Below are 288,358 nucleotides of genomic sequence, written 5' to 3' on the forward strand. Positions count from 1 at the left end.
GCGGACTTGGTTCTATGGTAGGTCTTAAAGGGTTAAAAATAATTTAAAGTAGTGTGGTCACAAAATGTTTTACAGTTACAGTTATTGTGTAAATTATCTTACACATAATTTTAACAAATGGTCCTGCATAATAGTGTGTATATGAACTATAACACAGAATAAAGTATGTCTGTGTGCATACTGAGCTGCGCTGTGTGGAGTTTTATCATTTGCAGCAGGCACCGTGCATTTGAAGCTGTTGATGAAACAAACTTAAAAAAAAAAAGAAACTAATTATGTTTACGTGGACTGTAACTGAAACACAGTTTTTCAGAAACATCTGAAAAGAGATTATATATCCACAAACAAACTAGCATGGACTGTGGTCTCCTCCTTGTTACTGTGAAGTCCTTAATTTCAGGTAATTGGATGAATTAGCTAAAATGTGAGAGAGGGTTGCATGTTACGCAACAGGTCGTTACTGATCCAAAATTACTTGTAGTTACTTTGGATTCTAGTAATGTGCTAGGTTTACCTTTTAGGTAATCTCTTTTAGGTAATTTCTAGGTTTACCTTGCATTTTCTATTCACAATGGATAACTTGGATTCCTGCAGATTTAGAAAACAGCAAGTGTTATACCATATATTTTTTTTGTTTTTACATCAAAATCAGTAATTGCATCTCACCTCTTCATAAGGCTCACGTCTTGATGTGTACTGCATCTGCAGAGGCATTGCTTCATTACACTGGTAACAAATCTTCATTGAAGGATCAAATCCTTCTTCCTGAAGGGTTTGAGGCCATGTTGTTAAGCAACAAAGATACCAGATTTCTGACTGCTGACTCAACTGCACCATTGCCATAAAACAGATTTAAATTATTTAGTTAAAACTGCAACAGTCATGAAAGGAGTCACATGATTAGAAACTCATGAACTTCCTCCATAAGAAAACTATGCTGGTAATTTACCATAGGTTAACTTAAACTCCACAACTGCATCTGTAACTACAATTTCACAACATATTTAATGAAAGGAACTGCAAGAACAAACATCTGAACTCATCTGATGCTGCAGTGTAGTATTTTGGAGCAATTCTTTCATTCTGTTATGTCTTCTTTAGCTGCAGAGGAAATCCAAATCACTCCTTGTGGAAGAAGCTAGGCTGAGGAGGAAACATCCCTTTAGGACTGATTCCTTCAACATCTGTTTCTCGACGATGCGATAGCACCATCATACCACACCAATGATGGTCTTAAAAAATCTATAACTTGAAATAAAAGCATTAAACATACTAACCAAACGTGTTTTTTTGATTTAGTTTACACCAAACACTCCACTGGATTTAGCAACATTGTGTTTCCACAATACTGATTGGAGACCAAAACAGCCAATCAGAATTTTTGCAATTGCAATTTTTGCAAGGGTTCACTGAAAGATATGTATTAACTCTTAAACTATTTTATTCGACAAGTTGAGAATTTCAATTAAAATAAGAATTTTGGTTCTCCAGTGTAGTTTTGAGGTGCTGAACATTTTCTGTGATAATTTCAGTAAATATGTAGTTAAATGCACAACTCAAAAACATGCCAGCAGAAACATCACAGGGTTTTCTGCTCAAGAGAAGAGGACTTGTTAGAGTCGGCTGAGTGAATGATAGCTGTAACTGTTTGAGGTGGTGTGGAGTCTTGGATTGATGCATATTTGGTTGCTTTTCTTTAACAGGCTGCAGGAAGCAGCCAGCTGATGACAAACAGCCGCACTAGCCAGAGCCCAAGAAAACTGGAGATCAAGCCAGCCACCCGAGAGGAAAGAGAGAGGTAAGGAGACACAGAGAGGAAGCAGAGGAAGGAAAGAAGGAGAACAAACCTGACCTGCCAGGACCATCACGAGTTTCTACCTGCTCTGAAAAGGTGGTGCAAAAATGTCCCAGCAGTGTTGTTTCAAACAGTCCAGCTTAAATTGCAAAACTTAAAACTAATCTTAGACTAAATCTAATCGTAGACTTATTAAACACAGTCAACTCTGTGTTATCAGTGAGGACACTGGACCTTAAAAGCAATTAAAAACTAGGACAAAATTCCTTAAGTACTGTTGGGGTTGAAAATTTGAGATTTTTGATTTCAATTATTAAATAAACATGTTGTAATTATTTTATTTACAATGCAATTGTGCTCATATGAGTTGGCACTCTGTCTTTGGAAGTTCGAGAGCTTTGTTCGGCGTGACTGTCCTTGAGGGTTATCCTTGGTCTGTTCACGTTCCAGCGCTGTAAATTGTAATTTCACCCGCTAAAGCGAATTAAATCTTTTTAAAAGACAGATATTTCTCCAGGAATTATTCTGAAAAATCTGAACATTACAGTACATTCAAACTTATATATGAGATCTGTCCTACATATGGATGATTTCAGAGATTTCTGCCTATGACAGCTTAGATAAGCTCCAAGTCCCCTGTGTCTTTACGTTTGAGGCCCAGAGTTAAGATTTATGTGAGTAATAGGTTCTTATCACAAATATAGAGACATGCTGAAGCTTTAGGTTACTTAAACATTTTAATCATGGCAGCAGTTTTTAAAGGTTCTTTGTTCAAATGACATTTAATTGATGTCAGTCTGCTAATGAGCCTTGTGTCAGCACTGAGGTGGAAGCTGTGGGCTGTAAAGAGTGGCTGTCCCACTGGGCAGTTTCATTTCACATGTCTGACTTCCTCTTAAAAACAAAAGTGAACTTTCTTTATGTGCTTACAGCTGAAGAAAAGTTGCTGAGTGTTTTTTTTTTTTCTTTGTTCAGTCAGCAGCAGATTTAAAGGACTTTGTGTTTGTTTCAGCTTTTTACAGGAGGATGAAGACGTTGCTGGTGATCCTGCTCCTCATAAATGGTAAGAAACTGAATGCAGATCAATCTGCACTCACACCACAGTTTAAGGCAGATAATCTCACTGTGTTGTGTTTATGTGATGATTTAAATTAATGCACTGTATAAAATAAATGGAGTATTTCTCTGCAATTACAAACTCTGTGTGAACAATGTTGGTCTCAAAATAAAGCTAACACAAAGATTTAATCGGAGGTGAAAATATTGCTCTAGATGTTACTGTTTCAAAGTTATTAGGACAAAGTACTCACAGAAAAAGTAGTAATTTATTTAATCATTATTTATTTTTTAGCAGATAAGCCTCAATTCACATTTTAATCCAGAAAATCGGTTGTCCAGTCTTGTCCCTCCTTCCTCCGCCTCCCACTCTTACCCCACTATTATTACTTCTAACACTTTTCCACTTCTGTTGTTTTCTGACAGTTTCTCTTCTCGCCGCGGTCTAACTTCCTGATGAGTCACTTAAACACTGATATTGAAAATATAGAAAACTCATTACTCATATTTCTTTGTTTAAAATTCTGATTTGTTTTTAAAGCATTTATCATTTCCTCTGTTCTTACTTGTCTGTAATCTTTATTTCTGTCCAAATTATTAGGGTTGAGAAGTCCACTTCCTGTTTTATATTCAATGTCATTTATAAAAACGTGTCTGTGAGAGCTGCAGGATGTGATGTGGTTCTGCTAATCTTAGAGAACAGGCTCACACAGTATGTTGTTTTACTACCTGGAGATTATTGCTTAGGTTTAAACTGTTATACATTTAACACATCATCAATCGCTGTCATCACCACGTTCAGTTTCAGACATTTGTCCACATACTGAGGCCACTGCTCCTCCACCTTTATTTCTCTGAATTATACACCTGAGTTCATAACCCTCCAGTTCAAAGTCTGCTCCTTTATCCATATTAATCAAAGTGTCAGATAAGGCAATGACATCGAGTGGATATGAAAACTGGTTTAGATATTCCTTGATATGATTAAAATCTATAGACCTCTACAGTTAAACCGGAAAACTGACCATTTATTCTCAATTTGAATCCCCTGTTTGTTCATCTGTATAATAGCAGCAGTCATTATTGATATTAGAGAAGAAGCTGTTTTCTTGGTGTATTTGATATTCCTGTGTGTGATCCGTATACAGGGAGTGCAGAATTATTAGGCAAGTTGTATTTTTGAGGAATAATTTTATTATTGAACAACAACCATGTTCTCAATGAACCCAAAAAACTCATTAATATCAAAGCTGAATGTTTTTGGAAGTAGTTTTTAGTTTGTTTTTAGTTTTAGCTATTTTAGGGGGATATCTGTGTGTGCAGGTGACTATTACTGTGCATAATTATTAGGCAACTTAACAAAAAACAAATATATACCCATTTCAATTATTTATTTTTACCAGTGAAACCAATATAACATCTCCACATTCACAAATATACATTTCTGACATTCAAAAACAAAACAAAAACAAATCAGCGACCAATATAGCCACCTTTCTTTGCAAGGACACTCAAAAGCCTGCCATCCATGGATTCTGTCAGTGTTTTGATCTGTTCACCATCAACATTGCGTGCAGCAGCAACCACAGCCTCCCAGACACTGTTCAGAGAGGTGTACTGTTTTCCCTCCTTGTAAATCTCACATTTGATGATGGACCACAGGTTCTCAATGGGGTTCAGATCAGGTGAACAAGGAGGCCATGTCATTAGTTTTTCTTCTTTTATACCCTTTCTTGCCAGCCACGCTGTGGAGTACTTGGATGCGTGTGATGGAGCATTGTCCTGCATGAAAATCATGTTTTTCTTGAAGGATGCAGACTTCTTCCTGTACCACTGCTTGAAGAAGGTGTCTTCCAGAAACTGGCAGTAGGACTGGGAGTTGAGCTTGACTCCATCCTCAACCCGAAAAGGCCCCACAAGCTCATCTTTGATGATACCAGCCCAAACCAGTACTCCACCTCCACCTTGCTGGTGTCTGAGTCGGACTGGAGCTCTCTGCCCTTTACCAATCCAGCCACGGGCCCATCCATCTGGCCCATCAAGACTCACTCTCATTTCATCAGTCCATAAAATCTTAGAAAAACCAGTCTTGAGATATTTCTTGGCCCAGTCTTGACGTTTCAGCTTGTGTGTCTTGTTCAGTGGTGGTCGTCTTTCAGCCTTTCTTACCTTGGCCATGTCTCTGAGTATTGCACACCTTGTGCTTTTGGGCACTCCAGTGATGTTGCAGCTCTGAAATATGGCCAAACTGGTGGCAAGTGGCATCTTGGCAGCTGCACGCTTGACTTTTCTCAGTTCATGGGCAGTTATTTTGCGCCTTGGTTTTTCCACACGCTTCTTGCGACCCTGTTGACTATTTTGAATGAAACGCTTGATTGTTCGATGATCACGCTTCAGAAGCTTTGCAATTTTGAGACTGCTGCATCCCTCTGCAAGATATCTCACTATTTTTGACTTTTCTGAGCCTGTCAAGTCCTTCTTTTCACCCATTTTGCCAAAGGAAAGGACGTTGCCTAATAATTATGCACACCTGATATAGGGTGTTGATGTCACTAGACCACACCCCTTCTCATTACAGAGATGCACATCACCTAATATGCTTAATTGGTAGTAGGCTTTCGAGCCTATACAGCTGGGAGTAAGACAACATGCATGAAGAGGATGATGTGGACAAAATACTAATTTGCCTAATAATTCTGCACTCCCTGTAGTTTAATGTTTTCAATTCTGTCTGATGGATGCAGCTGTTTCTTCCAGATGTAGCTGAATTGATCCTTTCAGTGTGTTTCATAAGTGATTTGTGTGGTTGTTTGTTAACTTGTGACTGATATTTTTGGGGATCCACCATGTTTTTGATGACCAGCACCTTAGCTTCCTCAGATGGTCTGTTTAGTTTAATGAATATTTTACAGTTTGTGATTTAGGTACTTTGAATTTTCCCAGTTTCTTATGGTACAGTACTTTTTTGTGGTTATTTCAGTGTTGTATTTAAGTATTTAAGTCTTTAGATATGAGATTTGTTTTAACTTTTAAGAACAAACTTAAAAATTCAAATTACAAACATTTATTAGAATTAAATATAAAGTTTCTCATTATTCAATTCAATAAAAAATTTTTAATTCAATTTTCTTTTTTATTTTTCTTTCTATTTTTTAACTTTTAGAAAAGAAAAAAAAAACTAAGAAACAAAGTTGTGTCTTTGAAAAATGACAAGTGTCATGGTGTGTGCTGTGCAGGCAGGAGAAGAGGACCCACACGGTGGACTCATTGAGGCAAAACATGAACTTGAAAGCAGCTTTATTGCTTACCAAGGAAAACCAAACAGAATACCTAAACTGGAGCTAGAACCGAAATACACAAGAAAACATCAGGAAAGACACAGCAGGAGGGAGAAATGATGCTAACAACAGGACAAGTACTGACTGACAGGGACTAAAATACACTGGCAGGTACAGGAACAGGTGGACAGACAGCTGGAAGTCATTAGGCTAGACAAGACAAGGAAGTAAAGCAGAATACACTAACATGAGACAAGACCTTCAAAGTAAAACAGGAAATCCACAGACTGAACTCAGAGAAAATACTAACACAGTACAGGGACCAGAGTGACATAAGGAGCAAAGGAATCCACAGGCTCGGAAATACAAAACAGACACCAAAAAACTAGCAACCTTGAACAATAGAAGAAAACAGCCTAAAAACAATAATACAAAATCTAAACACTGGGCCACGGGTCCAGGACCGTAACAACAAGTGAGTCAAACAGCTGCACATCCTCGCTGCTGGTGTGACGAAGGAAACCTCAAATGCAAAACGATGTAAATGTATAAAAATGTTTTGACAAACCTTAAAATCCTACTGTCAGTTTTGTAAAGCTTAAAGTTTAATTTCTAAATTTAAGTTTCAAATGACAGCAGAATATTAATCCCATAGAGCAGCAAACAGCAATCTAGCCATGTTGTTTCTCCTCTAAATTTAATTCTGTCATTCGCTGTAAAAAGAAAAAATAAATAAATAAATATTTTGAAGGCTCAACAGGAAATGATCAGGTTATCGTAAGAGGACCAAACCTTTAGTGCAGCAGCAGCTGCGTGTTGTTGTTATCAGGACTTTAACTGGAGATGAAGATGTTGCTGCCACTCCTGCTCCTCGTACTCGGTAAGCGCACTCTTTGAATGCAAACACAACAACGCAGCTGTTTGTGCTTTTAGACAACATAAAGTCTAACATGATTTCACTGGATGTAAACTGACTCTACTTGACTTTATTCCTCATAACCCCCTCTGGGACTTCATGCAGGGCGCTCACAGGGTTACAGCTGAGTTCATATCTGTTTAAGACGAACTATCTGTGTGTTCCAGACGTCTCTGTTTCTTACTGATAGAACCACAAACCTGCCAGAGAGTAGTGACGTTTGACAAGATTAACGACTGTGGCAAAAAAAAAAAAGAAAAAAACTTGTCCAATGATACAGATGAAAATTGGTTGTGTTGCCAGTTGTGTGTAACATTGTCAGTGGTGACACTTTTATGTGTTGTAACACTGGGATGTCTGTTTACTAATAAACTGTTTGTTTTCTGTGTGGTTGTGTTTCTGCCTCATTTGATGTTGATGCATGGTGAGGTTATTTGTTACAAATTGATGGACTGTGGTGTCGTTGTTAGCCCTGCTGTCTCATTACAGGAAGGCGTCTGAGCTCAGATCTGCTTGTATCTGTGTTCATTTTCAATAAGAAATGAACACCGATACAAGAAAATAAGAGATGGTTTCCTCCTTTCACCTCAGTGTTGTTCAGTCATCCATCAGTTTTCTTTAACATCTTTGATGTCCTTTCAGTGCTTGTTGGACAGGAAGAATCCGTGTTTGAATACTTTTTATAAAACATGGCTGAGAGTGATGTTACATATTCTGCAACTTTCTGAAACCACTTTATATCAACCCAAGGACAAAATCTACTGCATACACATAATAAGTGTTTTTTTTTTGTGTGTGCTTGTGTCTCCTTCCAGTTTCCCAGCATGCCCTGGCTCCGGTAGTGGAGGTGTATGAGGGGGAAAAATCTGTCCTGTTGCCTTGCAAGTACTCAGGTTTTATACCTGAGGAAAACCCCACAGTGCTGTGGACTCGCAATGATCTCAACCCCAAATCTGTCCACCTACGACGAGAGGAAACGGATGATTTTAAAGGGCAAAACCAGCGTTACAGAGGGCGCACATCAATGAGGCCTGATGCTCTGGACACTTCAGACTTCAGCCTCACTCTGAGAAACCCCGAAGCCACTGATAGCAGCATCTACACCTGCTCCATCGGAAATGAAAGAAAAGAACTGAAACTGACCGACATACAGCTGCATGTCAAAGGTACAAAACCCAACACCTGTGATTATGAAGGTCAGAGGTCAAACTAAAGAGTAACATAAAAGATTTTTCTAGTACTGAAATCTGATAAAATAGTGGTAAAGTTTTCTAGATGCAACCACACTGGAAAAATAAAAACATGAACACCAAAGAAGAAGAAAATGGAATCTTATTGGTACAATTTTTGGTGTATCTTCTAAATCAGGATGATTTGATCCAGAAATTCTTACATGTGCAGGAAAACCAGCAGCTTGCCTGCCTAATAGGGACAGACAATAACCCCACATGGTCTCTTACTTATGTGTGATAACTAACAGTAGTACTGTGAAGACCTGGCACAGTTTTGGCTCACAAGCTTTCCTGATATTTTTCATGCAGAATAGAGATTTTAATGATTTGATTATTGATATTTATTTTTACTGGCAGCAGAGTCAGAGGTCAGTAACACAGATGCTCAGATCTCAGATCAGGTCGATTCTATGATTAAAATCAATGTGACTGAATCTGCTTCTTTAGTTACAGAACATCCAGAAAATACTCTCAGCCCTTCCTTTTTTTTCCACATTTTGTTATGTAACAGTCTTATTCCAAAATGGATGGAATCAGTTTTTCACCTCCAAATTCTTCCTGCACAATACCCCCATAATGAATATGGAAAAAAATTGGCTTAAATTTTTTTTTAAATTTAAGCTAAAATTAACAGATGTACAAAAGTACTCACAGCCTTTTCTGGGACACTAAAATTTAATCTCAGTTGAACCTTGTTCCCTCTGATAATCTGCCAGATGTTTGTTGATTGGAGTCCACTTGTGATAGATGCAGTTGATTGGACATGATTTGGAAAGGCACACATGTCTGTATAAGGTCCAACAGTTGACAGTACGTGTCAGAACACAAATCAAGCTTTGAAGTCCAAGGAATTGTCTGCAGACCTCTGAGACAGTATGCATTGAATCGAGTTTGCCAAAAAGCCCCTGAAGTATCTCAGATCATGAAAAAGAAAATTCTCTGGTCTGATGAAACCACTATTAAACTCTTTGGCCTGAATGCCAAGTGTCATGTCTGGAAAAAACAGCATCATGTTGTGGGACATTTTACAGTGGAAGAACTAAAAGATTTCCTGAATGCACCAATGTGTAGAGAACTCCTTGATGACAACCTCCTCCAGAGTGCTCTGTACCTTGGACTGGCTGAAGGTTTATCTTCCAACAGGAAAACGATCCTAAACATAGAGACAAGATAACATAGGAGGGCTTCGGCACCACTTTGTTGTCTTTGTTCTTGAGTGGTCCAGCCAGAGCCCAGACAAGAACCCAATCAAACATCTCTGGAGAGATTAGACAATGCCTTTGCACTGACACTCCCCATCCAGCCTGATGGTGCTTGAGAGGGTCTGCAAAGAAGAATAAAGAAAATGCCTAAAAATAGGTGCCAAGCTTGCAGCATCATACTGAGAAAGACTGAAGGCTGTAATTGCTGCCAAAGTTGCTTCAACAAAGCACTGAGCAAAGTTTGTGATTACATGTTATTCTCATTTTTTTTATTTTTAATACATTTGCAATCATTTAAACAGTAGCCTGTCATTGCGGGGTATTGTTAAATTCAATTCAATTTTATTCATACAGCACCAAACCACAACAACAGTCGCCTCAAGGCGCTTTATATTGTACAGCAGATCGTACATACAAAGAAAAAGACCTAGAAATCATATGACCCCCTATGAGCAAGCACTTTGGTGACAGTGGGAAGGAAAAACTCCCTTTTAACAGAAGAAACCTCTGGCAGAACCAGGCTCAGGGAGGGGCGGGGCCATCTGCTGCGACCGGTTGGGGTGAGAGAAGGAAAACAGGATAAAGACATGCTGTGGAAGAGAGACAGAGGTTAATAACAGATATGATTCAATGCAGAGAGGTCTATTAACACATAGTGAGTGAGGAAGGTGACTGGAAAGGAAAAACTCAATGAATCATGGGAATCCCCAGGTATTGTGTGTGTAGAAATGTGAGGTGAAACTCAATCTAATCCATGTTGGAATAACAAAATGTGGAACAAATAAAACACTGGGAAAACTTTCCAGATGCAATTTTTATAATTTGGTTTACTGTCCTCTCAGACCAAGAACTGGAGGAGGAGGTCGTTGTAGGATCAGAGTCTGTCATCCTGCAATGCAAAACAACACCTGACCTGCCTGAGGACACCACAGTGGAATGGACAAGATTTGACAGAGAAATCATGATGGTCCATGGATATTCAAATGGAAGTGACCACCTTAAGAAGCAGGACGACCGTTACTGTGGTCGAACAAAGATGAACAAAGACCTGCTGAGAACTGGAGACCTCAGTCTGACCCTGGAATACCCCACAGAGAGAGACAGTGGAGAATACATCTGCATCATCTACAGGGACAAAGACATCCTGAGACAAAAAGTAGTGCTGCAGGTCAAAGGTCAGACATGGAGATAAAAACCATGATACAGTGCAGGACATTGAGATCAGAGTTCAAAGGACATGTTGTTTGTGTTTTTTTCCACAGAACAGTTTCCATCCTGGGCGAAAGCTGTTCTTGTGCTCCTGGTTCTCCTGGTTCTTCTTGTGGTTTTTGGAGGTCTTCTATATTATTTCCGTCAGTATTTCATGTCAGGTGAGTGTCTCCTACTACACTACCCATAATGCCGATGGTTAGCAGGTGTCCTCTGGTGGCTCCTTGACTGCGGCTCACACAAACTTGTTCCAGAAGCTGAAAGAGTTGATAGTTACAAACAGCTGATACAGAGAGCTGAAGAGAAACTTCCAGGTTTGTTCCAGAAGTCAGAAAACCTCCTTCAGACTCAGTCATTGATCAGTGAAACAGCTCCACAACATGACTTTACTAAACAGTGTGTGTGCTTCACTGCATGTGTACTTTATTTGCCCACGTAAATACCTCACTGAGATTAAAATCCGTTTTACAAGAGTGACCAGCAGAGTCATGTATAAGTTACAACAAATACAATGTGTGACAAATAAAGAAGCAAACACAATTTTCCACACAGACAAGTGAACACAAACATGAATCATGAATTCACAAATCCTATAAAACAACACAAACACAACACAAAAAAACAAAACCACAACACAACACAAAAATGAATCAAGAATCTTATAAAATAACAGGTCATTATAAAACCAACAATGACAAAATTCACACTGATCAAATTGAGCCATTGTCTCACTTCTTTAACTTTAAACTCCTTCTGTAGATTTTTCCAGAGGCAACTTATTCAAAAGCTTTTTCCCCCAATTCTGTTCCGACACTAAGGACACATATATATTACACATATATATTAGGGGTGCAACGATACACAAAACTCACGGTTCGGTTCGATACTTTGGTGTCACGGTTCGATATTTTTTCGATACAAAAAAAAATGTTCATGACTTTTTAATTTGTCATTTATTAAAATTATAAATATATATTTTAACTCAAAAGTACAGTTTTTAAATTTAATGTTGCTGAAACAACAAAGTAATAAAAAAAAAATCTATCTGATTGAGGAATCACTCATCTTTGGTAAAGAGAGTTTATTACAGAGAAATGTCTCTTTCCAAAATAAAAGCTATAGTATACGCTTATTCTGGGCTGTATTCTCATCAGCATATTAAACGTATCAGGTCCCCATAAGGAGAATCATGTGCTAACAGCTGTCTAAATGACAAGTGTGACCTCTGTGTAGTGTCTTCTCTGGTCTGCATTCACAACAAAAAGGCAACAAGTTAGAATGCTTTCATTTATTGTCGTGACCAGTCAGCCTCACAGGAATCCTCCAATACTCTGAGGATTACATTTACACTTGCAGTGTGATCTGATTTGTAAAATTATACAAATTATGTTGGGAAACCAACACGTCACACACAGCATGTGGAGCCTCAGTCGATTCTGCCTCAGAGGTTGGGACGCTCAATGCCGCACCAAGAGAACAACCAGTTTGACCAACGGCAGACTCCCTATCACTCGCTTGGTCCATCTGCATGGCCTTTTGTTGTGGGCAGTCTGAGGTACACCTGTGCACTACTCATGATGTCAGATCAGCATCCTGATGTGGCACACCTGTGAGGTGGGATGGATTATCTCAATATGGCAGATGTGCCCACTACCACACATTTGGACTGATTTGTGACCACTGTTTGGGAGGGATGGTTATATTGTGTATCTGGAATGAATTTTAGGTCTCTACGTCCATCCCATGGGGAATGGGAGCAGTAACAAAGGTGTTGCGTTTATATTTTTGTTGAGTGTATGTGAAAACCTGAACGCAGGACATGGCATGGGAACAACACAGACAATCCGACAAGGACTGAATGAAAAGGCACAGACTAAATACACACAGGAGGCTAATTAGAGATGTGGGAACACATGGGGAACAGCTGACACACATGAACATAACGACCTCACAGTGGAAGAGTAAAACTAAACACAATGAACACAGGAACACAAGATCTCTTAAAAAATAAAACAGGAAACATAAGACGCAGATATGACAACCTGAACTTGACAACGTAATGTGGTGTCGCGATAGAGGAATAACTGGGGACGGTAACTAAGATATTGACAACGCCACCTGGGGGAGGCCGTTACACCCCAGGAAAGATTTCTCTAGCCAATGTACGTATTGCACTGGCTACCAAAGCCCACAGACTCGTTATTAACGGCAGAGGTGAGACAAAGGAAGTTTACAAATCAAAATTTATTAAGAGGAACTACTAAAAACATAACTATAAAATCAGGAAGGCACCTAGGGTAGCAGGGTTGAGACGGCAAAATAGTTAATTAAAACACTTTATTAACAAACGATGATTAAAATGACCAGACTCCCTACCACGATGCTACCCTAAAACAATCACAGCATGATAAAAGAATAACCACACAAAATAGTGGAGACCGGCCACTTGAGGAGGCAACCTACAGGGAGGAGTGCCCAAGGGTGCCACCAATTACTCACCCGTGTAACTTCACTGCAGACCTCACTGTCACTTACACTAAACTCTAAATGGTGCAATCAACCTATGCCCGGTGTGTACACTCGCATGCATCAGGAAGGGGATTCCACCTCACGTGTCTAGCCCCTCAGCAAGCGGCCACACCTCCACTAAAGCAATAAAACAAAGCATAAAACATTACACACATTAATAAAAGATCTACATAAAACAAATACACCCCAAAGTACTGTTCGTTATAAAAGCATCATGTAACAAACAAAACAGCATATGACAAGACAGCAGTATAGTGCAAACCTGCAACAAAGGAGGGAAACAGTTGTCAAAGTCCACCCTACTATATGCCACGTTATGATGAACAAAGAGTCCCACTTACCACTCTCTAAAGGGCAATACTAAACCGAGTAGCTTTCCTTGAGAGATCTGCAGCGCTTAACTGCCTAATGCTCTCAGCCACCTTGGATGGACAAGACTGCCAAATGCCTCCTTCTGGTAGTGAAGCACAGCTGTTTCTTTAAAACCTGCTAATTATCAGCTGGGAAGGTGTGGATATCAGTGATGCATTTGTGGACATCATATAAAATCCTACCCCAGAATCTACTTCACTTCAATCTACCCCCGAGATTTGAATCATCGTCCCGACGATTGACACTCACTGCCAAGGTCTAAACAGGGTAACTGTATTAGGCACAGGTGCTTCGGAGTGCCCAGCCCTTATTGCTCTACTTCCTGCTACCTGGGCCAAATGATGCAGATTCGAGTGCGTCCCAGCATTACCACGGGTAGTCCTACGTAGAGGCGCTATATTGTTATGAACACCAGCCATAACTGGCAGCTGATCAGTGCAAGCCAACACCATGGGGGACGTTGAGGGTTCTAGCTCGTCTGGTCTACGAGGGCTAGGATTCTCTGGTCTTGGTTGGCAACTGTTTGGGGCTGGAGTAGGTTCAGAGACTAATAAAAACCACTCGCCACCTTGCATCGGTTCTTCTACAAGGGCAGTTTCTAATGTTTGGATCAGAGCACTGGGAGGGCAGGTAGTCACACCTTCCACCTTATTCTTTAGTAGTGAACGGTGGACATGTTTCACGTGACTCAGGTTATCTACCGGAGCAATAGTGTACACGGACCCTTTTTGGTCAGGGGCCTTATGCACTTTATACACCACCGAACTCCAAACATCCTGAATTTTATGACGGCCTCTAAACCCAACCTCCTTAAGGTAAACCAACTGACCTTCATGCAGGGGAGCATCCCTCACATGCTGGTCGTGACGTATCTTGCGCCAATTAGCTGCAGCCCCCAAGCGTTTATTAGCATGTTCAAATGTATGACATAGTCGAGTCTGGTGCTCTACAACCCAGTCATGGGTGCTACCAGCTACAGGCTCCTGAATCCTACCCAACAAAAAGTCAACGGGTAACTGGGGATCTTGGCCAAACATCAGAGCAAATGGTGACTCGCCTGTAGACTGATGTACTGTGGTGTTATATGCAAAGATCACTTGTGGCAAATAACAAGCCCAGTCCCTTTTCCGAGAGGTAGGGAGGGTGCACAGCAAATTGTGTAAAGTGCGATTAAACCGCTCACATTGACCATTACCGGCTGGATGGTAAGGGGTAGTGCGACTCTTCTCAATACCATATATTTGGCAAAGCTGCTCAACCAGGTTACTCTCAAAGTTTCTACCTTGATCGGAATGGATACGCCCTGGCACGCCAAATCTGCAGAACCACTCCTTCACCAACACTTCTGCCACTGTCGATGCCCGTTGATCATGGGTTGGGAAGGCCTGGGTATATATTTGAGAACACATCTGTCATAACAAGAACATTTTCAACCCCATTACGTGACGGCTCCAATACAGTAAAGTCAACTGCAAGGATCTGATTTGGTCGGGATGCAAGCAAATGGCCCATGTAAGCATTAGGATAGATTTGAACATCTTTAGCTAGTTGGCATCACTCACACTCCTGGCACCACTGTTGGATGTCATGGTACATCCCCGGCAAGTAACACCGCTGAGAAACCAGGTCTATGGTTCTCTTTACACCCTGGTGTCCGTGCTCCTGGTGCAACTGATGCAAAACCTGACCCTGCAGTGACTTGGGCAATAGCACCTGCAGCATCTCTTCTCCCCTAGGATGAGAGACCTTGCGATATAACACACCACCCTGCTCCACTAACCTACGCCATTGCCTGACCAATTCGAGGACTTCCCTCGAGGTTTGGCCACGTTCAGTTGCATCAGGCCCCCTTCTCCGTATCCAAAACTTCAGAAACTCCTGAATAATAGGGTCAGCCTCCTGCAAAACACAAAGGTCAGACGGCGCATGTCCTGGAAAGACTGAGATAGTGGCTTGAACAGCCTCAGTTAGTGGTTTCACACCAAAAACCTGTTGCAAAGGGGCAGGCAGAGGGGTACCAGAGACTATGCCTAGTTCATTAACTGAAGTAACTTCAGCGGGATTTTGCCGTGAGAGAGCATCTGCATTCTTATTACTTCGACCAGGTCGATGCTTGATGGTGAAATCAAAGGCAGCAAGCTGTGCAGCCCAGCGCTGTTCTGTAGCGCCCAGCTTGGCTGTGGACAAATGACTGAGGGGATTATTATCTGTATATACTTCTGCCCCAACAGATAATCTCTGAACTTTTCAGTCATGGCCCACTTCAAGGCCAGAAACTCCAAATTCATAGAGCTATAGCTTTCCATATTACGCTCTGTAGGACGAAGGCCACGGCTGGCATATGCTATAGGTCGGATCTTCCCTGCCTGTTCTTGGGAGAGCACTGCATCTAGGCCCTGATAGCTAGCATCCACCTCTAAGATAAACGGCAGAGAAAAATTAGCATAAGCCAAAACTGGAGCAGACACCAACCTCTGTTTAAGCCCTTCAAAGCTCTTCTCACATTCATCTGTCCATGCTGCAGATAAAACCTGTATGGCAGGTTTCCTGGACTTGGTACCAGTCAGCTCAGCAACTAGGCGATGTAGGGGGGCGGCCAATTTTGCGAATCCCTCAACAAAACGACGATAGTAGCTTGCAAAGCCTAAGAAGGAACACAACTCAGAGACATGGTTAGGCCGGGGCCACTTAGACACTGCTTCAATTTTATTATTGACTCAACGACCACCACCACCCTCTCCAATCCAGACTCAACGACCTCCGCCACACCTCTCACCCCCCTTTCCTCCTCCCTGAAACTCAGAATACACACTCAGGATGTGAGCCGACTATTCCAGAAACAGAAGCCCAGGAAAGCCCCCGGACCAGACGGCGTCTCACCCTCCTGCCTCAAAACCTGTGCTGAACAGCTGGCTCCCATCTTTACTCGCATCTTCAACAGATCCCTGGAGCTGTGTGAAGTTCCCTCCTGCTTCAAACGCTCCACCATCATCCCTGTTCCCAAGAAACCCACCATCACAGGACTGAATGACTACAGACCTGTCGCCTTGACGTCTGTGGTCATGAAATCCTTCGAACCACTGGTGTTAGCCTATCTGAAAGACATTACAGGCCACCAGCTGGACCCTCTGCAGTTTGCCTACCGGGCAAACAGGTCGGTGGATGATGCAGTGAACATGGGGCTGCATTACATCCTGCAACACCTTGACCGCCCGGGAACTTATGCCAGGGTCCTGTTTGTGGACTTTAGTTCGGCTTTTAACACCATCGTGCCTGAACTTCTTTCCTCCAAACTCTCCCAGCTCAGCGTGTCACCAGCTACCTGTCAGTGGATCACCAGCTTCCTGACAGACAGAAAGCAACAAGTGAGGCTGGGGGAGAGCACCTCTGAAACTCGGTCCCTCAGTATTGGTGCCCCTCAAGGATGTGTCCTCTCACCACTACTGTTCTCCCTCTACACTAACGACTGCACCTCCAAGAACTCGGCTGTCAAACTCCTAAAGTTTGCAGATGACACCACTGTCATTGGCCTCATTCAAGATGGTGATGAGTCTGCATACCAGCAGGAAGTTGAGTGGCTGGTACTCTGGTGCAGTCAGCACAATCTGGAGCTCAACACTCTTAAAACTGTAGAGATGACAGTGGACTTCAGGAGACATCCCTCAACTCTGCTCCCCCTCACCATATCAGACAGCCCTGTGTCGACTGTGAAGATCTTCAAGTTCCTGGGTACAACCATCTCCCAGGACCTGAAGTGGGAGACCAACATCAACTCCATCCTCAAAAAGACCCAGCAGAGGATGTACTTCCTGAGACAACTGGGGAAGTACAGTCTTCCACAGGAGCTGCTGATCCAGTTCTACACTGCGGTCATTGAGTCTGTCCTGTGCTCCTCCATCACAGTCTGGTATGGAGCAGCCACTAAACAGGACAGGAGCAGACTGCAGCGGACTGTACGGGCAGCAGAAAGGATCATCGGCACCCTCCTGCCCTCCATCCAGGATCTGTACCTTTCAAGAACCAGGAAACGGGCAGGGAAAATCATCACAGACCCCTCACACCCTGGACACAGACTTTTTGATCTGCTGCCCTCTGGCAGACGGTACAGAAGCCCGCAGACCAGGACCACCCGACACAGGAACAGTTTATTTCCCCTCGCCATCTCCCTTCTTAACAGTTGACCTGTCACAGTGCTCCCACTGCCAGACTGCAGCTGCACCTTATGTACATTTTGTGGTATTCATTCCACCTCATTCATTTCTGTATTTTATGTATATAAGTTTAGATTCGTTATTTATAGTTGATTTACACAGCTTTGTGTATGTATGTGTAATGTGGTTATATAGACGTGTGTGTGTGTGTGTGTGTGTGTGTGTGTGTGTGTGTGTGTGTGTGTGTGTGTGTGTGTGTGTGTGTGTGTGTGTGTGTGAGATTTACATTGCCGTGCTTGAGAGCCACGATCTACCGGAACCAAATTCCCTGAAGGTGTCTGCACATATACTTGGCCAATAAACATGATTCTGATTCTGATTCTGATTAGGGTCGGTAGACACACCATCCCTCGACACAACATGACCCAAGTAGCTCACCTCAGATTGGAAAAAGGAACACTTTTCCAAGTTAGCCTTGAGACCCTCTTGCTGCAACTGTCCCAGGACAACATCCAAGCGACTCACATGTTCCTCTACTGTAGAAGAAAACACAATAACATCATCTAAATAAAGCAACAATGACTGACAGTGTTGGTCTCCAAAGATCCTCTCCATTAATCTCTGAAATGTACTTGGGGCATTACACAACCCAAAGGGCATCCTATTCCACTCAAACAACCCAAAAGGAGTGCAGAATGCAGTCTTCATTTTGTCTTTTTCTGTAACAGGGACTTGGTTATAACCTGCGGCAAGGTCCAAAGTGGAAAACCAGCGGGCACCGCATAAAGCGTCGAGTGACTCGTCAATACGTGGCAGGGGGAAAGCATCCTTGCGGGTCTTACTGTTTAAAGCCCAGTAGTCCACACACAAGCGAAGGCTTCCATCTTTTTTTCTTACCAACACAATGGGTGAAGCAAAGGGGCTACTGCTTTGCCTAATTACCTGGGCCTCAAGAAGTTGTCGAATGTGAGCTTTTACGGCCTCATATTCTGAGGGGGGAATACGCCTGTACCTCTGCCGCACCGGGGTGTCTTCCACTAGGGGAATATCATGAGAAATCAAGTTAGTACAGCCTATATCCCCGTCGTGATCGGAAAAGACGCCACTATACTTGTATAGTAATGACCTCACATGACCTTGCTCCTGCGCAGTAAGAGTGGATAAGTCAATAGCAGCAATTTTATCTTGCACTGGACTAACTGCAGTCTGTGAGGCTACGGTAGCTGCCATACCCTCCTCTTGGAGACCCTGGGGGGAGCTAACCAGATGAGCATAGCTCAGGGTGCTGATCATAGTATGAGGAGACAGTACTACATCCTGCACATCAATGTTAACAATTGGGATATAAACTGTGCCTCTGTTAACACAAAGAAGACCAGGGGATGCCAACAAGCCGGCAGGTAAACCACAACTGAGCGGCTCAAACAGAGCCCCTGCTGCCAGATGTTGTGAACATGTAGCTGCCACAATTTTTATGGTACCGCCGGGGACGTGGCAAATTCTACCTCCCTTGACCTTTACCCGACTTGAGCGTTCTGGGGGGTGGGGCCTTAGCCTGGATCTGATGGCACTGCTGGAGAGCTTGTTGTATTAAAATAGGGGTGTGAGCCACTGGGGGGCAATTAAAAAGGGAAGAACCATGTTGTGCGAACAACTCGCGATAACATTCCCTAATAACATTCATTCCTAAAACCCCAGGTGCTGACATTGTTACCTGTGGGGGATCCCTTACAACCAGCACACCTCGCCGGGTAATCTCTTTACCACACAGATGCACATCTAATTCAAAATAGCCTATGTAAGGTGTGGGCAGGGCAATATTTCTCATATGCAATATTAGTTCTTGTCAATCCTTGTCACTACATTGCATGCCTGTCCATAAACATATATACAGAGTTGTACATACATTTATATAGCCACACCTTACATAATATGCATAAAGTCTAGTTACACACACACACACACACACACGTAGATATAGGTGTGTGTGTGTATTATATATATACACACCAATATTTTTGAATACATGTGTCCATTTTTATGTTTCCAGATTGTTTGTATAGTGCACTTTCTATACCGTGCTCTTTGTACAGTTTTTATTTAGCTGCTTTTGTCTTGCACTGTCCACTTTTTTGCAATGACAATGCAGATTTTCCACTTGTGGCACAAATAAATGCAGATTTGCTGTGTGTGTTTGTTTGTGCAACATTGGCATTTGTTTACTCAGATCCAAGGCAGGCCAAACCTCTGTGTTACAACCTACATACAAAAGATACACATTCACAATATATGGGTACACAAGTCTGTTTTATTTCAAAGTCTTTCAGACTTTACAGCGTTTGCAGACCCAGTGTCCATCATCCCTGCATTTGGCACAGGTGAATTTCTGACATGTTGCACAGGTAAACCTGCTACGATTCCGGTTGCAGCTCTCTTGCACCTGGCACTGCGTTGTCTTTACAGTCCCTGGCACAGCAGCTGCAGCAGCTTCAGCAGCCTGCCTCTGTGCTAATATTTCCTTGAGCTGCATGAATCGGCAACGAAGTTGCTGAGCTAGAAGACTCAGAAACAATCTTCTTTTGCCTGTCCACCCTGTACATGCCTTGTACAAAATCTAGGCATTCACCGCCGCCAGGTCCAGCATATTGTAGAAAACCGCTACTGGCCACCTGCGTGTTGCTGCTCTTACGGAATACATCTGCGCCATTTGGTCCAACACGTCTACACCACACTGTAAAAGCAGAGAGAGAGAGTCATGAGTATGTTTTTTTTTTCCCCCTATAGGCCTATATAACACACATCCACATACCTTCATGTGGTTATAGTTTGTTGGGTTTCCTCTTTCTGCCGTCACCAATCACCACATCATGGTGCATGGAACTTAGAACACACACAGTCTTGGTTTTTTTAGGTGCATAAATTGTCAAGGAGACTCCGCCACTTCTAATCACTGAAGTGGAGAATACCTCTCGCTTTGCAGTATCTTTTGCAAGTTGAGGAAGTTCACGCTGGACTTTATTCACCGTGCCCAGTAACGTTGTTTTGCGCTGCAGCAGTCTGTGCAACAGTAACAGTGAAGTAAAGAAATTGTCTGTTGTGACATTTCTCCCATCATCCAAAAAACGGCTCCATCAGTTTCATGACCACGTTCTCTGCCAGCCTCTCTCCCTTCTGACGACTGGGGTCCTTTACCAAGTAAGGAGATGCACTGCAGACATATTTGGTGTCCAAATCCGTGGCAATCCAGAACTTGATCCCAAATTTGTCTGGCTTGGTTGCAATATACTGTGTGAATGGACAGTGAAGTGAAGCACGAACGATTTGCTACTGCACTGGGCATTCCAATGTCCTCCTCTACCCACACAGTGCCGTCTTTTGCCGTGTGGCTCTGGCTGGGCTTCCCAGAACCACGGGGCCTCTTCCGTGGAGTAATGTTGGGTTCTTGTTCCGTCTCCTTTTCAGAATCTTCTGAAGAGGTACAAATGAAACCTCTCCTCCATCAGAATCTGCTTCGTCCATTTCCTGAAGCAAGGCCAAAGCCTGTTGCGCAGAGAGGTTCTTCCTGCGTGGCAGTGATACGGAGGCCATCCTGATGTGCGTTCTCAGAAATGCGAACAAGAAATGATTCTCCCGCCTGGGTTGGTCTGCTTTTATGCACAGCACTGTGCTGTAGTCAAACAATGCCACTTCCTCACATACACAATGACAATGGAACAATGGAAGATCTGTGCTGAGAGTCAAGGAAGGTGTGAATGTGCGTCTTTTATATTTGCAGGTCAGTCAATGTGTGGGATATTTTGTATAGGTACGGCAGGCATTTCTGAAAGTTGTAAAACAGAGGTTTGGCCTGACTTGGATCTGAGCAACTCTGAGTGAGCAAATGCAAATGTGCCAGGCCTCAAGGATAATGGGTGGTTTGCACAACAAAAGCAGGAGGCGAAACGAGCTGACGACCTGTGAAAATCTCAGCAGTGGTGCTTAACACCTCGGGACTTGCACCAGAAAATAAAAAAACCCAGTAATTCTAGGGGGTGTTGGGTTTAGGGAAGTTACGCAAATTTGCGCAGGTTTAGTAAATCTAGTGTTAAAATGACCAGACTCCCTACCACGATGCTACCCTAAAACAATCACAGCATGATAAAAGAATAACCAAACAAAATAGTGGAGACCGGCCACTTGAGGAGGCAACCTACAGGGAGGAGTGCCCAAGGGTGCCACCAATTACTCACCCGTGTAACTTCACTGCAGACCTCACTGTCACTTACACTAAACTCTAAATGGTGCAATCAACCTATGCCCGGTGTGTACACTCGCATGCATCAGGAAGGGGATTCCACCTCACGTGTCTAGCCCCTCAGCAAGCGGCCACACCTCCACTAAAGCAATAAAACAAAGCATAAAACATTACACACATTAATAAAAGATCTACACAAAACAAATACACCCCAAAGTACTGTTCATTATAAAAGCATCATGCAACAAACAAAACAGCATATGACAAGACAGCAGCAGTATAGTGCAAACCTGCAACAAAGGAAGGAAACAATTGTCAAAGTCCACCCTACTATATGCCACGTTATGATGAACAAAGAGTCCCACTTACCACTCTCTAAAGGGCAATACTAAACCGAGTAGCTTTCCTTGAGAGATCTGCAGCGCTTAACTGCCTAATGCTCGCAGCCACCTTGGATGGACAAGACTGCCACATGCCTCCTTCTGGTAGTGAAGCGCCGCTGTTTCTTATAAGCCTGCTAATTATTGGCTGGGAAGGTGTGGATGTCAGTGGTGCGTTTGTGGACATCATGTAAAATCCTACACCAGAATCTACTTCTCTACAGTAAGACACAGACATGAAACACATGAAGGGCAAGGGAGACTTAACAGGGGTGTTAGACACAAGGGGAATCTAATGACAAAAAACTATAACAACCTAGGCATGATAAAAATGAACTTAGAAAACCGGAAGGGCTTAAACATAAACCATAAACTAAAACTCAAAACGCTGGGTCAAAAGACCCAGGATCATGACACCATCATCTGTTTTTTCTTCGGTAACCTTTGGTCACACTCTCGGTTGATTTTTTTTCTAGTCGGCACACTCATTTCCTCCATTACCCGGGCGGCACGGCGGCTGGCTGCTTCCCAAACAAATACACATGTGCGGCTTGGCACTTGTGCTGTACGTAACAAGTCACGTGACATGACGCTGCAGTTGTGATTGGTTCGGCTCTGCGCTACTTAATTTGGATTGGCTGTTCCTTTTTTTAAGAGGACAAGAGAGATGAGGCCTATCGCAATAGTTTAACTTTTCTATCGAGAAAAAGTTATGTCGCAATACATCTCGTTATCGTTCTATCGCCCAGCTCTACGTGGCCCCTTTTAAATTTAGGCTTATGGCCTCTACCTCTTGTGCGTATCGCAGCCGGTTCAGCCACAGGATCAAACAGTGGCTTAGTTTTTGCAGAGCACCACTCAACAAAATGATGGTAGTAGAGAACCATTCCTAGGAAGGACCTGATTTTCCTCGCACACAGTGTCACCCCGTCAGACTCCATTAGGTCTGCTTTCTGCACATTGTCTATAGCCTGCATTTTACTTGGGTCTGTTTTCACACCCTCACCACATATGATGTGTCCCAGGAACTTCCCAGACCGCTGAAGAAAGTGGCATTTCTTAGGTGAGAGCTTCAGGTTGTTGGCAGAAAGGCGCGAGAAAACCATCTGCAGACGTTCAAGTGCCACCTGTTCAGATGTGGCATAGACCATAAGGTCATCCAGACAACACAACAAGCTTGCGCAGTTCTCATCACCAAAAATGGACATTCGCATAAAAGTAGCAGGACTATTTGTCAGGCCTTGAGGCACCATGTTATACTCATGAAGGCCAAATGGGGAGAATGTCGTGTATTTTTTGTCGTCCTCGTGGAGTCTGACATTGTAAAACCCTGATGTGAGATCCATTGAAGAGGAAAAGACATTTCCCACCAAGTGCTGCGAGGGCGTCTGACTGATGAGGCAATGGATGTGAATCTTTAACTGTTCTTGCATTTCATCATCTGAAGTCATTGCATATGCGCAGGTCACCATTTGGCTTAACAACCAAGACAAGGGGGATGAGAATTCACTCTGGGATTTATGGATTTTTCCTGACTCCTCCATCTCATCTAGAGTAGTGCGAAGCTTCTCGAAGCCATATATTGATACAGTAAGATCATATGTAGCAGAAGGTATAACAAGGTGACCCCCACAACCAACAATGACAATGTCTTCGGCTGAACGTCTCTCAATATCAGGTATAGATTGTGAAAGTTTCTCATCAACTGTCTCACTTATGGTGCACGCCATAGATCCACTGTCTACTAATGCTTTAAAAACTTGTCCACTACTAGTAGTCACTGCAGAGTAGAATAAGCTATCAGTATTTGGGAGCCTATGCAAGCCCTGTGCAATCAGTGTTTTATTTGGCGGTATGATGCCACTGTAAGTGGAATACAAAGTCTCATAATCTTTGTAGTCATGTCCAAAGTGGGAGGCTTACTTGCTGGATCTGCGCTGTCCTCCCCTCCACGCAGATCGTTCAGTTTCCCTGATGACCATTGAAAGGAGGACACTTGCCCTCTGGGCAGTTGCGTCTCGAATGATCAGGTACATGACACAGGAAGCACAATCTGTTTTCCCCACAGTGCGTGAGGGTGGAGTGGGAGCTATCTCTGCAGATGGAACATGGTGTGTCATCCAAACACGGTATTTTTGGCAGTCGGGTACTCTGTCACCTGACATTAGCTCGAGCATAGCCTGGGCCTTGAAGCAGCACCTTCTCTAGCATGCTGATCAACCTCTCAATAGCAGTGCTATCCTGACTCACAGCTGGTCTCTGCTCGTGGTCAGCCAAGCAAAGAGTAGCATTTGCGCTAACCTCTGCCTTTTTCACATAGACACAGTCACCTGTCTGTGGAGAAGACTGGAACCCTTTTCCCCAGGTGATACTTATCCAGTACCTCCTGAACTTCACGAGCTGACCATTTATCACATGTTTTGACTCACATCAGTTATTGGGGGGTCTGAGGCCAATGCCTTAGTGCACTGTACCAACTGCGACTCAGCCACAGGCCCACAAGGACTATCTGCTGCTCTATGCCCCACCCGACAGTCACCCAGTGAAAAAGGAACAGCTGTGAACCCTCTACCCCTACCCACATCAAGGTGAGTCACATTTGGGGTGTCATCTGAGTCACTGAGATCCATATCTAGCAGGATATTAAAAGAGCTAAAATTGGCTTAATCTAATATGGCAATATACAAAGTCCAAATGAAAGTATATCCAAAAGTCCTCAAAGTTTGATTCTGTTACCCAACAGTCTAAACAATAAGGAGGCCGATGCTCCACGATGCTGCTGCCACGAGAAGACACCAGCCCGATCCAGCAGCATCACGAACGAGTTACGGCACCAATGTGACCTCTGTGTAGTGTCTTCTCTGGTCTGCATTCACAACAAAAAAGCAACAAGTTAGAATGCTTTCATTTATTGTCGTGGGCAGTCGGCGTAAGACCTAAATGGAAAAGCAACAACAGCGTTAGCTAACTATGCTCCCGTGTTTTACCCCTCTCTTCCCAATAAAGAAATCTCACAAAAACGTGCATTCAATTCAACATAAGGACATGAGAAATGACCCGCAACAAATGATGTTTAAACAACAAAAATAATCCGGTCAGATTGTACTACTGTTACAACCAGCGATATGATTTTTCTTCCCCATGACATTTGCGCATTCCTTACCTCAATCCCTTGACTGGTTTGTTCTTAGGAAGTTTGCATAACAACTCTTTGCCAATTGAGAATAACTTGAACTTGAATTTAACTGAATTTAACACTAACTTAATTTGAGTCAAATGGGACTGAACATCATCAAAGGCAGACTGCACAAATTCAAGTGTACTTCATCTGAATAAAAATGTAATGCAGCATTTTTATCTATGTACACAGAAGAGCAGTGGTCTAAATATGGAGCCCTGGGGAACTCCTTTGGACACACTGTGTTCTAGCTGACTGATAATTTGATAACCAACTCACAGCATATAACACACAGCAATATTGTTTAGTCTGTTTACTAAAATGGCAGGACAACTGTATCAAAAGCCTCTTACAAGCCAAGACAAAGAGGAGCTCAGTATTTTTTCAGTCCATTGCATTAATGATGTCATTGATCCACTTTAACAGCAGCAGTTATTGTGATGTGTTGTTTACTGACTGGTGTTGGGAAAGCATTAAATATTTGCCCAAATTCTTTGAGTTGTTCACTAATAAGCTTTTTGTAAACTTAAACACAGTATTTATGTGGGCCTGTAGTTATTAACATCATCTCTTTTCATCAAAGAGAGAACATTGGTAGATTTCCATATTTCAGGGATCTCAGTGTTCAAAAGACTAAAACTAAAAATATAAGTTAGTGGTTCTGTTATATAATCTGCAGCCAGTTTAATAAAATAAAGATCTGGCCCTGCACATTTATTTGGATCCAACAGATTTAAGGTTCTGTGGACCTCCAGGGCATTCAGAGGAGAAAAACTGAAGGCTTGAAGCACAGAGTTTGAGTTGTTACAGAGAGCCTCCTGTGCAATAAGCTGTTTGAAATCTGATGTAAAGATTCAAATAAAGACCCCGAAGAAACAAAATGTATAAAGCACTTAAAATATCAAATTTTTCAGTAAAGTACTTCAGCCTTTTAAAACAAAATCTGGTATTTTGGTGGCTATATCCCCTTAATAAGATTTTATTATTTTCCAGAACTTTTTAGGATCATTAAGATGTTTAATGATTTTTCAAAGCTAAAAGTCTTATTTGGCCTTTTTTAATTTTAGAAGGTTTAATGATTTCTGCAGAACTCCAAGGACAAAACTAAGTGATAGGTTTGTAGCTTGAACCTATTCGCTGGAACGTTGAAGACAATATAATTACACAGCAAAGCAAGACACGAGTAGGCAAAGTTCTTCATGTTTCTCGTGCACGGGAGAGAACCGGACAGACGCCGTTCCTTCGCTTGACCCCAGTTGCTCTCGACCGCTCCCCCGTAACACTGCTCTTTTATTGAGGCTACATGAATATGCATGTAGACGTCATTAACATACGACGTCTACATACAAACAAAGAGTACCATGTGTGTGTGTGTGTGTGTGTGTGTGTGGGGGGGGGGGTCAGAGTGTGACCCCATAAATGACTTCCCTAAACCTGCTGGTCTGGAAGTCCAGCGGTTCATCTAAACAAAAGGCACTTAGCCTAAAACAAACACAGCCACGTTAATCCTACCATAAAACAATAAAACAAGGTACGACCTCTCTCGTGCTCCCAGAGTGCTCTCTAATGCACACAAAGTTTGCAGACTATCACTAATAATGGATTGGATTTATATAGCGCTTTTCAAGGCACCCAAAGCGCTTTACAATGCCACTATTCATTCACTCTCACATTCACACACTGGTGGAGGCAGCTACAGTTGTAGCCACAGCTGCCCTGGGGCAGACTGACAGAAGCGAGGCTGCCATATCGCGCCATCGGCCCCTCTGGCCAACACCAGTAGGCGGTAGGGTAAAGTGTCTTGCCCAGGGACACAACGACCAGAACAGAGAGTCCAGGGATCGAACCGGCGACCTTCCGGTTACAGATGCCCAAACTCAACCCAAATTCCCAAACTCCTGCGCCACAGTCGCCCATAATTGACTACACAATTGATTATACACCTCTAAGCATATATTGTTAAATATTTCTAAGCATAAATGACAATCAACAATACAAAACCTAACACTAAGCATTCTGTAAATATTCCACGCCAGCTCTACATCAGCAATGAGGTGGATTCTGTTCCAGTTGTCGTCCCAGAAATCATAAAATAAATTTTGCTCACAGAAATTCTTAAAATCTCTTAAAAACTATTTGAGGCTTTGATTTTGGGAGCTTCAATTGTCTGACTGTAGCAATCACACAATGGTCACTGACCTCATTTGAAAAACACTAATATGTGTGTGTTAGTTCTAGTTATGTACAGGTCCTGGATCAATGTGATGAATTTAGAAGCAGTAAATTAGAGTTGATCCAGGCCTTGTGTCTTTAAAACGTGCCTGTAAATGATTTGACAGGTATTAATCATGAAAATCGAATGTGTATCATTTGGAGAGCAATCATACACATCTATGAATAGTTTTTGTTTGTGAAGGAAACTCCTCATTTACATGAACAAACTGGAATCTATCAGATGTGATTCAAATCACTGTAGTAAATTTCCTTTAATAACTCTGGTGTATTCTAGTGTTTGTAGTAAAATGTTGTGGTCTACACTGAGGTCTAACAGGACAAGCACAGAAATAAGTCCTCTGTAACAGGTCATAAGAAGACCATTACTAACCTTCACTACAGCTCATGTTGTGCTTTGTTGTCCTCTCAGTTTATAAGGTGGAGGTGGATTCAGGGGTGGAGTCTGTCCAGCTGATCTGCAAAACCACAGTTTGTCTGCGTAAAGATGCTAAAGTGGAGTGGAAGGACACAAACAACAGGAAGGTCCACATGTATGAGAACGGCTCTGACCAGCCTGAAGAACAGGACGATAAATACAAGAACCGAACAAAGATGAAGAGAAACTTACTGGAACCTGGAGACCTCAGTCTGACCCTGAAACACCCCACAGATGGAGACAACTCCACCTACACCTGCACCGTCTACACCAGGGAGGGAAACATGCTGATGGAGAAACAAGTGGAGCTGAAAGTCAGAGGTTAGTGCTGTACATACAGGTCAAAGGTCAAAGGTCAGACTCATGATGGTGGTTCAGTCTCAGTGGCTCCATCCAATAATGTCACAGTGTTAGCATGTCTGATCTTTGTGGCTGTTTTGGTTTTTATTTGATTTCCAGCCAAATGTAAAAGCTTCAGCAGATGAACTGTAGGAGCAAAGTTCATGTGTGAGACTTCATCTGAAAGGTAACATCTTCTAGTTTCTGAACATGTGTTTGTTTAGCATGTGGCTGAAATACAGGCTAAGCTAAGTCAGCTCAAATCTCAGTAAAAACCTTCTTTGGTCCTCATCTATAATCAGTCATATCTGAATCACAATAACTAGAAGATGATTTCTAGCAGAAGTGTGAACATCTCCACATCCTTTCTCCATGTTATCATCCAAAGCTGTGTGAAGTTTCAGAGCTCTGCAGCTAACAGAGACTTTCAGTTTGCTGCTCTCTTCCTCTGACAGCTCCATTCTTAGGGAGCGTTAGTTCTCTGTTTCACTTTATTCCACTTATTCAGTCTGATGTTCTCTGATCTGTTTCTCTTGTTTAGTGTCTTAAAGGCTGCCAGTGCCTCTCTTTGCTTTAACCAACCTTTCTCTTTATTTCTGAGCTTTTTAAGGACTTTAACTGATGCATCAACCTTTGAAAATGGAAAGAAATCAGTCAGATTCATGGCTGCATCACAGTGTCACATGTAGTTCTCCACATCAGCTGGATTATATCTATAGCTGCAAACAGCAGCTGATGCACAAATCTTTGTCTGTGTTAATAAAGTTGGATCAGTTCAAACAGTTTGTTGCTCTGCTTGAAAGCAGCAGTTTTTCTAATGCACCAGCTTCATGTTTCCTTCATATTTGAATCCCCCTGTAGATGCTGACAGGTAACCATGTCACACAGAGCTCAAGCCTTTGAATCCAGCTGTGACTGTTGATTTTCTATTGAATGGACTTTTTCAAATCCAGCTGTAGGCCTGTGTTTGTGAGCTCATTAACAGCTGTTTGTTTAGAGAGACGTGGTCCTCACAGGACAGCCACTACAAACATATGATTTTATAGAATATGATGCATTACTGCAGATTCAACACAATAGAAAGGATTTGAAATGAGCTCAGCCTTAAACATGTGCAGCAGTAATATTGATCCACAGACACTGATGGGAACATTTTTCTGCACAATAAGTACTTTGACTTTTCATACTTTATGTACAATTTGCCAGTACTGCAGTTTTGTGTGTAGTGAGGTGTTTTCATGGTGTTTTCTTGGTGCTTTTACTAAAGGAAGGCTTCTATCAAATTCTTCCACATGTTGTCAAACTGAGCTGTGTGATGAAGTGAGTGTGACAGAAACACTCAGACTGTGTTTCTCTGCTTCATCAAGTCAAATCTGGTCCTCAGAGACTGAATAAAGTCCTGTCCCACTAACAGCAGCTCCAACAGTCTGTTCACTGCTTTCTTCCTGTCAGTCTTCATCTTTCTGCTGCGTCTCCTCTTCACACTGACCACTTTCTATCTAACAGTGAGCTCCCAGTGAAGCAGCAGCATTCAGCCTGTTAGAGTCAACACAAATGTCTCCATCCAAGCTCATGTTGTGCTTTGTTGTCCTCTCAGTCCCCCAGGTGGAGGTGGATTCAGGGGTGGAGTCTGTCCAGCTGCCCTTCAACACCACACTTCACCTGCCTGAAGACGCTAAAGTGGAGTGGATGGACAATTATACAAGTTACTACAACAGGAAGGTCCACGTGTATAAGAACGGCTCTGACCAGCCTGAAGAACAGCACCAGGTTTTCAGAGACCGAACGAAGATGAATGAAGACCTGCTGAAAACTGGAGACCTCAGTCTGACCCTGAAACAGCCCACAGATGGAGACAACAGGACCTACACCTGCACCGTCTACAGCAGAAAGGGAAACGTCCTGCTGAAGAAAGAAGTGCAGCTGAAAGTCAGAGGTCAGTGCTGTAGATACAGGTCAAAGGTCAGAGGTCAGACTCGTGATGGTGTTTCAGTCTCACTGGGCTCCATCCAATAATGTTACAGTGTTAGCATGTCTGATGTTGAGGTTAGCATGTGATGTCACACTGACCACTTTCTATCTAACAGTGAGCTCCCAGTGAAGCAGCAGCATTCAGCCTGTTAGAGTCAACACAAATGTCTCCATCCAAGCTCATGTTGTGCTTTGTTGTCCTCTCAGTCCCCCAGGTGGAGGTGGATTCAGGGGTGGAGTCTGTCAAGCTGCCCCTCAAAACCACACTTCACCTGCCTGAAGATGCTAAAGTGGAGTGGATGGATAACAATGCAAAGGTCCACGTGTATGAGAACGGCTCTGACCAGCCTGAAGAACAGCACCAGGTTTTCAGAGACCGAACAAAGATGAATGAAGACCTGCTGAAAACTGGAGACCTCAGTCTGACCCTGAAATACCCCACAGACTGGGACAACTGGACCTACACCTGCACCGTCTACAGCAGGGAGGGAAACATCCTGCTGAAGAAACAAGTGGAGCTGAAAGTCAGAGGTCAGTGCTGTAGATACAGGTCAAAGGTCAGAGGTCATGCAGGAGTTTATTCTCTAAAAGCTTTTAGTTTGAATCTATTTTCAGTTCATTCAAATAAAATAAATTCTTTGATGTTTTGATCTAAAAGCCAAAAATGTCAGGCGGAGCAACTGTGTGTTTAAATGAACTAAGAAGAGCATTAAAATGATCCTAACTTCAAAATAAAAGCCTCTGGCATGATGTGAGTTTGGATCCAATCAATAGTTTTGTTAGTTTAGTCCAAATCAATGTAAATGTATAAATATCAATAGTTTTAAAGTTGCTGAGATCATTCAAACACTTTGATCCAGTCATTTGGATGTTGTCACATGTCAACCAACCAACACCTGGGTGGAGTCCCAGCTGAAGCTGAGAGATACTCAGAGACAGAAGCAGCTGTATGTAAGCGTTCTACAGGACGGCTGACACAAACCTGATGTTACTGATGTCTCCTAGATAGATCTCATGGACCAAAGGCTCTCTGTGTCATCTCGGCTCCAGCTGAACTAAACTGAGAGTGAATTTGGGCTTTCAGGGAGGGGTGAAAGCAGAGCGCTGTAAAGGAAAGGGCTGTGATTGGTTCAGAACACGTCAATGAGAAGAAAGGAAAGCTTCAGAGCAACATGAATGAAACAAAGTGTTTTGATGATGACTGAAAGCCAAAACTGTCCCTGAAATCAGAATCCAGTTCATCTCCAGCCCTGTCAGCAGTTCCAGCTGCAGTGCTGTTACAATAATAGTCATCACTTCTAGTTTCACAGCAGGAAACTGGGAACATTCAGCGTCTCAAAGATTGACCTGTTAGCACCTGCAGACATTGTTGAGCTGGCTCTGCTGATCTTGTCTTCATTTCTCCACTATTTGGAGAAGCTTCAGCAGGATCCACAGTCAGAGTCAAAGTGGAGTTCTAGCATGGACGTGACGCTTCAAGAAGCTTCAGACAGACAGTGTTCTCCAAAAGTTCTGCTCTAAAAGGAAACTTTGAGCTGGCTCTGTGATTGTTGTAGTCAGAAGGATGGAGGCTGGATCTTTGAAGAGCGTCAGCGTACTGACACAGCTGCTTCTGCCTGATCACTTGGAACAGGGCTGCCCAATCCCAGTCCTCGAGAGCTACTATCCTGCAGCTTTTAGATGCATCCCTACTCCAACACAGCTGAATCAAATGAATGGCTTGTTATCAGGCCTTTGCCAAACACGATGGCATGCTGAAGAGGTAATCAAACCATTTGATTCAGCCGTGTTGGAGTAGGGATGCATCTAAAAGCTGCAGGACGGTAGCTCTCGAGGACCGGGATTGGGCACCCCTGACTTGGAAAAATGATCTCAAACAGAATCCATCAATGATCAGAGAGAAACACATCAGCTCAAAGCCTGGAGTTCATACTGAAGCCCACAGTTATATGTAGGCCAACAACACGCTGTTTGAAACCAATGAATTTACTGTACTGAGGAACTCAAATGAGTCAGTAAGATCATCAACATGGATCTTAAAATCAGCAGCTCAGATCATGTGATCACACATAAGAACCATGGAGCAGGAAACATCTGAGAGTTCAGCTCCAACTCTGATGGAGTCTTAGGAGGGCGGAGATACCTGCACAGATAGGAGCTGTTTCACACTTTAACAAGCAGCACCTCCAAACTACACCCTTCATCCACCTTAATAGGGGAGCATTTGAAGTGTCGAAAATGTCCCAGAGGGTCGGGCCGGGAAAAGACAGAGCGCACGCCTCCTTTATTGTGAAATTCCTCACCATGGTAACTGAACACATCAGCTGGTCTGCAGCAGGTCATGTTCAGAGTTTGAGGCTCAAAGTGTCCCATTTTCACTGATTGTTTCCCGACGACATGCTTCACGTGTGATATGGATCCTCTGCTGAAGGAATCTGCTTTCTATCCACAACCTGTTGAGCCGTGTCTGACTAACAGCAGCGCAGGAAGCCCTGCAGTTACAGAGAAACTGTCTGAGTCGCATTGTTGCTGCAGTTTACTTGCAACTACTGTGAAGAATATGTTACGGTTGGGAGGAGGACTCAAGCGCAGGACTCCGGTACTGATGCTTACAAGAAGAGTTTATTTACAAGTCACCAGGTGTATATACAAGAATGTGCGGGAGGGTGTTATATACAGCTGAGTGGGGGGAGAAGGGGTCTCCAGGAAAGTCCAAGGGAAGCATACGTTCTTCAGAATATCCACTCACACGATCACAGGCTCACACTCCGACACTGCCACACGGGAAACACACGGGGAAAAATCCAGGAAGCTCTGTAGACAGGGAGACAGGGTTAAGGACGACGCACAGAGGAAAACACTCTTCACTAAACTTGCTGTAGCTTGACTTCACTAACGCGTGGTAGACAACGATCCAGTGACGAACAGCAGTCACCTCCTGGCTTAAATGCTGCTCCCCTTAATGAGACCCAGGTGTCTCATCTCCCGAGGGCGTGGGCCGAGGGCGTGAACCCACAGTGAGTTCCGCCCCGGCGAGAGAGGAGAGGAAGAGAAAGAGACAGAGAGGGCTGATCAGCGTGCAGCTGATCCGCCTGGCCGTGACAGTAGCCTCCCCGACCGGAGCCCCTTGGCGACCCCCAGGCTTGTCAGGGTGAGCCGCATGGAACACCCGCACCATACCCCGATCCAAGAGGGCCGCCCGCGGGATCCAAGAACGCTCCTCCATCCCATAGCCCTCCCAATCCACGAGATACTGCAGACCGCGCCCCAGGCACCGGACATCCATGATCCTCGACACGGTGAAAGCCGAGTGGCCAGCAATGACCCGGGCGGGCGGAGGGGGTACGGAAGGAGGGCACAGAGGACTAGAGAGGCACGGCTTCACCTGCGACATGTGGAAGGTGTTATGGATCTTCATATTCCGGGGCAGTTTAAGACGGACAGAGACAGGGTTAATCACAGAGTCGACCTCAAAGGGGCCAATGAAAGTGGGAGACAGCTTCTTGGATTCAGACCTGAGCGGAACAAATCTGGTAGACAGCCTCTGTCCAGGTGTGTAGGTGGGAGCAGGGGTCCGGTGGCGATCCGCCAGGCGCTTATTGCGTTCCGCCGTGCGGAGAAGGGAGGCCCGAGTCGCTCTCCAGGCGCGCCGACACCTCCGAAGATGCTGCTGGACAGAGGGAACAAAGTGCTCACCCTCGACGGCCGGAAAGAGTGGCGGTTGATAGCCCAAGGACGCCTCGAAAGGGGACACACCAGTGGCAGAGGAGGTAAGGCTGTTATGAGCATACTCGATCCATGACAGTTGCTCGCTCCAAGTCGACTGGTTAGAGGAGACCAGGCACCGGAGAGCCGCTTCGAGCTCCTGGTTTGCACGCTCCATTTGGCCATTTGTCTGCGGGTGGAAACCAGAGGAGAGGCTGACCTGGGCTCCGAGGGCATTGCAGAACTCCTTCCAGACCCGCGACGTGAACTGCGGTCCCCTGTCCGACACAATGTCCGCGGGGATTCCATGGAGGCGAAACACGTGGTCAGTTAGTAGCCGGGCGGTTTCCAGAGCAGTGGGGAGCTTAGGAAGGGCGACAAAATGAGCAGCTTTGGAGAAGCGGTCCACAATGGCGAGAATAACAGAGTTACCTGATGAGGCGGGCAGACCTGTGATGAAGTCGACAGCGATGTGTGACCAAGGGAGACTCAGAGTCGGCAGAGGGCGAAGGAGGCCAGAGGGGGTTGATGGACGCTCTTGTTTTGAGCGCAGGTCGAGCATGCGGAAACATATTCGCGGACGTCCTTGGCAAGGGAAGGCCACCAGGCGAAACGTTGGAGGAAAGTAACAGTGCGGTGGACCCCCGGGTGGCAGGTGAATCTGGCAGTATGAGCCCAATGTAACACTCATGACCTTACTGAGGAGGGGACGAAGAGCAACCCTGGAGGTCCCGTTCCGGGGTCCGGTTCCGTCCGCTGAGCCTCTCGAATAGCCGACTCGATCTCCCAGGTCAGGACCCCGATTACACAAGTGGGCGGTAGAATGGAAGAGTCCTGGGTCGCGTCTTCGGAGGCGGCGAATTGGCGTGAGAGGGCGTCTGGCTTGACATTGCGGGAACTGGGTCTGTAAGTGATCGTGAACTGGAATCTAGTAAAAAACAAGGCCCACCTGGCTTGCCTGGCGTTGAGGCGTTTTGCCGATCGAATGTACTCCAGGTTCTTGTGATCGGTCCAGACCACAAATGGCTGGACAGCACCCTCCAGCCAATGGTGCCACTCCTCCAGGGCTAGCTTGATGGCCAGTAGCTCTCGATCTCCCACATCGTAGTTGCTCTCTGCGGAGGTGAGACGGCATGAAAAGTAGGCACAGGGATGCAGCTTACCTCCGTGCCGCTGGGAAAGCACCACTCCAGCGTCCGCGGCGTCCACCTCCACAACGAACTGCCGGTCGAGATCGGGTTGGACGAGGATGGGCACCGAGGCGAAGCGGTCCTTCAGACGGGTGAATGCTCGTTGAGCCGGCCCATCCCAGCAGAAGGGAACCTTGGGGGAAGTAAGACGGGTCAGAGGCAGGGCAAGTGTACTGTAGTCGCGAACAAAGCGCCGATAAAAGTTCGCGAACCCCAGAAAGCTTTGAAGCTGTCTACGCTTGGAAGGGGTCGGCCAGGCCACAACGGCTTGAACCTTCGCGGGATCAGTCTTGAGGTTACCCCGATCGATGACGTGGCCCAGGAAGGCAATAGTTGAGACATGAAACTCACACTTCTCCCCTTTAACAAAGAGACGGTTTTCAAGGAGACGCTGAAGGACTTGCCTGACATGGCGTTGGTGGTCGGCGACAGATTGGGAGAAGATGAGGATGTCATCCAAGTAAACGAAAACGAAATGGTCGATGAAATCCCGGAGCACGTCATTCACAAGAGCCTGAAACACAGCCGGAGCATTGGAGAGACCGAAAGGCATCACAAGATATTCGAAATGACCCAGGTGAGTGTTGAAAGCCGTCTTCCACTCGTCTCCCTAATCCTCACCAGACGGTAGGCGTTGCGCAGGTCCGACTTTGTGAAGATGGTGGCACCCTGGAGAAGCTCGAACGCGGAACTCAGCAGAGGGAGGGGATACTTGTTTTTAACTGTGATGGAGTTGAGGCCGCGATAGTCAATACAGGGCCGTAAACTTTTATCTTTCTTGGTGACAAAAAAGAAACCGGCGGCAACAGGCAAGGACGAGGGGCGAATGAGACCAGCGGCAAGTGACTCATTGATGTAATTTTCCATGCTTTCCCGCTCTGGTCGAGACAAGCTATACAACCTACTGGTCGGGAGCGGCGCGCCTGGGAGGAGGTCAATCCCACAATCGTACGGCCGGTGAGGGGAAGGGAGCGTGCCTTATCTTTACAAAACACTTGCGCCAGGTCATGATAAACAGATGGTATGGAGGACAAATCAGGCGGTTCTGAAGTAGTTCTACTGGGCGGTAGACTCATGGCGGGGGTGGCAGCTCTTAAACAGGACATGTGACACTCCTTCCCCCACCCCGAAATATGTCCCTTCCCCCAATCAATCACTGGGTTATGTCGACATAGCCAGGGAAAACCCAGGACTAGTGGTGTGAGTGGGGCTTTAAAGACGTACAACTGTACGGTTTCAACATGATTGCCAGAAAGAGACAGGGAAATCGGTTCCGTGACATGAGTAATGTCAGGAAGACGCTGGCCACTAAGGGCTGTGACCTGGAGTGAATGAGACAGAGGCTCCATGCCAAAACCTAATTTTAGCGCAAGCGAGGCATCAATAAAATTCTGTTCTGCCCCGGAATTGATCAGAGCGTCGAGAGAATGAGTCTTGAGACGAACCGTGAGCTTAGCCGCAATCATGAGACGAGGAGGAGACTGAGAACAGGTGACCTCGCCCACCCGTACACTCCTCACTACCGGCGGGCGCTGTCTTTTGGCCGTGCCTGGCAATCCATGGCAATATGGCCCTTGCGGCCACAATAATAGCACTCACCGGCTCTCCAGCGACGATACCGCTCCTCGGCGACAGACTGGAGCGGCCCAGTTGCATGGGCTGTTCACTCTCTTCCGTGCTGTCCAACGAGTGACTGCCGCTAAGCGCGCCCCCACCTGACGTCCCCATGCGCCCCGGGGGCCTCTGGGAAATGTAGTTTCCGGTTCCCCGATGCGCCCGTAGGTGCTCATCCAACTTCACACATAGTGTAATCACATCAGACAAGGTCTTAGGAACATCTCTCATCATCAGTTCTCTCTTTAACTCTTCACAAACATTATTCAAGAGAGTACTTATCAATGCCGACTGGCCCCAGCCAGTCTCTTCGGCCAAGGTCCGGAATTCGACCGAAAAATCCGCCATACTCCGCCTCCCCTGCTTCAGATTTAACAGTCTGTGGGCAGCCGCCTCCGCTCCGGTGCCCCTTTCGAAAACGCTTTTAAATTTGGTGAGGAAATCCTCATAAGAAATGTCCGGGGCCGTTCTTAAAACAGCTTGCGCCCAGTTTAAAGCCTGCCCACGTAACAGTTGAACCATAAAGGCGATTTTGGCCCCATCTGTCTCGTATATTCTTCGTAACTGACGGAATTGTAGTGTGATCTGAGTCAGAAATCCACCACATTTATCGAACTCACCCGAGAAAGGCTCCGGCACTGGCAACGATCGCTCGGGTGGTTCCGTGGGGGCCGGCGTGGGGGAAACAGGCGGAGCGGCTGCAGAGGGACCGGGAGCCGATAGCTGAGGAGAAACAGACGGAGGGGGTGAGGGAGGGCTTACCGACGGTAGACGTTGAGCGAGGGCTTGAGTGAGTGCGGCCAGTTGTTGATTTATGTGCCGAAGCATGTGTTCGTGGCGTTCCAGAATTGCCTCCGGGGTGAGGACGGGTTGCTGGGTGGGGTTTGAGTCCGCTGAGTCCATGAGGGCTGGATCGTTATTGTTACGGTTGGGAGGAGGACTCAAGCGCAGGACTCCGGTACAGATGCTTACAAGAAGAGTTTATTTACAAGTCACCAGGTGTATATACAAGAATGAGCGGGGGGGGGGGGGGGGGGGGTGTTATATACAGCTGAGTGGGGGGAGAAGGGGTCTCCAGGAAAGTCCAAGGGAAGCATACGTTCTTCAGAATATCCACTCACACGATCACAGGCTCACACTGCCACACGGGAAACACACGGGGAAAAATCCAAGAGGTTCTGTAGACAGGGAGACAGGGTTAAGGACGACGCACAGAGGAAAACACTCTTCACTAAACTTGCTGTAGCTTGACTTCACTAACGTGTGGTAGACAACGATCCAGCGACAAACAGCAGTCACCTCCTGGCTTAAATGCTGCTCCCCTTAATGAGACCCAGGTGTCTCATCTCCCGAGGGCGTGGGCCGAGGGCGTGAACCCACAATGAGTTCCTCCCCGGCGAGAGAGGAGAGGAAGAGAGAGAGACAGAGAGGGCTGATCAGCGTGCAGCTGATCCGCCTGGCCGTGACAGAAAAAGTCTCCATGTGTTTGTGTTTGGTCCTAATCTGCTGCCTGTCTGTTTGACATGCTGGATTTCCAGCTGATAGATGACAGATTAGAAACTGATCAGTCTATTGATCACACAATATTCCATCAATAGAATTGATTGGACTTTGATTTGTGTAACAAAGTGATTTCCACGTCTCCTTCATGATGTGACAGTGTCAGAGCTGAATGCACTTGTAGAGTATCATGTTTTTATGGCTCACATTTAAAGTGTTGCAGCTCTAATGTACAGCTGTCATATTAGAAATAGAAGCAGCTCTGATTTTAGTGCTCAAAGAAATCTATGAAGTGATGAATTCACACATGAACAGTTTTCTGCAGCGTTCCTCTCGGCCTTATTTGCAGCTCCACTCTTGTTTTTGCTCTAATAATTATTTCTCTCCATGAGCTGTTTCTCTGCCTGAAGGAGGCGCCACTCCATCGCTTCATTTAGTGCAGAACAAGAGTCACATGATGCTGCTCTGAACACCAATCACACTTTGTACAGCTCATGTTGTGTTTGTTGTCCTCTCAGTGTGTCAGGTGGAGGTGGAGGAGGGGGCGGAGTCTGTCCAGCTGCCCTTCAAAACCACACAAAACCTGCCTGAAGATGCTGAAGTGGTGTGGGAACGTAAAGAACCTGAATACAGGAGGGTTTACGTGTATGAGAACGGCTCTGACCAGCCTGAAGAACAGCACCAGGTTTACAGAGACCGAACGAAGATGAATGAAGACCTGCTGAAAACTGGAGACCTCAGTCTGACCCTGAAACAGCCCACAGAGAGAAACAGTGGGAGATATGAATGTGATGTCAGGAGGAACGGACGGGTTAGATTCAAAACTGTGCAGCTCAAAGTTAAAGGTTTGTGCTTGTGTGTGTGTGTGTGTGTGTGTGTGTGTGTGTGTGTGTGTGTGTGTGTGTGTGTGTGTGTGTGTGTGTGTGTGTGTGTGTTTCTGACTGTCTTGTGTCTCCTCTGCAGGGAGAGTTCAGGTCCAGGATCAAACAGGGGACATCAGGAACAGAAGCAGCTCCATTGATCCGACTCCTCTGATGGCTGATCAATCAGTTTGATCTGTGTGTTCTTTGATTATTGATCAGTGATGTCAGAGTGGAGTCAGTGTGATGTTGTTGTTGTGTGTTTGAGACTTTTAGTGTCCATGAAGGTCTCTGCTGCCGTAGATCCTCTGAACTGTGACAGAGGTCTCACTCTGGAGGAAACTCTCAGCACTTTCCAGCAGCTCCTCCATCATGGAGGACATTCCCTCACTGTAACAGGTGGAGGAGAGAGGAGAGGAAGCACAGGTGGATCCTCTGAGGAAGAGGAGCGTTCCTACAAACCACATGATCACATGACCAGAGGACAAGCATGTGCAGAAACACATTAAAGTCAGCCTGTAAACACGTTTGTGTAAATTCTAGTCGTGTTTTTCTGTTACATTCAAATAAAAGCAGAGAAAGCAGAACAAATGCTGAAGCTGTCTGTGTGAAATAAAGGAGTTACAGTACTCACACACACACACACACACACACACACACACACACACACACACACACACACACATCTGTCCAGCAGCTGTCTGAGCTGCAGTCTGTATTGTGTGTGTAATATCTTCATGTTTCTAACATTACAGTTGTATCTTCAGGTGTAAAATCAGCTGCTCTGCTGTCTTCTCTCCTGATCCTGTGTGATTGATTCGATCCTGCAAACGCCACAAATTTCCTTCCAGCTTTGATTTGAAAGCCAGCGAGTAAAAGGATCAGCGATAGTTTTCAGAGCGATGCCAAAGCTTGGGTTCCTCTCCTACAGCAGCTTTTCTTTTCTTTCTTTCTCTCCCTGTGAAATACAGCAGCTGGACCTTTGGCTGCAACACACTGTGAGACAAACTGCACACAAACAGTTTGTGTGTTTGCTGATGTTTGTTGAGCTGATAGAAACGCTGCATTTGAAATTAGCTGACACTTCAAAAACGTTCCTCCCTTTATGCTCGCTGCTCTTCAGCAGGGCTAGCTAGATGCTAAAGTAGTGCTAACACAACTTACAGTTGAGACCAGCCGTTCGAATAAAAACAAAAAATCTCCTCAACTTTGAAAGTCTCTGTGTGGCCAACAGCAGACAACATTATACCCCCATCATGACCCAAACCAATCATGAAGGTGCTGCTTAGAGTAGCTGAACGCACCGCTAAAGTGTTGCACCACCGACTCCGTGCTGCTGCTGTTTGCTCGATTTGTGTATCATGCGGGTGTCTCTGCACAGACGCACAGAAAGGGAAAATGACGTAGGGAATTCCCACAATAATCTAATTGCGCACAGTGACACCTGCACATTCCACCAGTGTTCTGCCAAAAAAATCATAGACCAGCCATTCGAATGAAAAAAAAGAAAGAAAAGTCTTTGCAACTCTGAAAGTCTCTGTGTGGTCAACAACAGACACACATTGTGCCCATATCGTGGTCTAAACTTAAGGGTTCAAATATTGAGGAGAGATAGAGGAGGGATTCAAAATCACAACACTGGTCCAGGAGAGTCGGTCAAACGATGATTTTAATGAACACACGTGTGGGAGATGAACACTGTACGCAGACAGCATCGATCTCACTCGAACACAATCAATTGTTTTTATACCATCTGGGTATTGTTTATGACGCCCCCTCATGCGCCAAGCAGATACAATACATGCATAAGTTGCAAAAAGTCTACCTAAGATGTGTGTGTATATGTCTCCCGACCTCAATTGCACTTTGTTTCACCTCTCACCTCACCTACTAAAGCTCACAACCAGACAGAGGCCACTCTCATATGTGTAACAATCTACTAAAATTATATATGTAATATATTGAATAAATACTTTAATTAAATGCCACTACTCAAAGCTTAATATTAATATTATCAATGAATAAAAGACAGTAATGAATATCCTGGTTATTCAAATAGCCTCATCCAGACAGCTCCTCAAAATAACCACCAAAAAATGCACACTTTACAGAGGAAACAAAGACATTTTAGAAGTACACTTCCTGACTTATTATTGTTACATTCAGAGATAGTCAGGGAGGGACCTCTGATGCCTGTGCCCAAGGTAAGATGTGCATTTATTTAGATGTTCAGTTCAAAGCCTTCCAGGTATTTTTAATTTTGACTTTCTTTTTATTTTATGTATCTTGAGATATTTTAAATTTAAGCTCAGTGAAGCACTTTAAGCACAATAACTTCAGTGCCGCATTTTTTCAGACTATAAGGTGTGCTTAAAATACTTTCATTTCCTCAAAAGAGTTCCAGGGATCTTTCCTAAAGCCTGATTGATATTCAGATAAAATGGAATTGGTGTCTAAAAACCCCTTTAACTGCTCAAACAAAGGAGCTTCATGTACTTTGGCCTGCACAGATAGTTTAGATTTTGGTCTGTAATTAGTTAACACTGCTGGGTCGCCCCCTTTAACAGAGGGACAACAAAAGATGATTTCCATACTGAGGGAATTTCATTCATATCGAGTGTGAGGTTGAAAAGTGTTGTGAGAGGCTCTGCCACAAAATCAGCTGCCAGTTTCAAGAAGTAAGGATCTAGCAAGTCTGGCCCTGGAGATTTTCTATGATCTAACACTTTAAGAGCTATTATTTTGATTGATTTGGATGGGGAACATGTCACTATTTCATTGGTCAGGAAAATTCATTCAAGTTTTCACCAATAAATTTCAAGTGAAAAAGTTTTTTTTGTTTTTTTTTATAATAATAAAATAACAATAAGAATAATAATCATCATTACTATTAATAATAATTGTTCTTGGCTTCGTTTTCCCTTCCAGTCTTAGAACGCTTCCATTCAATGATTTGGGGGAAACATGAGACATTTAAAGACCTTCATTTGTTTTTAATATCAGAGTTTTTAATGAGCCACAGCAGCCCTGAATAAACACTTGAATTACTGTCGGAGCTGCTGCAGTTTCCTGCTGCGTCCACTTTATACCACCAGAGATAGAGCAACAAGAAAAGCCATCACCATTTCACCTTTGAGGAGGCCGGCACACGTGTGAAGAGATCAGGGAAATTATTTTGCTGCTATTGTTAATAATCATCATCATTACCATTGCATTAATAATATAATCTACAGCATTGATATTGTAGTAAGATGTTTAAACATATTGGCACCCAATTTATTACAGGTGCAGTTATAACCACTTTAAACTGTTGAGTTGAATCTATAATCTTAAATGCTTTTGAATGCTTGTTATAATCTTAAGTGTGTATGTGCTGATTCTGTTGATTCTGAGTACACTCTGTGCAAAGTAGACAGGAACTGCAGGTTTGCAGAGTGTGCCTTTTGCAAAAGTGAAACTAAAAGCAGAGTGCAAGTGCAGCTTATTCTGAGGAGCTGTTGGGATGATGCTATTTGAATAACCAGGTTGTTCATTATTATCTTTTATACTTTTATATTCTTTTATTAAGCTTCTAGTAGAGGTTCTTGATTAAAACATTTATTCAATATATTACACATATAGTTTTCGTAAACTGCTGACACATTTGAGAGTGGCCTCTGTTTGACTGCGAGTGTTAGTAGGTGAGAGGTGACACAGAGTGCCAAGTGAGGTCGTGACACACACACACACACACACAAAGTAGATACACTCATTTATAGGTGAGAGGTTAATCATGTTTGCTTGCAACTGCGGGCGTGCAGAAGTGCTGTCTCACTGCAGAGCATGGTCTGTGGTTTCGGAGAAGCGGCAGTCAAAAGGTTGACAGGAAACATCTGCCATGAAGACAGAGACAATGTTCTTTTTAAACTGTGTTAAAAGTCATTGTGGTCTGGGAACCTATGTATGAAATGTATCTGTGACGTTGAAGGGTTGTCATTAAATTCAAACCCTGATGGTATATAATATCTGCTTATGCTTTGATTAGTCGGAGATCAGCGCTGTCTGCGTACGGCGCTGGTCCCCCCCACGCGTGTATTCATTAAAGTCAATTGTTTGACCAAGCTCTTCTGGACCCTGGTTGTTTGTACTCTCCTCCTCAATTTCTGAACCTTAACAGAAGCTACATGCTAACACAAACCGGCTTTACTGAGTCTCGTCCTCACAAACTCACCAAGTCACTCACCAACATAATGGACATGATGCAGATGAGATGTCTCCAGGACGGACAGGTGTCTAACAATAATCACAGAGAGATGAGATGAGATAGCCTTTATTTGTCAGTTGCAGGTCTTTTGCCCACAACCAAGATGACAGACCTTGCCGGCCGTACATACAATACAAACATCACATTGGGGAGACAGGTCAGGCCAGGTAGCGAGGAAAAAAAACATTGAAATGTGCAACACAAAAGGATAATACAGGAATGCACAGGTATCAACACACCATAACACAATAAACACAGACAGCAACACGGGAAAGAGTCCCAGTGTGTACATCTGATCTGGGACCGCTGCAATCTTCGACTGCGCCTCCAGCTGACCCGATGTCCACATCATGGGGGAGGTAAGCGTTGGAGGTGGCGTTGGATCCGGGGTAGGGAGGGTGATGCGTCAGTGAGTGCTTATCAGTATCAGTATATGTATGTGTGTGCGTGTCCATAGTTCAGCTGAGACAGTGTCCTTCACCCTGCCAGGCTAAGTAAACAGTCTTCCAGCCAACCCAGGTGGCCTTGTAGGGAATGGGAAGGAACAGACTCAACACAGTCGTTATCAGGGAGTTGTTGTTCGGCTCCAGCCTTGAGCTGGCGCCGAAGGGGTAGCTGGGTTATGATGGTAATTGAGAATTTCAAGCTGTTTTTTAACACTCCGACACTGGTCTCTCAGTCCCCCGTTAATAGCTGCGAGCTTCTCCGTGATGTTATTAGCCGTCGATTCTGTGGTCTTGTCACTCTTTTTGCTCACATAGCAGATTCTGAGACCTCACGACCGCAGCCAACTGATCCGAGATGTAATCCAGCTCCGCCCAGAGATGTTGTTCTGAGTTTATTCTTTCCTGATGTAATCCAACATACATGCGCTCAAAGGTGTTATTCTGAGCATTCACTGCAGTCGTAAGCGCCTCCAAGCTCTTAACCATGCTGCCTTCAGTGAGCCCTTTCTGAGAAGTCGCGCCTGTCGTTCCAATCCCAGCGGGCAGCCTTGTGGGGGTTTGAACAGCCTGTTCCGCTCTCTTATTTCTCTGATAAGCCAGGGCCAAGCCAGCTCCGATCAGCAAGAACCCTGTTATCATGGTTCCGAATAGGTAGATATCTTCAGCGTCCTCGATCGACAGTCCCGCCAGGCACACGATCCTCTGCCACCCGTCCATCGTGTATCCGGCAGGGAAAGTCCCTCCAGGGCACTCGGGCTCTCCCGAGCCCAGACTTCTTGTTAAACAGTGTCAATAGCATTCAGAGACCAGTTGATCAAATCCATAATTCTCTTTTAGGTTTTAGACACAGACTGTGAGAGACTGTTCCAGGGAAAGTAATACAAAAAAGACACGAGACTAGACAAAGACATAAGAACTAGCAGGAAAGATAAGGGAGAGGAGAAAAAGTGCGTCCGCCTCCTCTGAGAGCCAAAGCAGAGCTGGCTGGATCACAATACTCCCCACACAGCTGTGGAGTCAGAGAGGTGCTCCAGTGTTCGAGTGGACAGGTGTGTGTCCTGTAAAGCTGCAGGTGTGTGTGTCTACATACAGATAAGGTGCTGATGTGAACACATTGCTCACAGGTTTGGAGTATCTGTCAGTAAAATGCAGAGCGGTCTACACGCCATGGGGGTTTCTGCCTGTCTGCTCAAAGCTGTTTATATAGCACACAGGCTAATGCTAAGTTAGCACTGCAGGAGCTGTACTGCATGATGAACAGCTGAATGTCAAAGCAGAGTGGGTTGTGACAGTGGCTGGAGACTTTAATTATGTAGAATTGAAAGCAGTACCTCCACCACCACCTCCACCTCCTAAAGGCGATATTTCTGTTCCCTTGGCTCAGCATCACCTTTGTCACTGTCAGTGATTATGGAGGTCCATCAGGCAGACCTTCAGAAAACCAAGGAGCAAAACAAGCATCTGACTGAGCACCATCAGATGCCTACACCGGGCTACCAGCCTGTCATGATCTCTCTGTGCTCCTGTGCTGGCTCAACACTTTCTACCTGCCTCTGTCTCTTGATGCTCTTTCTCTCCTCCGTGTGAGTGAGTCAACCTCACCCTGTGTTTCAGGGGCGGGACTTAAAAGAGAGAGAGAGAGAGAGAGAGAGAGAGAGAGAGCTTACTTTCTGTGGGAGACTCACACAGCTATTATTGTTCAGTAAATGATGTTTGTTCAGCTTGAACTTCACTGACAAAACTTCCATGTGGCACCATGAACCGTACCCAGCTGTAACTTTTCTTACAGCAGATACAAAGCAGTGAGCAGAGTAATAAAGCTGGTGTAGTTAGAGCAGCTCCAAGGATAACACTTGTTACATCCCCTGGCTAATCTAGAGGGTTTGAAGGGACTAACATAAAGGTAAGTAGTGAAGGAGGAGCCCAGATGGTAATTTTAAAAGGTTTATTTCATGCTCGTGTTGAAATTCTGGTTCAGACTGAAGGTTAACTTCAGGAAGAGCCAAGGCCAACATAACAAACAAAACATCCCAGATATGAAAATAAAAGAAACTTCCCTAACTCTAGAGAAAACAAAATATACAACCTATAACCATAACCTACCTAACAACACATAAACAGGAGAAAACAGGGTGTCAAAACAAAAGGCAGCTCTCTCCTACAGGCAGTCTGAACATGAAAACACAAAAATGCGCATATAAGTCAAAAGGCATGCAAGCCTGCACAGATATGGCAATTAAAATGGCCAGAGGGCCCAGAAACACAGCTCCACAGGCCTTAAGTAACTCTGCTGATTGACAATTAGCTGGATTCTGTGAGCAGCATCCAATCAGGACAGAGGAGGTGGAGCCTAGACAAAACATAAGCAGTTAGTTGAAAGAAGAAAACCAACATCCTCCTGGGGGATGTAACACACTGGTTTCCTTTAACTATCCAGCTGCCAGATTAGATGCAGAGACAGACTGGAAATGATCACAAGCTGTAAGTTAAGTGTTCAAAGAAGCTGCTTTGTTAGGATTGTGACAGAGTTATTATACATCAATACTCCGTGTAGTTAGTGAAGCACATGTGTGCAGATGCCTGTTTTCCCATTAGTGGAGACGTTCATGTAGAGCAGTGTGGGGATCCATGGGGATAGTTTACCTGCAGCAGGTTATTAACACTCACTAATACTACAACAGGACAGTACTCCTGTGTGTGAACACCACAGCCACGGCTAATTTCCATCTGTTGTCCAAAAATATATTAAACATAGACATAATAGTACATTTAAAAAAAATCCTAATTCATACATAATAAGAGTAGCAGAAATGCCCCGGCGAGCACTCACATAGACGTTCACTGTGTTTGCCTTTACTTCCATCACAGTAAATAAACATGTATGACCTTGTTACTCTGTGTGTCTCACTTCATACGAGAGTTTTTCTAACACACTCTCACTCCACCACATCTCCTCAGGAGGTCTAACTCCAGGCAGCAGCCATGTTTGGGACAGAGTCACTCACACACAAACATGGGCACATGACTGAGGAATAAGTACGTTTATAAAGTGAAACATTAAAACGACAATATTGATCGAAACTATGAAGAACAAGCAGAAACAGGAGCTTCTGCAACAGGCTGCCACTGTCACGGCGCCTCAGTGACACAATAATAATGTTACTGGTGGCAGGAAACCAACTGATGTAGAATAATATGATGCTGTGGGCTGGATTTGGTTGTGTTATGTTGTGAGATACCAGCCACAGCTAACATGTAGATAAATATATTCTTATATTTAAAAAGCCTGCCCGGTAACACTTCCTGTGTATCTGGAGTAGACGACGTGTGGCTGACGGATCAAAACTAATTAAAATGTCAAATGTTTGTCGTCTGAACCTAATTTGAGTTTTTATTGCCATGAAACAGGAAACTGCTCAGTGAGAAGAGTCCAAACTGAGAACCTGCCTCCAAACTTTAACTGTAGTGAGTAGAAATGATCTGTGCCATGTTGACAAGATGAAACAAAACAGGCTCAGAAGGAAATTTAGCAAAGCAGCTTCAGAAGGAAGATCTATCTTTGTGGTCTTTGTCTTGGTTTCAGACTTCAGTGATCTCTGGATGCTGTGATCTGATCTGATTTGGATTTATGTGACACATGGAGCCATGAGAGCTTCTTATGGCGATGGCCAGAGGGGCCAGTGGCGCGATATGGCAGCCTCGCTTCTGTCAGTCTGCCCCAGGGCAGCTGTGGCTACAACTGTAGCTTGCCTCCACCAGTGTGTGAATGTGAGAGTGAATGAATAGTGGCATTGTAAAGCGCTTTGGGTGCCTAGAGAGCGCTATATAAATGAAATCCATTATTATTATTATTATTATTAAATCTAAAACTCAGAGACCTTTAGATATAAAACATCAGCTGCATACTGTCCTTAATCTAAAGTGAAATCTTCTGTTCTTAAACTTAGATTTGATATCTTGGACCAGAAAACCTGCACAGCTTCATTGTTCAAAATTTACTGCAGTTCAGCTTTAGACTCATACACAGCTGGTTCATGTTTCTGTCTCTGTGTCCTCACTTTCCCAGCATGCCTCGGCTCTGGAGGTGTATGAGGGGGTGGAGTCTGTCCTGCTGACCTGTCAGGACTCTTCTGTACCTGCATGTCCCACTTTGGTGTGGAGCTGCCACGACCTTAGTCCTCCAATCATCCACCAGCGTAACCTGGCAGGAGATGAACTGAGAAGAGCTGTGGAGAGTGGGCAGGCAGGTGAGTCACAGGTAGGCTTTTCTCTCTTCAGCAGAAGCTCAAACCAGCTCAAAGACTCAGGTGAGCAGGATTTGCAGGACTCACCATGAGTTCTTCCACATGAACGTATTTCCAGCTGTCAGAACACAAAAGAAAACAGGTGAGAAAATTCCTGAGGAACAAACAGGGAGGAAAACACTGGACGGCAATTACCACCACTGACAGGGCAACAGTCTGTTAGAGAGTGGAGGTGCCTGTTAGTCTTTAAATTCTACTGAGTGAATGAGCTGATGACAAACAGCCAGAGCCCAGGAAAACTGGAGATCAAGCCAGCCACCCGAGAGGAAAGAGAGAGGGAAGGAGACACAGAGAGGAAGCAGAGGAAGGAAAGAAGGAGAACAAACCTGACCTGCCAGGACCATCACGAGTTTCTACCTGCTCTGAAAAGGTGGTGCAAAAATACCCCAGCAGTGTTGTTTCAAACAGTCCAGCTTAAATTACAAAACTTAAAACTAATCTTAGACTAAACTCTGAAATAATTCTTACACATTATTTATTAAACACAGTCAACTCTGTGAGGGCATTGATGAGCCTACACTTACATAGATAATATATCACAAACATAGAGACAAGCTGGAGCTTTGGGTTATTAAACTTACGCTTTTTAAGCATGGCAACACTTTTTTATTGTTCTTTATTCAAATGACATTTAATACATGTCAGTCTGCTGATGAGCCTTGTGTCAGCACTGAGGTGGAAGCTGTGGGCTGTAAAGAGGATTTTTCACAGTGGACAGTTTCATGTCACATGACTGACTTCCTCTTAAAAACAAAAGTGAACTTTCCTTGTGTACTTTCAGCTGGAAAGAAACTGCTGAGTGTTTGTTTCTTTGTTCAGTCAGCAGCAGATTTAAAGGACTTTGTGTTTGTTTGAGCTTTTTACAGGAGGATGAAGACGTTGCTGGTGATCCTGCTCCTCATAAATGGTAGGAAACTGAATGCAGATCAATCTGCACTCACACCACAGTTTAAGGCAGATAATCTCACTGTGTGGTGTTTATGTGATGATTTTAATTCATTGCTACAAAATACAAATGCAATGATGTGTGCTCTGTGAGAGTCGAGAGAAGCTTCTGTTCAAGACAGAAGCAACAGAGAAGTAAGAGCGACTTTACATTTACAGAGTAAAGATTCATGTTTTATGCTTTGTTACATTTGACTAAGACTGTACTTGAGAAATTACATATTTTTGCATTTAAGAAAATGTTTTCTTTAAAACTCGTAAACATGCAAATACAATAATGGGTTTAGTTGGGTTTTAGTTCAACTATAAAATACTGAAAGTTCCAAAACAGAAAGCAGTTATTCTGAAACACCTGAGATTCTTCACTTTTGAAGATTTATTATTTATCATTAATCAGACAAAAGCATTTTACAATAATTGACAGATGACTAAGTTTCAAAAATTACAAATGGCTGCAGTTTTAGATGAGTGGTGTACTGAGTGTCCTCTCTGTTAGGCTGCATCAAAAACCACACAGGGTGACCCCTCGGAATAAAGAGCTTATGAATCCAGAAATATTTGCTTCATCTATCTCCCAAAAAATCTAAAACCCAAGTCCAACATAACAGGTATTATAAGTATTAAGGTGACTGGAACGTCACCTCACTTGTCCCCAGCTGGTGCAGCAGCCTGCTGTGACTGTGGGGCCTGGTTAGTAAGTGAGTGAGGGGGAGGGGCCAGTTGCACTAAGAGCTTTGATTGGACAATCCAGTGTCAGTAATGAAAATAAACAAATGGGCTGTTTTTCGTTCTTGTAGGGCCGGCTGTGTAGCAGCCACCAGTAAAATGCATGGTGTACCAGATTATCAGTCCATCCCTGATTCCAGTAAAAACGTTAGTTTGCATGGTGGTAACTTTGTGGTGGAAAACACCTCTGCGTGCACGATAAGCAAACTGGAGTGGGTCCATCAGGGGGTCAGTTGCTCTTACGATGTGCTGTTTTATGATCTTCTCCATGGCCTTCATCACCAGGGAGCTGAGGGCCACAGGACGAAGATCATTCAGAGACTTTGGGTAGTTTCTTTTGGGGATGGGGGTGACTGTGGAGTGTTTCCACAGCTGGGGACGGTGTGACTGTCAACTGAGTGTTGAAATGGAGTCTGGAACACACTTCCTAGTTGCCCTGCACAGTGCCTCAGAACTCGACTGCTGATGTTGACCCTCTCCCTGGTCGTCCTGAGGGCTCTCACCACGTCCTCAGTCCTGAAGGTGAGTGCAGAGCTGCCAGGTTCGAGTGAGGATCTGGACTCCTCAAGCTGGGCCATGTTGTCCGTCTCACACCAGGGGCCTGTTCTTCGTACCTCGCTAAGTAAGTTAGCTGGATTAGATTGTTGACGATTTTGCGTGATCCTGGATCGTTCGGTTCCCCGAAGCTCATCCGGGACTTGCTGTCATAGCAACAGAGCCGTAAGCGTAAACCTGCTCGGGAGCAGGTTTACTTTATGTAAACAGGATTAGATCGCGGCCACGCAGGTATGTCCGCTTCATTTATACGAAAGCAACAGCGATATTCCACCACTGTTTCACCATAAATAAATAACATCAATGTAACTAAAGATAATGCAGCACCTGATCCTTTTATTGATGTCACACAGATACATACAGGTCATTTCCTAAAAAAGGGAAATGAACTATTAACATTCTATTACATGTATGTGATTATTACAGATGTAATTCATAGTTCAGAGTAGTAATTGTAAATTACTTCGTGTAATCAAGATGAGAGACCACGGCTATAAAAGCGAAGGTGGATTTGGGAAGTCTGTCGCAGCCATGTCCTGTCCGTATACGCGACCAACCCATTGCGGAAGGTGCAAGATTGATAAGGAGAGTCCTCAGAATTCAGCGTATATTGCGGGACAGACAGGATCCTTTAGCTCAGCGCGACAGTGTGCTCATAGAGAGATATCGATATTCCCGTGAGGGTATTATTTACTTAACCAACTTGTTGACGAGGGGGTGCAGGACCACCACCTGTCTTTTTTTCCTCTGCCCTTTTCTTGGTTGCTGTTATGAACAAACTAACAGAGTATTACAGGCCAGTATTACCTTGCCAAGAGACGAAAAGCAATATAAGAGATAAATATTACCATTCTGTAGAATACTCCTGTATTCCACTTTTACTTGTTCCCATGTTCTTGTGGGTCCTGTTGTGGCTCTAATGTGAAAGGGGATATAATATAACATATTATAATATAATATAATGCCATATGATATTGGACAATATAGTGTCATATGATAGATCTACCCTACCGCCTACTGGTGTTGGCCAGAGGGGCCGATGGCGCGATATGGCAGCCTGGCTACAACCGTAGCTGCCTCCACCAGTGTGTGAATGTGGGAGTGAATGAATAGTGGTATCGTAAAGCGCTTTGGGTGCCTTGGAAAGCGCTATATAAATCCAATCCATTATTATTAGTATTATTATTAAATTACCTACGAGTTTGATTTGTCAGCAACTTTCTGCCAGCCCTCTCTCCTTGCTTCTGCAGCCTTTGCAGTGTTCTCTTGCGTTTTAATTAAACTCTGAAACTCCTGAAATCCCTCACTCATGAGTTCTTGCTCTGCTGCCGGAAAATACCGAGCGCGCTCCTTCGACATTTTCGCCGACCAATCAGCGGGTTGCCGATCAATGTTTCTACTATCGATGCGTAGCCCCTTTTACGACACCCAGTGATGTCACATTACTGCGTCCAGCTGTACTAATCGTCAACAGCAGGTGTGTTCGGGGAACCGGATTAGCGAGCTCACGGTTAGCGCGATGGTTTGGTCTTGGATGTGTCATTTGATCTTGGATGTAGTAAGCGACGTACGAAGAACAGGCCCCTGGTGTAGAAAGCATTGAGGTTGTCAGGGAGGGAGGAGGGGTTGCTGCTCTCTTCCTGGGGGTGGTGACTGCAGTATTCACAGAGGCCATGGTTTGAGGCCCTGCCAGGCTGAGCGGAGGTCCCCTGTGGTGAATTTTTTTCCAGCTGTGTTTTTGTACTCCAGTTTAGCAGTTTTTATGGCCCTGTTGACGTCCTTTTTATCCAGAGCAGAGCCGGTGAAGAAAATCCTCCTTGTAGTGTGAGGATACTTTCCGCTGTCCACTCTATGATGTCTTTGGTGGCCTTTTTAATCCTCTTGATGACTTGAGTGTAAGCAGGGGCCAGCAGGATGGTGTGGTGGTCTGCTGAGCTGAGAGGAGGGAGGGGTAGGGCTTTAAATGCATCTGGTACAGAGCCATAGCTTTTATCCAGAGTCTTCCCCTCACGTGTGCTGCATGTAACATACTGTTGGTATCCTATAAGATAAGATAAGATAAGATAAGATAAGATAAGATAAGATAAGATAAGATAAGATAAGATAAGATAAGATAAGATAAGATAAGATAAGATAACCTTTATTAGTCCCACATGTGGGAAATTTGTTTTGTCACAGCAGAAAGTGGACAGTGCAAAAGTTATATAGCAAAAATTAGAGAACACTGGAATACAATAAGAATAATATACTGTGCACAACTGTACAGAATAGAAAAGAATAAACTAAAATACTATATACAATAGAATAAAATAAAATATACAATGGGATAAAAATAGAATACAAATGCTTTATACAACTAAGTAAAAATACAACTTTGCACATGTGTGGGTTTGTGTGGTAAATGGTAAATGGCCTGTATTTGTATAGCGCTTTACTAGTCCCTAAGGACCCCAAAGCGCTTTACACATTCAGTCACACACACATTCACACACTGGTGAATGTGTGTTTGATCAGTTAAAGTCTTTGTTGTGGAGTCTGACATCAGTGGGGAGGAAAGACCTGTGAAATCTCTCCGTCCCACACTGTGGGTGCTGCAGCCACTGAAGGAGCTGCTCAGTGCTTTCAGAGTCTCCTGCATGAGGTGGGAGATGTTGTCCAACAGGGATGACTGCTTAGCCACCATTCTCCTGTCACTCATCACCTCCACTGGGTCCAGAGGGCATCCTAGAACTGAGCTGGCCCTGCGGATCAGCCTGTTCAGTCTCTTCCTGTCCCGGCAGAGATGCTGCCGCCCCAGCAGACCAGACTTTAAGTGACTTGTCAGGGGAACAGTGGTTTAAATCTCCCAGGATGAACTTGGGAGAGTCCGGTGATAATTGTTCCAGTTTGTACAGATTGTTGGTGAAGTACTCTGTGGCTTTAGCTGCATCAGCTCTGGGGTTGATGTAAACCAAGATGATGAAAAGCTGTGGGAATTCTCGGGTGAGGTAGTAGAGGCGCAGGGAAACAGCCAGAAGCTTGATGTCTGTGGTGTACAGTTTCTCCCTCACAGTGACTGTAGAGGACCAGCTGTTGTTTAAATACAGACACACGCCGCCGCCTGTCCAGACGAAGAAGTGGTGAAAAGCCATCAATGTTCAGGCTGCAGCCGCAGCTAGATGAGGGAGTCACTGGTGTAGGTGAGCCTTGGGGTCATGTCGAGTGTAGGAAACAAAATCACAAAAATTAGGAAAAAGAAAATAATACAAATATACTGAGTAGACGGTGAAAAACAACAACGAAAACAGCATTAAAGTTAGAAAAAGAACGCAAAACTGCTCAGTTGACTGGCCGGTCGACGGCAAGAGCAGCGACCCAAAACCGAGACAGTCTGACCTCCCTAACTAACTCAAAACAGGAGAAAACTGGTGATCAAAAGAAACAGCAGCTCACCTCTACCCACTCCAATCCTCATCTCTTTCCGTACTTTTTATTTAGACTTTTTGTTTAGACTATTTAGACTATTCGGGTCTCCCTTAAAGCCTTATTTAAGGCACATGCTGTGGCTAACTCCTCTGTGATTTCCATTCACCTCCCATGGTCGGCCATCCTTTAACTGCTCAGCCATTGCTGGATCTGCCCTATTGGACTTCATTTTTATCCGACCTTTCCTTTTTTTTTTTTTTTTTTTTTTTTTTTAAATTTTTTTAAATGACATCAGAAACAGCAGTATGCGACATTACGTGATGGCAGAGCTTCAGTTCATCCTTTGTCATTTTTTTTTTTTTTTTTTTTTTTTAATAAATAGGACAGGGGGAATGAATGAGAGAGAGAGGGGGAGAGAAAGAAAGAAAACCCAAGGGGAGAAGAGACGGTGAGAAGGGGGGGGAAGAGAGACAAAAAAAAAAAAAAAAAAAAACTCCTGGGTCACCTGTATGGAGAAAAAACAAACAAACAAACAAACAAACAAACAGAGGAGACAGCAAACAACAAAGAGCAACATAATAATAGAGAAAACAAAGCACCATCACAATAAACTAGCTAGTCATAGATATCAGTATTTACTAAGTAATAAACGATATTGTGCAGCACGCAAGATAGACAGCGCACAGTGTGCTTTGAGGCAGCAGCCAAGAAAGCTTTAGTCCGCGTCTGTGAATACCCATGTGTGCATACCTGTGTGGATCAGCATGCTTGCATTCCAAAGGTTTCTCCATGTAATGATCTGCTAGGGAGTGTGGGGGGGCCACAGCCCCGTCCTCCAGGGTGTGAAGCGGGTATGGAGGAGATCAAAACTCCAGACATCCAGAGGCCCCCAGAACACAAGAGACCATGGAAGACCAACAGAGGGGCAGCTGCGCCACTGTTCCAGTAAGAGCTGAGGAGAGTCCCAGATGAGGGCTCACTCAGCAGCCGCGGAGCAGAAGCCAGGGGGGGTTGCAGTGACGCGCCCGTGAGCTCCGCCGGCCCCCAGCTGCGCCTGAGTGACCGAGCCCTAGGCCGAGAGGCCGGGGGCACCCCACCTCCAAAGGGGCCCGAGCGAGCCCCAGGCCCCAGGCCCCGACAAGCGGCCGCCAAGGAGTGAGCCGGTGTGTACCCGGACGCCCACCCCCAGACACAAAGAACCACCAACACACCGACACCTGAGGGAGTCCGCCACCGGCAGGGGAAGTGGTGGTGGGTGGAGATAGGCCTCCAAACCTTTCCAGTTGTGTACTCGCCGCTTCGGACCTGGATTGGAACCTCTGAGACTCCTAAGCAAGCTGAGACGCGCCTCTGTCAGGGATGACGTGGCTAAGAGCCGGATGGCATTGTTTAACTCAAGATCGCTGGCGAATAAAACCTTCATCCTAAATGATCTTTTCCTCACCCAGCAGCTGGATGTTTTGCTCCTGACCAAACCTTGGATTCACCCCGGTGAGCTTCCTTCTCTGAACTCCTTCCCCCTGACTGTTTTTTTTCCCAGCTCACCGAGACTTCCAGGGAAGGTTGGAGGCCAAGCCACAGTTTTCAAAAATAAACTTAAACTTCAGCGACCGCCTACTCCTACTTTCTCTTGCGTCGAGGCTCAATTATTTGACCTGACTGGCCCCCCTGTGACTCTCTGTGCTGTGATTTATCAGCCACCCAAATACAATAAGTCTTTTATTTCCGGATTTGCAGATTTCCCAGCTTCTCTTTTTTAAAATTATAACCGTGTTCATATTTCTGGTGATTTTAATATACATATCTGCTGCAAGAGGGACTCCTTTATGGAGGACCACAAGAGTCGTGTGCATTGAAATAAAGTATTCTGTGCTTAAATAATGAATTGTAGAATAAATTCTGCATTTGTAAATTCATTTTTGAATTCCACTTTAATAAACTGATTTTCAAAATGCTTTTTAAAATGGTGATTCCACTCCTCATATCAAAATCCATTTCCCGTTCCTGTTTGCTCAGGGATTAACATTTGGATTAGCTACTTCATTTTAAAAATCCTGCTGCAATGCAAATTAGCCACACCGTGGGATGTAAGGAGCTCTCTGATTGGTTGGACGAATGACTGTAGAAAGTCACTGGGTTGGACAGACACAGGCTGCCAGCCTGGATTTTTCTTCTCATAGCTTCGCCCTGCTAAGAAGTGTGTGTGCTTGTGCAAAGGCCGTTCAGCCTCAGGATTTACACTCGGCTCGACACGGAAATGTGAAGAATGAAGGGACCCTGCAGCGAAACAGAGAGCTCAACCTTTGACTGTGTGCCTGTTTATGCAGTCTGACCACCTGTTGAAGGTAACATGGCTAACGCTAGCATCACCGCACGTAGCCCCGTTATTTTAAGGTCATCTTAGTTTATGAAAGTTTTACGTCGCAGCTGTACAAGCTAGCTATGTGTTTTGTAAGCTGCTGTGCTCTTCACAAATAAAGCTGGAAGCAGCTCAGACTGTTAGAACCAGCACTGAGGGCTGTTGCACTTATAGTGTTAGAGCAACGGCTGCAGCCCACAGCCTTTAAACTAGCGATTAAAATGCTGACAGTAAACTGGTCAGTCCAGATGTTACCACATTACTTTATGATACTTACAGTTAAAACAACTGAGACAGGCTGATTAAAATAACAGCTGTCAGTTCTCTCATTCTGTCACGGCTGGGGCGGCAGTCGTGTGGAGGAAAAAGGAGAAAGGAGGATCCAATAGCAGACAATGGCGGAGGTGCAAGTGGGTTTTATTTACAGTGCACAAAACCAAGGTGTGGGCAGAACCGAACATAAACCTAAACTGTGAAAACTAATGCAAAATGGAGGACATGAAGCGAGGAGCAGAGAGACACGAAGAAACATGGAACAGTGCAGACTACACGGGAGGTTCACAGAGAAACACAGACTACGCCACAAGAACTACACTCAACAAAAATATAAACGCAACACCTTTGTTACTGCTCCCATTCCCCATGGGATGGACGTAGAGACCTAAAATTCATTCCAGATACACAATATAACCATCCCTCCCAAACAGTGGTCACAAATCAGTCCAAATGTGTGGTAGTGGGCACATCTGCCATATTGAGATAATCCATCCCACCTCACAGGTGTGCCACATCAGGATGCTGATCTGACATCATGAGTAGTGCACAGGTGTACCTCAGACTGCCCACAACAAAAGGCCACCCTGGAATGTGCAGTTTTTTGCGCTATTGGGGGTCTGGGGACCCAGAACCGGTCAGTATCTGGTGTGACCACCATTTGCCTCATGCAGTGCAACACATCGTCGCATGGAGTCTATCAGATTGTCAATTGTGGCCTGTGGAATGTTGGTCCACTCCACTTCAATGGCTGTGCGAGGTTGTTGGATATTCGTGGGAACTGGTACACGCTGTCGTATACGCCGGTCAAGCACATCCCGAACATGCTCAATGGGTGACATGTCCGGTGAGTATGCTGGCCATGCAAGAACTGGGACATTCTCAGCTGCCATCTGCCCTGAACAATGTGAACCATGATTCATCCGTGAAGCGCACACCTCTCCAACGTGCCAGACGCCATCGAATGTGAGCATTTGCCCACACAAGTCTGTTACGGCGACGAGCTGGAGTCAGGTCAAGACCCCGATGAGGACGACGGGCATGCAGTTGAGCGTCCCTGAGACGGTTTCTGACAGTTTGTGCAGAAATTGTTTGGTTGTGCAAACCAATTGTTCCAGCAGCTGTCTGGGTGGCTGGTCTCAGACGATCTTGGAGGTGAACCTGCTGGATGTGGAGGTCCTGGGCTGGTGTGGTTACACGAGGTCTGCGGTTGTGAGGCCGGTTGGATGTGCTGCCATATTCTCTGAAACGCCTGTGGAGACGGCTTATGGTTGAGAAATGAACATTCAATGCACGGGCGACAGATCTGGTTGACATTCCTGCTGTCAGCATGCCAATTGCACGCTCCCTCATTGCTTGTGGCATCTGTGGCATTTTGCTGTGAGACAAAACTGCACATTCCAGGGTGGCCTTTTGTTGTGGGCAGTCTGAGGTACACCTGTGCACTACTCATGATGTCAGATCAGCATCCTGATGTGGCACACCTGTGAGGTGGGATGGATTATCTCAATATAGCAGATGTGCCCACTACCACACATTTGGACTGATTTGTGACCACTGTTTGGGAGGGATGGTTATATTGTGTATCTGGAATGAATTTTAGGTCTCTACGTCCATCCCATGGGGAATGGGAGCAGTAACAAAGGTGTTGCGTTTATATTTTTGTTGAGTGTATAAATACACACACCAGGTAATCAGACATGGCACACAGGAGGGGACACAGCTGGAACTAATGGGCATAACGAGAGGCAGACCTACAAAATAAAACCGGAAACACCCAGACTGTTTTGCAACAAAAACACAGGGACCTGAACGGAGCACAGAGGGGAGACACAGGTAGGGATAATAAACACGACAACCAACCCAAAGAATTAATACAGAATCAGAATAAACACCAAACACAAGATGAACCCAAAAAGAAACACAAAACGCTGGGTCAACGACCCAGGATCATGACACATTCCTTATAGGAAGATCACACTACTGTTTTCAGTTCATTTAATATGTGAGTGCACAGATTCATTCTCAACTGGACATAAATCATGATCAAAGGATTCATCATTTATGATGAATAAAGAATTCACCAAATCCCAGCCTCTAAAACAGTGTGCTGAATCTTAGCATTGAATGTCCAGTATATTCTAATCAGTGCAATTTAAAGCAGGGGTCCCCAATCCCAGTCCATGAGGGCCGGTGTCCCTGCAGGTGTTAGATGTGTCCTTGATCCATCACAGCTGATTTAAATGGATAAATTACCTTCTCAACGGCTGTATCCCAATTCAGGGTCTGCAGCCTTAAAGTACGCAGCCTCAAAGTACGCAGCCTCAACGATCCTCAAGGGCCGCGTACTTATAGACCGCTAAGGCCGGAAGTGCGAGGCTTGTGAAATGGGACGGTCTAGCCTCCGTTGCGCTGCCCAGGTTGCCTAGCAACCATGATACTAACAGCTGGAAACGTGTCATACAGCTTTGTGTGACAGAAATGAAGGAGAAAATCTTTTGTTCATTTGTTTTTGTTTCTACATGAGCTTTGATCATTCTCTGTAAGATTAAGCTCAGCTATTGAACGGCGTATATTTTAAAGCAAAGGCTTTAAAACCAAGTTAGTACAAACGTCACTAATGTCACATAACTTTGCCGACATGTGGCCAACAGTAATGTTTTAATGTTCTTCGTTATTAAACATTTGCACATAAATAAGTGACATAATATTCAGTACTTAAAGTTTACTCTTCGGGCGCCCCTCATCCGCATTTCAGGGCCGCATTTCGAGCAGCCTTTGAATTGGGACAGCCTTCGGCGCGCCGCTGTGACGTAATCGGCCTTGAAATGCGTACTTTAAGGCTGCAGACCCTGAATTGGGATACAGTCAACATCAGTCTTGTAGTTCTCCAGAGGCCTGGTAATGAACTAATCATGTGATTCAGCTGTGTTGACCCAGGGTGATATCTAAAACCTGCAGGGACACCGGCCCTCGTGGACTGGGATTGGGGACCCCTGATTTAAACATTCACTGCACCTACAGTATCTACACTTGTGAGGTGCTACAACGTGCTGGTCCTGCAGGGACCAAACGTCTCCTGAAAACCATCCATAGAAAAGAATCTTTGACTGTCTGAGCTCATTGTCATATTCTCCACACTGCTGTATGGAGCTGTATTCAGCTTTCAGGGCACGCTTATATCACATTCATGTTTTGGGGCGTGAGCGAGTGTGATGGAGCGAGCCGCTCAGACGTGAGAACACAGCGGCCATTTTGGGAAAAAGTGTCTTTTATTGAGCCAGAAATGCACAAATATCCAACAGTAAGTGACACGGGGCCTCAGAGAGGTCAGCTGATCAGAACTGAACTCAAACAACTTCACTCCAAACTAACTGCTCAACACAATCAAAGTGAGCCGACCCACAAGAAACAAAGAGGACTTAAATATGTTTGTTGGGCAGCTTAGATAATGTCACTTCAGAAAACAATATAGCCCACATGGTTTTCACTGCCCTATGCATAGCCAAGAAAACTGTCCTCATGAACTGGAAAAATAAAAACAATCTTAATTCTAACCAATATAGAAATTACCTATTAGATTACATTAGTTTTGATACAGCCTCGGCCACCACATCAGATCAATTGCTCTGGGCTCCTTTGATCGGCTCCATCACCTAGTGGGGGTGGGGGGTCATAGTTTTGTCCCGCCTTCAATGTTGTGATTGGTGTGGGGGCAGGGACAGGCTTAGGGCGTCGGGGGGTTCCCCGGAGGCATCTTCCTTGGGGGGCTCAACCCGGGGTAGCGGTCATGTCCGGTTGGGGGCTCTTTTCTAACTATTTCCTCGTGGCTGCGTGCAGCGGGGCTAGGGGAGGGTCTGTGATGATGGACGTGGGTTACTGACCTGGTAGCCTGTCTGCCCCTGGGTGGGTCCGGGATGGGCGTGAGGGTCTGGGGGCACTCCATCTCTGGGCCGGGGCCCTGGCTGGGCCTCGGGGCCTCGGGTCCTGGTTTATGTGTTGCCGGGGTTGTGGGCGGGTGGGTGCACGGGAGCCCATCCCTGGAGCAGGGTGCCGCCGGTGTGTCGAGTCGCCTGTGGGGCTCTTCAACCGGTGGGGGAGATTGTTACACCTTGCAGGAGCTTTCCTCCCCTCAGGAACTCTCTGCAGGAGGGGGAGATACAGGAGAGGTGGAGGAAGATCTCAGCCTGGGCGTCTATTGTCTCATGTAGTCTGGAAGACGAGTGGATGGTGGGGTGGGTGCAGTTTTCTCTGTGGTGGGGCTGGGTGGACTGTCCCAGGCTCCGTGGGGCCGGGGGGCGCTGCTGCGCTGGGCCCCGGTCTGGATGGGCCTGGGCCCCCTTTTCCCTGGCTGGTCGCGGAGTGTGGGAGTGCCTACTGGGGTCAGCGGGGGAGCTGGCCCCAGGGAGGGGTCACTGCCCCTCCCTTCCTTCCCTCCCCATCTCCAGCTGCCTCCCTCTTCCCGCTCCACCACAACCACCCACACATGCAGGGCCTTGGAGTAGGGGTATGTCACCAGGATGCAGAGGAGGCTACCCCCCCCCCCCCCCCCTCTGTCCCCTTCTGGCTGCCTCTGCCTCAATTTTATCCCACAACTTAGACATTCACATTACTCACACCCTCATTACACATACATATAGGATCTTGGGGGTGGGCACAATACACGGAGTCCAAGTTACCATCAGGGTGTACACCTCACCCCTGGCGTCGTTGCCCACCTCTCAATTTTAAATACATGTAGACATTGAGGGCCAACAGGAGGGACTATGCGCTTACCTGCTGCTCTCTGGCAGGTAGCTCCATGCCCTCCTGGGTTTTAAATGCACCTTAGAACACGCATGCATCAACACTACATATGAGCGGGTGGAGGGAGGTTTGGAGTCTTCTCTCACCCCCGTTCTCTGCGACCTGCTGGAGCGGGGGGGCTAGGAGGAGGAGTTGGCCATCCGGCTGCGGTCTGGGGTGTGGGGCCTCCCTGCTGCTGCGGAGTCGGGCCGGTCTGCCTCTCCCCACCGTAGGGAAAAGGGTAACACCACCTGGGTCTGGGTGCAGTTCCCCCCTCCAGGGGCAAGGGTACCTAGACCCGGTTGGTAGAGTACGCTTGGGGAGTGTGATCGCGTATACAGCGTCTCTTTATGTCTGTCTCCACGTCGGTTGAGTGTGAAGTGCACATGAGAGCATGAGGGTGGGAATGGATGTTTGTGTCTGTGTGTGCCTGTATGTTTGTGTCTATATGTCAGGTTGGGTATCAAACGCCACCTCTCTGGGGACATCTCGGGCCCTCCAAGGTTTGGAGGCCTATCTCCACCCACCACCACTTCCCCTGCCGGTGGCGGACTCCCTCAGGTGTCGGTGCGTTGGTGGTTCTTTGTATCTGGGGGTGGGCGTCCGGGTACACACCGGCTCACTCCTTGGCGGCCGCTTATTGGGGCTCGCTCGGGCCATTTCGGAGGTGGGGTGCCCCCGGCCTCTCGGCCTGGGGCTCGGTCACTCAGGCACGGCTGGCTGCCGGCGGAGCTCACGGGCGCATCACTGCTACTCCCCCTGGCTTCTGCTCCGCGGCTGCTGAATGACCCCTCATCTGGGACTCTCCTCAGCTCTTACTGGAACAGTGGCGCGGCTGCCCCTCTGTTGGTCTTCCTTGGTCTCTTGTGTTCTGGGGGCCTCTGGATGTCTGGAGTTTTGATCTCCTCCATACCCGCTTGATACCATAAAGGACAGGGCTGTGGCTCCCCACACTCCCTAGCAGATCATTACATGGAGAAACCTTTGGAATGCAAGCATGCACACAGGTGTACACATGGGTATTCACAGACGCGGACTAAAGCTTTCTTGGCTGCTGCCTCAAAGCACACTGTGCGCTGTCTATCTTGTGTGCTGAACAATATCGTCTATTATTTAGTAACTATTGATATCTATGACTAGCTAGTTTATTGTGATGGTGCTTTTTTTTCCCTATTATTATGTTGCTCTTTGTTGTTTGCTGTCTCCTCTGTTTGTTTGTTTTTTTTCTCCATACAGGTGACCCAGGAGTTTTTTTTGTTGTTTGTTTTATTTTTTATTTTTTCTTCTCTCTTCCCCCCCTTCTCACCGTCTCTTCTCCCCTTTGGTTTTCTTTCTTTCTCTCCCCCTCTTTCTTTCATTCTTTCCCCCTGTCCTATAAAAAAAAAAAAAGACAAAGGATGAACTGAAGCTCCGCCATTACGTGATGTCACATGCTGCTGTTTCTAAAAAAATACTGGCTGATCAGAGCAGTGTGAGACATGAGGGCAACACAAATACCAACAATCATCCAACAATAGCGGTGTAACAAAACTTGTTCTTTGTGACAAGATAAACACACCTTTACAATATTGTCCACAGAAATGTACAAGCAGGAACATTTTAACTGCTGGAGCCATCTATTAAACTTCTTTATACATAAGCCATTTCTGTGACACTTACACTTATAACAGCAGGACCTGGTTATCTCACCCGTGCCTGCACTGATATTATAACTGAGTACTCATGATGAACTCAGTGATTCAGGGTTTTCCCACACACGGAGCTCAGTTACAAACCTGAATGAGGTTGTTGACATGGCACAACAGGCCATCTTCAAGAAGCTTTAAAAAACAAAAACAATGAGTTTCAATATGTTTGATTGTTTTTTGGCTTTTTTCAACACGTAAATGCTAAAATCATCATCATCATCATCATCATCATCATCATCATCATCATCATCATCATCATTTATTTATTTATATAGCACTTTAAAAACACACCTGGTAGACCAAAGTGCTGTACAATACTAATATGCACACAGTGTTGGGAAGGTTATTTTTAAAATGTATTCCATTACAGAATACAGAATGCATGCCCCAAAATGTATTCTGGAACGTATTCTGTTACATTACTCAATGAGAGTAACGTATTCTGAATACTTTGGATTACTTAATATATTATCATGCTTTTACAACTACATGAATGTCCTATTGCTGTGATTTATTACTGTTACTGAAGGTCCGCGGCTCCGAACCATAGTAAAGGGACCTCTGGCTAATATGTCGGGTTCGTGTCGGGCTCAAACTAGCTTTACTTTGTTGTCTGGGTCAACTTTGCTTGCGAGAGACAGAGAGAGGTGTTGAAAGGCTGCTCCAATGGAACTTGTTGTTTTTGGAGGAAAACACGAACACAGCGTACAGTCGAGTCTTAATAGCTTACTTACAACTGGGCTCGTCAGGCTCTCTTCTTGGCTGCAGTAGTTATTATTATATTTACATGCTTCCAGCTCCCGTTTCTGCTCGATGACAGCTCTACTTTTCCTTTTTCTCCCTCCTCGCGCTCACAGACACATAACGGGTATGGCAGTCCATTCTCCCTGCAGCACGGACTACACTGCCCATGATGCTACATTCTTTAGAGCTATGCCTGTAACATTCTGCCTGTTAGCTTAGCACAACAACAACAGAAAGGCCTCTCTCACCCAGGAAACACGCAGAGAGAGAGCGTCACCCTGTAACCATGGCAACCATAACGCCGCCACCTGGAACAACAGAACGTAGCTGTCAAACAAAACCCAAACAGTCCTGACCCGCCACAATATGAAACAGGAAAGTACCGCAGTGTAATCCATTTATTTCAACAAAGTAACTGTATTCTAAATACCACCTTTTTAAACGGTAACTGTAACGGAATACAGTTACTCATATTTTGTATTTTAAATACGTAACGGCGGTACATGTATTCAGTTACTCCCCAACACTGTATGCACATAGTAATAAAATCAGACATAGCAATAAAAAAAAAAAAAAAAAAAGAAAGAAATGAATGAATGAATAATAAAAAAAATAATAATAATAATATCAGTTACCCACAGAATTAAAAGCGGGGGAATAAAAATAGCTTTTTAATAAAGACTTGCACTGATGTAGCCTGTCTAATATGGAGAGGAAGGTTATTCCAAAACATCCAAAGCGCAGAAACTGAGAAAATCAACACTTGAATATTTATTAAACCTTTACAATTAAAAAAAAGAACTTAAAAAAGAGAAGAATAGAAATATCCTTTACTGTCCCTCACTGGGTGAGTGTTCCAGCAGCACAGTGACAGGTGTAGGTGGTCTGGCCTGACACTGTGATTGCTGTGTTCTCTGTGTTTTGTTATCAAAGTCAAAGTCAAAGTCAAAGTCAACTTTATTTGTCGATTCTGCCACATGTACAGGACATACGGAGAATAGAAATTGCGTTACTCTTCAATCCCTAGATAAATAGCAAATGAACATTTAAATATATTTAAATATAAAAGTGATTAAAAAATGCAAGTAAAATAATTAAAAAGTAAAAATTTAAATAAATACAATTTTACATATAACAAGAAAGCTATATAATATACAATATAATGGGTAAGTGACATTGAGTGTAAACCAGGCAGAGTAGTGCAAATAGGCAATAGTGCAAATGGAGATTTAGTAATGTACAGTAAGAGAAAGTGTAACAACAAAGTCTTATGAGGTAATGGCAGTCCAATGCTCCACAAAGTGACTGGTAACTGGTGCAGGCCAGTGAGTGAGTCAGAGAGTGTGTGTGTTTGTGAGTGTGTGACAGAGTTCAGTGAGACCGTGGAGGAGAGAGGGGAGAGGGGGCAGAATCGGGAGGGAGTTAAGCTTCCTGACAGCCTGATGGATGAAGCTGTCCTTCAGCCTGCTGGTCCTGGCCTGGAGACTCCGCAGTCTCCTCCCCGACGGCAGCAGCTTGAAGAAGCTTTGCATTGGGTGTGTGGGATCAGCCGCTATGCAAAGGGCTTTTTTAGTGAGACGGGTGCTGTAAATGTCCTGGAGGGAGGGGAGAGAGACACCAATGATCCTCTCTGCAGCTCTCACTATGCGTTGGAGGGTTCTATGACAGGACGCATTGCAGGCTCCAAACCACACAGTGATGCAGCTCGACAGGATGCTCTCGATGGTGCCCCTGTAGAAAGTGTACATGATGGGGGCTGGAGCTCCTGCTCTTCTTAGTTTGCGGAGAAAGAAGAGACGCTGCTGTGATTTCTTGGCCAGTGCTGTGGTGTTGTACGTCCAGGAGAGATCCTCTGTGATGTGCACACCCAAGAACTTGGTGTTGCTCACTCTCTCCACAGACGCTCCGTCAATGGTCAGAGGAGCATGTTGGGTGTGCATTCTCCTGAAGTCCACAACAATCTCCTTCGTCTTCTCCACATTCAGAGAGAGATTGTTGTCAGCACACCACGTGGCCAGGCGTCTCACCTCACTTCTGTAGTCGGTCTCATCCCTGTTGCTAATGAGACCCACCACCGTTGTGTCGTCCGCAAACTTGATGAAGAGGTTGGAGCTGTATGATGGAGTGCAGTCATGGGTCAGCAGAGTGAAGAGGAGGGGGCTCAGCACACATCCCTGCGGGGCCCCCGTGTTTAAAATGATGGTGCTGGATGTATTACTGCCAACCCGTACTGCTTGAGGTCTTCCGGTGAGGAAATCCAACAGCCAGTTGCACAGTGAGGTGTTGAGCCCCAGCTGGACCAGTTTCTGAATGAGCTGTTGGGGGATTATGGTGTTGAATGCTGAACTGAAATCTATGAACAGCATTCGAACATATGAGTCATTTTTGTCCAGGTGTGTGAGTGCCGAGTGGAGTGCAGTGGAGATGGCATCATCGGTTGAGCGGTTGGGCCGATAGGCAAACTGGAAGGGATCCAGGGAGGGGGGCAGGACAGTCTTGATGTGTTGCATGACTAGTCGTTCGAAGCACTTCATCAGGATGGGAGTAAGTGCAACAGGACGGTAGTCATTAAAGCAGGAGGGAGATGACTTTTTTGGAACCGGAATGATTGTGGTGGCTTTAAAACATGTGGGGACGACAGCCTGGATGAGTGATATGTTGAAGATGTCTGTGAAGACATCAGTGAGTTCCACTGCACAGTCTCTCAGTACACGACCAGGAATGTTGTCAGGACCCGGAGCTTTACGTGCATTGATCCTGCTGAGGGATCTCCTCACGCTGTCCGGTGACAGAGTCATCACCTGGTCACCAGGAGGGGGTGGGGTCTTCTGTGCAGTGGTGCTGTTTTGGACTTCAAAGCGAGCAAAGAAAGTGTTCAGCTCGTTCAGCAGGGGGATAGTGCTATCACAGGTCTGTGGTGGGGGCTTGTAATCTGTGATGGTCTGAATGCCCCGCCACAGGCTCCGTGAGTCTCTGCTGTCTTTGAAGTGATGAGATATTTTCCTGGAGTACTGTCTCTTAGCCTCTCTGATGCCACGGGAAAGGTTGGCCCTATGCGAATGATGAGACGAGTTGACTCTCGCTTTGCCAGCTGAGGCAGGTTTATCCTCTCAAAACTGTTCAAATAAAAACAAATTCAGTGCAGCAACTTCATATGACTGGACGTCTGCATGCACACCTCTCCCCAGCAGGGCCTCTAGCCGACTGAGGTGTGACATCACAACAAACCTCATTATAAATCAAGCTGCTAAAATAATGAAATATACATATAAACATATATAACAAATTAAAATGCACTGCATCGTGACCATATAGTAACAGTGTGAGACAAAATGCACAAGTGGAACAAATAGGGATGGGTATCGTTTAGGTTTTATCCGAATCGGTACTTTTGAAACGGTGGCGGTGCTCAAACCGGTGCTTAAAGAATGGAGAACACAAAATTGGTCCAAAAACCTCTCATGTTCAGCAGTTTTTTTGTAAAAAGATAACAATGTTAGCCTTTTCTGCAGCTATGGGGCATATATGGTATCACTCTTGGCTGGAAGCAGTGCTTAAACAATGGAAAAAACACAAACTTTATCCAAAAACCTCTCATGTTTAACTGTTTTCCACTTTTACTTTGGTCATTTTAGCCTTTTTGGCCAGGGTGAAGGGAGTATCTGCCATCAAACAAGAAGACAGCCGCATGTAGCTATGATGATGTTTGCTAGTTCACCTTACTGCATTAATGTAATAACGTGGTTAGCCTACACAGCGTAAATTACACGCGAACAACATTAAGCTACTCACGCAGAGAAGAACGGCTGCTGCTGCCATCATCATCCTCATCATTTCTGCTACACTGGCAGGGCTAGGAGCCAGGACTCTCCTCTTCGGGTTTTTGGGGGATGTTGCTAACTCCGGGTCCGATAACAGGCAACCCACCCGCAGTAGATGTGCTCAGTGTGAGGTCTCGCAGCAAGCTATCAAATACGGCGCATTTCTCGGCTTTTAAAAAAAACGCTATGCGTCGCCAGGTGTTTCATCGGATTTGAGGTGTTACCTCCTTTGACAGTATCACAGTATCAGCTTAAAGCACTTGTTGCAGGCTGCTGAGTTTGCATATTTTGCTGTGAAGTACAGCCAGACTTTTGACCGCTTCGCCTTGGACATTTTTAATCTGCAGCTCTGCTCTAAAAGAACGTACGTACCTGGGCCCGCCTACTATCCTCGGAAACGTAAAATGATTGGCTAGAAGTGTATCACAGCTCAGGAAAAAAAAGCACGGAAATAAAGCACCGAAATGTGCGCTGCTTTTCGGTCTGGTTACTACCGTTTATGTCAGAACCGGTGCCATCATGGCACCGGACACCGGTACCCATCCCTAGGAACAAACAATATTTGAATGACTTCAATTACTTTAACTGTGTTTAATCGCTCTGTAACCGGAACAGGAAGTGACTCTGTGGGACGTCAAAGGTCACACAAAGAAAATAAAAGCTCCCAAAATATAAATACAGAAAATAAATATATATACATATGCATGTCCATAAACAAGACTGACAAATGAAAATAACACCACAGGATGGATCTTTGGTGAAATACAAATGGTCTTTTTAATACACCTGTTACACATGCATGGAGCATGCAGATTCACAAAAAAGTAAAGAATCTAAAAATAAAAAATAAGAAGTGAGAGACTGTACAGAAAGTAAAGGAAAGAAAAACACAAATATCTACCTGGTGTATCTTTACCTCAAAGTGACTCATGGAGTCTCTGTCTGTGTGTCCTCAGTTTCCCAGCATGCCTCAGCTGTGGAGCTGTATGAGGGGGACTCGTTCATCCTGCCCTGTCAGTATAACACTTTCGCTCTGACTGACCCCACAGTGGTGTGGAGTCGCTCCGACCTCAGTCCTCCAACCGTCCACCAGCGTCAGCTTCAAGGAGACGAACTGAAAGATCAAAACCAGCGTTACAGCGGCCGAACATCCATGAAGACTGACGCTCTGGAAACTGGAGAGCTCAGCCTGAACCTGACCAACCTCCAACTGTCTGACAGCGCCACCTACACCTGCTCCGTCACAGACCTTAGATATGGCTACATGAAACTGGGCGATGTACAGGTGCAGGTCAAAGGTCAGCAACAAACACTCGGATCACTCGGTTTTATCATTCAGATAAAACTTTATTATTTTACTGCTGAAAACACATGTTGACTACAAGTATCTTGGCTTGAGGTATATTCAGTAAAATATATCATTACATTCAGTCAGACGTCAAAGGTCATGTTGTTCTTTGTGTTTCTCCACAGAACGGTTCCCATCCTGGGCCAAAGCTCTCCTGGTTCTCCTGATTCTTCTTGTGGTTTCTGGAGGTCTTTTATTTCATTTCTGTCACTATTTCATGTCAGGTGAGTGTCTCCTCCTACACTACCCATAATGCCGATGGTTAGCAGGTGTCCTCTGGTGGCTCCTTGACTGTGGCTCACACAAACTTGTTCCAGAAGCTGAAAGAGTTGAGAGTTACAAACAGCTGATACAGAGAGCTGAAGAGAAACTTCCAGGTTTGTTCCAGAAGTCAGAAAACCTCCTTCAGACTCAGTCATTGATCAGTGAAACAGCTCCACAACATGACTTTACTAAACAGTGTGTGTGCTTCACTGCATTGATCTGACACAGAGGCTGCATGTGTACAAGCTGTTCTTCTTCTGTGGTGGTAAACAGCAGGCTGACATGGGCTGTATCCCAATTCAGGGTCTGCAGCCTTAAAGTATGCAGCCTCAACGATCCTCAAGGGCCGCGTACTCAAAGACCGCTAAGGCCAGAAGTGCGAGGCTTGTGAAATGGGACGGTCTAGCCTCCGTTGTGCTGCCCAGGTTGCCTAGCAACCATGATACTAACAGCTGGAAACGTTTCATACAGCTTTGTTTAACAGAAATGAAGGAGAAAATCTTTTGTTCATTTGTTTGTTTCTTTCTACATGAGCTTTGATCATTCTCTGTAAGATTAAGCTCAGCTATTGAACGGCGTATATTTTAAAGCAAAGGCTTTAAAACCAAGTTAGTACAAACGTCACTAATGTCACATAACTTTGCCGACATGTGGCCAACAGTAATGTTTTAATGTTCTTCGTTATTAAACATTTGCACATAAATAAGTGACATAATATTCAGTACTTAAAGTTTACTCTTCGGGCGCCCCTCATCCGCCGTTTTTTTTTTTTTCCCAGCAAAATTATCCACACCCATCGCCGCGCTATGCATTCTGGGATATGTTGGGCCACGAAGTCTACACCGCCACATCCTTGAAGTTCAGGGAAATGAAGGATAAATTTGAGGGCCGCATTTCGAGCAGCCTTTGAATTGGGACAGCCTTCGTCACGTCAATGTGACGTAATCGGCCTTAAAATGTGGCCTTTAAGGCTGCAGACCCTGAATTGGGATACAGCCATGGAAACATGTGCTGACAGTAAATGTTCCTCCTTTTGTATCAGTCATTGATCCCCCTGTTTCTCAGGTTTTAATGGTCGAGTAGAAGAATTATTATGTATCAATTATGTATGAATTTAAAAAAAAACTGGAGGTCATCAAGGTTGTTGACTTTAAGACATGCTGGTAGTTTAACTCTTATCTTTTCTCATAGATTAATAAAGCTGGGTTTCATCTGCAACCCAGCTGTTGATGAGGTCTGCCCCGAGTTCCTGAAGGCTGCGGGAGTATGGGGTGTCTGGCCCATTGTTACGAGCCATTCGATCCCTATACAACCGTTGTAAGAGCTTGGTTCGGTTCGCATTGCCGGCAATAAGTCGGATTCGTTCCCGGTGCGTGATGGGCTCCGCCAGGGCTGCCCTTTGTCTCCGGTTCTGTTCATAATTTTTATGGACAGGATTTCTAGGCGCAGCCAAGTGGCGGAGGGCTTTCGCTTTGGTGGCCTCAGAATCTCATCTCTGATTTTTGCGGATGATGTGGTTCTGTTGGCTTCATCAGGTGAGGGCCTCCAGCTCGCACTGGAACGGTTCGCAGCCGAGTATGAAGCAGCGGGAATGAGGATCAGCACCTCCAAATCTGAGGCCATGGTTCTCAGCCGGAAAAGGGTGGAGTGCCCACTCCGGGTCGGGGATGAGTTCCTGCCCCAAGTGGAGGAGTTCAAGTATCTCGGGGTCTTGTTCGCGAGTGATAGGAGAAGGGAGCCGGAGATCGACAGACGGATTGGGGCTGTAGCTGCAGTAATGCGGACGCTGCACCGGTCCGTCGTGGTGAAGAGGGACCTGAGTGAAGCGAAGCTCTCAATTTACCGGTCGATCTACGTCCCTACCCTCACCTATGGCCACAAGCTGTGGGTAGTGACCGAAAGAACGAGATCGCGGATACAAGCGGCGGAAATGAGCTTCCTCCGAAGGGTGGCTGGCCTCTCCCTTAGAGATAGGGTGAGAAGTTCGGCCATCCGGGAGGGGCTCAGAGTAGAGCCGCTGCTCCTCCACATCGAAAGGAGCCAGCTGAGGTGGTTCGGGCATCTGACAAGGATGCCCCCTGGGCGCCTCCTGGGTGAGGTGTTCCGGGCATGTCCCACCGGGAGGAGGCCCCGGGGCAGACCCAGGACACGCTGGAGAGATTATATCTCTCGGCTGGCCTGGGAACGCCTTGGTGTTCCCCCGGATAAGCTGGAGGAGGTGGCTGGGGAGAGGGGGGTCTGGGCCTCTTTGCTTAGGCTGCTGCCCGCGTGACCCGGCCTCGGATAAAGCGGATGAAGATGGATGGATGGGTTTCATCTGCATATCAGTGAAAATGTTTACATTGTTTTCTTATATTATAAGAGAAAGATTTATAATTTGAATAGAACTGGTCCCAGTACAGAACCTTTTGGAACTCCATGACTAACGTTTGTAACTGAGGAAGAATCCTCATGAATCTATGAGATGGATATGACAGAAACCACAGCAGCAGCATAATTACTTTACTGTCAATGCTTTCTGGTGTATCAAATGCAGCACTGAGGCGCAGTACAGAGGTAGGTTTACTGTAAGGAGGCCATCAGATGATTATTAAAAAATGTTACTACAGCTCATGTTGTGCTTTGTTGTCCTCTCAGTCCCCTGGGTGGAGGTGGATTCAGGGGTGGAGTCTGTCCAGCTGATCTGCGAAACCACAGTTTGTCTGCCTAAAGATGCTAAAGTGGAGTGGAAGGATGCAAACAACAGGAAGGTCCACGTGTATGAGAACGGCTCTGACCGACCTGAAGAACAGGACGATAAATACAACGGTCTAACGAAGATGAAGAGAAACTTACTGGAACCTGGAGACCTCAGTCTGACCCTGAAACAGCCCACAGATGGAGACAACTCCACCTACACCTGCACCGTCTACAGCAGGGAGGGAAACATCCTGATGAAGAAACAAGTGGAGCTGAAAGTCAGAGGTCAGTGCTGTAGATACAGGTCAAATGTCAGAGGTCGGTGTTGTGGATACAGCTGACATACTCATGATGGCGGTTCAGTCTCAGTGGCTCCATCCAATAATGTTACAGTGTTAGCATGTCTGATGTTTGTGGCTGTTTTGGTTTTTATTTGATTTCCAGCCAAAACATTTGGGTTTGGGAGGAAAAGTGTTCTAGCTCTAATGTACAGCTGTCATATTAGAAATAGAAGCAGCTCTGATTTTAGTGCTCAAAGAAATCTATGAAATTATGAATTCACACTTGAACAGTTTTCTGCAGCGTTCCTCTCGGCCTTATTTGCAGCTCCACTCTTGATTTTGCTCTAATAATTATTTCTCTCCATGAGCTGTTTCTCTGCCTGAAGGAGGCGCCACTCCATCGCTTCATTTAGTGCAGAACAAGAGTCACATGATGCTGCTCTGTGAACACCAATCACACTTTGTACAGCTCATGTTGTGTTTGTTGTCCTTTCAGTGTGTCAGGTAGAGGAAGGGGCAGAGTCTGTGCTTTGTCCTCGCCTGAATGGTCACGGTGCTGTTACGCGATACTACAGCTCCGACTCAAAGGATGACCTGCACGTTAGATACCTGGACGGAGAAGACAGCGGTATTGTGGTCGTTGGAATAAATCGACCAAAAGCTAAAAATGCCATAAACAAAAATCTTGTGAAAATGATGTTTGAAGCTGTGGAGGACATCAAGAAGAATAAAAAAGTGCGCAGTGTAATTTTATGTAGTTTGGTTCCTGGTATATTTTGTGCAGGTGCAGATCTGAAGGAGAGGGCCAAGATGCACCAGAGCGAAGTGGGACCATTTGTATCCAAAGCACGAGCCCTTATTACAGAGCTAGGAAACCTGCCAGTACCAACAATTGCTGCAATTGATGGTGCTGCCTTAGGAGGAGGCTTGGAAATGGCCCTTGCTTGTGACATCAGAATTTCCTCCAATACTGCCAAAATGGGACTAGTTGAGACTAAACTTGCAATTATTCCTGGAGCAGGTGGTACACAACGTCTCCCTAGGGTGATTGGCGTCTCTCTTGCCAAGGAGCTCATCTTTGCTGCACGAGTGGTTGATGGAACACAGGCGCAACAAATGGGTCTTGTCAGTCATTCTGTGGAGCAGAATAACAGTGGAGATTCTGCCTACTTGAGGGCTCTGGAGCTTGCACGGGAGATTAACCCCCAGGGCCCAATTGCAATAAGGATGGCAAAGTTGGCAATTAACCAGGGGATAGAGGTGGATTTATCTACAGGTCTGGCAATAGAAGAGGCTTGTTATTCCCAGGTGATACCAACCAAAGACCGTTTGGAAGGCTTGTCTGCTTTCAAGGAGAAGAGGCAGCCTCAGTACAAAGGGGAATGAAGTCATCGTTCCAGAATCGATCAGTTCTGCCTTCAGCTCTGCTGCTGTTCCACTGCTTCCAACATAAATTATGGGTCAGACTAAACTCGTCAACACATTAGCCCTTACATCATAGTTGACAGCTGGACCTTAGGGGTCGTTGTGGCTGGTGTTTCAGGCTAAAGCACTTTCTGACTTTGTTAATTCTATTCACGTTTATTTATATAGTGACAATTTATGACAGCAGTCACCACAAGGCGCTTTAAATTGTAAAGTAAAGAATTTACAACTAATCACATTAAGATTTGGAGAAACAAAGCAAACTAACCCAGCTAAGTTAAATGTGTCCTGCTTATGGGGCGCCGTTTGTAAAGTGAAACATGCTGAAATTAACGGCAACATTTTTCCACATTTAGCTCAAAACCTTACAAAAACATATTTTTTCGAGTAATTTTTTACAACATTTAGTAAAATATTTGTAACTTTTCATCAAATGTTAAATATTAAATCTAAATATTATATTTAAATCTAAATGTTAAATCTAAATATTATATTTAAATCTAAATCTAAATGTTAAATCTAAATGCTAAATGTTAAATCTAAATATTATATTTAAATCTAAATCTAAATGTCAAATCTAAATGCTAAATGTTAAATGTTAAACCTAAATGTTTAGGCTAATATGCTAATTTATTGTACGAATCAACGGAAATACCAAAATAAAAGCTTCGGAGTTCTTATAGGACAACCACAGAGATGAGTCCATTATCAGAGGCGATTAGATCATTCGTAACCTTCAGCAGTGGTCAGTATGCACTCCAGATCCTGACCTCATCTACCACAACTACTCTTCCAAAATAAGAGGAAAGTTGGAGATTGCTCTACAATGAGCTAAGGCAACTGAATCAACTAAAGGCATTTTAGTATTTTTATTGAGCTTCAGTATTTATATCTTCAGTGACGGTGATTCTGATGGTGGTGATGGCCGTACTCTTCAAACAGTTTGGTCTGTTTTGGTGTCACCATAGTCTTAGTCTTCAAAAATAATCTAAGAACAGAGAGTTTGGTACAAAAATTTATTTCCATTTGAAACCCTAAAATATTTCATAACATCTTTCCAAAAACATCCATGTTTGCAAGATTGAAAGATTAAAATGAGCTAAAATACAAGGATAAAAACGTGTGACATGACCATCTGGACCAACAACCACACACGGCTGAAAAACTGTGTGGCTGTGTGGCAGCTGAATAGCCATGCCTAATGAAGTGACTAGTGGGTTGATATACACTGAGCTGTAAAATATAAAGGTTAAATAATCTGCCCCCGCTAAAAAATAAAAAATAAAAGCAAATATGATACAAATAAAAGCAAATATATATTAAACCCAATGAGTTAATGCAATAGTTAAGTTAAACCCCTTACATAAAAGATGCACTTGGAATCACAAACTTGATTGTTTTTTAAAATCCATTGCAGTGGCGTAGAGAGGCCAGACTACAAACATTGTCAAATATTCACAAATATTCAAATATTTACAGAAATGACTGTGAAAAGCTGATGAACACGAGAGCTTTCTGTGTGTGTTATTGTACTGGTGGGCAATAAATAGTTGTATTTACAGCGATGCTTGAAGAATTGCAGTGTTTTTCTTAGAAAAAAGGTGAAAATAGCTATCTGGAACCCTCTGTCTCATCAGTAATTTCAGCCACTGATTAGATTGTTTTAACACATTTTTTGTTTTCTTTTTACCCAGAAAAAATCATCACTACAAGATGAGGGGTGGCATCAAACTGTTGATAAAAATTAGACCTTTCATATTATGTAACTTTTGATCACCCACCCATCCCACGTGACCCTTGATAGTTTACTGGAAATGCAACTTTTCTTCTGTAAATCATCACAAAAAAACCTGAACATCCAGGATACCAAACAAACCCTGAATTCATCAAGCTAATGTTACTAATATCTGTGTTTTACAGACCATCTCAGGACTGAAATTCTAGTATTTAGACGATTACTTAAAACAAATATATATGTGTCTCTGTATGTTTCACTGATACAGTTTATGAATAGAGCTTTCTGCTTTCATCTCGAGCCTTTCATCGATATAAGGCAACTTATGGCTTCAAGAAATACCACATGACACAGTGATGACCAAAACGCCACAATTCAGAGTTTAAAATGTGGAGTCCCAATCCAGTGGGAGATATTACTGTAACTATGTCTGTGTTTTATACTCTCTATGGGTCAAACAACAATATATCAGTCCTGCTTTTTGCCACTTCTCAGCACCACTTTTCCTGGTCAGTCAGCAACAGAACGGTTTGGAAACAACTCAGTTTTCCAGCAGCACTATACTTGATCCACTTATGTATTTGGGTTATATAAAAAACAAAACTAATGACTGGATATGTGTTTGCCTTGTATAGTATAAAATATGAATTACTATTACAATTTACATATAGACATTATACATGTTCTATATGGACATTAATAACAACATAAACAACACAAACTATACAATAATACTTTGACAGATGAATCAGCATCAACAAGCTGTCAGTAATAACACCTCATTGCATTACATCCATAACAGCCAATCTCAACATAATTAACATAACATGATGTTTAATTCCTTTCAACTTTGATCCTTAATCGTTGCTCATGTTTTACTATTTCTGTGTTTACATTAGATGTGAATTTTTATGGACGTCCCCCAAAATTTGGAAGATGCATTATTTTCTATGTTATATTTCTACTGTGAAGGAAGTTCAACACAGCCCAGCTTCCTTTGAGGTAGTTGGCTCGACAAAACCTAAAACCTCATATAGCGATAACCGAAATCAGGGCAGCTATCAGTTATTATCAGTGTTAAGCCTTGAGTTCTCCTTCAGGCTAATTAAAAACGGGTGTTTAATGATCTCTACGAGTGCTGGCTACTCAAGCCAGAGACATTACATTAAATTCTATAAAGAACATAAAATTTAATTTATTATTCATTTAATTCATTGTAACTACATAAGACCCAGCAGCAGCAAATAGGCACACCGAAGCCCGGTGATTTGCTGGGGGGGAAAGTAAAATAAAAAATCACGATCACTTTCCTGAATAAAAAGGATTCCATGACATTGCTCTGGAAAATAAACTTTGTGGATCTTGAACATGTGGCTTGTACATGTACATTAAACCCATACTTTTATTGAATATATTGTTTGCATTCATGCTGTACTCGTAAAATGACTCAGAGCAAAGGTGTCTAAATAATTTAAAAGCTTTCTTAGATGCATTTTTTCAGACTACCTTTAAGATTACCATAAAGACCATAAAACCACAAATACAGACGTGACTTTGGGGCCATTTGGTCACGACAGCATAGATGTACTGTTGACTTGGAGCTCATGTACAGACCAGTCAATGCAGAAATATCAGAATTCACAGAAACAGAAACGATACCAGTTCTTTCAATAGACCTACTTCATTTTATTACACACAAAGACAGAGGTTATACACAAATAAACAGTTGCAAAATCAAAATGGCAAAATATAACAGATCTAAAGACTGATCTGGATTACTCAGAAAGAAAAGAACAAAGAAAATCAAAGACACAACGATGATTTAACGCCCACATTTCATGTCCGCTTCACTTCTCTACTCTAAGCCCACATGGCATATAAACAAAAGCGATGCACTTACTTCCTAGAACTACTTTCTCTACTGACACCATTTTCTACATCTGGGTACGGTTTTAGATTTAATATGTAATAACTTGCTCTATAACATGTTAATTAAATGAACCTTTAATTAATATACCAAAAACAAAACAGAAAAAACACACATCAAAATTATTAATACAACATTTTATCTACGTCGCTTTAAAATTGACAACAAATGCCTGCAGAGCCTGTTACAAGTATTTTCTAACAGTGTGCATTGAATCGGAAAAACAAACAAAACTAAAGTCAATGAAGAATTAAACTCACAAAATTATTTAAGTACACTTTGCTGTGCTCATTATCAGCTCTGCATTTAAGTAAATTGACTTGGTGTGATGATTTATCACACAGTGACCCTTTATGCAGTACCTCTGTTCATCCTCTGCCTGAAAACACATTTAGGACAGGTGTCAAGTCTTTAAGTTCAAATAATGATCATTTGGGACTCTGCCGGGTTCAACATAGCCAATGGCTAGTAACAAAGTTTATCTGGAAGTTGACTGCGTGTGAGTGTGCGAATTACTTATTTGTTTCTGAAAATTCTGCATAATAAACACTTAAATCTTGTTTTTTCTCAATTTTTTTAATGTCACGTATTTGTCTATACAACTTCTTGGTCTTCATTGCCATCTGCTGGATAGTTTGTACAACTACAACTAGTGATGATGACAGTAATAAGCAAGAAGCACTCAGGGAGCCCAAACTTAAGCCAAGGCAGCTCACTCCCTGGGCAACATTTACTTTTAAGGGGATAGTATTGTATTTTGTGTATGTCCATTTCGTTGTCTTTCTTCTTTTTACACATACTTTAAAATTTAAAGTGTGGTAAAAATAACAGATTTTGGGGTCAACTTGAAAGAAAGACTGATGTGAAATGTAAAAGTGAGGTCAGAGGTCAAGTGTGAAATATTTAGAGACTTTATATAATCATTCCCAATATTTGCTATTTGTTATCAGTACAAACAACGGCAGTAAGAAACATAGTTTAAATAGCATTATTATCACTATGACCTTCAGATCAATCTACTGACATGTTGACCTCCTGAATTTTGAGCGTCACATACTTTCCCGTCTGTCTTTTCTCTAAAAAAGCAGCTTCATCTTCTTCCTGAGCTTTTCTTCTGCAGCAACATAGAGGAATGGGTTGATGCAGCTGTGCAGCAGAGCCAGGCAGTGAGTTGCAACCAAGGCTGTGTTTAACGACCTCCTCGTATCACAGTCATGCTGTACCAAATCAGCCCTCAGCAGTATGTCTATCACCATGGTTATCTGGTATGGTGTCCAGAGGAGCAGAAACGCAACCACGATGGTTACGATCACCCGCATGGCTCGGTGCTTCTGGAAACCGTGAGTGAGCAGCAGCCGTGAAACAGTGATACTGTAGCAGGAGATCATGACAATCGCAGGGACCAAAAAGCCAAAAACACGAATGAACCCCTGAATCGCGAGCCTCCATGCGGTAGAGATGTCAAAGCGAATGGAAAGAGTAGGCAGAGCAAGGGCACAACCGAGAACCCACACCACTGTGCAGAGGATCCTGCTGCACATCTTTTGGTGACTCTTCAGTGTCTCCCTGGCGCGCACAATCACAAGGTAACGATCGATGCTAATGCAGGTGAGGAAGATGATGCTGGTGTAGAAGTTCGCATCCATGACGATTTGGAGGAGTTGGCAAAGGAAGTCTCCTAAGAGCCATCCTCGAGTTAGTGCTGCAACACAGAACTGAAGCGTTAAAGCCAGCAGTCCATCTGCTATGGTCAGTTGGAACAGGTACACATCTGATGGAGCCAAAATTTCTTGGCTGGTTCTGATCACCCATCCTACCAGCAGGTTTCCGAATATGGCCAATACAGAGATGACTGTGAAGATGACGCACAGGATCACAACTGCTGTAGGTTCCAAAGGTTCATATCCACATTCTAAGGTATCTGGATCTGGAGAGAATGATTCTCTGGATTCGTTGTAATCATAGGAATAATTGTTCCAAAAGAAATCATCTTCAAAGACAAATGACATGGCTGTGGACAGAAAACAATGATATTTTAACCATAGCAATAAAAGCAACGGTTTAGCCAAAAGTAAATATACAAAAAACAAAAATCAAACAAACTGGAAGTGTATGCACAAAAATAAAGGGATGACAACACCAACTTCGGATCTTATCCTGAAAATGATCAAGACTTGACTGGAAGTCAGGCACAAGACATCGCAGCTCCTTTTTCATTTTGATGTTTTCATTTGCTTTGAAGTTTCTGATAGATGCTGATCAAACAATTTTAGGACCATGAACAGCACACACTGTTTTCAATGTGATCGCATGAGCTGTGCTCTAACACCCGTTTTACTGGTGAACCTACACAAATTCAGCTGCATGAGCTTTGACAATACGTGAGACATAGATTGAGCAGTTTAGTACATCTGGCCCCAAGTCTAATTGTTTGTCTAACCCTCAAAAAGACACAAAACCAAGATGCTGATTTTGATGGACCCCAAATTCTAACACACATCAACACTATCATGGCTTAGGTGGGCATTTGGTGATGCCAGGAGGAGTAAAAAGAAGACAGGTGACAAGGCCCTGCTTACCTACTCACCTGTGTGCAGCAGACTATCGAAAATCCAAAAAGGACACAAGAAAAACAGCAAAGAGAACAAAAGCACAATAAACCCTGATTTCTCTGTGACGTCCCTTTTTGTGTTACACCAAGTAGAATTCGTGCAGATAGCAACAGCTTTGCAAACACATTTCCTGTTTCTGCCATATGTGTGAATCAGGTAAGACTGAGGAACCAAACGGCAAAACTAAGTTACAAAAATATTGCTAAGTTACAACATACAAAATCTAAACTGTGAGGAACTCCAAACCAAACTAACTGGGAGGACACACAGCTGGAGAGAGAGATCATAACAACATCTTTGTCACAAATTTGTGGGGTTAAAGTGGATGAAGGTCATAGTAGACTACAGGAGGTCCAGTAGGATCTCACTTGATTCGTATTGCTGCTAACCCCACTCACTCGGGTTCATACTGCTGCCATCTAGGAAATGGTAAAGTATTTCTTTTATTTATGACATTTATTTATTATGTTTCTATAAGTAAATCAACATGAGGCCATTGCTCACACGACATAAACCCTGCATGTGAACAAATTCATAATATGACTCTGAGCAAAGGCGTGCTGTCCACACATCACACTGTGGATGAAGCTTTATTCATGGTGTGAACACCACACCCTAGCAATGTATGTGCTGCAGAAAAAGTCACAAAGGTGTGAACTGCAATTGTGAGAAGTCCCGTTTATTTACAAGTGAATGTTACACCTCAAAGAGACACCAGAGGCAAAACACATATGAGATATAAACTCAGTGCAAAGTACATCAGAATTATTTGTATTGAAATAAGATTTAAATGATTAAATAAGAATAATCCTTATATTTTTACCCAATGTATCTATCAAAAAAGATTTGTTAACTACATCTTTTGCCAACATCACCTGAAACAACAAAGAGAAATGAGCCACATGACAGATCAGCATGGCACGTGTAAGTGTAGCCCAGTGGCAAACAGATGGAATTAGAGACTGTTTATTGTAATTATTATTAAAGGTTTTTATTCTGTTCAGTTAAAAGCACTCATGATTGGAGAGAGACTCTAAAGAAAAAAATCCAAATTATTTTGTATGGAATTGCATTATTTGTGTTATTTATTTATTTTTGTTTCTCAAAGGTTATTTTTTTGACCTGGATGCAAATGCAGTCCAACCAATGGGATTGTTTGTCCCGCCTTATGTTTTCATGTTTGGTTGCGCTGCTAAGGCTGCTTAGACACACGCGCCATAGCTGTACCTGTGGGGAAAACGTGGTAGCTGTTGAAACAGCGAAGCTGTTGGTGTCTGCTTGATTAGCCGCCAGATTTGGATAGCCGAAGCTAGTTTTATGAATACGAAGTGCTTTGCACTGGTGAGTAACGAAACTGTTAAAGCCACTGATCGGTAGTGATGGGCAGATGAAGCCCCATGAAGCACTGAAGCTTTTCATCCAATTGCTTCACCCCAACGCGAAGCTTCATGAAGCTTCATTTGCTCTAGCAGGACACCTACTGGACGTAAAAATAATAGCTGGCATGAATTTGAAGAGTGTGGCATTTTGCACACAGCCTGTAAATGTCAACAACAAAAGGAGTGTGTAAAACATGTATATTGTAGTGATGGCAGTATACTGTGTATATTTATACTGGCAGTATGGGAAATGATTATTTGGAAATGCTTGAAATGGAAATGATCATTTACTGTGAGGTGAGGTGTGGTTGGGGTGTGGACAGTGGTTGTGCTTTTGTAACGTTGAGGTATGGACAGCTACACACTGAGGCTTTGAGCCTCAGTCCTGCCTGTTCACATTTTATTCTGTAAAAACTAAACTTTCACTGCTTTTATGACCTTTTTAGTGGGGAGAACATAGCTAGGATTTAATGATTTAACAAATCTTTTGAATCCTTTGTCCTCCACAATGCTAAATGGCTGGGAGTCCTCAATCACCATGCTGACCAGGTCTTCATCTATTTGAGATTGTTCTCCTGAGGAAAGACAATAAAGATAAAGCACAAATATAAATATCACACACGTAACTTATAACAGTTGTATAATATTGTTATATCATTTAGTAACATTACTGCATCCTATATTATCATTGCATTTGATGGCTCACCTGGTCTTGCTCCACGATCGGTGTCCCCCTTATTCTCATGCAAAGCTCTGTAGTGCCTAAGCATGGATGAGGTGTTGTTGTTATATCCCAGCTCCCTGGCACATAGCAAACACTTCACCTTGTACAAAAGTCAAGACAGCTCAACATAAATTGTATTGCACCATCAGTATCATGGAAATACATCTTCTGTAGAAATTTACATACCTTGTTGGGAGGAATAAGATCAAAATGTTCCCACACAGGGGAGGACATCCTCCTCTTCTTAGCTGGCTCCATTCTCTCCTGACTTTCTCTCCTCACTCTCATAAACCTCCAAACGGTCTCCAAACTCTCACTAACCGCAACTCTCCATCAAACACCCACATTTTTGAATGAAGTCTGAGGGGTTTATATCGCTGTCATATCTCGCGGCAAAGTTCGAACCACTTCATGAACCAGTCACGTGGTACAGCCGGGCAGCGAGGCTTCGGACGTCATCATTTTCAGCTCCTCCCATAAATGAAGCAAGCCTCGATACGCGCTTCGCGGAAACGCCCCCTCCATTACTCGACACACGCTCCGAAGCCTCGATACAGAACGTCCCATCACTACTGATCGGCATCCTGAAATGTTAATGTTGTTTGTTTAAAAAAAAACAAACGCTAATGGTGACGGTGCTATGCAAGTAGCTAGCGAGTGTGCTAAACGCTCACTCCCGTTGTTAAGCGTTAGTTGAGAACTTATTAGCTGTTGTTAGGTTAAGGAAAAAACAGTATGTCTATCTGATGTATTGAAATGTTTTATTGTGTTACTTTTATTCATCACTGTTGTTACTTGACATTGAGCAGAGTATATTAAGGTTGCTGCTTTTAATGAGCAGTGTGAATTGCTTTAATGATTGGTGATAGCTACATTGCCATGTAATGAAAACATTTAGAATTTGATTAGTTGTACAACATTAGAAATTGAAACGCATTTTGTTCATGATTTATACTTTATTTATGACCTCACTCTTAGGTCAGGTTTTTTTGAGTTGGAGAAAGGAGCCGAGACTCCTCGGAGAACATTGGATTACAGACTTTGTGGAAATCCGCAGAAGAGGAATAATTTTCCATTGCAATGGATGGCGAGCCACAGCCCATTTGGGATTGAATCTGGAAGTCTGGTTGCCTGAACTGTGGTAGGACAAAACAGTGCAAACCATACATCGATCGTGGACTGAACTCACACCAATAACTCACCAGATCACCAAACAGGCCTGGGGCCTGTTCTTCGTACGTCGCTTACTACATCCAAGATCAAATGACACATCCAAGACCAAACCATCGCGCTAACCGTGAGCTCGCTAATCCGGTTCCCCGAACACACCTGCTGTTGACGATTAGTACAGCTGGACGCAGTAATGTGACATCACTGGGTGTCGTAAAAGGGGCTACACATCGATAGTAGAAACATTGATCGGCAACCCGCTGATTGGTCGGCGAAAATGTCGAAGGGGCGTGCACGGTATTTTCCGGCAGCAGAGCAAGAACTCATGAGTGAGGGATTTCAGGAGTTTCAGAGTTTAATTAAAACGCAAGGGAACACTGCAAAGGCTGCAAAAGCAAGGAGAGAGGGCTGGCAGAAAGTTGCTGACAAATCAAACTCGTAGGTAATTTAATAATAATAATAATAATGGATTGGGTTTATATAGCGCTTTCAAGCACCCAAAGCGCTGTACGATACCACTATTCATTCACTCCCACATTCACACACTGGTGGAGGCAGCTACGGTTGTAGCCAGGCTGCCATATCGCGCCATCGGCCCCTCTGGCCAACACCAGTAGGCGGTAGGGTAGATCTATCATATGACACTATATTGTCCAATATCATATGGCATTATATTATATTATAATATGTTATATTATATCCCCTTTCACATTAGAGCCACAACAGGACCCACAAGAACATGGGAACAAGTAAAAGTGGAATACAGGAGTATTCTACAGAATGGTAATATTTATCTCTTAGATTGCTTTTCGTCTCTTGGCAAAGTAATACTGGCCTGTAATACTCTGTTAGTTTGTTCATAACAGCAACCAAGAAAAGGGCAGAGGAAAAAAAGACAGGTGGTGGTCCTGCACCCCCTCGTCAACAAGTTGGTTAAGTAAATAATACCCTCACGGGAAAATCGATATCTCTCTATGAGCACACTGTCGCGCTGAGCTAAAGGATCCTGTCTATCCCGCAATATATGCTGGATTCTGAGGACTCTCCTTATCAATCTTGCACCTTCCGCAATGGGTGGCTCGCGTATACGGACAGGACATGGCTGCGACAGGCTTCCCAAATCCACCTTCGCTTTTATAGCCGTGGTCTCTCATCTTGATTACACGAAGTAATTTACAATTACTACTCTGAAATATGAATTACATCTGTAATAATCACATACATGTAATAGAATGTTAATAGTACATTTCCCTTTTTTAGGAAATGACCTGTATGTATCTGTGTGACATCAATAAAAGGATCAAGTGCTGCATTATCTTTAGTTACACTGATGTTATTTATTTATGGTGAAACAGTGGTGGAATATCGCTGTTGCTTTCGTATAAATGAAGTGGACATACCTGCGTGGCCGCGATCTAATCCTGTTTACATAAAGTAAACCTGCTCCCGAGCAGGTTTACGCTTACGGCTCTGTTGCTATGACAGCAAGTCCCGGATGAGCTTCGGGGAACCGAACGATCCAGGATCACGCGAAATCGTCAACAATCTAATCCAGCTAACTTACTTAGCGAGGTACGAAGAACAGGCCCCTGATCTGGATCCTATTGACACTTTAAAAGACCCGGGTCTAACATTCTTTTCTTTTTATTTTGGGTATCTGTGCGCGCACACACAATTTTGGTTGTTATTGTAAATGCAATACAGTGCACAAATTTCAAATATAGTTGAACCATTGCTTCATCATTTGCAGTTGTGGTTTCATCCTCTGGGCTCCTGTCGTTCCTGAAATCTTCTGATTTGCCCATTGTTTATATATTTTGTTACATACTGGTTACATAAGTCTGTCTACAGAGACGAGATCTTGCGAGCTGTCTTTGCATTCAGACTTCACATGTTGTCCAGTTTCAGTTAGGGAGACTGAAAACCATTTTTTGAGGATAAATCATCATGGAAGAAGATATCATTCGGAGTTCTGTACTATATCCTCAGAGAAAGAGAAAGAAAGAAACAGAAAAGGTTGTTTGCAGCAGCAAAAACTTGGAAAACCTGGATAGTGAGTTTCCTCGAGCTGTACAGGTTCGCTGTTTTTATATTCCAGTTTACCATATTTCTTCACCTGACTGCTGAGTGGTCAGTTGCTTAACCTGCAGTGGTTCAGGCACAGTTGATCGTCTGAGTGAAATTTTCTGAAGTTGGTTAATAGTTAGGGGAACATTATTAGAAAGTATGTGATATGTATGCAAAATTTCCATACTCCCACAATAAATGTCACACGAGCTTCACCTCTGTGTGCAATTTAGTACAGCAGCAGAAAAAAGTGTGTGAAAATTTTAATTGGTCATAAAATTGGATCTGACCTTGATCTGTGACAATTATGAACCAAATTGACATCCTTATCCAAATAACACATAAAATAATGAAGATATCTTTGCCACTTTATTTGGCACATCATTAGATGCTCCCAGTTTGGTAAAAAAAAAAATTGAACAAACAAAAATAAAAACCCACCAAAAGACTGATGTCTAAACAAAGGCTAAACAAATAAAATGATATCAAACACTGAATCAAAAAGAACTTTTTATTCATCTCCATTGTTGGATGATTTCAGTGGATCTCAAAATCGAATGATCACATCAATACAGGTGTGAATTAGAGACTTGCACTATCCAGTTATGGTAGCTAAAACCATAATTGGATAACTCAAAGACTCGACTCACTGTCCACCTTAGAGGATCAATGGTTAGAGACAGCTGACACATACAGGTGACGAAGCCTCTGGCTGAATGGGATGAATACCTCACTACTTGCCTCTAAACACCAGATTTACCTTTTTGCCTCCTGTTGAACATTAGTATCTAGAGGAGGAGAGATGAAGGAAAGGAGCTTTGCTCTGCCAGCGGGTCAGAGGGACCTACTTAAGTTCCATTACAATCAAGCAAAAGCAAAGTGGTAAATGCAGCTGAGGATCAACCAAAAAGCGAACGACAAAAAGAGCCACAACAACAAAAGGATAAATGAATAAATTTCTATGTCGGCCCTATTATACCACACTCCTTACAGTACTGCCCTTATCATCAGTGACATCAGTACAAATACAGCAACAGCGTAGCAGCCACACTTCCTGTTCACTTCACAACTCTAATTTGAGCACAGATATGACATATACACAAAAACCACAAAAGCACTGCTACAGAGATGTGACTGTCAACAAAGAAAATATGTTGGCTTCCTAGAACAACTTTCTTTGCTCACACAAAAACATTTTCTATGTCTGTGTATAGTTTTATCATGCTTAGTTTAACACTTAATCACAACGTTGTAGCTAAGAGACAGCTCTTCACTGAGACGTTAATATATCTAAGACAGTCGTGCATTTTAATTTCGAGCTGAAGATTTTTGTGTTTCTTTTTACTTGATCTCACTCTCCAGTCATCTAACTCCCTGCCATCCTAGTTACTGACATTGTCAGGACTATTTCTCCACATGATTTGAGTGACTGTCTCAGTCAGAGCTTCATCATCCCTCAGCCTATAATGTTGTAGGCTAAACAAGAGGCACATAAAATGCATTGAATTTTAGATAATGATAAGTTTCCTTTTAGGAAGAAGAAGGTTATATCATTAATAAGAAGAACACGGGCCACATAAAGTTTTAGTCTGACCTCTCCACATAGACAAAAACATTTGTATGATTTTCTTTGCCTTTTAAGTCTGTTTCATGCAGCTGTGTTATAGTTATGTTTATCATTTATTTCATTCAGCTGAATTTTGTTGAACTCAACCCAGTTTTTGCCCTTTTAATTTCATATGTAGTACAAGCCCTTGTTACAAACACAATATCTTTAAATAACTGCTTCAAACAGCATCTCAGGTTTGCACAGTTTAGGGGTCACACATATGGAAACTGACTGCTTCCATCCTGCCTGTCTGTGAGAAGAGTTCCAGCTTCCATCTTCTAGGGTTTAGTTTTCAGCATCTCACCTGCTCCTCATCCCACGGCAATCAGCAGGAGGCTTTTTAAACCAGCACCGCATGCCAGTGTTCGCCAGCTTGTCCTGCTACCATCACTGGTAACTTGGCCTCCTCGTGTTCAGCTTCATGCTCGTCAGTTCTGTGTCTAATGTGGCCTCTCCGTCTGCAGCTCCATTAGATTCTCCTCCTGCCGTGCTTTCTCTCCAGCACTGGTTCTGGTCACTTCCAACACTACAGTCAGTGCACAAACCAAAGGTTCCATACTCACGCTGCTCACCTGCCTGCCCTCCTGCCCATCGTGACTCTCCTGGATTCCTCCTCTTGACTCCCAGGAACTTAACCCTGTCCTGTCACTGTGCTTGCCCCACAGCACACCCTCACGGCCCATTCCATGTCAATCCATGCTCACCTCTGGCCACTCTCTCGCTGTCCTGCTCAGTAACCTCTCTCTCCTGTTCTCATTGCTCTCAACGTGTTCATTCTCTGGCTACAGCCTTCTTCCGCTCTAGGTTCCCCATTAACATTTTAAGTCATATTCTAGTTTTTGAGTTCACATTTTGTAAATAAATCTTGTAAATAGTTCAGCATGTATTGAGTGTACTTTTGGGTCCAAATCTCACACATACCACTGGTTCTTGATAGATATAACCCATAGGGCTGCTCAATTAATCGAATTTTAATCACGATTACGATCTGGGCTTTCAACGATCATTAAAAATGACTGAGCCGATTATTAGCCCCTCCCTCGTTTATCCACGACACCTTAAAGGCCGGTCCGTGTAAATATTGTCGGGCATAAACCGTCCGTGGCGCAAAAAAGGTTGGAGACCGCTGATTAAGAGGACCCGAGGGAAGCTCGGAAAGCTAAGCAGAAGTTATTTGGAGAGGAGAGTGACTGCTGTTGGTTGAAAAGAGAGTTTAAAAAAAAACAACTTCAGTGGTGTTGCACACTATTTTATATTATTTTTTAAAGTCATTGTTAACCCTTTAAAGCCGGTCAGAGCAGCACGCTCCGTTTGGTGTAACTATTTTTAAATCCCTGTAGAATCTGGACCGTGTAAGCTAGCGCAATAATTTGTTTTGCATATGAAACCGGATGTAAGCCCCACTTACATCTTATGCCATCAGCTTGTCCTCGGTCACGGTTTCCTTCCACATAAAGCTTTGCAAAAATTGCATAAAAAGCGCTTGCAGGAACAAAAACATAATATTCCAGAAACAGGCTTCGCCGATCCGATCAGCTGTTCGTAACACTTCCCACAGTGAAACAGACGTCAGCGCGAACTATCACATGTCCGCCATTTCCTGGCCGAAACCGGAAGTGACATCATTTTCGCGGAAATGTAGTTTTTTACTTGTAGGCCTTAAAAGCCTATACTGGTCATGTTTGACTTTTCTGAATAGTTTCTGGGATGCTTAGAACTCAAATTGCACTGCTGGAAATAGTTTATTTTGATGCACATGCTGTTTTCTTTGCAAATTTGCATCATAGGATTGTTTTTTCGTTTTTCCTGCAGTATATAAAAATTGATGTATCTCCAAAATAAAACTATCAACACACTCAAAATAAATTTCCTGTTGTTGTAAACTATTTTTTGCAACTTTTTTGTATTTAAAGTTTTGAGGCATAAACCTCTTAAATTTCTCCAAGTAATATATGTAAAAAAACAAAACAAAAACGATTTTAAATTTTTTTTTTGTAGTTTATTGCACTTTTTTGCAATTAATGTAGTTACTATGGACTTAATGCATACATATTATTAAAATATGGGCTATAACAGTTGTATAGCAACTTGAAATGCTCCCATAAATGGCACTACAACATGTAAAAAAATAATATAAGCTCTGGCGGACTTGGTTCTATAGTAGGTCTTAAAGGGTTAAATAAATATCGTCAAATAATCGAGATCTCAATTTCAGTGAAAATAATCGTGATTATCATTTTTGCCATAATCGAGCAGCCCTAATAACCCATATGGAAAAGATATCTATAAATCTGATAAAGTTTGCGTCTGTCTTGTGTGAAACTTGTTTGAAAAGCATACAAGAGTGAAAACAGATATAAGATCCTTTGAAAAATTATATAATGAAACTTGTATGTTTTGGATACTTACTAAAACAATATATGAAAGTAATGAGAAAGTGGCCACTTTCATGAGTAAATCATATAAGCCTGATATGATTCACTATATGAAGTAGGCCGCATCTTATGCAAGTCTTTATATGTATTTTCTATTTCTTTTCCATATGGGAATCCACAAACTTTTAGATTTGCAAGCAGTCAAAGAGAGACATGGAGGAAAGAAATCAGAACGTCAAAGTAAATGAATGCACCTGAATGAGGGAGTGGCCTTGGAGCTAGTGTAGATGACTGAGAGGAGCAGAGCAAGCAGATATATTGTTGTACAGAGCTGAACTTGGAGGAAGATCGAGGGCAGCAAAATCAGAACAAAGAATGCAGAAAGAGTATATTGCCTGACTTACAGTATGAACTATTATGAAGTAATGTATTATTTTGCATTAATAATAAAGTAGTACTTGTATTAGAGACCATACCAAGTGCTGTAAGCTTTTTCACTTGTATCTACAAACTGCAGAGGGCACAACTGCTCATTGAGGAGTTACAGATAAGGCCACGGAAAATCACCGCTTTATCAGTGACAGCACTGTGATGGCGGACCAATTGCAGGCTGATGGGTGGCCATAAAGATATCTCCTGCCTGTGATGTGAATGATGGAACCATGAGTTGTAACGCCCCTTAGTGGTAGTAATGTGGTAATGCCTGGTGTATCCACCAGAGTGTGCAGTGATGCACTTGATGTACTCTAGGCCATCAGCCTAGGTCCCAAGGCTATCAGGAGGATGACAGAAATGTTTACTGTCTGAAAGGGTTTAAGAGAGAAAGGCCCCAGGCTGAGTATCACACCTGGATAGGAATGCTGGACGGATCAGTCAAAGGATCTTTTTAATATTAATTACAATGTATGCTCATAATAGAGTTGATACACTCCTCAGTTGAAGGATACAAGCACTGATCCCATGGTGTGTAGGGTTAACTGAGAAGGAAAAGATACGAGTGTTTCAGATAGTGTTAAGAGGCTGTGTGTTGAGGTATAAGATGGTGTTCCTGTACTGCTGATAGTGTAACAGAACATATAAACTTTGAGGTATCAGTTAGAGCTGAGAGTTTTCTCACACAGAACAGAAGACCCCTGATTAGAGGACAGAAACCATTGCCATGTGGAAGGCTCACAAGGAGAATAAATCAGAAACCACAAGCTCTCCCCGTCGATAACCAATCACAAATATTCGCTATTTTCATGTGTCTCATTTATACTTTGAATTATGAGTTGTGCCTCACTTCTCTGTGTGCAGACTGCCCCACATAGAGATCCATAGCTGTGCATTCCTGAGTTTAATTAAAAAGACCTTTAAAAAATGGCTTTCCTTTCATATGACTTCATATGAGTGTGTGCCTTTTATTGCCTATATTGCTAAAATCTTAATCATTAATGCTGCCATAGCTGCAGGTGTAGGTGTGTGGCAGGAGTAGTTATGGAGTTGTGGTTAAATAATTAATGGCTAAAAGATCATGATTCTCTGTACAGAAAGTTCTTGTGTGAATTTTAATAAATGCACAATAGAAAAATAAATGTTTTTAGACCAATGAATAGGCATTGTCACTGGTAATCAGCCTGAGAGATATGGTGAGAAGGAGCATACTCTAGATCCAGTCCAAAACTGGTTTTAGATCAGGCAGTGTTGTAGCAGGTTTGTGTTGTTTGTGGCTTGGCTCCAGAAGGGGGAATGGGATAATGGGCGTAGGGGGCAGTGCCAGGGGGATGGTCGAGAGTCGGCAGCTAGTAACCACTATTTAATCATGCCTCCCCTATTTAAGCATATATACATATATATACACTAGGGGTGCAACGATATTCGTATCGATATTGAACCGTTCGATACAGTGCTTTCGGTTCGGTACGCATATGTATCGAACAATACAACATTTGTAATTTATTTTATCAATTTTCCTTCTGACGATGCTGTCTGTGTTGAGCGCTCAGTGAATCTGTGTTCGACTACTCCGCCTAGGCTGCACTGTCGAGCGCAGATCCACTGAGCATTCAACACAGACAGCATAGTCAGAAGGAAGAGCGCAGAGCAAGCTAGCGAGACAGAAGTTAAGCTCTCCTTGCAACAGGCAAATTGAACCTCCCCCACCCTCATTCAGATCTGGCGTTTGGAATTATTTTGGTTTTCATGTGACGTATGACCCTGAAGGTAAGCGAGTCATGGACTAAAGTAAAACAGTATGTTGGATGTGCCATGCAATGCTCAATTACATTGGTGTGAACTAGTGTGTTAGCCGTCTAGCCCCATGCACGGAGCGATCGGCGGTAGCTCGTTAACGGAGATTTGCCGTGTTGTGGCGTTAAGGTCATTTCAACGAGATTAACCTGAAAGCACTAGTGGGAACACAACGAATATGACTGCACATTTACGCCGACATCATCCTAGTGCAAAGACAAAAACAACAAGCATGCTACTAACTTTAGCCGAGTCATTTAGACAGCTGTTAGCACATGATTCTCCTTATGCTGCTGAGAATATAGCCCAGAAGAAGCGGATAGTATAGCTTTTATTTTGGAAAGAGCCATTTCTCTGTAATAAACTCTCTTTTCCAAAGATGAGTGATTCCTCAATCAGATACAGGGCTCGCAATATCGCTAGCCCGACGTCCCGGGGCTAGAGATTTTTTCAGTCGGGCTACCAAAATCTATCTCTTCCCTGCCCGTCGGGCTATTGTAGGAAAAATATATGTCAATGCTTTTGCATTCTTTCAAGGCAAGGCAAGGCAAGGCAAGGCAAGTTTATTTGTATAGCACAATTCAACAACAAGGTGATTCAAAGTGCTTTACAGAGACATTAGAAACAAGAACAAATAAAAAGCATGATTTAAAATTGAATAAAACAAGCAAATAAACTAACTAATTAACTAACAAACAAACAAACAAACAAACAAACAACAGTATATAAAATCAAAACAGATAAAATCAGAACAGTAGATAAAATCAGTAGTTAAATGTAAGTTTTGAAATTTAAGCTTAAAGTGTGGATTTGGTGCTTTATTCAAATGCAGCTGAGAACAGGTGAGTCTTCAACCTGGATTTAAATAAACTGAGTGTTTCAGCTGATCTGAGGCTTTCTGGGAGTTTGTTCCAGATATAAGGAGCATAAAAGCTGAATGCAGCTTCTCCGTGTCTGGTTCTGACTCTGGGAACTGATAAAAGACCGGATCCAGATGACCTGAGGGATCTGGAAGGTTCATACTGGGTCAGGAGGTCATTGATGTATTTTGGTCCTAAACCATTCAGAGCTTTATAGGCCAGCATCAGAACTTTAAAGTCTATCCTCTGACGGACAGGCAGCCAGTGTAAAGACCTCAGAGCTGGACTGATGTGGTCCACTTTTTTGGTCTTAGTGAGGACTCGAGCAGCAGAGTTCTGAATGAGCTGTAGTTGTCTGACTGATTTTTTAGGTAGACCTGTAAAGATGCTGTTACAGTAATCAAGCCTACTAAAGATGAATGCATGGACTAGTTTTTCCAGGTCCTGTTGAGACATCAGATCTTTTATCCTTGATATATTCTTGAGGTGATAGTAAGCTGACTTTGTTATTGTCTTAATGTGTTTTTCTAAGTTTAGGTCTGCATCCATCACTACACCCAAATTTCTCGCCTGGTTTGTGGTTTTTAGATGTATAGATTGAAGTTCTCTGGTGACCTGTAATCGTTTTTCTTTGGCGCCAAAGACTATTACCTCAGTTTTGTTTTTGTTTAGCTGGAGAAAATTGTGGCACAACCAGTCATTGATTTCCTCAATGCATTTACCAAGAGCCTGTACAGGGCCTTGGTCTCCTGGTGACAGAAATGTAGCTGGGTAATTATGTCATTGGCATCGGTGAGCCACTGTCAATATGTGACATATTGAAGTCGCGTTTGAATTTGCGCTTGTTTTTTTGCTTTCACTTTGCAATCGTCCGAACTGTGTTTATAGAGAGCGACAGCACTGATCTGTGAGTGATGATAATTTGTGCACCAATTCCTCTGACATCGTCTTATTAATCGTTAGCTTACTATGCAAACATGACAAGTGAAATCTCCCGCAGCAAGCTTAAACATGTGAGAGGTTGATCGCGCAGAGAATCGCTGAGCTTATGTGAGTGCGTGTGTAAAAGCATTTCAGTTCTGCTGAGCCAAATAAGACAGGTCAGGGTGAAGAAGTGACAGCCAAAGAAAAGCTTACCACAAAACGGAGAAGTTATGACAAATCAGACTATAAGGCAAAAAGAAAGTGCAGCTTTATGGTTTCATGGACAAAAGAATTTCTGTGGCTGCAATATGATGAGCTAAATAACCAGGGCTGCACATAAGTGGTCCGCAGGTGCGCATTCGCTGTCAAAATAAAAAACACGCACAAGGGTTAGGGTTAAATTTAAAAACTGTACTTTTGAGTTAAAATATATATTTATAATTTTAATAAATGACAAATTAAAAATGCATGAACATTTTTTTGTATCGAAAAAATATCGAACCGTGACACCAAAGTATCGAACCGAACCGAACCGTGAATTTTGTGTATCGTTGCACCCCTAATATACACATAAAAAAAAACAAAACAAAAAACCCCACCAAGCACGCCCCTGTGGGCAGTTTATCCTTCAAGCTCGGGTCCTCTACCAGAGGCCTGTGAGCTTGAGGGTCCTGCGCAGTATCTTAGCTGTTCCCAGGACTGCGCTCTTCTGGACAGAGATCTCCGATGTTATTCCCGGGATCTGCTGGAGCCACTCGCCTAGCTTGGGAGTCACCGCACCTAGTGCTCTGATTACCACGGGGACCACCGTTACCTTCACCCTCCACATCCTCTCGAGCTCTTCTCTGAGCCCTTGGTATTTCTCCAGCTTCTCGTGTTCCTTCTTCCTGATATTGCTGTCATTCGGAACCGCTACATCGATCACTACGGCCGTCTTCTTCTGTTTGTCTACCACCACTATGTCCGGTTGGTTAGCCACCACCATTTTGTTCGTCTGTATCTGGAATTCCCACAGGATCTTAGCTCGGTCATTCTCCACCACCCTTGGGGGCGTCTCCCATTTTGACCTCGGGACTTCCAGGTTATACTCGGCACAGATGTTCCTGTACACTATGCCGGCCACTTGGTTATGGCGTTCCATGTATGCCTTGCCTGCTAGCATCTTGCACCCTGCTGTTATGTGCTGGATTGTCTCTGGGGCATCTTTACACAGCCTGCACCTGGGGTCTTGCCTGGTGTGATAGACCCCAGCCTCTATGGATCTTGTGCTCAGAGCTTGTTCTTGTGCTGCCATGATTAGTGCCTCTGTGCTGTCTTTCAGTCCAGCTTTGTCCAGCCACTGGTAGGATTTCTGGATATCAGCCACCTCCTCTATCTGCCGGTGGTACATACCGTGCAGGGGCCTGTCCTTCCATGATGGTTCCTCATCTCCCTCCTCTTTCTTGGGTCTTTCTTGATCCTATTTTTCAGGTCAGTTCCTCTCGCACTCCACGATCCTTCTCCTATCGCACTTGGGGCTATGTACCCAATCTCGGGTGGGGGTGATGATATCTCCCCCCTGACCTGGCGTCCTGACTCCTCCTTGCCGTAGCATTTGTGTTGTACCTCGTAAATCTCTAGCTGTGAGAGCAGTCCCTTCTTTCGAATGTTGGAACACTGAGCTACTAGTTGTTTCGCCGTCATTGTGGATGTTGGGTATCGAAGAATCCATAGGCACCAGACATATGCACGAGCAGTAGCAGAAGAGAGAGGGGAGCCGCCTGAGCAAGAGTTGCGCTGCCTGGAAGAACAGGTAATGGCCTTTTTCAATAGTAAAGGCATTGAAATGGATAGTAAGGACATTGAGGGATGCCATACTCTTCCAAGGAAAAACAAGAATCAAAAACCTGCCATTATTATAAGATTTGTTAATAGGAAGCAGAAAAAGGAGCTACTGAAGCAAGGAAGGAAGTTGAAAGGAACGAATGTGTATGTTAATGAACACCTAATCAAGAAAAACACAGATATTGCAAGACAAGCAAGATTATTAAGGAAACAGAAGAAAATACAGTCAAGCTGGACAACAGATTGTAAGGTGTTCATTAAGTTAAACGGAATACCGGAGCAGGCAAAGTTCTTAGTCATTAAAGAGCTGACAGAATTAGAAAAATACGGCTAAAATGTAAGGAAAAGCATTGGGATGGTCGATGGTACTTTCAATGAATTGTCAAATTGGTGGTTCTTGACTAAGACAAAGTACTGGCTAATGGCTGCTTGGTGGGGCCTGCCCCCCTGGCTCTGTCAGGCCCCTGCTTGGGGGTGAGGAGGTCTTTGGGTCTTGGATCTCTGGGCCTGTGGCGCGCTTGGTTTTGTTGTGTGTGTGTGTGTGTGTGTGTGTGTGTGTGTGTGTGTGTGTGTGTGTGTGTGTGTTTGATTGTTTTTGTTTTGTTTGTTTTTCTTAGGGCAGGTTTGGAGCAGATCCTCAGTGTTTTTCTCTCCCTCTCCTTCTGTAAACTTCCTCACCAATTTCTTTCTTTCTTTTTCTTTTCTGTTTTGATTCTAATATCTCAAAATACAAACTCCTAATAAACTTCTAATAAAATATGACCATTATAGCAAAAGCAGTAATGAAACTTTCTGCCACGGTTGCACTGGTGCAACTACCAACTTTTTTTCTTAGGCGCACACAAATTTTTAACACCTCAGTTTTATATGTGCACTTTTTTTTTAAATTGCTGTCCATACAATCTTTCCACACACACCACAGTAAATTCAGTGCATCATGTTGTCAGCTTTACTGTGTCTTAACCAGGGAAACTGGTCAAGCCACTCTCTTCCAAATGTAAACACTTTCCCCCCATTTACTCTCAGTGGGCTCTGAGTTGATTGTATGTGGCTCATTATCTGATGCCGTTTGATCCCCTATTCAATTTGATTCAATTTTTCCTCAGACAGTCAGAAATATTATAATTCTGATCATTTATCTGCACTGACACTTGTGAGACTTCATCAGAGGTGTGAACATCACAGCAGATGCCTTTGTGTCAAAGTAACTGAGGATAAAACACAGAAAAACATGAAGGAGATTTTCCTGGCCTGACAACCTTAAAAATATTCTGCAGTAGAACAAAAACTGAAGAAAACCATGAATCAACATATGAACATTACTCTGCTTTTCTTCAGCAGCATCAGGTAAAGAGGTTTTATTAGAGACAGCCAAGCATTTTGCAGTTTGGCATCATTTTAAAAATTTAAATTTCTCCTGTATTAAACAGCAGAAAAGAGGCTTCCTTGTCGGAGGTCATTTAAAAAAAAAACCAACAGCGGTCGACAGAGCTGTAAGCAACGGTAGACTGGTGCGTAAAAATCTAATAAATAATGCAGAAAGAATTTTGGCTTCTGAGAGTTGCAGCTGTGTATGATGTGATCATCAGGCACAAACTAAGATATACAAACAAAATCATTTGTGCCTCAATCCAGACACAAATAAAAAATAACATGAAGTATTTTACAAATGTTTGAATCCAAACTTGATTAAAGATCATTTAAAGACACATTTTTGCCTCCACAAATTTTCCTGTGTCTGAAAATATTTGTTAGTTTCAGTCCCTGACAGAAAATTAAATATACCTGACACACACCTGTGTACGTGTAGTTTTACTTCCAGTGAGTCACATTCAGTGTGAGCAGCCAAACATGATGGCAGACTGCCACAGATCACTTCTGAGGAAAGAGGAGGCGTTCAGCTTCCTCATAGTTTCACACCTGCATGAAGCAGCCTCACCCTGACAGCTTCAAATCACTGTGTCAGCTGATCACTTCCTGTCCTGTGATTGGCTGAGCTTCAGGCCTTCTCTCAGTAAACTGGAAACAGGGATTGAGACAGTGTGAGGTTTGTGGAGTGCCACAGTGCTGTAATGAATACTGTAGTGGAAGAAGTTCTTTCACACTCTTCATCCTGGAGCTGCTTTATGTCCATGATCTGCATGGAAACACATCTATGGAGAGGAAATCCAGCTGCTGAGGGTCACATCTGCATCATTGTAGCTACAGTGGATGTTTCAGCGTCAGGACTGGAGGCGGAGCTTTGTGCGTGTCAGCTCCAACCGGAGCGCTCGGGCGTGAAACTACGAGGAAAGCCGACGTCCTCCTCTTTCCTCAGAAGTGATCTGTGGCCGGTCGGACTTCATTCCACAGATGTGCTTTAACAAAGTGTGAAGCTGAACTCTGAGCTGTGACAGTGAAGCAGTGTGAGAGTGTCAGTAGATGATCAGCAGAGGAAAGTGAAGCTGCTGTGAGCTGATGTCCTGAAGGGCTTTTAAAGAGTCTCTGAGTTTGACAGGAACATGAAGATGTTTGTGGTGTTTGTGATCCTCCTGCACGGTAAGTACACCTTCCTCTCTCTGCTCTCATCATCAGCTTTTCTTTCATCTCTCTCTCTTTAATGTGTTTCCAGTTTAGGTTTTCTGTTTGGTTTTCCTTTGGTCAGCATTAAACCTGTTTTCAAGTTCACGTCCTGCCTCCGTGAGTTTGGGTCCAATCCCTGCCTGCCACACAGCGCACCATGACAGTTATATGTGTTGCACTAGTTTAAAAGTTTTATGTTATGGATAAATTGATTAAAACAAACAGCAATTGTCACTGAACTGAATTTTATTTACAAGTATTTTTAACATGTAGGAACATAACACTAACTTTTAACAATTTTGAATTGATATGTATTTAACAACAATAAAGTAAATAACAATAACAATAAAACAAGAATACTTATAATACAGCAACAAATATCAGGCCTTGGATCCTCCTGGTTAAACAAACGGTCCAGGACTGGGACACTCAGGTTAATCCTGCAGGGTTTGGTCTGGTTAACGTCTGCTGTTTTTGAGTGTGACCCCGCCCACACCTGCAGTTATACTGTATGATGATATAAGTTTCTACGCACTGAATGTGTTATGTCAGTAGAACAAAAAGAGAATCAATAAAAACACAAAAGCCTCTGAGCTTTGGATCACAAATACACAGCAACAATAATCAGATGTGTCATATTATTGTGAACAAGAGCAGCTTAATCAGAATCAGAATACTTTATTGATCCCTAGGGGAAATTATTTTTGATTACAGTGCTCCAGTATAAACAAACAGTAACAAAGACAGACAAAACACTAAGTAAGAATAGCACAATATATACAGGCATATACAGTGGGGCAAAAAAGTATTTAGTCAGCCGCCGATTGTGCAAGTTCCCCCACTTAAAATGATGACAGAGGTCAGTAATTTGCACCAGAGGTACACTTCAACTGTGAGAGACAGAATGTGGAAAAAAAAATCCATGAATTCACATGGTAGGATTTGTAAAGAATTTATTCGTAAATCAGCGTGGAAAATAAGTTTTTGGTCACCTCAAACAAGGAAAATCTCTGGCTCTCACAGACCTGTAACGTCTTCTGTAAGAAGCTTTTCTGTCCCCCACTCGTTACCTGTATGAATGGCACCTGTTTGAACTCATCATCTGTATAAAAGACACCTGTCCACAGCCTCAAACAGTCAGACTCCAAACTCCGCCATGGCCAAGACCAAAGAGCTTTCGAAGGACACCAGGAAAAGTATTGTAGACCTGCACCAGACTGGGAAGAGTGAATCTACAATAGGCAAGCAGCTTGGTGTGAAAAAATCAACTGTGGGAGCAATCATCAGAAAATGGAAGACATACAAGACCACTGATAATCTCCCACGATCTGGGGCTCCACGCAAGATCTCATCCCGTGGGGTCAAAATGATCATGAGAACGGTGAGCAAAGATCCCAGAACCACACGGGGGGACCTGGTGAATGACCTGCAGAGAGCTGGGACCAAAGTAACAAAGGTCACCATCAGTAACACACTACAACGGCAGGGAATCAAATCCCGCAGTGCCAGACGTGTTCCGCTGCTGAAGCCAGTGCATGTCCAGGCCCGTCTGAAGTTTGCCAGAGAGCACATGGATGATACAGCAGAGGATTGGGAGAATGTCATGTGGTCAGATGAAACCAAAGTAGAACTTTTTGGTATAAACTCAACTCGTCGTGTTTGGAGGAAGAAGAATACTGAGTTGCATCCCAAGAACACCATACCTACTGTGAAGCATGGGGGTGGAAACATCATGCTATGGGGCTGTTTTTCTGCCAAGGGGACAGGACGACTGATCCGTGTTAAGGACAGAATGAATGGGGCCATGTATCGTGAGATTTTGAGCCAAAACCTCCTTCCATCAGTGAGAACTTTGAAGATGAAACGAGGCTGGGTCTTCCAACATGACAATGATCCAAAACACACCGCCCGGGCAACAAAGGAGTGGCTCCGTAAGAAGCATTTGAAAGTCCTGGAGTGGCCTAGCCAGTCTCCAGACCTCAACCCCATAGAAAATCTGTGGCGGGAGTTGAAAGTCCGTGTTGCTCGGCGACAGCCCCAAAACATCACTGCTCTCGAGAAGATCTGCATGGAGGAATGGGCCAAAATACCAGCTACTGTGTGTGCAAACCTGGTAAAGACCTATAGTAAACGTTTGACCTCTGTTATTGCCAACAAAGGTTATGTTACAAAGTATTGAGTTGTATTTTTGTTATTGACCAAATACTTATTTTCCACCCTGATTTACGAATAAATTCTTTACAAATCCTACCATGTGGATTCATGGATTTTTTTTTCACATTCTGTCTCTCACAGTTGAAGTGTATCTCTGGTGCAAATTACTGACCTCTGTCATCATTTTAGGTGGGGGAACTTGCACAATCGGTGGCTGACTAAATACTTTTTTGCCCCAGTGTATATACACAAAATCCACTTATTAATAAATAGCTGAAAAAGGAAGAACATGTGCAAAAAGGGTGTAGCTGTTGCAGTAAACAGTGTGTTAAGTGGATGCGTTGTACAGGGAGCCACAGGCAGGAAAGATTTCCTGTGTCGTTCAGTGGTGCTTTTCGGTAATCTGTCTCTCACTGAACGTGCTCCTGTGACTGACCAGCATGTTATGGAGTGGGTGGGAGGTGTTATCCAACATTGTCTTTATCTTGGACAACATCCGCCTCTCCAACACCACCTTAAGAGACATGTTTTGGCTGTACTGCATGAAAAATGTTGAGTGGTCAGTGGGGGTGGAGTTAGTTTATGGGGCTGCAGAGTGAGTTGTTCAGGAAGACTCTTCCTGAGATTAACCCTCTCAAGGCAGGCGTTGCAGATTTGCAACAGTTAAAAACTAACAACCTGATTACCCCACATACATATTTTATGAGTTTTTTTTACTCAGAAGTACCACTGGAGGACTTGGTTGTGCAATAGCAACTAAAACTTAATTTGAGCCTGAGAGGGTTAACTATAACCTCAATAAACCGTAGGTAGAGCAAAGTGCCTGTTGCTTGAGAGTCTATGCCAGGGGTGGGGCACGTCCACCCCCCCGGATAGGAATACGGCCCATGAGACTATTTCAGTCGGACTGCAAATTTATGTTTATATACGCACTTATAGCATGTAGGGATGTAAGAAAATATCAATACATCGAAATATCGTGATATTTCATGTAATGATACTGAATGGATATTCAAAATCTGTGTTATTGATTTTTTTTTCATTTGAAAAATTACATGCATTTACTGTGTATTTCTTTTGTATGTTGCAATTCAAACTCTGGCCACTTGTTTGCAGTTTTTACCGCCTTTACGTTGACGGAAAAACAAGGTCTCTCGATAACTGTAGAAGCGTCTAGTTTGCCAAAACCAACGAAGTAAAACAGTGGATGTGTGGCCAGTTGTGCTAGCTAACTGATGACTGAAGAGGAGAGGATACAGCCGGCCCCAACAGCTTTTAAAGCTGATATGTGGACTTATTTTGGATTTAGGACAAAAGAAGGCAGTAAAGACTATGACAAGAGCAACGCACCCATAAAATCTGCACCACCAGAGTCAAATATTCAGGTAATACAACAAATTTACGAACACACGTGTCTAGACACCATAACGACAAAGTTATGGTGTTGAAGAAGTTAACTTTTTGAAACTACCAGCAACTTCAACTCGTACAACAAAAATAATGCAGTCAGTACTTGTTTTTATTTGCAAAGACATGTGCCCTCTGAGTGTTGTGGAGAATAAAAGATTTCGTAATATGATTAAACCGCTGGAGCCCCGTTACACCGTTCCTTCCTGACAACACATCACGGACATCGCTTTGCCAAAGTTGTACCAAGAAGTCAAAGTGACAGTGCTGGACAGCTTGTCGGAGACAGTTGCATTGACATGCGATGCTTAGAGTTCGAGAGCCACTGAATTGTACGTAACTGTTACAGCACGTCACATAACGGACCAATGGAAACTTCAGTCTCATGTACTACAGACACGGGCCATGCATGACAGTAACACAGGTGAAAACATTGCAGCGTTACTAACTGACGCTGTGATTGAATGGGGATTGAACGCAAAGGACCTTGTTGTTGGTACCGATAATGCACCAAACATGGCTGTCGCTGCTAGACTTGCAGGCATGATGCACATACAATGTTTTGCACACAGTCTGAATCTCGCCTCACAGAAAGCACTGAAAATACAATCCATGGTGCGGCTTCTCGGGAGGATCTGACGTGTAACAGCCTTTTTCAGGCGCAGCACCACAGCCAGCAATCAGTTGAAGCAGAAACAGTGCCTCCTTCAGCTACCAGATCACAGATTGATCATGGACATAATTACAAGATTGAACAGCTCCTATGATATGATAGAATGATTTTTAGAACAGCAACCAGCCATCTGTGCTGCTCTGCTTTCTGCAGAAGTCAGGAAGAGTGAAAAAGTAATTTTCACATTAAGTGAGTCTGACATCACATGTGCAGAAGAAGTTGTCAGGGCACTCAAGCCTATGAAGGACGCCACTCTGGTGATGTCAGAGGAGAGCATGCCAACCCTGTCCATCATTGCTCCTCTTCATGCCAAGCTTGTGATGGGTGCACAAGAAAGTGTTGATGATACACCGACAGTAAGGGAAATTAAGACTGCCATAGCAGAAGATCTGTGAAAGAGATATGTAACTGAGAGGGAGACACTATGCATAAGATAAGATAAGATAACCTTAATTAGTCCCACGTGTGGGAAATTTGGGTCTTCAGGTCTTCAGGAGTGGGCCCTTCACTCCAAAAGAGTCTCCACAGCAGGTGCAGTCTGCTCTGCCCTTTCCTGTAGAGGGCGTCTGAGTTATGAGTCCAGTCCAGTTTATTGTTTAGATGAACACCAAGGTACCTGTAGCTGTCCACAGCCTCAATGTCCATACCTTGGATGTTCGGTGGTTGCAGTGGAGGATGTTTGTGCCTGCGGAAGTCTACCACCAGCTCCTTGGATTTACTGGCATTGATCTGGAGGTGGTTCTGCTGGCACCAGTCCACAAAGCGTTGTGTCAGTTCTCTGTACTCCTTGTCATCCCCATCAGTGATGAGGCCGACTATTGCAGAGTCGTCAGAGAACTTCTGCAGGAAGCACCGGGTGGAGTTGTGGGAGAAGTCTGTAGTGTAGATGGTGAAGTGGAACGGTGCCAGAACCGTTCCCTGTGGGGCCCCCATACTGCAGACGACCCTGTCCGACACACAGCCCTGAGTTCTCACATACTGTGGTCGGTCGGTGAGGGTAGTCCAAAATCCAGGTAGTGAGGTGATGGTCCACTCCTGAGTTCTCCAGCTTGTCCTTCAGGGCAGTGGGAAGAATGGTGTTGAAGGCACTGGAGAAATCAAAGAACATGATTCTCACAGTGGTGAGCACTGGTACAACACAGGAGGTTTTCCAGAGCTGTGGGACTCTCCCCAGCCTCAGGCTCAGGTTGAAGAGGTGCTCCATCACCCTACACAGTTGGTCTGCGCAGGACCTGACGACCCTTGAGCTGATGCCATCTGGACCTGCAACTTTCCTGGCTTTAATCCTCCTCAGTTCCCTCCTACCCTGGGTGGTTGAGAGAGACAGGCTGGAGCCTTGTGTTGAGTGTGTATTGGATGCTGTTGTTGGGGGTGGGGAGGACTGAGCAGGGTGAGTAGAGGAGGTGTGAAGTGTCTGAGGTGTCAGACCCTACTGTGCAGCAGTAGGGGTGGGTGAGTTTGCAGCTGATGTTGAAGACTGCCTCATGGCTGAATCAAACCTATTAAAGAAATGATTCAGTTCATTTGCCCACCTCACATCCCTCCCAGGCAGAGAGTTCTTTGTGGCCCAAGATGGTTCTAAGGCCTCTCCAGACTTCGCAAACGTTGTTTTGTTGAAGCTGGTTCTCCATCTTTTGCCTGTAGCTATCCTTCCCATTCCTTATCAGTCCCCTCAACTCTCTCTGCACCCTTTTCAGCTCCTTCTTGTCTCTAGATTTGAAGGCCCTCCTCTTCTGCTTGAGGACAGCTTTAATTTCTGGGGTAATCCAAGGTTTGTTGTTGGAGAAACACCACACAGTCCTGGAGGGTGGGGTGTTATCCACACAAAAGTTAATATAGTGCGTATTGCATGTCACCAGGCTGTCGATGTCCTCTCCGTGGTCATCACAGATCACCTCCCACACAGTAGACTCAAAACAGTGGCATCAACTGTTGATCCTCGGTTTAAGGACCTGCCCTTCTTGTCTGAAGCAGAGACCAGTGAGGCCTGTTCCAGACTGCTGGAAACTGTGGTGGCTGTGATAAAGAAGAAAAAATGTAAGTAAATAAATGAATGAATGAATTTCATTCCCCTCTGCAGGAGACATAGTAAATGCACAGAGAAGTGTCCTGACTCTGTCAACCAGCTTGTATTCCTGCACAAAAATCTGGAAATTGAAAAATAAGCACTGAGAAAACACTATAACATGTAAAATCTCAGATTTGAGGATTATGGCTGACTTTTAAAAGAAGGAGGCGTTGCTGTCTTGCAAGCGATGCATGGCACTACTAAAGGTGAGGATTTGTTGTTGTGGCATTGAACAAGTTTAACCTGCCATTTAAAAACTGGCTGTTTTATTCCCAGCTTCACAGAATGTGCAGTCATTTGAGTTTTTAAGCTTTAATCTCAGCTATTACTTCCATATGGATACATTATTCTTATATGATTTGCTTAGCCTTTGGTGGAACAGGGAATTGTAAATAATCACATCTTTTTTTTTTTTTACAATCCTGACAGAAGAATCTTTGAACAGTATAACTTCTCTTTAAGGAGGAAGCAATATTCTTTGGAAATTAAGAATTTATTATTCCACTTGTTATCAGAGATGAGGTAATTATGACTAAAGAGTGGCTATAATCCAGGTATAGCTACTGAATAAAGGGGGCTCCTCCCCCTTTGTGAGTGTGGACGCTTCATCTCTTTGCTCTCTAAATGCTTTGCTTCTTTTATTGATTTTTACCGATTTTTATGCTGATTTTTTCCCTTTTTTCCATATGAGCTTACCTGCGATAGCTTCTGGACACTTATAGATCATTAGGACTAAAGTGTTCTTAACAGAAACAGCAACATTTTTATAGTTACCTTATCCTCAGCGCTCCGTGTGTCTGTGGCCTAGACACAGCTGAAGCCTGATTACAGCGTCTGGGCACCGAGCAGCCTCGATAGCCTAGAAAGGTGCTAACCGCTAGGCTAACTAGCAACAAGATGCCTTCCCTCTCCACAGATGACTACCACAGCCTCCTGCAGAAGATTGCAGCACTGGAGACAAAAATTCATTGCTTAGAAGTAAACGTGGAGGTAAATGGACTGTGTGGAAATGAAACAACCTTGCCTTTGACTCAAAACAATGGCTATGAGCAAGCTAGCACACAGCTAAGGAGCACAGATAACATGACCAAGAAAGTAGACTTTGTGCACTATTATAAATCCTCAAGCGATAATCCCCCCTTGGACTGTCTTGGTCCAAAACCAAGACATAAATCATGTCTCCTGGAAGGGGGAGGACGTACCACAGGCAGGGCACAGCGAGCTGAAATCTCTGAAACCGACTGGCCTTCACTTCCTACGAGACAGAGAAGCTCTTCTACCCCTGTACACGAGAGGAAACAGGACTGGACAACCGTGAATAGGAAGGTTAACAACAAACCTTCAAAACAACTGAATGTGAAACTGCAGAACAGATTTGCTCCACTATCAAAGGACCCTGGATCTATATCGGACAACCATCCATCTAAAAGTAGCGAAGTAAGGCCTGAAAATCCACGGGGAAAGCTAAAGGCTAGGCCTGAAACGCTGATTGTGGGTGACTCTGCCGTAAAGGATGTACAAAGCATGTGCGGTAAGAACACTAAAGTCCTCTGCTTTCCTAACGATATGGTCAACATCCTGAAGGAGAGAATTCTTCAAATTGCAGATGAATATCCAACTGTGACAAACATTGTCCTGCATACAGGGTCAAACGATGTGTCCAAACAACAATCGGAGGTTCTGAAACGGGACTTTATTGGATTATTAAACACTGTAAACTCTCTGAATGCAGCTGTATTCATCAGTGGGCCTGTACCGCCGGTCAGAGGAGGAGACGAGAGATTCAGCAGGCTGTTTACACTGAATAAATGGCTTATATCAGCATGTGCTGACCACTCAGTGCACTTTATCGACAACTTTAATATTTTTTGGGAACGCAGGCATCTGTTTAAAGCAAATGGATTTAATTTTAACAAGTCAGGGGTGAAACTGTTCACCTCCAACTTGTTTTATTCCATATGTCATCCATCTGTGCTTGGAGCCAAGGCTGAGATAAACAAGGAGTTATCTCATAAAGAGGAACAAACAGTACTCCAAGAACAGACAAAGCCCAGCAGAAACCTTGAGGAGGAGCTCCATTTGCCCCCACCCGGGAAGAGCCTCAGAAAGGAGAGACATCTGAGGCAAGAAGAGGCAAGAAGAGGGGTCCCTATTTGCCTCCAACTCTCTCAACAACACCAACGACCAGGACCAGGATCTTCCCCAGTCCCCCAAACCCCTGACAGGCCATCACCACCATCACCCTCCACTCACCTCCCTTTCTCCCGCCTCCCCACACCTGAAATTCATTGAAGAGATGATGGAGCGGGTCAATGCTGGGCTCAGATCTACCCCCCGGCCCAATCCCTCTTTGTCCCCCATAAACCCCCCACCAAAGCAGCCAAAGGTTCGCCACCGAGCCCCACCCTCAACAGAGCAATCGAAGTCACATTGCCCAGCCTCGCCCCCCTTAGTTCCTCCTTACCACCTTCATGCTTTGTCTCCGCAGTCTGATGTGTGATGTGTGGAGGGTCCGGGCTGCGAGGATTATGGCAGTGGTGACTTTTCCCAGGAGAAGCTGGGACCCTGTTTACTATAAGGTTTTAAAATTTCTGTACTTTTAGGTGACAGAAGGAGACATGTGGCCTGGTCAAAACACAGAGAGCTGCACTCTGAAAGATCTTTAAATATAGTAAACATACCTTGTGTGCCACAGACTGCTCCCAAACACGAGGGGACAAGTAATACCTCTAAAACACTTAAGTTGGCTTTATTAAACGTTAGATCTTTAGCTGGGAAAACATTTTTAATTAATGATTTAATCACTGAGCACAGCCTTGATTTTATGTTTTTAACTGAAACTTGGTTGGACCAAAGTAACAGTGGAGCTGTTCTCATCGAGACGACCCCTCCTAACTACAGTTTTATCAGTGAGGTCAGGGCGAGCAGGAGAGGAGGAGGGGTTGCTGTCTTATTTAATGAATCATTTCAATGTAAGCAGCTATCTCCTGGAAGTTTTCAGTCTTTTGAATATGTGGCTTTACAGCTGAAGGCCCCATCCAAAGTTGTGTTTCTTAATGTTTACAGGCCTCCCAAATACTGCACAGACTTTTTTAATGACCTCAGTGAACTGCTGTCTGTGATCTGTGTTGATTTCGACTGTGTAATTATTGTTGGGGATTTTAACATCCATGTGGACAACCCTCAGGACAAAGGGACTAAAGACCTGAGTAACACTCTGGGCAACTTTGGGCTGACTCAGCATGTAACAGAGGCCACACATAATAGAGGACACACTCTCGACCTACTGATCTCCAAGAGCCTGAGCATTTCAAACATTACTGTGTCTGATGTGGGCTTATCTGATCATTACTGTGTTTTCTTTGAAAGTAAAATCTCAGCCCACACAAATATATCAACAGCAGTGATCACAAAACGGTGTATAACTGAAAACAGTAGTGAGATCTTTAACCAGGTCTTCCCATTAACACCTGACCTGTCCAAAGGTTCAGTCAATGAGCTCGTCAATAGCTTTAATGCAAAAATGTTAAATGTAATGGATACTATTGCCCCCATTAAGGTGAAGGTTATCTCTGGAAGGAAAAAGTCTCCATGGAGAAACTCCACACTAGTGAAAAATGAAAAAAGAGAGTGCAGGAAAGCTGAGCGCAGATGGAGAAAAACAAACCTCCAGGTTCATTATGACATCTATAAAGAGAAACTTCACAATTATAATTTACAACTGAGGAGTGCAAGAAGGTCCTACTTCTCTGACATCATCACTAAAAACAGCCATAATGCTCGGGTCTTATTTTCTACAGTTGACAGGCTAACAAACCCTCCTGTGCCAGTGGCAGCTGAACTTCATTCCACCATGGCCTGCAATGACTTTGCCAAATTCTTCACAGACAAAATCCAAAAGATTAGACAAGCAGTTAGTACATCAACAGCAGATCCAGGATATGTACTGTGTCCACCGAAAAACTGTTTAAACACCATCAAACAGTTTCACCCGATTAACAGCAAAGACCTGGAGGACATCTTAGGTCAACTGAACTCCTCCTCTTGCTGTTTAGATGTCCTGCCAACAAGTTTTTTCAAAAAGGTCTCAAAGACTTTAGAGTCAGACCTGTTACAGATCGTCAACTTTTCCTTAATGTCAGGTGTGTTTCCAGAACCACTAAAAACTGCTGTAATCAAACCTATACTGAAAAAGGACAATCTTGACAAGAGACAAATGAAAAACTACAGGCCGATCTCAAATCTCCCATTTTTAAGTAAGATCATTGAAAAAGCAGTTTCTCAACAGCTCAATTACTTCTTAAAACAGAATAACTGCTACGATGCCTTCCAGTCAGGTTTTAGACAGAACCACAGCACTGAAACCGCTCTGACAAAAGTGTTTAATGACATATGTCTGAACACAGACAGTGGAAAAATGTCAGTCCTAGTTTTACTGGATCTCAGTGCAGCATTTGATACAGTTGACCACAACATATTACTCAAACGACTGGAGAACTGGGCAGGTCTTTCAGGAACTGTACTAAACTGGTTCAAAACATACTTAGAAAACAGGAAATACTTTGTATCAATAGGTAACTTCACATCCGAGCAGACAAGTATCACATGTGGAGTTCCCCAAGGTTCCATCTTGGGACCCCCTCTGTTTAACATTTACATGCTCCCACTGGCACAGATTATAAAGAACAACAAAATAAACTACCACAGCTATGCAGATGACACACAAATATATATCACAATGTCACCAGGAGACCGAGGCCCTGTACAGGCTCTTGGTAAATGCATTGAGGAAATTAATGACTGGTTGTGCCACAATTTTCTCCAACTAAACAAAAACAAAACTGAAGTAATAGTCTTTGGCGCCAAAGAAAAACGATTATAGGTCACCAGAGAACTTCAATCTATACATCTAAAAACCACAAACCAGGCGAGAAATTTGGGTGTAGTGATGGATGCAGACCTAAACTTAGAAAAACACATTAAGACAATAACAAAATCAGCTTACTATCACCTCAAGAATATTTCAAGGATAAAAGATCTGATGTCTCAACAGGACCTGGAAAAACTAGTCCATGCATTCATTTTTAGTAGGCTTGATTACTGTAACAGCATCTTTACAGGTCTACCTAAAAAATCAGTCAGACAACTACAGCTCATTCAGAACTCTGCTGCTCGAGTCCTCACTAAGACCAAAAAAGTGGACCACATCAGTCCAGCTCTGAGGTCTTTACACTGGCTGCCTGTCCGTCAGAGGATAGACTTTAAAGTTCTGATGCTGGCCTATAAAGCTCTGAATGGTTTAGGACCAAAATACATCAGTGACCTCCTGACCCAGTATGAACCTTCCAGATCCCTCAGGTCATCTGGATCCGGTCTTTTATCAGTTCCCAGAGTCAGAACCAGACACGGAGAAGCTGCATTCAGCTTTTATGCTCCTTATATCTGGAACAAACTCCCAGAAAGCCTCAGATCAGCTGAAACACTCAGTTTATTTAAATCCAGGTTGAAGATTCACCTATTCTCAGCTGCATTTGAATAAAGCACCAAATCCACACTTTTAAGCTTAAATTTCAAAACTTACACTAACTACTGATCTTATCTATTTCTGATTTTATCTGTTTTGATTTTATATACTGTTTTGTTTGTTTGTTAAGCTTATATTTCAAAACTTACATTAACTACTGATTTTATCTACTGTTCTGATTTTATCTGTTTTGATTTTATATACTGTTTTGTTTGTTTGTTTGTTTGTTTGTTAAGTGGGTTTAGAGCTCTGGGTAGCTCCCCAGCTGGGTCTAGACTGGGTCTAGAGAGTATTTTAAATTCAGGGAATTTAAAATAGAAAGTAGCTCGTCCACAGAAGGACTGGTAGCTCCCCTTACGATAAGGGTTCAGATCGCGGGAACAGGTGTGGGATTAGAGCTCTGGGTAGCTCCCCAACTGGGTCTAGACTGGGTCTAGAGAGTATTTTAAATTCAGGGAATTTAAAATAGAAAGTAGCTCGTCCACAGAAGGACTGGTAGCTCCCCTTTCGATAAGGGTTCAGATCGCGGGAACAGGTGTGGGATTAGAGCTCTGGGTAGCTCCCCAACTGGGTCTAGACTGGGTCTAGAGAGTATTTTAAATTCAGGGAATTTAAAATAGAAAGTAGCTCGTCCACAGAAGGCATGTGAACACCTCACATGCCTGGAACACCTCACGCAGGTGTTCCATGCCTGGAACACCTGCGTCTGCATTACTGCAGCTGCAGCCCCAATCCGTCTGTCGGTCTCCGGCTCCCTTCTCCCCGAGAACAAGACCCCGAGATACTTGAACTCCTCCACTTGGGGCAGGAACTCATCCCCGACCCGGAGTGGGCACTCCACCCTTTTCCGGCTGAGAACCATGGCCTCAGATTTGGAGGTGCTGATCCTCATTCCCGCTGAGTCACACTCGGCTGCGAACCGTTCCAGTGCGAGCTGGAGGCCTTCACCCGATGAAGCCAACAGAACCACATCATCCGCAAAAATCAGAGATGAGATTCTGAGGCCACCAAAGCGAAAGCCCTCCGCCACTTGGCTGCGCCTAGAAATCCTGTCCATAAAATTTATGAACAGAACCGGAGACAAAAGGCATCCCTGGCGGAGCCCATCACCCACCAGGAACAAGTCCGACTTATTGCCGGCAATGCGAACTGGTTGGGCAAACTCCCATGCACCGTCAAGTATCCTTGAGAGGATAAAGAGCTGGTCCAGTGTTCCACAACCAGGACGAAAACCGCATTGTTCCTCCTGTATCCGAGGTTTGACTAGCGGACGAACTCTCCTTTCCAGCACCCTGGCGTAGACTTTCCCAGGGAGGCTGAGGAGTGTGATCCCCCTGTAGTTGGAACACACCCTCCGGTCCCCCTTCTTAAAGATGGGGACCACCACCCCGGTCTGCCAGTCCACGGGTACTGCCCCTGATCTCCACACAACATTGCAGAGGCGTGTCAACCAGGACAGCCCTACAACGTCCAGAGCATTCAGGAACTCGGGGCGGACATCATCAACACCAGGGCCTCTGCCACCAAGGAGTTGTTTAACTGTCTCAGTGACCTCGCCCCCGGACTCTGCTTCCTCCTCGGAAGACGTGTCAGTGGAATTAAGGAGGTCCTCGAAGTATTTCTTCCACCGCCTGACAATTTTCTCAGTCGACATCAGCAGCGCTCCGCCAGCACTATACACAGTGCAGGTAGTGCACCGCTTTCCCCTCCTGAGAGGCCTGACGGTTTGCCAGAATCTCTTCGAGGCAGTCCGGAAGTCTTTCTCCATGGCCTCTCCACGCCACTAAGTCAGGATCCTTCCCCACATTCCATGTCCCTATTGCCAGTCTTGGCAGCCGGGGGTCAGTCCGCCAGGGCCTCCGCTCCTGGCTGCCACCCGGCACACAATGCACCCGACCCCTATGGTGCCTCCTGCGGGTGGTGGGCCTGCGGGAGGATGGGCTCATGTCTCCTCTTTGGGCTGTGCCCTTCTGGGCCCCGTGGACTAAGGCCCAGCCACCAGACGCTCGCCCTCGGGCACCCTCCCCGGACCTGGCTCCAGGGCGGGGCCCCGGTAACCCTATCCCGGGCAGGGTAAACTGTTCCCTCGATGTTCTTTTAATAAGGGTCCTCTGAATCGCTCTTTGTCTGGTCTCTGTCGCTGTTCGAATTTTTGAGGAAGAGACATACGACTGAAAATCCATAGTGGGTCAACACAAATGATTTTATTAAAGCACATATACTGTATGTGGTGAAGATGGGCTCTGCAAAACATCAGGCTCCATCTCCCGCCTGACAATAGGTGGGTGTGATATTTATACTTATGATGACCAGTAACTCCAGCGAGGACATATTCTAAAAAGGAACCGCTACTTCCTCTGTTCCTCCAGATGCTTCCTGTTATTCTACTCTCTGCACTTCAGAACAGAACATGAGCATACCGTTTACAAGCAAAACAAGTCTGTGTGCAGGCAGACTTATGTCTGTATTTTAACCTCAGTACATGACCTCCCTCAACAAACAAAGACATTTTAGAAGCATACCTCCTGACTCCGTTTGAGACATCTGTTACCAGGCAAACTCCAATGCAGGAGGCTGCTGAATGCACACAGGCAATATGTAGTAAATTATACTGTAAACATGTAGGCAACCTTTCAATAGCTGAACTTTGCTCCATTGATCGGCCAGACATCGCGCTGCCCGTAGCTTCAAACCATTAATTAACTTGACCGAGCTTCAACCCTTTAATTATGCAATATGTGTATAACATGATTACAGTTGCACCTGCAATGAAAGATTATCATGTGCTTAGGCTAAAACCTGAAATACAGACTTTAATATAACCTCACCACTTTCAATAAATGTGTCAATGAAATGACAATAATGATAAATCAAAAATGATGCAACAGTAATAATAAGGATTATGAATAGTAACATAGATTATGAATTTAAAATAATATTTCATCTCGGCCACCAGACGCTCGCCCTCGGGCACCTTCCCCGGGCCTTGCTCCAGGGCGGGGCCCCGGTAACCCTATCCCGGGCCCCTCCCTTCCTTCCCTCCCCATCTCCAGCTACCTCCCTTTTCCTGCTCCACCACAACCACCCACACATGCAGGGCCTTGGAGTAGGGGTATGTCACCAGGGTGCAGAGGAGGCTACCCCCCCCCCCCCCCCCTCTGTCCCCTTCTGGCTGCCTCTGCCTCAATTTTATCCCACAACTTAGACATTCACATTACTCACACTCTCATTACACATACATATAGGATCTTGGGGGGGGGGCACGATACACGGAGTCCAAATTACCATCAGGGTGTACACCTCACCCCTGGCGTCGTTGCCCACCTCTCAATTTTAAATACACGTAGACATTGAGGGCTAGCAGGAGGGACTATGCGCTTACCTGCTGCTCTCTGGCAGGTAGCTCCATGCCCTCCTTGGTTTTAATTGCACCTTAGAACACACATGCATCAACACTACAATGAGCGGGTGGAGGGAGGTTTGGAGTCTTCTCTCACCCCCATTCTCTGCGGCCTGCTGGAGCGGGGGGGCTAGGAGGAGGAGTTGGCCGTCCGACTGCGGTCTGGAGTGTGGGGCCTCCCTGCTGCTGAGGAGTCGGGGCGGTCTGCCTCTCCCCACCGCAGGGAAAAGGGTAACACCACCTGGGTCTGGGTGCAGTTCCCCCCTCCAGGGGCAAGGGTACCTAGACCCGGTTCGTAGAGTACGCTTGGGGAGTGTGATCGTGTGTACAGCGTCTCTTTATGTCTGTCTCCACGTTGGTTGAGTGTGGAGTAAGTGCATATGAGAGCATGAGGGTGGGAATGGATGTTTGTATCTGTGTGTGCCTGTATGTCTGTGTCTATATGTCAGGTTGGGTATCAGACGCCACCTCTCTGGGGACATCTCAGGCCCTCCAAGGTTTGGAGGCCTATCTCCACCCACCACCACTTCCCCTGCCAGTGGCGGACTCCCTCAGGTGTCGGTGCGTTGGTGGTTCTTTGTGTCTGGGGGTGGGCGTCCGGGTACACACTGGCTCACTCCTTGGCGGCCGCTTATCGGGGCCTGGGGCTCGCTCGGGCCACTTCGGAGGTGGGGTGCCCCCGGCCTCTCGGCCTGGGGCTCGGTCACTCAGGCACAGCTGGCTGCCGGCGGAGCTCACGGGTGCGTCACTGCAACTCCCCCTGGCTTCTGCTCTGCGGCTGCTGAGTGAGCCCTCATCTGGGACTCTCCTCAGCTCTTACTGGGACAGTGGCGCGGCTGCCCCTCTGTTGGTCTTCCTTGGTCTCTTGTGTTCTGGGGGCCTCTGGATGTCTGGAGTTTTGATCTCCTCCATACCTGCTTCATGCCCTGGAGGACGGGGCTGTGGCTCCCCACACTCCCTAGCAGATCGTTACATGGAGAAACCTTTGGAATGCAAGCATGCTGATCCACACAGCTATGCACACAGGTGTACACATGGGTATTCACAGGCGCGGACTAGAGCTTTCTTGGCTGCTGCCTCAAAGCACATTGTGCGCTGTCTATCTTGCGTGCTGCACAATATCGTTTATCATTTAGTATCTACTGATATCTACTGCTAGCTAGTTTATTGTGATGGTGCTTTTTTTTTATTATGTTGCTCTTTGTTGTTTGCTTTCTCTTGTGTTTTTTTTCTCCATACAGGTGACCCAGGTGTTTTTTTTTTTTTGTTTTTTTTTTTTTCTTTCTTCCCCCCCTTCTCACCGTCTCTTCTCCCCTTTGGTTTTCTTTCTCTCCCTCTCTTTCTTTCATTCTTTCCCCCTGTCCTGTCCCCCAGTCATGCCTGTCCCGTTTGTAGCAACTGAAAATAAAATAAATTCATAATTATAATAAAGGTCAATCAAATGGACCAATATGGCAAGGCCATGATGATCCACTTGGTAAAATAAATCCGCTTGGCATCTTTCTTGGCCTTAAGACAACAATTCTGATGGCTAAAGATCCAAACGGGACACAAAAAAAAAAAAAAAAAAATCCCTATCCCGGGCAGGGTAAACTGTTCCCTCGATGTTCTTTTCACAAGGGTCTTCTGAATCGCTCTTTGTCTGGTCCCTCACCCAGGACCAATTTGCCATGGGAGACCCTACCAGGGGGCAAAAGCCCCCAGACAACATAGCCCCTGGGATCCCTGGAACACACAAACCCCTCCACCACGATAAGGTAGCGATTCAAGGAGGAATTGCTACCTTGAATCGATTGAATCGACAATACAATTGATTCAAGGACAATACAATTTTTTTTATTTATTTTATCAACTTTTTTTCTGACGATGCTTTCTCTGTTGAGCACACAGTGGATCTGCGTTCGACTACTCTGCTTAGGCTGCACTGTTGAGTGCATGTCCACTGAGCGCAGCGGAAGCTAGCAAGACAGAAGCTAAACTCGTTGCAACATGGCAAATTGAACCTCCCCCACCCTCATTCAGATCTGGCGTTTGGAACTATCTTGGTGTTCATGTGAAGCAGTATGACCCTGATGGTAAGCGCGTCATGGACAAAAGTAAAACAGTATGTCGGATGTGCCACGCAATGCTCAATTACATTGGTGGGAACTAGTGCGTTCACGCAATTAGCTTGTTAATGTGTTGACGCCGTCCAGCCCCACACACGGGGGCTCGTCAACGGAGATTTGCCACGTTATGGCTTTAATGTCATTTTAACGAGAGTAATGCTGACAGCACTACAGGGAGTGCAGAATTATTAGGCAAATGAGTATTTTGTCCACATCATCCTCTTCATGCATGTTGTCTTACTCCAAGCTGTATAGGCTCGAAAGCCTAGTACCAATTAAGCATATTAGGTGATGTGCATCTCTGTAATGAGAAGGGGTGTGGTCTAATGACATCAACACCCTATATCAGGTGTGCATAATTATTAGGCAACATCCTTTCCTTTGGCAAAATTGGTCAAAAGAAGGACTTGACAGGCTCAGAAAAGTCAAAAATAGTGAGATATCTTGCAGAGGGATGCAGCAGTCTCAAAACTGCAAAGCTTCTGAAGCGTGATCATCGAACAATCAAGCGTTTCATTCAAAATAGTCAACAGGGTCGCAAGAAGCGTGTGGAAAAACCAAGGTGCAAAATAACTGCCCATGAACTGAGAAAAGTCAAGCGTGCAGCTGCCAAGATGCCACTTGCCACCAGTTTGGCCATATTTCAGAGCTGCAACATCACTGGAGTGCCCAAAAGCACAAGGTGTGCAATACTCAGAGACATGGCCAAGGTAAGAAAGGCTGAAAGACGACCACCACTGAACAAGACACACAAGCTGAAACGTCAAGACTGGGCCAAGAAATATCTCAAGACTGGTTTTTCTAAGGTTTTATGGACTGATGAAATGAGAGTGAGTCTTGATGGGCCAGATGGATGGGCCCGTGGCTGGATTGGTAAAGGGCAGAGAGCTCCAGTCCGACTCAGACGCCAGCAAGGTGGAGGTGGAGTACTGGTTTGGGCTGGTATCATCAAAGATGAGCTTGTGGGGCCTTTTCGGGTTGAGGATGGAGTCAAGCTCAACTCCCAGTCCTACTGCCAGTTTCTGGAAGACACCTTCTTCAAGCAGTGGTACAGGAAGAAGTCTGCATCCTTCAAGAAAAACATGATTTTCATGCAGGACAATGCTCCATCACACGCGTCCAAGTACTCCACAGCGTGGCTGGCAAGAAAGGGTATAAAAGAAGAAAAACTAATGACATGGCCACCTTGTTCACCTGATCTGAACCCCATTGAGAACCTGTGGTCCATCATCAAATGTGAGATTTACAAGGAGGGAAAACAGTACACCTCTCTGAACAGTGTCTGGGAGGCTGTGGTTGCTGCTGCACGCAATGTTGATGGTGAACAGATCAAAACACTGACAGAATCCATGGATGGCAGGCTTTTGAGTGTCCTTGCAAAGAAAGGTGGCTATATTGGTCGCTGATTTGTTTTTGTTTTGTTTTTGAATGTCAGAAATGTATATTTGTGAATGTGGAGATGTTATGTTGGTTTCACTGGTAAAAATAAATAATTGAAATGGGTATATATTTGTTTTTTGTTAAGTTGCCTAATAATTATGCACAGTAATAGTCACCTGCACACACAGATATCCCCCTAAAATAGCTAAAACTAAAAACTAAAAACTACTTCCAAAAACATTCAGCTTTGATATTAATGAGTTTTTTGGGTTCATTGAGAACATGGTTGTTGTTCAATAATAAAATTATTCCTCAAAAATACAACTTGCCTAATAATTCTGCACTCCCTGTAAAGAAACAAAAAAACTTCAGTGTCAAACTAGCTTTACTTTCATGGATCTGTAGCAATTTCACTTGATTTATCACTCAGTGTCAAAACACACAAATGACTCATTCATTTATTAACAGAAAAGCACAATCAAATTACCTACACCACAAATTAAGTTCAAATAAATAAAATGAAATTATTTTCATGGGTTCACTCCAGCTAAGCTAATGAAACAAACAAAGATGTCAATCTTGGCAAAATATAAATTTGTTGAAGTCAAATTATATTCAACACTACAAGGCACACTTAAAATCCTTTAATTTTCTCCAAAATTGATAGTGCGCCATATAATCTGGTGCACCTTATGTATGAATTCTGGTAGTGCTTACTGACCTCAAACCGATTTTTTGTGGCATATGGTGCTGAAAAATCTGTCAAAAAATGTTTTAGCACGATTTTGGTAAGGTACAAAGCTGGAAACCTGGAGGATGAACGCTAACTTTTTTCCACTTGATAAAAGTTAACGTAAGGATTCCTGATTGTTAGAGACAAATGCAATCGCATGGCAGGATGCTGTAAACAGACCAAACTTCAGTCAGGAGAACAACTGAGATAATCCTTCCACAATACGAGGTTAGTCATTCATATACTGCAACAACATGGGAATAGAGGTAATGGTGCAGAAGTGGAGGAAGCAAGAAGAATGAGTTGAGTAAAGTTTGACTTATCTGACTGTTTTGTTTTCCTTAATGCACCTTATAATCCAGTCCGCCTTATGTATGAAAACAGACCCCTTCATCGACAGTTCGCCTTATAATCCAAAAAATACAGTATTTTTTAACAGTAGTATTTGTACTTCTACTTAACTACAGAATGTGTGTACTTTTGCCACCTATAGTTTTACCAAAATATGCTCAAAATTAAACTGTTTTCCATCTTTGGAGATCAGGATCCTGGGTATTTAAGTGCATTTCTTGATCCCTTTTCTCCTGCCTGTCTCTTTGAACTATCTTAAGCCGTGAGTACTGATATTTCCATGTGCCTTTTATTTTATTGTGTGTTTACAAATGAAGTGGCCATTTGGTTTTAGGCCACAGCGCATGTGTCTGTCATGATCCAAGCAGGCAACCAGGGTTTTATTTTCAGATCATTAGAGACTGTTGTAATTAAGGTGTGCATGGGTGAGAGTGAGTGTGGGCCCACCATAGTGTTTAATTATCTAGTTTTATTTGGTATTAGAAATTGTAGTGAATGAACTGTAATGAATACCACTTCATCAGTGGTACATATTAAAATAACACTAAACCCAATTGAATTAACTTATTTCCTTTATTTTGTCCTGAAATAAAGTCAAACTGATGCATTTCAGATGAAATCCTTGTCTTGTGGTTTATGTACATAGTTCATATTTTGGGTTCTGAGCAGGTAATATCGTGAGTAACCTAAACTGTAGAGACCCAGGCCCCGCTCCCAATTACATGAGATGGCTGTGACACTTTTTATTTGGAGAACTGGAACCGCTTTAATTATGGTTGCAATACAGATATGACCGGGTCACGTCTCTCAGTGAAGAATTATCCTGAGCAAAACAGGATTTTTGGAGCACACAAAGAGACTGGACAGTGTGGAGTCACCTGACAGCACACACAGTACTCTGCTTTAAAGGGAACAGTACATACTGGGGAAGCATTAACAGAATCAAAACACTAAAATAAAATAACTGACAGACCTTTCTGCTCCTGGTGGGATAGTTTTGCAGTTGCAGCCTTTTAGCCTTCGCCTCTTAGTAAATCTGTCTCTGAATAAGAGAATATTTCAGAAGAACAGTGCTCATCCCTCCTCACAGAAACAATGCTGAGCAGCAGTGAAGCTGATCTGGAGGCTCACAGAATCCCAACACCTTACTGAGACGCTTCATTCTGGGTTTTAAGTTCATTTATCACCAGTCCGTGTTTGTGTTGTGTTAGCTGCAGTTTTTTGTATTTGTGATGAAAAACATGTTGGCTGTGTTCATGTGACTCATTCTGCCAGTTGGTGGTCTGTCTCAGAGAGATGGATCATGAGAGTACGTTCAGTTCAAAGGGAACATGAGGTTTCAGTACAGCTCATCGTGATGGCAGACTGTCACAGTGAACTCTTCAGAGGGAGCAGAAAACCTTCAGGTCCTCCAAAACATTTAACAAAGATGAAGATACAGCAGAGTTTAAAGGAAGTGCTTAGAAAATAAAGACCAGGAAGAGTCACATTTTCCAACATTTTCTGTAAACTCAGTAAAATGCACCAAACTGAGGCTGGTTCATGAGCACAGACACACTCAGTTTAATCTGTCAGGTGTTCACAGATTAAATGTTCAGATTTAATAAATAAATGCATTCAATTTGAGTGTCTGACTATAAAACTGGTCTCTGTGTCCTGCTGATAAATGTGGGCTCTGAGACAAACCCACTGCATGCAGTTAATTTGTGTTTATGTGTCCTCAGTTTCCCAGCATGCCCTGGCTGTGGTGGTGGAGGTGAATGAGGGGGAAAGATCTGTCCTGCTTCCCTGTCAGTACTCAGGTTTTATACCTGAAGATGATCCCACAGTGATGTGGACTCGCTCTGATCTTGATCCCAAATCTGTCCATCTACGACGAGAAGGAGACGATCTTACAGGGCAAAACCAGCGTTACAGCGGGCGCACATCAATGAGGTCTGATGCTCTGGACACTGGAGACTTCAGCCTCACTCTGAGAAAACCAACAAAGACTGACAGTGGCAACTACACCTGCTCCATCAGTGATGAGAGAGAAGAACTGCGACTGAGAGATATACAGCTGCAGGTCAAAGGTCAGTCAGAACTCTGGGTGGGTTAGAGACTCCACATGGAGCCTGTTATCTATGTGACATCTCAGAGTAAGAGGTCAAACTGAAGTTTTGTAAATTGTTGTGACTAACCTGAAAAACCAGCAGCAACATGTAGCTCAGAGCTAACCTCAGTGCAAACAGGATGTCTCTGCTACAACAGCTGCAGTCTTTACTGCATGTGCAGGGTTACACTCGCAACATTTACACACTGTACACAGTGGAGAGCATGAGCTCTCTAAGCCTCACTGCAGCTCACAGAGCAGCAGGAAGTGTCCTGATGTTGTACAGACTCAGACTGGAGGAGCTGCTATGAAACGCAGACAGAGCAGAGACGGGTCATCATGTTTCATCCAGCTGGTCCTGATGTCACTGAGACTCTCAGGTTAATAACTGCTGTTTTAGGATCCATCCATCCATCCATTCGCTCCCGCTTATCCTTTTCAGGTTCGCAGGGGGCGCTGGAGCCTATCCCAGCTGTCATAGGGCGAGAGGCAGGGTACACCCTGGACAAGTCGCCAGTCTGTCGCAGGGCCAACACACAGGGACAGACAACCATTCACACTCACATTCATACCTAGTGCAAACTCCACACAGAAAGACCCCAGCCTGATGTTGGAATTGAACTCAGGACCTTCTTGCTGTGCGGCAACAGTGCTAACCACCGTGCCACCGTGCTGTTTTAGGATATGTAGTGTGAAGGAAACGGCTTCCAGGGCCTAATCCGTGGATCGGCTTCCTCCGAGGCGTGGGCGTCTATCAGCAGAGATTGTCCCTTAATCTATAACACAGTCAAATATATTCTCAAGTAACATTCAAGCATGCCTTTCAGCGTGTTAGTACAAGCTCGGGAGCAGCTTGGGAGAACAAGAAAACAGAGACTGCTTCAGGTTGTCTTCCCAAATCGACTCAACTTTATTCTCAAGTACAACAGTTTATATAGAGGGAAAAATTCATGAGACAGCAGATTCTCAGTTTAAACCAGTACAGACCAAGATAAGGAAGTGTGTTCCTGCCCTTGGGTGAAGAAGTACCCTTTGTATAGTTTATCAGTTCAGCTACAATTATGATTATCTCAGCGACATATTTTCAAGGCACGAAATAAAGAGTTCTTTCATTAGTGAATTCTGAAACAAACCATCTGGCCTTCAACAGGCGTCTCCTAAGAGATTTAGAAACTAATGTAGCTGAGGGAGTGATCTCTGTGGTATTTCAACCTTGTACCAGCCTGTGATTCTCACACATCAATTCTTGGGTCAAAGAGAAAAATAACTAAAACAAAGGGGCCTTATTGAATGACAGAGTTTTCCTGTATAATGTCATTATAAAACAATATCCAGTAAATGCTCCCATGGTACTAAAATACCTAACATAGTGTAAATCATAGCGGGGTTCAGGTAACAGCGAGGGGACTGCAGAGTTAATGGCATAAAACTGTAGGACTGATGTTTATATTTTGATATTGTTCTGCTTAAGTTTTTATCTGTTACATTTATCAACCATCATCTCAGACAGCTGCTGCCTGACGGAAACACTTGAAATAGTTTCAATAGACTTTCCTGTAAGTTCATTATACACAAACAAAGCATTTACTCATTTGAGAGACATTTGTAAAAAACTAAATAGAAAGCATCTTTTTCAGTGGACTGGCTGTCCCAGAGAAAGATCCAGTGAATATTTTATGAAACCATTCAAGAGTAAAAGCAAAAGATCCCAGACACCCTCTCTACTTCTAAGGTTAGACTCCAAACTTTCCTTTTTTGATAGAGATTATAGTTTTTACGCTTATAGGGCTATAGATAGAAACAATATCAATCTGGCCAATGGTAGAGATTTTGACTATAGCTCAATGGCAACTAAAGAGTCAAGTATAAGTCAATTAAGTACCGTATCTACATTTCTTTCATGTATGCTGTCCAATAGAGGCTGAACCGTTTGAAGTCCGGCATCACTTGTGTCACTGCTCTGACTGCTGGTGGTTGAGACAGACAGTGTATCTGTTAGACTTGGAGAGGAGGACTCTTCCACATGTTGCTTCAGGACAGTCAAATCTGAGGGTGACAAATAAAAATATTACAATATAAGGTATCTACAATCAAAAACACAACACAACAAAGATGCCATTTATGCACACAGGGCCAGTAAACTGCACGCTTTGATTAAAGTATACTTTCTCCCAGGAGAACAGATGGTTATCTTGTATTTTATTATGGTAATATACAATTTACATACCACAAGGTATGAGTGTCACATAGTGTGTTAGGTGTGAGCAGTCGCGCAGCTTCTTGGATGATTGTGTTTCCAGGATGTCTGAAATGCATGTGATAAATCCAACTTACTGTTGAGCCATGAAAGCAGCATTTTGTGATTGTTACCACAGGATATTAGACAAATTAAAAATGTTTATTTAAGAGTAACTGTACAAATCAAATCCTTCAAAATCTATCAGAGCATATATTTACTTACCTTCAGCTGTATAGATGACAAACACACCTCTTTGCCTGCTGCAAGTGCAGGAAAGACATCCTCATCCACCTCTATACCCTGCTCATCCGTGACTTTCAGTGCTGCATTTTCTGGTATGAGAAACTTCTGCTGCACTGAAGTAAAATCATCACTCAGTTACTAACAACATTATCATTTCCTCTTTAATGACTTAGTACAAACCATAACTTACCTGCACTCATAAAATCTGTGAAGCTAACTTCTTCCAATTTTGCATATTTCTTTGTCTCTCTGTGTTTTACTTTTATCAACATCTTGGCCACCCACGAAAAAAAATATCTTTACTAATGTGAAACACAACACAAGAAGAAGAGGTTGTATATGGTAACTTTATGTAAACTGTGTATAACTTAATCAATAAACACTTTCTTACATTGAGCTAGCCTGTCCACACTAAATATTGCTTAAAATCTATTTAGCTAGGCTGGTTTAGCAGACTATGTGACCGCATGTTTGCTGTGTCCTTGTCTTTACAGTTCTGCAGACAGGGTTGTGTGCATATCTCAGTGTGCAGCAGGACTAACTAACTGATGTTAATGGTACCTCAACATCTCATCAGTGCAGGCTGCACCTCTCTTTGGTTAAATACGGCCATTACCATGAGTCTAAACAGAATATTACTGTAGTTAGCTAACGTTAAATTAAACGTTAGTGTTAAAATTAAGAAATAGAAATAAACGTTTTCATTGACAACATGAAATGTGTATCTTAAAATACAGTAAGATAAGTTAGTTAGCTAACTTTTGACTAGCTTTAGCCTAGCTGCTATCTCCAAATCAGCACAACATACAGAAAACACATGTAGTGCTAGTTGGTTAACTTTATATTTTACTTATGCATACATGCAACCAAATATATATAAATAACATCACTACACTCTCAGAAAATCCCAAAGTAAATAAAGTATTTTTACCTCCTACATGTCGGAGTCCAAGAAAGAAACACAGATAGACGCGGTAACAGTCGACAGACAAACAACACCAGCAATGTGTTGAATTAGACTCCTTAGCACCCAGTGAATGAACACCTAAATATTACACCGCTTTAGAGTACTCCCCAACACTGACTGTAGTATAAGGTGAAAAATAAACTCCAGGATATTTAACTCCAGAGATTTGCTGTGTAGATACTCAGCCGTGCTTCAGTTACCATCAGTGTGACTGCTGCTGCTTCTACACCTGATACTGTGGTTTATTGTCCTCTCAGACCACCAGGTGGAGGTGGAGGTGGAGGAAGGCTCAGAGTCTGTCATTCTGCCCTGCAAAACTACAGCTGACCTGCCTCAGGACACGAGAGTGGAGTGGACTCACTCTGACCCTGAACTGATGGTGGTTCATGTGTATCCAAACAAAAGTAACCACCTGGATGACCAGGACAGTTTTTACAGAGACCGAACAAAGATGAACGAAGACCTGCTGAGAACTGGAGACCTCAGTCTGACCCTGAAATACCCCACAGAGAGAGACAGTGGAGGATACATCTGCACCATCTACAGGGACAAAGACATCCTGAGACACAAAGTAGTGCTGCAGGTCAAAGGTCAGAGATGTAGAAAAACACCAGGTGTTAGTGGAGGAAATTGAGGTCAAAGTTCAGCAGTCATGTTGATATTGTTTTATGTTTCTCCACAGAACCATTTCCATCCTGGGCCACAGCTCTCCTGGTTCTCCTGGTTCTTCTTGTTATTTCTGGAGGTCTCATATATTATTTCCGGCACTATTTCATGTCAGGTGAGTGTCTCCTACTACACTACCCATAATGCCGATGGTCAGCAGGTGTCCTCTGGTGGCTCCTCGACTGCGGCTCACACAAACTTGTTCCAGAAGCTGAAAGAGTTGAGAGTTACAAACAGATGATACAGAGAGCTGAAGAGAAACTTCCAGGTTTGTTCCAGAAGTCAGAAAACCTCCTTCAGACTCAGTCATTGATCAGTGAAACAGCTCCACAACATGACTTTACTAAACAGTGTGTGTGCTTCACTGCATTGATCTGACACAGAGGCTGCATGTGGACTTTATTTATGCACGTAAAAGTCTCACTGGGATTAAAATCTCTTTTACAAGAGAGACCAGCGGAGGGCAGCAGAAGTTACAATGAAAACAACCAATACAACTGAACAGAAACGTGAATAATATATAATAACTTTACATTATGTTGTAGAAAACCAAGTATAATGTCAGCAGAAATGGTGACCTTTCTGTGGAAGTCCACGCCAAAGTTTTCTATGTGAAGAAAACTCCTCATTTACATAAACAAACTGGAATCTATCAGATGTGATTCAAACCACTGCAGTAAATTTCCTTTAATAACTCTGGTGTGTTTGCAGTAAACTGTTGTGGTCTACACTGAGGTCTAACAGGACAAGCACAGAAATAAGTCCTCTGTAACAGGTCATAAGGAGAACATTAGTAACTTCACTACAGCTCATGTTGTGCTTTGTTGTCCTCTCAGTCCCCTGGGTGGAGGTGGATTCAGGGGTGGAGTCTGTCCAGCTGACCTTAAAAACCACAGTTTGTCTGCCTAAAGATGCTAAAGTGGAGTGGAAGGATGATGAAGAGGAAACAGTCCACGTGTATGAGAACGGCTCTGACCAGCCTGAAGAACAGGACGATAAATACAAGAACCGAACAAAGATGAAGAGAAACTTACTGGAACCTGGAGACCTCAGTCTGACCCTGAAACACCCCACAGATGGAGACAACTCCACCTACACCTGCACCGCCTACAGCAAGGAGGGAAACATCCTGCTGAGGAAACAAGTGGAGCTGAAAGTCAGAGGTCAGTGCTGTAGATACAGGTCAAAGGTCAGAGGTCAGACTCATGATGGTGGTTCAGTCTCAGTGGCTCCATCCAATAATGTCACAGTGTTAGTATGTCTGATGTTTGTGGCTGTTTTGGTTTTCATTTGATTTCCTCCCAAATGTAAAAGCTTCAGCAGATGAACTGTAGGAGCAAAGTTCATGTGTGAGACTTCATCTGAAAGGTCACATCTTCTAGTTTCTGAACATGTGTTTGTTTAGCATGTGGCTAAAACACAGGCTAAGCTAAGTCAGCTCAAATCTCAGTAAAAACCTTCTTTGGTCCTCATCTATAATCAGTCATATCTGAGTCACAATAACTAGAAGATGATTTCTAGCAGAAGTGTGAACATCTCCACATCCTTTCTCCATGTTATCATCCAAAGCTGTGTGAAGTTTCAGAGCTCTGCAGCTAACAGAGACTTTCAGTTTGCTGCTCTCTTCCTCTGACAGCTCCATTCTTAGGGAGCGTTAGTTCTCTGTTTCACTTTATTCCACTTATTCAGTCTGATGTTCTCTGATCTGTTTCTCTTGTTTAGTGTCTTAAATGCTGCCAGTGCCTCTCTTTGCTGTAACCAACCTTTCTCTTTATTTCTGAGCTTTTTAAGGACTTTAACTGATGCATCAACCTTTGAAAATGGAAAGAAATCAGTCAGATTCATGGCTGCATCACAGTGTCACATGTAGTTCTCCACATCAGCTGGATTATATCTATAGCAGCAAACAGCAGCTGATGCACAAATCTTTGTCTGTGTTAATAAAGTTGGATCAGTTCAAACAGTTTGTTGCTCTGCTTGAAAGCAGCAGTTTTTCTAATGCACCACCTTCATGTTTCCTTCATATTTGAATCCCCCTGTAGATGCTGACAGGTAACCATGTCACACAGAGCTCAAGCCTTTGAATCCAGCTGTGACTGTTGATTTTCTATTGAATGGACTTTTTCAAATCCAGCTGTAGGCCTGTGTTTGTGAGCTCATTAACAGCTGTTTGTTTAGAGAGACGTGGTCCTCACAGGACAGCCACTACAAACATATGATTTTATAGAATATGATGCATTACTGCAGATTCAACACAATAGAAAGGATTTGAAATGAGCTCAGCCTTAAACATGTGCAGCAGTAATATTGATCCACAGACACTGATGGGAACATTTTTCTGCACAATAAGTACTTTGACTTTTCATACTTTATGTACAATTTGCTAGTACTGCAGTTTTGTGTGTAGTGAGGTGTTTTCATGGTGTTTTCTTGGTGCTTTTACTAAAGGAAGGCTTCTATCAAATTCTTCCACATGTTGTCAAACTGAGCTGTGTGATGAAGTGAGTGTGACAGAAACACTCAGACTGTGTTTCTCTGCTTCATCAAGTCAAATCTGGTCCTCAGAGACTGAATAAAGTCCTGTCCCACTAACAGCAGCTCCAACAGTCTGTTCACTGCTTTCTTCCTGTCAGTCTTCATCTTTCTGCTGCGTCTCCTCTTCACACTGACCACTTTCTATCTAACAGTGAGCTCCCAGTGAAGCAGCAGCATTCAGCCTGTTAGAGTCAACACAAATGTCTCCATCCAAGCTCATGTTGTGCTTTGTTGTCCTCTCAGTCCCCCAGGTGGAGGTGGATTCAGGGGTGGAGTCTGTCCAGCTGCCCTTAAACACCACACTTCACCTGCCTGAAGATGCTAAAGTGGAGTGGATGGACAAATATGACAGGAAGGTCCACGTGTATAAGAACGGCTCTGACCAGCCTGAAGAACAGGACCAGCGTTACAGAGACCGAACGAAGATGAATGAAGACCTGCTGAAAACTGGAGACCTCAGTCTGACCCTGAAACACCCCACAGATGGAGACAACAGGACCTACACCTGCACCGTCTACAGCAGGGAGGGAAACATCCTGCTGAAGAAACAAGTGGAGCTGAAAGTCAGAGGTCAGTGCTGTAGATACAGGTCAAAGGTCAGAGGTCATGCAGGAGTTTATTCTCTAAAAGCTTTTAGTTTGAATCTATTTTCAGTTCATTCAAATAAAATAAATTCTTTGATGTTTTGATCTAAAAGCCAAAAATGTGGAGGCGGAGCAACTGTGTGTTTAAATGAACTAAGAAGAGCATTAAAATGATCCTACCTTCAAAATAAAAGCCTCTGGCATGATGTGAGTTTGGATCAAATCAATAGTTTTGTTAGTTTAGTCCAAATCAATGTAAATGTATAAATATCAATAGTTTTAAAGCTGCTGAGATCATTCAAACACTTTGATCCAGTCATTTGGATGTTGTCACATGTCAGGGTGGAGCAGCCATAAATACGAGGCTTTTATTGTGAAAATGCTGAGTGTGATGATCCAGAGGAGCCCATGGGGTGTTTGTGGCTGGATGCAAAGGTTTGTAGCTCTCCTTGTAAAGAGAAACAGCTTGAAGCTACAGAGGAGCGTCTGCAGAAGAAGACAGGGGAAAGAGGAAGAAGCTGAGGCCGCTGGAGAAAAGACAGGAAAAGGAAATCAGCTTCATTTGTTGGAGGCCGTTTGTTCATCACACTGAAATATTCCCACTTTAGAGACAGGAAACAAAGTGAAGTGTGGATTGATGTTTGTCTCCATGATTTGGGCCCTGGAGTCATTTCTTCATCTCCCACTTTAAGACATATTAATGTCAGCCTCACACGTCCCACAGTGGACACATTTCTGTTTCTAGATGATATTTGGAGGATGGTCATGTGTTTCTCTGCTGTCACAGCTCTTTGTGATATTTGAGCGCAGCTGTAATGTTTGTGTGGTTAAAGCCACCAGACTCCACTGACAAAAACTCTCATTTTAGCCGGAGAACACGGGGCTGCTGTGGGACTTTGTGTTTGCAAAGGTTTCTATTGGAGGCATGTTTGCCTTTATTATATAGGTGCAGAGAGTAGACAGGAAAGTGGGGAGAGAGTGAGGGACACACAGGCACCTGTAGTAAGCCCCGCCTTCAGCCCACCTGCTCAGCCAGGTGAGCTATAGCGCTGCTTTAACATGTTGGTGTGATTGAGAGTGAATGAAAGTGAGTGATGGAGGCAGCAGGAAACTAACAGGCTGTTTGTTCTGAGAGGTCACATGACTGTTGTTCTCAGCAGAGTCTGATGATTTGATGAGACCATGAGAGCGGCTTCAGTTCCTCATCAGAAAGAGTCTGACAGAAGCTCCTCCCTCTGTACCCCAGTAGACTTCTATTAGACTGCTCCAGATTCCTGAGAGTTCACACAGAAAACTTTACAAACAGCCAAAGAAAAACTATTGAAAAGCTTCAAGATCACAAAGAGCTCTTTGTGACCCATGCAGACCCTCAGAAAGGAAGCATTTGTGTCCACTGACATGTTAGAGTGCTTTTAATTTGAAATTCACACAGGAAATGATGTGTTTCCATAAAGAGTGTAGTGCAGTAAGTTTAAGAGAGCAGGGCCAAAACAGACTGATGGATTATTGTGACATCACTGTTTGATTCTTCTATTCAACTGAAGAAGAAGAAAAGTTCTCTTCAGTTGGTGAGGTCAAAGGTTAAAGGTCAGACTCGGGTTCATCTTTGGTCAGTTTGCAACACAGGTGTTCAGACAGGTGGGAAAGCAGTGGGTGGAAGAAAAGAGAGGATGTGGAGGAGAAATGAGGAGCACAGGAAGGAGAGAGGAGAGGAGGTCATAGAGAGAGATCACTAAATGATCTCTGGAGAGCCAAAACACTCCTTCAAACAGTCCCAGACTTTACTCAGTTAAACTTCAGGATGACTGGAAGACTGTTCCTGTATGCTGTGTGGTGGGTGAGGTGCTGAGTGGGGATAAATCAGTCTGGTTCTTGAGGTGGTCCTGACCTTGAAATGCTCTGATTCCTCGGTGTGAACAGGCAGCTTCTGCAGGTGTGGTGCTAAAGCTCCATCTGGGTGGAGTCACAGGTGTTAGCTGGTGAACAGCTGAGTCTGTAGGCTCTATGGCTGTATCCAAATTCAGGGTCTGCAGCCTTAAAGGCCTCATTTTAAGGCCGATTACATCACAGCAACGCGACAAAGGCTGTCCCAATTCAAAGGCTGCTCGAAATGCGGCCCTCAAATGCGTCCTTCATTTTCCTGAATTTTAAGGATGTGGCGGTGTAGACTTCGTGGCCCAACATATCCCAGAATGCATAGCGCGGCGGTGGCGTGGATGATTTTGCCGGAAAAAAAAGGCAGACGAAGGGCACCCGAAGAGTAAACTTTTAAAAGTAAGTACTGAATATTATTTTTAATAATGAAGAACATTTAAACATTACTGTTCGCCACATGTCGGCAAAGTTATGTGACATTAGCGATGTTTGTACTAACTTGGTTTTAAAGCCTTTCAAATATACGCCGTTCAATAGTCGACCTTCATCAATGTGATGATTTTATGGATATTAAAAGTAAGCACTGAGACAAATTTAGTAATGCCAACATATTAAAAGAACAATATTTGTCTATTATACATAATACATATACAGTGTCAAAGGAACCTGTCTTTGAGTGAAGATTTAAGGTGACAGGAAATATAAATAAATGCAGCTTGAATCTTTACTGCAGCTCAGTGTTTGAAACAGACTTCATTCACTGCGTTAATAACTAATGATGATTGAAATAATAACTTTAATATTGGCCATATTATATTTACATTACCAAAGTGATATGACTTTAGTCTCATGAACAACATTAGCTAACTGTTATTTACTAGCTAATCTTAAAATGACTGTTCAGCACAGAAATGAAGCCCAACAATCATGTTTCACAGTCCCGTGGTCTCAGCCTCAGATACTCATCAAATCAAAGTTCATGTAGAAACAAACAAACAAATGAACAAAAGATTTTCTCCTTCATTTCTGTCAAATAACGCTGTATGAAACGTTTCCACCCTGGGCAGCGCGACGGAGGCTAGACCGTCCCATTTCACAAGCCCCTCACTTCCGGCCTTAGCGGTCTTTGAGTACGCGGCCCTTGTGGATCGTTAAGGCTGCGTACTTTAAGGCTGCAGACCCTGGATTGGGATACAGCCTATATCTGGTGCTGCACTCTCTGCTGGTTGTAGCTGCTGCTCTACACACTGCTGTGTCCTTCAGAGTCCTCCTCAAACACGGTTTTCTGTTCTGGTTAAACACCTCTGCTGCAGCTTCAAAACGACTCAGTCTTTTGCGTTTCTTCTATGTTCTTGTTTATTCTGTTATGTCTTTTGTTTAGGTTTGCTATGTATTGGGGTTTTGTTTTATGCCTGCCTGTGTTCCCTCTGTCTGTTCATGGTGTCACTGTGTCTGCTCGTGAGTCTGTCTGTTAAGTTCAGTGTCTTGTCTGGTCCTCTATGTCTGTTTCCTGTTTTTTTCTGAAGGTCCTTGTCTCATGTGAGTGTGTTCAGTTTACGTTTCCCATGTCTCGTCAGCTCTGATTTCTCCCAGGTGTGTTCCCCTCCTGTCTCCCATCCCTTGATTACTGCTCTTTGTATTTAAGCCCCGTGTTCTCCTGCCTGTTGCCGGTTCGTCTGCATTAATTCCCTGCGTGTTTCTATGTTTCCCTGGGTCTCCAGTTAGAGCTTCAGCTGCCTGCATCTTGGGTCCTCATTAAATTTCACATGGCTCATCCCTCGAGCCTTGACAATGAGAAGCTCTAAAGTGAAGATTTCTCTTCTTGAATCTCTCTGCTCCTCATGAAGGAGCTTTTTTACTGTTTTAAAAAAAGTGTGCGTCCCTTTGTCCACTTTGACAGACAGCTGACAGCTTCAATCATCATTAATACTCATAAAAAAATAATGTTTAAAAAGCATTAAAGCAGAAGAACAGGAAGTCCTGCAGACCAACACAGTTTAGTTTAGTGTCTTAAATGCTGCCAGTGCCTCTCTTTGCTGTAACCAACCTTTCTCTTTATTTCTGAGCTTTTTAAGGACTTTAACTGATGCATCAACCTTTGAAAATGGAAAGAAATCAGTCAGATTCATGGCTGCATCACAGTGTCACATGTAGTTCTCCACATCAGCTGGATTATATCTATAGCAGCCAACAGACTGAAAGCTGTGGACAGTTTCTGTGGCTGGATTATTTCATATGTGTTTGTAGGAGTTTCACTTTCAGAGCACAAAGTTTGGAGTAAAGTATTAAAATGAGTTCCTCAGGTCTGTGACACACACTTTACTGCAAACTGTACAAAATTTAAAACCTAAAAGTGTAAATAAAGATGGAGATGTTGTGATTGTTGCTTTGAGGAGAGTTCATGACTTTCATGAGTTTGGACATTGAGGGGAAGATGTTATCAGAACGAGCGTTTAATCGGCTCAAAGCTGAGTGTTTAGAGTCGAGCTCCACGTTTCTTCTCATCAGTTCATTTATTTGCAAACAAGTTTCCTGTACTTACGTGTAATTTGCAGCAACAAGTCAGGTTTCTGCAGGAAACAATGAAACAAGAACCCTGTACTTGCTGGGCTGTGGGCCGTATCGTGGAGTCTTAATCTGGTTGAACTTCAGGTATTTTATAGGAAAGATGCAAATTGTCTGTGAATCATTTTCAGTATCGTAGCAGCTGAAGTCATTACTGAGTAAGTTCTGCTTCAGTCATTTTCTGCACACTGGACGTTTCACTGTTTCACTGTTCAGCTGTCTTTACATGTTACCTATAAAATGAACACAGTGATAATCACACTGATACTTTGATCCGTACGATCAAACTGTGGAGAGCACAGGCATCATGTGAGCTTATAAACATGGAGACGAGCTGTTCATTCAACTTGAAACAGAAGAACATGAAACAATCCATCAGCATCCACAACAACACTCACACTCAGAACAAGTTTCTTTCCTGTTCACTTTGTAAAATGTCTTTTACTTTGTGAGCAAGAGTCCAAAAACTTGCTCAGACTGTCAGCAGATTTTCACAGAGTCGTCCCAACTAGTAGAAAAGCACCAAAGCTTTCAGCTTCTCCAGTGATCTCCACCTGTGCAGACACACATGGAGGTTTCCAGCACTCATTAATACATGTGGCCTCTTACTGTTAGGACCAATAATTCATTTAGGTTTGATGAACGTCGGCCTGAATCCACCTCCCACCACCAGGAGCTGAATAAGCAGTTATAGATGTAAATAAATCTGCTTCTTTATCATCTGAGACCCAAAAAGTGGAACGTACAGAGCTAAAATCATGTGTTTGATTTTTGGCTTTTACAAACAAGCCATTACTACCACACTTCCTGGCCACTTCATTAGGTCCACCTTGTTAGTAATGGGCTGGAGCCCTTTTTCCTTCAGAGCTGCTTCATTCTTTGTAGTACAGTTTTAACAAGGACACATTTTCACCATGTTAACATGATAGTGTTACACAGTTACTGCACACGTGTCATCTCCACATCATGATGCAAATATCCACTTCCACCACAGCCACAGCTGCTCTATTGGATCCAGACTTGGTGGATTTGAATCCAGTGAAGTGATTTTCATGTTTGAAGAACTGCTTTGAGATGATGTCAGATTTGCTTCTCCTGCTAGAAACATCCACACCAACCAGGTATTTTCACACAGAGCTGCTGCTCACTGGACAGCTTCTCTTCTTTGGACCATTGTCAGTGAACCCTGGAGGAGGCTGTGGTCAAACCCCAGCACATCAGAACAAGCGTGCCCTGTTCACAGTCATTTCAATGAGCTTTCTTACAAGGATCCATGTGCAAGTGACATGAAGCTGCAACAGTTTTACAAGCTGTGTTACAAAATGAATGTCACAGAGCAAACTTGGATATAACACTATAAGTCTTTGCTCTTTGTTTCCTTAGTGCAGCTGTAATGATCTCTGGTTACTGTGGGCCCATTAAAAAGTGTGGACGTGTCATTTCCACAGAACATTTCACAGACAGTAAGATAGAAGCATAACTTCATAAATATAGTGTTTTAAATGCACATGCTGGAGCTCACAGTGATGCTGCTGTGTGACAGGGTTGTGTTGTTCACACTGTCATACTTGGTTGTCTTGGCGACAGGCTTTCTGGTGTCTCTTCATAATAACTTGTACCTGTGGGTCACATGATCAGGGCTGGTCACTCAAAGAAGAAAGAAACATTCAATTCAATCTGTTTACTCAGTTTGATTCTTTTAGTGCTTTAGTTTATTTCACTAACCTGATGCTGCGACTACAGACACAATCATTTTGTCCTCTTTAATGGTTTCGTAGATTCCCAGTAGCTCGACAGAAAGGCTGCTTTCAGTGCTCCACATAATATGAGCCAGTAAGCAGCTGTGTGGATAGTATATGGTTCAGACTGGGACTGTGGTCAGATAGGACGAAGAGCGCTTTCATTAAAATGACATCATCTGAGTGGAAAATACTCACGTGACTCAGATGTGTAACAGGAAGTGTGGACTGTGATGTCATCAGACAGACAGAAACAGTCATTCAGTAATAAAGTGATTTAATATTCAACAACAGGAAAATAACTAGGGGTGCAACGATACACAAAATTCACGGTTCGGTTCGGTTCGATACTTTGGTGTCACGGTTCGATATTTTTTCGATACAAAAAAATGTTCATGCCTTTTTAATTTGTCATTTATTAAAATTATAAATATATATTTTAACACAAAAGTACAGTTTTTAAATTTAACCCTAACCCTTGTGCGTGTTTTTTATTTTGACAGCGAATGCGCACCTGTGGACCACTTATGTGCAGCCCTGGTTATTTAGCTCATCATATTGCAGCCACAGAAATTCTTTTGTCCATGAAACCATAAAGCTGCACTTTCTTTTTGCCTTATAGTCTGATTTGTCATAACTTCTCCGTTTTGTGGTAAGCTTTTCTTTGGCTGTCACTTCTTCACCCCGACCTGTCTTATTTGGCTCAGCAGAACTAAAATATATATCGTGCTACTTTTACACACGACTCACATAAGCTCAGCGATTCTCTGCGTGATCAACCTCTCACATGTTTAAGCTGCGGGAGATTTCACTTGTCATGTTTGCATAGTAAGCTAACAATTAATAAGACGATGTCAGAGGAATTGGTGCACAAATTATCATCACTCACAGATCAGTGCTGTCGCTCTCTATACACAGTTCGCGCGATTGCAAAGTGAAAGCAAAAAAACAAGCGCAAATTCAAACACGATTTCAATATGTCACATATTGACAGTGGCTCACCCAATGACATAATTACCCAGCTACATTTCTGAAAGAATGCAAAAGCATTGACATATATTTTTCCTTCCTACAATAGCCCGACAGGCAGGGAAGAGATAGCCCCCGGACGTCGGGCTAGCGATATTGCGAGCCCTGTATCTGATTGAGGAATCACTCATCTTTGGAAAAGAGAGTTTATTATAGAGAAATGTCTCTTTCCAAAATAAAAGCTATACTATCCGCTTCTTCTGGGCTATATTCTCAGCAGCATATTAAACATATCAGGTCTCCATAAGGAGAATCCTGTGCTAACAGCTGTCTAAATGACTCGGCTAAAGTTTGTAGCATGCATGCTTGTTGTTTTTGTCTTTGCACTAGGATGATGTCGGCGTAAATGTGCAGTCATATTCGTTGTGTTCCCACTAGTGCTTTCAGGTTAATCTCGTTGAAATAACCTTAACGCCACAACACGGCAAATCTCCATTAACGAGCTACCCCTGATAGCCCCGTGCATGGGGCTATCAGGGGTAGGTACCAACACAAACCCTGCTGATTGTTGGTTTGTGTGTTATTTGTGTTGTGTTCAGGTGACTATAGAAAGACTAATGACACAAATATTATGGATGGACACGTTTCCTGGGCTGCTTCAGGTTTTCCATACAAACACTTGATGTTTGGTAGTTCCAGGTCCAACATGGTGCATGGATATATCCAGCGTCCCTCTTCTGCACGTTTGCTGTTCATCAGTCTCAGCCTTCCTCTCTGTCTTTGTCCTGTAGACTCCTCAGCCTGAGCTGTCCCTGTCACCCACTCATTTCCATCCTTTCTATTCTGCTCACTTGTTCAAATCTTCTACTCTGCCACCTCCAGGTCGCCTCCTGTCGTTGTGTCATGTCTCCATCATCACAGCCTCACTAGGCTGTAAAGCTTCATGTTGGCTGTAGCTGCTGTCCTCCTGTCACAGATCACAGCTGATACATGTGTGCACCCACTCCATCCTGCTATACTGTCACTTCACCTCTTTGGGACTTTGCTGCTTTGTATGGAGGACTTCATGTCTTTAAACTGATCCACCATCACCACCTCCACTCCTTCATCTTCACTGTCGTGTCTCCAGCTTCTTCACACACACTCTTCTCTTCAGAGCATACCTCCACCTGTCCAGGCTCTCTTCCACCCACCTGCTTCCTGCTCTCACTACAGATCACAATGTCCTCAGCAAACAGAGCTGCTGAGACTCCTGCCTGAGCTCATCTGCCAGCCTGTCCATCAGCACTGCTAACAAGAAGGGCTCAGAGTGGATTTCTGATGTAATCCCAGCCCCAGCAGGAACCCATCTTTCCCTGCTGCTGCAAACCTTCCCACTGTCTCTCTGTCCTCATACATGTACTGCACCAACCATTGTTTGCATGCACACAGAAACAGTGCAGCTCCTCCTGACCTTCTCTGCACATCTGAAGAGCTTGTTCTTGTCATGAAGCTGCTGCTCACACGTCACTCTTCCAGCTTCTCAACACACTCTTTCCATGTCAGCACATTTCCACCTCTATCTGTCATCACACTAACCTGCTGTAATCCTTTCAGCTGGAGCTTCTTTGTAGACACGTCCCTACATTGCAGCCTGATTACAATGCAGACAGTCGGCTACAGTGTGGCTGGATTTCCTTTCTTAGCGTGCTTTGCTATAAAATAGCCAACAAGGCCTCACGTGACATCAGTCAGTGAGAGTTTCACTGCTGCAGCAGCTCTGTTCACTCACACTTATTAATATTAATGCTCATTACAAATGTTACAGCAGCTGATGCACAAATCTTTGTCTGTGTGAATAAAGTTGGATCAGTTCAAACAGTTTGTTGCTCTGCTTGAAAGCAGCAGTTTTTCTAATGCACCACCTTCATGTTTCCTTCATATTTGAATCCCCCTGTAGATGCTGACAGGTAACCATGTCACACAGAGCTCAAGCCTTTGAATCCAGCTGTGACTGTTGATTTTCTATTGAATGGACTTTTTCAAATCCAGCTGTAGGCCTGTGTTTGTGAGCTCATTAACAGCTGTTTGTTTAGAGAGACGTGGTCCTCACAGGACAGCCACTACAAACATATGATTTTATAGAATATGATGCATTACTGCAGATTCAACACAATAGAAAGGATTTGAAATGAGCTCAGCCTTAAACATGTGCAGCAGTAATATTGATCCACAGACACTGATGGGAACATTTTTCTGCACAATAAGTACTTTGACTTTTCATACTTTATGTACAATTTGCCAGTACTGCAGTTTTGTGTGTAGTGAGGTGTTTTCATGGTGTTTTCTTGGTGCTTTTACTAAAGGAAGGCTTCTATCAAATTCTTCCACATGTTGTCAAACTGAGCTGTGTGATGAAGTGAGTGTGACAGAAACACTCAGACTGTGTTTCTCTGCTTCATCAAGTCAAATCTGGTCCTCAGAGACTGAATAAAGTCCTGTCCCACTAACAGCAGCTCCAACAGTCTGTTCACTGCTTTCTTCCTGTCAGTCTTCATCTTTCTGCTGCGTCTCCTCTTCACACTGACCACTTTCTATCTAACAGTGAGCTCCCAGTGAAGCAGCAGCATTCAGCCTGTTAGAGTCAACACAAATGTCTCCATCCAAGCTCATGTTGTGCTTTGTTGTCCTCTCAGTCCCCCAGGTGGAGGTGGATTCAGGGGTGGAGTCTGTGCAGCTGCCCTTCAACACCACACTTCACCTGCCTGAAGACGCTAAAGTGGAGTGGATGGAGAACAGATACAGCACGAACGTCCACGTGTATGAGAACGGCTCTGACCAGCCTGAAGAACAGCACCAGGATTACAGAGACCGAATGAAGATGAATGAAGACCTGCTGAAAACTGGAGACCTCAGTCTGACCCTGAAACACCCCACAGATGGAGACAACAGGACCTACACCTGCACCGTCTACAGCAGGGAGGGAAACATCCTGCTGAAGAAACAAGTGCAGCTGAAAGTCAGAGGTCAGTGCTGTAGATACATGTCAAAGGTCAGAGGTCATGCAGGAGTTTATTCTCTAAAAGCTTTTAGTTTGAATCTATTTTCAGTTCATTCAAATAAAATAAATTCTTTGATGTTTTGATCTAAAAGCCAAAAATGTCAGGCGGAGCAACTGTGTGTTTAAATGAACTAAGAAGAGCATTAAAATGATCCTACCTTCAAAATAAAAGCCTCTGGCATGATGTGAGTTTGGATCAAATCAATAGTTTTGTTAGTTTAGTCCAAATCAATGTAAATGTATAAATATCAATAGTTTTAAAGCTGCTGAGATCATTCAAACACTTTGATCCAGTCATTTGGATGTTGTCAAGGCTTTTATTGTGAAAATGCTGAGTGTGATGATCCAGAGGAGCCCATGGGGTGTTTGTGGCTGGATGCAAAGGTTTGTAGCTCTCCTTGTAAAGAGAAACAGCTTGAAGCTACAGAGTAGCGTCTGCAGAAGAAGACAGGGGAAAGAGGAAGAAGCTGAGGCCGCTGGAGAAAAGACAGGAAAAGGAAATCAGCTTCATTTGTTGGAGGCCGTTTGTTCATCACACTGAAATATTCCCACTTTAGAGACAGGAAACAAAGTGAAGTGTGGATTGATGTTTGTCTCCATGATTTGGGCCCTGGAGTCATTTCTTCATCTCCCACTTTAAGACATATTAATGTCAGCCTCACACGTCCCACAGTGGACACATTTCTATTTCTAGATGATATTTGGAGGATGGTCATGTGTTTCTCTGCTGTCACAGCTCTTTGTGATATTTGAGCGCAGCTGTAATGTTTGTGTGGTTAAAGCCACCAGACTCCACTGACAAAAACTCTCATTTTAGCCGGAGAACACGGGGCTGCTGTGGGACTTTGTGTTTGCAAAGGTTTCTATTGGAGGCATGTTTGCCTTTATTATATAGGTGCAGAGAGTAGACAGGAAAGTGGGGAGAGAGTGAGGGACACACAGGCACCTGTAGTAAGCCCCGCCTTCAGCCCACCTGCTCAGCCAGGTGAGCTATAGCGCTGCTTTAACATGTTGGTGTGATTGAGAGTGAATGAAAGTGAGTGATGGAGGCAGCAGGAAACTAACAGGCTGTTTGTTCTGAGAGGTCACATGACTGTTGTTCTCAGCAGAGTCTGATGATTTGATGAGACCATGAGAGCGGCTTCAGTTCCTCATCAGAAAGAGTCTGACAGAAGCTCCTCCCTCTGTACCCCAGTAGACTTCTATTAGACTGCTCCAGATTCCTGAGAGTTCACACAGAAAACTTTACAAACAGCCAAAGAAAAACTATTGAAAAGCTTCAAGATCACAAAGAGCTCTTTCACAGCACATATGAGCCATTAAGAAGTGCACATTTGTGTTTCCCACAGTCCATCATCCAATAATATCAAAGGACAAACTGTGAGGTAAAAAGCCTTCAGCTCTTTTTGAAGGAAGCAAAAAGACTTTGGTCCTGAGAGATGGTTCAAAACACAACTCAGACCTACCAAAGTATTATTTGTGCCAAACACATGAAGCCTTCAACTTTGTATGTGTCCAGTCAGTGTGGCAATAGAAGTCACTGTGAGGATTTTCAATGTGCTGTCAAAGAGCATCCAAACAATCAGGTGAGGATGAAGAGAATTAGTGTGGATGGACAGAAAATCCATATCCAGTGTGATTTAGGAGCAGCTCATATATAATGAGTGAAATGAAAGAAGAGCACAGACAGGAAGAACATGAGTGAGCAGACATTTTGGAGCTGCTGATCCACACAGGGCTGGATGGAAGGAGTGGGAGTCCATGATGGCTCAAAGTCTCTGATCTAACTCTTCCTGAGCCTCTCCCCCTGCCTCCTCTTTGGATCTTCTCCTCCTCTTCTTCCTTATCTGCCTCCTCCACCACTGCTCTCTCCTCCCTCATCTCCTCCTCAGCTGAACTGAAGTCAGGGCTGTAACATGAGGAAACGTGCAGAAATGACTGAGTCAGCATGTTGTTGAAGTGAGTTGAGTGATGGTGAGCAGATTAGATGTGCGAGCCTCCCTGTAGAGAAAAGCAGATCTTCTCCAGAGTTTCCCACCTCATGTTTTCCTGTGTCACAGCTGATTGTCACATCCTGGCTGTCACTAAATGAGTGGTCCAAAGGTGGAAGGAGGAGCACAGTTAGATTGTTCACCTCCTAACCTGTGAAATCAATCAGCTGAATGAAAAACACTGTGATCCTATGAGCTGCTATCAGGGCTGCTCCATTCTCAGGATTCTCATCTGGATGACTGAAGCAGATTATTGATGAAGTCAGCAAACAGCTTTCAAAATGGCTCTTTTTCCAGGGGAACTCCCTGAAATGTAAATCTCATTGGAATGAAGAAGAAGTCCAAAGGCGTGGTTAGGCCCAGACTTGTGGCTGTTTTCAATGTAAAGCCCATGTTGCAGGCAGCTGCTGCTCCTTACTGGCCCACAGCCTCCACTGATGGATGTGTCAGCTCACTTGTACTGTAGCCACGGGGAGAGCGATGGTGAAGCTGACAACCAGAGGTGTAGCGCTATTTGTTGAAGTAGCCCAGCTGTGCCATGGAAGCACAAGTTTCCAGAGATGATTGGACTGTGAGCAGAAATGATCCATGTTGGACTGAATTGAAGAACAGATCATAAAGTCCTCTGTGTGCCCAGCCCGTCTGTCTGAGCATCTTCATCAGTGTGCAGCTGATCTACAGCTAATGTGCTGATTGATGAGCAGCCTGTTCATGGTGATGATGAGAAACAGATTGGATTCAAAGCACAAATGAGTGAAAAAGGAGCAGCAGCCATGATAGAGCGAGTCCTCTGCTGACAGAAATAGTGGAGTGAAGGATTTGTGCAGCGTTTCTCTGTGAAAACAGCTGATTCAGATCAATGAGAGGAGGATGAAGGAGAAGCAGCATGTTTCTGATAGAAGCATCACTGCTGTGCTACAAACTGCTGGGACTGTGTGTGTGTGACGGCTCAGCTGGAGGCAGGATTGGTCCAGAGGAGAGCTGCTTTATTCCAGACTAACTCTTCTAGAAAGCTGACATCTGTGTGGAACAGCTGACCTGCACCATGTGGAAAAGAACAGCAACATGATTCAGCGTCAGATCCCGACACATCCACGGATTCATCCCGTTACAGGAACTGTGCCACACATGGCCTCTGTTTGTTCTGCATCGATGCTGCAGGGATTTCTTCAAGTCACTATAATATAGTGTCAGATGGACACATGAAGCTAACACGGCACATCTTTGTGAGTCTGCAGCATGTTGACACACATGTCAGTGTTGTACAGATCTGAGAGCAGCACAAACAAACTCCATCAAAGTGATTTGTGCTGTTGCAGAGCTGTGTGACTGCATTTGTCTTCATTATGGACACATTTCTACAAATGGGACTAAACATGTGACCCTCTGCACATCCATGGCTCAACAGTGCACCCATTGGCTGGATGCAGCTTGTATTGTGGCTCCTCCCCCTTAGCTTCAGGTCAGTTTAGCTGTGTTTCCTCCAAATCCCAGAATTCCTGAGGAGCAGGAATATGTGGGGCTGGGCTCTAAATACTCAGGGTGAGGACTGAGTGAAGAGCTACAGGACAAAGTTTCAGCGCTGCGCTCACAGCTTTGAGACGTCCAATCAGCAACTGGTCCTGATAACATCTCCCCTCTCATTCCACATACATGAAGACTGCTAGAAGCAGCTATCAGCCACATCAGGCTCACATCATGCTTGCTATTAAACATGCTGCAGTCTGCAGTAAACTCCCTGCCACAAAGCTTTGAGTCTCCTCCAAATGCACCTGTAACAAGGTGACCTGCAGAAATAACTGTGTCCACGGGCAGAGTCACCAACACTCTGCACCAGAGCTAAACCTGCTTTGGAGCTAAAAAGCTGCTGTCAGGGTTTCCTGCAGAGCTTCAAATGTGGAGACTGAAAGCTGTGGACAGTTTCTGTGGCTGGATTATTTCATATGTGTTTGTTTCACTTTCAAAGGAAAGTGTTGGAATAAATCAGGTGTGTGACGCACACTTTACTGCAGATTGTTCTCAATGTAACACAAAAAGCAATCAAAATGTGATTGATCCTGATGTGCTTGTTGCTTCTAGCAGTGTTGATGTATTTGCACAGAGAGGGGGAGATGTTATCAGAGTGTGTAAGTGATCAGATCTGATGCTGAATCATGTTCATGTACAGTCAGCTGATCCTCACAGTTCAGTTTGTAATCATGCAGCTCTCCTCTGATAAATCCTGAGCTCCACCTGAGTCTCAGTCCTCAGGACCTCACACAGTCCCAGCAGCTTCTATCAGCAGAGTTCTCCCTGATATCACAAACATATTGATCCTCCTTCAGCCTCCTCTCATTCATCTGTTTCCACAGAGAAACTCATCAGTGAAACCTGAGCTTACTGTGGATTATTCTGGTGGCTCCATCACTCTCTGCCTCACACGCCCTCATCTGCTGCTTTCCTCTGATTGGCTGCTCTGACAGAGTCATGATTGGCTGCATGTTTGTATAGAAAGCAGCACGTTGCTGGTAGATCAGCCATCAGCTCATGTTTGTGACTGCAGCATGGCACCAGTTTGCTCCTCGTGTTTCAGTCCCAGACTGACCTGCAGCTCTTTAGTAAATTCAGACAGCAGCTTTGTAACTGTTAGTAAATCTGACCATGAATATCATTATGACACCTCTGACCACTCATTCTGTCTTTATTGGCTTTCATACATGAAACACGCTTAAAGTCATCATTGAATCTAAACTGGATGAAAGCAGCTGTGAGTCACTGCAGCAGCTCTGTGCCAACAACCAACCAACACCTGGGTGGAGTCCCAGCTGAAGCTGAGAGATACTCAGAGACAGAAGCAGCTGTATGGAAGCGTTCTACAGGACGGCTGACACAAAGCTGATGTTACTGATGTCTCCTAGATAGATCTCATGGACCAAAGGCTCTCTGTGTCATCTCGGCTCCAGCTGAACTAAACTGAGAGTGAATTTGGGCTTTCAGGGAGGGGTGAAGGCAGAGCGCTGTAAAGGAAAGGGCTGTGATTGGTTCAGAACACGTCAATGAGAAGAAAGGAAAGCTTCAGAGCAACATGAATGAAACAAAGTGTTTTGATGACGACTGAAAGCCAAAACTGTCCCTGAAATCAGAATCCAGTTCATCTCCAGCCCCGTCAGCAGTTCCAGCTGCAGTGCTGTTACAATAATAGTCATCACTTCTAGTTTCACAGCAGCAAACTGGGAACATTCAGCGTCTCAAAGATTGACCTGTTAGCACCTGCAGACATTGTTGAGCTGGCTCTGCTGATCTTGTCTTCATTTCTCCACTATTTGGAGAAGCTTCAGCAGGATCCACAGTCAGAGTCAAAGTGGAGTTCTAGCATGGACGTGACGCTTCAAGAAGCTTCAGACAGACAGTGTTCTCCAAAAGTTCTGCTCTAAAAGGAAACTTTGAGCTGGCTCTGTGATTGTTGTAGTCAGAAGGATGGAGGCTGGATCTTTGATGAGTGCTTGCACACAGGCTGTCTTTAAGTATTCTGGGACACAGCCAGAGGACAGACGAGTGTTCATTATTGGAAGCAGCCGAGGGGCAGGGACATCCCAAACTTCACTCAGGAACTTTGGAGGAATCATATCTACACAGCTTGATGAGCGTTTCAGTTGTGCCACAGTCCTTCAAAGCTCCTCCACAGAGACTGGCACAAAAGAAGGTCAGATATGGTGGCTGGGGTCGGGGACATCAAGAAAAGAATCAGGAGCTGCTGTTTTGGATTTCCTCTCATTCATTTGATGCTTCAGAAAGTTTAGAAAGTGAAGACGTTCCTCACTCGATGCCGTAATCTGATGAAAACTTGCAGGATTTCAAAGACGCTCCACTGAGCTCCAAAGAGCTCCAAAGAGCTCTGGGCTGTGCTTATTAGAATGAATTAAAGGAGAGAAATAGCCGGCCCTCGCCTCCTTCACCTGTTCATTGAAAGCAGTCGTTCATGCTTTCATTTCTTGATGACGCAGCTGAAGATTCACCTTCTTCCGTCTCCTTTCTGCCCTCCGGCATTGTCTTTTCAGACTGTGAATGTCTTTGTGGATCCAGGGCAGCGAGCGAGCACCACGTTTAGTCCTGATCCTGATCCAGTTTAATCTAAAGTGGATGTACAAAGGAGGTTCAGATCATTCAGAGTGTTTGTGTGTGTGAGGGAGGAGGAACACCAGTGGTGGTAGAAACACTGATGAACATGTTTCTCCTGCTTCCTCATGAAAAGAGCGTCAGCGTACTGACACGGCTGCTTTTGCCTGATCACTTGGAAAAATGATCTCAAACAGAATCCATCAATGATCAGAGAGAAACACATCAGCTCAAAGCCTGGAGTTCATACTGAAGCCCACAGTTATATGTAGGCCAACAACACGCTGTTTGAAACCAATGAATTTACTGTACTGAGGAACTCAAATGAGTCAGTAAGATCATCAACATGGATCTTAAAATCAGCAGCTCAGATCATGTGATCACACATAAGAACCATGGAGCAGGAAACATCTGAGAGTTCAGCTCCAACTCTGATGGAGTCTTAGGAGGGCGGAGATACCTGCACAGATAGGAGCTGTTTCACACTTTAACAAGCAGCACCTCCAAACTACACCCTTCATCCACCTTAATAGGGGAACATTTGAAGTGTCTAAAACGTCCCAGAGCGTCGGGCCGGGAAAAGACAGAGCGCACGCCTCCTTTATTGTGAAATTCCTCACCATGGTAACTGAACACATCAGCTGGTCTGCAGCAGGTCATGTTCAGAGTTTGAGGCTCAAAGTGTCCCATTTTCACTGATTGTTTCCCGACGACATGCTTCACGTGTGATATGGATCCTCTGCTGAAGGAATCTGCTTTCTATCCACAACCTGTTGATCCGTGTCTGACTAACAGCAGCGCAGGAAGCCCTGCAGTTACAGAGAAACTGTCTGAGTCGCATTGTTGCTGCAGTTTACCTGCAACTGCTGTGAAGAAAAAGTCTCACTGTGTTTGTGTTTGGTCCTAATCTGCTGCCTGTCTGTTTGACATGCTGGATTTCCAGCTGATAGATGACAGATTAGAAACTGATCAGTCTATTGATCACACAATATTCCATCAATAGAACTGATTTGACTTTGATTTGTGTAACAAAGTGATTTCCACGTCTCCTTCATGATGTGACAGTGTCAGAGCTGAATGCACTTGTAGAGTATCATGTTTTTATGGCTCACATTTAAAGTGTTGCAGCTCTAATGTACAGCTGTCATATTAGAAATAGAAGCAGCTCTGATTTTAGTGCTCAAAGAAATCTATGAAGTGATGAATTCACACATGAACAGTTTTCTGCAGCGTTCCTCTCGGCCTTATTTGCAGCTCCACTCTTGTTTTTGCTCTAATAATTATTTCTCTCCATGAGCTGTTTCTCTGCCTGAAGGAGGCGCCACTCCATCGCTTCATTTTAGTGCAGAACAAGAGTCACATGATGCTGCTCTGAACACCAATCACACTTTGTACAGCTCATGTTGTGTTTGTTGTCCTCTCAGTGTGTCAGGTGGAGGTGGAGGAGGGGGCGGAGTCTGTCCAGCTGCCCTTCAGAACCACACAAAACCTGCCTGGAGATCCTAAAGTGGAGTGGGAACGTAAAGAACCTGAATACAACATGGCCCACCTGTATAAGAACGGCTCTGACCAGCCTCACAAACAGCACCAGGTTTACAGAGACCGAACGAAGATGAATGAAGACCTGCTGAAAACTGGAGACCTCAGTCTGACCCTGAAACAGCCCACAGAGAGAGACAGTGGGAGATATGTGTGTTACTTCTGGAGTCGTGGAGAAATCATCAGATGGAAAACAGTGCACCTCAAAGTCAAAGGTTTGTTTGTGTGTGTGTGTGTGTGTGTGTGTGTGTGTGTGTGTGTGTGTGTGTGTGTGTGTGTGTGTGTGTCTCTGACTGTCTTGTGTCTCCTCTGCAGGGAGAGTTCAGGTCCAGGATCAAACAGGGGACATCAGGAACAGAAGCAGCTCCATTGATCCGACTCCTCTGATGGCTGATCAATCAGTTTGATCTGTGTGTTCTTTGATTATTGATCAGTGATGTCAGAGTGGAGTCAGTGTGATGTTGTTGTTGTGTGTTTGAGACTTTTAGTGTCCATGAAGGTCTCTGCTGCCGTAGATCCTCTGAACTATGTCAGAGGTCTCACTCTGGAGGAAACTCTCAGCACTTTCCAGCAGCTCCTCCATCATGGAGGACGTTCCCTCACTGTAACAGGTGGAGGAGAGAGGAGAGGAAGCACAGGTGGATCCTCTGAGGAAGAGGAGCGTCCTACAAACCACATGATCACATGACCAGAGGACAAGCATGTGCAGAAACACATTAAAGTCAGCCTGTAAACACGTTTGTGTAAATTCTAGTCGTGTTTTTCTGTCACATTCAAATAAAAGCAGAGAAAGCAGAACAAATGCTGAAGCTGTCTGTGTGGAATAAAGGAGTTACAGTACACACACACACACACACACACACACACGCGCGCGCGCGCGCACACACACACACACACACACACACACACACACGCACACACACACACACACATCTGTCCAGCAGCTGTCTGAGCTGCAGTCTGTATTGTGTGTGTAATATCTTCATGTTTCTAACATTACAGTTTTATCTTCAGGTGTAAAATCAGCTGCTCTGCTGTCTTCTCTCCTGATCCTGTGTGATTGATTCGATCCTGCAAACGCCACAAATTTCATTCCAGCTTTGATTTGAAAGCCAGCGAGTAAAAGGATCAGCGATAGTTTTCAGAGCGATGCCAAAGCTTGGGTTCCTCTCCTACAGCAGCTTTTCTTTTCTTTCTTTCTCTCCCTGTGAAATACAGCAGCTGGACCTTTGGCTGCAACACACTGTGAGACAAACTGCACACAAACAGTTTGTGTGTTTGCTGATGTTTGTTGAGCTGATAGAAACGCTGCATTTGAAATTAGCTGACACTTCAAATACGTTCCTCCCTTTATGCTCGCTGCTCTTCAGCAGGGCTAGCTAGATGCTAAAGTAGCGCTAACACAACTTACCTGCAGTCGTTCAGCTGTCGTCCCAAAAACATCTCAAATAAAAAGAAGAAACAAAAGAAGCTTTTCTGTCAGGGAGGCGTGTCCTTCTCACCTTCAGACATGAGATTAGAAAGAGAGAGAGTTCAGATCACAGTGCAGATATGAATGAATGAATCCGTGCTCGTCCTCACGGCTCCTGCATGCTTTTAAAAAAGTGTGTGTTCAGCTCTGATCTCCAATCTGTTCTTTTCTCTCTTTGTTTCCTGGGTTCATGATCATCATCACACCGTCTGAGGCTCCTAAATATCCACGTTTGCTTGTTTCACTTTCACACTCTGGGAGTCAAAGATGTTTCAGCTCCAAACTCACTGAGAGCTCCTCGTGCCCACCACGTGACCACAAACATCTTTGTGCTCACGTGCTGCTCGTGTCTGAGACGCTTTAGTTTGAAGGAGACAAACTGCAGACGCAGCATTTCCTGTTCCTGAGTGTAAACCTGAGCATTTGAAATGAGCTCCACAGGGAAGCTGTAGGTGACAGAGATGCTCACAGACTCACTGACGTTACAGTCTGTCAGCATCACGCAGTATCACAGACACACGGGAAGATTTAGTGCAAGTGCTGAGAGACACACAGCAGACATGTTGACTGGAAACATGTCAGACTGAAATAAAGCAGAAGCACATGTTAGCACATGCTAATATGATGTGGATGTGTTTAGTGTGGGAGCAGGACTCACCTGAGACACACCTGTGTGGATGCTGCTGCTTCCTGCTCTGCTCTTTCTGCTGATTCAGCGTCTTCATCACGTCTGAGGCTCTGTCACAGTTTGTTTGTTAACATCATCATGGACACAACACAAGCACATCTATGTGACATTTCCTATGGTTGTGATTGATGTGGATGTAGAACATGTCACTATCTCATTGTTTAATAAAGTAAATGTTCCATTAGAAACACAGACAGTAGAATTATAAACAGAGTTTGAAACACGAGACATTTGATGGAAGTTTGACCTCATTTGACCTTGAAGAGCTCAGAGCTCCAAAATGGCTCTAAAGAGCATTATTATCACTTTGACCTTCAGATCCATCTGTTGACCTTGAAGTGAGGTCAGAGGTCAGATGTGAGCTGATATCTTCATGTGCTCCTTTCTACATGTTGATGATCCACAGCACACTTGTTCCAATCCTGCTTTCTAAGTTTGAGGCTTTTCTCAGTTTCCATCAATAAATCATGAAGTCGACCTTGAAGACTTGGGTGGATGTGAGCCAGATGTGAACAGATGTTTAACATGAGCCCGCTCTACACCCCTACAAAGTTTGATCAGAGTTCATTCACAACTATTCGAGCTGTCGTGTTCACACACAGAACGACACGCACACACACGCTACCACAAACATAACCTGTGTTTTCAAGGTGAGCTAAAGCTCCAGGTGTCACATCAAACACTCACAGGGAAAACACCAATCACAGCACGCACACATATACTGAACATGACAGAGAGAGTTATTAGAGACCAGCTTTTATCACATTTATTCTTCCTCAAAGTTCCAACAGAGCCGAACAACCCAGAGGGAAATGTCCGGGTCCTCCCAGCAGCCAGTGAGCTTCTGTAGAGAGGACACGTGAATAAAGCCGCAGTGATCCACAAACACAAACAGCTCTTTGCTGCCTTTGACTCCTTACTTGATGCAACAGCTGATGCTGTCAAACAAAAACAAACTTCATGTTGACCATCAAACTGATCTTTATTGTCTTTCTTGCAGAAAGTTTCATTATTTCATGGGCAGCTGAAAGAAGTAAGAAGTGCAGAATATGACAGGAAATAAGTGGAAGAACAAAATCTTCATTTCCTCCAAGTCTTCTGGGCCTGGATGTGATGGAAACACTCACTGAGTCCACTGCTGTGCTCATCACTGAAGCTCATAATGCAGCAGGTAGTATTGCACATTTGCAGGACTGAAACATGTTGGAAACCTTGGAGGATTTCCTGCTTCTTCTCCAGGTCATTGAAGCAAACTGCTGGGCCTGAGCGGGCAGTTTCCCATCGAGTGTCCAAAAACTCTTTAACATGGTGGAGATTTCATAGCCACGCTGTAACCACGCTGTAAGAACACGAGGATGATCCACCGTCACCGTTCTCATAGGGGGGTGGTCTGATTGGTGGAGTTTCTCTGTTGTTGTCGAGTCTTTACTTTACAGTAGAAACTCCTGCAGGTGACTGTTGTTGTCATTTGCTGCTGTAGAAATAAAACTGAAGGAGTTTTGCAGGTAGAAGATATTTGATTTACAGCTTCTCACACACGAGACCAGGCCTGCAGCTATCCATTATTTTAGTGTGTAAACAGACTCCGCCTCCACGTTAAACTGTGACATCATCATCACTGCTGCTGTTATCAGTGTTTGTGTTTAACACTGGAGGCTGTGTGGGCTTAATGTGCTCAGACTTTGATTCACACGCTGCTCATGAACACGTTTCTATTGGAGGTCTGTGAAACATGGAAGCAAAGAATTTTATAATCGAATTATTGGAATCACTCGATGAATCGTTGCAGCTCTACACGAGACACTTTCTTTAAAAACCATCAGACTGCTTTCATACATGTTAACGCTTAAATACAGAAAACTTCAGCCTGATATTCCCGACGTATGAAACTCTGTTCAAATCCAGATGAACTTTTTTACAAAGAGCCTGTTTCTGTTAATATCACATCAAAAGTCTGTGATGGTGTTCGGTCTCGTTTCCCAGCTTTCCTGTTAAACACAACACTTTTCATTTCAGTGAAGTCCAGTGGATGGTGCTGCCTCTGCTGGTCCCTTATACTGCAGTGTTGCTGGAATACTGCTCTGCTCTCACCCACCTCCTCCTCGGCCTCCTGAAGGTCTCCACCTCCACTGCTGCCTACGGCCTCAGCAGCCTGTCCATTCCCCTGAAGTGCTCCTCTTCTTGGCTCCACCTTGTGGATGACCTCCTGAACTGTTTCTGCTCCCCTCTGAGTTTTTATTTCTTTAAGTTCCTGTCTGTTGGTCGTCTGCTTCCACTCCTGGACTCTGAAGCTTCTTCTGTTTTCTCTGATTTTGATTTTCACTTTGTTCCCCTGGAGATGTTTGTGCTCTTTGGACGTCTGCATGAAACCTAATAAACTGTTGGTGTGTTTGTTTAGACTGTGTCAGGTTTGAATTTGGTTCCACTCACTCCTGGATCATAACACAGTTTGATTTAGAAGAGGTCAGAGTAACATGTTAAACATGTTTATATATCTTATTTTTAAATTATACTTCTCTTAAAGCTGTTCCCACTGGTTTGAATCCAACACAACACATTTATAATAAAGACAAATAAACCAGTTTTTAAAAAGCCAAAACGTTTGTACCATTTGTACCAATTACAGCCCAAATGAAGACTTCAGATGCAAAAAGCTCTGAGTCAGTTTTACCCTCTTTGTTGTGAATGAGGCTCCTATCTGAACGATCTGGGTCCTTACCTGAACTCTCTCCTCTGAAGACTGGAGGCTCACATCTGACTGCAGGACTAACTCTGCTGGGTCAGGCTGGGGTCAGTGGGCTCACTGGGTGGCAGGTTCACTGCTCTGAGCTTGTGTGTCCCTGTCATCCCTTTCTTTCTTCCCCCTTTAACTGATCCATAATGGTCTGTCCCACCTGCTGAGCCGTTTGTGTTATCAGCTCATTTAAAAGTAGAGAACAGAAAGCTGCACTATGACCTGGTGTAACAGGCGACCCTTCAGCTGACCTCCCCACAGCAAAGCTGAAACAGTGCCTTGCTTCACTTTGTCAGACAGGTTGTGTCTAAGTGATCTCGTGATTCAGCAGGTCTGCAGTGATCAGGTCTGGGTGTGGCTGCTGACACTGAACTCAGCTTTCTAAAAATGTGTTTCATTACAGTTAATTCATGTAGGTTTGGATTATTTCTCCCTGAAGAATAAACACCTTCATTTAGAAACTGCATTTTGTGTTTGTTTGTGTTTGTCTGATATTTACATTTGTTTGATGATCTGAAACATTGAAGTGTGGCAAACATGCATAAAAGAGGAAATCAGAAAGGGCTTCATGAAGAAAACCAACTGGACCGACGTGACGGAGTTCTTTACTTTCACTAATCTTCCTTCAGACCACTGGAGAAACTGATGGATTCAACAATGGGATGATCAGTGCGTGATGGGTCGTCCTCACTGAGCTCTCAGAGGAGCTCACCACGACACAAACGAGACGTCGACTGGAAGGTTTCCCAACTGCAAACCCCGATCACTGAAGCGTGGCAAGGTGTGGGCCGACCAAAGCCACAACTGGACCACAAGAACAAAGCAGACAGAGCCAAACAAAGACAACAAGATTTCACATCCAAGTAACAAAGATGGTAAAGTCAGCAGTCGGTGTGAGAAATGTGGTGAAGCTGTGAACAGCTGGAAACGTTTGTCTGTGTGTGGAGGACACAGAACAATCCACACCAAACATTAAACTCACTGTTTTCATCCGTTCAAAGACCAAACACTGTGGTTCATAACATTTAACTGCTCACAGTGACACCGAGTGGGAAATCCACGGTGTTAAAAAGCTTCCCACATGTTTGCTCCATGTTTCTATCTAATGGAAGGCCCAACACGTCCGTCCATCTACCAGGTTTCATTTGTATTATCGTTCTTCTGGGTTCAGAGCAGCACAAGAAGGGCCCTGGACTCACTGGAGCTTTTTCATTTATGATCCTTTTTGAATCTTTCTGACAAACAGTGAAAATGTGTTTCTTTAATCTCCGTCTATATTTTCATCATAAAAACTCCACAGGACTCTGAGCCCTTATGATCCCTGCACAAACTCATCTCTAACCCTCTGCTGATCTTTGCTCCATGGATTTAACTCTTCACTGAACTGGACGTCCACAGTGTTCAAATCCCTGCAAGCAGGATGAAGTCCAGCCAGCCAATCACAGGACAGGAAGTGATCAGCTGACACAGTGATTTGAAGCTGTCAGGGTGAGGCTGCTTCATGCAGGTGTGAAACTATGAGGAAGCTGAACGCCTCCTCTTTCCTCAGCAGTGATCTGTGGCAGTCTGCCATCATGTTTGGCTGCTCACACTGAATGTGACTCACTGAAAGCTGAACCATGTTTTTGATGATCACACTTTAATTTAACAGCTGAACAATGAACTTTTAGAAAGAGTCACATCTGACAAACAAGCTTTTACCTTCATGTTGTTGAAGTTTCACATGTTCAAATATTTCTGTCATTTCAATGAGCAACATAAATGTTGATGTGATGTCCAAGTAAAACACAGAGTTTAGATCGATTTAAAAACGTCTGTAATCCAGATGATTCCAAACAAAGTGTAAAATAAGAGCAACATTTCATTGAAGCTGTGGCTTCATTTATCACAGTGTCACAAAGAGCTTCCTGTTTCCAGCCTGTCAGCTCTCACAGTGTTATATTGCACATGTGCTGTGAGTAATAATCTCAATAATAATAATAGAAATGAATAAATAAAGAGATAAACAGCACCAACAGGAGCCTGCAGAGAGTTTCTGCTCTTGCAAAGACAAACATGTTTGTTCCAACAGAACATTCAGATCATAATTCAGATGTGAAAAGCTGTCAGACAGGACAGCTTATATAAACACAGTGTTTAGTTTGTGAGAGCAGGTAAAGGCAAAGAACCAGGAATGAACTGTGGGGACCTGATTGGACGCTTTGGATTTCCTGATCTCACAACCACGAGTGCTGCTGCTGCGCCCTGCTGGGGCCAGTTTCCCCCCAACTGTCCCCTTGAACCACCTGGAGGTGTGAGCGCTTAATGTTAGGCGTTAGTTATTAATGTTACTGATGTTCTTTTGTGTTTTGGGAACTAATTACTAAAGTGGGCTTAACTTTATCATTGACCTGCTGGCGTTCGGTTTATTTCCACATAGTCTAGTTTGATGCACGTTCATGTCACAAGCTTCAAAACGTTTGTCACACTGGGAGTGACCTATGACCCTAAAGCTAAATGCACCTTTCACTGAACATGAGCTCACTGCACAACAATGACTGCAGATCTACACACAGACACACACACAGGCGGTGTGTTGAGGTGAATAACAGACTTTTAATTTGCTTCTTAGGAATAAAAATGCTTCCCAAATATTTCATATGAATAAAAATGTAGAAACATCTGGAGCACAGATGTGTAAAGATGCTGTGATATTCAATCAGAGTCAAAATGAGGAAAGAGGAACAGACGGTTTCCAGATCAGCACACATGACCCTGCAGCAGAGTTCACTATAGTGCACGGTGGTTGTAGATGGACTGGAGTAAGAGCACATCTGAGATGGAAACAAGGAGCACAGGCTGTATGTAGGAGATGGATGAAGCCTCCAGTCACTCACACAGTCCCATCTTAAAGCCTCCAGCCTGGTGTTTAGAAACTGGCGAGAGGGAAGCGAGGGGACGCTGACGCAGCAATAACGTGTGGCTACAGCATGAACATTGTTGTGTTGGAGACCAGAAACCCATCCATCTCTCACCAGAGTGGGCTTGTTTATTTAGAGGTGCAGTTACTGCAACGCTAAGGAAACACTGCCTCCGTCTTTCACACAAAGCCTGGAGTTCCCTGCGTGAGAGCAGGCATGGATAGACCTGACTGTTGGGAACATATCCACCGACTTCTGAGCGTTGAAGTGTTGACCGGTCTGCAGGCTCAGGCAGCAGCTGACTGTTAGCCTGATGCTGCAGAGGAAGCTGTCAGCAGCTCCCACAGAGCCTGACTGACTGTGAGAGGACAGAGGGACTTCAAATCCAGCATGGCTTCAGCCTGTGAGGAACTATTCGCCGTGGTTATTTGTAGTACGATGAATCGTGTCTGCAGATCAAAGCGTGACTGTGAGATAATCACAGGCAGTGGCTGAGATACAGTATGGTGGCATTAAGTGCAGATTCCTTCAGAGCGCCATGCTTAAGCTGGACAATGTCAAATTCAATTTTTCCAGAAGGAATTCAGGAGAAATTTCTGTCCTTTAAAAAGATTTAATTTGCTGCAGCAGTTGAAATGACAAGTTCACAGCACTGGAGCGCAGTGTGACACAACAGTCTGCCTCACACCAAGGATGACCCTCATTGGGCCGTACAGCTCATGTGACAGTAACAAAGATTATTATGGCCGTCTTCTCCCAGAACCACACAGTCTGCTGTGACTCCTCCCCGTTCAGTCTGACCTCGCCTGGTTTCTGCTCCTTCTCCTGTGAGAGACAGGAAAGAAAAGCATCTCCCTCCATGGCCTCCATTAGATCCACAGTGTAGTTCAGGATATGTTGTTGGGACGTCCTGACCCAGAGACTATTCTCACCATTATTATGTGTCTGTGTGAGCATTGCTGCAAACCCTCTGCACTCGACGTCATCCTGCAACATTTCAAATCCAGGCAGTAACGCTGGACGAAGCTTTAAAGCCTCAAACACGGAGCACCAACTCGTCTATGAGCACATTTGCATTGTGTAGAAATACAGTAATGAAATAGCTTCATTTAAATCTTTGATAAACAATTGAATCATTTTTCAATCCTAACAACAAAACTGCTCCATCGCTTTTATTCACACTGAGATCAAATGAAAAGAAGACCGGCCTGACTGCTTTGGGAATATTTCTAAATGCCTCCATCTGCTCCTCTGTGCTGTGTTCAAAAACAAGCAGCCAGCTGGGAAATCCCGCTCACGCCCCAGCCCTCGCTCAGAAATACAAGCTGCAGCTGCAGAAGTGTGAGCAGCACATGGACAGCTTCACAGAAAGAAGATTCAAAGTGAAAATATTTGACTTTTCTTTTTTTCATTGGTTGAGCAGTTGACAGCTGCTGCTTTAAGAGCTCAAGCCTACGAGGCTAAAACAGGTCACTTTGGCTGCAGTGATGCTATTTTTATGTGTCTTTACAACGCGAGTGATGGCTGTGGCGTGGTGGGAGGGAGCGTCTTTTAAATGCAGTCATTAAATATTCCTCTGCTCTGAATGAATCCCAGGAGCTCTGGCTGCTCCGTACCCAGCAGGGCGGGGCCTGTGTCGTACCCAGCAGGGCGGGGCCTGTGTCAGAGGGAATGGCAGGAACGTCACTATCACGTCTGCACTCTGTGTCTTTGTGCTGCTGCTCGTCTCCCACCACCCTGCAGTTCAAAGGGTTTCTGCATGGTGCCACCTCCTTTCTGTTTACATGAGGTCGTCCATCAGCCCTTCCCCACCAGCGCTGAGCTGTATGTGTGCAGCTTCTTTTCTAAGGCGAGCAGTGCAACAACATTTCTGAATCAGCAGAGTACCATGTCCACAAATACGGGCCTGCAGGTCTGTCTGCACTCACAGCTAAATACACATGAAAGCATTTTACTGGTGGACATCACTGAAGGTTTCCTTCATAAATATAAAGAAATACTTAAAAAATAACAAACATTGAATAGAAGTGATTTGATTTCATGAGGTTTTATTTAATAATCTGTTTTCTTTTGGAAACGAGGACCAAACAGATTTGTGGAGCAGTAAGTCCAATAACGTCGGTGCTGGTCACAAGTTTTCCAGCTCACTGCATCTTCGCTTACTTCCTTGTCTCTGACCTTTGACCTCAGCTTTGTCCCTGATTTCTTTCTCTCTTTTGAAACAGTTTTTAGGAGGCAGTGAATTCTTTGGAAGCTGATGTTTGGTGCGCCCTCACCAGCCCAGAGAGATAAGAGGAGCCGAGACTCTGTGATAAGATTCAGCGATTAAACCAAAACTTCTTTTCTTTGTTTGTTCACTGATGTTTAGTCTGAGAAGTGCCGACTCCCTGAATACTTCTGTGGTCACATGACCATCGAGGTCTAAGATGTTTCAGAAGGACACAGTGGGGGGGGTTAGCATTTATAAGGTCCTGTTTCTGGTTTCCTGATGTCCAGCACAGCCAACATCCACAGAATGTGGTTCATTCATGGAATAACGCTTATGCTGCACAACAGGCTGCTCACTTTTTGATCAATCTCCATCAAAGGTGTGCACATGATTTTCTTTTATGTTTGTGTGTTTTCACAGTGACCTCATCCTCATGTGTCCGTTTTTATCTGGATAGCTGCAGCTGATTTTCTGAAAACCATAAACATCTTAATGTCTCCTGTTTGAGAAAACACACAAACAGAATGTTTGTTTAAAAAACAAAAAAGATGTGCAGTGGTAAGACTACACATCCTTGGAGCGGGAGTCGCAAGTTCGATTCCCATGCAGTATCCAGTAAGGGTCCTGGCTAGACCCTTCATGCTACAAACCAAAAGGCCCTGGAATGGCTCGGCTACGTCTGCAGCCTGTCCACAACACGGACACAAGAACATCTCACTGCATGTCGTACTCTGTGTGATACTGTATGTGACAGATAATAAAGCTGGATTGTTGTTGTGTTAAAAACACTCTGTGGATATGATGCTTTGTCGTCCTAAACAAGGCATGAGTGTGTGCGATATATATCAGATTTATGATTTTTTTAAATGTCTCCTCTCTGTAAGAAAAGATTTTTGTATAAGTGATGAAACAAATGAAAAATAACAGTTGTCAAAATATTTTCCCCATTTCTTTCTGTCACTCCTGTTTTGTTTTGTTTGTACTATGAGACTTCTTTTTCAGCTCAAAAAAGAGAACAGCCAATCAGAGTCTGCATGTGTCCCAACCATCCAATCACAGTGTGTGGGCCTGCATGCCTGTGATGGCTGAGGTGAAGTACACCTGAGGGTTCGGGGACTGTCTCTGTCATCGTTCTTCAGTTTTACAGCTGACCTGTTGTACTGGTGTAGCTGCTCCACTGATGCTCACATTAAGAACAGCTACAGTTTCAGATAACAAGGTCAGTAACCCCCGTGAGCCCAAACCGAGTGCAGCAGTCTGTGTTCAGGATGACCCTGAATCATACAGTTTTACATGTGCAGTTTTATACCCCAACAATAACACATTTTTAGGACGATCATCTTCTGGAACCGATGTGGCCGTCCTGTTGTCTCCCTTCGAGCCTCCTTCTTACACTCACGTCCCTCGTTACCTGCTCCTTTCCTGGAACGACAGAGACAAAAACAACTCTCTGCCTAGCCCTGATTATTTAATATGATCCTGGTTCTATTTATCTAGTTCGGGAGATTCTGTTTGGACTCCCTTTGGCCCAGAAATATCCTTCTAACCGTTATCTGGTGTGATGTAAGCATGTAGCAAAGAGACCCTCTGTGCTCCTGCATCAATTCTCTATCAGTCATAGCCCTGAACGACGTTTCTGACCCTCAAAGCATGGAGCGCCAACTGATTTATGAGCACATTGCATTCTCTATATAAAAATAATGAAACAGCTTTATTTAATCATTTTCAACCCTAGCAGTCCCTCCTTTCACACGTATTTTAATGTGAATCAAAAGAACGTGTTTCGTTCAGCCTGCTGTCCCACAGCTTCCCCTGCAGTGTGATGCTCAGTCTTTCAGCTTCTCCCTCTTAGCTGGAGTCCTGTGCTCAAGTCAGTGCTAAATCAGCTGTCGCCCTCCTTTGGTCAGTTACTGGGTGTTATAGACCGTCAGCCTGCCCTCTTAGGAGAACCACCAAACGAACACAGACATTTTACCTTTTAAACATCATCCAGTGTTTCTTTAATCATTAAAAGCCTGAGTATGCAAATAAGAAATATACATTTAGCCCTTCCTGCCTCTCAACACCTGGGGGCTCCAACTTACAGTGGGGCAAAAAGGTATTTAGTCAGCCACCAACTGTGCACGTTAAAAAGATGAGACTCTTCATCATAGGTGTACCTCAACTATGAGAGACAAGATGAGTTTAAAACAAACCCAGAAAATCACATTGTCTGATTTTTAAAGAATTTAGTTGCAAATTATGGTGGAAAATAAGTATTTGGTCAATTTGGTCAATAACAAAAAGTTCAAAATACTTTGTTATATACCCTTTGTTGGCAATGACAGAGGTCAAACATTTTATGTAAGGTTTTCACACACTGTTGCTGGTATTTTGGCCCATTCCTCCATGCAGATCTCCTGTAGACCAGTGACGTTTTGGCGCTGTCGCTGGGCAACACAGACTTTCAACTCCCTCCAAAGATTTTCTATGAGGCTGAGATCTGGAGACTGGACAGGCCACTCTAGGACCTTGAAATGCTTGGTTGTGTGTTTGGGATCATTGTCATGCTGAAAGATCCAGCCACGTTTCACTTCAGTGCCCTTACTGATTCCATTTTGGTTTCATCTGACCATATAACATTCTCTCAATCCTCTTCTGGATCATCCAAATGGTCTCTAGCAAACTTCAGACAGGTGAGTCTTCAGACAGGTGAGATCTTGCATGGAGCCCCAGATCGAGGGAGCTTATCAGTGGTCTTGTATGTCTTTGGAGAGTTGATTTCTTCACGCAAAGATGCTTAACTATTGCAGAGTCAGTCGTCCCAGCCTAGTGCAGGTCTACAATTTTGGTTCAGGTGTCCTTTGACAGCTCTTTGGTCTTGTCTATAGTGGAGTTTGGAGTATAAATGTTTGAGGTTGTGGACAGGTGTCTTTTATACCAATAACGAGTTTAAACAGGTGCCATTAATACAGGTAAAGCGTGGAGGACAGAGGAGCCTCTTACATCTAGAATTTCCATCCATCCATTCTCTTTCAGGATTACTTTCCAGGATTTGTAGACTCATATTTTTTCAGACTGGTGAACCTCTGCCCTTCTTCTGAGAAACAGTATTTCTCTAACATGCTCTTTTATGCTCACTTATGTTTCTGATATGCTGCCGATTAATTAATAGCCAAATGTTTGGTATCATGTGTTCCTTCCCTCAAATTAAAAATGAGCCAATGTTTTTCTTAAATGGTCAATTGTCTCAAGTTATACTATTGTAAATAAATTATTTATTTATGAGGTTTGGAAGTCAGTTTTGTTTTTGTTGTTACTGTGTGAAACACTATCCTGGGCTTTTGGGAATTGATTTTCTTTACATCATATTTATGCTTCTCCTTAGTAAAGTTCATTCTTCCCTTGTTAAATTAAAGTGTAATCACCAAATACTTTGTTCAGCTTTACAGGGAGTCAGAGTTTCTCTGTCAGGTTTCAATGAGCTCACATGTATGCTGTTATGACATGGTCTGATTTTCTCACCCAATAAAGGAATATTTCATATATCAGTCTACTCTTCATTCTATCAGACACAGTTATCACAGCTCGTACACATATATGTACGCATTGAGCCAAATTTAGTAATGCCAACATACTGAAGGAACAACATTTGTCTCTTATATATAATACATCTATATATACACGGTCAAAGATACTTGTCTTTGAGTGAAGATTTAAGGTGATAGGACATATAAATGACTGCAACTTGAACTTTACTGAAGCTCAGTGTTTGACACAGAGTTCACTCACATGAATTTCACTCACATGTGCTGTACCAGTGTACCTGCACATGTGATGTGACAGTAAAAGTGATTTGATTTGAGAGTTCAAACTCACTGCTGTAATAACTAATAATGATTGACATTAATGACATCTCATATTTACACTGACTTTAGTCTCATGAACAACATTAACTATTTGTTATTTACTAGCTAATCTTATATGACTGTTCAGTACATATACAGGGAGTGCAGAATCATTAGGCAAGTTGTATTTTTGAGGAATAATTTTATTATTGAACAACAACCTTGTTCTCAATGAACCCAAAAAACTCATTAATATCAAAGCTGAATGTTTTTGGAAGTAGCTTTTAGTTTGTTTTTAGTTTTAGCTATTTTAGGGGGATATCTGTGTGTGCAGGTGACTATTACTGTGCATAATTATTAGGCAACTTAACAAAAAACAAATATATACCCATTTCAATTATTTATTTTTACCAGTGAAACCAATATAACATCTCCACATTCACAAATATACATTTCTGACATTCAAAAACAAAACAAAAACAAATCAGCGACCAATATAGCCACCTTTCTTTGCAAGGACACTCAAAAGCCTGCCATCCATGGATTCTGTCAGTGTTTTGATCTGTTCACCATCAACATTGCGTGCAGCAGCAACCACAGCCTCCCAGACACTGTTCAGAGAGGTGTACTGTTTTCCCTCCTTGTAAATCTCACATTTGATGATGGACCACAGGTTCTCAATGGGGTTCAGATCAGGTGAACAAGGAGGCCATGTCATTAGTTTTTCTTCTTTTATACCCTTTCTTGCCAGCCACGCTGTGGAGTACTTGGACGCGTGTGATGGAGCATTGTCCTGCATGAAAATCATGTTTTTCTTGAAGGATGCAGACTTCTTCCTGTACCACTGCTTGAAGAAGGTGTCTTCCAGAAACTGGCAGTAGGACTGGGAGTTGAGCTTGACTCCATCCTCAACCCGAAAAGGCCCCATAAGCTCATCTTTGATGATACCAGCCCAAACCAGTACTCCACCTCCACCTTGCTGGCGTCTGAGTCGGACTGGAGCTCTCTGCCCTTTACCAATCCAGCCACGGGCCCATCCATCTGGCCCATCAAGACTCACTCTCATTTCATCAGTCCATAAAACCTTAGAAAAACCAGTCTTGAGATATTTCTTGGCCCAGTCTTGACGTTTCAGCTTGTGTGTCTTGTTCAGTGGTGGTCGTCTTTCAGCCTTTCTTACCTTGGCCATGTCTCTGAGTATTGCACACCTTGTGCTTTTGGGCACTCCAGTGATGTTGCAGCTCTGAAATATGGCCAAACTGGTGGCAAGTGGCATCTTGGCAGCTGCACGCTTGACTTTTCTCAGTTCATGGGCAGTTATTTTGCACCTTGGTTTTTCCACACGCTTCTTGCGACCCTGTTGACTATTTTGAATGAAACACTTGATTGTTCGATGATCACGCTTCAGAAGCTTTGCAATTTTGAGACTGCTGCATCCCTCTGCAAGATATCTCACTATTTTTGACTTTTCTGAGCCTGTCAAGTCCTTCTTTTGACCCATTTTTCCAAAGGAAAGGACGTTGCCTAATAATTATGCACACCTGATATAGGGTGTTGATGTCATTAGACCACACCCCTTCTCATTACAGAGATGCACATCACCTAATATGCTTAATTGGTAGTAGGCTTTCGAGCCTATACAGCTGGGAGTAAGACAACATGCATGAAGAGGATGATGTGGACAAAATACTCATTTGCCTAATAATTCTGCACTCCCTGTATGAAGCCCAACAATCATGTTTTACAGTCCTGTGGTTTCAGCCTCAGATACTTATTAAATCACACAATGCTTGTGTAGAAACAAACAAAATATGTTCTCCTTCATTTCTGTCAACCACATGTTTCCAGCTATCATGGTTGCTAGGCAACCTGGGCAGCGCGATGGAGGCTAGACCGTCCCATTTCACGAGCCTCACACTTCCGGCCTTAGCGGTCTTTGGGTACGCGTCCCTTGAGGACCGTTGAGGCTGCATACTTTAAGGCTGCAGACCCTGAATTGGGATACAGCCTTTGTGTCAGTGTCACATCGTTAACGTCAGTTCTCCCTCGTGCTGTGTCTCTCCTGATGTTTTCTTGAGTATTTTGGTTCTAGCTGTCCAGTTTAGGTTTTCTGTTTGGTTTTCCTTTGGTCAGCATTAAACCTGTTTTCAAGTTCACGTTCTGCCTCCGTGAGTCCTGCATTTGGGTCCAATCCCTGCCTGCTACACAGCGCACCATGACAGTTATATGTGTTGCACTAGTTTAAAAGTTTTATGTTATGGATAAATTGATTAAAACAAAGAGCAATTGTCACTGAACTCATTTTATTTACAAGTATTTTTAACGTGTAGGAACATAACACTAACTTTGAACAATTTTGAATTGATATGTATTTAACAACAGTAAAGTAAATAACAATAACAATAAAACAAGAATACTTATAATACAGCAACAGAAATCAGGCCTTGGATCCTCCTGGTTAAACAAACGGTCCAGGACTGGGACACTCAGGTTAATCCTGCAGGGTTTGGTCTGGTTAACTTCTGCTGTTTTTGTGTGTGACCCCGCCCACACCTGCAGTTATACTGTATGATGATATAAGTTTCTACGCACTGAATGTGTCATTTCAGTAGAACAAGAAGAGAATCAATAAAAACACAAAAGCCTCTGAGCTTTGGATCACAAATACACAGCAACAATAATCAGATGTGCAAATGTCATATTATTGTGAACAAGAGCAGCTTAATCAGAATCAGAATACTTTATTGATCCCTAGGGGAAATTATTTTTGATTACAGTGCTCCAGTATTAACAAACAGTAACAAAGACAGACAAAACACTAAGTAAGAATAGCACAATATATACAGGCATATTTATACACAAAATCCACTTATTAATAAATAGCTGAAAAAGGAAGAACATGTGCAAAAAGGGTGTAGCTGTTGCAGTAACCAGTGTGTTGAGTGGATGCGTTGTACAGGGAGATGGCCACAGGCAGGAAAGATTTCCTGTGTCGTTCAGTGGTGCTTTTTGGTAATCTCAGTCTCTCACTGAACGTGCTCCTGTGACTGACCAGCATGTCATGGAGTGGGTGGGAGGTGTTATCCAACATTGTCTTTTTCGTGGACAACATCCGCCTCTCCAACACCACCTTAAGGGAGTTGTTAAGGTTCAAATATTGAGGGGGAGAGTACAAACAACCATTGGTCCAGAAGATCTTGGTCAAACCATTGATTTTAATGAATACACGCGTGGGAAGACCAGTCTGTACGCAGACAGGGATTAATCTTCGACTTAATCAAAGCATACACAGATTTTTATAGCATCAGGGTTTGAATTAATGACGCCCCTTCATACGTCACAGACAGAATATATACACACATCAAATCAAAACCACAATGACTTTTAACACAGTTTAAAAGAACGTTGTCTTCTATCTCGTCTGGAACACGAGCCCCACATCCTGCCAGACGCTGTTCCTCTTTCCAGAGACAAACATGACCAACCTCTCACCTATAAATGAGTCTAACTAATGTGTGTGTGTGTGTGTGTGTATGTGTTGACCTTACATGCTCTCTCATCTCACCCGTTGCACTTCTGACCTTTTACCAGAACAGAGGCTCATCCTTATGTGTAATAATAACTGAAACTATATGTACTATGTTGAATAAATGTTTTAATCAAGAACCTCTACTAAAAGCTTAATAAAAGAATATAAAAGTATAACAGACAATTTGAATAACCTAGTAATTCACATAGCCTCGTCTAACCTGCTCCTCAGAATAACTTAGACTCTGCTTTCACTTCTGCAAACTCTCTGCAACTTAGTCTTTCTGAAAGACACACACACTGTTTAAACCTCTGAATGCAATATCAATGCTGCAGATTATATTATTAATGCAATCGTAATGATGATGATTATTTACCAATAGCAGTAAAATAATTTCCCTGATCCACAGAGTCCAGCTCCATCCCCACAACATTACTGGCCTTAAGGATCAGTTGATCGAGTCTGTTGGCATCTGCGACCCTCAGCCTGCTCCCCCAGCATGCAACAGCATAGAGGATCGCACTGGCCACAACAGACTCATAAAAAACACCTGAGCATTTTCTGGCAGATGTTGAAGGACCTCAGTCTCCTCAAAAAATAGAGACGACTCTGGCCCTTCCTGTAAAGTGCTGTGGTGTTTTTAGCCCAGTCCAATTAATTGTCAAGAAAAACCAAAGAAAACTGATAGGTTTGTAGCTTGAACCTATTCGCTGGAACACTGAAGACAATGTAATTACACAGCAAGCAAGACACGAAGTAGGCAAAGTTCTTCATGTTTCTCGTGCACGGGAGAGAACCGGACAAACGCCGTTCCTTCGCTTGACCCCAGTTGCTCTCGTCCGCTCCCCCGTAACACTGCTCTTTTATTGAGGTTACATGAATATGCATAGGTTCATTAATGTATGACGTCCACATACACACAAAGAGTACCTTGCCTGTGCATTGTGTAAGTGTGTGTGTGTGTAAGTGTGTGTGTGTGTGTGTGTGTGTGTGTGGGGGGGGGTCAGAGTGTGACCCCATAAATGACTTCCCTAAACCTGCTGGTCTGGAAGTCCAACAGTTCATCTAAACAAAAGGTACTTAGCCTAAAACAGATATAGCCACGTTTATCCTGCCATAAAACAATAAGAGAAGGTACGACCTCTCTCGTGCTCCCAGAGTGCTGTCTAATACACACAAAGTTTGCAGACTATCAAGGATCAAACCTCTACCAATCTACAACTAATTATAAAACTCTAAGCATATATAAGTAGATATTTCTAAGCATAAATGACAATCAACAATACAAAACCTAACAAAAACCCTGAGACACATTTCAAAGAAACACATTCAAACTTGCTGAACATCACAGTGAACACGATGGCTCTCAGGACCCGCTGTCTATTTTTAGCTGCCCGTTCCCGCCAGCAGCTCCTGCAAGATTGCGTTGGGTCCCAGTCCCAATGCAGGGCTCTACTCTGAACATCCAAAGTGTTTGTAGTGACCAACAGAGCCATCATAGTCTCTGCTGTTACGCAGCATCTGTATGTGGAGTTATCAGAAAGCAGCACAAAGCAGAGCTTCAGTCAGACGTCTCCGTGCTTCAGTCTGTGGCTGGTGTCCTCACCGAGTGTTGTTCCTGCTGTTTGAGGTGGATGAAGCTCCTGAGACGGAGCTGTGGAGGAGCACAAACACCTTCAGACTCTTTCTCACATAAATGGAGCCAGAGTGCAGATGTGTTCCTGATGTTCACTCATTTGATGTTTGGAGGATCAGTGAGTTCAAGTCCACACTGAACCTCTTTAAACAAAGTCCCAAAGCAGCATCCAAAGCTCACTTATTCTACTTTGTATTTTCTACTGACTTTTATTTGGATTTCATTTGGACTTTTTCTTTGGCTTCACTTCAGTTTCAGTGAGTTTCCTCAGAGGATTTTCTTCTTTCACTTTAGTTTGGATTCTTTCAAATGTTTCCTTTTGATTGGTTTCAGTCTCACTTTGAGTCTTTGTCCTTGTTTTTGTGTGGAGGGCAGATTGATGAAAATCCGTGCAGCGATTAAAATAAACAGAGAACTTTCTGAAAGCAGTGACTCAGTCTTGTAGACGTCCAGAGTCTCAGTAAACATGAGCATCAAAGCCTCATCAGCCGAGCTGGAATCACATTTTGACCAAACTAACAAACACTCAGACTCAGGAGATTTCCACTGAAGGTGGACACTGATCATGTGACCCAGTCATGTGGTACTGACTGATGTTCTCCAGTGTACTCCATCACTGACAGCAGATCCTAATGAAAAGGTCCTGATGTGTTCATTAAAGAGCTTCAAAGTGATTGATGGAAACAGTCCAACGTAAAGCAGGAGAGTGTGAAGCATCATAGTGGAGCATCACAACAACAATCACACAAAGTTCAAAGTGTAGAAAAACACAAAGTCAAATATTTGAAGCGAGAATCCAGTCAAACAGCTTCTGACTCAATATCATCCTCATTCATCACAAATTCATTTTGTCCATGAAAGAAAAAACATGTGAAGAGTTGAACTAAGAAAGGAGGTGCTCTTCAAACAGCACAAACACACATGAAGACAAAGCTTTGTGTTTGTCACACTGAACACATGTGACACTTTCTCACAGCTGATTTTGTTTCAGTAAAGTGTGAGCAGCACAAACACAATCAGAGTTTGTCTCTGTCAGCTTTCAGTGAGTCACATTCAGTGTGAGCAGCCAAACATGATGGCAGACTGCCACAGATCACTTCTGAGGAAAGAGGAGGCGTTCAGCTTCCTCATAGTTTCACACCTGCATGAAGCAGCCTCACCCTGACAGCTTCAAATCACTGTGTCAGCTGATCACTTCCTGTCCTGTGATTGGCTGAGCTTCAGGCCTTCTCTCAGTCAAACTGGAAACAGGGATTGAGACAGTGTGAGGGTTTGTGGAGTGCCACAGTGCTGTAATGAATACTGTAGTGGAAGAAGTTCTTTCACACTCTTCATCCTGGAGCTGCTTTATGTCCATGATCTGCATGGAAACACATCTATGGAGAGGAAATCCAGCTGCTGAGGGTCACATCTGCATCATTGTAGCTACAGTGGATGTTTCAGCGTCAGGACTGAAGGCGGAGCTTTGTGCGTGTCAGGGTGAGGCCACAGCAGCCGCCTCCAACCTGAGCGCTCGGGCGTGAAACTACGAGGAAAGCCGACGTCCTCCTCTTTCCTCAGAAGTGATCTGTGGCCGGTCGGACTTCATTCCACAGATGTGCTTTAACAAAGTGTGAAGCTGAACTCTGAGCTGTGACAGTGAAGCAGTGTGAGAGTGTCAGTAGATGATCAGCAGAGGAAAGTGAAGCTGCTGTGAGCTGATGTCCTGAAGGGCTTTTAAAGAGTCTCTGAGTTTGACAGGAACATGAAGATGTTTGTGGTGTTTGTGATCCTCCTGCACGGTAAGTACACCTTCCTCTCTCTGCTCTCATCATCAGCTTTTCTTTCATCTCTCTCTTTAATGTGTTGAAGTGCAGCAGGAGGAGATCGTGCAGGTTTGTGCTTCCCGTCCTCTTTGAACTGAGCAGACAAGTTCCCATGAATGCATCACAACATTCATTAAGATTTCCATTATAACTATGAGCATGTGCAACTACACTAACAGCAGAATACATCAACATTAAACATGTTCAGATTAAGCTGTGATTTCTTTATGCTTACCTGCAGATATTTTGTTTGTTTGTGTGTCCTCAGTTTCCCAGCATGCCTTGGTGGTGGTGGAGGTGAATGAGGGGGAAAGATCTGTCCTGCTGCCCTGTCAGTACTCAGGTTTAATACCTGTGAACCCCACAGTAACATGGACTCGCAACGATCTCAATCCCAAATCTGTCCACGTAAGACAGGAAGAAACAGATGACGTTACAGGACAAAACCAGCGTTATAGCAGGCGCACATCAATGAGGCCTGATGCTCTGGACACTTTAGACTTCAGCCTCACTCTGAGAAAACCAACAAAGACTGACAGCAGCAACTACACCTGCTCCATCAGTGATGGGAGAGCAGAACGCAGGCTGAGAGATATACAGCTGCAGGTCAAAGGTCAGCAACAAATCACAACACCTGCTGTAATTACGGATCAAAGACAGTACTGGAGACAAAGGTCAGATGTCAAAGTAAAGGAAACATTTCCTAAATAGTCTTTAATGCATGTGGAGGGTTAGATTCAAACCATTTAAAATGCTGCATCCTCAGTGAAACAAAGCTTACACCACTGACCTAATTGGACTGCACAATACAACAATAGGAAGTGTGTTGATGCTGTACAGACTCAAGGAGCTGAAACCAAACTAATCATTATAAACAGATTTATTAAAAGCTTCTAGTTTCTAGGACTAAAAGCTAAAAAAAAGCTCTCTCATTTCATCCAGTTAGTGTGAATGAAATTTTATTCACAAGATACTCAGCTGTGCTCCACTTACCATCTGTAAGTGTGCTGCTGCTTTTACAGCTGATATTGTGGTTTATTGTCCTCTCAGACCAACAGGTGGAGGTGAAGGTGGAGGAAGAGTCAAACTCTGTCATCCTGCCCTGCAAAACAAAACCTGACCTGCCTGAGGACACAACAGTGGAGTGGACTCGCTCTGACCGAGAACTCAAGATAGTCCATGTCCATGCAAACAGAAGTGACCACCTGAAAAAACAAGACAACCTTTACTGTGGCCGTGCAAAGATGAACGAAGACCTGCTGAGAACTGGAGACCTCAGTCTGACCCTGAAATACCCCACAGAGAAAGACACAGGAGGATACATCTGCACCATCTACAGGGACAAAGACATCCTGAGACAGAAAGTAGTGCTGCATGTCAGAGGTAAGAGATGTAGATTCTAATAGACCTTTGGTACAGGGGAGGGTTTCCAACTCCTAAATTGCTACTGCCAGCATTACCAGCCGTCAGGTAGCTGCAGGGGAGGCAGATGCATCCGCAATCACGCCTCGCCAGCTTAAAGTGTGGGCTAACTCCTGTCATTGTTGTTTGTATGTCAGGCTGTGAGCTCTGAAGCTGCAGTCGTAGGTTCTTGTACACCAACTGGAATACGTGTGTGTTAGAAAGTGGCAACATAAATAAAAAGTTGAAGAGTGTTGAAACGTGGTCGGGTCCTTTGTCCTCCCTGACACAGTGGACCGCGAAGAAGAGAAACCAGCATGGAACGGCACTGGTGCCATAACACATGCAAAGCATGAGGCACCATAGACAGCATGGTGATATGGTGATCACATGAGCCGAGGTGTGAAAATGAACATTGGCATCCTCAAAAGAGTGACCTTTGACCTTTAGATGCAGATGGACTGCTGAGTCTTGTCCTGTGGAGGTGGCTCTTCGATGTTGTGCCATGCGCTTGTGAAGTGGCTGTTTGGTCTCTCCAATGTAGAGGTCTGGGCATTCCTCGCTGCACTGTACAGCATACACCACATTGTTAAGTCTGTGTTTTGGCGTTTTGTCTTTCGGGTGAACCAGTTTCTGTCTGAGTGTGTTGATGGTCTTTGTTGCACTTAACAACGTGGTGTATGCTTAGACTACGATGACCTGGATGACTGAGAACTTTTACAGACAGGGGTTAGGACATTTATGGTCTGAATGCTTTATTGTGCCAAACACATTCGCTTTCCCAAGAGGAGCACTGTAGACTCTCTGAAGGCTCCTCTTAACAATCTTATTATTTTATTTACTTTATTTCATTATTCATATTATTATCTGTGTGGATATTATGCTGGAGCAGATGGGGTGAAGACCAGGGTGGTGAAACACAGAAGAAGAAAGTGGAGGAATAAAAAGAGAAACAGGACAGAAGGAAAGGGAGAAAAGAAGGGGATGGAGGAAAAGTCAACACCAGAATGCTTCCTTGAAAAATACATACCTTCATCTCATTAAGTTTGGATTAATATCAATCTCTTTTCTCAGGTGACACAAAAAAGTCAACCTCCTGCCTCCAGTTCATTCAAAACAACTTGATTAATTTTAACAGATTTTTAAAGAGACAAAACCACATCAGTCCCATTGTGGCTGAACTAGGCTAATTGTTACATATACAGTGGGGCAAAAAAGTATTTAGTCAGCGACCGATTGTGCAAGTTCCCCCACTTAAAATGATGACAGAGGTCAGTAATTTGCACCAGAGGTACACTTCAACTGTGAGAGACAGAATGTGAAAAAAAAAAATCCATGAATTCACATGGTAGGATTTGTAAAGAGGCAGCACGGTGGTTAGCACTGTTGCTGCACAGCAAGAAGGTCCTGAGTTCAATTCCACCATCAGGCCGGGGTCTTTCTGTGTGGAGTTTGCATGTTCTCCCCGTGTTTGCGTGGGTTCTCTCCGGGTACTCTGGCTTCCTCCCACCGTCCAAAGACATGCAGCTTGTGGGGATAGGTTAATTGGAAAATTCAAATTGCCACTATGTGTGAATGTGCGAGTGAATGTGAGTGTGAATGGTTGTCTGTCCCTGTGTGTTAGCCCTGCGAGAGGCTGGCGACCTGTCCAGGTTGTACCCTGCCTTTCGCCCTATGACAGCTGGGATAGGCTCCAGCGCCCCCCGCGACCCTGAAAAGGATAAGTGGAAGCGAATGGATGGATGGATGGATGGATTTGTAAAGAATTTATCCATAAATCAGGGTGGAAAATAAGTATTTGGTCACCTCAAACATGGAAGATCTCTGGCTCTCACAGAGCTGTAGCGAGGATATGCCCGAACACTTCTTCTCGACATCGGCAGAAACAAACTTTTTAAGTTAAACTCTGTGGACATCAAGAAGCTGAAAGATCTGGGTCTGCTCCGAAGGCCTACTCAATCACCGACCTCCACTCCTGCACTTCGCCCACAATGGATGCGCCTCAAGCGGTGTGAGAGGAAGCAGAAGAGGGGTAAGCACGGTGGCATCCGAGCTAGGCTAGCGGCTAGCCCACACAAACCCGCCATCCCCTCTATCGTTCTGGCCAACGTACGCTCGCTAGAAAATAAACTGGACGACATCCGACTGCTACGTTCATCTCAAAGGAATGTAAAGGACTGCTGTGCTTTTGTGTTCACGGAAACATGGCTCAGCGACAGTGTCCCGGACCGCGCCATTCAGCTCGACCAGCTAACATGCTACCGTGCTGACAGAGTCATCGTCGCGGGAGGTAAGACCCGCGGGGGAGGACTTTGTGTTTACATCAATGATGCCTGGTGCCGCGATGCTGTTGCGGTCTGCAAACACTGCTCACCAGTGCTGGAGTTAATGGTTATTAAGTGCCGGCCATTCTATCTACCGAGGGAATATACAGCCATACTACTGTGCGCTGTGTACATCCCTCCCTCCTCCAATGTCAACAACAGGAGTGAGTCACTGAATGAACCGTACCAGCACATCAGTGAGCAGCAGACAGCCCATCCTGATGCTTTTCTCATCCTGGCTGGGGATTTCAATCATGCAGACTTAAAGTGCGTGTTTCCAAAAATACAACAACACATAGACTTTCCGACAAGGGGAAATAACACACTGGACTTTGTTTACACCACCCAGAGAGGAGCTTACAAAGCTTTTCCCCTCCCCCACCTCGGCGCCTCAGACCATATCACTGTCATGCTAATGCCTGCTTACAGACCGCTCGTTAAAGCCACCAAACCGGTTCGTAAGCAGATACAAGTGTGGCCAGAAGGGTCTTCAGAGGCTTTACAGGACTGCTTCAACACCACAGACTGGAACATGTTTAAGCAGGCTGCCACCTATAACAACACCACTGACCTCCAGGAGTACGCAGAGACTGTTACTGCCTACATCAACAAGTGTATTGAGGATGTAACAGTCACGAAAACCATAACTGTCCGGGCCAATCAAAAACCATGGATGACAGGAGAGGTCTACAGGCTGCTGAAAGCTCGGAATGTTGCCTTCAGAGATGGAGACGAGGCGAGCCTGAGGACAGCTAGGGCCAACCTTTCCCGTGGCATCAGAGAGGCTAAGAGACAGTACTCCAGGAAAATATCTCATCACTTCAAAGACAGCAGAGACTCACGGAGCCTGTGGCGAGGCATTCAGACCATCACAGATTACAAGCCCCCACCACAGACCTGTGATAGCACTATCCCCCTGCTGAACGAGCTGAACACTTTCTTTGCTCGCTTTGAAGCCCAAAACAGCACCACTGCACAGAAGACCCCACCCCCTCCTGGTGATCAGGTGATGACTCTGTCCCCGGACAGCGTGAGGAGATCCCTCAGCAGGGTCAATGCACGTAAAGCTCCGGGTCCTGACAACATTCCTGGTCGTGTACTGAGAGACTGTGCAGTGGAACTCACTGATGTCTTCACAGACATCTTCAACATATCACTCATCCAGGCTGTCGTCCCCACATGTTTTAAAGCCACCACAATCATTCCGGTTCCAAAAAAGTCATCTCCCTCCTGCTTTAATGACTACCGTCCTGTTGCACTTACTCCCATCCTGATGAAGTGCTTCGAACGACTAGTCATGCAACACATCAAGACTGTCCTGCCCCCCTCCCTGGATCCCTTCCAGTTTGCGTATCGGCCCAACCGCTCAACCAATGATGCTATTTCCACTGCACTCCACTCAGCACTCACACACCTGGACAAAAAAGACTCATATGTTCGAATGCTGTTCATAGATTTCAGTTCAGCATTCAACACTATAATCCCCCAACAGCTCACTCAAAAACTGGTCCAGCTGGGGCTCAACACCTCACTGTGCAACTGGCTGTTGGATTTCCTCACCGGAAGACCTCAAGCAGTACGGGTCGGCAGTAACACATCCAGCACCATCATTTTAAACACGGGGGCCCCGCAGGGATGTGTGCTGAGCCCCCTCCTCTTCACTCTGCTGACCCATGACTGCACTCCATCATACAGCTCCAACCTCTTCATCAAGTTTGCGGACGACACAACGGTGGTGGGTCTCATTAGCAACAGGGATGAGACCGACTACAGAAGTGAGGTGAGACGCCTGGCCACGTGGTGTGCTGACAACAATCTCTCTCTGAATGTGGAGAAGACGAAGGAGATTGTTGTGGACTTCAGGAGAATGCACACCCAACATGCTCCTCTGACCATTGACGGAGCGTCTGTGGAGAGAGTGAGCAGCACCAAGTTCTTGGGTGTGCACATCACAGAGGATCTCTCCTGGACGTACAACACCACAGCACTGGCCAAGAAATCACAGCAGCGTCTCTTCTTTCTCCGCAAACTAAGAAGAGCAGGAGCACCAGCCCCCATCATGCACACTTTCTACAGAGGCACCATCGAGAGCATCCTGTCGAGCTGCATCACTGTGTGGTTTGGAGCCTGCAATGCGTCCTGTCATAGAACCCTCCAACGCATAGTGAGGGCTGCAGAGAGGATCATTGGTGTCTCTCTCCCCTCCCTCCAGGACATTTACAGGACCCGTCTCACTAAAAAAGCCCTTTGCATAGCGGCTGATCCCACGCACCCAATGCAAAGCTTCTTCAAGCTGCTGCCGTCAGGGAGGAGACTGCGGAGTCTCCAGGCCAGGACCAGCAGGCTGAAGGACAGCTTCATCCATCAGGCTGTCAGGAAGCTTAACTCCCTCCCGATTCTGCCCCCCTCTCCCCTCTTCTCCTCCACGGTCTCACTGAACTCTGTCACACACACACACACACACACACACACACACACACACACTCTCTGACTCACTCACTGGCCTGCACCAGTTACCAGTCACCTTGTGGAGCATTGGACTGCCATTACCTCATAAGACTTTGTTGTTACACTATCTCTTACCGTACATTACTAAATCTCCATTTGCACTATTTGCCTATTTGCACTACTCTGCCTGGTTTACACTCAATGTCATTTACCCTTACTTGAATATTGTATATTGTATATTGTATAGCTTTCTTGGTATAATCGTATTGTATTTATTTAAATTTTTACTTTTTAATTATTTTACTTGCATTTCTTAATCACTCTCTTATATTTAAATGTTCTTTTGCTATTTCATCTAGGGTTTGAGAGTAACGAAATTTCTATTCTCTGTATGTCCTGTACATGTGGTAGAATTGACAAATAAAGTTGACTTTGACTTTGAACTGTCACGGTCTGGCTGGGGCAGACTGTATGTGTTGCAGAGGAGGACTCAAACGCAGACCAAAACGTGGTGTGGATTAACAAAACAAGCCGTTTATTGAGGCTAGCAACGAGGGTACAAAATAATAGGGCATCGGTGAAAACTAAACAATAACCTAAACTGGGTGAACTAAAACAAAACATGAAAAACCTGACATGGGTACCTGGAGCGGAGACATGAACAGCAGGGTGAACAACAGCAGAATGATCCACAGCAGGGTGCACAGGGAAGGAGCCACAGGGAAGGAGCAACAGCGAAGTGAACAGAGAGAACAGACGAGAACAGACGACCTGACCAAGAATGACTGCCCCATGAAACCCCACGGACTAAATAGACACAGGAGGATAATGAGGGAAGTGGCAACACATGGGGAACCAGCTGACACATGAACATAATGACGTCACAGTGGGAGAGTAAAACTGAACAGGATGAACAGAGAAACACCAGACCTCTTCACAATAAAACAGGAAACATAATGAGACGTAGACATGACAACCCGAACTTGACAACGTAAGACACAGACATGAAACACATGAAGAGCAGGGGAGATTTAACATAGTTGGAAACACGAGGGGGAAATAATAAGAACTAGAAACACCTAGGCATGATAACAAATGAACTTAGGAAACCTGAAGGGCTTACATAAACTAAAACTCAAAACGCTGGGTCAACAGACCCAGGATCATGACAGTAACGTCTTCTGTAAGACGCTTTTCTGTCCCCCACTCGTTACCTGTATGAATGGCACCTGTTTGAACTCATCATCTGTATAAAAGACACCTGTCCACAGCCTCAAACAGTCAGACTCCAAACTCCGCCATGGCCAAGACCAAAGAGCTCTCGAAGGACACCAGGAAAAGTATTGTAGACCAGCACCAGACTGGGAAGAGTGAATCTACAATAGGCAAGCAGCTTGGTGTGAAAAAATCAACTGTGGGAGCAATCATCAGAAAATGGAAGACATACAAGACCACTGATAATCTCCCTCGATCTGGGGCTCCACGCAAGATCTCATCCCGTGGGGTCAAAATGATCATGAGAACGGTGAGCAAAGATCCCAGAACCACACGGGGGGACCTGGTGAATGACCTGCAGAGAGCTGGGACCAAAGTAACAAAGGTCACCATCAGTAACACACTACAACGGCAGGGAATCAAATCCCGCAGTGCCAGACGTGTTCTGCTGCTGAAGCCAGTGCATGTCCAGGCCCGTCTGAAGTTTGCCAGAGAGCACATGGATGATACAGCAGAGGATTGGGAGAATGTCATGTGGTCAGATGAAACCAAAGTAGAACTTTTTGGTATAAACTCAACTCGTCGTGTTTGGAGGAAGAAGAATACTGAGTTGCATCCCAAGAACACCATACCTACTGTGAAGCATGGGGGTGGAAACATCATGCTATGGGGCTGTTTTTCTGCCAAGGGGACAGGACGACTGATCCGTGTTAAGGACAGAATGAATGGGGCCATGTATCGTGAGATTTTGAGCCAAAACCTCCTTCCATCAGTGAGAACTTTGAAGATGAAACGAGGCTGGGTCTTCCAACATGACAATGATCCAAAACACACCGCCCGGGCAACAAAGGAGTGGCTCCGTAAGAAGCATTTGAAAGTCCTGGAGTGGCCTAGCCAGTCTCCAGACCTCAACCCCATAGAAAATCTGTGGCGGGAGTTGAAAGTCCGTGTTGCTCGGCGACAGCCCCAAAACATCACTGCTCTCGAGAAGATCTGCATGGAGGAATGGGCCAAAATACCAGCTACTGTGTGTGCAAACCTGGTAAAGACCTATAGTAAACGTTTGACCTCTGTTATTGCCAACAAAGGTCATGTTACAAAGTATTGAGTTGTATTTTTGTTATTGACCAAATACTTATTTTCCACCCTAATTTACGAATAAATTCTTTACAAATCCTACCATGTGGATTCATGGATTTTTTTTTTCACATTCTGTCTCTCACAGTTGAAGTGTACCTCTGGTGCAAATTACTGACCTCTGTCATCATTTTAGGTGGGGGAACTTGCACAATCGGTGGCTGACTAAATACTTTTTTGCCCCACTGTAGATCTGACTTTTTTCATTACTTTTAAAGCCTCAGATCAGCTCACTCTCTGCATTAAAGATTTAGAGATTCAGAATCAGAAACTTTATTGTCATTGTCACGAGAACAACGAAATTAAGAATGGTCCCAGATCATTGCATCATCCCTAGCAATATCAAAATATAAATAAAACAATCAAATTCAATAAATAAAATAGATAGAATACTAATAAGATATAACAGTAAAACGTTCACATACATTCCCACACACATGCTTCAGACCGTGCATAGATTAACACAAGAGTGGCGTGATGGACATTTTTTTGTAGTATTCAGATGTGTTATTGCAGTTGGATAACAACTGTGTTTGAGTCTATTAGTCCTTGCGCTGATTGCCCTGTACAGTCTGCCTGAGGGCAACAGTTCGAACGGTGAGTGGCCAGGATGTGAGGTGTCTTTTATGATGTTTTGGGCCTTTTTAAAACAGTGGGCGTTGTGTAGAACTTCCAGTGTGGGGAGAGGGCAGCCAGTGATCTTTTGGGCGGTGTTAATGATCCCTTGGAGTGAGCCCCTGTGCAGCTAGTGTACTAAATACATATGCAGTAAGTTAGAACACTCTCAATGGTGGCTCTGTAGAAGGACACCAGCAGTCTCTGTGTGATGTTATTCCTCCTGAGAATTCTCAGGAAGTACAGTCTCTGTTGGGCCTTTTTCAGCAGCTCGGAGGTGTTCACACTCCAGGAAAGGTTCTCCTCTATATTGACTCCCAGGAAGCGGAAGCTTGCCACCCTTTCTACACAGTCCCCATTTATGAATAGTGGTTGGATCTCTGCCTTTTTCCTTCTGAAGTCTATTATGAGTTCTTTGGTTTTGGAAGTGTTGAGGAGGAGGTTATTGGCCTTACACCATGACGTCAGCTGCTCCACCTCGTCTCTGTACGTAGACTCGTCTCCCTTGGAAATGAGCCCCACCACTGTGGTGTCATCTGCAAATTTCACAAAGATGTTGCTGTGGTGGCGAGGATTGCAGTCGTGTGTGTAGAGAGAGTAGAGCAGTGGACTGAGCACACAGCCCTGGGGTGAGCCAGTGCTGAGACTCAGGGCTGAGGATGTGTGATGGCCAACTCTGACTCTCTGTCTACGGCCCGAGAGGAAGCTATTGATCCACATGCAGGTGCTGTCTGGAAGCCCCAGGTCTTGTAGCTTGGCCACCAGTTTGTGTGGAAGGATGGTGTTAAAAGCTGAGCAGTAATCCACGAAGAGCATCCGCACATAGCTACCATGCTCTTCCAGGTGTGTTAATGCAGCATGGAGTGCTGTGGCTACAGCGTCTTCCGTGGATCGGTTTGCTCTATAGGCAAACTGGTGTGGATCCAGGCTGCGGGGCAGGGTGTGATGTGTCTGCGGACCAGCTTCTCAAAGCATTTCATTACCACTGGGGTGAGTGCCACCGGTCTGTAGTCATTCAGGCCGGTGATGTGGGGCTTCTTAGGCAAGGGGACTATGGTGGAGGACTTCAGGCAGAGTGGGACAGTCGCCTGTGCGAGGGATTTGTTGAAGATCCTGGTAAAGATCCCAGCCAGCTGTTCTGCACAATCCCTCAATATTCGACCTGGCACACCATCAGGACCCGCCGCCTTCCTCGGGTTAACAGCCTGCAGCATGCGCCTCACCTCGTGCTCTTCCAGGGTGAGGGTGGTGCTGCTATGGGTGGCGTGTTGCTGCTGTGGCTCCAATACCTCCGGTACCCTGGTCTCAAAGCGGGCAAAGAAGATATTCAGCTCCTCTGCCAGCTCCAGGTCACCGTCCGCAGCTCCGAGATTGATCTTATAGTTGGTTAGGTGCTGGATGCCTTGCCACACCTGCCGGCTGGTATTACTCTTCAGATGGTCCTCAATCCTCCTCCTATAGTCCCCCTTCGCCTCTCTGATGCCTCTCTTCAGGTTGGATCAGGCTGTGGTGTAGTGATCCCTGTTACCAGACCTGAACGCAATGTTCCTCTCCTTCAGCAGCTGCCTGACCTCCCGGGTCATCCAGGGCTTTTGGTTGGGATCAGCCCGGATCCATTTGACTGCTGTAACAGTGTCTATGCAGTGTTTTATATAGCAGAGGACACCGTCTGTGAACATTTCCAAGTCCTGATGTTCAAAGATATCCCAGTTAGTCCTCTCAAAACAGTCTTGCAGCTGCTGAGAGGCACCCTCTGGCCATATGGTAATATTCTTTGTGATGGTAGGAGCAGTTTTCTTGAGGGGGGCATATGCAGGGATTAGAAACAGTGACAAGTGGTCAGACTGACCCAGATGTGGCAAAGGTCTGGCCCTGTAGCCCATTTTGATGTTGGAATAAACTTTGTCCAGAATCTTGTCACCCCTAGTGGTACACTTGACGTGCTGGTGGAATTTGGGGATTGCTCTTTTTAAGTCTGTGTGATTGAAGTCCCCTGCTACGATACTGTATGTACAGCGTCTGGGTAAATGCTCTGTTTATTATTGATGTTTGTATGCAGGAGTGCGATCGCCGAGTTAGCATTAGCATTTGGTGGTATGTAAACAGCTGTTATTATGACAACGGTGAACTCCCTAGGTAAGTAGATGGGCCTGCATTTAACAGTCAGATATTCAATGTCCGGTGAACAGTGACGGCCTGTTGTCACTGTGTTGGAACACCAGCTGTTGTTCACATACATACAGAGCCCCCTTCCTTTGCGCTTACCGGAGTCCACTGTTCGGTCATGTCGCTGTGTGGTGTAGCCTGCTGCTCAATAGCTGCTGCAACTACGTGCGCCGCCATCTTGCCATCAATTACATCGATTAAGCATCATGAGGTGGAGGGTGGTTCCCAATTTCTTCACTCAGACTTTCTAAAGCTCAGAGCCTCCTAACTGTTCCCACAGTGGCTCCTTACTAAAGAATATCAGTGCTTTTGTTAGCAGAGGAGCTGAGCTCAGAGTCCAGCTGAAGATCTACTTTTTAACATGGCTCCAAACATGTTATATTTAGAGACCTCACTCTTACCTCAGACCTTTGTTTGTTTTCCCTCACAGGTTCCAAATATTCCTCAGTTATCCAGTTGTACAAAGGAGACCCACTCGTTTTGCTCCCCTGTAAATTTCACACTTTTGACTTGGCTAACCCCTCAGTGGTGTGGAGTCGCTCCGACCTCAGTCCTCCAACCGTCCACCAGCGTCAGCTTCAAGGAGATGAACTGAAAGATCAAAACCAGCGTTACAGCGGCCGAACATCCATGAAGACTGACGCTCTGGAAACTGGAGACCTCAGCCTGAACCTGACCAACCTCCAACTGTCTGACAGCGCCACCTACACCTGCTCCATCATAGTATTTGGACTAGGACACCACAGAGTGAGAGAGGTGCAGCTGCAGGTCAAAGGTCAGAAAGAAGAATCTGCCATAGATACATCTGACATCACTCAGTTAAAACTTTATTATTTTACGCTGTCAGAATAACCACGATGGCTCTTTGATTGAATTATGGACCCATTCATTCATTTAACTGAATTCAGTCAAAGGTCATGTTGTTCTTTGTGTTTCTCTACAGAACCATTTCCATCCTGGGCCAAAGCTCTCCTGGTTCTCCTGGTTCTTCTTGTGGTTTCTGGAGGTCTTTTATTTCATTTCCAGCACTATTTCATGTCAGGTGAGTGTCTCCTACTACACTACCCATAATGCCGATGGTCAGCAGGTGTCCTCTGGTGGCTCCTTGACTGTGGCTCACACAGACTTGTCCCAAAATCTTTGTGTGAGCACTCTTGATTTTTAAACCCAGTGTAGCAGAATCCTTTTAAAATCTACAGTGTGTGCTAATCTCTGCAGTCAAATGTTGTGGTCTATGCTGAGGTCTAACAGGACAAGCATAGAAATAAGTCCACTGTAAGAGATCACAAGGAGACCATAGCTTTGTCCCAAAACCTAGAACACATCCTTCGGAAGCTGCATTTGTAGACCGATTACATCACAGCCAGGCGATGAAGGCTGTCCCAAATCATAAGGAGACCATTAGTAACCTTCACTACAGCTCATGTTGTGCTTTGTTGTCCTCTCAGTCCCCTGGGTGGGGGTGGATTCAGGGGTGGAGTCTGTCCAGCTGATCTGCAAAACCACAGTTTGCCTGCCTAAAGATGCTAAAGTGGAGTGGAAGGATGCAAACAACAGGAAGGTTCACGTGTATGAGAACGGCTCTGATCGACCTGAAGAACAGGACGATAAATACAAGAACCGAACAAAGATGAAGAGAAACTTACTGGAACCTGGAGACCTCAGTCTGACCCTGAAATACCCCACAGATGGAGACAACTCCAGCTACACCTGCACCGTCTACAGCAGGGAGGGAAACATCCTGCTGAGGAAACAAGTGGAGCTGAAAGTCAGAGGTCAGTGCTGTAGATACAGGTCAAAGGTCAGAGGTCAGACTGATGATGGTGTTTCAGTCTCAGTGGGCTCCATCCAATAATGTCACAGTGTTAGCATGTCTGATGTTTGTGGCTGTTTTGGTTTTTATTTGATTTCCTCCCAAATGTAAAAGCTTCAGCAGATGAACTGTAGGAGCAAAGTTCATGTGTGAGACTTCATCTGAAAGGTCACATCTTCTAGTTTCTGAACATGTGTTTGTTTAGCATGTGGCTGAAACACAGGCTAAGCTAAGTCAGCTCAAATCTCAGTAAAAACCTTCTTTGGTCCTCATCTATAATCAGTCATATCTGAGTCACAATAACTAGAAGATGATTTCTAGCAGAAGTGTGAACATCTCCACATCCTTTCTCCATGTTATCATCCAAAGCTGTGTGAAGTTTCAGAGCTCTGCAGCTAACAGAGACTTTCAGTTTGCTGCTCTCTTCCTCTGACAGCTCCATTCTTAGGGAGCGTTAGTTCTCTGTTTCACTTTATTCCACTTATTCAGTCTGATGTTCTCTGATCTGTTTCTCTTGTTTAGTGTCTTAAATGCTGCCAGTGCCTCTCTTTGCTGTAACCAACCTTTCTCTTTATTTCTGAGCTTTTTAAGGACTTTAACTGATGCATCAACCTTTGAAAATGGAAAGAAATCAGTCAGATTCATGGCTGCATCACAGTGTCACATGTAGTTCTCCACATCAGCTGGATTATATCTATAGCAGCAAACAGCAGCTGATGCACAAATCTTTGTCTGTGTGAATAAAGTTGGATCAGTTCAAACAGTTTGTTGCTCTGCTTGAAAGCAGCAGTTTTTCTAATGCACCACCTTCATGTTTCCTTCATATTTGAATCCCCCTGTAGATGCTGACAGGTAACCATGTCACACAGAGCTCAAGCCTTTGAATCCAGCTGTGACTGTTGATTTTCTATTGAATGGACTTTTTCAAATCCAGCTGTAGGCCTGTGTTTGTGAGCTCATTAACAGCTGTTTGTTTAGAGAGACGTGGTCCTCACAGGACAGCCACTACAAACATATGATTTTATAGAATATGATGCATTACTGCAGATTCAACACAATAGAAAGGATTGGAAATGAGCTCAGCCTTAAACATGTGCAGCAGTAATATTGATCCACAGACACTGATGGGAACATTTTTCTGCACAATAAGTACTTTGACTTTTCATACTTTATGTACAATTTGCCAGTACTGCAGTTTTGTGTGTAGTGAGGTGTTTTCATGGTGTTTTCTTGGTGCTTTTACTAAAGGAAGGCTTCTATCAAATTCTTCCACATGTTGTCAAACTGAGCTGTGTGATGAAGTGAGTGTGACAGAAACACTCAGACTGTGTTTCTCTGCTTCATCAAGTCAAATCTGGTCCTCAGAGACTGAATAAAGTCCTGTCCCACTAACAGCAGCTCCAACAGTCTGTTCACTGCTTTCTTCCTGTCAGTCTTCATCTTTCTGCTGCGTCTCCTCTTCACACTGACCACTTTCTATCTAACAGTGAGCTCCCAGTGAAGCAGCAGCATTCAGCCTGTTAGAGTCAACACAAATGTCTCCATCCAAGCTCATGTTGTGCTTTGTTGTCCTCTCAGTCCCCCAGGTGGAGGTGGATTCAGGGGTGGAGTCTGTCCAGCTGCCCTTCAACACCACACTTCACCTGCCTGAAGACGCTAAAGTGGAGTGGATGGACAAATATGACAGGAAGGTCCACGTGTATGAGAACGGCTCTGACCAGCCTGAAGAACAGGACGAGCGTTACAGAGACCGAACGAAGATGAATGAAGACCTGCTGAAAACTGGAGACCTCAGTCTGACCCTGAAATACCCCACAGATGGAGACACCAGGACCTACACCTGCACCGTCTACAGCAGGGAGGGAAACATCCTGCTGAAGAAACAAGTGGAGCTGAAAGTCAGAGGTCAGTGCTGTAGCTACAGGTCAAAGGTCAGAGGTCATGCAGGAGTTTATTCTCTAAAAGCTTTTAGTTTGAATCTATTTTCAGTTCATTCAAATAAAATAAATTCTTTGATGTTTTGATCTAAAAGCCAAAAATGTCAGGCGGAGCAACTGTGTGTTTAAATGAACTAAGAAGAGCATTAAAATGATCCTAACTTCAAAATAAAAGCCTCTGGCATGATGTGAGTTTGGATCAAATCAATAGTTTTGTTAGTTTAGTCCAAATCAGTGTAAATGTATAAATATCAATAGTTTTAAAGCTGCTGAGATCATTCAAACACTTTGATCCAGTCATTTGGATGTTGTCACATGTCAGGGTGGAGCAGCCATAAATACGAGGCTTTTATTGTGAAAATGCTGAGTGTGATGATCCAGAGGAGCCCATGGGGTGTTTGTGGCTGGATGCAAAGGTTTGTAGCTCTCCTTGTAAAGAGAAACAGCTTGAAGCTACAGAGGAGCGTCTGCAGAAGAAGACAGGGGAAAGAGGAAGAAGCTGAGGCCGCTGGAGAAAAGACAGGAAAAGGAAATCAGCTTCATTTGTTGGAGGCCGTTTGTTCATCACACTGAAATATTCCCACTTTAGAGACAGGAAACAAAGTGAAGTGTGGATTGATGTTTGTCTCCATGATTTGGGCCCTGGAGTCATTTCTTCATCTCCCACTTTAAGACATATTAATGTCAGCCTCACACGTCCCACAGTGGACACATTTCTATTTCTAGATGATATTTGGAGGATGGTCATGTGTTTCTCTGCTGTCACAGCTCTTTGTGATATTTGAGCGCAGCTGTAATGTTTGTGTGGTTAAAGCCACCAGACTCCACTGACAAAAACTCTCATTTTAGCCGGAGAACACGGGGCTGCTGTGGGACTTTGTGTTTGCAAAGGTTTCTATTGGAGGCATGTTTGCCTTTATTATATAGGTGCAGAGAGTAGACAGGAAAGTGGGGAGAGAGTGAGGGACACACAGGCACCTGTAGTAAGCCCCGCCTTCAGCCCACCTGCTCAGCCAGGTGAGCTATAGCGCTGCTTTAACATGTTGGTGTGATTGAGAGTGAATGAAAGTGAGTGATGGAGGCAGCAGGAAACTAACAGGCTGTTTGTTCTGAGAGGTCACATGACTGTTGTTCTCAGCAGAGTCTGATGATTTGATGAGACCATGAGAGCGGCTTCAGTTCCTCATCAGAAAGAGTCTGACAGAAGCTCCTCCCTCTGTACCCCAGTAGACTTCTATTAGACTGCTCCAGATTCCTGAGAGTTCACACAGAAAACTTTACAAACAGCCAAAGAAAAACTATTGAAAAGCTTCAAGATCACAAAGAGCTCTTTCACAGCACATATGAGCCATTAAGAAGTGCACATTTGTGTTTCCCACAGTCCATCATCCAATAATATCAAAGGACAAACTGTGAGGTAAAAAGCCTTCAGCTCTTTTTGAAGGAAGCAAAAAGACTTTGGTCCTGAGAGATGGTTCAAAACACAACTCAGACCTACCAAAGTATTATTTGTGCCAAACACATGAAGCCTTCAACTTTGTATGTGTCCAGTCAGTGTGGCAATAGAAGTCACTGTGAGGATTTTCAATGTGCTGTCAAAGAGCATCCAAACAATCAGGTGAGGATGAAGAGAATTAGTGTGGATGGACAGAAAATCCATATCCAGTGTGATTTAGGAGCAGCTCATATATAATGAGTGAAATGAAAGAAGAGCACAGACAGGAAGAACATGAGTGAGCAGACATTTTGGAGCTGCTGATCCACACAGGGCTGGATGGAAGGAGTGGGAGTCCATGATGGCTCAAAGTCTCTGATCTAACTGTTCCTGAGCCTCTCCCCCTGCCTCCTCTTTGGATCTTCTCCTCCTCTTCTTCCTTATCTGCCTCCTCCACCACTGCTCTCTCCTCCCTCATCTCCTCCTCAGCTGAACTGAAGTCAGGGCTGTAACATGAGGAAACGTGCAGAAATGACTGAGTCAGCATGTTGTTGAAGTGAGTTGAGTGATGGTGAGCAGATTAGATGTGCGAGCCTCCCTGTAGAGAAAAGCAGATCTTCTCCAGAGTTTCCCACCTCATGTTTTCCTGTGTCACAGCTGATTGTCACATCCTGGCTGTCACTAAATGAGTGGTCCAAAGGTGGAAGGAGGAGCACAGTTAGATTGTTCACCTCCTAACCTGTGAAATCAATCAGCTGAATGAAAAACACTGTGATCCTATGAGCTGCTATCAGGGCTGCTCCATTCTCAGGATTCTCATCTGGATGACTGAAGCAGATTATTGATGAAGTCAGCAAACAGCTTTCAAAATGGCTCTTTTTCCAGGGGAACTCCCTGAAATGTAAATCTCATTGGAATGAAGAAGAAGTCCAAAGGCGTGGTTAGGCCCAGACTTGTGGCTGTTTTCAATGTAAAGCCCATGTTGCAGGCAGCTGCTGCTCCTTACTGGCCCACAGCCTCCACTGATGGATGTGTCAGCTCACTTGTACTGTAGCCACGGGGAGAGCGATGGTGAAGCTGACAACCAGAGGTGTAGCGCTATTTGTTGAAGTAGCCCAGCTGTGCCATGGAAGCACAAGTTTCCAGAGATGATTGGACTGTGAGCAGAAATGATCCATGTTGGACTGAATTGAAGAACAGATCATAAAGTCCTCTGTGTGCCCAGCCCGTCTGTCTGAGCATCTTCATCAGTGTGCAGCTGATCTACAGCTAATGTGCTGATTGATGAGCAGCCTGTTCATGGTGATGATGAGAAACAGATTGGATTCAAAGCACAAATGAGTGAAAAAGGAGCAGCAGCCATGATAGAGCGAGTCCTCTGCTGACAGAAATAGTGGAGTGAAGGATTTGTGCAGCGTTTCTCTGTGAAAACAGCTGATTCAGATCAATGAGAGGAGGATGAAGGAGAAGCAGCATGTTTCTGATAGAAGCATCACTGCTGTGCTACAAACTGCTGGGACTGTGTGTGTGTGACGGCTCAGCTGGAGGCAGGATTGGTCCAGAGGAGAGCTGCTTTATTCCAGACTAACTCTTCTAGAAAGCTGACATCTGTGTGGAACAGCTGACCTGCACCATGTGGAAAAGAACAGCAACATGATTCAGCGTCAGATCCCGACACATCCACGGATTCATCCCGTTACAGGAACTGTGCCACACGTGGCCTCTGTTTGTTCTGCATTGATGCTGCAGGGATTTCTTCAAGTCACTATAATATAGTGTCAGATGGACACATGAAGCTAACACGGCACATCTTTGTGAGTCTGCAGCATGTTGACACACATGTCAGTGTTGTACAGATCTGAGAGCAGCACAAACAAACTCCATCAAAGTGATTTGTGCTGTTGCAGAGCTGTGTGACTGCATTTGTCTTCATTATGGACACATTTCTACAAATGGGACTAAACATGTGACCCTCTGCACATCCATGGCTCAACAGTGCACCCATTGGCTGGATGCAGCTTGTATTGTGGCTCCTCCCCCTTAGCTTCAGGTCAGTTTAGCTGTGTTTCCTCCAAATCCCAGAATTCCTGAGGAGCAGGAATATGTGGGGCTGGGCTCTAAACACTCAGGGTGAGGACTGAGTGAAGAGCTACAGGACAAAGTTTCAGCGCTGCGCTCACAGCTTTGAGACGTCCAATCAGCAACTGGTCCTGATAACATCTCCCCTCTCATTCCACATACATGAAGACTGCTAGAAGCAGCTATCAGCCACATCAGGCTCACATCATGCTTGCTATTAAACATGCTGCAGTCTGCAGTAAACTCCCTGCCACAAAGCTTTGAGTCTCCTCCAAATGCACCTGTAACAAGGTCACCTGCAGAAATAACTGTGTCCACGGGCAGAGTCACCAACACTCTGCACCAGAGCTAAACCTGCTTTGGAGCTAAAAAGCTGCTGTCAGGGTTTCCTGCAGAGCTTCAAATGTGGAGACTGAAAGCTGTGGACAGTTTCTGTGGCTGGATTATTTCATATGTGTTTGTTTCACTTTCAAAGGAAAGTGTTGAGATAAATCAGGTGTGTGACGCACACTTTACTGCAGATTGTTCTCAATGTAACACAAAAAGCAATCAAAATGTGATTGATCCTGATGTGCTTGTTGCTTCTAGCAGTGTTGATGTATTTGCACAGAGAGGGGGAGATGTTATCAGAGTGTGTAAGTGATCAGATCTGATGCTGAATCATGTTCATGTACAGTCAGCTGATCCTCACAGTTCAGTTTGTAATCATGCAGCTCTCCTCTGATAAATCCTGAGCTCCACCTGAGTCTCAGTCCTCAGGACCTCACACAGTCCCAGCAGCTTCTATCAGCAGAGTTCTCCCTGATATCACAAACATATTGATCCTCCTTCAGCCTCCTCTCATTCATCTGTTTCCACAGAGAAACTCATCAGTGAAACCTGAGCTTACTGTGGATTATTCTGGTGGCTCCATCACTCTCTGCCTCACACGCCCTCATCTGCTGCTTTCCTCTGATTGGCTGCTCTGACAGAGTCATGATTGGCTGCATGTTTGTATATAAAGCAGCACGTTGCTGGTAGATCAGCCATCAGCTCATGTTTGTGACTGCAGCATGGCACCAGTTTGCTCCTCGTGTTTCAGTCCCAGACTGACCTGCAGCTCTTTAGTAAATTCAGACAGCAGCTTTGTAACTGTTAGTAAATCTGACCATGAATATCATTATGACACCTCTGACCACTCATTCTGTCTTTATTGGCTTTCATACATGAAACACGCTTAAAGTCACCATTGAATCTAAACTGGATGAAAGCAGCTGTGAGTCACTGCAGCAGCTCTGTGCCAACAACCAACCAACACCTGGGTGGAGTCCCAGCTGAAGCTGAGAGATACTCAGAGATAGGGATGGGTATTGATAAGATTTTAACGATTCCGATTCCATTTTCGATTCTGTTTAACGATTCGATTCCTTATCGATTCTTTATCGATTCTTTTTTTTTTAAAAAGGAGAACACTAAAGTCGATTAGCTCAGAACTTTGTTTTATATTTTCTCTTTGAACAAGATAGAAATTTAGGAGTAACATGGCCTTACAAACCCAGCAGTGAGATCTTAAGAGATCCAGCCTACGGCTCTTCAATGGGGTGTCACAGGGTCCCCAGGAAAAAAAATGTATATGTAAAATAATAAAATAAATATTCTTCTGTAGCAATAACAAAGTTTAACATAAATTATTCTGTAGCAATTACACAAGAATATCCAGTAATGTCCTGCCTACAATTAAACACATTCACTTACCAAAGTGAAATTGGGGGCATCTGCTGTGGCAAATGGGTGCAAGCCTTTGACCACAAACTTAGTCTCTGCTCGGTGACATTCGTCTATCCTGGCCTGAAAGGAGACGCTACCGGTAGACTGCAGCGAGAACTGCCAGCATCTGAGCCAGACTCTGTCTGTCTCATCATGGTCACTAAATGCAACGCACAGTAATAGCAGGTTTTGTAATAAGGTAAATCGCGCTAACATAATATGCAATGCTAATTGATTAGTTACCTGCAGTATTAACGGGAGAGGACGTGGAAACGCTACCGCTGCTGCTGGGTTGAGCTTCGCTAGTCCGGAGCGGATCAAAAACACGACATTCGTTGAAAGCAATCGCGTGTTTTTTGAGCAAATGCTTTTGCATGTTCGTAGTGTTTCCTCCCTCTGATGAAATCTCTACTTTGCAAGTATTGCACGTTGCCCTGTTGTCATCCTTTCTCATAAAGTGTAACCAAACTTTTGAGCGTTTGTGCCGCTCAGGCGCCGTGTTTCCTACTGGGTAAAAGACGCTATTCAACGTGATGACGTCATTCGGGGCGACTGGAATCGATAAGGGAATCGTTTTTAAAAGTGGCAAACGATTCCAAGGAATTGAAACAGTGGGAACCGGTTCTCAACAAGAACCGGTTTTCGATACCCATCCCTACTCAGAGATCAGAGACAGAAGCAGCTGTATGGAAGCGTTCTACAGGACGGCTGACACAAACCTGATGTTACTGATGTCTCCTAGATAGATCTCATGGACCAAAGGCTCTCTGTGTCATCTCGGCTCCAGCTGAACTAAACTGAGAGTGAATTTGGGCTTTCAGGGAGGGGTGAAAGTAGAGATGGACCGATCCGATATTACTTATCGGTATCGGTCCGATACTGGCCTAAATTACTGGATCGGATATCGGAGAAAAATAAAAAATGTAATCCGATCCATTAAATATCACGAAAGCACCTCACAAAACTTGCAACACGCCGTAACTCACCTCAGAACGTTAGCACGTTGGAGCAGTATGCATCACGTGATAGAGCGGCTGTGGCATGCGGGACCTGTCGGTGGTCTGGATAGCATTTGGAGCTTCGCTAGCAACCTGGCATTTCATCTCCGACAAAGTTATCCCCGAGAGAAGTAAAGCAAGTGTGTAAGTCCATCTCTGAATGTTTGTAAAGCATTCCTGCGTTAAGCTTAACAAGCGACTGCCTCTCGCTCTCCGGCTGCTACTTCAGTCGTGAAACTGCTTAAATGATCAGCTGATCGGCTTTTCTGTCGCGAGTCCGTCTCTCTTGTTTGTTTTTGGCCCACTTTGCACCAGAAAGAGGGAACCAGCGGCTGAACAACAGCAGCACGTTTAAGCTTGATAAGCTGTTGTTAGAATTTATTTAATATTACTTTCTACACCAGGATCTTTTTCTACGTAGCTGACGGCTGTAACTGTGCAGGGGCGGATCTAGCAAAGTTTAGCCAGGGGGGCCGATAGGGCATTAACTGGGAAAAGGGGGCACAAAGACATACTTTTCTTTCTTATTCTCATTTAAAATGTCGAGCTTTTAATAAATAATTATCTGACACCCAAAGTTTTAATTTGATGTAAAATGAATAGAAGTCAATTACTGTATATAGTGACTATTAAGTCTAATATATATACCCTAGTAAGCTATAGTACTTTTTACTTTGGGAAGGTACCATCTGTGCAGTCTGCACTTTTGTTGAAGAAAGATGTTGAATCTATTTAATATTTCTTGAAAAATAATTTATTTCTGTGCATTTTTTTTCACACTGCATCAAATTAAAGTTGATTACGTCGATTAAGCATCATGAGGTGGCGCGTGAGGGGTGGTTCCCTATTTTTTATTTATTTATTTTTGTTGTTGCTGGGAGTTGGAACCCTATTAGTTAGGTTGCTTAATATTTACGCTAAGTACTCTTTAAAATACCAGAATAGGGAGGATGGTGTAGGTTTAAGTTTATTAGATTGATCAGTATTGCTGAACTATGAAATATTTTTTTTGTATACAGGTATAACAGAATAGCTTTAGTGTAGTTGTTGTTTTAAATTTGAGTATGAACTTATACAAAATGCAGCAAGATATTTTAAAAAACAGTTTTGTTGATTAAAAAACACTATATCGGATTCATATCGGTATCGGCAGATATCCAAATTTATGATATCGGTATCGGTATCGGACATAAAAAAGTGGTATCGTGCCATCTCTAGGTGAAAGCAGATTCAGATTTCAACATGTTTCTGTTCAAAACATCAAATCAAGCTGATGGGAAGTTGTAGAATCCTTCAGAATAAAAGCCTGACTATTCAGAGCTCCAACATTAAGAAGAGCAAAGTGAACCAAGGTGGGTGGAGGCAGCAGAGAAACTGTAGGGTGGAGCTGAATGCTTCATCAGTGGGATGATGCAGCAGATTTCCTCCACCTTGCACAAACTGTCCTGTTAGTTATTATGACTGGAACATCCAAAATGTCTCCAGAGGCTCCGAGTCCAGCTGAACATGTATTAGTGTTTAGAGTGGAACTGAGGTGATAGGGACTAGGACCTGGGGGACGTCAGTCAGTGACGGAGCGGTCAGCAGGTGTGGGCAGGTGTGGACAGGTACTTGATGGACTGTTTCCTGCTGGACTCCATATGATATGTTAGCAGAGAGGATCTGGCTCCTGATTGGTTGAAGTGGAGCCCATCTGCTGCAGAAAGATGCCTCCTGTCCCAGAAAACATTGAAGTTGTCTCTAAAGCCCAGGCTGTGGGAGTCACACACAGAGGAGAGCCAGGTGTGGAGGCCGAGCAGCCGCCCAAACGCCCCACGGCCACAGGTGGGAGTGGGGCCGCAGATACAAACACTACGGTGGGCTTGTTTCACAGCCTCACAAAGACACACAAAGTCCAGTTTGAGGAAGTGGGAGCGCTGTTTGGAGTCCGGTTGGTGCCCATGTGGATAAGGATGGTGTCGGCCTCCGGACGGGATCGTATTCTGCCAGGAAACTTGTCTAAAACGTCCCAGAGCGTCGGGCCGGGAAAAGACAGAGCGCACGCCTCCTTTATTGTGAAATTCCTCACCATGGTAACTGAACACATCAGCTGGTCTGCAGCAGGTTCAGAGTTTGAGGCTCAAAGTGTCCCATTTTCACTGATTGTTTCCCGACGACATGCTTCACGTGTGATATGGATCCTCTGCTGAAGGAATCTGCTTTCTATCCACAACCTGTTGATCCGTGTCTGACTAACAGCAGCGCAGGAAGCCCTGCAGTTACAGAGAAACTGTCTGAGTCGCATTGTTGCTGCAGTTTACCTGCAACTGCTGTGAAGAAAAAGTCTCCATGTGTTTGTGTTTGGTCCTAATCTGCTGCCTGTCTGTTTGACATGCTGGATTTCCAGCTGATAGATGACAGATTAGAAACTGATCAGTCTATTGATCACACAATATTCCATCAATAGAATTGATTTGACTTTGATTTGTGTAACAAAGTGATTTCCACCTCTCCTTCATGATGTGACAGTGTCAGAGCTGAATGCACTTGTAGAGTATCATGTTTTTATGGCTCACATTTAAAGTGTTGCAGCTCTAATGTACAGCTGTCATATTAGAAATAGAAGCAGCTCTGATTTTAGTGCTCAAAGAAATCTATGAAGTGATGAATTCACACATGAACAGTTTTCTGCAGCGTTCCTCTCGGCCTTATTTGCAGCTCCACTCTTGTTTTTGCTCTAATAATTATTTCTCTCCATGAGCTGTTTCTCTGCCTGAAGGAGGCGCCACTCCATCGCTTCATTTAGTGCAGAACAAGAGTCACATGATGCTGCTCTGAACACCAATCACACTTTGTACAGCTCATGTTGTGTTTGTTGTCCTCTCAGTGTGTCAGGTGGAGGTGGAGGAGGGGGCGGAGTCTGTCCAGCTGCCCTTCAAAACATCACAGAACCTGCCTGAAGATGCTGAAGTGGGGTGGGGACGCATTGAACCTGAACCATCAATTATGGCCCACCTGTATGAGAACGGCTCTGACCAGCCTCACAAACAGCACCAGGTTTACAGAGACCGAACGAAGATGAATGAAGACCTGCTGAAAACTGGAGACCTCAGTCTGACCCTGAAACAGCCCACAGAGAGAGACAGTGGAGAATACAGCTGTGGAGTTGAAAGCAGGGACATCTGGATCAGAGGAGGTGGCCTTTTGTTGTGGGCAGTCTGAGGTACACCTGTGCACTACTCATGATGTCAGATCAGCATCCTGATGTGGCACACCTGTGAGGTGGGATGGATTATCTCAATATAGCAGATGTGCCCACTACCACACATTTGGACTGATTTGTGACCACTGTTTGGGAGGGATGGTTATATTGTGTATCTGGACTGAATTTTAGGTCTCTACGTCCATCCCATGGGGAATGGGAGCAGTAACAAAGGTGTTGCGTTTATATTTTTGTTGAGTGTAGATAGAAGCTAGCGAGCTAACTTCCTGCTAACTTCTAACTCTGTTAAATGTCATAAATTCCGTTTTCATGGATGCCTGGATGTTAAACTTAATTGTTAAACCTGGTAAAGCAGCAAAGCTGATCATTTTATTAAAGATGAAAGAATTTAGACAGTTTTTAACTCTCAGTGATGCCACAGTGGTCATTTGACTTTGAGACCTGAAGCGGACCCAGATGGACCCAGATTACTCCGCGAGGCTCCTGACTACGGTAGCCGTAATGATCTGACAATCCATCAAGTGGTGCGGCATTGTAGCTTACCAAAGTCGTACTAAAACATTTTTTGACAGATTTTTGAGTGCCGTGTACCACATAAAATTGGTTCGAGGTCAGTAAGCACAACCAGAATTCATACATAAGGCACAAAGGATTATAAGGCGCTCTGTCGATTTATGAGAAAATTAAAGGATTGTAAGTGCTTATAGTGTGGAAAATACAGTAATAGGAGTTTCAGCTATCTTTTACGGTGTGGTCTGCTGGGGCGGCAGCCTCTCTGATGGGGACCGGAATAGACTGAACAGGCTGATCCGCCGGGCCAGCTCTGTTCTAGGATGCCCTCTGGACCCAGTGGAGGTGGTGAGTGACAGGAGAATGGTGGTAAATGGTAAATGGCCTGCATTTGTATAGCGCTTTTCTAGTCCTTAAGGACCCCAAAGCGCTTTACACTACATTCAGTCATCCACCCATTCACACACACATTCACACACTGGCGATAGCAAGCTACATTGTAGCCACAGCTGCCCTGGGGCGCACTGACAGAGGCGAGGCTGCTGGACACAGGCCACCACCAGTAGGCAAACATGGGGTTAGTATCTTGCCCAAGGATATTTGGCATGCAGCCAGGAGGCAGCCTGGGATTGAACCACCGACCTTCTGATTAGTGGCTGACCTGCTCTGCCACCTGAGCTACAGCCACCCCACTAAGCTGTCATCCCTGTTGGACAACATCTCCCACCCCATGCAGGAGACTCTGAAAGCAATGAGCAGCTCCTTCAGTGGCTGTGGGACCCACGGTGTGGGACGGAGAGATTTCGCAGGTCTTTCCTCCCCACTGCTGTCAGACTCCACAACAAAGACTTCAACTGATCAAAACACACACATCCACACATGTGCAATAACACTAAGTGCCATACTCTCTGGCATCATTGTATTATACTCATATTGTATATAGCATTTGTATTCTATTCTATTGTATTTTATTATATTGCATATAGTATTTTATTTTATTCTATTATTGTTATTTTATTCCATTCTATGGTGTACAGTATCTTATTCTTACTCTTATCCTATTCCAGTGTTTTTCTAATTTTGCTTTTGTTAAATATCAACACTTCACCGAGTTCTTTTGATTTCTCATAGGCATCCGATGGAAGACAAAACACTGCTCAGTAGACCATTTCACACTTTTATTCTCGTACACAATACTTCTAGAAGGGAGATGCGTCCTGCATGACACATTGCCGCGAATCTCAAAATGGTGACGTGCGCTTAAAAGTTTTATTACCAGCTATCCCATTCTAGTCTAAACAACAGTGTTACACCTTCAGCAGTCACGTTGCATAGCGTACTAATAGGTTATTGTCTGTTAGCTGCAACACATCTTTTCTCAGCTCCGGCGAGGCTGTGACCTTGCCCTACTTCTCCTCTGGCCATTTCCCGTTATCTCTACTTTTTGCAGCCAAGCGTGGGCGAGAGTCTCCTGCAAACTTACTTCTAAGAGAGTGACATGCTGTAAGAGCCTTTATTTTTCAGGGCCGTGTCCACTTAATACTACACGATATAATTATATGACACTTATTAATATAAAGCATAGCATTGAGGCACTTCAAATAATTTAATCTCAACAATCCCCCTTTTGATCTGCCCCCATGGCAGATCAACACTACTGAAAGTCATCAAGCATCATCATGTTGTCTGCCTTGGTATCAGATCCCCAACAGCCCTGTTAACCAACCTTACCAATAACCCTCGGATAGAAGGCACACAACAACAACCACAAGTTACCAATATAGCTATAAAATGGATAAGAAAACCCTGAAGGACATAATCCTTCCATTGCCCAAAGACAGAGGTCACCCACTCCTCCAACGGATTATCAATTCCAAAATATTCATACATTTTTAAATGATGTTCTGAGTCCCTCCAGGGCTCTAGTTACAGAAAACATCTGGGGCCGTATTGCTGGGAATGAAAGTGCAGCACATCTCTCCAAACATTGCACACACACACCCTTTTTACCCACTAGATGTCAGTTCTCTTAGTTGTCATGCTTTTTTTCCCTCTCTGGACAGTCTGTCCCCCTTTAACGGGTGGATCACATGTGGGATGACTGCTGTGTTTGCGCAATTGTCATAACATAAAATCAAAGACTATTACTGAAACTAATACTCTCAGACCTCCCATTACTTTCAAGCCTCCCTCGATCCCCATTCTGGTTGTTTCCAGCTTCCACTTTTGTGCTCAGACTAGAACCTCTGTCTGAGGGGCTTTTGACCTTTTTTTTTTTTTTCTTTTTTTTTTCTGTCCCGTTTGGCTCTTTTGCCATCAGAATTATTGTCTAAAGGCGAAGAAAGATGCCCAACGGATTTACTTTATCAAATTGACCATCCCAGCCTTGCCATAATGGTCTATTTGATTCATCTTTTATTGTTTATTTTATTTTATTATTTTTATTTTCACTTGCTAGATACGGGACAGACTTGAATGAGGAAAAGAAAAGGGAGAAAGGAAGAGGGGGAAAAAACAGCGGAGAAGAGGGACGGGGATAAAGGGCAAAAAAACAAAAAACAACTAAATAAGCAGACAAAAAAAATGCATATATCGATCACCTGGATCACCTGTTGAGAAAGAAAAAAGAAAACAAGCAGAAGAAAAAGAGAGTAATAGAATAAACAACATCATGATGATCTATGAGAATATAACAGTAAATACTAAATATTAAACATTATTGTGCAGCACGTAAGATCAACAGAACACAGTGTGCTTTGAGGTAGGAGCCAAAAGGGTGTAGTTTGTGGGTGTGATCATCCGTGTGTACACCTGTGAGCATGGACGCGCTTGTTTTTAAAAGGTTCTTTCATGTAATGATCTGCTAGAGGGTGTGGGGGGGCCACAGCCCCGTCCTCCAGGGCATGAAGCAGGTATGGAGGAGATCAAAACTCCAGACATCCAGAGGCCCCCAGAACACAAGAGACCAAGGAAGACCAACAGAGGGGCAGCCGCGCCACTGTCCCAGAAAGAGCTGAGGAGAGTCCCAGATGAGGGCTCACTCAGCAGCCGCGGAGCAGAAGCCGGGAGGGTTGTTGCAGTGACGTGCCTGTGAGCTCCGCCGGCAGCCAGCTGTGCCAGAGTGACCGAGCCCCAGGCCGAGAGGCCGGGGGCACCCCACCTCCGAAGTGGCCCGAGCGAGCCCCAGGTTCCAGGGTGGCCTTTTGTTGTGGGCAGTCTGAGGTACACCTGTGCACTACTCATGATGTCAGATCAGCATCCTGATGTGGCACACCTGTGAGGTGGGATGGATTATCTCAATATGGCAGATGTGCCCACTACCACACATTTGGACTGATTTGTGACCACTGTTTGGGAGGGATGGTTATATTGTGTATCTGGAATGAATTTTAGGTCTCTACGTCCATCCCATGGGGAATGGGAGCAGTAACAAAGGTGTTGCGTTTATATTTTTGTTGAGTGTATATCAAAAACAATATCTTGCCTAGAGTCTGAAGACATATTACCTGTACTCACTAGCACGCTGCTAGAGTCCCAGCAAACCAAATACCTCCCTATTGGTGCGTCCTCCACCCAGTTCAAAGCCAGTAAAATCACTACCAGCTCCCCAGTATAAACTGCCACATCATCTGTAATTCTTTTACTCATCACCAAACTTATTTCTGGGATAACCAATGCAACAGCCGTTTTTTTATCTGACAGTGTTGATGCATCAGTAAATATCCTCACATGACCTGAGAACTTTCCCTCTATATGAACCTGCTTTTAGTCGCCCCTCCTCCCTCACCCCAAGCTTCCTTTAGAACATAACTTCACTGTGGGTTTTACCAGCTGCTGCTAAACTGAGAGGTGTTGGTGCTTTATGTGTGAAGATGTGCATGTTTGCATCACTTTAACAGTGCAGACGGCTTCTTTCCTCATGTGCACCCATTTCATATGTTTTTATTGTGATGTTTAGTAATATCTGCTTTCTTCCTTCAAGGAGACGATAAAGTGAGCTCAACCTTAAACATGTGGAGAGAACGTTTGACCAACAGTCCTGGGACGACTACAGAACAATGGTTTGTTTTTAAATGATAAAACCTTCATCAAAGTTTTATAATGGAAATAAATGCTGAGCCTGTTTTATGATGTTTGCCCTGCAGCATCAGGCAGGATTAATACTGTAACAAACAGCATGTGTCACAGTTAAACCATGTGGCACCAGTTAAACGTCCATCTGCCCGGCGTACAGCCAATGAACAATCAGTACGGTCCCCATTGTCCCCACCAGTGTTGATCAAGTTACTTGAAAAAAGTAATCAGTAACTAATTACTGATTACTTCCCCAAAAAAGTAATCCCGTTACTTTACTGATTACTTATTTTCAAAAGTAATTAGTTACTTAGTTACTTTTTAAAAACATGATTTACAACCTGAATAGGTAATAAAGCAAAAGATCTTTCAGCCCAATTCTACTTTTTCTGCATAATCCATCATACAAAATGTAATCAAATGGAAAAGTCTCTTTTTAAAACTTGTTTTATTAGTTTTAATCTTTTAACTTTATGCATCAAGCAAAAGTTTAATTATATGCAACATTCTCTGACTGGAATAAATTAGTTTAACATTTAAACCTATTTTCTGCACATTCCAGCACATAAAATAAAATATTTTTTGTGTTTACACTCACTCTTTCAAATAGATGCAAGTAAAACACAGCAGAAAATAAATAACATCAAAGACTCAGCGGTCCTGTTGCTCTATTTTCACCTGTGAAGCAGGACTACGGTAGGCGGAGGTTTACCCTGGTGCAGGTGTGCCACAGCGGTCAGTTGAAGAATCCGCGAGTTTCTCCGTGAGTTTCCCATTACGTCGTAGCTACTCGGTGCTTGCTGGAAGTTTAGGGGTTTTATTGCTGTAAAAAGAAGTTTTCTTCCCATGCACAACGGACACTAATGTTTTTGTCACTTTTTATGGAATCAAACTCAAAGTCAGGTCAGTACTTCCACGCTTTAAACGCTGCACGCTCATACTCTCTCTGCACTCGATATATGATCCATTGTTGATCTGCACACAGCTGTTGTCACGAACGTCACGGTCAGCTGCCATGGTCAGAGATGAACTGATACTAAAATGTAAGGCAGCTCATGTGTGTGGCATTAGCAGCACAAATGCATCATGGCTGCAACGCTCCAGTGTGTTTAAACATTTGAACATTTCTGTGGCTTCAAACCAGCAGCTCCTCTGTACTCAGTCATGTTTGTGTGTCTGTCAGTTAAAGTGATTGTTGTTTTTAAAAAGCCTTTTGTTTTTGAGTTTTGTGAGCAGTGCCGAGCTTCTCTTTAGTCTAAGGTGAGTCTATATATTTGATTCCATGTTTGGTGTGATTTTCAAAGTCAGTAGCAGCAAACGCTGAACAAGTTTGGGAACATCAGAGACAGCAGTGGATCTACTGACCTGTAGGTGTTGGAGGTGTTTGTGTGCAGCTGTGGGTGAGTCAGCTTTATTTCACTTATCGATGACAAAGCGCTGTTAGCTTTGAGTTAGGATCCACTGAGCTGTTTCATCTACTCTACTATTCATCTACTGCCAGCAAGCAGAGCCCAGGTTTGGCTTTATAAGCTGGATGTGGCCTTGCTCAAGGGCACTTTAGCAGCATGTTCCCAGCAGTAACAGAGGGATTCAAACTGGTGACCCTGGAGTAGGAATCACCCAGAAAAGTCACCTTATGTCAGAGGTTTTAGTGAGACGGGGAACAACTTTACAGCTCTGATGTCATTGATCTGTGCAGTGAGGACATATTGAACTATGAGGACACAGCTTGTAGGTTCAACACTGACCCTTGGGTCAGCATGTGCAGGCTGCCATGGAGTTGGTGTCACCACTACAGACAGCTCAGGTTCAACTAGTTCTTCTTTGATTTGCTTCTATAGCACAAAGTTTGACACCAGTCTGGTCCAGTTAGCATCTGAATCGAAAAACGTGTGAGCTCGTCCCACCAGAGGACGTCAGCATCATGGGGATAATGTCTACAGCAGGAAAACCACAGGGACAGTTGGGTTTGCTGCACATCTGAAACACACAAGTACAATTAGCTCAGATATGTTCATGTCTCTAACACCAATACAATGACTGAGTGCTCTATAGGAGCCAATGCTAACAACTGTAACACTGCTGTTTGTCATGGTTTTTAGACCAATGATAACAAAACGTTGGGAAAAGTGAAATATTGGAACATGAAATCATAAATTATTACATTTAAACAAAAATAATACAGCTAAATTTCCCCTGTTGGCTCATAAGCTGCTCACCTGGATGCTACATCAGTGCAGTCCTCTCTGAACATTAGATAACATATATCAACACACACACACACTCATTTTTGAGAGGCTGGCTTCACTAAACTCACAGAAACTGTTAAGAAGCTCCTCAAATGATGACTTTGGAGTTTTGTTTTACTGTCAGTGTACAAAAGCTAGAAAAGGAAGAAAACCAGGAGAAATGATCAAACTGCTGCTGTGTGCAGGAAAAACTACAACATGTTAGTGAGAAACACAAACAGGGTGTGTTGTGAAACACACTCCTAGAGGAAACGCTGTGTGCAGGCTGGATCTGTCTGCCACTTCCTGTATCTCTGCCACATGCTGCTCTCTGCCCTCTGTCACAGACTGGGACAGACACCAGTGAAACCACTCACTGTGTTCATCAGCATGTGCTTGTAGCCAGCAGCCTGTAATGTGAGGCTGCTTGAGTCAGTCAGTCGTCTGCTTCCACCATGTAAACCTTGGTGTCTCCTACATGTACAGATGTTTCCTACAGACTGTGCTGCTCCAGCTGTCACAGAGATGTTGAATCAGCAACATCTGCTGTCACGTCCTCCCTGGTGCCACAGATAACAGGCTGCATACAAGAGGCTCACCTCTGCTACCTGCTGCTCCACTCCCCATCGCTGTTTTGGCCACGCCTCCCATTGTTCAGCAGGTAAAGGTGAAGCCTGGGACATGGAAGCCTTTACAGCAGAGCTTCATGCGCCTGACAGCGTCCAGCAGCAGACTGAGGAGAGAAAGGTGACAGAGTTCAAACACGCTGTTACACAGTTTCTCAGCTCACTTTGATCTAAAAGAGGTTCTTTCCTGTTAAACCAGCTGAGAGTGAGCACATGTTCTCCCCCTGAGGTTCTCATAACAGAGGAAGAACTCAAAGCTGAGGAAGACGAGGATCTCCATCTACTCACAGTCCCTGCAAACAAAATGACCATTTGAACTGAAACTTTAACATTTGTTGTCAGTTCTTGTGTCACTCAGCACATCTCAGCTGTTTCTCTGAGTTTCTGTTGCTTCTGAATGTCTTCCTGTGATTGGCTGTTCACAGAGACATGTCTGACTACTTGAATCAGCTCCACATGTTCTCAGCAGCAACATGGAGGCAGCTGTGACAGGTTAAAGACAACATGTTTCTAAGTGCAATTAAAACAAGAAGCAATTAAAGACACATCTATGATGGAAAGCAACAGAAGAGCAACGTGAGCCAAAGTAAGTGATGGAGGATGAACTGGTCCTGTCTCTGTTGGTGGGCTCGTATACTGGCAGGAAGGAAGCTTCTCTGGGATTTCTCCCTCACGGCACCAGTGAACCCTCTGTTTCTGTCACTATTGTCTCTTTGAACTTTGATTATTTTGTGCCTGCTTTTACAGCATTTTCCTATTCATGGTGTTTTATAAGTAGCAGTGTGTGTGAGCTCTCAGGGCCACCGTCCATCCTGTAGAGTATCTTGTTATGTGTACTTTCACCAGTGCAGTGATGACCACAGGGTGGCGCTGTGCTTTAAAGTCATCATAGGAAGCCTGAGCTGGGCCTGTTCCATATAACGATATATATTGGATGATGATATGAAAAATCGTTTGTTTCATGGTGTTGTAAAAATATGTTACATGGTTGTGATGCTCACTGTAGTGTCTATATTAAAGTTGTCTCTTTCTCTTATATTTAATATAACCACACTACGGACGGTCGTTAGCAACAACGACGGTAAAACCATCGCGTGGCTCCGCCGTCTGCTTGTTTATTTTCCACTTAAACCTTTCACAATAAAGCTCAAGATCCTATTGAGACTTTTCAAAATAAAATGAATCACATGAAAGAGCATGCAGAGAGTTTACGGACGAAAAGCCAAAAAGAGCCGTCAGGGGCTAAAAAATGAATGTTGCAACAGGCTTTCCCCCGCAGCACGCCGTGTAATAAATACTCACAGATACTCACAAATGTATCATTTCTTGCATTGGTCAAAACACTCGACGCCCAGATGGAAACACTTCAGGGAAGTTCAGGTTCATTCAAGTTCATTTGCCCGAGATTCAGAAAATTCACAGAAAATGTAAAATTGTTGTGATATATATATATGTTTATCTATCTATGTTTAATTATATAGATGTTTATCAGGATGACAGGATATGAGATTATGGTCATAGCGCACAGCCCCAGTGATGTTAAACATAGAGGGTTCAAACCTGTTGCTGCTTCATCAGTGTGGACGTTTAAAGATGGATGTAACCATTTAATCTGCTGTAGAGTTTTATGGAAGTACGAGTGTTTGACTGCTTTTCTAAACATCATATAAAGTAAAACATTTACACACACATGAAACATGAACACTGTGACATCAGCAGCTGCAGCAGTGCATGAATAAACAGATTGTACAACAACAATCACAGTGATGTGGTGTCTCCTCATTCAAATGTAATCCCAGCAGGAAAACTGAGCTGAACATATTCCCACTACATGTGAGGAACACCAGCTCCAAATGCTCTCCTGACCTCCTGGAGTTTGTGTGGATGACCTGGAGCAGGGTCCAGAGTCCAGGTGCAGGAGCTGGGTCAGCCACTGTGACAAAGGACCCCTCCTCCACTGTGGGAGTCATCCAGGGGTTCCAAGAAAGATCCACAGTGGGACCAGGGCTGAAACTGTAGTCACAGCAGGGACCTGCAGAGCATTCAGACCCACAATCAGCTTATTTCAGGACACGTCACTTCAAATATCTGCTCACTTCTACATCTGTGTGTTGGGTTAGAATACAACACATACAAATAAAGTTATGACTGTGTGACATAGACGTGTGCAACAGTAACAGGTAGTGCACTACATTTCCCTGCAGGCTTTGCATGCACAGAGCAGCGATCCAGCAGTAGTTGGTGCTCACAGTGTTTATGTGAGCTGAACAGTGTCTGTGCTGTCAGTATGAACAAACTGCATCTATCAGTGTGTCTAACATCAGCATGGAAATAACATTTCTAATCACATAGAGGCAAAGACAGCAAGTTCCATCCAAATCTTCCCCTCACACAACGTTTCATGCTGTTCATGTAACAGGAGGTGAACATGCTGGGATTAAAGCTTCATCTCATTAATAACAAACCAAACAGGAGTTTCCACAGAGAAACACTGACAGCACATCATCACTGCTTACAGTTACAACACCATCACATAAAGTCTGTGACTCTGCCCTGCTCAGCTTCATCACCTCCTCTTCACTGTTTGAGGCAGCATTTAACTAGTATGGAGGAATCATTTTTGATCTTTTTAGCCTGTTAGCTGATTACTATGAAAACAGATGTATGTATGAATGAGATGTTACAACATGCAGCAGCCTGAACATTCAGCTGAATAAAGTGTGCAGGAGGAAGAGTCACAGGGTTATTCAGAGCTCTTAAACTTACATAAAAATGTTAGGAAGTAACAAAGTAACCAAGCTGCATTTGTTTAAATACAACCCATCATGTTCAAACTCTGTGAGCTCGACCCCTCTCTGCTCTAGCTCCACAGTTTCATTGATGGTAAAGCATGGTAAAGCTCTAAAGATCCAAACAGGAGAGGTAAAAAAACCCCCAAAAACAAACCCTGAGCTTTAAAATGAATAGTGATGATTAAAACGAGAGAAGCTGACAGTGATCACTAGGGGTGGGTTTGATTATCGATTAAAATTGATTCTAGCTTGGATAACATGATATTGATTCATTAAAATCCTGAATGGATTTTTAATATAAATTTATTTTGCCCAAAACGCCAGAATCTCAGGTTAAACCTCACAAAATTTCAACAACCACCAAACAGTTAAAACAGTAAATGAGAGCAGGAACACGGACTCTGCACAAAGACGTAAACACAAAGCGTTTACGGATCACGTATCAGAATCAGCAAGATGTCGCTTTCTCTCCCGACAGCATGGACATGGTCGGGGCTGAAAGCTGACAGCTCACTGATTCTGATGTTTCGGCACGTCCGTGCTTCGTGTTTACGCCCTGTTTGTGCTGATTCTGAAGCTGCAGGTTTTATCTCTCCAAACATTATTGACTGAACTGCAGTGTAATCTATATTGATGTACATGCATGCACCACTAGGTGGCAGTACTTACCCACAAACAGGAAATGTGTTGGCATGTGAACAGCCATGAGAAAAACTGTATTAAAGATTGTTATTGCTCCACGTTATCACTTGAGCAGGAGTTTTATTCAAGAGCCCAAAACAGCAGAAGAAGATCCAAACTACGCTTCACATAAACATCATGGATTCACTCTGACTTTGCAGCGTACCCTTTCACAATAAGAGTCTGAACACATATTTTACCCATTTTACCTGAATTAACATGAAAACACAGTGTTTTAAAAATGGTGAAAGTCCCTCTTTTTACTCCTCCCCTCACCTGTGGATGGACGGTGCTGTTACTGTGGTAACAGCTGTGAGCTTGGATGTGTTTCAGTCCTGCCTGGTTATCACTGAACGAATCTTTACTTTCACATTTATTACAGGTAATACCTCTGATTTTTCTGACTCGTGTATTATTAACTAAATGTATTCTGATATACACAGAGATGGATGAGCACAGGTCACACAATGAAAGAAAAAAACATGGAGTCTTTGATTTATTTAGATATTTATTGATGAATGCAAACAAACCCTGACACTGAACCATCGCCGAGCTTTCACAGAACAAACCTGATCACATGACCTGCTGACCCAAACAGTAAAAAGCTCCATGGCAACAACAACAAACAGCCTCACATATGTTAACAGAGGCTGTTAGAAGCACAGAGTCTTTACAGTCTTTCTCCTGTTTGGACACAGATCTCTGCACATCTTCATCACAGTTACTCACAGACGTGCAGAGTGTGTGGATATCAAAGCTAAGTTTCCACCATGTTTGTAGTCTGTACTGGGATGCATGGAGCATCTGTCTATGAGCACTCAGTGCTTTAAACAGTGAGTCCCAGTTTAACCAGCAGCCTTCACACCACACGTCACACAGAAATGGAAACTTCAAACCCTCAGACTGAAGACACCATAATAAATAAATAGATTGTGATGAAGATGAATAACTGGAACAGTTTGCTGTAGTTTCTTCTGTTCCTGTCATAAATAAGAGTCTGGCAGCACTTTGCTCTCCTTCCACATGTTTAAGGAGGAAGTGAAGACGAGTGAGTGAGTCGTCTTCCTCTGTGGGCCCAAGATCAGGCAGCAGCCACGTATTTTTAAAAACCCAGCACATTGGTTAGAACTACATTCAAAACTATTGAGCCAATATTTTCAGCTTCTATGGCTGAAACATTTTCACATGATGAGCTTCCAACAATGAGTGAAACAGTAAGAGCATGTGGAGAGTTTGGAAACATCCGAGTAAGAAAGAGAAATCAAACATTTGGATTCATTTTAATGAGCTCAGACTTGTTGAAAATGCAGAGGAGCCGGTTGTGAACTGAGCTTCAGAGAAACACAACATACTACACAAGAAACACAACATATTGAGATTCACTGTGACGTTTTGAGTGGAAAAAGACAGAAAACAACACGTGGATCCTGGAATAATGGGAGCTTCCATCTTTAAAGGACTGAAGAGGAAGAAGTTTACAAGGAATCATTTAGAACCGTTTCAAACATCAACTGATTGAATCCATGAATCTGAAAATATGTTTCTGAGTGAAAGAGACTAACATGTACAGACTGAAGTATCTGTTCAACAGTCAGAGTGTTTCTCTAACAGGAGGACACTCTTTACACTAAACTCAGCACAAGGACACTGAGGAACCAGTATAGAACCAAAACCCAGGATAAAGAGTTTCAGTGAATGTGGTGTTGAAGGTGTGGAGGTGGATCAGAGTGTCAGAGGAGACTCTGTAGAAGGACAGAGTGCCAGCAGGACAGTCCACATACACTGCTACTCTGTTAGAGACAGAGGAGGAGGAGGAGGAGGAGAGGGTTGTTTGTCTGTTATTGTGAAGGACAGAACGAGGAGCACCACTATAGCACCACAGACTCCAGGACTGATCATTCCATCCAAACAAACAGTCATCACTGTCTCCTTTCCTTCTGATTCTTCTGTAACTCACTGATATATAAACTCTTCCTCTCCACTCGACCTCCCAGTAACAGCGACCAGTCAGACCATTTCTACACAGCAGCTGATGATAATAATCAAATCTGTCTGGATGATCAGGATATGACTGAACCTCCTCCACACATGTCACCTTCCTGTTGTTGCCAGACAGTTGGAGCTTTGTGTTCACTGTGTTTGTGTCGATTGTGAGTTGACAGGAATCTGATGGAGAGAACAAACACAATCCAGCTGCAGTTATTGATCCATCATCTGTTCATTGATTGACACTTTGATGATGACTCCTGACTTCAGAATGATGAAGATGGTTGAATGTGTGCTGCTTTGTTTTCATGAATCCCATTAAAAACACACTTACACTTCCTCAGACCTGGTCTCAACCATCGGACTCCAGCAGGCTCCACCCTGAAAGGAGGAGGGGGGTCAGACCAGCACAGTCAGCATGCACACATGGGCATTACATGGCTCTCATAAACATGAACATTCACAGTGTTCATTAAAGTGAAAGCCCGGGGGAATGAATTGTCTGTGGTGTCTGTTTTTTTGTTAACAACACTCTGTATCGTCCGCCTGAAAGAAGAAATGTGAACAGTTTATCTCCATGATGTGAAAGGTCTGTAGAGATGTGTTTGTCCCTCATTCTGGACCTTTACAGGTCCTGGATGGAGGAAAGACAGCACAGATGAGCCTCTCTAAAGACCTTATTGTCTGGCCCCATCATGCTTAATGACTGAGGCCAAACAGACAGTGATTGATGGATACAGGACAAACTGGATGATGGCCATTTCTCCAGACTGCACAGGATTATATCTTTGGATTAGTTCTGACACATTCGTCAAGACCATATCTCCAGTCATTGGACAAAATATCAGAGGAGAAAAAAGTCACATTTTTACTGGAAAAAGGTTTCCGTTATTAACTAATGCTAATTTGATGTGAATTAGCATTATCTGATAATGCTAACTATTTTCCCTTGCATTATAACGATGTAAGGAGTTAATGCCCAGTAGTTAGGCTGCCGTTACTAGCCAATGCTAATTTGACTTGGATACGCAAAATCTGTTATCGCTAACTCTTTTCCCTTGCATTATAATGATGTGAAGAGTTAATGCTAAGTAGGACGCCATTAGTGGGTAATTCTAATTTTAGGTGAATAAGCATTAGCAGCTAATGCTCATATCATTTTCCTTTGCTTTGTACGAATGACAGCAGCTAATGATACGAAGTCTACCGTTATTAACTAATTCTAATTTGATGTGAATTAGCATTATCCAATAATGCTAACTCTTTTGCCCTGCATTATAACGATGTGAGGAGTTAATGCTAAGTAGGCTGCCATTAGTGGCTAATTCTAATTAGGGGTGAATAATACCAGCTAATGCTAATACCGTTTTCTCTTTCCTTATAACAATGTGAGCAGCTAATGCTAATTTGATGTAAATTAACATTATGCGCTAATGTTTACACTGTTTTCCCTTACCTTGTAACAACGTGAGCGGCTAATGCTAAGTAGGCTGATGTTAATAGCTAATTGTAATTTAATGTGAGTTGGGCATTATTGGATAATGCTGGATCATGCGATAATGCTAACACAACAACATTTTCCCTTGCATTATAAAAATGTGAGCAGCTAATGCTAAGTAGGCCGCCATAAACAGCTATGTCTAATTTTAGGTGAATAAGCATTAGTAACTAATGCTCATGTCGTTTTTCTTTCCTTTATAACGATGTGAACAACTAATACTAAGTAGGCTGTCATTATTAACTAATGCTAATTTGACGTGAATTAGCATTATATGTAATGTAAACACTGTAACAATGTGAGCAGCTAATGCTAAGTAGGCTGTTGTTAATACCTAATGCTAATTTGATGTGAGTTAGCATTATTGGATAATGCTAGCACTGTTTTCTCTGACTTTTTAACAATGATAGCAGCTAATCATAATACTCTCTTCCCTTGGGTTACAACGATGTGAGGAGTTAATGCTAAGTAGGCTGCCATTAGCGGCTTATTCTAATTAGGGGTGAATAATTACTAGCAGCTAATGCTAATACCATTTTCTCTTTCCTTATAACAATGTGAGCAGCTAAAGGTAATTTGAGGTAACTAAGCATTAGTAGCTAACGCTAATACCCTTTTCTCTTGTGTTATAATGATGTGAGAAGTTAATGGTAAATGGTAAATGGCCTGTATTTGTATAGCGCTTTACTAGTCGCTAAGGACCTCAAAGCGTTTTACACATTCAGTCAGCCACCCATTCACACACACATTCACACACTGGTGATGGCAAGCTACATTGTAGCCACAGCCGCCCTGGGGCGCACTGACAGAGGCGAGGCTACCTGACACTGGCGCCGCCGGACACTGGCGCCACCGGGCACTCTGACCACCACCAGTAGGCAACGGGTGAAGTGTCGTGCCCAAGGACACAACGACCGAGACTGTTGGAGCCGGGGCTCGAACCGGCAACCTTCCGATTACAAGACGAACTGCCAACTCTTGAGCCACGATCGCCCGCGATCGCCCAAGTTAATGCTAAATAATGCTGCCATGAGTGACTCTTTTCCCTTGCGTTATAACGATGTAAAGAGTTTATGCTAAGTAGGCTGTAATTAGCAGATAATGCTAATACTGTTTTCCCTCCCTTTCTACAACTTGAGCAGCTAATGCTAAGTAGGCCACTTTGCTCTGCTAAGGATTTGTGTGACCATGATGGAAACTTTGATAAGCTAATGCTGCTAAGCTAATGCTGTTTATGGGCCCTGTTAAAATCAATATTTCATTCTCATTCTGTTGTTTTAGAACAATAACAGAAAAATGTGCACTTGAGAACAAATTTATTGTGAATTCAGCTGTGAATATAGAGTTTGTCAGTATTTAAGCTTCCATTTCCAAATGTTAGCTGCTCCTGTCTGCCTCTTTTTCACACACACAGACTGAAATGATTCACAGCCTTGCTTCATCCTTCTGTCAGTGTCACTGACTGGGTCTGTGTTTATAATAATGGATTGGATTTATATAGCGCTTTTCAAGGCACCCAAAGCGCTTTACAATGCCACTATTCATTCACTCTCGCATTCACACACTGGTGGAGGCAAGCTACAGTTGTAGCCACAGTTGCCCTGGGGCAGACTGACAGAAGCGAGGTTGCCATATCGCGCCATCGGCCCCTCTGGCCAACACCAGTAGGCGGTAGGGTAAAGTGCCTTGCCCAAAGACACAACGAACAGGACAGAGAGACCGGGGATCGAACCGGCGACCTTCCGGTTACAAATACGCTTCCCAACCCCCTGAGCCACGGTCGCCCCATGTTTACACAAGCCCCGCTAGTTTAGAGACTTATTCATCATGAAGAAAACAAGACAGTCAGCAATCGATCGATTTACTTGCAAGGGAGGCCTCGGCCGGTGTCTCAGAAAGCACTCTGAATCCTATCGCAGACTGACCCCAAATCCAGCCTCCGCTCGCTGCCTTTTATTGGGAAAAACAGTTCACACAATACACATCACAGCAAAAGCACCTCCCACCGTAAAATCCAATGGTTCTAAGACAAGGCACTCTATGTGTGTATGTGTAAACATCTGTATGCATGTGCAAAAATGTGTGTGTGTGTATGCATGTGAGAATGTGTACGTATGTGTGTGTGTGTGTGTGTGTGTGTGTGTGTGTGTGTGTGACAATGTGTGACAATGTGTGTTTCTCTGTGTGCGTGACTTCCAACTGTTTCTAACAGCATCCTTAGTCATAAAATGGTAATCTCCCCCACACTCAATATATGGTCCAATTCCTGTATTGGTTCACCATGCACAACACAGTGAAGCCACAAAAGGGCAGGAAGCTTACCACACAAGAATCAGTTCTTTCAGATAGGATGTATCTGCAATAAAACCTCCCCCAGCACAGAGTGGCTGGAGAGGTGGTCAGAGACAAAGGAATGTCTTGATCGTCAAAGGAGCTTGCAAAAAAAAAGCGTCTGGACTTCTTTAAGTTACTTGAAGACGTTTCACCTCTCATCCAAGAAGCTTCTTCAGTTCTAAGGTCAAATGGTGGAGAGTCCCAGATATAAACCTAGTGGGAGTATCCCCCCACAGAGGGACAAAAGGACCCCCTGATGATCCTCTAATCGCCTGAGCCAAGGTGTGAAACTGGGTGTGGGTCCCAATCAGCCAGAGTTTCGGGTGAGTTCATTGTGAAACCTGGCCCCACCTTATCATGCGAATTCCTGAGATCAGATGGCCCAGGATGTGAGTGGGCGTTAAGGCGTCTGGGAAGGGATCTCAAAACTGGATTATAGATGGCAGACAGTTGGTGTCGTAAACCACCGCCTCTGTTCAAAGATGGTCGCTCACAGTGGACATAGATGGCTTCTTTCACTCCTCTTTCAAACCATCTGTCCTCTCTGTCCAAAATGTGAACATTGGCATCCTCGAAAGAGTGTCCTTTATCCTTAAGATGCAGATGGACTGCTGAGTCTTGTCATGTGGAGGTGGCTCTTCTGTGTTGTGCCATGCGCTTGTGAAGTGGCTGTTTGGTCTCTCCAATGTAGAGGTCTGGGCATTCCTCGCTGCACTGTACAGCATACACCACATTGGGACCCACACCCAGTTTCACACCTTGGCTCAGGCGATTAGAGGATCATCAGGGGGTCCTTTTGTCCCTCTGTGGGGGGATACTCCCACTAGGTTTATATCTGGGACTCTCCACCATTTGACCTTAGAACTGAAGAAGCTTCTCGGATGAGAGGTGAAACGTCTTCAAGTAACTTAAAGAAGTCCAGACGCTTTTTTTTTTTGCAAGCTCCTTTGACTACGATGACCTGGATGACTGAGAACCTTCACAGACGAATGTCTTGATCCTACAGATTGAACTCAGATCTTACAAATTTAAGAAACACAATGACACATTCAACAATTAGACTTAACACTGACTGTCACTGTGGACATACAGCATGGGAAACATACACATGGCTGACACTTTATTAGATACACAGTGGCCACTATCTCAGGTACACCTGTGACCTAGTCTATCTAGGTCACAGATACAGAGTGTATCTAAAGTTACAAAATGTTGTTTCTGTCCAAATATTTATGGACCTAACTGTAGGTCTATTTTTTTATTGAAACTCTCAACATGACTTATCAGTTATCATTAATGTTCCTGCAAACAGACTGCTTGGAGACCCCCTACATAAATATCCATGTACTATCCCAGTTAGACTAGTGTGTCCATCCCTGAAAATATCCCTGCATGTGTGATTGTTCATGTGTTATCTGCAGGAAACAAACAGGAAGTGAGTGAAGGACACAGGAAATGTTTCCAGCTCTTCCTCCTCTATCAGACATTCTCTCCATACCTGAGAGTGTCCAGTGTCCAGCCTGGATCCTTCAGTCCAGCCGACAGCAGCTTCATTCCTGAGCTTCCTGGATGATTGTAGCTCAGGTCCAGCTCTCTCAGATGGGAGGGGTTGGAGCTCAGAGCTGAGGCCAGAGAAGTACAGCTTCCTCTGTGATCAGACAGCCTGACAGACTGCAGACACACAAAACAACAATCCATCTGTCAACAATCATTTTCTCTTTGTCACAATAACATCTATCCATTTACATCCATTCATCCATCCATCCATCCATTTTCATCCGCTTTATCCGAGGCCGGGTCGCGGGGGCAGCAGCCTAAGCAAAGAGGCCCAGACCTCCCTCTCCCCAGCCACCTCCTCCAGCTTATCCGGGGGAATACCAAGGCGTTCCCAGGCCAGCCGAGAGATATAATCTCTCCAGCGTGTCCTGGGTCTGCCCCGGGGCCTCCTCCCGGTGGGACATGCCTCGAACACCTCACCCAGGAGGCGCCCAGGGGGCATCCTTATCAGATGCCCGAACCACCTCAGCTGACTCCTTTCGATGTGGAGCAGCAGCGGCTCTACTCTGAGCCCCTCCCGGATGGCCGAACTTCTCACCCTATCTCTAAGGGAGAGGCCAGCCACCCTTCGGAGGAAGCTCATTTCTGCCGCTTGTATCTGCGATCTCGTTCTTTCGGTCACTACCCACAGCTCGTGGCCATAGGTGAGGGTAGGGACGTAGATCGACCGGTAAATTGAGAGCTTCGCTTTTACACTCAGCTCCCTCTTCACCACGACGGACCGGTGCAGCGTCCGCATTACTGCAGCTGCAGCCCCAATCCGTCTGTCGATCTCCGGCTCCCTTCTCCCATCACTCGCGAACAAGACCCCGAGATACTTGAACTCCTCCACTTGGGGCAGGAACTCATCCCCGACCCGGAGTGGGCACTCCACCCTTTTCCGGCTGAAAACCATGGCCTCAGATTTGGAGGTGCTGATCCTCATTCCCGCTGCTTCACACTCGGCTGCGAACCGCTCCAGTGCGAGCTGGAGGCCCTCACCCGATGAAGCCAACAGAACCACATCATCCGCAAAAATCAGAGATGAGATTCTGAGGCCACCAAAGCGAAAGCCCTCCGCCCCTTGGCTGCGCCTAGAAATCCTGTCCATAAAAATTATGAACAGAACCGGAGACAAAGGGCAGCCCTGGCGGAGCCCATCACCCACCGGGAACGAGTCCGACTTATTGCCGGCAATGCGAACCAAGCTCTTGCAACGGTTGTATAGGGATCGAATGGCCCGTAGCAATGGGCCAGACACCCCATACTCCCGCAGCACCTCCCACAGGACACCCCGAGGGACACGGTCGAATGCCTTCTCCAAGTCCACAAAACACATGTAGACTGGTTGGGCAAACTCCCATGCACCCTCAAGTATCCTCGAGAGGATAAAGAGCTGGTCCAGTGTTCCGCGACCAGGACGAAAACCGTATTGTTCCTCCTGTATCCGAGGTTCGACTAGCGGACGAACTCTCCTTTCCAGCACCCTGGCATAGACTTTCCCAGGGAGGCTGAGGAGTGTGATCCCCCTATAGTTGGAACACACCCTCCGGTCCCCCTTCTTAAAGATGGGGACCACCACCCCGGTCTGCCAGTCCAAAAAAGACTACATCCATTCAATGTAACTTTATTTATAAGAGACAATTCCCAACAGACAACAACAGTCATCTCAAGCTGTTTAACAGTGTAATGTAACAGCCTCCAATATTAGAGAGAAAGCCCCAACCATCAGACAATCCACTGTGAGCAGCACTTGGTAAGTCAGAGATGATGAGTATCATCACAGTGATGATCATTTCTCTGTTAATCCAGGCTTTCTGCTTCAGGATCTGTGCACGCTCACAGAACAAGGAGACCTTTAAACATCCTTTCACTAAATGGATGGACTGAGCAGAGCCTACAGATGAACTGGTGCTAGAGATCATAAAGAACATCAAACAGTCAAATTCAACACTTTAGATGGAAATATGAGATTCATGCTGCAGACAATCATGAACCTACTGAATTCATGAACATCAAGAATGCAGCGAGTGGTAAAATAAAGATTTGACCTCAGTGTGCTCAGTGTTACTGTCTATTCCTAACATGATAGCTTCACTTTAGAGCTCTAAAGCAGCAATTTCCTAATGTTGTAAACCTGCTCAACATTTGGCAATAAAACCCTTTCTGATTCTGATTCTGATTCTGATTCTAAAACTGGAACTGACACATATTTAAACACTAAATGTTACTCAGTACATTCAGTTCTGACACTCGCCCACAGTCCAACAAAGGAAACATGGAGATCACATCAGTTTGTCACCAAAGACAAATTATTAGGGCAAGTTAACCTGCTATTATCATATTAACTCATTAATTGATTAACACCAACAATTATCAATTCAATTCAATTTTATTTATATAGCACCAAATCACAACAGCAGTCGCCTCAAGGCACTTTATATTGTACAGTAGATCGTACAGTAATAGATACAGAGAAAAACCCAACAATCATATGACCCCCTATGAGCAAGCACTTTGTCGACAGTGGGAAGGAAAAACTCCCTTTTAACAGGAAGAAACCTCCAGCAGAACCAGGCTCAGGGAGGGGCGGCCATCTGCTGCGACCGGTTGGGGTGAGAGAAGGAAAACAGGATGAAAGACATGCTGTGGAAGAGAGACAGCGATTAATAACAGATATGATTCAATGCAGAGAGGTCTATTAACACATAGTGAGTGAGAAAGGTGACTGGAAAGGAAAAACTCAAACTGGAAGCTGGTTCCACAGAAGAGGGGCCTGAAACCTGAAGGCTCTCCCTCTCATTCTACTTTTAAATACTCTAGGAACAACAAGTAGGCCTGCAGAGCGAGAGCGAAGTGCTCTAATAGGGTGATATGGTACTACAAGGTCATTAAGATAAGATGGTGTCTGATTATTTAAGACCTTGTATGTGAGGAGCAGGATTTTGAATTCAATTCTGGATTTAACAGGGAGCCAATGAAGGGAAGCCAAAACAGGAGAAATATGCTCTCTCTTTCTAGTCCCTGTCAGGACTCTTGCTGCAGCATTTTGGATTAGCTGAAGGCTTTTCAGCGAGTTTTTAGGACATCCTGATAATAATGAATTACAGTAGTCCAGCCTGGAAGTAATAAATGCATGAACTAGTTTTTCAGCGTCACTCTGAGACAGGATGTTTCTAACTTTAGAGATGTTGCACAAATGGAAGAAAGCAGTCTTACATATTTGTTTAATATGTGCGTTAAAGGACATATCCTGGTCAAAAATAACTCCAAGGTTCCTCACAGCGTTACTGGAGGCCAAGGTAATGCCATCCAGAGTAAGAATCTGGTTAGATACCATATTTCTAGGCTTTTCAGGGCCGAGTACAATAACCTCAGTTTTATCTGAATTAAGAAGCAGAAAGTTAGCGGCCATCCAGGTCTTTATGTTTTTAAGACATTCCTGCAGTTTAACTAATTGGTGTGTGTTATCTGGCTTCATGGACAGATAGGGTTGGGTGTCATCAGCATAGCAGTGAAAATGTATACTATGTCTTCTAATGATACTGCTTAAGGGAAGCATGTATAATGTAAACAGAATTGGTCCTAGCACTGAACCCTGTGGAACTCCATAATTAACCTCAGTGTGTGAAGAGGACTCTCCATTTACATGCACAAACTGGAGTCTATTAGATAGATATGATACAAACCACTGCAGCGCAGTACCTGTAATACCTACAGCATGTTCTAATTGCTCTAATAGGATATTATGGTTGACAGTATCGAACGCTGCCCTGAGGTCTAGCAGGACAAGCACAGAGATGAGTCCACTGTCACAGGCCATAAGAAGATCATTTGTAACCTTCACTAAAGCTGTTTCTGTGCTGTGATGAGCTCTGAAACCTGACTGAAAATCTTCAATAAACCATTCCTCTGCAGATGATCTGTTAGCTGTTTGACAACTACTCTTTCAAGGATTTTTGATATGAAAGGAAGGTTGGAGATTGGCCTATAATTAGCTAAGACTGCTGGGTCTAGAAATGGCTTTTTAAGTAAAGGTTTAACTACAGCTAGCTTGAAGGCCTGTGGTACATAGCCGATTATTAGAGATAGGTTGATCATATTTAAGATCGAAGCATTAATTAATGGCAGGACTTCTTTGAGCAGTTTTGTAGGAATGGGGTCTAAAAGACACGTTGATGGTTTGGAGGAAGTAATTATTGAAGTTAACTTAGAAAGATCAATTGGAGAAAAAGAGTCTAACTTAACATCAATGGTACTAAGAGTAGCTGTAGATAATATTACATCTGTGGGATGATTGTTGGTAATTTTTTCTCTAATGATAAAAATTTTATTTGTGAAGAAGTTCATGAAGTCATTACTAGTTAACGTTAAAGGGGATGGTTGGCTCAGTAGAGTTCTGACTTTTTGTCAGCCTGGCTACAGTGCTGAAGAGAAACCTGGGGTTGTTCTTATTTTCTTCAATCAGTGATGAATAGTAAGATGTTCTGGCTTTGCGGAGGGCTTTCTTATAAAGCAGCAAACTATTTCTCCAGGCTAAATGATGATCCTCTAGATTTGTGACACGCCATTTCCTCTCCAGCTTACGAGTTACCTGCTTTAGGCTACGTGTTTGAGAATTATACCACGGAGTCAGGTACTTCTGATTTGAGGCCTTAGTTTTCACCGGAGCTACAGTATCCAGAGTCGTATGTAGTGAGGAGGTGACATTATTAACAAGATAATCGACCTTGGACAGCGAGACCTTGGAGTAGCATTCAGGTAGCTGCTCTGCTCTGCTCTGTGTTGGTACAGGGCATTGAGGATGATAACAGTGGGTGGATTATATTCTTAAACTTAGTTACAGCACTTTCAGAAAGACATCTACTGTGATAAAGTCTACTCTCCACTGCTGTGTAATCAATTATTGTAAATGTAAATGTTATCAGGAAATGATCAGACAGGAGAGGGTTTTCAGGAAACACTGTTAAATGTTCAGTTTCTATGCCATATGTTAAAACAAGATCTAGAGTGTGATTAAAGTGGTGGGTGGGTTCTTTTACATTTTGAGAGAAGCCAATTGAGTCTAATAACAGATTAAATGCCATGTTGAGGCTGTCAGTTTTAGCATCTACATGGATGTTAAAATCACCCACAATAATTATTTTATCTGAGCTCAGAACTAAATCAGGTAAAAAGTCTGAGAAATCAGGGAGAAACTCAGTGTAAGGCCCAGGTGGACGATAGATGATAACAAGTAAGACTGAGTTTTACAGCTGGGGTGGACAAGGTTAGGCATCAGGCTTTCAAATTAATTAAAAGTCTGTCTTGGTCTTTGGTTTATTAATAGGCTGGTGTGAAAAATTGCTGCCACACCGCCCCCTCGGCCTGTGCTTCGAGATTTCTGGTAGTTAGAATGACTCGAGGGTGTTGATTCATTTAAACTAACATGATCATCCTGCTGCAACCAGGTTTCTGTAAGGCAGAGTAAATCAATTTGTTGATCAATTATTAAGTCATGTACTAACAGAGACTTGGAGGAGAGAGACCTAATATTTAATAATCCACATTTCACTGGTTCAGATGTGGATACCATGTTGTTCACTCTTTGTGATTTTTTATGTTTACGTTGTTTATTGCTGGTTTTTAGTTTGTTTCTTGTCTGTTTGGGAGCTGACACAGTCTCTATGGAGAAGAGTTTCTTCTTTTTTGGGGGGGTAGCAGGAGGAGAGAAGCTGCAGAGAGGTGTGTAAAACTGCAACTCTGCTTCCTGGTCCCAACTCTGGATAGTCATATTTTGGGGGGTTTAATAAGTTTGTCCATATTTCTAAAAATGAGAGCTGCTCCATCAAAAGTGGGATGGATGCCGTCTCTCCTAACAAGACCAGGTTTCCTCCAGAAGGTTTGCCAATTATCTATGAAGCCCACATCGTTTCTGGGACACCATTCAGACAGCCAGCAATTTAAGGAGAACATGCGGCTAAACATGTCACTCCTGGTCTGATTGGGGAGAGGACCAAAGAAAACTACAGAGTCTGAAATTGTTTTGGCAAAATTACACACCGATTGTTATGTGACAGCTGTGTGCAGGCAAGAAAAGGACCCAAGGTGCAGACTCCAGAGACAAACGTAAACTGAAACAGCTTTAATGCTGAACTCAAACAGAACAAAAGTAAGAATCCAAATAACTTACACAGGCAGACAAACCACACAGCAAAATAAATGGTAGATCGCGACACAGACACAGAGAAACACAGGGCTTAAATACACAGAGGGAGCAATCACTGAATGGGTAACAGGAGGGAAACACAGCTGGGGCAAAATCTATGGAACGCCAGGACTGCCATAATGAATTAATTAAATACACCATTAAATAATTAATTAAATATGGCAATAATTAATTAAAATTGGAATTAATTAATTAAATAAATAGTTATGACACATGTAATTAATTAATTATTGACACATTTAATTAATTATTTATGTATTTCACATTTTAATTAATTATTGACACATTTAATTAATTATTGACACATTTAATTAATTATTTAATGATATATTTATTTATTTCATTTTGGCAGTCCTGGCGCCTGGCTCTCATCTTGAAATAATTTTATCTGTCAGCCTCACCCATCAAACTCAGGGGGCGGGGTTAACGCTGATCGAGTCAAAACCATTGCTTTGGCCTGGTGGCCATTGTTTCTAGCACACAACAACCGGCATGTGGAAGCTAACAGAACTGAACTTTGAAAAACCCTGTTTGTGTGTCACCAAATACCGTTTTAATATCTTTTTAGCCGAGAATGTAGTGGTTTAATCTTCATGTGTCTGGTCGGTTTGTCAAGATACAGCCTCTTTGCAAAAGTGCTTCGATGATTTCGGAGATGTCTGCCCAGTCTCACGGCAAAGCGTGGGATAGACCCACTCGCCTCGCAAGCAATCCCACCGACAAAGCGCAGGCCCCGGTACACAGCTGTAGTAACCCCCGCTGACTTCTTTTACTGAGGTTATATTTATCGGTGTTTTATTTCCTGATGTTCTTATGTGTCCTACGTGTTTCAGTCGCCAATTCTGAATTATAACTAACATTAAAAACATGTTTAAGGAGGAGAGAGAGCAAATAAATCTGTTTAACATCTGATCTTTGGGTTTTTGTTCAGTAATCAGCGTGACCTGTGTATAAACGCATAAAAGAGATAACGTTGGTGTTTCTGTCATGTAGTAACTGCTGGCTTTAACTGTACAAAGGTTGTTCGACACTATGAAACACATACAGACTTCATGATGTTCGGCTAATATTTTTATTAGCTGTAGCTCAGGTGGCAGAGCAGGTCAGCCACTAATCAGAAGGTCGGTGTTTCGATCCCAGGCTGCCTCCTGGCTGCATGCCAAATATCCTTGGGCAAGATACTAACCCCATGTTTGCCTACTGGTGGTGGTCAGAGGGCCCGGTGGCGCCAGTGTCCGGCAGCCTCGCCTCTGTCAGTGCGCCCCAGGGCAGCTGTGGCTACAATGTAGCTTGCCATCGCCAGTGTGTGAATGTGTGTGTGAATGGGTGAATGACTGAATGTAGTGTGAAGCGCTTTGGGGTCCTTAGGGACTAGAAAAGCGCTATACAAATGCAGGCCATTTACCATTTATAGTGAATATTAATCATGAGGGTAAACGGCCCTGTACACCACGGAGCGAGGTCAGCATATCCACGATATCCTCAGCTCCATGAGTTAACACAGAGTTTCCCAGCTGACTATTTAACTGCCAACTATTCCAGAGACATGAAAATATACAGCATAAAGAAAAGTGTAAGAGACTCAGCAGCAGATTAGAATAACAGTTATACATTTAATAAATCACCAAATGAATCCAAGAAACGAGCAAACCTGTTCCGACAATTTGAGTTTGTGTTCCCTCAGCTGCAGACTCGCTGCTGTTTAAATGTTTGAAAAGGAAGATTAGATATAAACAAACGTCAAACATAGACTCAGTCTGCCTTCACATTTGATATGAGGCCAGCACGTATAGTGGCTGTGTCCTGTTTTAAGATCATACATGTAAAATTGTTGTCTGACCTCCGTCGATCCAGCCGCTCAGAGTCCGTGGTTACCATGGTTACTGCATATACAGCTATAATGTTAACAGCTGGCACTGAGGAAACCTACCGGCAGCATGGGTGTTTATGTTTTTCATTGGAAAAGAACCGTCTGAATGGTTAACTGAAGTTAACTTGGATAAATTATAGTTAAGGAGTATCACAGATAACGCCTACGTGAGCTGTGTGACTGTTCACCACTACACTGAAATCAGCAGGCTATTACTGAAATACACGTGCTATATCATAAACTATGATATAAATAGGGAGGTCCAATTAACATGTTTAGTTTTAAAGGACACCTTCCTGCCTTTAGTCTCCTTCATGAGCAGTATTAGTTTTCTTCTAACATCCAGAAGTCTGCACGATGTGTTTCATAGTTTGTAACAAACCTTTGACAGTTAAACATAACATGACCGAAAAAGCAAAAAAATGGTTCATTTATGTTTGATGTGTGTTTATTCCTCCCTAAATATCGTCGGTGAAGTTTGCCATGCACGTCAGATTTTCCTGCGCATTTTTATACCTCTGCCAACAGAGAGAGAAAAAAAATCACATTCTAACAGACAGCTGGTGCTTAGAATACAGTTGAATAACTATTAAAAAACAGATGATATAATATTTCTGTCCAGGTTGCAGACTTCATGATGAACATGCTGTTGCAAACCCTGCTCCTCTCGGTGGAAATGCGCCTTCTCTTTCCTCTTTGTATAAAAACATTTTAAAAGTCAGTTTAATCTCAAAATTCACTGTTAAATCCAAAACACACCAGATAAAGAAAAGCGAATAGTTCAGTCTAACACATGTGCCAGTGAACCATTAAACGTCTGTGAAACTATGCAGTTATGAAACGTAACTTTAACCTCAGCCAAACCGATTTGCTCAGTTGTAAATAAAACAGCGAAGTAAACGTGACCCGACAGACAGAACCTGAGTGAATGAAGTCCAGCGTTTAACCACTGAGAGCTAAAACTCAGCTGAGGTTTCAAAGCTGTGTGCCGGTGATTGGACATCAGCCGCTGATGAAGCTGGTTCGCCTATAAAGTGCTCTGTAAGGAAACAAGCTCCAGCAGCTCTGCGCTCGGGGAAAACACTATATTTACTTATCTTGTGCAGAAAAATGCGCTGACATTGCTTTATATCGAGCACCGGCTGCCCAGTTAAACTGTGGCTATCACCAGGTAACGTAGGCGTGCTTCTTGAATTAGCAGCAGGTGTTAAACAGCTGACAGATGAGGAGGAGGATGCATGCAGGTAAACTGAGGGTCTGTTGAGCTGATCGCTGGTTTCGTGAGAAAAATGTCAGCTCGTTCTTTATGTTACAGAAGCACAGAGACACAAGACCAGGCGGAAAGAGACGATCGTTCGGTGAAAATGAGAATCTGCGAATGCAACATGTGGAACACGGAGAGTGGAATATGTAAACAAACCGGTTAACGTAACCCTCTGCATGCTAATTGTTAGCAGAGCTAGTGAAATCTCTGAAAACATCTGAGCAGTTTTGCAAACATGTTCTATGTTGACAACCTGACCAGACATGTGAAGATTATGGCGCGACATTCGCGGCTAAAACACTGTTAAAAGTGTAGTTGGTGACAGAAAAACGGGGTATTTTAAAACTACACCACCACCATTGCTGCCTGTGATTTGATCTTGTGGATCAGGGAAATTATTTTACTGCTATTGTTAAATAATCATCATCATTACCATTGCATTAATAATATAATTTACAGTATTGATATTGTATTCAGAGGTTTAAACAGTGTGTGTCTTTCAGAAAGACTAAATTGCAGGCAGGAGTTGACAGGAAGTTGCAGAGAGTTTGCAGAAGTGAAAGCAGAGTCTAAGCTATTCTGAGGAGCAGGTTAGACGAGGCTATGTGAATTACTAGGTTATTCAAATTGTCTGTTATACTTTTATATTCTTTTATTAAGCTTTTAGTAGAGGTTCTTGATTAAAACATTTATTCAACATAGTACATATAGTTTCAGTTAGGTTATTGTACCTAAGGATGAGCCTCTGTTCTGGTAAAAGGTCAGAAGTGCAACGGGTGAGATGAGAGAGCATGTAAGGTCAACACATACACACACACACATTAGTTAGACTCATTTATAGGTGAGAAGTTGGTCATGTTTGTCTCTGCAAGAAAGAGGAACGGCGTCTGGCAGGATGTGGGGCTCGTGTTCCAGACGAGATAGAAGACATTGTTCTTTTAAACTGTGTTAAAAGTCATTGTGGTTTTGATTTGACGTATGTATATATTCTGTCTGTGACGTATGAAGGGGCGTCATTAATTCAAACCCTGATGCTATAAAAATCTGTGTATGCTTTGATTAAGTCGAAGATCAATCCCTGTCTGCGTACAGACTGGTCTTCCCACGCGTGTATTCATTAAAATCAATTGTTTGACCAATATCTTCTGGACCATGGTTGTTTGTACTCTCCTTCCTCAATATTTGAACCTTAACAATCTGCATTCTGGGATACCTGGCTGCCCCAAGTCTACACAAGCAATCGATTATCTAGGATCGACCTGTTTTGACTTACTTTGCCTGGCAACCAATCAAATGTTAGAGAAGCTGCATGGGCAGCGTTAACCCCGCCCCCTGAGTTTGATGGGTGAGGCTGACAGATAAAATTATTTCAAGATGAGAGCCAGGCGCCAGGACTGCCAAAATGAAATAAATAAATCATTAAATAATTAATTAAATGTGTCAATAATTAATTAAATGTGTCAATAATTAATTAAATGTGTCAATAATTAATTAATTACATGTGTCATAACTATTTATTTAATTAATTATTGCCACATTTAATTAATTATTTAATGGTGCATTTAATTAATTCATTATGGCAGTCCTGGCGTTCCATACAAATCAGGCCTAACGAGACAAGGGGAAGCGAAACCAGATACATTAACCTCAGACAAGGACCTTCAAAATAAAACAGGAAACATGACACAGACTGAACTAAAGACACAGACTCGCACGCACGCACGACAACAGAGGGAACAGAGACGTGGGACCAGGGCAGACACAGACACTGACTGGACACGGGGATATAGTGGACAGGGGAGACAGCAACTAAGGATTACACAGAGACAAACCATTAGACATGACTCTAACAAAAACCCAAAGACTAGAAATTATAAATAAGATAATAAACTCAAAAACCCTGGGTCAACGACCCAGGCATCCTAACAGTATCCCCCCCTAAAGGGCTGGCTCCCGAAACAAACCAAACACAAGGAGCCAGAAACAAAAAAAAAAAAAAGTGCAAACACTGGAGCCGGGAAAGCAACAGAACAAAAACAGGCTCACGACAGGCGCAGGCGGCCAGGAAAAACAGGTCACAAAAAGTTCAGGGGGCCGGCCCGGAGGCTGACGGCCCAAGAGCCCAGAAAACAGTGCAGGGGGCCGGCCGGCCGGGAGGCACCGGCGGCGACGGAGCAGATCAGGAGGCCGGCCGGGCGGGAGGCACCGGCGTAGTTCAGGGGGCCGTCCATGATGGCAACAACGTCCAGTCATCGGCCTGGAAAGCGGCCGAACAGGACGCGCAGAACGAGCAGGCCGGACAGGACGTGCAGGACGAGTAGGACCAGACAGCATGGGGACCTCAGGCGCAAACGAAGCTAGACGGAGCGAGGCAGGACCAGGCGACGCCGAAGGCGAAGACACGGAGGCCGGACCAGGCGACGCCGAAGGCGAAGACGCTGAGGCCGGACCAGGCGACGCAGAGGCTGAGGCCGGACCAGGCGACGCAGAGGCTGAGGCCGGACCAGGCGACGCAGAGGCTGAGGCCGGACCAGGCGACGCAGAGGCTGAGGCCGGACCAGGCGACGCAGAGGCTGAGGCTGGACCAGGCGGAGCTGAAGACTCGGAGGCTGGGCCAGGCGAGGGTGAAGACTCGGAGGCTGGGCCAGGCGAGGGTGGAGCTGCAGGCGACGGCGTGGGTTGCTGGACGGGCCCCTCGGACCCTCCAGCGGAGGCAGGTTGCTGTTGCTGGACGGGCCCCTCGGACCCTCCAGCAGGAACAGAAGGCTGGATGGGCCCCTCGGACCCTCCAGCGGAGGCAGACGAAGGCTGGACGGGCCCCTCGGACCCTCCAGCGGAGGCAGATGAAGGCTGGACGGGCCCCTCGGACCCTCCAGCAGGAACAGACGGCTGAAGCGGTCCCTCGGACCCTTCAGCGGGGACAAAAGGCTGAGCAGAACAGACTCAGACCCTCCAGTGGAGACTGAAGACGGCTGGAGCGGTTCTCCAGAACCCCCAGCGGGACCAACAGATGAAGGCCGGACGGGCCCCTCGGACCCTCCAGCAGGACCAGGTTGCAGAACAGATGACTGGAAAACTAAACAATCCAAAGAAGCAACTTGGCTAACAGTCTCTGTATTAGCTGGCTCAGGTGAAACAGATTCCTCAGAGTGAAACACAATGTTACTCACAGTGGGTGTGATGTCAGAATGTCCAGAGTCAGAATGCGCAAATGGAGCATGCAATAAACAGTCACTGTCTCCCCCGAGAGGAGTTTGCTCAACAGTTCTGGAGTGGCGGCAGCCTGAACGCTGTTTCCTTCGGGATGAGGAAACAGGAACCGGTGGAGAAAAAGAGACCTCCTCCTCATCCTCCGACCACATAGCCGCCAGGAAATAGGCAGGCGAACGAGAACCCAGCTGGTGTGGGGAGGGAGAGGAAGTCCATGGCAATGTTGAGACAGGAGGAGAGTGTGTGTTGTCCTGGGGCAGCGGTGGGGAAGATGTAGTGAGTGAGAGAGCAAGCTCACCAGCCCTGACTTGCTCTCTCCAGGCAGTTATGGTGTTCCCAAACTTAGTGTCCTTAGCAAACTGGCTAAGCCGGGGGTTATATCAAATGATGGCCTCCAACGCACTCAGCCCAACTGCCATGGTCCTTAAATCCGGGGACTGGGCGATGCGGGGTCCATGTTCTGGTCGCGATCTTCTGTTATGTGACGGCTGTGTGCAGGCAAGAAAAGGACCCCAGGTGCAGACTCCAGAGACAAACGTAAACTGAAACAGCTTTAATGCTGAACTCAAACAGAACAAAAATAAGAATCCAAATAACTTACACGGGCAGACAAAACACACAGCAAAATAAACGGTAGATCGCGACACGGACACAGAGAAACACAGGGCTTAAATACACAGAGGGAACAATCAGGGAATGGGTAACAGGAGGGAAACACAGCTGTGGCAAGTCAGGCCTAAGGAGACAAGGGGAAGCGAAACCAGATACATTAACCTCAGACAAGGACCTTCAAAATAAAACAGGAAACATGACACAGACTGAACTAAAGACACAGACTCGCACGCACGCACCACAACAGAGGGAACAGAGACGTGGGACCAGGGCAGACACAGACACTGACTGGACACGGGGATATAGCGGACAGAGGAGACAGCAACTAAGGATTACACAGAGACAAACCATAAGACATGACTCTGACAAAAACCCAAAGACTAGAAATTATAAATAAGATAATAAACTCAAAAACCCTGGGTCAACGACCCAGGCATCCTAACACCGATTCAATATTGATTTTAGTGACCTCCGATTGGCGTAACCGGGTGTCATTACTGCCGACGTGAATTATGATCTTACTGTATTTACGTTTACCCTTAGCCAGCAGTTTTAAATTTCCTTCAATGTTGCCTGCTCTGGCCCCTGGAAGACAATTGACTATGGTTGCCGGTGTCTCTAGCTTCACATGTCTGAGAACAGAATCACCAATTACCAGAGTTTGACCCCCGGCGGGTGTGTCGCCAAGTGGGGAAAGACAGTTAAACACATGAACAGGTTGGTGGTGTACCTGGGGCTTCTGTTTAAGACTATGCTTCCTCCTCACCGTCACCCAGCCGCCCTCTTTCCCCAGCTGCTTGGGGTCTGCCGGGGAACAGCTAGCGGGGCCTACGCTGTCTTCGGCTGCACCAGCTACAGGGGCCTGGCTAGCTACGGGTAAATGAAGCCGAGTCTCCAATTCAGTAATCCTGGCCTCCAGAGCTGCACATATGCTACATTTGTTACAAGTATCATTACTGCTAAAGGTGGCCGAAAAGTAACTAAACATCTGACACAATGAGCAGAAAAGTGCAGGAGGGACAGGTGAAGTAGCCATGATGCTAGCGAGTCGGCTACAAGCTAAGCTAAGCTAGCGAAACAGTATAGACACAGTGAGTGAATACTTTGGTTATAAATTACTTAGTGAGTACACAAAAAGTGTGCTTCGCATGAAGCACGTGCAGATTATACTATGAAAAAAGAATGTATCTAACAGTTTTTAGTTAAATTGCTAAGCAGATAAGCTACTCAAAATCACCACTGTGTTTGAGCAGGAAGTGATACTCTACTAGTGATGGGCGAATCATGAACGAATCGTTCAATACTCGAGAATCACTTTGCTGACTCATGAATCATGATTCACAAGCCGAACTGACTCACTGACTCATCCCTGTTGCTGTTAGCTCAATGTATCTAGCTTATAATTAAAATTGTGGAGAAAAACACAACATCCAGTATCTTAACAAGCCATAGTTGTCATGAATCGCTGTGCGGCAGGCAGGAGTTGGACCCAAAATGCAGGACTCACAGACTCGGGGGGGTGAACTCAAAACACAGCTTTATTTGCTGGCAGGGAAAGAAAAGAAAAAAAAAAACACACAAACTAAACTAAACTAAACTAAACTAAACTAGGAACAACAAACTAAAACTCACAAGGAGACACAGGGAGATCCACACAGCATGAGGGACAACACGACAGTGACTCAGAGAAACACAGGGTTTAAATACACTGGGGAGTAACGAGGGGAATGAGACACAGAAGGAGGGCACAGCTGGGAGAAATCAGGACTGACGAGACAAGCAAAGCAGGACACATTCACATAAGACACGGACCTTCAAAGTAAAACAGGAAGGATCACACAGAGACGCGAACTTGACACAGTGGAGACAGCAACTAAGAAACACAGAGACATAAACCATAAGGTAGAGGTCTAAGAACCGAAAGACACAGAGGGGAACTCAAACATGCAGACACAGACTTACACAGAACAGAGGGGACACAGAGAAACATGAAGGGCCAGGGATCGAAACTAGAAACCATAGAATAACTCACACAAGTAAAATAATACAAACATCACAAAGAACTAAAAACGCTGGGTCAGGAGACCCAGGACTGTGACAATAGTAGAGCCAGTGTTGCCAACTCCTCAGCAAGGAAAATCACTATTGGTTGTCCTAAAAGTCGCTAGAAGTCGCTAAATGACGCCATCACCTAATTTGTATAATTGGTCATGCTAATGTAATTGTAACCTAGGTTGTTGGAGAGAGAAATAACATTGTGGAAGAGACATAAAGTGAGTAAAATACATCCTAAATGTTTTTAGAATTTATTTAGAACTACAAATTAAATTTGTTTTAGCAATTATTGTTTTTTAATGTCACAATTGCAACCCTTTATCCAGGCTTGGACCGGCAAAAGTGACACGAAATAGGCACTCTGGTGGAGTTACTTTGTGTGTGTGTGTTTATAAGTAGTTTTAAACCTTGTGATCCGCAAAACAGCATAACAGTAAAAGAAGAACTGACTGCGTTACAGTCAGTGCGGGAACAGCGGCTTCGCTCATGCGTGATTTTTTTGCAGTTTGGACGCACAGGTGTGAGCATCTGCAGCGGGGGGAGGACTATCCTCCGCCTGTGAGCACTTTGGCATGGGTGAGGTGCCCACGGCAGCATCTGCTGCTTGTTGAGAGTAAGAGTGATACGCCCTTTCACGTCAAAAAGTCGTCATAAATAAGTCTCCAATAACACCAGAAAAAGTCGCCAGATTTGTCGCTAGTCGCTTTTTAGAAAAAAAGTCGCTAAGGGGTCTGAAAACTCGCTAAATATAGCGACAAAGTCGCTAAGTTGGCAACACTGCATAGAGCAAACGAATCACTCACTCACTCACTAACCCCCTCCCTCCTGTGCTGAATCGTAAGCATAAGTGAATCACTCAGGACTCACTAACCCCCTCCCTCCTGTGCTGAATCATAGAGCGAACGATTCACTCACTCACTCACCCTCTCCCTCCTGGCTCATAGCTTCTTATTCTTCCTCGTTGGCAACCAATGTTAAGGCGCATTACCGGCCCCTGGCTCACATTTCAGTGGACATTTAGATGAGAAAATGTATATTTAACACATTTAAGGAAAATACTAATAAAATAAAAATAAACAAAATAAATGTTTATTAAGCAATTTTGATAGGAAATTGCTTAATTTTAGAAATGTTTTTGCTCTTTTTTGCTCTATAAAATAGTTGTTTTCTTTTAGAATCATTCATCTTAGCAGTAGGATTTACATGAAAAGAGAAACAAATTAAGTTTGAGTGAAAATGTAAATTTTTTTGCACTCTCTGGTCTCAGAGTCATTTGACTCAGTGAATCAAATGACTCAAAAAACCCGATTCACTTTGGTGAGTGACTCATTAAAACTCGATTCAATAAAAAGAATCAAATTTACCATCACTATACTCTACTGCAGGGAGAGCGAACACCAAGTGACAGCGCCACCAAGAGTTCGCACATTAACACAGTTTTTAAAATCATGATTATTGTGAAAGTGCTCACTGGCTCTGAATATAAAAGCCATGGGTCACAGGAGGGATGTTGATCAGTGCTGGCTTGAAATGGGCGTCATTATGCGTCTCAACCAATGAGAGCATTGATGGTGGGCCTAATACTACTGCAACACTCACATGACCCGGGACAGACAGAAAGGGGTGGGGACAGAAACATAAAGACAGGTAGAGATCTTTGACATGGACATGTTCATTTTAAACTGTTCCAAGGGGCAGTGTTGATACAGCTAAAGTTATTTGGAAGCAAAGTTGAGTTTTTATCATCAGAGTGCTACAAGTCTGAAGTATCACTTAAATGCATTACACGCTGTTGATGACAGCAAACCAACCACCCAAACAAACAGTGGTGGGAGGCTTGGGCAGACTACGTTGGATCAGCTTGTGGGAGGAGTCTAGATAAACCAAAGAAAGACAAGCTAACAAATGCCACAGTGAAGTGGATAGCTACAAACTGCAGGCCGATTAGTGTTGTTGAAGAAGTCGCTCTGAGGAACGTTCTTAGGATCAACAAATGACGGCATGTATGAGCCTCCATCAAGACGCACCATCACAAGAAGAATACATGAGCTGTAGAAAAAGGAGAGACTACGAAAGCCACAGCGTTACAAAGTGCACCAGCTGTTGGTCTCTCTGGAGACTACTGGTCGTGGCTGGGTAACCATGGTTACCTGGGAGTTACAGTACACGATATTAATGAAGAGTGGGAGCTGTGTTCTATAGCAAGCAATTTGTTATGAGGTAATGAGCTGATCTTAGTTTAACCGGAAGCCCATCACAATAATTGCAAAGCCTTTATTTTGTCCAACTACCATCAGTTCGTCTGTACTGATGGTAACTTCAAGTCACACTAATGCTGTTTAGTTTGTATAGTGTAAGTAGTAGAAGTATACTACAGTACTCTAATCACTGATAGGATAGATTTATGTAGATATACACCTTTGTGTTTAACATTACTGCATTATAGCACTGTGACCTTTGTCCTTATATATGGTTATGTTAGCTATACCGACGTATGCATATAACTGGATATGTAACTTATCTATTCTTCTTATTTGTCATGTATTTGTATTGTGTACTTCCTTTTTGTAAGAAACCACACATGTGATCACAGTCAGTGAAAGAATAAAGTGCCTCAAACCAAACCTTAAGCTCCTTATTCCACACGCTGGGATAATTTGGTCTTCAGTGGTGTTCTGGCTGACACACCGGAGTGACCGGAATGCTAAAGAGTGAATCGGACACACCAGTGTCATCCCTGATATCTCCACTACATTTAATCGTCCTTCAGCTTGTGGCTGCAGTTAGCTGGTTTGCTAGGTAGCTGGTTTGCTAGTTAGCCAGTTTGCTAGTTAGCTGGTCTGCTCATTAGCCAGTGTGCTAGTTAGCCGGGTTGCTAGTTAACTGGAGTGCTAGTTAGCCGCTGTGCAAGATAGCCAGTGTGCTAGTTAGCCGGTGTGCTAATTAGCCAGTGTGCTAGTTAGCAAGTTCACTAGTCAGCTGGTGTGCTAGTTAGCCAGTTTGCTAGTCAGCTGGTGTGCTAATGTTACAATCCCTGGCTAGTCTAGGGGGTTTGAAGGGACGAACATAAAGGTAAATAGTGAAGGAGGAGCCAAGATGGTAATTTTAAAAGGTTTATTTCATGCCAGAGTTGAAATTCTGGTTCAGACTGAGGGTTAACTTCAGGGAGAGCCAAGGCCAACATAATAAACAAAAGATCCCTGATATGAAAATAAAAGAAACTTACCTAACTCCAAAGAAAACAAAATATACAACATATAGCCATAACCTACCTAACAGCACATAAACAGGAGAAAACAGGGTGTCAAAACATAAGGCAGCTCTCCCCTACAGGTAGTCTGAATATGAAAACACAAAAATGCACATACAAGTCAAAGGCATGCAAGCCTGCACCGGTATGGCAATCAAAATGGCCAGAGGGCCCAGAAACATAGCTCCACAGGCCTTAAGTAGTGCTCTGCTGATTAACAATTAGCTGGAACCTGAGCAGTATCCAATCAGAACAGAGGAGGTGGAGCCTAGACAAAACAAAGAGTTAGTAGGAAGAAGAAACATCCACCTGGGGGATGTAACAGCTAGTTAACTGGTGTGCTAGTTAGCTGGGCTGCTAGTTAGTGGTATGCTAGTTAGCTGGTGTGCTAGTTAGCCCGTTTGCTAGTTGGCCGGTGTGCTAGTTAGCTGGGAGCTAACTCACTAAAATATTTGATGGCAGCTTTCAATTGAAATTTGAGTATTTTCATTTATCCAGGGATAGAAATTTGAAGAATGGACAACACTTTGCTTCAGAGGTGCCGCTGTATCTAAATAAAATGGAGAAAATGTTGTCTCCAGGAGTTTAGCTGATTTAGAGTGGCCAGGTACGGTGGGTGTGTTCCAGTTAAAGAACACGGAGGCAGACTTCCAAGTTCAGGTGATTTATTCGGTCTGTTGTGATGATACTTGTGTAATCATGGATCTATGTTTGGGTGCATTGAAGGTTTGACGCATGCTATACTGATGGTTCACTTTATGAAAACTGTACTCAACACTCACAGGTACCAACACCTCAACAATCACTGCACACAAGGTTACAACTAGCATCAATTAGCTTAGTAGCGCATTAGCGTAAGATAGCATTAGCATCCTCACAAGTGAACAAACATACTCAATAACATTTGACCTACACAACATCATATAATCAGAACGCACCTTCTGGCATTCACACACGGCAATAAACAAAGGAAACACAGGTTGGCGGTGAGAGGAGAAAAAATACTGAGAACACAGACTAGCAGCCACCACATGGCCTCGAGTACCTATGTGGTGCATTCAAGAAGCATCAGCATAGACATGGTGGATTCAATAATGTAGGACACAACAATTTCTACGGCGAAAATACTATCAATGAATGAGCCATAACATTTTAGCCATGTAAACAACATGTTATCAGTGGGCTTTCTAACAATTTACATTGACCATTAAAAGACAAAATACGTAAGTCGAGGTCACTACAAGCCATGTGAGGGTCAAACATGGCAGAAAACCTTCCAGCAGCATCTTAGTTTATAATCCGCCTTTTGATCATCAGTTTAGCAGATGAAGGATCCAAGTAAAATAACAAATTAAAAAATATGCAGCTATGGTCACTCACATGGACATCCTCCACACATACATTGTGTATATTTAAACCCAGGGAGAAAACGAGATCCAATGTGTGACCCTTTGTATGTGTGGGGCCAGAAACATGCTGCCTAAAGTTAAAAGACTCAGTGATAGTGATGAGGTCAGCAGTAGTGTTACAGGATGCTTCATCAATATGAAGGCTTAAATCTCCCAACCTTCTCCAATGTAATGATGGATGTCAGAAGGTCGTTAAATTCAGTTAGAAAGACCCCATCAGGTAGAATAAAATACAATAAATGGTTTTTAGAGAACTGACCATCATCTGTGACTCAAATGAAGAAAAGACTGGTCATCAGACTGCATGTGAATCTGTCCTGGTAAACAACAGCGAGTCCTCCACCACATCCTAAAAGACGCGGAGTTCAGATGATAGAGCAGCCAGTCGGACAGACTTCATTCAAGTGGACATAATCAATGTTCCCTCTAAGCTGCGTGCATGCACAATCGCGCACCGCCGACACGGTCTCTGCGCACAGAAAATCTGCATTGCGCACAAAAGAATAAATCTAACCTGAATTGAAATTAAAATAAATACGTTAACAATTCTGTTTTGCAGTGTTAGTCAGTAAGTTACTGGCTGCTCCAGTTTGGAATTAGAACGATGCCACCTTATCCCATAGTCCAGCCAATGATGCGATTCAGATTTGTATATACGCAGCTAATCAACGTCGCTGACAGGCTATGACAGCGTCCTCATGTGCCGACACCGGTGTTTTAGCAAGCAAAGCGGCGTGGCTGATGTGGAGTGAAAAAAATTATTGCACTAGCTTATGTGGTTGCAGATCTACAGGCATTTAAAAATAGTTACGCAAAACGGAGCGTTCAGCTCTGAACGGCCGTAAAAGGGTTAACAGTATCTCCCAATCATAATTTAAAGCAGCAGAAATTAAGTCAGAACACAAAAGAGCAAAAATGACATAACAAAAAATGATTGACAACAGTGAAATACTACATTGTTGCTTCCAGCGAGCTGCAGCAGCGGCAAAGCCAAACACAGGCACCATTTTCCTTGACAGAAGAACTTAGCACACAGCAGCTACAAGCATAGAGTGCACCACTATTGTTCAAATGGAAGAAATAGGAAACACTCAATAAAAACTTCGACAGCTGAAACTAATGTAGACAATGTCAGGGGAGGAAGTCATACTAAACTTATGACACCAGGCACAATAACTACCAAAATAAAGTGGGAAAAGTAAACTAAGAATCCCTAAAGCAACTAAACAGAGGAGCTAACAATGAACAAGAAGTTGAAAATACAAAAACACAGAAGCTAACATGGCTAACACTAGCATCACTGTATGTAGCCCGACTCTTCCCACAGCAACATACAACTGTCATGGCTAGACATCTCATTGACTGGCTCATGTTAGCTTGTGAAAATATAAAGTCCCAGCATTACTAGCTGTTTTATATACTGTTTAAAATAAGCTAAATGTGCTTATAATGTGTAAATAAAGGCTTAAGCACCTAGCACGGTTAGCATCAGCACCAAGCCCTATTATATTTATACACTGTTAGAGCAATGGCTCCAATCTACAGCCTTTAAAATAATGATTGAAATGCTGTGATTGCAGCCATTCCCCAACTCTCTGTGAATGGTTCTCATGGCCATTGATCAGTGGGCTTTGATCAGTGGGTTTTGATGAGTGGTTGTAGATCAATGGTCATGAGAATTTGTATAATTTTGATTAAAGAACTGACCTCCCAGCCCATTGTTCCTTCGGTGGGCTGGTTTCTGTCATTATGCAAATGTACTGTTCATAGCGTTGGAAACCTGCAGTCAGCTGAGATTGAAGAAGTCACTTGGATGAGTGATGAAACGTTTCTCCCACTGAAAACGCTACGTCCAGATGAACAGAATCAACTTTTGGAGATTTACTTACCTGGATGACTGAGCATCAATCATCCAGTAAATAAAGGGTGGCTGTAGCTCAGGAGGTAGATGTTTCTTTGCAAGGAAAACTCAAACACTGAAACAATACCACCAGTAAACTCCTAAATATGGAAATGTGGGGTCATTAAAGACATAATAATTTCATTAATACCCAATATCCAGCAAAATATGTAATTTGGACATTTTATGCCAAACGAAATCAAATGTATATATTGTGGAAGATTAGCCAAATTTATGTAAATTGGCCAGTACATGATTTTTAAAAAAATAAACAAACATATGACATATTTTACACAGTAATTCAGAGTCTAATAATCCACTCAAATGTAAATATAAGTTCAGCTAAAAGCTCTATTGATAAGTCAATCAATAATATAATTCACATTTTAAATGATCATATGTGTTAATGTTTGAATCCTGACCTGAGAGTTTCCACTGCACACTGTGATCTCTTTAGTCCAGCAGACAGAAGCGTCACTCCTGAATCCTGCAGGTCACAGTTACTCAGGTCCAGCACTCTCAGACTAGAGGACTGGGAGCTAAGGACTGAGGACAGAGCTTCACAACTTCTCTCTGAGAGGTTACAGCCACTCAGTCTGAAAAATAAAAGATAAATCTATAATACTTATGTAAAGTTTGTTATTCTATTATTATATTACATGCCATCTTTTTATTTTTGAAGGAAACCTTAACATACTAAGATACAACATCATATGGATGAACTTGAATAAAATGTTTCATTGATTCATTTAAAAAAAAATGTCAATTGATCTGACCTCAGAGTATTTAGTTTACAATTTAAACTTTGTAGTCCAGCAGACAGAAGCTTCACTCCTGAATCCTGCACATTTTTGATACTCAGGTCCAGCTCTGTCAGAGTAGAGGACTGAGAGCTGAGCATTGAGGACACAGCTTCACAGTTTTCCTCTAAAAGTTCACAGACGTTGAGTCTGAAAATGAAAACATGAACAAAGACTGTCGTTAAAGTGTAATCAGGGTGCAATAACTAATCTTATATTTTAAATTAAGATTATTAAGATCATTAAGATGGCGGCGCGCACGGGTGCAGCGGCTCTTAGCTCTCCAGTTTGGTGCTCGTTTTTACTTTTAATGTGGATATTTTTGAATGTTTGCAACGCCGCCATCTCTTACAGTCGCCAGAACCTAATTGACCTAGGTTTTAAATATAGTTTGTTTGTTTATGGCGACTATCAGTGAACACAGAACATCCTGGTGGAGATAGCGAGACCGCCAGGGTCACCATGGATGGTCTGCCCGCCCAGCAAGCGTAGAAGGCGACGGAGGGAAAGAAAGCAGAAGAGGGGATGCCGGTCGGGCTCAGACGCTAGGCTACGCAAACATCCACACCGGCCAGCACTTCCGAGCCTTTTCCTATCGAACGCCAGATCCATCACCCACAAACTAGACAAATTGGAGCTACAGATAGCCAACACAAGCTTTGTACGTAACTGCAGCATTATTCTTATTACGGAGACGTGGCTTCACCCGCTGATTCCCGACGCTGCAGTCGAGTTAGCAGGCCGCAAGCTACACTGGCATGACAGAAACAGCAACTCAGGTAAAAGCAGAGGAGGAGGGCTATGTGTTTACGTGCATAACGAGTGGTGTTGTAACAGCAGGATCATTCACACACACTGTTCTCCTGATTTGGAGGTTCTGGCAGTCTCGTGCAGACCTTTTTACATCCCGAGGGAGTTTACAGTAGTTATTGTGATAGCTGTTTATATACCGCCGGATGCTAACGTTAGCACGGCTCTCAGCCTCTTGCTCAACACCATAAACAAACAACAGCTTGCCCACCCCGATGGGGTTTTTATTGTCGCCGGCGACTTTAACAAAGCGTGCCTAAAGACTGTGCTTCCTAAATTTGTCCAGTTTGTGGACTTTGCTACGAGAGGAGAACACACTTTGGACCATGTCTATTCAAACATCAGGCATGCTTTCAGAGCGACACCCTGGCTGGATCTGACCACCTCTGCATGTCCCTCACCCCCACCTACACCCCCCTGCTAAGAAAAACAAAGCCCCAGACAAAGACAATAAAAACCTGGCCTGAAGGAGCCCTTTCTCAACTGCAGGACTGCTTCTCAACAACTGTATGGGATTTATTCTCCAGCCACAACCTCCAGGAGTACACGGACACTGTACTCTCGTACATCAGGAACTGTGTTGACAATGTCACCGTCAACAAAAGGGTCAGGGTGTTTCCAAATCAAAAACCCTGGATGAATAGCGAAGTGCAATCCCTCCTAAAAAGCCGCAACACTGCCTTCAAGTCAGGGGACAGGGCTGCGTATAGGGCGGCCAGGGCAGACCTGAGTAGAGGCATCAGGAAAGCTAAGGCTGCCTATAGGAGGAGGATTGAAGATCACTTTGCTGACAACGACCCCAGAAAAATGTGGCAGGGGATCAATCACATTACCAACTACAGAAGCAATAATCAAGCAACATCTAGGACTGATGCCTCACTGGCTGAGGATCTAAACCATTTCTTCGCCCGCTTTGAGACGACCAGGCCCTCAGCTGCCACACCACTTCCACCCGCCCCCAGCACTGGCACACTAACACTGAGGGAGCATCAAGTGAGGTGTGTTCTAAGGTCAGTGAATCCCAGGAAGGCGGCAGGTCCTGATGGAATACATGGAAAGGTTCTCAGAGCATGTGCTGACGAACTGACCGGAGTCTTCACTAAAATCTTCAACCTTTCCTTGTCATCAAACACCGTCCCGCCCTGCCTCAAAACCTCCACCATCATCCCCATCGCCAAGAAGACAGCTGTGGTCAGCCCAAATGACTACAGGCCTGTTGCATTTACGCCTGTAGTGATGAAGTGCTTTGAGAGACTGGTCTGTCAGCACATCAGGGCCGGTCTGCCTCCCACTCTGGACCCCCACCAATTTGCCTACAGGACAAATCGTTCCACCAAGGACGCTATCACCATAGCGCTCCACACTGCGCTGAGTCACCTGGAGCACCAAGGAAGCTATGTGAGAATGCTCTTTCTGGACTTCAGCTCAGCATTCAATCATATCATCCCGGAGATCCTGGTCCAGAAACTGTCTCACCTGGGACTCTCCACCCCCATCTGCCTCTGGATCAAGGACTTCCTGACAAATAGACCACAGTCTGTCAGACTCGGCCCCCACCGGTCCAGCACCATCACACTCAGCACCGGGTCTCCACAAGGATGTGTTTTGAGTCCCCTCCTGTTTACGCTCTACACATCCGACTGCTCCCCTACCCATCTCTCAAACACCATCATAAAGTTCGCGGTTGACACCACAGTGGTTGGACTCATCTCAAGGGGGGATGAGTCAGACTACAGAGATGAGGTCAACAGACTGACTGAGTGGTGTTCAGTTAACAACCTCCAAATGAACACCACAAAAACTAAAGAACTTATCTTCGACTTCAGGAAGGGCAGAGCAGACCCGGCCCCACTTTACATTCACGGGAACTGTGTGGAGAGGGTACACTCCATGAGGTTTCTGGGCGTGCACATCTCTGATGACCTCTCCTGGACTGCAAATACTACGGCGGTGGTTAAAAAGGCCCAGCAGCGTCTCCACTTTCAGAGAGTGCTCAGGAGGAACAACCTGGAGGAGAGGCTGCTGGTGACATTTTACAGAGCCACCATAGAGAGCATCCTAACGTACGGCATAACAACATGGTATGCAGGGTGCTCAGCTGCGGACAGGAAAGTACTGCAGAGGGTCATCAACACAGCCCAGAAGATCACTGGCTGCTCTCTGCCCAGCCTGGAGGTCACTGCAAACTCTCGGTACCTCAGCAGAGCTGGCAATATCATCAAGGACCACTCTCACCCCAGCAATCAACTGTTTGAACTATTACCGTCAGGCCGACGGTACAGGTCACATAAAACCAGGACAAACAGATTCAGGGATAGCTTCTTTCCCAGAGCTATCACCGTAGTAAATAAGCACAAAAACAATTGAACCTATTCCATACCGTCACAGCCATTATATTATGCTGCTATTCATACTGTCATTATATTAATGCTGCTATCCTGTATATATTGTACATACTATTGTTTGAGTACTTACGATTGTTTTTTTGTACTTTTTATATTTTACATTTATATTTATTATTGAAACTTGCACCAAGGGAGTGGCACTCCAATTTCATTGTACTCTGTACAATGACAATAAAGGCTATTCTATTCTTATCTATTCTATTCTAAATATAATGTGGTGTCATGTGTGATCAATGTGGTCCTCAAAAAGACCCAGCAGAGGATGTACTTCCTGAGGCAACTGGGGAATTACAGTCTTCCACAGGAGCTACTAATCCAGTTCTACACTGCGGTCATTGAGTCTGTCCTGTGCTCCTCCATCACAGTCTGGTATGGTGCAGCCACTAAACAGGACAGGAGCAGACTGCAGCGGACTGTACGGGCAGCAGAAAGGATCATCGGCACCCCCCTGCCCTCCATCCAGGATCTGTACCTCTCAAGAACCAGGAAATGGGCAGGGAAACTCATCACAGACCCCTCACACCTTGGACACAGACTTTTTGATCTGCTGCCCTCTCGCAGACGGTACAGAAGCCTGCAGACCAGGACCACCCGACATAGGAACAGTTTCTTTCCCCTCGCCATCTCCCTTCTAAACAGTTGACTTGTCACACTGATCCCACTGCCAGAATGCAACTGCACCTTATGTACATTCTGTAGTATTTATTCCACCTCATTTCATTTCTGTATTTTATGTATATAAGTTTAGATTGGTTATTTATAGTTGGTTTACACAGCTTTGTGTATGTATGTGTATGCATGTCTGATGTATATATAGACACGTGTGTGTGTGTGTGTGTGTGTGTGTGTGTGTGTGTGTGTGTGTGTGTGTGTGTGTGTGGGGGACACCGGCCTTGCACATCTCCCCTTCTAGAAGATGCATGCCGGTGCCGTCTCTGGATGCCCGAGGAATAAAAAGAACCGGGGTGAAACTGATTTCGCAACAATAGCTAGCAAAATAATAATTGGAATGAAAAAAATAGCAGGTGTAATGTACATGTACTGGAAAATTATTTACTAGCAAACTCTGCCACTGTCGTTTTCCATCAAACACTCATTAAAACAGCAACCTACATGTATGTTAGCGCATTCATCCCGACTGCCCGGGGGAAGAGTGGGGTCACACATTAAAACAGACAGCAGTGCAAGGCAGCCCAGGCTGAGAAATTTTTCTTTTACATTTTGCGACTCATTTTATTTCTCTATCTGAAAAGAAAACTATTCAGTCAGATAGTTATTTGTGGTGAATGAAATACAGCTACACTTTCAAGGACTTTTAAGCACCACATCTGAAATTAAAGCACTTTTCAAACCTTGAAAACACAATATTAAAATTCAAGCATTTTCAAGGATTTCAAGTACTCGTACCAACCCTGTCTACCGTAACCAAATTCCTTGTATGTGTCTGCACATATACTGGGCCAATAAACATGATTCTGATTCAGAATCCTTGTTGTTTTATGCTGAGAAGATTAGTAAAACTTCACTTTAACTTAAAAATTACTAAAAATGGTACGAAACACAGTAAATTGATAAAGTTTACCTTTACTGGTTAAATTGCTTGATTTATTTTCACAGTTAAAAAATAAAACAAAACAAACAAACAAAAGAAAAAAGAATACAAATTGATCTGACCTCAGAATATTCAGTTTGGCGCGTGGACTCTGCACTACAGCAGACAGAAGCTTTACTGCTGAATCATTCAGGCTGTTGGTACTCAGGTCCAGCTCTCTCAGACTACAGGACTGGGAGCTGATGACTGACAACAAATCTTTACAGCCTTCCTCTGACATGTTACAGCTGCTCAGCCTGAAAAAAACAACAAGAACAACAAAACAATAATATTTATTATCAAATAAAATCTCTTTATATGTTGAGCCTAAGTAATCAAATGCGTACAAAGTACAAGTACGCTACAATGCACAATTAAATAAAAAATGTTAAAGAATGTAAGTGTAACAGAAGAAAAATATTTCAAATTAAACACAATTATTCCAATGTATGTAAATGGAAACCAGTGAAGTACAGGTTAATTTAATGACACTAGTTTAGTGTCTGCTGACACAGGCCTGTGAGTTATACAGTATTACAGTTACTACAGTACTGCTGGTCACTTTATTAATTCTAATATGTGTGAATGTAGTTGTAAATAATGTATCACATCCTAGACTTGGTGCAGACTCTCATTTCATTTTCTGTCTAAAAGCTGCTTTGACTCATTCCCCTTTAAAGCCCCGCTCTCCCTAAAGGCCAACTTAATTTTGATTGGATGATTTCATAAAGCATGCTGAAGGGCAGCAGCCAGTCATCATGAGCTCCATCTCCTCCACCTTCTGGTTTAGAAATTATAAGAAACTGTAAATCTCATAAATACTTGTCTTGATGCATGCTCAGTCATCCAGGTTAGTAAATCCCAAAAGTTGATTCTGTTCATCTGGATGTAGCGTTTTGTGGGAGAAACGTTTCGTCACTCATCCAAGTGACTTCTTCAGTCTCAGCTGACAACAGGTTTCCAACCCTATAAACAGTACATTTGCGTAATGACTGAAACCAGCCCACTGAAGGAACAATGGGCTGGGAGGTCAGTTCCTTGACCATTAATAATAATAATAATAATGGATTGGATTTATATAGTGCTTTTCAAGGCGCTTTACAATTCCACTATTCATTCACTCTCACATTCACACACTGGTGGAGGCAAGCTACAGTTGTAGCCACAGCTGCCCTGGGGCAGACTGACAGTAGCGAGGCTGCCATATCGCGCCATCGGCCCCTCTGGCCAACACCATTAGGCGGTAGGGTAAAGTGTTTAGGTTTCAGTCATTATGCAAATTTACTTTTTATAAGATTGGGGAAAGCTGCAGTCAGCTGAGCCTAAAGAAGTCACTTGGATGAGTGACGAAACATTTCTCCCACTGAAAACGCTACGTCCAGATGAACAGAATCAAACTGTGGGGGCTCATAAAAACATGATTAGAAATAAATCTTCTCAGATGTATTTTTACATTTTAGATCCACAGCAACAAAGTTCACAGCACGACGTCTCTGTTCAGTAATTATTATTCCCGTAAACACTAGCTGTCTGAAACTTGTCTAGAAACCTTGGACACTGGCGGGTTTCTCTTGCTTACCTATCTGCTCATCCTTTTTCTTTCGGCTCGCATGATGATTTCCTGGTTGAGTTTATAAAGACTTTTGCTCATCCCATTTCTGAGGGTAGTTTGGGGAGAAAGTTACTGACTCTCCGGCAGGGCCGTTACAGTGTGGTCAATTATGATTTCCCAACAGCCACTGCCGAGGCAGGCTGGCCGGATCAAGCTCTGCAGGGTCTATTTTCCATCCATCCGCCTACACTTTTCCTTTTTAGGGTTGTGGGGGGCGCTGGAGCCTATCCCAGCTGTCATAGGGCGAGAGGCGGGATACACCCTGGACAGGTCGCCAGTCTGTCACAGGGCTAACACATAGAGACACAGACAACCATTCGCTCTCACATTCATTCATACATTTACACCTACAGTGGGGCAAAAAAGTATTTAGTCAGCCACCAATTGTGCAAGTTCCCCCGCTTAAAATGATGACAGAGGTCAGTAATTTGCACCAGAGGTACACTTCAACTGTGAGAGACAGAATGTGAAAAAAAAAATCCATGAATTCACATGGTAGGATTTGTAAAGAATTTATTTGTAAATTAGGGTGGAAAATAAGTATTTGGTCACCTCAAACATGGAAAATCTCTGGCTCTCACAGACCTGTAACGTCTTCTGTAAGACGCTTTTCTGTCCCCCACTCGTTACCTGTATGAATGGCACCTGTTTGAACTCATCATCTGTATAAAAGACACCTGTCCACAGCCTCAAACAGTCAGACTCCAAACTCCGCCATGGCCAAGACCAAAGAGCTCTCGAAGGACACCAGGAAAAGTATTGTAGACCTGCACCAGACTGGGAAGAGTGAATCTACAATAGGCAAGCAGCTTGGTGTGAAAAAATCAACTGTGGGAGCAATCATCAGAAAATGGAAGACATACAAGACCACTGATAATCTCCCACCATCTGGGGCTCCACGTAAGATCTCATCCCGTGGGGTCAAAATGATCATGAGAACGGTGAGCAAAGATCCCAGAACCACACGGGGGGACCTGGTGAATGACCTGCAGAGAGCTGGGACCAAAGTAACAAAGGTCACCATCAGTAACACACTACAACGGCAGGGAATCAAATCCCGCAGTGCCAGACGTGTTCCGCTGCTGAAGCCAGTGCATGTCCAGGCCCGTCTGAAGTTTGCCAGAGAGCACATGGATGATACAGCAGAGGATTGGGAGAATGTCATGTGGTCAGATGAAACCAAAGTAGAACTTTTTGGTATAAACTCAACTCGTCGTGTTTGGAGGACGAAGAATACTGAGTTGCATCCCAAGAACACCATACCTACTGTGAAGCATGGGGGTGGAAACATCATGCTATGGGGCTGTTTTTCTGCCAAGGGGACAGGACGACTGATCCGTGTTAAGGACAGAATGAATGGGGCCATGTATCGTGAGATTTTGAGCCAAAACCTCCTTCCATCAGTGAGAACTTTGAAGATGAAACGAGGCTGGGTCTTCCAACATGACAATGATCCAAAACACACCGCCCGGGCAACAAAGGAGTGGCTCCGTAAGAAGCATTTGAAAGTCCTGGAGTGGCCTAGCCAGTCTCCAGACCTCAACCCCATAGAAAATCTGTGGCGGGAGTTGAAAGTCCGTGTTGCTCGGCGACAGCCCCAAAACATCACTGCTCTCGAGAAGATCTGCATGGAGGAATGGGCCAAAATACCAGCTACTGTGTGTGCAAACCTGGTAAAGACCTATAGTAAACGTTTGACCTCTGTTATTGCCAACAAAGGTTATGTTACAAAGTATTGAGTTGTATTTTTGTTATTGACCAAATACTTATTTTCCACCCTGATTTACGAATAAATTCTTTACAAATCCTACCATGTGAATTCATGGATTTTTTTTTCACATTCTGTCTCTCACAGTTGAAGTGTACCTCTGGTGCAAATTACTGACCTCTGTCATCATTTTAGGTGGGGGAACTTGAACAATTGGTGGCTAACTAAATACTTTTTTGCCCCACTGTATGTAGCCCCAAAATCCCTTTTGAGGGGTCAGGGAAATGCCAGCATGCATTTGAGGCTGCAAAATCTCTCCTTTGCAGTGCCCCGGTTCTGGCAGCCCCCAACTTCTCTCAGCCTTTCAAACTGGAAGTTGACGCCAGTGCCACCGGAGCTGGTGCGGTTCTGTTACAGGATGACACAGAGGGTGTGTGTCACCCAGTCTGCTACTATTCTGTAAAGTTCAAGCGCCATCAGCTAAACTATTCCACCATAGAAAAAGAAGCTCTGGCACTGCTGATGGCCTTGCAGCACTTCACTGTGTATGTGGGCTCTAGCTCCTTTCCAGCTTCCATCTGTGTATACAGATCACAATCCCCTTACATTCCTCCAACGTATGCAACAACCACAACCAGCGACTCATGCGCTGGGCATTGCTGGTGCAGGATTATGATCTGGTTATCCAACACAAGAAAGGGACTGAAAATCTGGTGGCTGATGCACTCTCGCGCAGCGCATAGTGATGCGTTTGTTCTGTGTTTCGTATAGTGTGAATGTAAGGGGGGGGTGTTACATCCTGTGAGGCTGTGGGAGTGTGTGGGCGTGGTGTTGTCCTCTCCTCCTCCTTCTTTATTGCCCCACCCCTTGTTTCTCTCTGCCCCTGCCTTCTCCTTTAGGACACACCTGCTGCTCATTTGCCCTCGTTGACCACCAATTACCCTCAGAGGTGATATAAGCTTGAGGAGAGCAGTGTGGAGGTGGGAGAGGCTTCTGGTGGATTTCCCCTGTCTTGGGCAGTGTGTGAGTCTGGTCTAGGTGTGGAAAAGGCCTGCTGCATGGATGTGACCAGCCCCACCGTGCGTGGCTTGTTGTGAGTAGCTCAACTGCGCAGTGGTTTTGGTTAAGTGATGGCGGCCTCCATTATTTGGTTTGGCCAGCCTGGTTATTTCTAATAGCAGCGTTGCTGTCTTTTTCTGTTGAAGCCTTATAGTTGTTTTCTTTGTTGAAGTGGTCACCATCTCGTTGGGTTGACCTGCCTGATTTATCATTAAAGCAGCGTTGCTGTCTCTTTCTGTTGTTACCGTTTATATGATTATTGGATTAATTGATTATAATAAAGATTTATTACGTGTTAAACACCTCTGCCTGGCATCCTTTTCATTTCAACCCGGATCTGACTGTTACTGTCCCCCACCCTCTTCGCCTAGCTTTCATGTGGGGACGTAAGACCTGTTGAATGGAATAAAGTCTGTTCCTTCAAATATATGTTCCAAGTATTCCTTTACAACTCCAATCTGAGAAGTTTTTCCAGCTGTGTGTATGTTTGCATGCAATTACTGGCAGTCATTTTTAGAAACTCCCAGCATGCTGTCAGAGATTTATTATTGCACAGTGCCTGTTATATCCAGCCAGGGCTCATAGAAGATGTTTTAACCATCGGGAGATACTTGTAGACTTTTAATTCATTTGAAAACCTGATTCTTAACATTGTCCACCCCAGCTGTAAAACTGAGAAACCAGTCTTACTTGTTATCATCTATCGTCCACCTGGGCCTTACAGAGTTTCTGTCTGATTTCTCAGACTTTTTATCTGATTTAGTGCTCAGCTCAGATAACATAATTATTGTGGGTGATTTTAACATCCATGTAGATGCTAAAAAATGATAGCCTCAACATGGCATTTAATCTGTTATTAGACTAAATTGGTTTCTCTCAAACTGTAAAAGAACCCACCCACCACTTTAATCACACTCTAGATCTTGTTTTAACATATGGCATAGAAACTGAACATGTAACAGTGTTTCCTGAAATCCCTCTCCTGTCTGATCATTTCCTGATAACATTTAAAATAATTGATTAGACAGCTGTGGAGAGTAGACTTTATCACAGTAGATGTCTTTCTGAAACCGCTGTAACTATCTTTAAGAATGTAATCCACCCACTGTTATCATCTTCAATGCCCTGTACCAACATAGAGCAGAGCAGATATCTGAACGCTACCCCAACAGAGGTCAATTATCTTGTTAATTTTACCTCCTCACTACGTATGACTCTGGATACTGTAGCTCCAGTGAAAATAAAACCTCAAATCAGAAGTACCTGACTCCATGGTATAATTCTCAAACATGTAACCTAAAGCAGATTAAGCTGGAGAGGAAATAGCGTCTCACAAATTTAGAGGATCATCATTTTATGATGACTGTGGCAGCAGTCGTGTGGTTTTAGTGAAGAAGGACCCAAAGTCTGGCAAAAGCTGTGATTTGAGTGAGCTTTATTATGAGAGGTGAAAACAACAAAAGCGAGGGTGTCGAGTACAGAACTAAAACATAACCTAAACTGGGAAAACTAGAGAACAAACCTGAAACCATAATATCCCAGGACGAACATGGGATGGAGAATAGAGAAGGCAGAGACACACAGAGTTACACAGACAACGCGACAAGGAACATAGGCAGGCACACGCTATAAATACACATGAGATAACGAGGGAATGACACACCAGAGGGAAACACAGCTGAACCTAATTAGGCAAGACAAGGAAGTAAAACAGAATACTCTAACATGAGACGGGACCTTCAAAGGAAAACAGGAAATTCACAAACACAAACTCAGGGACACGAAGAGAGCACAAGGGGAGGACACAGGAAACCAAAACCAGAATAAAGTAGGACATGAGATAATAATATTAAACACAAAACGCTGGGTCAAACGACCCAGGACCATGACACATTTAGCCTGGAGAAATAGTTTGTTGTTTTATAAGAAAGCCCTCCGCAAAGCCAGAACATCTTACTATTCGTCATTGATTGAAGAAAATAAGAACAATCCTAGATTTCTCTTCAGCACTGTAGCCAGGCTGACAAACAGTCAGAGCTCTTTTGTGAGAAATCCCACAGATGTAATATTATCTACAGCTACCTTTAGTACCATTGATATTTATTTAGACTCTTTTTCTCCAATTGATCTTTCTGAGTTAACTTCAATAATTACTTCCTCCAAATCATCAACGTGTCTTTTAGACCAAATTCCCACAAAACTGCTCAAAGAAGTCCTGCCATTAATTAATTCTTCGATCTTAAATATGATCAACCTATCTCTAATAATTGGCTATGTACCACAGGCCTTTAAGCTGGCTGTAGTTAAACCTTTACTCAAAAAGCATCTCTAGACCCAGCAGTCTTAGCTAATTATAGGCCAATCTCCAACCTTCCTCTCATATCAAACATCCTTGAAAGACTAGTTGTCAAACAGCTAACAGATCATCTGCAGAGGAATGGCTTATTTGAAGAGTTTCACTCAGGTTTCAGAGCTCATCACAGCACAGAAACAGCCTGCTAGACCTTAGTGCTGCATTTGATACTGTTGACCATAATATCCTATTAGAGTGATTAAAACATTCTGTAGGTATTACAGGTACTACACTGCAGTGGTCAATTATGGAGTTCCACAGTGTTCGGTGCTAGGACCAATTCTGTTTACATTATACATGCTTCCCTTAGGCAGCATCATTAGAAGACAAAAGCATACATTTTCACAGCTATGCAGATGACACCCAGCTCTATCTGTCCATGAAGCCAGATAACACACACTAATTAGTTAAACTGCAGGAATGTCTTAAAGACATAAAGACCTGGATGGCCGCTAACTTTCTGCTTCTTAATTCAGATAAAACTGAGGTCATTTTACTCGGCCCTGAAAATCTTAGAAATATGGTATCTAACCAGATTCTTACTCTGGATGGTATTACCTTGGCCTCCGGTAACACTGTGAGGAACCTTGGAGTCATTTTTGACCAGGACATGTCCTTCAATGCACATATTAAACAAATACGTAAGACTGCTTTCTTCCATTAGCGCAACATCTCTAAAATTAGAAATATCCTGTCTCAGAGTGACGCTGAAAAACTAGTTCATGCATTTATTACTTCCAGGCTGGACGACTGTAATTCATTATTATCAGGAAGTCCTAAAAATTCCCTGAAAAGAATAGAATAGAATAGAAAAATCCTTTAATTGTCTCACAGGGGGAAATTTGGGTGTAACAGCAGCAAGAAAAACACATATACAAACAAACAGTACACAAGACACAGAACAGAAACATACACAATTTTTTACATATTTACATGAAGGAAAGTCTTCAGTTAATCCAAAATGCTGCAGCAAGAGTACTGACAGGCCCTCGTTGGCTTCCTGTTAAATCCAGAATTGAATTCAAAATCCTGCTCATCACATACAAGGTCTTAAATAATCAGGCCCCATCTTATCTTAATGACCATATCACCCCATTAGAGCACAGGATGATCCACGGCTTCCACCTCAGCTCTTTTTCCAAAAAGAAGAGTGCTGTCTGCTGCCGCTCATACAAGTCGACGTCAACTAGGTCCAGTTCGTGTCTTTGCAGCAGGTGTTGTTCTTCTGTCAGTGTACTGTGTGGAAAATGGAGAAAGAGGAACCAAATGCAGGACTTGCAGGCTGGTTAAGAATGAGCATGGTGGGGGGGCACTAGTGAGCAGCGGTAGGATGTAGACGTGCTTTTCGGAGCTCTCCACCAAAACTCAGATTTTTACTGAACACCACCATAAATTCTTACACAGGCGGATATTTTCTGCGGGTGAACGTTTCCAGGCTGATCTACGCTGTCCATTTTTGCGCAATGAGACCGAAAACGAACCCTCCGAGCAAGAATAAAACCATTGAGGGCTATGTTAGCAACACTGCTAGCGGGGCTAATGCTAGCACCAGTAGCCCTACCGAACCAGAGGCTGGCCCCCACGAGGACAGAACCTACACCCTATGCAAGGAGATGTGTCGGGAAATGGCCACTTCTATAATGGGGAAGATTGATGAGCGGTTTGATACTTTTGAGGCTAGATTTCAGTCGCTCCTTTCGGAGCAGAAAGAGATGAAAAACCACATGGAAAGTCAAGAACAAGCGACGTGTGCCTTGGACGAACGCGTAGAAGCGCTAGAAGCCAAATGTTCGGCCCTAACTCAGCACGCCAACCAACTCAAAACCAAACTCCAGGACTTAGAGGCCCGCTCTCGCAGACACAATATCAAAATTGTCGGCATACCCGAGGACGAGGAAAAAGGTATGCCCACTGACTTTGTTTCTAGGCTTATCCCGGAGTTGCTGGGAAATGAGCACTTTCCACATCCGATAAAAGTTGATCGTGCACACCGCGCACTACAAGCGAAACCACCTGCTGGTGCTAAACCACGCACTATCCTGGCCCGCATTCATCATTTTCAGGAGAAGGAGCTGATCCTTCGTCGCTGCAGGATGCAAAAAGGCTGCGAGTATAAAGGAAACAGGGTGATGATATTTCCGGACTACGCCAACGAAGTGATGAACCAGCGTCGCGCTTTTAATGGTGTGATGCAAACCCTGCGCAATGATGGAATCAAGCACACACTACGTTACCCGGCAAGGCTCTATGTATACTGGCGTGATGGGCAAGCACCATCAATCTTCAACGACGCAGATGAGGCGGCACGCTGCATTGAAGGACACGGGTCAACTATGAGAAATTATGGTCTCAATGTAAGGTAACCGTAGTGGTTCTGACTGCAGGAATGCCTGAGCAATATTAAGACTTCTAACTTTAAAAGACACCATGCTGAGAACTGGCTTTGGACTTTCAAGTACAACATTGTACCAACAACTTTAGATGAGACATCCTTACTGGTGTAACATTTTCTCAGTGAATGATGTTTGCTTTTTCTATTACATGGTGGTGGTAATTCACAGCACTTTTATGTTTTTATTCTGAGTGGTGGGTGTGAAGATATATTGCCATTTGCCCGGCAGCTCCCTTCGAGGTGAAGAGGGGATGTTATGCGTCAGGTTCCGGGGGACGCGTTTTTTGGGGAGAGGGTGGGTTATGTTTTGATTTGTTCTTGTTCTACAGCTCAGGTGCACTAGTTTCATTACTGCCAGTTTACGACTTTCTGTCATTTTATATGAACAATGTCACTCCTTATCATTTTTCTTTTTTTCATTTTTCCCCACTATAATGGCTAGATCACAGGCTAGTGTACAAATGGGAAGCAGGGATTTGCAGCTTGTATCATGGAATGTTAGAGGGCTTGGTTCAGTTGTCAAAAGGGGCAAAGTATTTAAACATTTGAAATCTCTTTGTGCTTTCACCTGGAGACTGGCGGTCCATCACAGAGGTATTCCAGGAGCGCTGGAACTTCCCTCTGTGCTGTGGAGCTAGAAAGACAGGAATAAAAAGGACCCAGCTGCTCTCCAGAGCAGGAACAAGGCTGAGGAGGAAATGCACCATTGGAGACTGGCGTGGCCTCTTCAGGGACACCAGGATGGCCAGCTCCACCGCCGATGGACCGTCCTTGGACCGTCCTTGGACCAGTCCCTCATCTGCCTCGGAGCTGTCCTCCTCTGTGGGCCTGTGGGTGCAGCAGCAGGAGCGGAGGGACTGGGGAGCCAGGAGAAGCAACAGGGGATGCTCTGCTGCAGAATCAGTTGGTTCAGGTTGCCCGATCTCTTCACATATCTTCCTCCAAGCTCGGTCCTTTATATTCCTGTCTCGGTACAGAAAGCAGCTGGTGTCGTACAGCTCCGGGTTGTTTGCTACAGCGTTAGCCTTTCCTCCATATTGAATGAAGAATGAGGGCTTTGGCTGGTACTGATCCTTTGACCTAGGTCAGAGCCACGTCACCAGGCTCCTGATTAGTTGTCGCGGCGCGAATTGACGCTGGAGTTCAGATTTATCCAACTCGAGCGCAGTGTTGCCAACTTAGCGACTTTGTCGCTATATTTAGCGAGTTTTCAGACCCCTTAGCGACTTTTTTTCAGAATGCAATGCTGTACTGCAATAAAAAAATCAGCGAAAAAGCGAAGCTTTCTATTTATTTATTTTTTTTTTCTTTTGCCTGTCCCATTTGGTTCTTTAGCCATCAGAATTGTTGTCTGAAGACCAACAAGGATACCCAATGGATTTACTTTGCCAAATGGATCATCGTGGCATTGCCGTATTGGTCCATTTGGTCGATCTTTGTTTTTATTATTTATTATATTTTATTTTCAGATGTTACAGACGGGACAGACATGAGTGAGGGATAGGAAAGGGAGAAAGAAAGAGGAAGGAAAGGAAAAACAGAAGGGGAGAGGGACAGTGAGAAAGGGGGGGAGAAAAAAAATAAAAATCTCCTGGATCACCTGTTGAGAGAAGAATAGAAAACAAGCAAAAAAACAAAAAAAACAAAGCAACATACTAAACATAACACCATCGCATTAATCTAGCTAAGTGTAAACAGCAGTAAATACTAAATATTCAATGTTGTTGTGCAGCACGCAGGACAGATGTGCTTCGAAGTAGTAGCCAAGAAAGGTGTAATTTAAAGCTACGAGCAGTGAACACCCGTGTGCATACCTGTGTGGATCAGCGTGCTTGTATTCCAAAGGTTTCTCCATGTAATGATCTGCTAGGGAGTGTGGGGGGGCCACAGCCCCGTCCTCCAGGGTATGAAGCAGGTATGGAGGAGATCAAAACTCCAGACATCCAGAGGCCCCCAGAACACAAGAGACCATGGAAGACCAACAGAGGGGCAGCCACGCCACTGTCCCAGTAAGAGCTGAGGAGAGTCCCAGATGAGGGTTCACTCAGCAGCCGCGGAGCAGAAGCCAGGGGGAGTTGCAGTGACGCGCCCGTGAGCTCCGCCGGCAGTCAGCTGTGCCTGAGTGACCGAGCCCCAGGCCGAGAGGCCGGGGGCACCCCACCTCCGAAGTAGACCGAGCGAGCCCCAGGTTCCAGGCCCCGATAAGCGGCCGCCAAGGAGTGAGCCGGCGTGTACCTGGACGCCCACCCCCAGACACAAAGAACCACCAACGCACCGACACCTGAGGGAGTCCGCCACTGGCAGGGGAAGTGGTGGTGGGTGGAGATAGGCCTCCAAACCTTGGAGGGCCTGAGGTGACCCCAGAGAGGTGGTGTCTGATACCCAACCTGACATATAGACACAGACATACAGGCACACACAGACACAAACATCCATTCCCCCCCTCATGCTCTCATATGCACTCACTCCACACTCAACCAACATGGAGACAGACATAAAGAGACGCTGTACACACGATCACACTCCCCAAGCGTACTCTACAAACCGGGTCTAGGTAAAATTGAGAGGTGGGCAACGACGCCAGGGGTGAGGTCTACACCCTGATGGTAATATGGACTCCGTGATTGTGCCCACCCCCAAGATCCTATATGTATGTGTAATGAGAGTGTGAATAATGTGAATGTCTAAGTTGTGAGATAAAATTGAGGCAGAGGCAGCCGGAAGGGGACAGAGGGGGGGGGGGAGGGGGGGGGGGGGGTAGCCTCCTCTGCACCCTGTTGACATACCCCTACTCCAAGGCCCTGCATGTGTGGGTGGTTGTGGTGGAGCGGGAAGAGGGAGGCAGCTGGAGATGGGGAGGGAAGGAAGGGAGGGGCAACTGACCCCTCCCTGGGGCCAGCTCCCCCGCTGACCCCAGTAGGCACTCCCACACTCCGCGACCCGCCAGGGAAAGGGGGCCCAGGCCCATCCAGACCGGGGCCCAGTGCAGCAGCGCCTCCCGGCCCCACAGAGCCCGGGGCAGTTCACCCAACCCCACCACAGAGAAAACTGCACCCACCCCACCATCCACTCATCTTCCAGACTACATGAGACAATAAACGCCCAGGCTGAGATCTTCCTCCACCTCTCCTGTATCTCCCCCTCCTGCAGAGAGAGTCCCTGAAGAGAGGAAAGCTCCTGCAGATGTGACCATCTCCCCCACCAGTTGAAGAGCCCCCCAGGTGGCTCGACGCACCGGCGGCACCCTGCTCCAGGGCTGGGCCCCCATGCACCCACCCGCCCACAACCCCGGCAACACACCAACCAGGACCCAAGCCCCCGAGGCCCGGCCCGGGCCCCAGTCCAGAGACGGAGCGCCCCCAGAACCTCACGCCCATCCCGGACCCACCCAGGGGCAGCCAGGCTACCAGGTCAGTAACCCACGTCCGTCAGCACAGACCCTCCCCTAGCCCCGCTGCACGCAGCCGCGAGGAAACAGTCACCTGAGAGCCAACAGAGCCCCCAACCGGACATGACCGCTACCCCGGGTTGAGCCCCCCAAGGAAGATGCCTCCGGGGAACCCCCCGACGCCCTAAGCCTGTCCCTACCCCCACACCAATCACAACAGTGAAGGCGGGACCAAACTATGACCCCCCCACCCCCACTAGGTGATGGAGCTGATAAAAGGAGCCCAGAGCAATTGATCTGATGTGGTGGCAGAGGCTGTATCAAGACTAATGTAATCTAATAGATAATTTCTATATTGGTTAGAATTAAGATTATTTTTATTTTTCCAGTTCATCAGGACTGTTTTCTTGGCTATGCATAGGGCAGTGAAAACCATATGGGCTATATTCTTTTCTGAAGTGACATTATCTAAGCTGCCCAACAAACACACTAAGGGGGAAGTTGGAATGTTACATTTCAGACACTTTGATAAGTCTTCACATATCTCGCGCCAAAACTTTTGCACTGGTGGACAGAACCAAAGAGCGTGGATGTAATTGTCTGGTGTATTGCCTTGACAGTGTGAGCAGTTGTTGGAAGATGTAAAGCCCATCTTGAACATCCGATGACCTGTATAGTGCACTCTATGTAGTATTTTGTATTGTATTAATTGCAGACTGGGATTTTTAATTAATTTAAAGGTTTTTAAGCAAATCTGAGACCAGAAGTTTTGGTCTAAGCTGACTGATAAATCTGCTTCCCACTTTGCAATAGGAAGGGATATTGATTCATCTAATTTAGAAAGTGTTCTGTATATTTTAGATAATAATTTGGGGGATTTAAGAGTAAGAAAATGTGCCGCACTTAGTGGTGTTTGTAATTCAACTTGACTGAGGTTAAATTTCTTTTTTACTATGGATTTAATTTGTTGATATTCTAAAAATCTTGTCTTGTTGATCCCATATTGTGCAACTAGTCTGTCAAATGGAATAAATTCTGTTCCCTCTAATATATGTTCTAAGTATTTAATTCCTTTACAACTCCATTCTGGGAAATTAATCATATTATTGTTTTGTAATATGTCAGGGTTATTCCAGATAGGTGTACATTTGCATGGGATTAATGAAGACTCCGTTATTTTTAGAAACTCCCACCATGCTGTCAGAGAAAAGCTGATGTTGATACTTTTAAAGCATTCATGTCTTTTGATGTTTGAGCTAATAAATGGTAGGTCTGAAATCTCTAGATCCTTGCATAGTGCCTGTTCAACATCTAGCCAGGGCTCAACTAAGAAGGTATGTTTTAACCATTCTGAGATGAACTGAAGCCTGTTGGCTAAGAAGTATTGGTGAAAATTAGGCAGATCTAATCCTCCTCTATCCTTGGTTCTTTGTAGCGTTTTTAAGCTGATACGCGGGGGTTTATCTTTCCAAAGGAATTTGGAAATATATGAATCCAGAGATCTGAACCAATCTTGTGATGGTTTGTTAGGGATCATCAAAAATAAGTAATTTATTTTTGGCAAGATCATCATTTTTATAGTGGCGACCCTTCCCATGAGTGATATGGGTAAAGATTTCCATCTAGTCAGATCGCCTTCTACTTTCTTTAGAAGTGGGATGTGGTTTAATTTAGTTAAGTCTGAAAGCTTAGGAGAGACATTAATACCTAAATATTTAATATTTCCGGATTGCAGTGGGGCAGAGGAAGAATTATGGAAGGAGCAGTTAATGGGGAGAACTGTAGATTTTGGAGAGTTAATTGAATAATCTGAAACTCTTGAAAACCAGTTTATTAAAGTAATTACCTCAGAGAGGTTGGTTTGTGTGTTTTGCAGAAAAAGCAACACATCATCCGCATAGAGACTGATTTTATGTTCTATGTTCTTACATTTTATGCCCTTAATTGTTGTAGCCTGTCTAAATGCTGCTGCTAGAGGTTCGATAAAAATTGCAAAAAGTGAAGGGGAGAGTGGGCATCCCTGTCTGGTGCCCCTCAGGAGACAGAAGCTGGAGGATGTCTGGTCATTTGTTCTGATACGAGCTGTTGGGGAATTGTATAATATTCTTATCCAGTTTATGAAAGAGTTTCCAAAACCAAATTTGTGTAAAGTTGCGAATAAAAATTTCCAGTTAACTCTGTCAAATGCTTTTTCTGCATCTAGAGATAATATTATGGTTTCGATGTTTTTATCGTATGAGTAGTCTATTAAATTAAGTAATCTACGAGTGTTTGTTGAGGAGTGCCGACCTTTTATGAAACCAGTTTGGTCAGGATGAATTAAGAGGGGGGTCATTTTCTCTAATCTCTTTGAGAGAGCTTTGCAGATTATTTTAAGGTCTACATTTAAAAGAGAAATTGGACGATAGCTTGAGGGAAATAAAGGGTCTTTGCCTGGTTTTAGCAGGAGACTAATGTTGGCAGAATTCATATTTGGTGGTAGTCTGCCATTTTCCTCGATTTCCTGCAACATGCCGTGGAATACTGGTGCCAAAATTGTCCAGAATTCTTTGTAGAATTCTGCAGGGAAGCCGTCTGGACCTGGAGCCTTATTATTGGGCATACTTATCAGGGCTTCCTGGAGTTCACTTGGCGTCAGTGGCGAATCCAGTTCCATTGCTTGACTGTCTAGTAATTTTGGAAGAGTTACGTTGTCAAGAAACAGATCAATTTCATTTTTAGATGGGTTTATTTGTGGTGAGTATAAAGTTTCATAGAAATCCCTAAAAATGTTGTTTATTCTTCCAGGATCATATATTGTGTTCCCCGATAAATCTTTAGCAGCACATATAGTTGTTTTTTCTTTATTTATTTTTAGCTGGTTAGCTAGAAATCGACCTGATTTGTTACTGTGTTCAAAATTCTGCAAGCGTAGTCTTTGTATAAGGAATTGTGTTTTTTTATTAATAATTTCATTTAATTCTAGTTTTGTTTTGCATATTTTGTTCAATGTTTCCTGATCTTGGTTGCACGCGTAGGCTTCTTCTAGTGATTTGATGGTTTTTTCTAATTCCTGAATATTTTTGTTTTCTTCTTTCTTTTTGTGTGATGAGAAAGAAATTATTTTACCTCTCATCACAGCTTTCCCTGCTTCCCATAGAACAGAAGCAGATATTCCGGGAGTGTCATTAAAGTCTAAATATGAAGTCCATTCCTTTTTAAAATATTTAATAAAGTCTTCATCTTTAAGTAGTGATATATTAAATCTCCAGTTTTTTCTTGGCGTAGTGTTATTCTTGTGTATTAGTGTTAAAGATACAGGAGCATGATCGCTGACAGCTATAGGATGAATCTCAGTGTCTGAAATGTCACACAGCAGTGAGCTGCTGACCAAAAAATAATCCAGACGAGAGTAAGAGTGATGAACATGCGAGAAAAAAGTATATTCCTTACTGGTGGGGTGAAGAGAGCGCCATGCATCGCAAAGACCAAAGTCGCTCATATACTGATTGATTATATTTGTGGACTGCCAATTGCGCTGAGTTCCTGTTGTGTTGAGCCTATCCATGTCTTCATTTAGTCCAAGGTTGAGGTCACCGCCAAGAATGAGTGTGCAATCAAGGTGTTCAGAGAGTGCACTAAAAAATCCGTGGAAGAATGAGGGTTCATCAACATTTGGACCATATATACTTACAATACATAGTTTTTTGTTCAATATTGATAGTTTAATAATTAGAAATCTACCCTCTGGATCTATAACTGTATCGAGTACTGTAAAATTAACATTTTTATGTATTAAAATTGCTACTCTCCGTTGTCTAGAATTATAACAGGCTGCAACCACGTTAGGAAACTCAGGTGTTTTAAGTTCATTTAAACCTGTGACAGGTCTGTGAGTTTCTTGTAATAAAACAACATCTGCCTGTAGTTTTTTAAGCTGGTTAAATATCTTTAACCTCTTTCCTCTGGAGCCAGCTCCATTTACATTCCATGTGACAAACCTCAGCATGCCCATAATTGTGTGTGTATGTCTAATGATGTACGCTGGGTGTTTCGTTTAGACAGGTGGAGAGGATGTGGAAACAGCCATGAAGTCGTCCACTAGACAGTCCCAGATGGACGTCGCTACCTGGGGGGTGATCTGGCTCACCGTGGACACACCGACTCTGAAACTGAACGCAATGGTCCTGAAGGAGTCCCTGGTGGCAAGGAACCTGGACAAAATTGTTCAAAATTAGTATTATGTGTACTGCAGTTACAAAATACATTATTCAAATTCCAAAAAAAAAAAAAAAAAAAAATGAAATCTCTTTGTGCAGATGTAATTTTTCTGCAAGAAACCCATGTAAATGCGGCATGTTTTAAAATGTAACTGGATATCTCAAATATATCAGTCACCCTTTACATCACATGCCAGGGGGGTAGCTATACTATTTAAGAAAAATGTCCCATTTCAACTAAAATCTGTAATCAACGATCCTCAGGGACGATACATAATGGTTTCAGGGATGATAGCTTCTCTCCCGCTAACCCTACTAAATATTTACGGTCCAAATACAGATGAGCCTATGTTTTTCAGAAAGGTGTTTGACTTGCTACCGGATGATGCTGACTCAAATATAGTAATAGCAGGAGATTGGAACTGCTATTTAGACCCTTACCTTGATCGGCTGTCAACTCGCCCTCCCCCAGAGATTGCCTCTGTGTGGCTTCTGAATAATCTAGAAAAAGCTAGAAATTTAGTGGACATTTGGAGACTTCAACATCCCACTGATAAAGATTACTCCTTTTACTCTGGCGTCCACAAATCCTACAGTCGAATTGATCATTTTTTGATCAGTTCAAGCCTTATTTCTCAAGTTTCGAATTCCAGATATCATAATATTTTGATTTCTGATCACAGTCCCACATCTATATCACTGAGTCTTAGTTTGCCTAAAGTGAACTATTCCTGGCGTTTCAATCCAACCCTTCTCAGCGACGAAAAGTTTATTAAATATATTACACCCAAACTCAAGGACTTTCTTGACTCAAATGACAACGGAGAGGTCTCTGATTCAACACTGTGGGAAACATTAAAAGTCGTAATGCGTGGCGAAATTATTTCCTATAGCTCAGGCCTCAAAAAGGAGAAGATGAAGCGACTTTCTGAAATTAATAGTGCCATTCCTCGTCTAGAAAGGGCTTACCAGAATTCTAAATCACCTGAGGATTACAGAGAGATATTAAAACTCAAATACGAATACAATGCAATTATGAGTGACCAGTCACCAACCTACTACTGAAGCTGAAACATAAACATTTTGAGATAGGAGACAAACCCGGTAAATTGCTAGCGCAACAACTAAAAGGAACACAAGCTTCGAGAGCAATTCACAAAATAAGATCTAAATCTGGTGCTTTTCTAACAAGCCCTATAGAAATTAATGAGCGCTTCAGAGAGTTCTATCAGGAGTTGTACTCATCCCAGCTGAATGTAACACAGTCTGCCTTAAATGACTTTTTTGGTTCTCTCAGTCTGCCTAGGCTAGATGAAGCTGCCAGAGATCAACTCGATTCGGACTTTACATTGCAAGAAGTGGTAGCTGCTATTAAGTCATTTGCATCTGGGAAGGCTTCAGGCCCTGACGGTTTTGGCATAGAGTTTTATAAGAAATTTTGTGCTGGTCTTGCTCCATTCTTGCTTAGGATGATGCGTGATTCTAAAAACAGGGGCGTACTACCCCAAACTCTGTATGAAGCAAATATTTCGCTAATCTTGAAGAAAGGCAGAGGCGACTCAGATCCTGCTGATTTCAGGCCAATTGCTCTTCAAAATTTTGATCGAAAGGTGATAACCAAAATTTTAGCAACTAGACTGAACAAGTACTTGACCTCTATTATTCACCCCGATCAAACGGGATTTATCCCTGGCAGACTTTCTTTTTTCAATGTTAGACGTCTTCTCAACACCATCTATTCTGACCATGGTAGTTCGGCAGGAGCAGCAATTTTAGCTCTTGATGCACACAAAGCCTTTGATCAGGTTGAGTGGTTTTATATGTTCGAGTCATTACGGAAGTTTGGGTTTGGTGAAATATTTATATCTTGGGTAAAATTAGTATACGCAAATCCAACCTGTTCAGTTCTCACAAATGGAGAGAGGTCGGCGCCATTTCCTTTGCAGCGCTCTGTTCAGCAGGGCTGCCCCCCTTCCCCTGCTCTATTTGCTCTGGCATTAGAGCCCCTTGCGATTAGGATAAGAGCACATCCAAGAATACAAGGGCTCTTGGTCGGAGGGGTTGAAACTGTTATTAGTTTGTACGCAGATGACGTACTATTATACCTGCGTAATGCAGAAGACTCTGTACCATCCCTTCTTAATCTGGTCACCTCATTTGGGAAAATTTCAGGATATACAATTAACTGGGATAAAAGTGGAGCCAGCTGAGGTGGTTCGGGCATCTGACAAGGATGCCCCCTGGGCGCCTCCTGGGTGAGGTGTTCCAGGCATGTCCCACCGGGAGGAGGCCCCGGGGCAGACCCAGGACACGCTGGAGAGATTATATCTCTCGGCTGGCCTGGGAACGCCTTGGTATTCCCCCGGATAAGCTGGAGGAGGTGGCTGGGGAGAGGGAGGTCTGGGCCTCTTTGCTTAGGCTGCTGCTCCCGCGACCCGGCCCCGGATAAAGCGGATGAAGATGGATGGATGGATGGATGGGATAAAAGTGAACTTATGCCTTTATCTAAAACCGGTTCACCGAGTTTTCTTTGTAACGTCCCATTCAAAATAGTTAACGACCATCTCACATACCTTGGATTAACTGTTCCTAAAGATCCCAAATTAATTTTTAGCTTGAACTTTGCTGAATTCTTGTCAACATTAAAGCATAACATACAGTCATGGAAAATTCTTCCCCTAAGATTGGTTGTATAAATTCCATAAAAATGGTCTCTCTTCCTAGATTTCTGTATCTTTGCCAAAATCTTCCTATTTATCTCACTTCCTCTTTCTTTAAGGAGTTGGACTCAATTATTACTTCTTACATATGGAACAACAAGAATCCTAGGATTTCAAAACTACATCTACAAAAATCCAAATTCGAGGGAGGTCTGAGTTTACCAATATTTAAACATTATTACTGGGCTGCAAATCTAAGAGCATTGACCTTCTGGCAGCAGACATCCTCAGATCTTGGTGATTTCAACATCCCCCTTTGGGTTAAAATGGAGGCTGGCATTGTAAGGGGCTCCTCTCTAGAGGCCCTGCTTCTCTCAAAAGTAGGGAGGGCTGAGAGTCTTAAGAAACTGGGGTTTGTTCCGAAACAATCTGTGCGGATTTTGAACCAAGTTAGGGGTTTTTTTGAACTGCCAAACTCCTCTGTGCAGGCACCAATATGCGATAACCATGCCTTTTTGCCTCCTTGGGATGATAAATCTGAGGTCTGAGGTACACCTGTGCACTACTCATGATGTCAGATCAGCATCCTGATGTGGCACACCTGTGAGGTGGGATGGATTATCTCAATATGGCAGATGTGCCCACTACCACACATTTGGACTGATTTGTGACCACTGTTTGGGAGGGATGGTTATATTGTGTATCTGGAATGAATTTTAGGTCTCTACGTCCATCCCATGGGGAATGGGAGCAGTAACAAAGGTGTTGCGTTTATATTTTTGTTGAGTGTATGTTTGGAAGGAGAAGGGCTTAATCAAATTCAAAGATCTTTATATAGATGGAAAATTTGCATCATTTAATCAACTTAATCAAAAATTTGATTTACCGCATTCACATTTTTACCGTTACCTACAAGTCAGGCATTTTATGCAATCCAATATGAAGAATTACCAAGATGTTCCACATGAACATAACCTTTTTAAGGTGTTCTTGAGCCCTCCTTACTCCAAACATTTGATTTCTACAATTGTACATTTGTTTGATGACAGCATTGAAGTGCAGATTACGAGAATAAGAGACGCTTGGAGGGAGGAATTGGGCATGGAAATATCAGAATCAATGTGGGACAAATGCCTATCAAAAATTCATTCCTGCTCTGTTAACAGCAGACATCAATTAATACAATTTAAAATTGTCCATCGGCTACATTATTCCAAGGTTCGACTACACAAAATTTATCCTTCAACTTCCCCCATATGTGACAGATGTAAAACATCAGAGAGCACATTGGCTCACGCTTTCTGGCATTGCCCCTCATTGACCAATTTTTGGTCCAAAATATTTGATTGGTACTCTAAAGCTTATGGGATTTCCATCTCACTGTCACAGGCTGGGTCTCTGACCCAGCGCTCTGAGCCTCTCTTTTGTATTTGTTTCATTTTTGATATGTTATTAGTTTTTGTGTCAGTTCCTATCTGTCTTTAGTTTGGGTTGTTATTGTTTATTGTTCCTTGGTTTTCTATGTTTTGGTATTTATCATCATGTATTTAGGTCTGTTAAGTTTGTGTTGCCATGCTTAGTTTTAGTGTTCCTGTTTTATTTTGACAGTGTCTTGTGTTCCTTGTTCATTATAGTTAGCTTTCCTTTCTTGGTCCTGTCATTAGGGTTATGTCAGTCAGCTGTTCCCCCATGTGTCTCCACTTCCACTGATCACCTCATGTGGGTATTTAAGCCTTCTGTTTTCTGCTTGTCATTGTCGGTTCGTCTGTTTATTTGACCTCAGTCACAGTCATGGTTTTCGTCTGTTATTCTACGGTAGTCTTAGTCATAGTCTTTGCCTGTTATTTTCCACCACAGTTATAGTTTTTTGGTCTCAGTCCCTCTTAGTAGTGATGGGCAGATGAAGCCCCATGAAGCACTGAAGCTTTTCATCCAATTGGTTCACCCCAACGCGAAGCTTCATGAAGCTTCATTTGCTCTAGTAGGACACCTACTGGACGTAAAAATATTAGCTGGCATGAATTTGAAGAGTGTGGCATTTTGCACACAGCCTGTAAATGTCAACAACAAAAGGAGTGTGTAAAACATGTATATTGTAGTGATGCAGTATACTGTGTATATTTATGCTGGCAGTATGGAAAATGATTATTTGGAAATGCTTAAAATGGAAATGATCATTTACTGTGAGGTGAGGTGTGGTTGGGGTGTGGACAGTAGTTGTGCTTTTGTAACGTTGAGGTATGGACAGCTACACACTGAGGCTTTGAGCCTCAGTCCTGCCTGTTCACATTTTATTCTGTAAAAACTAAATTTTCACTGCTTTTACGTCCTTTTTAGTGGGGAGAACATAGCTGGGATTTAATGATTTAACAAATCTTTTGAATCCTTTGTCCTCCACAATGCTAAATGGCTGGGAGTCCTCAATCACCATGCTGACCAGGTCTTCATCTATTTGAGATTGTTCTCCTGAGGAAAGACAATAAAGACAAAGCACAAATATAAATATCACACACGTAACTTATAACAGTTGTATAATATTGTTATATCATTTAGTAACATTACTGCATGCTATATTATCATTGCATTTGATGGCTCACCTGGTCTTGCTCCACAATCGGTGTTCCTCTTATTCTCATGCAAAGCTCTGTAGTGCCTAAGCATGGATGAGGTGTTGTTGTTATATCCCAGCTCCCTGGCACATAGCAAACACTTCACCTTGTACTAAAGTCAAGACAGCTCAACATAAATTGTATTGCACCATCAGTATCATGACAATACATCTTCTGTAGAAATTTACATACCTTGTTGGGAGGAATAAAATCAAAATGTTCCCACACAGGGGAGGACATCCTCCTCTTCTTAGCTGGCTCCATTCTCTCCTGACTTTCTCTCCTCACTCTCATAAACCTCCAAACGGTCTCCAAACTCTCTCTAACCGCAACTCTCCATCAAACACCCACATTTTGAATGAAGTCTGAGGGGTTTATATCGCTGTCATATCTCGCGGCAAAGTTCGAACCACTTCATGAACCAGTCACGTGGTACAGCCGGGCAGCGAGGCTTCGGACGTCATCATTTTCAGCTCCTCCCATAAATGAAGCAAGCCTCGATACGCGCTTCGCGGAAACGCCCCCTCCATTACTCGACACACGCTCCGAAGCCTCGATACAGAACGTCCCATCACTACCTCTTAGTGTTTTTGTTTCTTAGTGTTTTTGTCAGTTTGCTTTGGTTTCCTGTGCCATCATTAATAAAGGATCACTTTTCTGTTACAACTTACAACTCCTCGTCCATCATCTGCTTTTGGGTCCTGCTTCCTCACACATCGGCGCACCCCACCGTGACACTCACCCAATCCAGAAATTGCAGTTTTTGGTTGTGTACGTTCCAGAACTATCCCTGCGACTGTGCGGGTGCCAATCGACCTCGGAATGATGATTGCGAAAAGACTTATTCTAAAGGAATGGAAGTCCGCTGCTCCTCCCTCCTTCAATGTCTGGCTCAATGACATGTTATCAGTCATTCAGCTGGAAAAAGTTCGATACCTGCAAACACCTTGTTAAATTATAATATTATTTTATGCCATGTTATTCCCCTAATTAAAGGTTGTGAATTATTATGTAGTTTTAGTTGGCATTATTCTCCTGTGTAATCCAAGATGGCGCCGCGTATGGATGCCCTGGTGCTTCAGTGCGTTACTTCTGTTTTGTTTTTGTGCATTTCTTCTGTGTCTGGGCACTCCTCTGGATATTCTTACACCAGAGACGAGCTTCTTAACTACAGGACTACAACACCTGTGGATTTATTTCCAATATTTGTCGCATCTGCGGCAGATTTACTGCAGACTCTGATCAGGAAAGTGAGACGCCGAAAGAGAGGGAAGCGAGCCGGCGCACTCGTGCGTCTGAGGAGACGCGGACTGCGAACTGCTCTTTCTGGGATCTTCCTTTCCAATGTACGCTCACTCGGGAATAAGATAGACGAACTGGCCCTGATGAGAAGCATGAACAGAGACTTTGCCTCCTCCTGTGTCTTATGTTTTACGGAGTCGTGGCTCAGTGAGGACATCCCTGACTGCGCGCTCAAGCTGGAGGGCTTTCATCTGCTGCGCGTGGACCGGCAGGCCTCTCTCTCTGGTAAGACCAAAGGTGGAGGTGTCTGCTTCTACATTAATAGTGGCTGGTGCACAGATGTGACAGTGATTGCTCAGCACTGCTCTTCCTCTCTGGAATATCTTTTTATTCACTGCAAACCGTTTTATTCTCCGCGGGAGTTTGCTTCATTCATCCTGGCCGCTGTTTACATCCCGCCAGACGCGGATGCGCAGGCAGCTCAGTGCGCACTCGCGGAGCAGATACTGCACATGGAGCGGACATTCCCGGATTCTCTCATCATTGCTCTTGGGGACTTTAACAAAGCCAATCTGAGCCATGAGCTTCCGAAATATAAGCAGTATATTAAATGCCCGACCAGAGAGGAGAGGACATTAGACCACTGCTACAGCACGATCAGCGGGGCCTATCGCGCGGTGCCGCGCGCTTCACTCGGACTTTCTGACCACGTCATGATCCACCTAATCCCCGCGTACAGACAGAGGCTGAAGCTCTCCAAACCTGTCGTGAGGACTAAAAAACTGTGGAGCAACGAGGCTGTGGAGGAGCTTCGCACGTGTTTGGAGTCTACAGACTGGGACACAATGAAGGCTGCTTCTAACAGCTTGGACGAGTTTACGGACACTGTCACCTCCTATATCCACTTCTGTGAGGCCAGCATTGTGCCATCACGCACCAGGGTGAGTTATAACAATGACAAACCCTGGTTTACTCCTAAACTCAAAAAGCTGTGGCTGGAAAAGAGAAAGGCGTTCAGAAGCGGAGACAGGGACTGCTACAGAGAGGCCAAGTACAGGTTCACTAAAGAAGTGGACATTGCTAAACATCAGCACTCTGAGAAGATGCAGCAGCAGATCTCAGAGAATGACTCGGCCTCTGTGTGGAAAGGTTTTAGGAATATCACAAACTACAAGCCTAAAACCCCCCACTCCACTGATGACTTGCTCTTGGCCAACACCCTTAACGACTTTTACTGCCGTTTTGACGAGCCATCAGTCAGCCTTCACACCTCCAACGGCCCCAACAATAGAGGCACTTTGGACACTAATTCCCCCCCAGATAGCAAGGAAACATTGAAACACTGTTGAGTCAATATCAGGCTGTGTCATTGAATCAACGTTGAAGTGTGACGTTGACCTAACGTCACTCTTGCACCCGTTTTTAATGTTGAAACAACGTCATGTTTTGATGTTGAATCAATGTTGAAACCTGACATTGATTCAACGTTGTATTTTCTAGTACTGTTGACATTGAAACAATGTCAGATTCTGATATTGAAACACTGTTGAGCTATGGTGTTGATTTTCCACCTCTGTCGCACAGTGGCTTTTTATTAAAACAACAGTTAAATCATGACTGGAAATCTACCTCTCTTTATAGGTATTTTAACCAATACTAAACTACTGCATGTTTCCATCAATACTTAAACCACCTAAACACATAATTGTACTTATTCCTCAAATTGGACACCCTTTATAAAAAACAAAAACAAATGTCTCACGATGTATCATGTCAATATTGTTATCCTAAAATAAGAAAGCATTGCATGTGATGTAACAGAGAAAAAAATATATACAAAAAAAGGTCAATAGGCATGTTTCGTTTGCTAAATACTTTATTAAAACACAGTTTTCTATTTACATTTATGTTTCACATAAATTTGTAATTTTTTACTCCGGGATGGGGATGCATGATGTGCGTCCTGCACCACCCAAACGATCTGGGGCGTACCGGAGCCATTTCTGCACTGCTTGTGCAAAGACAAACTCGGACATAGAGTTTGCCCCTAACTGCTGCGTCAGGCCATCTAGGACAAAAATACCCACACACACACACACACACACACACAAAGTGAATTAGAGCACATGAATAAGCTCATGTTATAGCTCATGATAAATACTTTTTTGCCCCACTGTAACTGTCTTCAGCGGGGAGAAAGTATGTAAACTCCTAGGCTGATAAACATGAAAGTCACCAGGCGTAAATCTGCAAACTGCTGCATTTGATTCCCAAAGAGCTATGAGCGGAAAAAGTGATAAGTCTTAGCATAGTGTGCCGTGTATCCTTTAAAACAAAATAAACATGGGGTCCTTGGGCTGTACAAACTACAACCCGAGGACTAAACAAGCCAAAGACCAAAGACTCCATCTCCAGATTAACCGGACATGAAAGTCTTGTTACACTCAACAAAAATATAAACGCAACACCTTTGTTACTGCTCCCATTCCCCATGGGATGGACGTAGAGACCTAAAATTCATTCCAGATACACAATATAACCATCCCTCCCAAACAGTGGTCACAAATCAGTCCAAATGTGTGGTAGTGGGCACATCTGCCATATTGAGATAATCCATCCCACCTCACAGGTGTGCCACATCAGGATGCTGATCTGACATCATGAGTAGTGCACAGGTGTACCTCAGACTGCCCACAACAAAAGGCCACCCTGGAATGTGCAGTTTTGTCTCACAGCAAAATGCCACAGATGCCACAAGCAATGAGGGAGCGTGCAATTGGCATGCTGACAGCAGGAATGTCAACCAGATCTGTCGCCCGTGCATTGAATGTTCATTTCTCAACCATAAGCCGTCTCCACAGGCGTTTCAGAGAATATGGCAGCACATCCAACCGGCCTCACAACCGCAGACCTCGTGTAACCACACCAGCCCAGGACCTCCACATCCAGCAGGTTCACCTCCAAGATCGTCTGAGACCAGCCACCCAGACAGCTGCTGGAACAATTGGTTTGCACAACCAAACAATTTCTGCACAAACTGTCAGAAACCGTCTCAGGGACGCTCAACTGCATGCCCGTCGTCCTCATCGGGGTCTTGACCTGACTCCAGCTCGTCGCCGTAACAGACTTGTGTGGGCAAATGCTCACATCCGATGGCGTCTGGCACGTTGGAGAGGTGTGCGCTTCACGGATGAATCATGGTTCACATTGTTCAGGGCAGATGGCAGCTGAGAATGTCCCAGTTCTTGCATGGCCAGCATACTCACCGGACATGTCACCCATTGAGCATGTTCGGGATGTGCTTGACCGGCGTATACGACAGCGTGTACCAGTTCCCACGAATATCCAACAACCTCGCACAGCCATTGAAGTGGAGTGGACCAACATTCCACAGGCCACAATTGACAATCTGATAGACTCCATGCGACGATGTGTTGCACTGCATGAGGCAAATGGTGGTCACACCAGATACTGACCGGTTCTGGGTCCCCAGACCCCCAATAGCGCAAAAAACTGCACATTCCAGGGTGGCCTTTTGTTGTGGGCAGTCTGAGGTACACCTGTGCACTACTCATGATGTCAGATCAGCATCCTGATGTGGCACACCTGTGAGGTGGGATGGATTATCTCAATATGGCAGATGTGCCCACTACCACACATTTGGACTGATTTGTGACCACTGTTTGGGAGGGATGGTTATATTGTGTATCTGGAATGAATTTTAGGTCTCTACGTCCATCCCATGGGGAATGGGAGCAGTAACAAAGGTGTTGCGTTTATATTTTTGTTGAGTGTATTAAGAAAGACAAAGTAATATAGCAAAAAAACGGTAAAACTTACCAAATATGCATTTGCAGAGCGCTGTATCTTTAAATGCCCTTTTTTGCTTTGTCTGGTCCTTTTTTCCCTGCCCAGTTTAGTACCGAGGCCAGCTCGTTTGTAATGGCATAAGCCATTACACGGCGGACTCGCACCTCCAGTGTGGTCCCTCCAATCAAGGCAAAGCGTCTCACCTATAGACACATTTCAATAGATGGAATTAGCGTGTCTCATGTCTTAAATGTGTATGCAAGTGCTTGTGTGTTTAATCAACAGGCCGTTGTTATGTATTTAAATCACAGCTATTACACTTTATAGTTACAAAGTGTACATAAACTTTATATACATACCATCGCCTTTTTTGCCTCTATTGATTGAAGAGCTGCCTCTGCATTGTTTAGCTCCTCCATGTTGTGCAAGGGCAAATCCAGAGGCAGTACCCCAGCATCTACCGATTCATTGCAGCCGGTATTGCGGACGGCTCTGACCTCATCACGCAGTTCGTTCACAGCTCTCGTCAGGTCTGACAGCATAGTTAATATCATTTTTGAGGTCACATCTGTTTAAAAAAAAAAAAAAACAATTCTAGAAAGATTAATGGCTTAAGCAGTGAGAGGCAAAAAACTAATATATCCATAAGTGACAGTGTAACATTCTGCATTCAAGTATAAGTTGTTCTAACTGCTAAGAGTTTTTGCTAGTTTTTGCCTGTCACATATATTTGATATTTGAATATGTAGCTTGCCATCACCAGTGCGTGAATTATGTGTGAATGGATGTATGACTGAATGTGTAAAGCGCTTTGGGGTCCTTAGGGACTAGTTTAAGCGCTGTACAAATATAGGCCATTTACCATTTATACCATGTAAAATGTGAAATTCCAAGATTTTCGAACTTGCCTTGTAATAGTGGCCTCACAGAGTCTCTGGAATCTACAGAAAAACAAATCACAACAAGATGACATTCAGGAGTATAAACTGGTGTTTTGAAGATAAGAGTACAATGACATTGTGATTCAGCTTTAAAAGTATTTTAAAAGCATACTGTCTACAGGGAAGTCCTCGACATCAGACTCTGCATGCTGGGGAGATCGCAAAGCTGTGTGACAATTTCTCCCCATTTATCCATGTACTAGGGACTATTTCTGTACCACCAGTGCTGAACTGCACAATGCACCAGTCTTTCATTTTTATCTTTTTTTTGGAGTCCTTTTTTGCCCTGTCTAGTATAAACAGGAAACAGATAATTATAATATATTTTTCATAGTCAGTACAAAACTTGATCTATTGACTGAACTAAATAATAAATAATAGCTTAAAATGTATATAGGCAACTATTACAAGCACACACGATAAAACAAACTTTTTTTTTATTGACTATGCATGATTGGCAATGCAATGAAAGCTGTGTTGTCTGGACAAAGAAAATATTTGGCAGTAATATTATTGAGCTTTGTAATGCCAGGTCTGCTGTTCAGGAAAATCTCAGTTTTCAAAAATACCCGTGTACGTGTGGACATAGCCTCAGTTTTCAGTTAATGAAAACACAGTTTACGTGTGGACAAAAGGTGCAAACGCAAGGTAGGTGAGCGTGCAACGTAAAGTTAGGTGAGCGTGCAACGTAAAGTTAGGTGAGTGTGCAACGTAAAGTTAGGTGAGCGTGCAACGTAAAGTTAGGTGAGCGTGCAGCGTAAAGTTTGAATTGAGTGCGAATCGAAGCGGGTGCTCACCAATCATTAAAAGTAACAAAGTCATTGAACACATTTATACAGTTACCTGTACGTTTATCAATCATATATCACAGATTTACAATTTTTTTGTAGTACTATGCTAAAAAGCAACTACAGAGCGAAAGTCTGGGTCAAGCGCCGAGGCGACGGCAAGAACAAAGGAACCCTCGAAGCGTTAAAGCTAGTTTTGTAAGGGAATATAACAGAAAAGTATGAAACGAAAATGTTTTCTTTGTTGATAGACTTTGTTCGCAGTGCAATTTACTTGTTGCCGGATTGTATGATGAAAGTAGACACGATTTCGGGCTCCCACATTTTGTCCGAAACTGTACATTAACCAGTTTTTTTTTACTGTTATTCAAATGCGACCGTGGAAATAACGAATAGAAGAAAATTCATTCATTCTTACCTTATACTAATCGTGGTGCAGGCCAGTGCAGTGCATGAACTGATGCCTTCTCCGGTCAATTCCGCTGAGAGTAAATCAAATGTCCCGCTCTACTGTACAAGACAATGGTTACCTGGAGGGATGTACCACTGAGAGGGGTGCTATGGAATAGTCCAAGTGGTGGCAGCTTCAATTTCCCGCTCAACCATAAATCATTGGTTTTTCAACGTGATTGTTGTCACCTTGTCAACTATAAATAGATCAACAATCAACGATGACAGAACAACAGTGAATCAATGTTATTTCAATGTCAGTGTCAGGTTTCATCAGTATTTCAATGTTGTTTCAACATTGGTTTTGTGTTGACATTTCAATCCTGACGATTCTGATGGTTCAGATGGAAAATCAACATCTGTTCAATGTCTCCTTGCTATCTGGGCCTGGCACCTCTCCCCCCTCCATAGAGCCATCACCACCTTCAAACTGTTCACCTACAACACCCCCCTCCTCACCCCACACAAAAGAGGATTTCACACCACCTCCTCCCACCACAACTCTTCATATTCATGAAGCAGATGTGAGGAAGCAGTTTAAGAGTCTGAATGCTCGAAAAGCTCCCGGCCCAGACGATGTGTCTCCTGCCACCCTCAGACACTGTGCAAACGAGCTGGCCCCAGTGTTTTCTGGCATTTTCAACTCCTCACTGCAGGCATGTCATGTGCCTGCCTGCTTCAAGTCCTCTACCATAATCCCTGTCCCCAAGAAACCTAGGATCACTGGACTAAATGACTACAGACCCGTGGCTCTGACATCTGTGGTCATGAAGTCATTTGAGCGCCTAGTTCTCTCGCATCTCAAGACCCTCACGGCCCCCCTCCTGGACCCCCTGCAGTTTGCATACAGAGCCAACAGGTCTGTAGATGACGCCATCAACATGGCCCTACACTTCATCCTGCAGCATCTGGACTCCCCAGGAACCTACGCCAGGATCCTGTTTGTGGACTTCAGCTCAGCCTTCAACACCATCCTTCCAGACCATCTCCGAGGCAAGCTTTCCCAGATGAATGTGCCTGATCCCATCTGCAGGTGGATCACTGACTTCCTGACGGACAGGAAGCAGCATGTGAGGCTGGGAAAGAATGTCTCGGACTCCTGGACCATCAGCACCGGCTCCCCTCAGGGCTGTGTTCTTTCTCCTCTGCTCTTCTCCCTGTACACCAACTGCTGCACCTCCACCCACCAGTCTGTCAAGCTAATTAAGTTTGCAGATGACACCACCGTTATTGGGCTCATCTCGGACGGGGATGAGTCTGCCTACAGGAGGGAGGTTGAACGTCTGGTGTCTTGGTGCAGCCACAACAACCTGGTGCTGAATGCCCAGAAGACAGTGGAGATTATTGTAGACTTCAGGAAGCACACAGCCCCACTCCCCCCCATCATCCTGACTGACACCCCCATCACCTCTGTGGACTCATTCCGCTTCCTGGGTACCACCATCACCCAGGACCTGAAGTGGGAGCCCACCATCACCTCCGTCATCAAGAAAGCCCAGAAGAGGATGTACTTCCTGAGGCAGCTGAAGAAATTCAACCTGCCAACACGGACGATGATGCAATTCTACACCGCAATCATCGAGTCCATCCTCAACTCCTCCATCACCGTGTGGTACGCTGGAGCCACTAACAGGGACAAACAGAGACTGCAGCGTGTTGTGCGCTCTGCTGAGAAGGTGATTGGCTGCAGACTCCCATCTTTGCAGGACCTGTACACCTCCAGGACACTGCGGCGCGCAGCTCGGATCTCAGCTGACCCTTCTCACCCTGGACACAGTCTGTTTGACCTGCTCCCCTCAGGCAGGAGGCTCCGGTCCATTCGCACCAGAACCTCTCGCCATAAGAACAGTTTCTTCCCCTCTGCTGTTGGACACATGAACAATAAACGTACGACTGTTCCCACCACTAACACATGACCCTACGCTGTGTTCACTGCATCATTCCATGTTTGGCACTGATCACCACCTGCACTCTTTCTACGTAGCACTTTTAATTCTTATTCTCATGTATATATCTCATGTATATCTCATGCACATATCTTTCTAAGTAGCACTTTTAATTCTTATTCTTACTTTTATTTTTTCATGTCTATTTAAGCGCAATTTATGACAGTATGTCTGCACTGAAGCACCGCAGCAATTTCCTAATGTTGTAAACCTGCTCAACATTTGGCAATAAAACCCTTTCTGATTTTGATTCTGATTAGAAGAAGCTGATAACTATTGCATTTGTTAAACTGATTTGCATTACATTAGACTGTTGATTTATTGTGGATGAATGATATTGTTTTATGATGTTATAAGAAATACTGTTTGCAGAAAGTCATCGCTTTATTTGTCTGATTAGAAGAGAACGGAATATGCTGGAGTTTTCTGCCCCATCTCAGCAGGAGCAGATAAAACGGGGAGCTAAGGTCATAGCTTGGGCGCCGTGTGAGAGAAAGCATGTGAATGTTTAGGCTTTTATGATAAGGTGGGGGCACCAGAGGCTATAAGAGTTTGATCACTGCTCCACCATTTTGAGATCTGATGCTGTCTGCGTACGGTGTCCATCTCCCACGCGTGTGTTAATTAAAATCATCGTTTGACTCAACCCGGCAGGACCAGTGTTGTTATTGTGGTTTTTCCTCTTGTCTCCATCCCCAATTTTGAACTCGTAACAACCTGCAGCAAATGTTTTCTCAAAATCCTGGACTCCGTTTTGTTCTCATCTTGAGAAAGCTCACGTTGTATAAACATGTACCATGGCACTGCAATATCCCTGTTTATTACATATTCATGACATTTAATTCATTATGGATACTGGTAGTTTCTAATTTTAATGTTTTCTTTCTTTTTTCTTTTGTCTTTCCCTATTGACTATTATTATTGTGCTATTTCTTGTCCTACCATCTCAGCGCCTGAGCTGTATTTGTTTGTTGATGGAGTTTTCTATGCTGAAAAATTAAAATAAAATATTGAAAAAAAAAAAAGAATGAGCACGGTGCTTATAATAAAGACTGGATAAACTTAACTACAAGTCTAAGCTTTGTTTTATATTTTAATACTGTCATTTGTTTTACTTTGGTTGTTGTAAAGTTTTTCCCACATCATAACTGGAAAACTGTTCAATCGTACAGTCTGTTCCTGAAAACCTGGGCCTTCTTTGAAAGGCTGTTCCTTTTGAGCTTCATAACCAGTTTCTATAATACCTCGAAAGTATACTTTTCCAGTGGGTAGGTGAGGTTCAAAGTGTACATTAATCCAAACAGCATTGCAGCTGCTAGGGTATAGTTATCCAAATCCTGCAAGACTCTCTGGCCTTCAAGGACTATCCCAATGTCCTCAGGGCTGCCGCTGGCATCTCTTGACTTTATGATGTAAATTCCCATGGTTGTTTCCTTATTAGATCATTGGATAATGGCTTCATCTGTGGCCTAGAAAATTCAGAATTCCAAAATTTAATTCAACAGAACACTGGTCAAAGAACATTATACCAAATTTTATTTTAATCTGTGTCACTATTCCAAAAAATGTTAACATTAACACATTAGGTGAACAAAAATGGTTTCATTACAGCATGTGATTTGAGTCCTCAGAATGCTCAAAAAGGTAATTCATTTCTGAAGTGAAATCTCCATGCAAATAAGAAGCAGGGTTCGCAAAATCGCTAGCCCGACGTCCCGGGGCTAGCGATTTTTTCATCTCAGCCCTGCCCGTCAGGCTATGATAGGAAAGAAAGATATGTCAATGCTTTTGCATTCTTTCGCAAATGTAGCTGAGTAACTATGTCATCGGCATTGATGAGCCACTGTCAATATGTGACCCATTGAAATCGCGTTTGAATTTGCGCTTGTTTTTTGCTTTCACTTTCACTTTGCGATCGCGCGAACTGTGTATAGAGAGCGGCAGCACTGATTGGTGAGTGACGATTAATTGCACACCAATTCCTCTGTCATCGTCTTATCAATCGTTAGCTTACTATCAAACGTGACAGGTGAAATCTCCTGCAGCAAGCTTTAACGTGATAGAGGTTGATTGCGCAGAGAATTGCTGATCGTTATGTAAGTATGTGTGTAAGAGCAGATGGATTTATGCAGGTATTTTAGTTCTGCAGAGCAAAACAAGACAGGTCAAGCTGAAGATGGGGCAGCCAAAGAAAAGCCTACCACAAAACGGAAAAGTTATGAAAAATCAGACTATGAGGGAAAAAGAAAGCGCAGTTTTTTTGGTTTCATGGACAAAAGAATTTATGTGGCTGGAATTTGACGAGCTAAATAACATACCTGTATAATAACAACACCCCAGTAAAAGTCCACATATATAAAGGGTCTACACTCTTTTTCACTGGTGTTTATGCTTTAAAATCTTATTTACCTTCAAGTTTAAAACTCCAGATGGTAGTAGATTTTCCAAAGCGAGAGGAACAGTGCAGCCGATTTTTCCTCCATAACCTTTCCAGGGGGCGGAGCTTGAGGATAAAACACGACTAATTTGTTTCTTCTCAACATGATTTATTCTAAAAGAATGAATATCCTTAAAGAATATGTGGAAATTAAAAGACAAAAATATGTTTAGATGTAAAATTTAAATTAGTCATGCTGGATATATGAAGTAATTATATGCAAATTCAACAACCACCCTATTGCATTTTTTTCAGTGTATATTTGCTTCTTCACTGACCCCTGCAGACCTCTTTTACCAGCACATGTGCATCTTCTAAATATAATATTATATTTTAAAGGGTCTTAGACCCCACCTATTTTATAGTGAACCACATTTTGTTGGAATATAAGAAGGAAGATTCACTATTGGAAGACCCTTATGAAGAGAACATCGAGGGAACAGTTTACCCTGCCCGGGATAGGGTTACCAGGGCCGCGCCCTGGAGCCAGGCCCGGGGAGGGTACCCGGGGAGGGTACGAGCGTCTGGTGGCCGGGCCTTAGTCCATGGGGCCCGGCCGGGCACAGCCCGAAGAGGAGACATGGGCCCATCCTCCCGCAGGCCCACCACCCGCAGGATGCGCCATAGGGGTCGGGTGCATTGTGTGTCGGGCGGCGGCCAGGAGCAGAGGCCCTGGTGGACTGATCCCCGGCTACCAAGACTGGCAATAGGGACATGGAATGTCACCTCCCTGGTGGGGAAGGAGCCTGAGTTGGTGCGTGAGGTTGAGAAGTACCGGCTAGATATAGTCAGGCTCACCTCTACACATGGCTTGGGCTCTGGAACCAGTCTCCTGGAGAGGGGTTGGACTCTGTCTCAGTCTGGAGTTGCCCCTGGTGAGAGGCGGCGGGCTGGGGTGGGTATTCTAATATCCCCTCGGCTTGCTGCCGGTACGTTGGGGTTTTTCCCGGTGGATGAGAGGGTTTGTTCCCTGCGCCTTAGTGTCGGGGAACGGGTCCTGACTGTCATCTGTGCTTATGCGCCAAGTGGTAGTTCAGAGTACCCAGCCTTCTTAGAGTCCCTGGGGGGGGGCGCGCTGGAAGGTGCTCCAGGACTCTTGTCCTGCTGGGAGACTTCAATTCTAACGTGGGTAACGACAGCGAGACCTGGAGGGGCGTGATTGGGAGGAATGGCCTCCCTGATCTGAACCTGAGCACTGTTTTGTTATTGGACTTCTGTGCAAATCACAGTTTGGCCATAACGAACACCTTGTTCGAACATGAGAGTGTCCATAAGTCCACGTGCCACACGGACGCTGTAGGCCGCAGGTCGATGATCGACCTGAATTTTGTAATCGTATCACCAGACCTGCGACTATATGTTCTGGACACTCGGGTAAAGAGAGGGGTCAGCTGTCAACTGATCACCACCTGGTGGTGAGTTGGATCAGGTGGCGGGGGAGGACGCTGGACAGACCGGGTGCACCTAAACGCGTAGTGAGGGTGTGCTGGGGACATTGAGTCCGAATGGACCATGTTCAGCGTCTACATTGCCGAAGCTGCTGCATTGAGCTGCGGCCGCAAGGTGGTTGATGCCTGCCGTGGTGGTAATCCCCGAACCAAATGGTGGACACCAGAGGTGAAGGGAGTCACCAGGCTGAAGAAGGAGTCCTATCGGGCTTGGTTAGCCTGTGGGACTCCGGAGGCAGCCGACAGGTATCGACAGGCCAAGAGGAATGCGGCTCAGGCAGTGGCTGAAGCAAAAACTCGGGTGTGGGAGGAGTTCGGAGAGGCCATGGAAAAAGACTTTCGGACTGCCTCGAAGAGATTCTGGCAAACAGTCAGGCATCTCAGGAGGGGAAAGCGGTGCTCTACCTGCACTGTGTATAGTGCTGGCAGAGCGCTGCTGACGTCGACTGAGAAAATTGTCGGGCGGTGGAAGGAATACTTCGAGGACCTCCTTAATCCCACTGACACGTCTTCCGAGGAAGAAGCAGAGTCTGGGGATGAGGGGAATGACCCGCCAATTTCCGGGGGCGAGGTCACTGAGGCAGTTAAACAACTCCTTGGTGGCAGAGCCCCTGGTGTTGATGAGGTCCGCCCCGAGTTCCTGAAGGCTCTGGACGTTGTAGGGCTGTCCTGGTTGACATGCCTCTACAATGTTGCGTGGAGATCAGGGGCAGTACCCCTGGACTAGCAGACCGGGGTGGTGGTCCCCATCTTTAAGAAGGGAGACCGGAGGGTGTGTTCCAACTACAGGGGGATCACACTCCTCAGCCTCCCTGGGAAAGTCTATGCCAGGGTGCTGGAAAGGAGAGTTTGTCTGCTAGTCGAACCTCGGATACAGGAGGAACAATGTGGTTTTCGTCCCGGTCGCGGAACACTGGACCAGCTCTTTATCCTCTCGAGGATACTTGAGGGTGCATGGGAGTTTGCCCAACCAGTCTATATGTGTTTTGTGGACTTGGAGAAGGCATTTGACCGTGTCCCTCGGGGTGTCCTGTGGGAGGTGCTGCGGGAGTATGGGGTGTCTGGCCCATTGCTACAGACCATTTGATCCCTATACAACCGTTGCAAGAGCTTGGTTCGCATTGCCGGCAATAAATCGGACTCGTTCCCGGTGGGTGATGGGCTCCGCCAGGGCTGCCCTTTGTCACCGATTCTGTTGATAATTTTTATGGACAGGATTTCTAGGCGCAGCAAAGTGGCGGAGGGCTTTCACTTCGGTGGCCTCAGAATCTCATCTCTGTTTTTCGCGGATGATGTGGTTCTGTTGGCTTCATCGGGTGGAGGCCTCCACCCGATGTGGTTCTGTTGGCTTCATCGGGTGAGGGCCTCCAGCTCGCACTGGAATGGTTCGCAGCCGAGTGTGAAGCAGCGGGAATGAGGATCAGCACCTCCAAATCTAAGGCCATGGTTCTCAGCCGGAAAAGGGTGGAGTGCCTACTCCGGGTCGGGGATGAGTTCCTGCCCCAAGTGGAGGAGTTCAAGTATCTTGGGGTCTTGTTCGCGAGTGATGGGAGAAGGGAGCCGGAGATTGACAGACGGATTGGTGCGGCGGCGGGAGTGATGCGGACGCTGCACCGGTCTGTCGTGGTGAAAAGGGAGCTGAGTGTAAAAGCGAAGATTTCAATTTACCGGTCGATCTATGTCCCTACCCTCACCTATGGTCACGAGCTATGGGTAGTGACCGAAAGAACGAGATCGCGGATACAAGCGGTGAAAATGAGCTTCCTCCTCCTTCCTGAGTATAAGAAGTAACAAAAAGTTATGTCTTTGGAATATGACAAGTGAGTCAAACAGTGCTACACATCCTCGCTGCAGGTGTGAAGAAGGAAATCTCACAAAACGATGTAAATGTATGAAAATGTTTTGACAAAGCTTAAAATCCTACTGTCGGTTTTGTAAAATTTTAAGTTTAATTTCTACATTTAAATTCTAAATGACAGCAGAAAATTAATTCCTCAGGGCAGCAAACACATGTTACTAGAAGGAGTAACGCTTCTAATAACATGTTGTTTCTCCTCTGAGTTTAATTGTGAAAGTAAAAAAAAGAACAAAAAAGAGTTTTATTTTGAAGAATCTGCAGGAAATTATCAGTGTTCCTCTGTCTAACTTAAGAGGACCAAACTTTTAGTGCAGCAGCAGCTGCGTGTTGTTGTTATCAGGACTTTAACTGGAGATGAAGATTTTGCTGCCACTCCTGCTCCTCGTACTCGGTAAGAGCGCTCTTTGAATGCAAACACAACAACACAACTGTTTGTGCTTTTAGACAACATAAAGTCTAACATGATTTCACTGGATGTAAACTGACGCTACTTGACTTTATTCCTTATAACCCCCTCTGGGACTTCATGCAGGGTGCTCACAGGGTTACAGCTGAGTTCATATCTGTTTAAGACGAACTATCTGTGTGTTCCAGACGTCTCTGTTTCTTACTGATAGAACCACAAACCTGCCAGAGAGTAGTGACGTTTGACAAGATTAACGACTGTGGCAAAAAAAACAGAAGAAAAAAAACTGTCCAATGATACAGATGAAAATTGGTTGTGTCGCCAGTTGCGTGTAACATTGTCAGTGGTGACACTTTCATGTGTTGTAACACTGAGATGTCTATTTGCTAATAAACTGTTTTGTGTGTGTGTGTGTGACTGTGTTTCTGTCTCATTTGATGTTGTTGCATGGTGAGGTTATTTGTTAAAAATGAATGGACTGCGGTGTCGTTGTTAGCCCTGCAGGGCTCAGATCTGCTTGTATCTGTGTTCATTTTCAACCAAATGTAGATATAAATAAGAGATGGTTTCCTCCTTTCACCTCAGTGTTGTTCAGTCATCCATCAGTTTTCTTTAACATCTTTGATGTCCTTTCAGTGTTTGTTAGATAGGAAGAATCCATGTTTGAATACTTTTCATAAAACAAGGCTGAGAGTGACGTTACATATTCTGCAACTTTCTGAAACCACTTTATATTCGACTTTATATCAACCCAAGGAAAAAATCCACTGCATACACATAAGAAGTATTTTTGTTGTGTGTGCTTGTGTCTCCTTCCAGTTTCCCAGCATGCCCTTGCTCCGGTAGTGGAGGTGTATGAGGGGGAAAAATCTGTCCTGTTGCCTTTCAAGTACTCAGGTTTTATACCTGAGGAAAATCCCACAGTGCTGTGGACTCGCAATGATCTCAACCCCAAATATGTCCACGTGAGACGAGAGGAAACAAATGATGTAACAGGACAAAACCAGCGTTACAGCGGGCGCACATTAATGAGGTCTGATGCTCTGGACACTTTAGACTTCAGCCTCACGCTGAGCAAACCCCAAATGACTGATAGTGGCAACTACACCTGCTCCATCGGAAATGAAAGGGCAGAACTGAAACTGACCGACGTACAGCTGCATGTCAAAGGCAAGAAACCCAAACAAACAAAAGAAAAACCACACCTTCTATAATCACAAGTCAAAGATCACATGTCAAACTAAAGGTTGATAGAAAAGGAATTTCTTTTGTTGAAAACTGGAAAATGGCATTAACATTTTCCAGATGTAACCAGTCTGCAAACATTAAAATCTCACAGGTAGATTTTTTGGTGTTTCTACTAAATCTGGATGATTTGATTCAGAAGGTTTTACATCCTGTATACGCAAGAATACCTGCAGCTCACAGGCCTAAAAGAGACCGATGTACAACATGTAACAGAGGATGTCATTTTAAGAAGATAAACTTGACCTCTGTAACTATGAATGACAGGATGATAAAGTGCTGCCAGCTGTTCTTTATTCCAGAAGAATCCACTTCCAATCAAGTAGCTTTCATTTATTCATTTATTGAACAGGAAGCAGGATTATGCATTCATAATGTGAGTGTGGAGGTAGTGTGGTAAGGGGGTGTTATACAAGGGCCAACATTAGAAATTAGTGACGCTCCCTTAATGGCCTCAAGCTGCCACTTGTGGCACGTCTGGAGGAAAGGCAGATAATTTTGAATGTTGTGGATCCAAAACTTGGCACCGCCTCCATCTATGATGGCCCAGGAGCTCCGTTTCTGGGTAGATGACCTGAACGTACCTGCATCAGGCCGCTGCATCAACAACATGTTGGGAGGGATTGAATCAAAATCAGCTACGTTTGAGGGGACATAAACATCTCAGCTCAGCTCAGAGCTCGCATGAGTGTGTTAACCGTCTGTTTCCTCTCCCATGCACATGGACATATAGGCGTTTGTTACAGCTAACCGTGTCTGCAGACTTTGTTAATCTAAATTTCACCACAGTTTGTGTGTCAGTTCTTCTCAGAGAGTCTGCAGGACAGTTTGGTCTGGAAGCTCCTCCTGTGTCCTCGAGGATCAGAGTGTAAAATGAAAAGTTTTGTGCCAGTGAACAAACACCTGCTGAACTTTGATAAAAACCTGATAACGTTCCCCCTCTGAGATCTCCATCATCCGCAGGCAAACAGTGAGATCGGTTCTGAGCTGCTCTGTGAACACAGACCACACTTTGTGCTTTAGACTGTTTGAAACTCCAGCATTCAAACAGTGGCGGATCTCGAAAATGTTACATGCGAGGGCCAGAAGAGGGGGATCAGGTCTATGCAGGATGGCACATACCTCTTCAGTGAAGTATGTGGAAACCCGCTATACACAAATGGAGTACATTTGTGCACAGTAACTGAAAACTCTTCAATATGAGAAGAAGAGAAAGCAACACCAGAAACAGCACACAGTAGACATAACTACCAAAATGAAATGTTACAACAGCAGAGAATACCTGACATGAAATTAGGGCGCACAGGAGGGCAGGAAAACCGGAAACCCAGGGAATCAAAATGAAAGTAAAACTAAGAAACTCTGACAATAAAACTAAAACAGGAGATAAATCAAATACCAAACTTACAATGACACAAACTATGAACACTGTGCAAAAATACAGCAATCAAAGGCTTGTTTATTCACTTAATTAACCATTAAGTAAACCGTGTTCGGTATAACCTGCATGTATACCAACCAACTACATTTAATTTGACCAGATTATGATAAATGTAACATTTTAAAGTGTACTTATGTAACAAAATACATGGAAAATTTACCTGTAATTAATTTAGTTAAAGTCAGAATTTTAGGCACGACCTTTTTGGAGGTCCAAACTCAAACTATGAAATAACAGTGAGGACAGTTCATCATATTATTATATTAATACTTGTGCGCGCCACCATCTATACAGCTTCTAAACTTACTGTCAGTTTTGCAAAACTAAAACTGTAATTAGGTCAGGTTACATTACAGTTTTTCTCAAATGCTAAAACACATTTCATAAACATTTCCACCATGTTCCCCAATGTCTAAACACAACACCCTTTTCCAAAGCTACATAAACACAACCACACCTTCCCACTGCAAAACTCAAACTTTCACACCAAAAGAGCAGCTCGAAGCTTTCAAAAATGTAAACACTATACACATCATTACACACTACAGCAAAACAATTGAAAACACAATGCTCAATTTGTGAGAAGGTTCTTTGTTTCATAACTGCCAATGCATATTTTTTAGAAACCATACAGTAACGGATTGTCGTAGATCTCTGCAGAGGATTAGGCATTTAGATTTGTGAGTTTCATATGAAGAATATAAATCAATAGAAAATCCTACATGTACGTACACTACTGTAACACAACTCAATGCAAAAACAGAATCTATTGCACACAATAGTACTCTTGAAAACATGATCAGGGTGTGAAGTTTTTTCATTTACGTTAGTCACGCCACACACACGCCACAATCACTGCGGCATCATGTCGCTGAGCTGCATCGGGCCACATCACCTCATCCACATCGCAGGCTACATTGTCTCTTGCCAGGCACCGCAGGAAAAACGCCCTGGAATGGCGAATTTGTGCACAGTAACTGAAAACTCTTCAATATGAGAAGAAGAGAAAGCAACACCAGAAACAGCACACAGTAGACATAACTACCAAAATGAAATGTTACAACAGCAGAGAATACCTGACATGAAATTAGGGCGCACAGGAGGGCAGGAAAACCGGAAGCCCAGGGAATCAAAATGAAAGTAAAACTAAGAAACTCTGACAATAAAACTAAAACAGGAGACAAATCAAATACCAAACTTACAATGACACAAACTATGAACACTATTCAAAAATACAGCAATCAAAGGCTTGTTTATTCACTTAATTAACCATTAAGTAAACCGTGTTTGGTATAACCTGCATGTATACCAACCAACTACATTTAATTTGACCAGATTATGATAAATGTAACATTTTAAAGTGTACTTATGTAACAAAATACATGGAAAATTTACCTGTAATTAATTTAGTTAAAGTCAGAATTTTAGGCATGACCTTTTTGGAGGTCCAAACTCAAACTATGAAATAACAATTGATCATATTATTATATTAATACTTTTTCTTTTTAGTTAATTATTTATTCGTTTTTATTATTTTACACACACAGACGTGCGCGCCACCATCTATACAGCTTCTAAACTTACTGTCAGTTTTGCAAAACTAAAACTGTAATTAGGTCAGGTTATATTACAGTTTTTCTCAAATGCTAAAACACATTTCACAAACGTTACCACCAGGTCCCCCAATGTCCAAACACAACACCCTTCTCTAAAGCTACATAAACACAACCACACCTTCCCACTGCAAAACTCAAACCCCCACACCAAGAGAGCAGCTCGAAGCTGTCAAAACTGTAAACACCATACACAGCATTACACACTACAGCAAAACAATTGAAAACACAATGCTCAATCTGTGAGAAGGTTCATTGGTTCATAACTGCCAATGCATATTGTCATAAACTGTACAGTAACGGATCGTCATAGAACCCTGCAGAGGATTAGGCATTTAGATTTGTGAGTTTCACATGCAGACTATAAATCTATAAAAACATCCTGCATGTACGTACACTACTGTAACACAACTCAATGCAAAAACAGAATCTATCGCACACAACAGTACTCTCGGAAACATGATCAGGGTGTGAAGTCTTTTTTATTGTCTACACGGTCTTTTTACAGTATTACACACAGTCACTGTGCGGCATCATGTCGCCGAGCTGCATTGGGCCACATCACCTCATCCACATCACAGGCTATATTGTCCCTTGCTAGGCACCGCGGGAAAAACACCCTGGAATGGCGAATCCATCCCTGGAAGGCCTCCACTGGGATGTCAGCACAGGCCAGCTCCATTGCCCGTACGAGGTTCTCTCTTGTGTATGGCTGTCTGTCATACACCTTCCATCTCCATGATGAGAAGAACTCCTCTATAGGGTTCAGGAAAGGGGAGTAGGGTGGCAGACAGACGTTTAAAAAGTGGTCACTGTTGGTGGTGAACCACTCTCTGATCTGGTGTGTTTTGTGGAAGCGGACGTTGTCCCAAATGATCACATACATGTGATGTGCTAGCCTAGGATGGTGTTGTTGACGGTCCAGGAGGATGTCTTTTAGCTCCTCTAGGAAGGTGAGGAGACGTTGGGTGTTGTAAGACCCAAGGACAGCATGCCGGTGGACAAGCCCCTCCGTACCCATAGCTGCACAAAGAGTAATATTACCCCCCCGTTGGCCAGGAACCTCAGTGATGGCTCTTTGGCCAATGATGTTACGGCCTCTTCGCCTTCGTTTCTGGAGGTTGAAGCCAGCCTCATCCAGGAAGAGGTACTCATGGGGTCTGGCCATCGCGTCCAACTGCATTATCCTCTGTGAACATGGAAAAGCGTACAGGTGTTCAGAACAGTCAATCAGGTAGCACAGTAATGTCCAGAAGTAATGTAGGCCACTAAGCAACACAGTATGTCCACTAACTGTACTGTGGACATGGATGTATACGTACTTGCACATACTCGTAACGTTGTTCTATGTGTCGCGCAGAGTTGCGCTCAAAGGGAACCCTGTAGACCTGTTTCATCCTCATCTGTTGGAGCCGGAGTACTCGGTCTATTGTGGACACGCTGACAGCATCAATGTTCTCGAAGTTGACATTACCTGCAATGACTTTGTCTCTGATCTCTCGGAGTGTAATGCAGTTGTTCTCACGGACCATATCTGCAATGAGGGTTTCTTGTGCCGCTGTGAATATGGCAACCCTCCCACCTCTATGTGGCATTCTTTCAGCTCTAAAGAAAGACACATGTGTTGTCAATTGACGGATTCATATGTAAAACTACATGTAAAGTAACAGACCACTTTCACAGGCCTGTAAAACTGTAGTGTGACAAAGAGAGCAATAGCGTACTATACCTGTTGTGTTGTCTAAATGCCTTGATAATGGTGGCCACGGTGAACCTACTCAGGTTTGGATGTACTCTTCGTCCCGCTTCAGCCATTGTCATGCCATGGACAATGACATGATCAATTACTGTTGCTCGCATATCATCTGTTATGATGGTGCGAGGTTGTCTTCTTCTCCCACCTGGACCTTCTCCTCTCTCTTGTTGGCCTCCTTCTCTTCCTCCTCTACTCCGAACTCCTCTTCTTCTTAGGCCTTCACCTCTTCCTCCTCTGATCTCAACCCCTCTTCCTCTTTGGCCTGCAGCTCTTCTCCTTCCGCACGCTCGTATGCCTTCATCCATTGTGATTGTGTGGCATCTTCACCAAACTATGCTTTTATAGGTGGGGTCACATCATTAGCAACAGGTGTCTTCAATTTTGAGTCGTTGTGTGTAGTGACTGACGCCAGGTGTGTTCCCTGTGTTCAAAGATTGGTGACTGTGGCAAGCATTTTGCATCACATGGGCTTTCATTTGAGAATATGAGCAGAGTTGTTTTGCAACATGTGTTTTAGCAAGGAAAAATGTGTTAAGATTTGTGAGTACAGAGGGTTGTGTTTTGTGAATTGTGTCTTCATGTGACATGCGTTTATGGTACTGGAATATGGTGGCTACATTTCGTAAATGTGTTTAGACTACTGGTCATTTGGGTTACAGGATTGGCTTTTGTGTTTTAACATTTGAGAAAAACTGTAATAAATCACCAAATGAATCCAAGAAACGAGCAAACCTGTTCCGACAATTTGAGTTTGTATTCCCTCAGCTGCAGACTCGCTGCTGTTTAAATGTTTGAAAAGGAAGATTAGATATAAACAAACGTCAAACATAGACTCAGTCTGCCTTCACATTTGATATGAGGCCAGCACGTATAGTGGCTGTGTCCTGTTTTAAGATCATACATGTAAAATTGTTGTCTGACCTCCGTCGATCCAGCCGCTCAGAGTCCGTGCTTACCATGGTTACTGCATAAGCAGCTATAATGTTAACAGCTGGCACTGAGGAAACCTACCGGCAGCATGGGTGTTTATGTTTTTCATTGCAAAAGAACCGTCTGAATGGTCAACTGAAGTTAACTTGGATAAATTATAGTTAAGGAGTATCACAGATAACGCCCACGTGAGCTGTGCGACTGTTCACCACTACACTGAAATCAGCAGGCTATTACTGAAATACACGTGCTATATCATAAACTATGATATAAATAGGGAGGTCCTATTAACATGTTTAGTTTTAAAGGACACCTTCCTGCCTTTAGTCTCCTTCATGAGCAGTATTAGTTTTCTTCTAACATCCAGAAGTCTGCACGATGTGTTTCATAGTTTGTAACAAGCCTTTGACAGGTAAACATAACATGACCGAAAAAGCAAAAAAAAAAAAAAAAGAGAGAGAGAGAAAAAAAATCACATTCTAACAGACAGCTGGTGCTTAGAATACAGTTGAATAACTATTAAAAACAGATGATATAATATTTCTGTCCAGGTTGCAGACTTCATGATGAACATGCTGCTGCAAACCCTGCTCCTCTCGGTGGAAATGCGCCTTCTCTTTCCTCTTTGTATAAAAACATTTTAAAAGTCAGTTTAATCTCAAAATTCACTGTTAAATCCAAAACACACCAGATAAAGAAAAGCGAATAGTTCAGTCTAACACATGTGCCAGTGAACCATTAAACGTCTGTGAAACTATGCAGTTATGAAACGTAACTTTAACCTCAGCCAAACCGATTTGCTCAGTTGTAAATAAAACAGCGAAGTAAACGTGACCCGACAGACAGAACCTGAGTGAATGAAGTCCAGCGTTTAACCACTGAGAGCTAAAACTAAGGTGAGGTTTCAAAGCTGTGTGCCGGTGATTGGACATCAGCCGCTGATGAAGCTGTTTCGCCTATAAAGTGCTCTGTAAGGAAACAAGATCCAGCAGCTCTGCGCTCGGGGAAAACACTATATTTACTTATCTTGTGCAGAAAAATGCGCTGACATTGCTTTATATCGAGCACCGGCTGCCCAGTTAAACTGTGACTATCACCAGGTAACGTAGGCATGTTTCTTGAATTAGCAGCAGGTGTTAAACAGCTGACAGATGAGGAGGAGGATGCATGCAGGTAAACTGAGGGTCTGTTGAGCTGATCGCTGGTTTCGTGAGAAAAATGTCAGCTCGTTCTTTATGTTACAGAAGCACAGAGACACAAGACCAGGCGGAAAGAGACGATCGTTCGGTGAAAATGAGAATCTGCGAATGCAACATGTGGAACACGGAGAGTGGAATATGTAAACAAACCGGTTAACGTAACCCCCTGGGTGCACTCTGCATGCTGACTGTTAGCAGAGCTAGTGAAATCTCTGAAAACATCTGAGCACTTTTGCAAACATGTTCTATGTTGACAACCTGGCCAGACATACGGCGTGACATTCGCGGCTAAAACACTGTTAAAAGTGTAGCTGGTGACAGAAAAACGGGGTATTTTAAAACTACACCACCACCATTGCTGCCTGTGATTTGATCTGAATTCTGGGATACCTGGCTGCCCCAAGTCTACACAAGCAATCGATTATCTAGGATCGACCTGTTTTGACTTACTTTGCACGGCAACCAATCAAATGTTAGAGAAGCTGCATGGGCAGCGTTAACCCCGCCCCCTGAGTTTGATGGGTGAGGCTGACAGATAAAATTATTTCAAGATGAGAGCCAGGCGCCAGGACTGCCAAAATGAAATAAATAAATATATCATTAAATAATTAATTAAATGTGTCAATAATTAATTAAATGTGTCAATAATTAATTAAATGTGTCAATAATTAATTAATTACATGTGTCATAACTATTTATTTAATTAATTAATTCCAATTTTAATTAATTATTGCCACATTTAATTAATTATTTAATGGTGTATTTAATTAATTCATTATGGCAGTCCTGGCGTTCCATACTGACGGGCCACGTATTATTGATTTTAGGACAGAGGCTGCTGGCCAGTGGAAATTTGCATACGGGCCGCATTTGACCTGCGGGCCGGACTTTGGATGTGCCTGTTCTAGCAGGTGCACCGAGGGCCCTCGCACCTCACTTTTAGTGTATATGTGCGTGATAGAATTTAGAAAAAACATGATGTCTGGTGCTTTTGTGTTTGTTGGTTTGTTTTTATTTCGCGAGCTGGTTATTAGATGCTGCTCTAGCCAGCCAGAGAATCATGTGTAGCCCCGCCCCTCTCCTCCCTGTGCGGCAAGCGCAGAGAGGAATTTCCCTATGGGGATTAGTAAAGTATACATTTTCTCATTACCCAAAGCTACATCCACTTCTATCGGGCCTAGGCTACTCACCTCTCTGTATCTACCCACACTTTCAAACGTACACACTTGTAGGCCTACAGGAATATCAGCCAATCAGAAAGGTCCCGCCCCTAACTATGTCTGATTGGTTTAGATCAGGATATGGGCATAATGTGTGTCTGTTGTTAACCACATGGAGACTTTCAGAGTTGCGGAGGCTTTTTTTTTTTTTTTTTTTTTATCGAACGGCTAGTTGCACCGGTGTGACCTAAGATTTTTTTTTTAGTCGCACCACTGAGAAGTTAGGTTGCATGTGTGACCAAATTGGGGCCCTGCAGTGTCCTGGAACAAGTTGGGGAAGTGGTTTACAGGGTGCAGTTGACTCCTAGAGGGAGGAAGTTGTCCTGCACTGAGACTGAACGGCCCCTTATAGAGGACATTCTCTTGTTCCTTTCATGAGGGATGTGTGCAAGCCCCCATACCCCACAGATCAACTCAGCAGGAATGGTCTTCCCCTCCTTCAAGTTCTTCCCTTGAAATCCCTATAGCTCTTTCTATCACCTATGGACTCAGAAGACCAAGGAGGCGATGCAGACTGCCTCTGAGACTGTGTTGTTCCCTCGAGGATGAGGAACTTATTGTTGGGGGCCCAGTGTAATGATCTATAAGGAGATTCTGTTATGATACGTTCACCGTTTCTGTTCCACTGTTACCGTTTCTTTAAGAGACATGTTTTGGCTGTACTGCATGAAAAATGTTGAGTGGTCAGTGGGGGTGGAGTTAGTTTATGGGGCTGCAGAGTGAGTTCTTCAGGAAGACTCTTCCTGAGAGTAACCCTCTCAAGGCAGGCGTTGCAGATTTGCAACAGTTAAAAACTAACAACCTGATTACCCCACATACATATTTTATGAGTGTTTTTTACTCAGAAGTACCACTGGAGGACTTGGTTGTGCAATAGCAACTAAAACTTAATTTGAGCCTGAGAGGGTTAACTATAACCTCAATAAACCGTAGGTAGAGCAAAGTGCCTGTTGCTTGAGAGTCTATGCCAGGGGTGGGGCACGTCCACCCCCCCCGGATACGAATACAGCCCATGAGACTATTTCAGTCGGACTGCAAATTTATGTTTATATACGCACTTGTAGCATGTAGGGATGTAAGAAAATATCGATACATCGAAATATCGTGATATTTCGTGTAATGATACTGAATGGATATTCAAAATCAGTGTTATCGATTTTTTTAATTGAAAAATTACATGCATTTACAGTGTATTTCTTTTGTATGTTGCAATTCAAACTCTGGCCACTTGTTTGCAGTTTTTACCGCCTTTACATTGACGGAAAAACAAGGTCTCGCGTCTAGTTTGCCAAAACCAACGAAGTAAAACAGTGGATGTGTGGCCAGTTGTGCTAGCTAACTGATGACTGAAGAGGAGAGGATACAGCCGGCCCCAACAGCTTTCAAAGCTGATATGTGGACTTATTTGGATTTAGGACAAAAGAAGGCAGTAAAGACTATGACAAGAGCAACGCACCCGTAAAATCTGCACCGCCAGAGTCAAATATTCAGGTAATACAACAAATTTACGAACACACGTGTCTAGACACCATAACGACGAAGTGTCAAATGCTAATTTTAAAACAAAACGAGGTGATCCCTCTCAACGGACAATTGAAGAAGTTAACTTTTTGAAACTACCAGCAACTTCAACTCGTGCAACAAAAATAACGCAGTCAGTACTTGTTTTTATTTGCAAAGACATGCGCCCTCTGAGTGTTGTGGAGAATAAAGGATTTCGTAATATGATTAAAACGCTGGAGCCCCGTTACACCGTTCCTTCTCGACAACACATCACGGACATCGCTCTGCCAAAGTTGTACCAAGAAGTCAAAGCGACAGTGCTGGACTCTCTTAGCTCGGCTGAGACAGTTGCTCTGACATGCGACGCTTGGACTTCGAGAGCCACTGAATCGTACGTAACTGTTACAGCACATCACATAACGGACCAGTGGAACCTTCAGTCTCATGTACTACAAACCCAAGCCATGCATGACAGTCACACAGGTGAGCACATTGCAGCGTTACTAACTGACGCTGTGGCTGAATGGGGATTGAACGCAAAGGACCTTGTTGTTGTTACCGATAATGCACCAAACATGGCTCTCGCGGCTAGACTTGCAGGCATGACGCACATACAATGTTTTGCACACAGTCTGAATCATGCCTCACAGAAAGCACTGAAAATACAATCCGTGGTGCGACTTCTCGGGAGGATCCGACGTGTAACAGCCTTTTTTAGGCGCAGCACCACAGCCAGCAATCAGTTGAAGCAGAAACAGTGCCTCCTTCAGCTACCAGCTCACAGATTGATCATGGACATAATTACAAGATGGAACAGCTCCTATGATATGATAGAACGATTTTTAGAACAGCAACCAGCCATCTGTGCAGCTCTGCTTTCTGCAGAAGTCAGGAAGAGTGAAAAAGAAATTTTCACATTAAGTGAGTCTGACATCACATTTGCAGAAGAAGTTGTCAGGGCACTCAAGCCTATGAAGGACGCCACCCTGGTGATGTTAGAGGAGAGCATGCCAACCCTGTCCATCATTGCTCCTCTTCATGGAAAAAAGACAACGGAAAGCTTCATTTCTAAGGCTACATTAAACATTATCTTTGTTAGAATTACCTTTGAATGTATATTCCAGATATCTGTAGTATTATTAGAATCATGAGATTACAACACATTTACCTCTCCTCCACTTCTTTGAAGCGTGTCCCAGTCCTAGCGCACTGGTTAGCATGTTTTGGTTCGTGCAGCTGGTCCGTCGGGTTATTGTCTCCCCAGGAACATTTCCGTTGTCTTTTTTCCTATTTCCGTTGTGCTTTGTGTGCTTTTGCAGCGCTTTTCTTTTTTGCAGCGTTTTTCTTTTTGCAGCGTTTTTCTTTTTGTAGCGTTTTTCTTTTTGTAGCGTTTTTCTTTTTGCAGTGCAGCGTTTTTCTTGAAGTTGCAGTGCAGCGTCTTTCTTTTTGCAGCGTTTTCCTTTTTGCAGCATTTTTCTTTTTGCAAGTGTTTTCTGAAGTTGCAGTCCGTTTGGCCTCTCAGGGCCACCGTAGATAACCTTTATTAGTCCCACGTGTGGGAAATTTGATTTGTTACAGCAGTGGACAGTGCAAAATTGCATAGAAAAACACTGGAATAAGATATCAATAAGATACTGTACACAATAGAATAGAATAAAATAAAATACTATATACAATCGAATAAAATAGAATACAAATGCTATATACAATATGAGTATAATATAACGATGCCAGAAAGAGTATTGCATTTAGTGTTATTGCTTTTGAACATGTATGGATGTGTGTGTTTGATCAGTTGAAGTCTTTGTTGTGGAGTCTGACAGCAGTGGGGAGGAAAGACCTGTGAAATCTCTCCGTCCCACACCGTGGGTGCTGCAGCCAGTGAAGGAGCTGCTCAGTGCTGTCAGAGTCTCCTGCATGGGGTGGGAAATGTTGTCCAACAGGGATGACAGCTTAGCCACCATTCTCCTGTTACTCACCACCTCCATTGGGTCCAGAGGGCATCCTAGAACAGAGCTGGCCCTTCTGATCAGCCTGTTCAGTCTCTTCCTGTCCCCAGCAGAGATGCTGCCACCCCAGCAGACCACACCGTTAAAGATAGCTGAGACCACCACAGAGTCATAGAAGGTCTTCAGGAGTGGGCCCTTCACTCCAAAAGACCTGAGTCTCCGCAGCAGGTACAGCCTGCTCTGCCCTTTCCTGTAGAGGGCGTCTGAGTTATGAGTCCAGTCCAGTTTATTGTTTAGATGAACACCAAGGTACCTGTAGCTGTCCACAGTCTCAATGTCCATACCTTGGATGTTCAGTGGTTGCAGTGGAGGACGTTTGTGCCTGCAGAAGTCTACCACCAGCTCCTTGGTTTTACTGGCATTGATCTGGAGGTGGTTCTGCTGGCACCAGTCCACAAAGCATTGGGTCAGTCCTCTGTACTCCTTGTCGTCCCCATCAGTGATGAGGCCGACTATTGCAGAGTCGTCAGAGAACTTCTGCAGGAAGCACTGGGTGGAGTTGTGGAAGAAGTCTGCAGTGTAGATGGTGAAGAGGAACGGAGCCAGAACCATTCCCTGTGGGGCCCCCGTACTGCAGACGACCCTGTCCGACACACAGCCCTGACTGAGTTCTCACATACTGTGGTCGGTCAGTGAGGTAGTCCAAAATCCAGGTAGTGAGGTGATGGTCCACTTCAGAGTTCTCCAGCTTGTCCTTCAGGGCCGTGGGAAGAATGGTGTTGAAGGCACTGGAGAAATCAAAGAACATGATTCTCACAGTGGTGAGCACTGGTACAACACAGGAGGTTTTCCAGAGCTGTGGGACTCTCCCCAGCCTCACGCTCAGGTTGAAGAGGTGCTCCATCACCCTACACAGTTGGTCTGCGCAGGACCTGACGACCCTTGAGCTGATGCCATCTGGACCTGCAACTTTCCTGGCTTTAATCCTCCTCAGTTCCCTCCTAACCTGGGTGGTTGAGAGAGACAGGCTGGAGCCTTGTGTTGAGTGTGTATTGGATGCTGTCGTTGGGGGTGGGGAGGAGTGAGCAGGGTGAGTAGAGGAGGTGTGAAGTGTCTGAGGTGTCAGACCCTACTGTGCAGCAGTAGGGGTGGGTGAGTCTGCAGCTGATGTTGAAGAAGGCCTCATGGCTGAATCAAACCTATTAAAGAAATGATTCAGTTCATTTGCCCACCTCACATCCCTCCCAGGCAGAGAGTTCTTTGTGGCCCAAGATGGTTCTAAGGGGCCTCTCCAGACTTCGCCAACATTGTTTTGTTGAAGCTGGTTCTCCATCTTCTGCCTGTAGCTGTCCTTCCCATTCCTTATCAGTCCCCTCAGCTCTCTCTGCACCCTTTTCAGCTCCTCCTTGTCTCTAGATTTGAAGGCCCTCCTCTTCTGCTTGAGGACAGCTTTAATTTCTAGGGTAATCCAAGGTTTGTTGTTGGAGAAACACCGCACAGTCCTGGAGGGTGAGGTGTTATCCACACAAAAGTTAATATAGTCCGTATTGCATGTCACCAGGCTGTCGATGTCCTCTCCGTGGTCATCACAGATCACTTCCCACACAGTAGACTCAAAACAGTGGAATCAACTGTTGATCCTCGGTTTAAGGATCTGCCCTTCTTGTCTGAAGCAGAGACCAGTGAGGCCTGTTCCAGACTGCTGAACACTGTGGTGGCTGTGATAAAGAAGGAAAAAATGTAAGTAAATAAATGAATGAATGAATGAATTTCATTCCCCTCTGCAGGAGACATAGTAAATGCACAGAGAAGTGTCCTGAGAGCTGACTGTGTCAACCAGCTTGTATTCCTGCACAAAAATCTGGAAATTGAAAAATAAGCACTGGGAAAACACTATAACATGTAAAATCTCAGATTTGAGGATTATGGCTGACTTTTAAAAGAAGGAGGCGTTGCTGTCTTTGCAAGCCATGCATGGCACTACTAAAGGTGAGGATTTGTTGTTGTGGCATTGAACAAGTTTAAACTGCCATTTAAAAACTTGAGCGGGCTCCACACTGATGGAGCACCCACAATGGTTGGCACGCAGAAAGGATTGTCTGCATTAACCAAAAAAGAAATGACCTGTCTGAGTCTGGATGCAAGTAATTTAGTTTTATGCCACTCATACATCAAGAGAGTCTGTGTGCACATTCCCTGAAGCTTAACACTGATGAAAACCGTTGTGTCTACCACAAACTTCATCACAGGCAGAGGGCTGAATAACCATCAGTTCAAGGAGCTACTCAGTGAGCTGAGTACAACGATCTGGTTTATCAATGCAAAGCCTGGCAGAAAAAAAAAAAGTTCTGCTGTTTTATTCCCAGCTTCACAGAATGTGCAGTCATTTGAGTTTTTAAGCTTTAATCTCAGCAATTACTTCCATATGGATACATTATTCTTATATGATTTGCTTAGCCTTTGGTGGAGCAGGGAATTGTAAATAATCACATCTTATTTTTTTTTACAATCCTGAGAGAAGAATCTTTGAACAGTATAACTTCTCTTTAAGGAGGAAGCAATATTCTTTGGTAATTAAGAATTTATTATTCCACTTGTTATCAGAGATGAGGTAATTATGACTAAAGAGTGGCTATAATCCAGGTA

The 288,358-nt window shown here is 44.0% G+C and overlaps 6 protein-coding genes across 15 annotated transcripts; 4 read left to right on the forward strand and 2 right to left on the reverse strand.

Moving 5' to 3' along the window:
* Window positions 1-2,821: 2,821 nt before the first annotated feature.
* LOC147333738 (uncharacterized) lies at window positions 2,822-39,556 on the forward strand. 7 transcript variants are annotated; one of them, XM_086268653.1, is made up of 9 exons: window positions 2,822-2,858; window positions 7,861-8,211; window positions 10,322-10,654; window positions 10,742-10,855; window positions 28,177-28,503; window positions 30,119-30,457; window positions 30,700-31,023; window positions 39,020-39,346; window positions 39,465-39,556. In XM_086268653.1, exons 1-9 carry the CDS (start codon window positions 2,822-2,824, stop codon window positions 39,554-39,556), a joined length of 2,244 nt encoding a protein of 747 aa, XP_086124779.1. The 7 variants fall into 7 exon arrangements, with proteins under 7 accessions (XP_086124779.1, XP_086124770.1, XP_086124789.1 ...); XM_086268644.1 differs by having other exon boundaries at window positions 10,742-10,849; XM_086268663.1 differs by lacking the exon at window positions 28,177-28,503 and having other exon boundaries at window positions 10,322-10,437; window positions 10,492-10,654; window positions 10,742-10,849.
* A 9,588-nt stretch (window positions 39,557-49,144) lies between these two features.
* On the forward strand, window positions 49,145-144,993 carry LOC147333739 (uncharacterized). 4 transcript variants are annotated; one of them, XM_086268539.1, is made up of 10 exons: window positions 49,145-49,261; window positions 68,705-68,953; window positions 119,172-119,519; window positions 123,246-123,578; window positions 123,671-123,769; window positions 124,491-124,817; window positions 126,433-126,759; window positions 136,597-136,926; window positions 144,472-144,801; window positions 144,902-144,993. In XM_086268539.1, exons 1-10 carry the CDS (start codon window positions 49,225-49,227, stop codon window positions 144,991-144,993), a joined length of 2,472 nt encoding a protein of 823 aa, XP_086124665.1. In that variant the 5' UTR covers window positions 49,145-49,224. The 4 variants fall into 4 exon arrangements, with proteins under 4 accessions (XP_086124665.1, XP_086124685.1, XP_086124674.1 ...); XM_086268559.1 differs by lacking the exons at window positions 119,172-119,519; window positions 123,246-123,578 and adding exons at window positions 84,084-84,104; window positions 93,658-93,684 and having other exon boundaries at window positions 49,225-49,261; window positions 68,612-68,953; window positions 123,695-123,769; XM_086268548.1 differs by lacking the exons at window positions 49,145-49,261; window positions 68,705-68,953; window positions 124,491-124,817 and having other exon boundaries at window positions 119,141-119,519.
* Window positions 72,775-73,997, forward strand: LOC147333740 (methylglutaconyl-CoA hydratase, mitochondrial-like). Its single transcript, XM_086269561.1, has one exon. It carries the CDS (start codon window positions 72,921-72,923, stop codon window positions 73,611-73,613), a length of 693 nt encoding a protein of 230 aa, XP_086125687.1. The 5' UTR covers window positions 72,775-72,920; the 3' UTR covers window positions 73,614-73,997.
* On the reverse strand, window positions 78,391-79,385 carry LOC147333741 (C-X-C chemokine receptor type 2-like). The gene has a single exon (XM_086269181.1). The coding sequence runs from the start codon at window positions 79,321-79,323 to the stop codon at window positions 78,391-78,393; it is 933 nt and encodes a 310-aa protein (XP_086125307.1). The 5' UTR covers window positions 79,324-79,385.
* Window positions 144,994-165,172: 20,179 nt separating the features above from the next.
* Window positions 165,173-181,164, forward strand: LOC147333742 (uncharacterized). The gene is made up of 5 exons (XM_086269116.1): window positions 165,173-165,361; window positions 177,122-177,466; window positions 177,635-177,733; window positions 178,140-178,466; window positions 180,083-181,164. The coding sequence occupies exons 1-5, from the start codon at window positions 165,325-165,327 to the stop codon at window positions 180,526-180,528; spliced, it is 1,254 nt and encodes a 417-aa protein (XP_086125242.1). The 5' UTR covers window positions 165,173-165,324; the 3' UTR covers window positions 180,529-181,164.
* A 96,501-nt stretch (window positions 181,165-277,665) lies between these two features.
* Window positions 277,666-279,216, reverse strand: LOC147333743 (uncharacterized). The gene is made up of 4 exons (XM_086269152.1): window positions 278,885-279,216; window positions 278,478-278,760; window positions 277,869-278,344; window positions 277,666-277,690 (listed from the first exon to the last, which is right to left on the reverse strand). The coding sequence occupies exons 1-4, from the start codon at window positions 279,214-279,216 to the stop codon at window positions 277,666-277,668; spliced, it is 1,116 nt and encodes a 371-aa protein (XP_086125278.1).
* Window positions 279,217-288,358: the final 9,142 nt, after the last annotated feature.

This window comes from Aulonocara sp. 'chitande type north' Nkhata Bay, linkage group LG3, assembly GCF_057382095.1.
Source record: "Aulonocara sp. 'chitande type north' Nkhata Bay isolate Kocher_YH1m ecotype deep benthic linkage group LG3, A_spYH_male_GT1.1, whole genome shotgun sequence".
Taxonomy (NCBI): domain Eukaryota; kingdom Metazoa; phylum Chordata; class Actinopteri; order Cichliformes; family Cichlidae; genus Aulonocara; species Aulonocara sp. 'chitande type north' Nkhata Bay.

Excerpts from the sequence above, each read along its gene's own strand:
- LOC147333738 (XM_086268628.1), top strand. The coding sequence starts at position 2,822 with ATGAAGACGTTGCTGGTGATCCTGCTCCTCATAAATG. Across the intron at positions 2,859-7,860 it reads GATCCTGCTCCTCATAAATG|TTTCCCAGCATGCCCTGGCT; the intron begins GTAAGAAACTGA and ends GTCTCCTTCCAG. Across the intron at positions 30,458-30,699 it reads AGTGCAGCTGAAAGTCAGAG|TCCCCCAGGTGGAGGTGGAT; the intron begins GTCAGTGCTGTA and ends TTGTCCTCTCAG.
- LOC147333739 (XM_086268539.1), top strand. The coding sequence starts at position 49,225 with ATGAAGACGTTGCTGGTGATCCTGCTCCTCATAAATG. Across the intron at positions 123,770-124,490 it reads CCGGCACTATTTCATGTCAG|TCCCCTGGGTGGAGGTGGAT; the intron begins GTGAGTGTCTCC and ends TTGTCCTCTCAG. Across the intron at positions 136,927-144,471 it reads AGTGCAGCTGAAAGTCAGAG|TGTGTCAGGTGGAGGTGGAG; the intron begins GTCAGTGCTGTA and ends TTGTCCTCTCAG.
- LOC147333740 (XM_086269561.1), top strand. The coding sequence starts at position 72,921 with ATGATGTTTGAAGCTGTGGAGGACATCAAGAAGAATAAAAAAGTGCGC.
- LOC147333741 (XM_086269181.1), bottom strand. The coding sequence starts at position 79,323 with ATGTCATTTGTCTTTGAAGATGATTTCTTTTGGAACAATTATTCCTAT.
- LOC147333742 (XM_086269116.1), top strand. The coding sequence starts at position 165,325 with ATGAAGATGTTTGTGGTGTTTGTGATCCTCCTGCACG. Across the intron at positions 165,362-177,121 it reads GTTTGTGATCCTCCTGCACG|GTTCCAAATATTCCTCAGTT; the intron begins GTAAGTACACCT and ends TTTCCCTCACAG. Across the intron at positions 177,734-178,139 it reads CCAGCACTATTTCATGTCAG|TCCCCTGGGTGGGGGTGGAT; the intron begins GTGAGTGTCTCC and ends TTGTCCTCTCAG.
- LOC147333743 (XM_086269152.1), bottom strand. The coding sequence starts at position 279,216 with ATGGATGAAGGCATACGAGCGTGCGGAAGGAGAAGAGCTGCAGGCCAA. Across the intron at positions 278,761-278,884 it reads GCATTTAGACAACACAACAG|AGCTGAAAGAATGCCACATA; the intron begins GTATAGTACGCT and ends GTCTTTCTTTAG. Across the intron at positions 277,691-277,868 it reads TGGAAGGTGTATGACAGACA|GATGCCGCACAGTGACTGTG; the intron begins GCCATACACAAG and ends GCTCGGCGACAT.